The sequence below is a fragment of the Thamnophis elegans genome, chromosome 1 (assembly GCF_009769535.1).
Source record: "Thamnophis elegans isolate rThaEle1 chromosome 1, rThaEle1.pri, whole genome shotgun sequence".
NCBI lineage: Eukaryota > Metazoa > Chordata > Lepidosauria > Squamata > Colubridae > Thamnophis > Thamnophis elegans.
In genome coordinates, this window is record NC_045541.1 from 92754783 (window position 1) to 93043140 (window position 288358).

The 288358-nt window shown below is 37.2% G+C and overlaps 1 protein-coding gene across 1 annotated transcript; it reads left to right on the top strand.

Moving 5' to 3' along the window:
- The first annotated feature begins 59685 nt into the window (after window positions 1-59685).
- MPPED2 (metallophosphoesterase domain containing 2) lies at window positions 59686-218603 on the top strand. The gene is made up of 7 exons (XM_032209592.1): window positions 59686-59877; window positions 66398-66641; window positions 119080-119261; window positions 143959-144184; window positions 202262-202377; window positions 213055-213168; window positions 217255-218603. The coding sequence occupies exons 2-7, from the start codon at window positions 66514-66516 to the stop codon at window positions 217371-217373; spliced, it is 885 nt and encodes a 294-aa protein (XP_032065483.1). The 5' UTR covers window positions 59686-59877; window positions 66398-66513; the 3' UTR covers window positions 217374-218603.
- The last annotated feature ends 69755 nt before the right edge of the window (window positions 218604-288358 follow it).

Below are 288358 nucleotides of genomic sequence, written 5' to 3' on the forward strand. Positions count from 1 at the left end.
TTGGTTATAAAAGATCATAAATATTACTTTCTCCATTATTAATTGATAGTACCAATGATAAGCATGAAACCAACAGCAAGAAGGCAACATCGGTAGAAAGCCAGAAAGATGGCCTTGAAACTGTTGTAGAATTCAGAAATTGGTGCAGAAATAAAAGGGACAGAAGTGTTGCTTAAGTCCTGAAAGGGTGGTAGTATTAAGAAGAGGCTCAGGCTGACTTCTCCTTGACTCATTCAGATATAAGATAGGTAGGAAAAGCACAACCAGACCACAATAAAATATAGTTCTGTCTTCATATGGAGACATTTTCCTGATCTGGTATACCAGATTGTAGGGCTGACAAAATTGAATTATTCTGTTCTCCTGAAAGACAAATAATGGTTTTGGAATATACAGTATATTTGATGAATAGGAATTAACCTAACTAATCTCCATGTGATTGACTGAAGAATCCTATTTGAAATAATAGGAATTAAAATAGGAAGAATGTCTTGCTAACTGAAAACATACACTACAAATTTCCACAGTTTGTTTTTGTAATATTCATGATTTCAGAGTCGATTGGAGGAGAAAAGAGATGCTTTACTAGTTATTCACAAGCTTTTCTGAAACAAACAAACAGTTTATCTAGGTCAGCACTTTGTCTTCCTCATTTAACATTGAATTTCTTCTTGGAATCTCAGAAACAAATGACTCTTATACTGCTTCTCCACTATTGCCCCTTAGCAGCAGAGATGACCTATCTTGCTCCTTCTAAATCTGGAAATGTCATGTATAATAGCTGTCAATGTACTTTTGCTTTCCATAAAATTTAACCAATCTCTTTTAAAAGTCATTTAGGCTATTGCTGTCTCCTAGCCAGCCATAATGAATGGCATGGATTAATCGTGGTTTCAGTATAGTCATATGGCTTTAATCAAGCAAGGCCTTTTTGCATAATGAGCTGATATGGACCTTATGATGAACTAGAGCCTGAATTGGAGAAGCAAGATTTGACAGGTACTGACCTGGCAGTCCAGGAACCAGCAGGCTGTCAGATATCTGCAGACAAGGCTTAGAATGAGCAGAAACCCTGGAGAATGAGCCTACAGATCTGGAGTCATCAGTTACCTATTACAGGAGTACAGAAACAGGCTGTTTCTGTACTCCTGTACAGAGACTGAGCAGAGACTGAGCAGGAGAAGATACTTAATCCTAATAGACAGACACAAAAAAAAAATCAAATGAGTTGACCTGGGATGTTCGGTGGAGCTTGTCAAAAAAAAAAAAAAAAACCCAGAGGCAAGACTTAGGAAAATGGGCATGTCTCAATCAAAACAATAAAAGAGGGCTTGGGTGTCAAGACTGCTGTTGGTAAAATTTCCAATGTAGGTCTTGACTTCTTGATAATGTGGAGGTTCTGGATGATTTCTGGACTGCTACAGGGCTATACCCAGAGGTGGTATTCTGCCGGTTCGGACCGGTTCGCCTGAACCGGTAGTGGAAACCACGCACCCACTCACTCACCCACTCATCTGCCTCAGCTCTATGCCATCCCATTTAAGCACATTTTGAAGCCAAAGCGCATGCGCAGATGTGCTCATTCACATTTGCGAACCTGTAGGAAAGGTCAGTGAAAGGCTATACCTATCTCTGATGCTTGTAGCTTGGAACTGTCTTTATAGAACTCTGGCTTCTTGCAGTAAGCCTGTTTGTTTTTTCCTCAGCTTTCATTCCTGCACTGTAGTGAGATTTATAGCTACCATAAACATGTCTTATCTAAATCTGACCTTCTGGACCTGCAGTTGCTGGTACAGGATATGTGTGTAGGGACCATCCTGGCTAGTTGTTTCTGCAATTAGTTATGCCCCTTGAAATTGCTTCTGGAAGAACAAAATGGAGCATGACACTATAACCTGAGAGAGAAGGGGAAGCTGGCTTCATTGTTCCACTCTGGATCATCCTAAGCAGACCTCCCCTCAAAAACACTGTGCTTCAACCCTGCAAATAATTGCAAATTATAAATTATAAGAATCACGTAGTTGTGCATGATTCTTAGTTGTCCATACCACTGCATGAGATGGAAATAAAAAGGCTTGCTTCTGGAGATTAGTAACTAACATACATTCTGCACAAGCACAGTTCCACAACACAATCTTTTCAGCAGTTCCAAGAAAGGTCCACACTCATGTGCACGACTCAGGTGATCCTGAGGACACAGGCAAACCTCCAAGTGGCCTCAATGACTCTCTTAAAGAATGCAAATGACCAGCTGCCCTGCAAGGAATATAAGTCCTTCCATTCCCTGCCATCCAGTCAGAACTGAAGAAGCTTCTGGGATGAGAAGTGAAACGCCTTCAAAGAAAAACAAGGAAGTCCAGTTGCCTCTTGAAAAAAGTACCTTTGAGACATCTATGACCTGGATGACTGAAAATCTCCATAGATAATAAACATTCTTCTGTTAAAACAGTGCATTTATTTATGCATATGCTTAAAACCAGTTTTTATTTAAAGCCATGTTTTGAATACATAGAAGGAAGTTTTAGGCCAAGTGAATGAATTACTGAAAAATATTTTCTTTCTGTTTGAGCACCTTTCCTCATCACTGAATTAAAATGCCTAATACTTGGGTCAGCAACAAACTGTAGTGGTATGAAATGTGCTTTCCCCATTGCCAATCCTTTTAGTATTTCATTTGTCCATTTGACTGATTCATGTGTAGATGTATCACATGTGATTCTTCTGGCTTTATTATCTTTGCCTCACCTTTCAACATGATAACGTTCGCCATTTTAACAGCCACCAATCACAATGTTTTATGGTTGGTCTGATTGCAAAACTATATCATTTCTAGGGGTTTTTTTTGCACCTCTTTTTTTGCAACTCTTTTTACAGCATTTTCTTGTAATCTTAGCTGAAGAGGTTTTTTGTTTTCTCCATATGACCAGAATCAAAAGGAACCAATTAATCAATTGCACCCTTCTTTAGAATTTCTCTTCTCTTTGTTTTCTTTTTCTTATTTGGGCAACAACAATTGTATTACAGATTCCATTGTGTTCTGTTCAGGAGGCAGTAGTGGAAGATGGTAGTGATCCAATAATTTCACTCTTGCACTAGTAAATCATTTGCACTTCTTCATCCTTAACAAATAAGCCAAATACTTTAAGTACTGCTCTGACCCCACTCACTACTGTTCACTGATCCAGCTCTTAAGATAATGAGTGACAAAGTGTAGCAGGATTTACAGATTTTAAGGATGTGTTTGAATAGAGTTGTATAGAGGGGAAATATACTACTTTAACAGGGATGCAGGCAAAGGTGATCAAAACTGACATGTGCTGGACATGAGAACATCAATGACATGGAAACGAGAGGAAAAAAATATGATATTGAGATCAGGTGCAATGGGTAAGGCTTTGGAATTAAGTTTAATTTCTTTAAAATTAGTAAATGATTTCAGTGAGTTCACTGGCACTTATGTCTGTGTCTATATGCATAGGATTGCAATATTAATATATCAAAAATCTAGCTGAGATATTCTTTTATTTACAAAGGTCTGTTTAATGTGCCATAAACAGGGAAAAAAAGAAAGAAATACAAGACATCTCTCCTTATTCAGTTCTTCTGACTTGAAAAGAGAGAAGACAATATAGAAGATTTCATTATGGAAGATGAAAATGAATTAAGGCTACACTAGAGAGTAAGTCGAGGATGTGTAATTTAATATAAGCTTCAAAAATTCCTTATGCTTCTTGGACCAAAGTCCTGCATTTAGATAGGAGAACTGAATGGTGCTGAGGCAAGAGTTTCTATTTGTAGCCAAGAAACAATAGTTAAATGTGTGTTTTGGATTAACTAAATTGTGGGGCATCTGTGGTTTTATTGGTTTTTTAAAATGAAAATGTTGATAAAAATATGAACCATTATAGTGCTATGGTGAAGAAGTTGGATTATGTTGTCAATCCCTGGCTCAAATTTGTCTTTAGAGGTAGAAACTTCCTAGGAAATTTATTCTGAGCCTCTTTCTTTTCTTTTTTCTTTTCTTTTCTTCCTTCCTTCCTTTCTCTCTCATGCTCTTCTTTCTTTCTTTCTTTCCTTACTTCTTTCCTTCCCTCCCTCCCTCTCTCTTTCCAAAACTGCTTTTCAAGACTGTTACTTGCAGGAGAAAAGATAGAAAAGGAAGTGCTATGATCCTCTGCCTTGAAATCCTAGGGAGAAGTGGAAAATAATTCTACTAAATAAATAATGTGATTATGATCTTTTCCACAAACATTTGAGGTCTGAAGCTTTATGGCATATCACAACTGAAAGATAATTTAGGAAGCTGTTCAGCAGAAGATATGCAAAATGTTTTCTTACGTATTTTCAGAAGAATTACATTGGATTTTAGGAGGAAATAAAACCAAATTTTCCAGGTTCTAAAACAGAGTAGAGAACTGGATATGGGCCCTCACTTTAATATGTGTTAGTTTAGCACTGTAGCAAAGAGCAGCATTTTAAAAAGTTCAAATAAAAGTACAAAACGGGATTTTGTAAGTAAGAAACAGAAAAATTGGTTGGAAAGAAGATGTGCTGAAGTTGCTTTGAAGCCGGAGGAGTTTGCTAATGTGAAATTGAGCTCATTCTCAAAAATGCAAATCTTACCATCTATAAAGAGAATATTTCAGAGAGAAGGAAGTTGAAAGAAACAGTTTCTGTCTGTGACCCTCTCTCACAAGCTCTGTGGGCATTGTTACCTTACTCTCAATCGGGCTCTGCTTAGAGAAAGCACTATCTGCAGAAAGGTAACATTACTAAGGAATAGCAGGATGTCAGCAAGCGAACGTCAGAAAACCTGACACTGTGCTGAAAAATGCCTGCGGTAGCCCTGACAGATCATAAGCAGCATTTTTTGAGGGAAGAGATAAAAAGAACATATAGTGTGGCTTCTGCATATCAATGTAAGCAAGCTGAGTTAGTGTCCGGAGCAATGCAGTGAATGCTAGGAATGTATGATGATGCTATAACCCGACTGGATCTGGTGGCAAAGAGCGTGCATTCCCCAAGACAAAGTATTGGAGGTTTTATAATAGAATTAACATGAGAAGGCAAAGCTGTAACTACTTGAAGGATAATATATTCTATCTCTCTTCCAGATTTTAAAAGTCCTTTAAAACAGTGCCCCCCCAACCTTTCCAGCTCTGTGGACCAGCAGAAGCAGGGGTGGTAGCAATGAAGGGTGAGAGGAGATGTCATCACGCATATGCCTGTCACTTGTACAAATGGAGCTTTGCATGCTCATGGGCTGCTTGTGTGACCTGTTCCCAACAGGACATGAACCAGTAATAGGGGTTGCGGACCCCTGCTTTAAAAGAAATATAAAAGGTGCAGCAAGTTGGCCTCCAGGATTGGGTGGCCTATAAATTCAATAAATAGAAATAGAATTCAATAAATAGAAGTTAAGGACCGGGAGAAGCTGCTGCTCATTAGTCCCCATCTCCTCCCGATCAGTGGTAGGATTAAAAAAATTTTACTACCGGTTCTGTGGACATGGCTTGGTAGGTGTGGCATGGCTTGATGGGCATGGCAGGGGAAGGATACTACAAAATCCCCATTTCCTCCTGATCAGCTGGGACTTGGGAGGCAGAGAATAGATGGAGGTGGGGCCAGTCAGAGGTGGTATTTACTGGTTCTCCGAACTACTCAAAATTCCCACTACCATTTCTCCAGAACTGGTCAGAACCTGCTGAATACCACCTCTGCTCCCGATACGAAAACATGTAGAGCAGAGAGGAGACAGGCACAACACCAGTCAGTTAGACAACCTCATCTCTCCCAAAGAGCTGCACTGGCATCACCTATCTAATTCTGCCCTGAGGACTTGAGCATTGGTGAAGCAATGTGCCTAATTCAGTGCCTTATGTGCTCATAACATTTATCCTGGCCTGTTCAACTCATGGACTGCTTTCCTGGACTTGGCGTGTACTCATTGGACTTGGTTATCCAGTAACTGCTGCAAAACTCCAGATAATCAGTAGAGGGCAGCAAAGTGATACTGAACATCTTTATCTACTATCATCTGGTAGTTCTACTGACTTTTTCCCAGCCCTGATTAGATGTCTTGGCTTTTGCCTTCCTTGAACTGAGACTTTAGAAATGATTTCCCCCAGGGACATAGGTATTATAATTGAAAGAAATACGAGGACAGAGATTAGTAGTAGGATGGCTCTTTGTTTTTGTTCTCTTACATAAGCCATAACCCTTTCAAATCTATTACATTCTCCAGGGCAGAAGGATATCCTGGCAGAAAATATTACATTAATTCCTGTCAGTCCATTAAGTGGCAAGTAAAAAATGTGCTAAATAATACACTTCTATTTCGATGTTGTCTAAGCCTACATCTATCCTTGCAGACATTCAGGAACGTGGTGTTTTCCTTCCACCTCAATATTTTAAAAGTTCATCTGCATTGCAGATGTACTTTTCTCCCTTTTCTTTTTGCATGCCAAAAACAAAGAAAGAATCATTTTCTGCGTGGCTGAATGAGGAGATTAAGAAAACAGAGAGAGAGGAATGGAAGGAGGAAGTTGACATGAACCTCAATCAAGAGTATCCACTGAGTACATATATGTTGTACATCCACACACTCAAGCAACAAACCATCTAAACCATTATGTACTTTTGTATTTGCTTCACATATTTATGAACAAACACAGTACTGTGTATGCATACACAAATATCACTAATATGAGCTCCGGCATTTCACCTGAGTTTTTGGGGAGGTCCTTCCATATTAATTCAGCCACACGAAATCTTCAAATAAATAAATCCTTGCAAAAGTAGTAGTAATTTCTTTCTGGCCAGTAGGCAATAGCATTATGAATGGAGGTTAGTCTTCTCTCTCAATGGTCTGGTTCCCTACTGGCCAGAACATCACTTCCATGTTGCATATGAACATGGTGTAAGTGCATGTGGCCTCAAACTCCAGCCCAACTCAACAGTGTGATCACTGACTATTTGAGAATGTAGGTGCTCATGACAGTTGCAGGACAGTAGACCCTCATGGAAGGGATGGTGGGGGGCTCAACCTATGCGGAATCGCTACCTATGTCAGCCTCTCCCAATGGTGCTGTTTGGGGATAAGAGAAAGTCAGACATGGATAACATGGAGATGTTATCCAATGGGTGTGCTTCAGATGATGTGAGCTAGAGATTCATTCTTGTATGACTTGCTTTAATGAACAAGTATAACTTAGCATTCCTAAGAGCTATAGTGGCGCAGTGGTTAGAATGCAGTACTGCAGGCTACTTTGGTTGACTGCCAATTACCTGCAGTTTGGCAGTTTGATTCTCACCAGGCTCAAGGTTGCCTTCCATCCTTCCAATGTCGGTAAAATGAGGAGTCAAATTCTTGGGGGCAATATGCCGACTCTGTAACCACTTATAGAGGGCTGTAAAGCACTGTGAAGTGGTATATACAGTAAGTCTAAGTGCTATTGTTATTCATTCTTCAATATTGAGTTGCCATGTGCAAATAGGCAGCAATTTAAATTTCCTAAAATAAATAAATATTACTGTACCTAGACAGTGGGAAAAATTCTGCGAGTGACCTGGAGAATGAAATAAAATACTAGTCTTCAGCAGTCCTTCTGAGACATATCAGGGAAGTCCAGCAACAGTATGTTCAGCTTAAGGAAAAGTTCATCCACAAGTCAGCAACTAGGTATTAGCAATTTACGACACTGAGTCAGCAGTCTTGGAACATACCTTCATGCTTAGACATGCTTGAGATCAAGAGTTGTATTGCTAGCTACCACTGCAAGGTCTATACTACACATCTTGGCATAGATTGCTCAAAACTAGCGCAAACCCACCCCTGTTGATGTAGCACAGAATGGAGTGTTCTGAGCTGCTGAATGGGCCATAGACAACATTGCTCTTCTTCCTATCATATGCCAAGCACATAGCCCCACAATTTAACATTGACACATCTGGAGAATCTGTGCCAGAAATGGAATTTTGGCAGTAGCTGCTTATCCTATGTGAAGAATGTCTGCTAGACTACCCAATTCAATCTTGCTTTCTGTAGCCTAGTTTTCCTACATGTGTGTATCCTGGGGCCACTTCTATGATTGACATTTACTTCTACAGGGCAGATTGTAAGTGTAGGCAATCATCCTCTTTATGCTTGAGTATTAGAGGTTAGCAACCATAAATGAATTTCAGCCAGTATACACTCCTCTCCTGGCATTCACTCAGGAACATTTCTAATAAAAGGATCACTTTAGAATGTCTCCCTCTGCACTATGTTAATCACAAAGAATGAAACTGCCTCTGGTATGACTCATAGTTCCAGGGTTGAGGAAATATATGGATGAATGCCTTGCCATGTCATGTTTGGCCCTCTGATGTTTAAGCACCTGCTTGAACAAGAAGTAGTTAAATTTTACCCAGAAAGGACATCCTAAGGAATGAGATTTCAGGGTAGGTAGAACTTGATCTGGTGTTGGTTAGCACATGTCTTATCCTTCACACTCCAATGAAAATGCCAGCAATCTTAAGGTATTTGTCAATAAATGCACCGATTTGCATCTCAGTTTCAGTTGGGATTATTTTGGTGCTGTCCCCCTCTGGATAGATGCAATTTGTGAGCAATGTAGTTAATGCCAACCAACTGCATTTGACAAGTTGCCTTTTGTATGTTGAATCCCCACTTCATGACTGTGAAGCCAATAGCTGATATTTAGATATCCATGCTAAATCTATGAACGATTGTGGCACAGTGGTTAGAGTTCAGTACTACAGGCTACTTCTGCTGCCTGCCAGCTGACTGCAATTTGGCAGTTCAAATCTCACCAGGCTCAGTGTTGACTCAGCCTTCCATCCATCTGAGGTGGGTAAAATGAGGACCCAGATTGTTGGGGGCAATAGGCTGACTCTGTGAAGAAGGCTTTACAGAGAGGACTGTAAAGCAGCGTGAAGCGGTATATAAGACTAAGTGCTATTGCTGTTGCTATTGCGATTCAGCCAGCATATGGCTCATGGCCAGAATCCCTTCATATGTTATGAGAGCTACATCTAGCATTTCAGGATGAGCAGCTGCTGTTAGTGCCTGGGTCTTGCATTGTGGATCACTCTGGAGGTTACAATAACAGATACCAACTCACCCCCCCTCATTTGCATTTATGCAATGGGAGAAAGAGCCAGAAACTGCACACTCCATCATGACTTGACTTGACTTGATCTCTGAAATGAAATGGGCAAAATGGGATGAAGCCTTTTCCTTGAAATAGACCCTGATGCATCCTATCTTCCTTGTTGACACAAGAGAATACCATTTCCTTGCTGAAGATGGTAATCTAAGGCCTGGCTTTTCAAACTATCCACAAAACCTCAGGGGTTGCTATGAGAGACTAAGGGCAAAAAAGGACAATTTTGTATCACTAGAGCTTTGCCTCATGATCAGCAGTTCCAAGATTTTAACTAACTGGTTACATGCCTTAAATATTTTGAAAACTTTTGGTCAAAGGAAAAATGGATAAGAAAATAGAATCTGGCATAGTATACTATGTTGAATGGTGCTGATCAAAGCATGCATCATATTGAATGTCTAACCCAGTAGTGAAATTCAATTTATTTTACTACCAGTTCTGTGGGTGTGGCTTGGTGGGCATAGTATGGCTTGGTGGGCGTGGCAGGGGAAGGATACTGCAAAATCTCCATTCCCACCCAACTCTGGGGCCAGCCAGAGGTGGCATTTGCCGGTCCTCTGAACTATTCAAAATTTCCGCTACCGGATTCTCCAGAACCTGTCAGAACCTGCTGGATTTTATCCCTGGTCTAACCCCTCTCTGCTTCTTGCTACCCATGAACTAAAATTCAATCCATTTGCAAGCTTCTTATTCTGTTTGACAGCAGGTATCTTGCTGTTATCATGAGTTACCTGGTGTTGCTGGGATTGAGAAGAACTCCTGGCTGATGCCTACATAGTTAATTTAGGATTTGCTATATTAGATTACCTAATGTCTTGACCGACTTATGCCTTGGGTGGTCACAGAGTACAACAGTCTTATTTTGGTAATAGTGGGGAATTTTATGGTATATATGAGTCAAAATGTTAAGACGTGCCATGGATTCAGATTCAGGAGGAAACCACTTATAATCTGAAAATAACAACATGAGCCGACCTTATGTCAGTCCTCTCATTAAATACAGCCGTTGCCCAGTAAAGCACGTTGCCCTCTCTTTTTAAAAGCCATTTTATTTCCAATATGTTTTCCCCTCCTTATCCTTGAGTGAATTTATCCCATTCCACTTTACTTGCTTCATCTATTTGTAAAAGCTAAAACAGGCTATGTTATTATCTCTCATACATCTCTCTCCCACTTCTTGCTTCAACTGGCTTCATCAAATTTATCTTGATGGCTACGGGGAAAATGCTTAAAATTTTCAGGAGAAAAAGCTATTGTAGACATATAGAATTGGAGGTGGAAGGGTGCTTAGGAGAAAACCTGGTGTGAAAAGAATGATAGTACATGAAACTTAACATTCTACAGACAGGTACCTCTAGATGTATAAACACATGTGTAAGATTGAAGTTTGCTGCTAATATAGCACTTAGCACTTAAGACTTATATACCGCTTCACAGTGCTTTACAGACCCTCTATAAGCGGTTTACAGAGTCAGCCTATTGGCCCCAACAATCTGGGTCCTCATTTTATCCACTTCGGAAGGATGGAAGGCTGAGTCAACCTTGAACCTGGTGAGATTTGAACTGCCAAATTGCAAGCAGCCGGCAGGCAGCAAAAGTAGCCTGCAGTACTGCACTCTAACCACTGTGCCACCATGGCTCATAAAAGAATACTTTGGCTAAATCTATTACAGATGACTAGAAGGAGCTATTTCCCCAAAATGACATCTTCTTTTGAACTTTCTGGATGCCTACCTCACCTGACTTCTATTTAAAAATTTGGCATTATGCAAAGTAAAACACCAATCTGTAAGATCATTCTAATGTCCAGAAATATATCTTGACAGAAGACCAATAGATACTCTTAGAAAATAAAAATGGTGGGTGGCTTCATCTTAGTATTTTATTTGAAATATAGGTAGTTTTCACTTAGCAACTGCCTTGCTTAGCAACTTACTTTCAAAGTGATGAAAACGTAATTTTGTGTTGTGGTCCGCTGGCGGCCTGCAGAGCTGGCAGCAGAGTCAGACAGTGAGGAGGTTGGGGAGGAACATGGGCCAGTCCTGGAGTCTGGGGAAGGCTTGGATGAGGGCTCTGCATCAGTCTGCCTCTGTTATGTGCTGCCTCCATAGCCTCCAGAGTCTGACATCAGCGAGGCAGAGGAACATGAGGAGCCTGTTCCCAGTGCATGCATGCGCAGGGCTGCCAGAAGGCAAGAACAGTAAAGACAAAAGGGGTGACTCGGGAGTAAGGCTTGGAGATGATCGGCTCGTCCCATAAGACATAAAGAAGGAGCAAAGGCACGTGAGCCTTTGCAGGAAGCAACTTTGTTCATTCTGGTCAGTTTAAACTTTGAAGCTCTGTTTTGAATCTGTACTCCATTTGGCTTTGCAAAGCTAATTGGCAATTAGGTCTTTGGCAGCGTTTCATGGGAGATAAAGGTGGGTGCTTATCAGCCTTTTCCCGAAAGACTGTAGCAGGCTTCTGTTGGACTCTTTACAACTATTTGTGACACATTACAGGCTGTGAATGAAGTTAATTCACAGCCATTGAAATAAAAAGAAGGTTTTTGGGACTAAGCAAAGTTTTTGAGACTACTGTCTCAGAAAGCTTAGCTCAGAACATTTTGCAACTAATCCAAATCAGATCTTCGCAGGTCTATAAAGAAAAGGAAATTTGAAGTAAGATAATAAAACACAGTTATGGTTTCATGTAGTAACCACTTTGTTTAATGACCAAATTCAGGCCCTAATTGTGGTCATTAAACAAGGATTAGCTTTAGTGCTATCCACCCAGGGGGGAAAAATACAAAGGTAAGCATCCTGGGAATGAAAAAGTTGCCAGGTGGAATGTGATTAGTTTACCTTTTGATAAAGAGGTATGATTTTTGTCATGCTCACCTTAGATGCTATTTGATGAAACCATTCTATACTATTTTGTGAGGAAATCTGTCATCTCCCCTCAAAATATCAAAGAAGGTACTCAGTCTAAAAAGGTTGTCCATTCCTGGTCTATCAGGTTGCACCTCTTAAGAATTGAAAAATAACTATGCTCTGACTAATAACAGATGTGCACAATTTGTATCAGTTCAAGGACACCCAGGGCGTTGCATGGGATATTAAGAGTTACAGTCTAATGGTGCCTAGTGCCAGAGTCCATTTAGGGAGAGGGTTGCAGGAGTTTCTAAGAATTAAATTGGTGCCATTTTCCCCAATATTCCACAAACCTTCTAAACAAAGACTCTTAAATGTTTGCATCAGTAATATGCTGCATAAGGCTTCTTGATCCATAATTTTGGATTATGGCCCTTGGATTAACACTAACATGTCCAAAGAAATCCAGTGAAAGAATAAACAATTCTCTTTCTTGAAGGAAATCAGAGGTAAGAGAAGTAAACTTGCAACACAGTATATACATGGTCCTGGTTACACTTGAGACAATCTATTCCAAGTATATTTGCACTTCCACTGCAAGTGGGCTAATCCTAAAATATTGTAGAGGTCTCTGCATGCTCCATTTTTGGCCAGCAGAGTGCTTCTGGAGGTGGGGGAGGCCAAGAACGGGTTGCACGGAGGCACCCTGGGGCCTCCATGCAGCCAGCAGAGTGCAGCCAGCAGGCTTGGAGGAGGAGGGCCGTCTGCTCGCCCACCCACCCACTGGCCACACTAGTCTTCAAGGTTCAAGCAACAAGAGATGTGTTACTCATGGGAAGACTGTGGGATTGCACTGCCTCTCCACCGGCCAGCTGGTCTTTGGCATGCCGCTCCAGACATCAGATTCCCACCACTCAGCACCAGTTCAGTGGTTCCTCCCCCTCCCATGGGACAAAGAGAGAGAGAGAGAGAGAGAGAGAGAGACAGACACACAGTGACACAGAGACACATAGAGATAGATAGATAGAGATAGAGAGGGAGGGAGGGAGAGACTTGTTGATTGTAAACTCCTTAGGTCTGAGAAGAATTGCTGCAAAACTGAGTTTCCTGAAGTGGACCATTAGACTCCTAAACAACTTAAAATATGATTTAGTAAAAAGAAAAGTCAACCAAAAGAGCAACATACCAACGAAAACAAATAAAACATACCCAAGAGCAAAACAAATTCAAGTTTAATTCATGCGTATTGTTTAATGGATTGCTAAATTGCCATGTCCATGACCACTTAGCCACGCCCACCCAGCTGGTCCAGCCCCCCAAGAGTCTGAGGGACTGTGAATTGGCCCCCTATTTAAAAAACCCTGGTCTAGTCCTATGCCACAGAGGGTTTCATTCAGGATTGAAGGAAATTCACCTTGTGCTGTAAAACATGTTCATCCAAATGTTCCTAACAGCTGATGATTAGAAACAAGCAATATCCAAAAGTGATTAGAAAGGAGGTATGCAAACCCAGGATGCTGACCAGGGTTTGAGCAAAAGATTGTTCCCTTGTCTTCCAGTGCTCTAAACTCATCATATATAATATATTGGGGTCTCCTGCCTAGCAGACTCCTGGTTAGGAACAACTGTCTAGAGCAGAGATCCCCAACTCCCAGGCCACAGCCCTCTACTGGGTCATGGCCAGGGATGAAATCCTCCCAGTTCAGCTGAACTGATAGGGAACTGATTGTCCCTGGTTCTGCAAACCGGTAGTTAAAAAAAAGCTTTCGAGGATCAGCTGTGAGCTGTGTGATTGTCAGAAGCTTTCTCCCCTGCTTTTTAAGACATTTTTCCTGCCAGTTTGGATGAATAGGCAGGAATAAAACCTTTAAAAAGTGAAATAAAAGCTTCCAACAATCGTGCAGTTCACATCTGATCCATGCGATCCTTGGTAGCTTCCCACACACACACTTTTTAAAGCATTTTTTCCTGCCTATTTGTCCGAACTGGCAGGAAAAAATGCTTTAAAAAGTGGGGGGGAAAATTGGCCAAGCCCACTCAATCACATGATCCCCCACCAAGCCACGCCCATAGACCATTGGGCAAAATATTTAGATTTCACCACTGGCCATGACCCATTGGGAACCAGACCGCATGAGTGGCTGGCCAGCACACACATGTGCCATCGATTCCCTCCCCACTCTGGGCCACCAAGCCCAACCAAGGTTGGGGTCTGCTGGTCTAGAGCTGTTGTGGGTGATTTTAAGTCTTCTCCAGTCTGGTCTACTTGCTGCATTTTCATTCAGCTGGTTGTTGGCTCTACTTTTAGTAAAGCAATCTTCAATTCACCATTTTTTCCATGGAAGTCCTGTTTTGTTATTATTGCCAAGTGGGAGAATAGTGGACTTGAAGCAGAAGTTGCCATGGGATTTGTGGCAAAAGAATCAGAACAAAACAATCAGAACTAGATATTTACCTTGAAACACAGCCGGAATGTTTACCAACATATCTGCAAGAGATCTCTTAAAAATGATACCTGTCTGTCAGAAAATCATTCTTTATTTTCCTTTCTTTGAAAATGTCATGAAGCTTTGACTCCAGGTAAGAGAACTGTAATGAAATGAAGCATTGTTTAGCTGTCAAAGAAATTTGATAGGTGAAAGCTATAAAGGGGGGAGGGGATTGGGTTACTGAAATATATGAGATGCGAAAAATCTGTTTTGTTTGAAAATCATAATTAAACTTATTTAATTAAATTTATTTAATTAAATTTATTAAAATCAATGTTTTGCTTATTTCCTTCATTCATGTTTAAAAATAAAAGAGATTTCTGGCTTTTAGTTATAACTAGTTTCAACATTATCATTTTAAATTTTATTCTTTTTTATGGACTAAACTATTAATAGAATGTTATGCGGCAAATAAAGAAAGAAACACTTTGACCCCCCCCCCAATATAACTAACGTTAGAATTCTTCTACCCAGTGATTTTTAGTTATATCAAAAGAAGATTTATTCATGTATGTATGTATGTATGTATGTATGTATGTATGTATATGTTTTTGTAGATTTTCATGGGTGTAGGTATGCTGGTCTTGTTGTATTCGGGTCTTTTCCCGTGTAAGATTGAGATTGTCTTGGCAATGTTTCGGCGAGGTCTCACTCCAAGACAATCTCAATCTTACATGGGAAAAGACCCGAATACAACAAGACCAGCGTGTGTGTGTGTGTGTGTGTGTGTGTGTGTGTGTGTGTGTGTATAAAAAGGATCAGAATTCTGGTAGTACCTTTTCAAACTAAGAAATTTTATTAAATGGTATAAGCTTTCATGAGTTGCAGCTGATTCCATCAGATGTATGGAGTAGCTGGAGTAATAGGGTTATTTTGGGATGAGGTTGGGTAGAAAGCGGTTACTGCCCCAATTCTGTTATTAACACAGTTTAGCAAAGTCTAGCTATTACACAACTAAATTTAACAATTTATTCCTTCCTTTTCATAACCACAAACTCAAAGATTCCAGGAATATTTATTCACATTGAATGGCCATACCTAGATGCTACAATAGTAAAAAGTTTTTTTCAATAGTGGTTTGCTATTGCCTACTTCAGGGGTGTCAAACTCACGTTGTCATGGTGGCGTATCGTTTCTCCCCCTTCACTACAATAGGTATCAGCGTGGCCAGCAGGCAACACATCCGGCCCAAGGGCTGGGAGTTTGACAGCCCTGGCCTACTTCCTAGGTCTGAGAAAGTGTGATTGATCAAAAGTCACTCAGATGGCTTTGTGATTAAGGTAGGACTAAAACTCACTGTCTAGTTTCCTAGTTTCTTGCCTGATACCTTAACTATTACACAGAATTGGCTTTCTAATGAATAGTTTAGATAGCTTTAAAACAAGTAAATGTATTAATATAATATAAGGCTGTCACTTTTAGTCATAATGCTTGTGCAACATGTAAAAAGTTTTCTTAAATTCTATGTATCGTGACAGCTAAATCTATGAAAGCAAAAGTTGTTGAAGGAGGATACAAAGAAACTTTTCAACTGTAGTGTTGGAGAAGACTCCTGAGAATACTGTGAAAAGACAAGAAAATGAATGGATCATCAAAAAAATCAACCTGGGGTTTTCATTTTAAGCTCATATGGCCAGATTCAAATGATCCAACTTAGGACACATTCTGCAAAAACTTCTCTCTTCCCTCTGGAGAAGACTTTAATGCTCGGAAAGATGGAAAGAAAGAGAAGAGGATGAACAGTAGAAAGGTGACTTCTATTGTTGAGTGTATCATTGGAAGGCCAGGTCAGCCATAGATTGTTAGGGAGAATATATATGTAGTTTCTAAGTGTCAACAATGACTTGATGGCACATAATCAAAATCATGACAGTTAACCAAATTGATTTTAATGAACGTACAGCATGTTTTAACTTTCTGATGGACAAAACCAGTAACTTATAAACATTTGGGACATAGTAAACATATTTGTGCTTTTATTGACATAAATGAACACGGCTATCCCTTTGGAAATATTTATTATAATCAGTGCCAATATCAAATGTAAAACAATGAACAATAAAACAATGGAACATTTTGGCAAAAATGAATAGAGACACTGCTTTATAAAAAAGGATAAAACAAGTATATCTCATTCTTGTTTTTAATCCCACCTGTGACGGAACAATCTGAAGCATGTTTATTCCATAAACCTTACTATGTTGGGTACATTACTGCAAATTCAGGTTTGCAGTTGATCCTGATCTTCTACTTCACTACTTATTTCAAAAAAAGAGAAAGAAGTGAGGACACAATAAAAATGCAATTCCGTTCTTTGGGTTGTATTAACAATCTGCATACATTTGATTTCAGTGGGGCTTTTTTCTCAGGAAAGCTGCAGCCTACAAACTATTGGTTGGTCTTCCTTTGAGACTTCACGAGATCCAAAACAGAAACAGCAAGGAAAGCTCAGGGCCATTCTGACTTCAGGAAGGGCACTTGCTGGGGCTAATATTTTGAGAAAGGTGCTGTCTTCTGTAATTTAGACAAATGTATATTCTGGTAAGAAAACCCTGTCAGGAACATAATTAGAATGTGAAGAAAAAAAGGGGAAAATGCATTCAGGGATAACCAGAATAAGAAGGAAGGAGAATGAGGGGGGTAAAAGGCTGCGTAGAAAGGTTATAATAAAACCTGCATTGTTTGCAAAAAGCCTGCTGTTTCCTTTATGTCTAACTGATCTGTGCCAGAAGCCCTCTTGAATTTCTACAAGAATAGAGCTTCAGATCATCTGCATTCAATGCCAGAGTCACGGCCCTGGAACCGATAATAGACTCTGACAGGATTTAATTACCTTCTCCAGGACCTTTTCTCTGTTTGATTGGAGACCACCCCTGCCTCCGATCAATTCAGACAGTAATAACACACTGAAGCACAGCAGCCAATCATGAGTCAAGTCTGAACAGTGACCTTGCTGAGTAGAAGCTGATTGGCGGTGTCAGCCTTGTCAACTATGTCAGTGAACCATCAGAAAAGAAAAGTGGGGAGGGGGAGGAGGAAAAGAAAGACGGAGAACCCAAGATAAGGGAACAGCATTCATGCTAATAGACTCTGTCAGCATGCATAGCTTGAGGTTGCATTTCAAGTGTGGCAACGCAGGAGAAAAACACAATATGGCAAAACTAATGAAAACTTGGAATGATTCGGATGCACACATATCTGCTCTGGGAACATAATTAGAGAATTAATGTATCTGGGAATCTGGGTTCAATATGAGGAAACCTATGTTCTTTTCTTATAAAATATTTTTTGCAAAACCTCCAATTTTCAGGAATATGGGAATAAAAAAATTATCAGGTGTAATAATTAATGTCCACTATGCTTCTCATTTAAAATTTGAGTGTGCCAGGATTACCTTGCACATAGGTATTTTTGATACAGAATCTGTTGTTTCTGAGAGCTTTAAAAAAGTGCTGTGTTGCTTTCTTTCAATAACAATATGTTGAGGAAATAAAGAGGAATGCTCATTGTTTTGTTTTGTTGTAATGTTGAAAGCCGGGAACTCTTACTAAAGCATCCAAGGACCAGCAAAAATATCATTGAAGATGTAATTATGTGACAGCTTTGGGAAAGATTTCTACCTCTTGTTTTATTTTATTATACATTAAACATTTTGCATGGGCCATATTTCAATGGGGTGCTCTCACTAAGTATTGTGGCTGCATACCTCCATGTGCTAATGTGTTAATCATGGCATGGCATGGCTTTGACTACATGATCTAACTATACCAACTAAAGTATCTGTTCTACTTGATCACTTAACTTCTTTCCCCTATCAAGGGGGGGAAATTGGGGTGGGGTCTTGCTATGGAAAAACAATTTCTTTGAGATGGATTTTGTATTTCCAGACGTATTCCAGTTAGTCTGTTTTTCCCCCACAAGCTTTGAACAAATTTTTGGTGCAACCTTATTGTGATTTTTGTATCTGACAGGTCCCAATTTACATGTCTCAGACTTCTCTCGCACTCTGAAATTGGTGCAGACATAAAAACCTCTCCCTTTTTCTCTCTTACCCTTTCAACTAAATTTTTATCCATAGTCTCACAAAATGTTCTTGAGAATTCTGAAGCTTGTATATTATTATATAAAATGTTAGTTGGCCAAACCAAAATAGGTTAGGGCAACTAATAGATTTTGGATCATTTAGGTACTCTTCTCCCTATCAGCCAAGATTTTTTTTTCCTGTTCTTAACTCTGGTAGTATTATGAAAAAAAATATGCAAATGCGTTTTCATGTTTAATATGTGTTTGGTGCTGGAAGTAGACCCTGTCAACCTTGTCCTAATAGATTGAATATCTTATTAAGAAAGTAGGGATACTACTGACTTTAAGAGAAATGTCCAGATAAACATTCAACATGGTCTTCATAGCTCCACTTAATAGCTAGATTTGCACATGAATCCTGAATTAGGGTTTATATGGACTGGATCTATTCAGCACATCAAGCCAAAGCCAAACCAATTTAGTGTAATGTGTGAATCCAACCATTATGACAAATGATGATATGTGTGTGAAAAGTATAACTGTGTCATTTAAACAATCAATGTGGTTTTAGACAAAAGAAACAACAGCCATAGCAAACCTTATTTCCTGCAATATGCATAGCAAAATGAAGGAAAACAGATTTACATTACATTGCCAAGACTGAGTAAAAATGAACTTCATAAATGTAAGGACTGATTTACAGTCTTTTATAATGTATTCCATATTGCCAAAGAAACAATGTAATTTTGAAGTGCATCACTACTGTCCTGTTAAACAGAAAGGCTAGATTATTAATATTTTTTTCTTTTTGTTCTTTGGTACACAACTTTATACTAAATCTTAATATGGCTTGCTTGGTTTGGCTTGGTTGACTAAATATACATGAAGCCAGCTATTGTGAATTGTTAACTACAGTTTATGGTTTAGTTTGAGCCATTTCCTAAAAAAAGTGGGGGAAAGGAAATAAAAGTTGCTTCCAAAGAATGCATTTGCATAATCTGTTCCTTTTTTTTATGAGGCAGGGTTTTTATCAACAAGAACACATGTCGGCATGCATTTCACATCTTACAAATGGCTCAATTATTTATTCTGTTGGAAGGCCAAGCTGTGTACAGAAGCACTGAATTCTGAATATTGCATTATCATCAGCTTGTGATCTCAACATGAGATGAACTATGTGCAAAACTGGATAATAAATTCACAGTGATGCACTTATAGAATGCATGCCTCTCCCCCCTTCCCCTTTCTGAATCATCTTTTTTTGTGTGGCCAGTACTGTGTATTAAGTGAAAAGTGCAAGTATAATGCTATTTTGAAACTGTAGTTGTGCTCCTTAGTTATATGTATTACACTTTCACTGTGGAATGAGAAGCTGGATAGAGAAGACGTGTATGAACCCTCAATTGAAATATAGTCATATTCTTTCTCTTCCCCTCTACTTGTTCTTTTCACACATTTGGAAGATTGGAGAGTGATACAATACTAGACAGCAGCTGCATCTTTTTATTTTTGTAGATGTGTTTTACTAACAGTACAACCAGGAATAGGGAGTCTGGGATGACAACATGAAGACAGTAAAATTTACTGTGGCACATTGATAAATTACTTGTATTGTTGAGTAATATACTAAGGTTGCTAGAATTAACTTTCAGTTGTCTAAGATATTGCTTGGCTATTTAATTCATTTACTTAAAACATCTTGAGTTTTAGAGATATGCCTCACAAAACGATGTGCCATCAAGAGGGAAGGCTAAGAATAATTACCATGAGAAGCTGTTCATCGATGCTAATTACAGAAGACAGAAGGCACAAGGCAATTGGAAGAGAATTTCATAGTTTAGAAAATACCACTGAGAAAAATCTATAATTTTTTGTTTTACTGGCTTGGCATATTAATTGTTTTCTATTTGTGAAAAATGGTCTATATCAGTGGTCCCCAACCTTTCTAGTCCTGCAGACCGGTGGTGGTGGTGGCGGCGGCGGGGGAGGGGGGGAAAGGGGATGGTTTTGCATGCACATGTGTCAGTTGCACAAATGCAGCTTCCTGTACTCACCTGATGCTGGTGCAGCTGGGTTCCCAATGGGCTGCGCCCTTGAACTGGGTCACAGACCAGGAAACATCAATACCAAAGCCTGAAAACATCAAGGAGTATTTAAATACAGATAATAATTGATGAAAGATGAAATGAATTCCAAAATGCTGGAGTCAGAAGAAACTTCAGTTGGAAAGCTTAAGGAGTAACAGATCAGGAATATAAACTGCAGCGCTGTAATATGGATCTCTAAATAGTCTCCTTTAGATGATGACAGCAGGTTTGGTGAGTAGAGAAATATTGCTGTAATTTCTTGAATACTGAATCAGCAAACTAAACCCTTATTTGATATGTATGTATTGAAGCCAGGATCTATAGCTGGTTCTCAGATGCCAGCAACTTGTCTAAAATGTACCTTACAAAGCAATACAATTATTAAAATATGACTTTGCTGGTCAAAGAGTTCATCACGGCATGCAAAAGAGCTGAAGGAGAAGGAGAAGGAGTACTTAGGAGCAGTGTTCAATATCATGCACACAACAAAGGCATTTATTTGAGAAATTCCAAAATAATTAAAAAACATTTCTAAAGGGGAAGAGGGGAAACTGATAAAACACAATGCTAAATCATTATGTATCATTGATTTGGTACCCAAGGATGGATATGGCATATTCTGATTGACATTGCTTCATATGTAGAAATATCATGACACAGGTTTGGCAACCAGACTTGGGACTGATAACTTGGTTGTTAAATGAAGCAATCAGAAAGTGAAACCACAACTGTGTTTATAATATTACTGCAGCTTTCCTTTGTTTTACAGATCTGTAAACATCATAAATGTGAGGATTGGGCACAAAGTTCCTTTTTCAGCTCAGCAGTAATTCGGAAAAAATTCTGTAAGAGGTAGTATTGCTAGTAACCAATTTCGTTGTATTTAAGTACAATGACAATAAAGATGATACTTATAGTATTTCGATCATTTTCAAAGAAGAAAAAAGAGAATCATTTTTCCCCAGATGGACCAAATACATTGTTATTCCAACTTCCAACGCATTTCTATCTACAGTTATCAACAAGAGAGATTACAGGGGTTTGAATGGCTTGACAGCACAATAGAGCATAGTGTTATTAGACATAGCTTGTTGTCCAAACAATTACTGTAATTCTCACAATTATTACTGGTGTTCATTTTTTTCTGCTCAGAGTTTTAGAAAAATAAACAACAAGCATATGTACAGATGCTATTGCAGGAATGAAAGGATATGAAAGAAATACACTATATTTGTGTCTCTTCCATTCATCCATCCATCCATCCATCCATCCCTCCTTCCATCCATCCTAATGTGGTTCACATAATCCTTATGTACACATAGATATATTCTTTGCTGTTCACTAGACACCCCACTCACTGTAACTTTGTGGCTGCTTACTAAATTATTTTCAAAGGGGAGAGAACTGGCACATTACAAAGCTTTGTTTTTATTTCTAATAATGTCACTTGGCACCACAGAGGCTGCATGAACATTGAAATAAAAAAAACAGTAAGAGGTTGCAGCCCAGGAATGAAAAAGTCAAAGCAGCTGGGATTATCTTGGAGGACTAAAGGTGGTGTTGGTGGAGGCAGTGATGGAGGCAGATGGTAAATTGATGGTTTGTGACTGATCACACCCTCCATATAATCACATTGATGTGATTCACAGTGTCTGCCTATGCTTTTCCATCACTATCAGGATGTTAGGAAAATGCCCTTCACCTCCATGCCTCACTCACCTAACTGAAATTGCGTTGTAATAAAAATAATGTTACTGAACAGCAGCTGTAGAACTCAAGGACTCTTAGGGCAGAATAGAATTACTTATTGTTATGGTATGGAAGACCCTTTTTGTCCCTTATATTGCAAGCCAAAATTATATTAAGTGGAGTAAATTTTATGTCGCTTTCCAAACCGTGGCTCAAATTCAGTAAGCTTTAAACTTCAGTAGACCTAACAAGTAAACAAGATTTATGGTTTTAATGGTCATTTCAGCTGAGTTCTGGCAATAAGAGCTAATGTCTGGGCAATAAGAAAAACTGAAAACTAGCATGAAGTGGATCTGGGTGAAATAGTATATTTCAAAATGGGAATGTGCTTATCTGTTTATTTTGCACTATTGGTAAACTAAAGCTAGTGAGTATCATAAAACTGTTAGTCATACAGACCAAAAACATTAGATCTTTGGAGTCTGTGACACACCAGGAATTTTGGCACTATGTCATAAGTGCTATCACAAAATGATTGCCATGAAAAGCTATCCCCGTTTCAATGTGGTATGAGGGTGTGGTTAATCACAAACCATCCACTCACCATCTAGACCCTCTCCCTCTTTAGTTCTTTCAAAATAATCCCATTCACCCTCACTGCAAGCACCTATTTTTATTTTCAAAGAAAGGATCCAGCATATTCATGAAAATAAAAATGCTAGCATGCCAGAACTAACCCTTCCACCTACCTTTTTAAAAAAAAGAGAAATCCAGCAAGCAGACAACACAGTTAACTTGAATAAAGTGCCTGGTAAAAAAAAATAAAGAAGAAAGTATCTCAGTACGTTGATAAGTATGGGATATAATTATTCTATTTTGGCATAGGATTTTAGAGAAAACTAAATTCTGAAAGGCGCTATTTTTTAAAATACATTAGTAGATTTAAATATCTCTTTACTGAGTTAACCTTCTCTCCCTAACAAGTTATTTGGGAAAATTATTAGGGCTGCAAAGCAATTAATGGACAAATTTGTTTAATGTGAAAGCCTCAGATTTTACAGGATCCTGGACATAATAAATAAGAGTTCTAGCTGGGTCTTTTGTGTCTATATAATTGGTTCCATGCTTTACTAGGGCATCCATAGAGATTGTTATGGGCTTCAAAATGGCAGGCATAAGAGGATGACCAAAGCCTTACCAATTTTTAATCTATATATACAAAAGCCAAATACACTCACTTATCACAAAATCTCCAGAACTGCAAAGCCTACAAACTTGAAATTTGGCATGTATGTTACTCTTGGCTTCTAGATTCTCAATACGAAAAGATTCTTCGAAATGACCATTAGTATTTCTTATACTGCAATTAATACGCCCTGATGCTAGTTCTACTCCCCCTCCCCACCTGAAAAGAACTCTGTTCCAACTGAGAGTTGCCTCACATTCCATTACCTCAGTTCAAACTGGCAGACATTCCATTCCTCCACTCAGGAGTGACCTGGGGTTCCTTACAGTTCTAAATGTCAGTACCTCACCAAAATGTCTATGCCCTCCACCTATGGAACTGCTTCCGGACTCCAGGTGGTGGGAGCGATAATCCCTTATGTGTTTCAATTACTGACCACCACTGAGCCAACAGATTGAACCGGAGTGAACTGGATTTCTGCTGCATTGCCCGATCACATAGTTTTGTTGGAAAGCAAGGGGATCCAGCTAGTATATTGTATAAATGTACAACATATAGTATATGTGTAAAAAGAAGCAGGATTTTTCTTGCTTGGTCAGGTTTGCAACAGAAGCCTGTTGTGCTTGTGTAATTTCCCTGAGAAATCTGTCATACAACTCAATCAGCATTCTGACACAGTGATAGACAAGAATAAGCTCAACAACCTGCTTCAATGGGTTCTTGATGTGAGGAAAAATAGGAGGAGGAAATGTACTGAATGACACCTTGAACTTGAATAAAACATAAAGTTTAAATTGATGAAGCAAACAGAACAATTTTCCCTTGGCAAAGTTTCAGCTTTCTATTGTATGACTGACAATAGGTCCTAGTTAAAGACTTTGGGTCTTAGGCTCATAAGGATTCTGGAGATATATGTAGAAAGAAATTACAAAACCTCTGCCCTTAGGTTTAAGGAGATAAAACAGTACTAGTGAGAAATAATTCTCATAGCCTTTGTAATAATTCTTGAAATTCTTGTAAGTCTATCCCCTACAATTCACTATATCTTGTTAAGAACAGCTTGTATGATTTGTGCCTGAGAAAAAGATTACTTTCAGTTTGAATTGACTGTCCAAAAGCTAGCTAGAGACATGAAAGAGGACAAAGCAGTATCCAGTTCACCTTCATGTGACTACAACCAGAGGTGGGCTGCACTTACAACCGATTCGGTGGTTGTGAGCATGCACACACACCTCCTCAGGGTAGAATGGAGCTTCAAACATTCAGCTAAACAACTTAGGCAGCTCTGTTGATGACAGTAGGCACGGTGTGGAACTCAGCTGGACAGTGTGGGCGGGGGGAACGAGCCAAAAAGTTAGTTATAAATTGATAGAATAGCGCACAGACAGGTAGGCAGGCCCAACCATTGATCACAACTGCCGATTTGCCCAAACCGGTCTGACCAGACAGCAGCCCACCATTGACTACAACTCATAGTTAAGATTCCTAATGTAAGCATTTTTGTCCCATCCTTTGATCCTTGTTACTGGGGAAGATGGAATATCTAAAATTCATGGCTACTCTCCATAGTGTACTGATAATAAAGTAAATTTGGGTCTGATTAATTATGAGGGATTAAACTGGCTTTCATCCTGCACAGCAGAAATGATTTATTTTCTTGTAGCAACAATCCTTCATGCATATTCAAATGTTAATGTAATCACAGAGGACTAATATAAAATGGGCTGCTTATAAAATGTTAGGAGATGCATTTGTTTGTATACATTCTAGGGAATGCATTGTTTTGAACTACTGAGTGCCCTGAATTTTTATTTGAATCCCCTTTTAAGAAAAAAAAAGCTTTAAAATATTACTAAATTGAGAAAACTGCAGTGATTATTCAACTGGCAAAATAAAAATTCCAAGTTGCATAGACAGCTAATTGTGGCCTTCCCATAGAATGACAGGTCTATAATTTTTGGTTTTGTCTGCATTCAAAGGCAGTCACCTTGACTCTGAGCAGTCCATTATCTGTTGGCCACCAACCATATGATGACATTCAAAGAGTGACAGATATTTCCATTATGGATTGATAAAATGTCCCACACTTAGCTAAGGCTTTCTTTTGAAATAGAACAACCTGTAGCTAGATAATATCAGATCCATATATGGTAAAATGTTGTAGATATACTTTTGCTACTAGAAGAATAAGGTATTTAGGTTGAAGTGGTTTTCATTGTTGCTGTTGTTGTTGGAGATGTGCCTGTGTGTGAAGAGGAGGATTTCCATGCAGTTGTTGCTAAAATGGTAGATTAATTGTTGCAGTGAGCTGTTGGTTTTAATACATAGTAAATTTTACAAGAGACATTAAACAAGAACCCAAGCTCTACAATCTTCAATATTTAATGTTTGGAGAATGATTGCATCAATCCAGCATAAGGAATTTTGACTTAAAATATTAATAATAAAAACATATTTTGGCCTATTTATATTCAAATCTTTCTCAAAACACATCAGATGTTACTTATTAGGAATTAAGAGTCAAGGTGGCGCAGTGGTTAGGGTGCAGTACTGCAGGCCACTTCAGCTGACTGTGATCTGCAGTTCAGCAGTTCAAATCTCACCGGCTCAAGGTCGACTCAGCCTTCCATCCTTCCGAGGTGGGTGAAATGAGGACCCAGACTGTGGGGGCAATTTGCTGACTCAATTTGCTAAAAAATCTGTAAACCGCTTAGAGAGGGCTGAAGCCCTATGAAGTCTAATAAATAAATAAACAAACAAACAAATAAATAAATAAATTAGCTGTAAACAAAGAATTTGGTAATTCTGTCACACATATATAATATTTTCACCATTTTGTCCAGCTGGACAATATCCAATTATCCTAAATTTATCTACTTCCAATTATTACCAATTTGGTGCAAGAAGTCTATTGCCTTGGATTATCCACATTGCTCAGCATTCCAGAATGTAGTGGTTAGTATGAAGATGACAATGAATTTCTGTCTTGCAGGTATGAAAATTGTTCTTTCTATACCCCACCCTTTGTCTCCTGCAAGTAAATAAGATGTTCAATATTCTATTGTTGGGAACTATGTCAGTAATTTCCTTATTTTAATAAAAAATAGCAATAGAGAACAACTTTCACGAAGATTTCAGACTACAAGTAGTCCTCAACCACAATTGAGCCCAAAACCTAGGTTGTTAAGTGAGAAATTTCTTAAGTGAGTTTTGCCCCATTTTACAATTTTTCTTGGCATGTTTGTTAAGTGAATCACTGAAGTTGCTAAATTTGTAACACAGTTCCCCATTGAGTTTGTCTGTCAGAAGGTTGCAAAAGGCAATCACATAAATGTGAGTCAGTTGTCAAGCACCCAAATGTAAATCAAGTGACCATGGGGTCATAAGTATGAAAAACAATCATAAGTCACTTTTTTCAGTGATTTGTAACTTTGAACAATCATTAAATGAACTATTGTAAGTCAAGGACGACCAGTACAGGGGAGGTTTAATATATATATACACACACCCTGTTCCCAACCTCCGGTCCTTCCGGCGCACCCTAAAAAGTTGGCTTTTCCAGCAGGCCTGGCCTGAATAAAATTAATTATTAATTTTAATTGTTAATTTTAATCTAATTTCTAAATCTCATTGTAAATGTCTATTGGTTTTTTTTGGATATTCTATTTAATCTTTCTTTTAACTTTTGTAATATGTGTTTTTATGTTGTACGCCGCCCTGAGTCCTTTGGGAGAAAGACGGCATATAAGTCCAATAAACCTAAGACCAATAAACCGAAACCTGTGCTTTCTGGAAATTTCCTGTTTCTATGCCACATCCAATCTCCAAGCTGCTATAAGATTTAGGTTAAAATAAGCCTATCAGAAACACCATTTAATAATGTTGTAGTTTATAAACTGGATATGATTTCTTCTGCACATTTCTTGTTCTTTTTTAAAGTGAAATCTCCTTAATCACCCTGAAACTAATGAGGCAGGGGCAGATATATAAACAACTTAAAAATAAAATAGATAGTCCCACATAGTAAAATTCTGTCAATGCAAAGAAAGTTCTAAAATTATTTTCCTTTGGCACATGGTGGATCACTTCTTTAAAATACATCTTTTTTGGTCATTAGAACACAATATTAACCCTGTAAGAAAACACATTCTTTTTCTGAATTATAAATATTATCAGTTAAAGAAGAGTTATGGATTTATAAACTGATTCCAAATGATCTTTTTAGTAGGCTGATTGTTGCTTATCTGTTTATTTTTCATTCTTCTAATAATGAGCAAAGTAAGGAAGAAAAGGTTGATTTCCATATCACTGCCAAGATCTCATCTATTTTACCAATGTCTATATCTGTCTGTTTGATCTATCTCTAGGTATAAAAAAGAAAGATATCCTTTTTAGCTTCATGTCAAATATTTTAAACAAATCTTTAACACGAACCAAGATGGAGGGGGACAAATGCTACAAACTGAAACTTCTGGGAATCTCATCTCCTCCCTACAGGATTCAATAGTGCTAACATACCTCTTACTCTGCAGGGTAGCTTGTACTGAGGGAATTGTGTTCTCCATTCAATTTTCTTCAAATAATGAACAAGTGCTATCAGGTTTATTGGTACTATCTAGTGCACACTTTTGGGGTGTAAATTATTTATTCCACTAATTAAACGGCAAGCAGTCATGGACAGTGAGCCCACGGATGCAATTCCACACATATTGGATGCAGGTTAATTATTTAAGAATTGCAATATCACCAGTAATACCAAATAAATACTAATCTCATCAGCAAAAGCAGTTGGATGCTTGAGAGTTTTTGAAAGTTCAACCATTATAATGAAGTGGTTTGATAAGATAGCTTAAAAGATCTCAACACTGTCCTTGCAAGTAGGGAGGGTTTGATTTTTTTTTCTTTAAAAGAAACAACTATTTTCTAGAAACAATCTGGGTTCCTGTTTTTGAGCTTCCACTACTTTCTTGTTGTACTTCATTCACTCCATACCCTCATGCTTTTGGGTATTATTTTTTACCTTCTGAGCTTGAATTGTGTTTTGTTTATGTTTTGTTCCGTGCTTAAGGCTGGAGAGAGACATGCATTTTAAGTGAACTTCCAGTGGCCAGAAAATATCTCACAACCCTAAAAATAAACAAAATTCCTTGAAAGACAGCAAATCCGTGTTCAAAATTAATTCTGCCATGCATTACAATGTATGCTTGACTTCACTATAATTCTCTGCAGATACTAAATGGCTTTTGTTCTTTGTAAACAAAGAGTCCTTGGAGACAGGCATGACTGAAATGTAACAAGTAAATGTTAAAATGATAGCATAGATAAATCATAGGCTTTATATGACATGACCTAGTAAACTTTATAGGAGGTCCACTGGTATGAACATATAAGCTGCATTGCATTGATTAAGAAATGTATTTATTATATTCACAGCATACTGTAAACCAAAATTTGTATCACTCCAGTTTTCATAATGATTTTTATTAATTTGATTTTCTATTTTTTTCCCCCAATTTTTGGTAAACACCCCATTCTTCCATTTTGGAGAGTAAGAAACAGGATCTAATATTAACAGAAAAAGGTCTTTAAAACATTGCATAAAATTAAATGATTAATACTTTATACACTACTCTAAACTCTAAGGGATATTATGTATGGATTGGAAATACATGCATGTTAAATACCATCAGGTAATCCTTACTTACCACCACTGTTGAGCTCAAAATTTCCATTGCTAAGCAAGACAGATGCTACATGAGTTTTGCTCCATTTTGCAACCTTTCTTGCCATAGCTGTTAACTGAATCATTTCAGTTGTTAATTCAGTAGCATAGTTTTTTTTAGTGAATCTGGCTTCCCCACTGACTTTGCTTGTCAAAACATCCAAAAGGTGATCACATGTTTCAGGTACACTGCAATGGCATAAATACATGCCAGTTGCCAAGCATCCAAATTTTGATCACATGACCATGAGAATGCTTCAGCAACCTTTTTCTGTGCCATTGTAACTTTGAATGGTCACTAAAAAGCAGTTGTAAGTCAATGACTACCTTAAGTTACAACTGTTAAGTAACCAACATGGCTGTTTGAACTAAAGTGAAATAGCCTTTATCTTTAGGACAATAGCAAGAATAATTTGAACAATATTCATTATGCAGGACTTAAATATCTTCAATAACTGACAGATGAATACATCTTTTAGCTGATGTATAATCACTAAATAAAATGGTTGTAAGTTGAGGAATACCTCTAATTTAAATCACTGCATTCATGGTAAATGGATTGAAGCAATTTATAATATTACATTCCATCTATTTTAATATTTTTTTCTTTAGAATCAGATATTTCAAACTTTTCCAGGTGAGAAATGGCTACGCTGTTTAAAGTTCTTTTGCACACAAGAAGACAACTGAGGTTGCACGTGATTGAGATGTATAAAGTCATGCATGGCATGGAGAAAGTGCTTAGGGAGTAGTTTCTCTCTCTCTCTCTCTCTCTCTCTCTCTCTCTCTCTCTCTCTCTCCCTCCCTCCCTCCCTCCCTCCCTCCCTCCCTCCCTCCCTCTCTCTCTCTCTCTCTCAAGTCTTAGGACTATAGGTCAGTGATGGTGAACCTTTTTTTGCCTCGGGTGCTAAAAGCAGGCAAACGCTCGCGTGCCCAGCCCCATAATTTAATGCCCCCCACGCTATGACCCATGTGCATGCATGTATGACCATCTGCTGCCACGCGCATGGCTTTTCTGGAGCCTGGGGAGAGCAAAAACGACATCCCCTGCCACACAGAGGCTGAAAATGGCCCATTTTCCAAATTCCGGTGGGCCCGGTAAGTTCTTTTTTCACCCTCCCCATGCTCCAGAAGCTTTCTAGGAGCCTGGGGAGGGCAAAAAACAGCCCAACACAAAAATGAACTTCTGGTTTGTGCATTGGGTGGTTTTTTGCCCTCCAGAGGCTTCAGGTGGTTTCCCTGAAGCCACCAGAGGGTGAAAAACAGCTGAAAATCAAAGTCAAAAATCAACTGGCTAGTGCATGCTAGAACTGACAGGACAACGCCTCATGTGCCCTCATAAATGGCTCCGCATGCCACCTGTGGCATGTGTGCTATTGTTTCACCATCACGACTACAGATGATCCAGTGAAGTTATTTGGAAGGAGAACTGATAACAGAAAGTACTTTTTTGTTATGGTTACCAGATGCCAAGAAAGTACCTTGTCTTCTTTTTTGTCTTCATGTCTTCCATCCAACATAGCCTTAAAGTCAAATTTTTGTGACTTTTTGAGTGTCTTTCCCTCAACAGCTTTTTACCATGATGTAGGCTTCCCTAACATGTGCTAACCAGAAGTGAACAAACTTCTGTCTGTCAGTTTAATTAGTTGATTAGCACCCTCCCTTCCACTTCCACCTATCTGAAATTGACAAGGTCTTAATCAGTTACACACTGAAGGTTTTAAGCTTCTAACAGGCTCTAAGAACATTCTTGTAATTGAAAAAAAAACTCATGTCTCTAATGCTGGAAGAAGTAATTTCATATGCATGTAAGCCTAAGTACCTTTTATTTGCAGTTTTTGTACTGCAATTTTTGTCAATGATGCCAAGAAAATTTAACAGTATGTTCTTCTTCTCTCCCTCTCCCCCATTCATCCTTCTTTCCAACTTTCCTTTGCCTGTTCAGATAGGAGATAACTCTATTTTTTACACTATACATAACAAACCTGTGGCATTCACCACCAGGAAATGTAGTGATGATTGCTAATTTGGATGCTTTTAAAGGGACTGAATAAATTCATGGAAGGTAGGTCTATTAAGGGCTATTTTATTTGAAGACTAAATGTTACCTTCAGATTGGGAACAGCATGCTTCCAAATACTAACTGCCGGTTACCAGCAGGAGAGAGTTACGTCTTTAATTCCTGCTCACAAGCACCTCAGAGAAATCTGGTTAGACACTGTGAGAAACAAAATGCTGGTTAAGTGAGATCTTGCTATGATTCGAAAGCGCTATTCTTCCACTCTTGTGACTTTAACTTGTTAGCCTTTGATCACTGAAATCTTTGTCATTGCAATTTTCTTAGGGAATGTATCTTTTTATTGTGTTAATATCCTGCTACAATCAATTTGACTTCACCAAATAATTTTTAGACTTCTTTAAAGAAAACCATACAAAAATAGCAACTTTTGCATCTCATTTGGAAACCAAGGACCCAGAGTATGGAGGAAGAATGGAGAGGCCAATCAAGGACAGTAACCCCACAATCATTGAACCAATTTTTGGTGCTTTTGGCAAAAGTTGCTCTCATCAGAAGAGAGGACTTTGGACCAAGGAGCAACAGGACTTTGGACCACTGTGCTTCATTAAGACCAGGGTCAATGCAGCTGTCTATCAGGAGATTTTGGAGCACTTCATGCTTCCTTCTGCAGACAAGCTTTATTGGGATGTTGACTTCATTTTCCAGATGTCCACACTGCCAAAAGCACCAAAACCTGGTTCAGTGACCGTGGGATTACTGTCCTTGATTGGCCAGCAAACTCGCCTGACCTGAACCCCATAGAGAATCTATGGGGCATTGCCAAGAGAAAGATGAGAGACATGAGACCGAACAATGCAGAAGAGCTGAAGGCCACTATTGAAGCATCCTGGTCTTCCATAACACCTCAGCAGTGCCACAGGCTGATAGCTTCCATGCCACGTCACATTGAGGCAGTAATTGCTGCAAAAGGAGCCCAAACCAAATACGGAGTGCATATGCATGCTTATACTTTTCAGAGGTCCAATATTGTTCTATGTAGAATCCTTGTTTTATTGATTGCATGTAATATTCTAATTTTCTGAGATGGTGGATTTGGGGTTTTCATGAGATGTATGCCATAATCAGAATATTTAGATGTCTTTTCTTTTATGCTTCTTCATTTTCACTGGAAGAGACACAGTGAGCCAGTCCTTCACTGTTCTCAGGGCAGCCCCGCGGGCCAGATTTAAGCACCCTGTGGGCCAGATATGGCCCATGGGCCTTGTGTTTGACACCCCTGTTCTACAGAGATAAACACTGCATTCCCCCCCGCATTATTGTGTTCCATTAATATGAAAATGCATGCATATGTACAAGCACATGAACCAGATATGCCTGAGAAGTAGACCTAAGTGCACCTCAGCAGTAATGGGTTGCAGGCAGTATGCCCCAGTATGGGCATACCGGTGCCTGCTGGGAACACCGGATACTGCTCCGGTACGGTGCTCTGGAGGGCACATTCGCCCGCCCAACATCCTTACCTGTATTTGAGCTCTTTGGCGCTTCCGCACATGGAGCGTACAGCACCTGCGCGATGCTCTAACGAGCAGGTAGAGCATCGCAGAGGCATCACTGTGGTAAAGATGCATGTGCATGCATGCTGCGCACATGCCCCGTTGCACATACCAGTTGCACCGGGATCCGGAACCCACCATTGTACCTCAGATGCTGCAACGCTGTTCTTACACATGATAAGAGAAAGGATTAAAAAAGAAAGAAAAGAAACCCTTTTAGCCAGTCTTGACTTCTGTTGACCACATGGACAAGTTCCTGTAATTTTCTTGACAGCATTTTCAGAAGCAGTCTGACTTTGCATTTTCTTAAGGCAGAGAGACAGAGACTGGTCCAGAGGAATTTAGCTGACTTTGTGCCTAAAGATGGCTTGGAATTCAGGTTTCAACACTCCTAGTCCAGCACCTTAATCACTAAGCCAAAATGAACCTCAATAGAAAGTTGTAAATTCTATTGGTGGGGGTTGTCTTAGAGATTCTTTGGTTGGGCTGTTTGCTGTTGGGTTCTTTGGCAGTTTCTTGACTGGGATATTGTTTACTTGATTGTTGGGCTGATGTTAATATTGGAGGTGATTTATGCCGGTCTGGCTGCTGATTGCTGGTGGAGGGGTGCTTAGGTCTTTTTGTTCCTTTTTGGACTGGGTGATAGTCTATAATCTATATATGTCTATGTGTCGATTGATGGCTGATTTGTCAGGAGTGCCAGGCTTCTAGAAATTCCCTGGAATTTTTGGACGTGGCTTGGTCTAGGATGGTCACATTTTGCCAGTTGAAACTATGGTTAAATCCGTCTATATTTTGTGAAATTAAATACTCCAATCAAGAAACTACCAAAGAAGCTAACAGCAAACAGACCAACCAAACAATATCTAAGATCATCCCCACCAACACTGAGAGGCAAGCCACTAGAATATAAACTGACAGCCAACTGCACTCTTTACTAGCACTGATGTTGTTACCTAGTTTGGATAATGAAGCATCTGCAAGAAAACAAGCAAGCTCAGAGAGCACCAAGGACCTCCATGTCAACCCTAAGCTACAGATATTCTCCTTTAATATTGAAGCTGTTAAAAGATGACAATTGATAAGAGCTGCGCTGTGAAAAAACACAATGCTTTTAGCATCTCTTTTGGAAATGCTAATGTAATATAAGTGAGGCTTCCTCAAAAAAGGTTTAACCTTCCTTAGCAAGAATAATATTCAAAAGAATAACACTTCATGGGTGCAGCTTCTTGTATTATATGCGCCTTTTCTTTGGAAAAAAAAATCAGATGTACTTCACAAATTTTGCTCGTGGTTATGCCATACAACTGATACTAATTGGAGAACCTCAGCCAATTTATATTGGTTGTCTAAAATTCTGCTTTTTGTGCCTTTTTTCCTGTAAAACAAAATCCTACTGATCACAAGTGAAAATCTGATGCAAATGCTGTGAGGATTTGAATTCTTTAGCAATAGTTTGAGATTTCATTCTCCCCTTTGACATGTAGCTCATTTTCAATGTTCTCCATCATTTCTAGTATGACATTACTGAAAGCCTCCTGATTAAAGCCAGTTCTCTTATGCATACTTTACCTCTGTGACCCATGAGTAGCTTGAAATCATTTGAACGCTGTCTAAATTGGATCCCCCTGGTTGTAAGTGTGACTGCATGTCACTTCAGTGTCAGTTGGATAGAAATCTTGCTGCAGAGGATAAAAGATCATAGCTCTGTATTAATCTACTGGGCAAACTGTGTCTATCGCTTTCAATATTTTCCCCCCTTAAATTCTTTCTAATGGCCTCTGACAGATATAACATAATGTATTTTTTTTTAATATTCAATAAAATTCAGGCACCTAACTTGAATATAGTTGGAGTGTAGCACTTGTCCCATTATTGTGTTGAATAAATGCTGCATGATAGTACAATAATGAATATGGAGATTTTTTTAAAAATGAAGGATTTCCTAACTAATAAAATATGTTTGTGTGTAGATGACATGATGGTCTGTTCTATGTACAAACATACAAACACACTCACACACAATGGAGATGGGAGAATGGAGACGGGAGAATAAAGCTGTCAAAAGATTACAATCTTTTTTATTGACCGTTGAGCTCTTTGGTTTGCTAGCAGTTATAATTTGTTGTGAGTTAATCCAATTGTACAATTTCTCACTGTTTGGCTCTGTTGTTTGTTTGGGCTCATTGCATCTACAGTATTTGAAATGTTTTGGTAGTTTCAGTTTGAGCTGAACCCAGCAAGTTCAGGTACATAATCAGTTCAATTTATGGTTGTATAACCAACCAGACAAGGTCATGAGGCAATATGTGAACATTGCTTGTGTTAATTTCCTTTGATATGAAACTGAATATCTGCCCTTCATCATTTCAATTTCCCATAATATTCCCAGTATTCAGATATTTAGGAGAAATTTGACAGCATTTAGACTACGGGTATCAAACTTGCGACGTCATGTTGCCATCATGTGATGTATTGCAATGTTTTTCTTCCTTTCATGGAGCTGGGGTGTGCATGGCCTGCATGTGATGCATCTGGCCTGCAGGCCACAAGTTTGACACCCCTGATTTAGACCAATTCTGCAATATTTTATAGTGTTTATAGTATTGTTGCTGTTCATTACCACCACCAGATAATCCATTAAGGTCTCCCAATTGATGAAGTTTTTAAAGATTTTTTTTTTGCCTAAACCAGTCAATCATGAAGCTTGCTACAACAGGATGTAAGCTGGAGCCCTTACCATGTGTGAGGCATTACCATGGAAATTGTTTTCTAAAACTCAACTGTCTCTTTGCCATAGACATATGGCAAAGAATCAGGAATAATATGCACTGTGTTTAGATGGGACAAGCAGCACATGTTTCATGTAGGAAAAAATAGATGATAAAAAGGCTCACTGTCTTTTGGCAACCACTGCTAATGTGTATGTTCTTTTTAGTCCATTTTTTCATCTGCATATTATGCACAGATTTGAACCACAATTCCTTTGCTGGTATACATTTGTTATATTTTTTAAAGAAATAAATCTTTTTTTACAGCCTAATTCTTTGCTGGAAATGGAGATCAGAATATCTTTCCATCATCTTCAGTTGGCAAGTGGCTCCTTTTTTAGTTAATTTCACAAAGCAATTTTATCTGAAAAAGTATCCTGAATTGTTTCTATTGAGATTCACAGTGCTTTTTAGAAAACCTCCCACTGTGAGTTTCCCTGTTTATATAGAGAGTAGGCACCTCTTTTTTTACCAAGTGGATACTGCCATAATTTTAAAATACTTTATGCCCTGCTGAATGTGGGAGGTGCAATTTTCCCCAAAAACATTAAAAATAAGTCAATTCCTCAGGAAAACTATAGACAGAAGGATGTAAACTCAATGGCAGTCTCACATTGCTTATTTGCCAAAGATAATTAAGGACCTTTGGCAAAGAACTATGTCAGTCTCAATATTGAGTATTACAGTCTTTTTTCATCAATAAATTTAATATATAATTTATTTAACTATGGCTGGCAATAGAAAGCAGGCCTCTGTGATAATAGAATTGTGCTGTTTCTTCATGTAATCTAATATGAAGGAACAAAACTTTAATATTCCTTAAAAATGAATTGCATATATTCCAGGGTTATTGCCATTTAAAACTGCATTACTATACTTTTTATTGTGGGAAAGAACACAAGGGACTAAGGCTTGTTTCTCAAAAGATATAAATACGATGTGCTGTAATCGTATGTATACAATGTGCATATATTAATTTCAAGAAAAAAGGCTATGCCTTTTAAGCATCACATCTTCTTCAAAAATGTGTTGGTATTGAAAGATAATAATCTTGATGCCTAGAAACATTTGCATATGGGATAAGCAAAGTTTAAGAAACAACACTCTTTCTGTTTCATTGCCGTATAGTTGGGCATCTTTTTTTAAAATGCCCACCAATTAAACTTTAAATAAAAATCCTGATGACAAAAATTGCAATGGTACTTCTTTAATTTACTTAAATTATTGCAGAACAAAAGAAAAACAACAGAAATCCCATAAAGATACCTATTTAGTCATATCAGTGTTTCTCTTAACAAAGCTTCTTTAACAGTAATATTTATTGTGATAATTTCCTAAGATGCAGATAGTGAAGTCACATCCTCCCTGCCTAATGGTGTGCACTTTCTAAAGTAATCCAGGATATTTAGAGAATAGTTCCTAAGGAGAAAAATGTTATTTGTTTATAAAATCTTTCATCGATGTCTTCCCAAATTTATTACAAAAATAAAATAATTGCACTTTAAGTTTGCAGTGATATATGCATCTGTTTGGGCATACTCATCTTCTCACACTTTATTCAGTACATTAATATTTCATCTAAATCATGGGTGAACTGTTGTCCTATGATTTGTAATATTGGTTAGAAATATGTGTTCCCAAGTCATGAGTCATTTCACTTGGAAAACGTTCCTAAATCTTAAATCAAGGAATCCAAACCTTTGTCTAGATCTCAATTTATAATGACAAGTGAATGCATATATTAGTTTGTGCAGGACTTTGGAAGGGATTAGCAGAGAAGTGATGGGACTATAGTTTAACATTTTGTTATGATTGATTTACAGAAATTAGGTTTTCCATCCAAGAATAACAGACTGCAAAAATCTGGACAATCATTTGATAATGCACAATGATGATGACAGGCTCTCTCTGCTACCATATAGGGTCTAAGGATCATTCACATTTGATACCGTAGTTCCAATTTAATATGAAGTTTTCCAAGGCTCATTAGTTAATACTTCATAAAGGACTCTGGGTATGGAGTTGTTTTCTTCTCTTTTTCCTGCACATATTAATTTATTTGATTTATATTTTGCTTTTGTGCAGGAGCTCAAGGACACTATTCACTCTTCCTATTATAGCAGTAGACTTATATACCGCTTCATAGGCCTTTCAGGCCTCTCTAAGCGGTTTACAGAGAGTCAGCATATTGCCCCCAACAATCTGGGTCCTCATTTTACCCACCTCGGAAGGATGGAAGGCTGAGTCAACCCTGAGCCGGTGAGATTTGAACCGCTGACCTGCTGATCTAGCAGTAGCCTGCAGTGCTGCATTTAACCACTGCGCCACCTTGGCTCCACAGCAGCAGTTCTATGACATCTCAGGTTTAAAACTAACTGTAAGATTAGCAAAGTTATGGAATTGGAATAAGGGATTAAAAGAATGTGTAGGAAAACCAATTAAATCATCTTGGAGAGGTGGCAACTTAAAAACACAGACATGGAGGACCCCAATCTCTGTAGGGAGGTTGTTTTACTGTTCTGAAGATCACTGTCAGAAAATTCCCCATTATATTAAAATAAAATAGAGGGAGCTGAAATGTATATTGTTTACATCTGGTACTAGTTTCTATGGCAGTGGGAAATAGTTCCTGACTATGTTCCCTACATCACACTTTAATATATCTGAATACTAATATCATATCTTCCTCATCTTTTCTCCAGACTGAACGCCCCAAGATATTTCGGTCTATTTTGGTGACAGGACCTTGCAGTCTCTGTACTGCCTTTGTTTCCTTCCTCTGAACCTGTTCTAACTTGCCACTTTCAGGAATCTGGTTCCCAGAATCACCATCACTACTCCAGGTGTAATTTCACCAAAGCACATTTGAAAAGAATAAGGACTATATGCAACCTTGATACAATGCTTTTGTCCTGCTACACAGAATTGTGTTAACTCTTCTAGCAGCTGCATTACACTGCTGATTTATGTTCAGTATGTTGTAAATGACTATACTGTTCCATTTCCGATGCACTGCTTTCAAACTATGAATGTGACATGTTGTATACACACAACCTATATTTTTATTCTCTAAGTGAAATACCTTATTTATTTGCTTTGAAGCAAGTTTTGTTCTCAGTCTTGTCATCCAATCTATCCATATTAGACTGCAATCTCATTCTCAGTGTTGGCCAGCCTTCCCATTTTTTTTAAATAAAAACCCATCAATCCCATTATCTATGTAATTACTAAAAAAAATAGAATAATATTGGCACCAGCAAAGATCTTAGCTGGACCCAAATAATATCTACTATGCACCTTGATGCAGAGACAGTAACTCTCTGAGTGGGGTCAGACAGCTACCTGTGGAGCCATCCTACTCTAGTTCTATATAAACCACATTTTAATAGCATCTCAATGAAAATGTCATGTGGAGATGTGTCAAAAGCTTTACTAAAACTGAAGTAGATTACATCCACTGCATTTCCCTTGTCTACTTACCTTGTCAAAAAGAGAAGAAAAGATTTGTTTTATCTGACCTATTTTTGGCAAAGCCTTATTGACACTTGGCCATCACAGTATTGTCTTTGAGATGTTTACTAACTGCCTGCTTCATTATCTGGTCTACCATCTTTCCAGATATTGACATTAGGCTCACTGGCTAATAATTATTGGGTTCTTCTTTTTTTCCCCCATGGAAAGGGGACCATCTTGGCTGTTCTCAAGTCCCTTGCCAACTATCTGTGCTTCTGTTCAGGACGAGAATTCCCACAGAAGGAATTGTTCCAATAAAATATATACAGAAAGAAGTAGCTTGAGGGGGTTAACAAATTTGTATGTCCCTTTAACAACTCCTGGATGCTACAGTAACTGCTTTTTTATTAAGCAAAATCGCCTGCTTAAAGGGTTTACTATGATAATGTAGAAAACTTGAATGCCACAGAATGAGATCAAGTCCTGTTACTTGCCCCAGCTCCTGCCCACTAAGCAGTTTAAAAACATGCAAATGCAAGTAGATAAATAGATAGCACATTGTTGGGAAGGTAACAGAGTTCCCTGGGCCTCAGCATATAATCATGTTAACCATGTGACCATGGAAATGTCTTCAGAAAACTGCTGTTTCCTTGGCTAAGAAACAGAGATGAGCATCCTAGAGACTGCACAGAGGAAAATCTTTACCTTTACTTATAGGAAGATACACCAGCTGTCCCTAAAGATTTGATATAGAAAATACATGTTGGATTTCTTTTTATCTTTTAGTCCAGACAAAATATACCAAAATGACTACATCAAAAAATATTTGTATAATAGTAGTGAAAAAAAATACAAACTCTGGTATTTCTGATTTAAAACACAAAACCTGCTTATTAAGTATGTTTAAGGATTTATATAAGCAAAGTTCACATTCTATGTTACTTTTTTTAAACAGTTTATCTTTTTCTGATTGTTAGGAGGAAAAAGACAACTGCTACTAAAAACACTATTCTCTCTCTCTCTCTCTCTCTCTCTCTCTCTCTCTGATTTTCCCTTTTCAGCTTTTTCCTTCTGCTTTTTAAATGACATTTTCCTTTAAAAAAATTCTGCTTTTTAAAGTTCTGACTTTTATTCTCAGTGGTATGTTCACAAGCTAGCTGTTCATGCAAATGGTTCTTTAAAAGAGAGAAAAGCTTTGTTCTTCTTAGTTAAAGCTACCAGATCTAGGGCTGCAAAAATGATCACAAGATACCTACAAAAAATTAAAGTTTTCTGTATTTCTTTCCTGCTGTCAGGATTTTGGCAGCCCAGGACTCATAGCAATTCTCTTGGTCACCTTCTGAAAAAATGTGAGGAGTTAGGTGAGAATTTCTGTGCTCAAGATGTATAATGGGGAAAAAGATCAAATGTGAAAGAAAATCTAATAAAAAGAATATTTTAGGTAAATTAATAAAACGGTATGATTGGAGAGTAGGAAAATATATGGTCAGTATTGGCATCTGAAACATAATCCAAATAGGGTATGAATGTTGGTTGGGTATTTTCTAGTTTGCGTTTATCCTTAACTTTTTTTTCAAGTAACAAAAGAGTGCAACTTAAAAGCTAGGAAAACTAGTTTTAAATTCTGCAGTAACAAAAGATCAACAAAAGTATGGAGTGGAACAAACTACAGTAACTAAGGAAAAAGCTATACAAAGTGGGTTTTTTTAAAAGTTACATTCATGCTTCTATGAATAAATCTTGAACTTTTTAATATGTAATGTGCAAAGAATTTAAAATCATAGCTAGAACAAATAGAATTAATTTATGTATTGGGAGTTTAGCTGTCATTATTCCCAGATTCACATAATACCTTATTTTTAAAGTGAATTTAGTGGTCTTGTGTCATTTGAAATTCTAGCTATTTTTCTGCAAGTTATTTCTCTAATCACTTGCTTATTTCATGCTGTACTTTCTGATCTGGGCCTTTTAATCTGAACATCAGAAAATTAGTAGGTTGGTTGGTTCCTCTGAGAAGCAGTTTCAAACTCTATCTTCTTTGAATCTTCATGATTTTTAAATATTAAATTGCTTTCTCCTTGAGTATCACTGTACAGTTTCCTAAGGTCAGATTCACTGTATCATTTTCTATGCATTAAACATGAATTATCAGGGCATGTGACATGGTGCTCCTATTGTCTGTCTACACCACCAACTTACTTTTTTCTTAACTCTGGATGTCTGCAAAATGAGGTATGTTTAGAGAAACAATTGAAAATCAAGGATTTGATTGTATAATAACTAAGGTGAATATTACCTGGAAATTTGTAGATAGGTAGCTACCAATTAGTAGCACTATCAGGCTACTTCTTTTGAAATAAATTGTTTTTACAGTAACTATTGTACTTCACTTGGACAGAATGCTAGGGTCATGATATGGCTTGAGCTACTTGTAAACAAGAGTCTTGTATTATCCAACTAACACAATTTTTATAATGTAAATTTGTAGACCATCGTCCATTTACCAGATCTATAACAATTTTTGAAAGCGTTAACAATATATTTCTGTTTAGTGTAATAGACTAATGTGAATATTTCTGTGGAAAGTAAGCTGTAAGTACAAATATAGCTGTATATAGAGCTATTGAACAACTTGTGCCTCATTAGAAGTCCTCTGTGGATTTATATGCTTAACAATAATCCCATGTAAATGTGTCATTTTTTTTAAGATGCAAAGAGGGTAATCCCTATCCAATGTCTGATTAAGGAGCCCTGGTAGCACAGTGGTTAGAATGCAGTATTGCAGGCTAACTATGCCCACAGCCTGACAGCAAGGTTGACGCAGCCTTCCATTCTTCTGAGGTAGGTAAAATGAGGACCCAGATTGTTGGGGGCAATAAGCTGACTCTGTAAACCAGCCTGAGGCTGCTGTAAAGCACTATGGGGTGGTATATAAGCTTAAGTGCTATTGCTATTCTACAGCTGTGGTAATTTTTTGCAAACAAGTTGATGCATACATGGATAGATGGGCAAATAAAACAGATAAATAGGGGAGGATATGTTGCATTAAATACTAAACATTACTTGCTGCCTAGGCCTACAATTGCTTATATGAATTACTTTTAATTTTTCCTTGGTAAGTACCATATATAAAACAAGGGAGTTAATTTAAAATCTCAGTGAACATTCATTTTGTCCAAGGGTTTCCCAATAAAATATATTTGAGACTTTACCTAGTTACATTAAACTTCCCGACAAATCCTAGCCTATCTGCCTAAGGAACTTTCAGCTCTTCCAGTAATTTCTCCCTTTGGGTTGCTCTACAAAAGAAAAGAAAAAAAGTTAGGTGCTTTGTCTCTTTCTGTATAAACCCAGCAATTCAGAAAATTATCTGACCCCTTCTTAATGACCTGCAATTGAGTAATAAAAAAAAACACTGACTAGTTTTTACCAATTAAGTCATTGTATAAAAAAGGATTACATGCTTTGGGGAAAACAAAAGGTGAATTTTGTCTACTTAGCCTTTCAGTAATGGGTCAACCTGTCAGATGCTTTTTATTTTTATTTATTTTTAAAATGTATTCACAGCAATGGTGCTTATGAAATAATGAAGTGGCTTGGATACTGCTTGGGAAATGTAAAATAAAAATTCAAACTGATTAAACACAACTTCATGTTACAATTTTATTTATAGAAAAAGCTAAAAATTTTCAATGGCTTATCAACTATATTTTCTTTGATCCAACAAGTGTTTCCTTGATGTTGAACCACAATCCTCAAGATTCCTAACAAATAGAGTATGTCTAACAGACATGGTGCTTAGTGCTTTTTTAGAAAATGGCAACAAATTATTAACACAACAGCATAAAATTAAACATTATTTGATCTAGCTCTTCAGATATCACTGAATACTCTAATTGCTTTTCAATATCAAAGCAATTGCTTAGGGAGAAAGAATCTTAAATCATTATTGATGGGAATTCTAGAAATTCTAATCCCAGCACAACTGGGGAAGTTGCCTCTCGCATTAGGCATGATGCTAGCATTAAAACAGGAGACCCCATTTCTATTTCTCTGTAAACAAGTTGCAGACACTTTTTAGGGAATCTTAAAATACTGAGTTAAAATACTAACATAATCATGGAAGGGCAAAGAATGAATGTTTGAAAAAAGTATATTTAGAAAAGAATGTAGAATTGAAACTGACTCCCCTTGATAACAAAATAAAGCAGTGTCCAATAAGATAGCTCATTGCAGTATTCATATAGCTTTATAAAGAGAAGGGGTTTATCTATCTTTTTTTTTTTTACTATTTTCTTATTTGCTAACCTTCAGAAAAAAACATATCTCCTAATTACAGAGATTCATTGTTTGTGCAATGTTTTCTCTCTATTTTTTATTTTTTTTGAGAATTTTTTTATTGTTTTAGTTAAACAAAAAAAAAGGAAAAAATCATCTTTCGTTACATCTTGTTGAAAGCGTATTGATTGGTTACAAATATATTCCATGCGTTTCTTCCACAGTCCTTACATATACTTCATTCAAATCATGTTGTACATTTTAAGTCAAGAAAGAAAAGTTATGTATTTTACTATCCCTGTACCATAATTCTCATTTAGTTACCATTGTTTAAACATGTTTTTATCTAGAATCATTTATATTAGAAGACACAACCACCTACTGGCATATTTTTTGTTTATTTTGATGTCTTCCTTTTGCCTAAGACTAAGCTGTATTTGTCATGATTTCACTAACTATCTATAAAGTGTTACACATTAGGCAAGAAGCTGTGTCTTTTGCCTGCAATGCTAGGGACAAATATGAATTTTCTCTTAAATTATTGGTGTTAAATCAGTAATTTAGTGAACATGTTATGTTACCCAGAAGTTTTTGTTTCCTGTTGTACTTTCCTTGCAGAAGACTAAGGATGTAAGCTATAGAGATTCTCAGACATCCAGAACACAATTGTCCCAAAAGTGCTTTTTCAAGAGGCAACTGGACTTTCTGGGTTTTTTTTTTTTTAAAAAAAGTTTCACTTCTCATCTAAGATGAAAAATGAGGATGTAAATAAAGCCACTGCATCCAAATTGACATCTTTAAGATGTGGATGTTATAGATTCTCTTAATTTTTACATTAGAAATCTTTGTCACCATTCCGGGTAACGTGCCCATTGAAAGCAGAACTCCAAGGCAGGTAGATTCCTCAAAGAACATGTTTATTGGCTACATCATATCAGCCTAGCTGGTGAAAACCAATTTTAAAAGTTTCCATGATTTTCACCTAATTAAAAGAGTAAACCTTCCCCTCCCAGGTGTCACCAGTTACATTGTTCAATGAATATAGCTGGCAGGCTCCTCTCTTCCTTTAACAGCCACCTCTTACAATGACCTTAGTTTCCCAAAGGAAAACTTTTTCTTTTGACTCTTAGCCCTGCTATTTACTTCTCTCCTCCCATCCCTCTCTCAGGTTTCATGGCAACTACAAGGCAGCACAAGATGGCTTCGGCCAGGTTCGCTTCAGATTTGACAATCTTATTTCACAGTCTTTGCCCAACAATCAAAGTATGGTATTTTTGTTTTGTTATTTTTTTTTTTTAAAAAGTATGATATTGATTCACTCCTTTTCCATAGATCATTGCTTCAGGTTTCATCAAATTTTCCTAAAAGATAAATTAGTCACTTTCATCAATAATTTCCATTTGCATCAAAGACATAAAGCAACTAGATAATAAATGCAAGAAAGCAGTTTTTAAGTAAGATGGAGCTGATAGAGGCAACACATTTAAAGTCCCACAACTCTTGTTTGTAGCTCAACACTTTCCAGACAGGGCAGCTGCTACAAAAATTAATTTTCATGTCAGATCTGGATAAAGGGGGACACTATCCAGAACATAAAGACAAACTATTAGCTGGGCTTGTCCAAAGGCAAGCTTAGACCGATAAAACCTTGCAGCTTAGTTTTAAGTGCAAATTTGGGGACTAATAAATAAAATTGTCTTTTCAGTGTAGAATATTAACATGAATAGGTTGGTTGTGTTATATTCATACGTATATTTCTTCACAGGCTATGTGTGCTTTGCTTTATCTCTTCAGCACAGAAGCATTAATCAAGTGATGGTTCTTTAAAACTGGCAAAAAGCAAAAGTAACTTGCTATAGGCAGGATCTGACATTTCTGAATCATTTGTTTAGGTTTCTTAAAAATTTGTTTGGCATTTGTATGTACCGTTTCCTGCAGTAGACTGCACATCTAAACAATTTTTTAAAATGACAAACAGATATTCTATATCTCTCCTTCCCACATGCCCTTTTTATCATCAACCAAGTGCATTCAGATACATTTGCCTAGAAAAAGAATGTATGACAAAATTAGAGGTGGTGTTCAATGAGAGGGAGGGAGGGAGGGAGGGAGGGAGGGAGGGAGGAAGGAATGTTGGTTGGTAGGTAGGTAGGAGTCAGACCTGGAAGCCATCTTTTACATTTTAGACTTAGGCCTGCCACATTTTCTACTGTGGGAAAATGGGAGGGGGGATTATACAGAGTGTGAGTGATATATAGCCATAACAACATTCTTTCTCAGAAAGTCAAGGTCATCTGACCCTGCAGCTGTGATGAGGTGACCAGGAGGCATCTCCTGTTTTGGATGGTACCTGATTGGATCATGTGATGGACATGTGGGTGCTGGGCAGGGACTTGATCTTTCTTTTGGGTGGGGAAAACCTGGAAACTTTCAGATTCAGGTTTTCCCAGATGTGCCAATATGAGGTCTCTAATAAAATGGAACTTTGAGGAAACTCTAGCTTCAGAGTCTTCTTTTGTTAGAGGTGTTATTGGAACCCTGACAGAAGGACTGTATCAATTGGAATGAAAAGAGAATTAATATTAAATGTACTTCATTTATTTCAAGGGACCTAACAGCAAACACTGAACTTCTGAAAATGTTCTTTTTAACCAGAAGCATAAATTGGGATAAAATTCTTACATTTTTATCATGAAAGTTGAGATTTCTACATGTCAGTTTATTTCCTGTTCCCCAAATCATGACTCACTGACCATTTTCTATCTTTAATTTAGATTTATTTTTATTACTAAGATAGAGAATAAGTACAAATAATAACAGACAGAAAGTTATGTAGAAGAATATCAACATGATAATGGAATTTCTAATATTTCTCAAAAAAATGTTCGTCTTTTACAGAGGAAAAATAAAACATTCAGTTGAACATTTAAGTCTGTCTACTATCATCAGACACCAATTTAGCAAACAGATGCAATTCTATTTTTATAATTTTCTATTAATATTCTATTTCTATTTAAAAGTTTTATTTATCTTGAACTTTATTTGAAAATTAAATTATTTATTTATTTAAAATTTAAAGATTATGATAGATTATTCACAATATTCCAAATTTAGAAAACATTTTAAATGGCTGCTGAAAGACTTATTTTCACAATGAAGTACTAAATAAATGTCCACAATGTTGTTATTTCATGTTGGCTAATATTACCTCAATTTGGCAGGGTGCTCTTCCATTATGTGAGTGAATTGTTACAAGAGAAGCACAGCAGCAGTTGTTCACAGTGATTAGGATCATCAATGTTTATTTTAATAAATAAAGGGAAATTCATTTTCTAGTTTGCAAAAGCATACAAGTACTTTTTTATATAATTAATGTATATTATGAAGTCAATTAAATATGGGGATATCAACTTCATATGTGAATTAGATCAGAATCAAGTTTTTATAGAACAGTTAATAAAGAACAGTATGGGCCAATAAAAGGAATTATTAGTCTGTCTAAAATTCATGCCGTGTCTCCTTTTGTTTTTTGTTTTTAAATGATATGCTTGAAGGTGTATCTGTAGCAAGGAAAGGAGAAATACTTGTTTCAGTTAGGAGCGCAAAGAGCCAAATTTTGAGAATTTTGACAAGGAGTCACAATAATCTGTGGTCAGCATCAATTTATTACTGGAAGTGCATGCAGTATCAGAAGCAAAATACAATAAGGCATCATATGAAAAGAGGACATTGATAGACCTACAGTACACAGCTGAAAGACTGGGCAGTACAAATGTAACACTATATATTTTAGGGCTGCAACCTCTTGTCACACAAATGCTATGAAGCAATCTTAACAATATTTGTCATGAATTTTATCTTGATGAACTAATGAAAGTGTATTTTGAATAGTTATCAGGTATAAAAGAAGAGAAAGATAACCATCTCTTTATTATTAATTGTTATCAAGTACAAGTTAACAGAATGATGACCATCTCTTCAGGCATGGGTGTCAAACTCACAGCGTCACATTGACATCACGTGATGTATCACAATGTTTTCCCCTTTGTGGACTTGGGTTGGGCATGGCCTCCGCGTGACACATCCGGCCCAAGAACCGCCAATGTGACACCCCTTTCCTAAAGTAAAGACTTTTAATCAAGCTATATTCCTAATGACTATATGGGTATAATATAAATTTCTGGAGAACAGTTTTCTGGGCCACAGGAATTGGATTGCATTGTCCTTTTTGGAAAGGATTTTTTATTAAAAAAAACAACAACTTCCAATATAGCTTACATTCCTGGAACTTCCTGATGGGTCTCCCACTCAAGAATTAAGCAGGGTTCCACCCGGAGGAAATCTTGCTAAACTCTTCTCAAGATCAATGAAATTCAACAATGCACCCTCATTTGCTACAATATGCTTCCTGCTTGTGATTAAAAGAAGAAAAGGCAGAGCAGTTTTGTCTAAGTATCACTTTATAGCATGGTGCACATTCAAATGCCTGCATAAAAAGTTTGCCATTTTGTTGTAGCTTCTGTTTATGAATACCGGTAGCAGCTTCATAAGACATGGCGACACATGTTTCTCTTATAAAGGTTTCCTTTCTAAATAGAAAAAGGGGTTATAAAAACATTTCTTTACAAAGGAAGAACTTAGTTTATTTTATATTTACATTATTCACAGTTGCAATGCTTCTGCATTGGAAATCAAAGAAACAGAGCAATATAATAAAACAGAAAAGGAGGATGGTCATCATAGTGGAACAGAAATAGGAATCCCTCACAAAGATAGGCAAAAATCATTCAAGGTATTAAAAGAAAAACTCTGACAGGACCACAAGAGTCTATTATATCCAACAATTGAGTTATAGTACTTGCTGTGCTTATTTCCTCACCTGGTCTACCTTAAATGGTTGATATAATGAGAGAAATGTTCTCTCAGATAATTATGACCTATGATCCATAGGTCACTTATTGCTTTCTCTCCCCACTCCCACTTCTTCTTTTTCTTACCCTCAAATTCTTTTAGCTTGTCCAGGTTTAGCTTGTCCAAAAATGGCAAGCTGTGATTCATTTAAAGGGAAATGGGGGAGGGTATGGGCATTGCAGTTGCCACACATCTATATGCTTTCCTAACTGAATGAGGATATTGCCAGAATTGATCTGACTTATGGAATATGTATTGTACTAAGCTGTTGAGCTGAACCAGCTGACATTTAAAATCTGGCTAGAGATTTAAACAAAGTAATATAACAGTATGTCTTAGATTCTGTTAAAAAACCCTCTACTTACTTCCACTAAAATCAAAATGATCTATACATTGTTATAAAAAGCTGACTTTAGCAATTTGCTTGGATTGTATAAAACATATTTCCCCAAATATCTAAAAGTACATGGAATTAAATATATCCATATGCATATGCATTATTATATTGGATATAACTAATTGATTAGAATTACCTTTGAGTCTCTGGCGGTAAGATTTATGTAATTAAAATGACTATAACTTCCATACAGATGTACATTTTAAGATGGATTTCTATGTCCATTCCTATTACATATTTTACAAAGGTATTTAAAATATTGAGGAAGTTTTAATGGCAGCACAAGATCCCTCGATTCTCTCTAGTTAAACTGAGATTGACTTATGCTGATGCCTATTTAATCTCCCAGATTTTAACTTTATCATTGAACTTCTACTTTAATATCCAAAGTCATGTGGAATGAATCTTTTCATGATTGTTATCCCTTCTGAGCTCATTAAGACAGACAGTATCTGATTCCTTTGAAATCTTGATCAGTTCTTGGGTCAATTTACAGGAAGCAAAATATTACTTTCCCAGCTTTGAAAGCTGTTACACATTTCTGCATTAATAATAAAGTGGTAAACTGTAATTCAGATTTATATTAGAAGTTGACATTATAGAAGATGGAATTAACATCTTGAATGAATTGATCAACAAGAAGTATTTAAAGGATTTTAATAGGCTATGTTTTGAGTATAACATACACATTTGCCTAGCAATATGGACCATTAAAGAATATATTGTTAGAATAACTTGGCCTGGCCGCTTTATTAGCTTTAGAGGTACTTAAAACAGTTAGATGTTTAAGAGATGCTGAATTTGAATTAATACAATTCTTTTTTTTTTTTTAGTTTAACACTGACAACAAGTCTGAGTTATGAACTGTGTAATAAGGAATTTGAATTTTGTGAAGTATGTTGGGCTGAAAGAGAATGACTCTCTCAAAATCACTAAGCTGGCTGCTGCCTTAACCACTAGTTCCAGATTAACATAGTTAACATTGTTTAACGTTTATTTATCAAATTTCTATGATTCTGCAGTGGCAGTGCTGAGAGCATTGTTATTTCAAAGAATTTAGCAAACGTATTTTGATTTCTCTTTCATATTAATAAAAGTCTAGAACCTTAAATCTCATTCTGAACTGTTTTGTTTTGCTCCTGTTTACTGTGTAAATGAAAAGGGATAATCTTCACATAGCTGTAAACCTATGAAAGTCTCAGACTTTCAGTTCGCATTCCAGAGTTATGTGCCACTCAGTCAAGATAGGTTCTTGCAGCTCATGACTATAGCAAAGCCATGGTGTCATGGTGCCAAGTTTTGATAAAAACCTTAGAATTCTTTCCTTCCTTCCTTCCTTCCTTCCTTCCTTCCTTCCTTCCTTCCTTCCTTCCTTCCTTCCTTCTTTCTTTCTTTCTTTCTTTCTTTCTTTCATTCATTCATTCATTCATTTAATTTCTATTGCCACCCATCCCAATGATCAGTTTTGGGCAGCTTACAATTTTTGTTTGTTTGGAGCTTCTGCACAGAACCTGCTATTGGGTGCTATGGAAACTGGATATCCTTGGGGTATCTCTGCTCTCATTATTAAGGAACTTCTGACAGCTTATAAAAATGTGGGTATCGTCTTGCTTGATATGCAAGCTTTTGATGTTATGCCTTTAAAGCTGTTTGCTTGAATTAATAATAAAGCTTAAATTTTCTTTATTCACTGTTGGGCTAATTGTCTCTGGATCGAAAACAGCCAATTGCATGGGCACCTAATCAACGCTCTGACACTAGGCAAAACAATTGCCCTAAGTAGGCAGTTTACAATAAAAAATATAACAGTATAAAAACAGAGTTAAAAAGCAGAGATAAAAACAGATTTGAACAAGATTCAAATGAAGATGTTAAAAAGTTAAAAGAGATGGAGGGACTACCGTCAAGACACCAAACACCTCCAAGGTATTATATCAAGTTTAGACACCCCCCCCCATTCCAATTAGCAGACCAGAGTCTTGACACTCTTCCTGAAAGACAGAAGAATGAGGGTAAGAGGTACCAAAGGACAGAATCATCATCAGATGATACTCCCAGTTGATATTCTTTAACTAACAGGATCTTCACAATACCCTCCCTGGCTGACTGAGTGAGATGGGTTGATGTAATTGGGAGAACCTGATCCAATGCCATAGTTGTTAAAGATATAAAACAGGATGGTGTTATTTCCAAAAAGTAGGATTTGATATTGTCAGACTCCAAAGAAAGAGATGATGAAGTTCTTTCAAGCAGTTGCCTTTATTATTGCTCTCCTATAGACAGAAGTCTTGCCAAAGTAAAGCAGACTCTTCACACCATCAAGCATATATTATGAGAATTCCCAGGGAGGAGCCATCTTGACTCTTTCCCCCACACAAACTTTGCTATATTTTGCTCCTCTGGGATGTAGTCCTCTCTCCTGAGCATCCAGAGAACATTATACCACGGACATTTTATGAAGAACTTTGGCTCTATTGAGTCTAGGAATTATGTAACACAATCATTTTGTGCAAGTGGAAAAGGATGGTCCTCCACATATTGAAGAGTGGGTTTAAGATATATGATTTGGTTGATTTTTGAGATCTCCCTATTTTATAGATATAACAAGATGTTTCTAGATTTCATTATATGGTAAAGGGTTAGGCAAGTTGTATATTAATATTAATAATATTTTCTTCTTTTTAGATCTTAGTTCATTTATAACACTTTTATATGCTTGATGATCGTCATCACTGTTACAGTTTTCTTTATTTTTGTTTGTTAAATTCAGTAATAAAAAACAGGAACATTTGACTATGAGAAGCATAGTACTGTTCTTTTCTAGATCCCTGTTAGTTTGATTTTCCTTGTTACATCTTAAGTTGTACCTATTGTCATTAAAATAAACTAGATTATGTTGCTTATAATCATGGAAGTCACCCTAGATGACCACCTGTAAAGAAGCTTTATTTTATCTCTGATTTTAGATTAGTAACTTAGTAAATGCTAAAGGGATGTGGTCGTTTAGTGGTTAAAATGCTGAGCTTGTTGATCAGAAAGGTCGGCAGTTTGGCGATTTGAATCCCGAACGCTGTGTAATGGAGTGAGCTCCTGTTACTTATCCCAGCTTCTGCCAACCTAGCAGTTCGAAAGCATGTAAAAATACAAGTAGAAAAATAGGAATCACCTTTGGTGGGAAGGCAACAGCATTCTGTGTACCTTCGGCAGCGTTTAGTCATGCCAGTCACATGACCACGGAGACATCTTTGGACAGTGCTGGCTTTTTGGCTTTGAAACGGAAATGAGCACTGCCCCATAGAGTTGGGAATGACTAGCATATATGTGCGAGGGGAACCTTTACCTTAAATGCTAAAGATAACTAATGGGTATTTTTCTATGATATTAAAATATTTGTTTTAGCAAAGGTGTCAATTCAGAAAGTTGCTTTTTAATGCCTGAAGCCCTCTATATGCCAAGAACCATATCTATGAAAGATGAATGAGTTCTGAATATTCTTCTTTGAATACAGTTTTTTATTTATCTCTATGTTTTATTTATCTCCATGTTTAACAATTGCTAAACAACACCCACACCCAATGTTTAAAAATATCACAGATGATATGGTATCAGCATATATGTATGCAGATAGCCATGGTATGGGAAAGATCTATGCAAAAATCAGATATTATACTTGAAGATTTTTCAGCCTTACTGGAAAATTGTCCAGATTAAATGAAAAATTTTAATTAGTTTGATAGCAGTGTTTTTACGTTTTGCCAAAATAAATCCATTTCAAAGTGCAGCTAGAACAAGTAGAAATGGTTTCTTAATTAAATGTGTTTAAGTTAATCATCTGAAAAACCCAGATGCTATGCTTTTTGTCTGGCTCTTTGATCACATAGGCCAAAATGGAATGTTTCAGTCAGCTATTTAAATAATTTAACTTAATAGGAAGGAAGCTGAAGATGATCAATTTTTTTGTGAAATAGGCTTGATCTGATAAGCAAAAAAGCCTTAAGACAGCATCTGGTGAGAGTTCTATTTTCATACTTTTAACAGAGTTTTCTTACTGCCCCATCAATGTTATGATTCAATTATTCTTTTTCTCTTTCCTTAAGAATTCAGTCTGTTAACTGTGGACATTCCTGGCTCTCTGTCATTAATCCACATTGTTATGAAAATGGGAATGTGAACATGAAAAGAAAAAGTATTCGGTATCTTGTGTATCTTTAAAATTAACAGATGTTATGGCATAATTTTTTGCACATTAAAGCCAAGTTTTATCAGATGCATTTGATAAAACAGTTACTATTTCAGAACAGACACAGTAGATAATATTTTAGAATGTAAAACTGAAATAAATTTCAATTCCAGTTTTCAAGTCATCCTTCTTTTCACAATTTCTGACCTTGATTATTTTCTAAATTGAAAACACTTCGAAAGATAAGAGCTGCTCTCTAGGTCTTAAGAATATTTTTCCCTTTAGTTTTTGCACATCCAGTTTATTTATACAGCTGAATAAGGTTTTGAATGTTGCCTATTCTGACTTATATTTTATCGGTGTTAAATATAGGAGGAAAAAGAATGAAATCAGGATATATTGTCTATAAGGCTGGTTTCCTGGGTATAGATGTTTATAAGAAAAATGTTAGTTAGATTGCCTGTTTTCAGATATATTTCTGAGTCTCACATATACTTTGAGGCATAATTGTTAAGGGATTATCAATATTCACATTAAGAATCCTGGCACATCACCAATGGCTCACATCTACTCCAATTTCATTAGAAATAAATTCATCCATTAAACCCACCCATGAGCAGCAAACTGTTCAGATGATTTCTTGGGGGGGGGGAAGGTATTTGCATAAACATGTTTTAATGGATCCTGATCAAAGATCATATTGCAGAAATATTTATTCAGTTACAAAAAAAGTGGCTAAAATCCTCACCACTGTACTGGAATAAAACTTAGATTAAAAAAAAACTTGGCTAAACTATATACAAATTCATGTTGTTTTCATGGAAATAATGCAAGACGGCTTACCCTAGCCTTCTTTCATGACTGTTAACTGTATGACTTAGTTTATACCATTGGAGTTTTTTCATCCCACTACTAACCAGCTCTAATCCTGTTTAACTTTTTTGAGATCAGCCATGGTCTGCTATGTGCTGCCATCTGCTGTGGCTTGGACTGGTATACCACTTCTAAATACCTTAATATGAAAAAAAGAGAAAGAATGAAAGAAAATGTGTATTGGCATGAAGGGAAACTGATATTTAGAGAAAAAGTAGATTTGAGCAGTAGAACTCTCAAAATGTGGGATAAATAAAGAGGGAACTGATAATTTTTTTTAAAGGAAAAGAACCTCCAGAAAAAAACAATGCAGAAAGTAAAAAGAATAATTTTCCAAGAATCCTTAGGGACCATTCAAAAAATGCAGCTGGGACATCATAAAATAGCAAGGTGAAGAAAAAAAATGATAGAGATGAAGGCTTCTCCTTCAAGCAAACCAACGTTGCCAAAAATAATTTAAACATAATGATGGATCGGAATATGCCAGAGAAAATCTTTCCCTGCATTTTCATTAGAAAGTCCAACTCTTGTTAGATTTACATCCTCAGTGCATAATTGTTCATGTCAGAGGACTCTCTTTCAAAGATTCCATTGAGTAGTTAAGGGAGGTGAGTTTGCATTGATACTAGGGAGAGAATTCAGGGGTTTTCCTTAGAGAATGTTTGCATTCAACATGCTGAAAAATAGCAGTAAAGCAGCTGATACACATGCATACTTAATAGTATTTGACACCTAGCAACAGTAAACCATATATACATATAGTGTGTATATATATCTACACACACACACACACACACACACACACACGTACACACATAAGAAAGAAAGATAGAAAGCTAAATAACTAGACAGACAGTTACACTCGTATACACATAAGAGACAATTCTAAATATCAAAATAGGAATAAGCAATGTCCAAAATCAGAGAATAGAGCACACCTGATACCATATTTCCTATGATCAGTGAAGCCAGGCATATCTTCTTCCACTAATCATAGCTTCAAGACATGAATTGATGCTACTGCTTATGGGAGTACAATCACTGACTCCATATGACTTCCCAGAATGGAAGTTAGGCAAGAACCGGGTTAATCTTAGTACTTAGCTGGCACAGGACAACACATGAAAGGTTCTTAAGGACAGAAAGATTGAAAAGTATTGTTTGGATTTGTGAATTATACCCTTCCCATCAGGAGTGACCTAAGCAGTGGTGGAAACCCAGTACTTTTTCATTACATTTTAAGACACTTTATATCCTTAGATTTGCTAGCAGAGCATGACTTTTAATAGGATTTTCATTTATATCTTGTATATAAGAAAATTGTGCATAAGAAAATTTTCTAGAAGTTTAACCAATCAAATTTTGCATCAAAATGTCAATATCAGTGAAATCAAAATTCTTGGATCTTAATTCAGGTCTTCACTTCTGAGCTATCCTGCCATTATAGACATGGGAGTCTCTCTGAACAAGAGAAAAATGATAAAAATACAGGTGCATATATTGATTATGTGTCATCACCTCAGCCATAACAACTCCTAGTAATTATATAGATTTTCTCCAGGAAGATCTATCCCCAAATTTCTGGTCTTCTAACACGCATGCATCACCAATCTAATTCAGTCCATCTACCTTACCTCTGGTCTTCCTCATCTTCTCTTTCCATTGTATTTTTACTTTGAGTGAGAACCCTGGCTTGATATAATTAAATGATAAACAATAACAGTAATTTTGTAACATTTTATGTACCCCATTACCCTTTTATTAATCTAATTCAGTCCATCTACCTTACCTCTGGTTTTCCTCATCTTCTCTTTCCAAGTATTTTTACTTTGAGTGAGAACCCTGGCTTGATATAATTAAATGTTAAACAATAACAGTAATTTTGTAACATTTTATGTACCCCATTACCCTTTTATTAATCTAATTCAGTCCATCTACCTTACCTCTGGTTTCCCTCAGCTTCTCTTTCCAAGTATTTTTACTTTGAGTGAGAACCCTGGCTTGATATAATTAAATGTTAAACAATAACAGTAATTTTGTAACATTTTATGTACCCTGTTACCCTCTTATTAAATTAAATGCAATTTATACTGGTCAGCGGTAAAAGAAAACAAAATTGCCAAAAAACATGGTGGCTAGACACCATCAAAGTTGACACCAGTCAGTGCATAAAACAACTGAAAGAAAGCAAACAAGATCAGAAAATATGAAAAGAGTTACTTCATAGAATCACCAAGGATCAGACATGATTGAAAAGCTAGCATTAGCATATTGTTACATGTTTTGTGTAGTCTTTTTTTTTTACTTTAAAAAGCAGGTATATGTAAACAAGCAAATGAATAAAATACTAGATATTTATAATAAACACTCCAAGTCAATTAAGTATTCATTTGTATACATAATTCACCATAGTAATAAAGTAATGAATACAAGAATCACAGTATCTCAGAGCAATTAATTTCCTAGTTGTCTAATTCTTTTCAATACAGTATTTTGGCTTCTTAACTATTGTAGACACAGCCGCAACCAACCTGATTTCTTTGGCCTTTTGCATTCTAACTTTATCTGAGTATCTATTATATCAGATAGATTTGTGCATCTTATCTGGACATCCTCAAGGCAATTTGGGGTTATTTCTAAACTGACCAGCATGTGCCTGAGTCCCAACTCACCCTTTTATAAACAACACTCCAAAGAAACTCGGTACCTGCCTAGGCAGGGGGTTGGACTGGAAGACCTCCAAGGTCCCTTCTAACTCTGCTATTGTATTGTATTACCTGATCTGTTTTTCCAACATCCATTTTTGGTTTATTCACGATGGCCTTGCAGCAGCAAAGCTACCCCATCCAAAACATCATTTATTATAGTGGAGAATGATAGGAGTTCTAAGTGCAAGCCTGATGATCAGACCACAATTGATCATTCCAGCCTACAATTGTTTACAATCAGTGAATTACCAGACCTGAGAAGGGATTGGAATTTAAATCTTTACAATCTTAGTGTAACAAGATTGACTGAATTCAGTTGAGATTCCTGAGTGGACTCACATGGCATTTGGCTACTACAGGAAGTATTTGTTTAGCGACTGCCTCATTTAGCAACCATTGCAAAAGGAATTTTGTGACCAATCCTTGCATTTGTGGCCTTTGTAGGACTTCAAAACAAAGGAAAGCTGAAATAAAAACATGAGCACAGTGATTGTTTCACTTACCAACTACTTCATCGGTACTTCATAATGCAACACTTCACAGACTACACTTGAGTATTTTATAGTTTTGGTTGCCAAGGTACAAAAAAAAAGTTGAGACTTTAGAAAGTGTGCAGAGAAGAACAAAGTTAATTAGGGGACTGAAGGGTAAAATATATGAAGATTGCACAAATTGGGTATTTCTAGTTTAATGAAAAGAAAGACTAGATCTAACAGATCTAGTCCTTCTTTTCATTGTGATTCTAACAGATTTCTGAGTATAGTTGGCTTCATAAGTTTTCAACCTTATTTTGTCATATTAAGTTTTTTGAAGGAAATTGTAAATATAAAGTAACAATACACAAGAAAGAAATAACATACATTAAGTGACTTTAGATACTTATGTCACAATTTTCATGATTTTAATTTCAAACCCAAAAGGCTAAAATGATAACTAGCATTACAGTATATTGAATGTATCATTATTATTACTTTTCACTTTTTTCTATCAAACTTGCTTTTTGTTATGCTTTAGGATTATTTTGTTATATTTTATTCTATCCTGATTTTAACTGCAGATTAATTCTATTATGGTTGCATTTTTAAAGGATGGCAGTATTTTGGCCTAACCATTGTCTTTCTAACATAGCCTATTATAGTGAAGAGTCACTCTGTTTCTAAATTTGATATATAAATAGAATATACATAAATAAATTGAAATAATTATATATAAAATTTTTAACGTTGCAGTGCTTGACAATTCTCATTCATATTTATCATCAGTTCCATGTATGGTTTACAGTACAGATAAGAATAATCCATTTAACTTCAGGTATTGGTTATGAGGAAGAAATTTACTATAAACTACAATAATTAATTTAAGAATTAATCATTAAAGTTGCTACACCTCCCCCTCCAATTTTCTAGACAATCCTACTAAAAACGCAGTAAAGGTTTACTTCTAAGAACTACATAGAATTGCACTCTAAATGAATTTTCTGAAGAATTCACATTTTATTTAACACCACACTGTATGTTCCAAAAATGCAGTCATTTTTAAAAAATGTTTGAACATGGTTTTTAAGGCTCACTGCTACCTGTGGTGTTCATATTTATTCTGTTGGTTCTAATGTTGCCTCTGGGAAAAAAGGCTTTGCAAGATTTTTTTTCATTGCAACATTCTGAAAAATCTGGTTCCAAAGCAGTACTGTGGCTGCATAAAGCATACAAAATTAGACTGTTTGGAGGTAATTGTATCCATTGGAAAGATGACAGATGAATATTTCAAACTGTACTTCTTAATAAATTTAGAAAGAAACTGATGAAAACTACGTTTAACCTTGGTATAACTTTCCATACATGAATCTCCCTTTTTTTTAATAAAAAAGAACTGTTCTATTTTACCCTCAGATATTGTATTGAAGATAGTTTTTTTAAAGTCTAGACAAGCACAAAAATACCCCCCACAAAGCTTTATTGACATTATTAATAATTATATCTGCACATCCACAATTAATTTATATGTTATTTCTTTGTATATAGTTTTGTCTGGCGTTTTCAACCATTAAGGACGTTTGTTTCTCATTCTTCCTAATTCTTTTTAAAGGAAGTTTTAACTTCAGGTATTTCTTATGAGGAGAAAAATTATTATCATCTCAATAATTAATTTAAGAATTAATAATTAAAATTGCTATGCGACATTTTCTAAAAACCCTATTAAACCCAATAAGGCTTGCTTCCTAAGTTACAAAGCTTATGCAAAGTAACAAGCTTAAAAGCATATTAAAAAAAAGGTTGGATAAATTTAGACTGAGACCTTCTGCTTTGTTACCTGGGAGCAAGTACCTCAAGGGTAAATCTGAGTAAATATGGACAATACAACTATATGGAAACTGAATACAGTAGTTTAAAGGTCTGTTGGGAGTTACTTTTTTAGTAATGGAGATGATCAGGAAAAGGTCTTATTTTAAGAAGTTGCTTCCCAACATATTTCACAAAAGGTTGGGGATATGGGTGACACACAGTCATCCATTTTCATTCCCTTCTGTTCCATTTTCTTTTCTTTTCCAATCTGTTTTCTGGAAATGCTGTAACTATCACACAGCAATTTGAGGCAATCCTGCAATACATTAACACAAGACACAAATGCATTTGTTTCTATACAAATATGATTTCAGGTCTCTTTATATAAATATGTTTTCGGCTTAGAACGCGGTAGTATTGATTTTCCTTGTTGTAACCCTTCCTGCTGATATTACTTTCTTTAAAAAAAACCGCACTTGTTCTATTTCTTAGAGGGCGGGGAAGGTGGAGAGAACCCCAACCACTGATTAATTAAGATGACATAATGAATGAGAAACATCGAGGCATTCTGATGATTTGTATGCCTTGGGTCTCCTCTCCTATTTAATCTTTAATCTTTCAGGGAGGGCAAAAGATTCGCCGCCGTTCGGCGAGGGATGCTGCTCTGCTTTTTTTTTTTTTTTTTGGCTGTGAGTGTGGCTGGGGCGGGGGGTGGCAGTGAAGTAAGATTCAACAGCAGCAGGGAGGAGCTGGTTCTGTGTTTGTGTGTGTGTGTAGTGTGCGCGCGTTGGCCGCCCTGTTTCCTGGTGCTCTGCTCCCTGACCCCAGTGGCAGTCTTTACTCATTGCACTGTTCTCTTCCTTCTTCGCTTTCTCTCCCTCTCCCCCTCTATCTCTCTCTCTCTCTCTCTCTCCCTCTTTCCTTCTCGTTCCCCAGTTCAGAGCTCGGACTGCTCTTATTTTCTCTCTTTTTCTTTTCTTTCCCTCCCTCCCTCCTTCTCTGCTTCTCTTTCGTTCTCCCCCCCCCCCCGATCCTTGCGGGTCGAAGGTTCTGCCCTGCCTTACACCAGCCGCCCACCTATGCCAAGGTCTCCCTGGCTCTTTCGCTCTCTGTAACCAGCGGCTTCTCGGCAGCGTCGCCCCCTCCCCTCCATGGATCGGCTCCTTCCCCAGCACTGAAGGCATCCTTAGGAATACACCTCTACCTCCAGGAAAATAAAAAGAGGCAGAGAAGGTAAACCATCCGCCCCGTTCGGAAAGGAAGGGGAGAGGAGGACTCCAATGGAAGAAGGGAGAGGAGAATTACCAATAACAAACACAAAGCGCTGGGTTAGAGGTGCCTTGTCATGTACAAGGAGATCAGAGAGGGCAACCACCGCGAAACAATAATCAGACTCAAAACGGGCTGCTTATTTGCCATTCGCTCTGGGTAGAACGGGGGGTTTAAAAAAAGGGGGTTTGGAGAAGGGAAGCTAATTTGCTGATCTGCGTGAGGGTCGGTTTCTTTTGCCTCCCTTCTTCCTCCTCCTTCCCACCCTGGCTTGCAATGCCCCCATCTCTCCTCCTCCTCCTGCCCCCCTCCCGGTTTCGGCGTTCATTTCTTGTCTTTGCGGAGCGGAGGTGTGAGGGGGGGGGGCAAGCTCGGGAGGCGGCGGTTTGGGAATAGATTTGGCAGAGGAGATTAATTTTGCTCGCTGTTTACTAGCAAGTCTCGGGTGATCGGGGTTACAATGTTAGAGCACGACCGGGGGAGGGTAGGCCAAAGGGAGCATTGTGCTGTGCAAGGCTACCGGAGAAAGCGAAGAGAAAACGATAGATCGAGGGAGTGAAATGCAAAGTATAGTTAGCCTGAAAAAACTGAAACGTGTGACTGGCGGGAGAGAAGGACGGCGCCGGGAAGTGGGGGGAGAGAAATCGTTTGTTCTTGCCGTATTTCCCCGCTTTCCAAGAGGCTTTTCTTTTTCACCTCTTTCTCCCCACCTCTCCAAAAAGGAGGGGGGAAAACCCCTGGGGGAAAACTTGGCAAAACATAAAAAAAGTACTGAGTGGAAATGTTTTTTTTTTTTTTTTACTATAGCTGGAGTTTTCCACGTTTCTTTCACATTCAAGGCAGATACAGGCTCCCCCCCCCCCCGCTGCTTTTCCAAAACATGCTTTGAAATCAATGGTCCCCCGAGGCCTAAGCGCCCTCGGAAACCTTTGCATTTTATTGGGATGTATTCGCCTCCCTGTTTGCATGCTTTTCATCGCGATTATTATATTTTTGTTTTCCTCCCTTGCTCCAGGATTATGTCATTCCCCCCTCTGCATCCCTCAACCCTGACCTCCTGAAAGTGTCGTAGCGTCGTGAGAAATAGGGAGTTAGAGCGATCGGCTTGTATTGGCGATGAGCGGGGTGTAGATTTTTTTTTGAGGGGGGGAGGTCACTGCAGAGATCTCAGTAGGGGGGAAAATTATGAAAACTTTCAACGCGCGCGCCCAAAGCCATACTTAGGTAGTAGCCCGCAAAAGGGGTTTCGAGAAAGGGGAAGACATCCCCCCCTAAAAAAAAGTCACTAGAGGGGCTGAAAAATGTGTATCTCTCTGTGGAGTCTGCTTGTTATGGATTAGCAGAGACTTGATCAGGGTCGCTGTGCCAGTTTGAAAGGAAGGGGAGAATCAGGTTGGGATGAATGACGTTGGGAAGAAGGGGGGGGAGCGATAGAAAAGGCAGGATGGTGCGCAGTCAAAGCTATTGGCCGCTGATTGTGATCAATCATTCCCAGCCCTGGCAAGAGGGAATGGGAGAGGGAGAGAGGAGCCAGCCCCGAACACCCTGCGAGGATTTGGAGGAGTGCAGCTACCTATCCGGGAAAGAAAGGGGGAGAAAGTCCACCCAGCGCTGCTTAGATGGGCATGGAGTGACAGCCACCAAGAGGTAGTGCTTGCAACCTGGGACATCTTCCTTGCTCATAGTCCCTTTCAGCTAAAGGGGCTGGAGGAAAATGCATCTTTGCAACAGAGGGAGAGGCTTGATGCTGTAAGGGTTTCTTTCTAAAGGGTCCCCAAGTGCTGCGGGGTGAAAGAGGGACTACCGGGTGCATGAGGGAGTACCTGCGGGTTGGTTTTTGATTTTGATGAAGGGAAACCTGACTTGGTCTCTTTTGCAGGCCGGATGTGTGGGATAATATTTTTCTGCTTAACTGTTGCTTTGATGGAACTCATGATCCCATCCTCCCCCAGTGACAGTTTACCTAGCATTAGGAGTACAGGAGCATGTTGATTCTGATCTCTTGGTATTGTACAAGATTGCAGTGAGAGTGTAAACTTGCATGGCCAGGAGAGATGGGAAGTCGAAAAGATACCGGGCAAGGAGATAGTGGCTGGCCACTTCCATATCTTATTAAGAAAACTTCTCTGTGAGTCCACCATAGTCAAAGTTGGACTGGAATCTTCCTTGCTTTTTCACATACACGCAAACACACAGATTTAATCCACATTCCTTATACTGACAAAGAAAAAACTTCCACTGAGAATGAGACTTGATATGCATATTGCCTGTTTGCCGCTTTATTTTGTATCAGTATTGGAACTAATGCAAGCCTGTAAAAAGTGGTCTAATATGGGTATTCTTTCCCCTTATCTCAAATATTTCAGGAGTTCTTTGGTTAGTAAATAACAGTCCTTGGTGAATTAAATGATGGATTTTTCTTTTCATTTCCCATATTATGGATGTTTTTTTAAATCCTCTCAGCAAATAATAGGTTTGGGTATTATTTTTAATTTTCTATCTTGCCACTAATTAAAAATGCAATCCGTCACAGTGCTTTGTGTTGTGAGACAAAATTGCAGTGTAAATGTTATCAGTGTCCTGCTTTTATAGACTTCAAATAGAACCAGTGAATTCATTTGAACTGGTGGTGTTTTTCCATCATGTTTATTCTTGTAGGATGTCTAATCAGCATTTTGGGGTTCTTTTCCTGAATTCTAGAATCATGTATGAGATAATATGGTAATTCAAAGTTGTTGGCAGTTTTTGGTTATATTAGCTCCTGCATTAAAATGAATGCCAAGGTCAAATCTATTCCAAAGTATGTATATCTCCTTAAAGAAATGATTGTTCTAAGGAGAAGAAAAGAGTTACATTGTTAAAACAAATCCTTATGGGAGGCTAATACCAGCATGTATGTAAAAGTTTTGAAGTACTTTGAAGACTTTGCCTTATATTTTCTTCAAAGAGTTATTCATTAAAGATCACAGTCATTCTCTTTAATAGGAGAGCTGTTTTGCACTAGAAAGACATTAAAAGAAAATTAATATTGGTCTCTTTGGTAAAAAAAAAACATTATTTCTGAGTTTGATATTTACTGATGGACATTTAAAAAGCTATATTTTTTTCTGTTGCAAATGAGAATATAAATGAAATATTTCACTACTTAAGAATTCAAAAGTGAAGTTCAAGATTTTCTGCATGTGTATCAGTATACTTAAGCTTTAAACATTTCCCCCCTCATAGTTGAAAGTTACATAGAAAATAAATAGAATTGAATTAAGATCTTAAATTATCGTCAGTGAGCTTTTTGTAATATGTAACATTAATTCCATCAGTTAATGAAAATACAGTGGCATCTATTTTTTAAAGGGCAGAAAAAGTATGGGTTTGCATTTCATTAATGTTTGTCTTTTATCCAACAGAATCTGCTTTGTGTGAGGGGAAAAAATTGCTATGCCATTTCAACATTAGTGCCTAATGTACGCCAGGATTAAAATTCTCACAATACAAAGTGTGTGTTTTTCCCTCCGAGCTCTCAGGGCTAACATTCTTTTTTAATGACAGTCATTTCTTTAACGGGAAGATGTTTTCATTTGTATTTACTTTTCAGTGCAGTGCAATTATGCAGCTCCACACTGCACACTGCCTTCATAGTTAGTATCTCAAAAGAGAATTACAGTCTTCACTACAGAACGGCAATTGGAAGCAGGTGTTGTATTTTACTGTTATGCAAAATAACAGTAAAATATAATTGTGGTGGAAATTAAGGAAACAGCTGCAAAGTTGGTATGGAGGTTCCTTCATTATAATTTGTAGAGTTATCTTGCACGAATAACTGGGCAAATATTTTATGTACTGAATCTTATATACACATGCACGCACACACATGCACGTGCGCACACACGCACACACACACATATGCAGTCAAAGCTGGAAACAAAGATCCAATTTAATGAAATTTAATTTCATTTGGGTCCATACCTGGTTGATGGAATTAGGGTTCTATATCATCATAATGGCTTTTCATAATTTGAAACAAACAATCCTGATTATAGAAAGGGAGTTGTGAGATTCCTTAGCTTGGCTACCATATGAAATTTTATGTAGGCCTGAGGTGGTATAACAATAAAAGAGAGATGCCCATCTGTCATTTGGAAATTTGTTTCCTGAATTTTGTGCTGAAGTAGATTTTAAACTTCATTTTATACTCTACACATTTAATTTTCAAAATCCAAAAGCCTTTGGATTCAAAGATAGCATCATTGTAGGGAAAGAGCCTCATAGTATGCAACGTGAGACTTTCTGCCTATTTGTAACTCTGCTCAATTATAGATAGAAAAGGTATATTTCAAGTTTGGAATAATAGGGTTCCAAATGTTATGTATTTTGGAGTTACTGAAAATGGTCAGATTCTTTTTTGAAATATTTTTGTCCCATCTTAGAAGTTTTAGGGTGGATTACATTCCTTCCTACAACATTTTTAAAGGTAGTTTTTGGTAATAAGTAATGAGTCCCCCCCCCCCAATTGCTCGATTTGGAATCAGAAATATTACATCTATGCTTGATGTTAGGCTTTTAGACTAACCAAGATTGGAAGCAGTGTATATTCTCTGATAGCAGTGGGAAGAAAAAAAAATCTGAAGAAAATGGGTTGACAGATAAATATGTATGCATTTAAGAGTAGAAGTAGTTATGCAAAAATGCATTATTACAAAATATTTGAATGCCCAAATTTATATACCTTTGAGTGGGAAGGATGTTTTTAATGAGAATGGTTTGGCAAAAATTGGAATAGTAGATACTGTTTGCATCATGTTATTCAAATTGACCTGATCAAATATATAAAGGATAAAGAAATTACATAGATAAAGTAAGTAGATACAAAGTATGACATCATTTAATCAATTAAAGATAAACTGGCTCATAGTAATAAATTAGTTTTAAACTAGAGTGTACAGTTGTATGTTTTAGCGTGCAATGGAAATATGTTAGAGGAACAGGACTTTAGGTGATAACAAATTTATCCCATGGCTTTTAAGTACTTTTCATTTTGCATGTAATAATTCAAAAGTAGGCAGCTCTAGTAGGATGATAAAACAGTAGAGAGAGGTTCTTCTACCTTATACTCCCTGGATAATTTCAATTGTCATAATTCACCAACCATAGCCAAGTTAAGCTCAAAGCACCTGGAAGGCAACAGATGGATGAAAGCTACCCTTAGAACATATGCATTGCCTTGACAGATGTATGGATCATGCCAAGGTCCATCTGCTCGTACAATCTGTTTCTAAAACTGATCTAGATACTTCTGTAAACTTGCAAGTGGAATATAATGGGAATGCCCATCCTTGCTTGTTTACTCAGTACTCAGTCTGGTATTGAAGAGCATAATACTTCTGAATATAGATATTGTGTTTAATTTAAATCACTTATATATTGAATGTTCTTGTTTAACCTTTGCAACCATTTAGTCACCATACCTTAGTGCTTACTTACTAAATAATTGGACTCCTTTCCAGTGCTTTTTCTAGATGATCTGGAAAATATGCGCTTTTAATCTTTTTTTCAAATTGTAATTTTGTAAATCTTTGCTACATTTATCATTACATTGATTTTGCAAATCAGAAAGTTATATTATCATTATCTTTTCCTTGTAACAAGTGCTATATTTTGGTCTTTTTATTTGCTCATTTTTTTAATGGCCCCATTTCCAGCTCTATGGCAACTTATGAAATGGAGTCACTGAATCTGATAAATAGCTATAATTGTATTTGTGAAATATGGCACATGATTCTGACAATACATTATTAAAACATCAATGAAAAATCTAAGAGAAATTCAAAATGAAGAGTATAATTATGTTTGTTTTGTTTTACAGTACTATAATGTAAGATAACTTGTCCATAATGATGTGTTTTGACAGTTGCCAAAATAAAACTATATTTGAAAAGTAGAGAAAGGAGGAGGAAAAAGAGGAATAGATGACAACTGTTGAATGACAAGATACTTGTATGCTGGAAGTTATAAAGCAATGTGGCTTTTATTAGAATAGATAGATTTAAATATACAAAGAACATGGTTTTTAAATTCAATATAAAAACACATTGACAACATTTTATTAGTACTAATAGGATATGCAAGCAAATATCAGCTTGGCATATGAGCCAGCAAACCAGCTTTTTCCTAAGGTACTCTATTCTGTTTCCCTCCCTTTCTAGTTTTCCATTATGTTCTGGTCAGTCTGCAGAACATGATCACAACAAGCAAGTTTAATATTACTTTCCAAAGATTTTATTTTTTTTAATGCCTACTGAAATCTTTTATCTTGGTTGTGGACAGTTTTGATTTTGCTTACATAAGTAGCCATGTTTGGAGATTGAGTTTGCTAATAGTATATATGCTAATGTGATATAAGAAAGATGCATCAAGGAAAATGTTAGGATGAGCTTAATGTTTTTAGATGGAATTTCAAAATGATCAATGTCTCCATATTGTTGTCCAGAATTCTGCAGAGTTCATGAGGACATCTTTGGCTTCCGACATTGGCTGGAACACAATGCTCATTCCTGCCTTTTGCTCTGGAAAGTTGTAACTCGCTCATGTCTATAAAGAGGAAGCATGGCACATGGAATTCCTTCACAAGGCAAAGTTTCCATTTCTGTGGATGAATACAGTTCAAATCCAACCCAGGCATTCACACACTACAATATTAACCAAAGCCGATTCCAGCCTCCACACGTACACATGTAAGTACAGTTGAGCCATTTATGTTGTCAATCATTATGTAACCATCCTCACTTATATCAAAAGATCATAAAAAAAACCCCATGTCTATTCTGCATTAATTATTTATCTCCGGTATGCTTATAATAGAGATGTGGATTTTTCTAACACATATTTTTCATTTATTTTTCAGGATTTAATTTAGAATAGTTAACTAAGCTAATCTAAAACAGTCCTATCACAATGACTTAATAATCATATAAGCATTACAAAATAGAAATGTGGACTTTAAAAATCACTTGGCAATTTTGTAGCTTTTACCAAGATCATGCCTCCAGGCATCTTTGCAGGGATAAAGACTAAAACGTTTTTTTTTTAAATTTTTTTTTAAAAGGATTGAAATATTAGCTATTCTATTGTGTGAACTGCAACAAAGTTGTTTCCAACCCCAAGAACTGGATGTGCAATAATTGCAATTATTGCTGCCTTCTGCTGAAAACAAGTCGATCAAAAATGGGTTGTGTAGTATATTACATTCAAAGAGCTCCAGATGCCAGAGACTTGGTAAAACTCGAGCACAAATTTTGTATGTGAGCTGCAGGCCTTGTAACCGACTTGTAGCTTTATTGATTTCACTGGAACTTGCCAGAGGGACATATTTTGTGAAAATGTGAACACCCTTCCCCCTCTCTTTGCACTCAGCTGCGAAATAGGCCTAATTGGGACTAATTGTCTCCTGATCACTGAATCCTTTGTCCTCCTTGTTGTAAGGGGAACGTGTGCAGCATGCTGCATTCTTCTGTCAAGAAAGACAAAGGATTCCTAGAGGGCTGAACTATTAATCCCAAGAAATACAAATACTGTATTAAAATAATGTTTATGTTCCAGACCTAAACCAACAAAGGTAGAGCAAAAGGTCTTTTCCTTAGCCTGCTTCAGTTTTGGTATTGTGGCTTCTGAGATCTTGCAGCAGAAGGACTTAACACAGACCAAATGCTGTCTCGTCTATATCTTTTAAGTGTGAATGTGTATGTATTGCGTGCCCATGCTCCATAAACACACACCATTTTAAAAACTAAGTAAAGACTTGAATTCCAGATTTCCTTCCCATTGTTTTGTGAATTGTGATCTTTATCAGGCATTTTTTTTTGCTAAGCTTCTTCCCCCCCCCCCCCTCTGGTCTAATGGATAGGTTAAATTATAAAACAAAGGGGCACCTCTTGACCTGACAGTGACCCAAAGCGAATGGGGTATTTCATTCATTGTGTGGATAATAGCTTTTGCATAGTGAGAATGCTGAAGCATGTTGCTACTTTGAACTCTACTTGGGAGGAGGTATACAATACCTGATAAGATGTTCTCTATTGAACAATCTTCTGTTGCACTGAGGGTGGTATGCAAGCCTTTGAGATATGCAGAGTTCCTCAGTAAATGGAAAGCTAGGATATTTTCACCCATACCAAAAGAAAGAAAGGGTGCAAATAGTTTAATCCCTTTAAAACAGTTGCCTTTTCGTGGACTAGTTTAAAAAAGATTTTGGGCGTGATGTAAAAAGCATGTGGTCAGTTTGTACCTTAGAAGTATTTCTTCTACCAGTGGGATAAACTCTGAATTTTAGAAGCATTTTTGAAATAGGTGTAGTGGGTGTTTGAGGGGATGCAATTCAAGAGAAAAAAATATCCAGCCTTTGCCTTCACGTTTGTCTTTCTACATGATTTAATAGGTGGCAATGAGAAAAAATTCCAGGTGTTATTTTAACAAATTACTTCTATTTGATTGTTGAATTGAACTGTAGCTACATTTGTTGCACAGGAACCTGATAATTCAATATGTCGTGCAGTTCATTTGTAGTGTAGCGATTTTACATGAGCTTTGAGTTTTCTGTGAAGCTATGGGAAACAGAATGTTGAAATCCAGTTTTACTTTTAAAAATAGGATGTTGTTATTCTGTGGAAGTGGAATCAGATTGACTTTTCTTTACAATTAGTTGCAAACTAAAAATAAAAATCACATTTGTTTCTGGAAATTAATGGCTACATTGATGTACCTGTAAGTGCAAAGGATAGATTTTTGTTTATTTATTAATCAGGTTAATTAAAGAGATCTGCTGAAACTTAGAAAAGGTGTGCAGCTTGTTCCAGATTTGTTCAGTGAATTCCATAAAGTTGTTTAAGAATAAAAATTGAGGAAGACAAAATGTAAGATGATTTCTAGCAGAATTAAAAGATATAATTTTTATGATTGTTAGAGAAGGCTCTGTATATTTTCTGTTTCTTTGTACATGCTTATTTTGCTTAAAGGACTTTTTTTTTTTTTGCTTAAGGGATCATTATTCGGACATGTGCATACAGAATTGTGTGGCTGTGCTGTTTTACATCTAAGGATAGAGCTGCAGGGATATGGAACTTTGATGCCATTTTTGTTGAATAATTTCTTTCAATGGCATTCTATTGTCGTGTTTACAGCGGTATACAACTAAAACTCCCAAAAGATGGAAAGCAAGCATAGGTTAATAAATTAATACACAAATTGTTGATGGTAAAGAAAGAAAGCTGGCCAGTCTATTTTTTCTACTTAAAATAATATCTTTCCAGAGCTGTACAGGTAGTCCTCGATTTACTACCACAGTTGAGCCCAAAGTTTCTGTTGTTAAGTGAGACATTTGGTAAGTGAGTTTTGCCCCATTTTACGAATTTACTTGCCACAGTTGCTAAGTGAATAAGTGCAGTTGTTAAGTTAGTAACATGATTGTCAAATGACTCTGGCTCCCCCATTGACTTTTCTGACAAGCAATCTTCTGAGATTGCCAAAGGTGATCACATGACCCTGGGACACTGCAGCCGTTATAAATGTGAGTCAGTTGTCAAGCTGACTCACATTTAGCAATGGAAAGCAACTGGATGCAAATCACGGGACCATGGGGATGCTGCAATAAGTGTGGAAAATGGTCATAAGTCACCTTTTTCAGTGCCATTGTAATTTTGAATGGTCACTAATTGAACTGTTGTAAGTCGAGGACTTTCTGTATTAGGTTATAAAATAAAAATCCTGAATTTGATTAAAAATATAATGTAAATTTTGCCCTTGTAGTGTTGCAAAGTATTCAAAGATGCTTCCTTAATCATAATTAATCATGGATTCAGAAGTTGAAAAAAAAATGTTGGTTTCTGTATATCTCAGCTATTTCCCTGCTCTTCCGCTGTCGGTTTCTGACTTAATTCCATTCGACCTAGGACTACAATAGAATCCAAAATTTCCATTGCTAAGCAAGACAATTGAGTTTTGTCCCACTTTACAATCTTTCTTGCCACAGTTGTTAAGTGAATCACTGCTGTTGTTAAGTTACTAACATGGTTGTTGTGAATCTGACTTCCCCTTTGACTTTGATCGTCAAAAGGGTTGTAAAAGGAGATCACATGACCATAGGACACTGCAACCAACATAATAAATACATTCTAGTTGCCAGATGTACAAATTTTGATCGTGTAACTGTGGAGATGCTGCAACCAGTCATAAATGTGAAAAACTGTCATTAAGTCACTTTTTCAGTGCCGTTATAACTTGAAATAGTAAACAAATAGTTGTAAGTCGAGGACTACTTGCATGAATTTTATATATACATTAGAGATTTTTTCTGGCTGTTAGTTCCATATTTATTAACTTATTTACAAAATGTATACCCTACATCTCCAGTGTTAAAGTATATAAAATCAAAACATCAAAGAATTGTTTCTGCAGAAAAATACTTGCTCGGTATGGGCTAGGTTTCTGTAGTTTTGATTAAGTATTTATTTATTTATTAAATTTATTATATAGACACATATTGTGTAGTTTTGAGGAGGCTGATTAAAAATAGGGACCCATGAAAGATACTGTACCCTATCAACCTTATTACAGACTCCTTTGTTTGCTGAGATTGTAAACGTTAATGGTTTGCCAATTAATCAAAACTAGGTACTGCTGCTGGATGACAGTATACATGTTTAAATTGTATTTGCCTTTCTAGATCAATCATTTTAGTTGAGTCTAACCTGTCTCATAGGCTTGCGGTGAAGTTGTTGGAGAAGAAGATTAAAGTAAAGGGCAATAAACATCCATTTAGTTTATTCAAATAAAGCATTTTCATGTGCAGGTGAATTCAGGTAAATTTTAGGAAAATATATACTAAAAAGAGCAACAATAACACATACAATGTAGCTTCTGTAATTTTTTTTCCAGTTCCTTACCTGTAGTTAGCAATGGAAGAACTGGTGTATATTTTTTGCAACAAATGAATCTTGGCTATATGTATGTGTCTTTCTGCTCCTTTTTATGTGTGTTTGTGTATAAGTGGGAAAGGCAGTGCGAGCTGCTCATACCTTATTCTGAATTATATGCCCCAGTTGGAGAGACGATAGAAAGGAATAGTCAGCAACATTTTAGTTATTATCAATATATTTTTCCCACGAATACAAAGGGGTTATGTTTCCTAGAATATTTTTCTAGTCTGATCTGGCTCATTTTCAAAGTTGGCCTTTTCTTTTGTTAACTTCTCCCACCTCAACAAATTTGGTCTCTTTAATTTTCAGTTTTGAGTCAGTTAACTATGTTGAATGACAGTCAAGAGTTTCCAGCACCTTTCCCTTCATTTTTTTTCAGTATTTCATTAGCTTGGGAAAATAAGAATGATAGATAGTGCACTTTGATGAGGAATTCTTTTATCTCATGTAAAAAATATCCTTTCCCTAGGATAAAGAATGCAGATAATGCAGTTGAACTTTAATTAAGAGTATTTCTGTAAATATGCTTGTTCTGTACTGGCAATTCTAGAATAATTTGACTGTCTGATGAGACATGCAGTTTAAAAGGACACTTACTATTTTTTCTGTAAAGATGTTTCCCGTTGCCTTTCTTTTATGATGATGAATTTTATAAAGATAATAATACAAAATACTGAGGAATCAACTACTATGGATGTCTTCTTGTTATACATATATACTATGCTGGACTTGGCATTGATAAATAGAGCAGTGAAAATAACTGTGTAAAGTTACCAAAAGTACATGTGAGATTGATTCTTATATGATTAAACAGTAAAAATAATCATAGCAACATATTGCTCATTGGTGATATTGTAGTTATAACTACCAAGCCTGACAAACTCCTGTAATAATTTTATTAATCTCTAGTGACTTTGAGATTATGATTGGCAAAGATGATGAAGCAAAAGTCGTTCTGAAATTAGAAGTTCAATTTGACTTATTAGAAGTAAATTGCTACTAACCTTTTTGTCCTCGCGTGCTGAAAGTGCGTGCGTGCATGACAGCACTTGTGCATGTGTCCACACCCATAACACAATGTGCACATGCCATCCCCCCCGCATCCTTCCTGCGCATGCGTGGACGACTCCCCCTGTGTCCCATTTTGGGCCTAGCAGGCCTCCCTGAAGTCTCCTGGGATCAAAAATGGGGCGTGGGGTGGGTGCCCCCCCCCGTGCATGCCTACACTGTTACAGGAGTTATGTTGGCCTTGTATGCAGCTTTATTCCTCTTTAGCATTCATCTCCATTGTTCAGTGATGCATTTCCTGCCTCTCTAGGATTTACCTCTATCTGCTTCTGTGAGGCACTTCCTGTTTCTGTTGGATGTATATCGATGGCTTTTATAGTGTTTTTCAGAGACTCGAAAATCAGCAGGCTGTTGGCGCATGCTTGATGGAGCTCAGTTGGGACTCATGTGCCAGAAGAGAGACTTCCGCATGCCACCTGTGGCACCATAGGTTTGCCATCACGGGTATAAGGAATAAATAAATAAATAGTCATTCATATAAGAAAAATGAACTTCTGCAATTCCTTAAAAATGTTTCATGAAAAATATTGTTATACTTAGTGAACTAGAAAAATAGTTTCATTTAATGAGTTTTAATTTGTCTACTATTTAGTTATCAATGGGTATTTTGGTATTTACTCTTTTACTATATACCGTATATACTCGAGTATAGGCCGACCCGAATATAAGCCGAGGCACCTAATTTTACCACAAAAAAACTGGAAAAGTTATTGACTCGAGTATAAGCCTAGGGTGGGAAATGCAGCAGCTACCGGTAAATTTCAAAAATAAAAATAGATACCAATAATGTTTTTGAATATTTATTTCAAAGAAAAACAGTAAACTAGCGGTGTATTCAATGAAATACTTCACTCACCTCATGATGCTGATGTCCCGCTGTGATGATGATGTCCCGTGCAGCCGCGGGAGCGATGTCCCGCCTCCTATGACACACGGCACAGTGATTCCTATCATTGGATCACTGTCCCAGAGGAGGTGGGACATCGCTATGTGGCTGCTTGCCATAACAAGGAGGAGGTGGGACATCGTTGCAGAGCGGCAGGAGGGGGAGGAAGGGGAATCGTAAGACAGCCCTGCATTACATTAGAACGTGAGGAGGGGGGATGGTGCGGTGCGCGCTGCGCGGCAAACTGACACAGAGGGAGGGGAAACTCACAGGGGCACTGGGCCATTCACGAGTGTCACCCAGCGGCATGGCCCCGCCCCTTTTTCTCCTCCATTTCGGGCAAATTTTTCACTGACTCAAGTATAAGCCGAGGCAGCTTTTTTCAGCCCAAAAAGTGGGCTGAAAAACTAGGCTTATACTCGAGTATATACAGTAATCTAGTCTTAAGAAAGATCTCTGTTTTATGTTCAGTGAGAACCCAGTATACATAACATTATTGTCTTTATGAAGAATATTACACTTTGTGTCAATTGACTTAAAAGTAATTTGTTTCTTCTTGCACTTTTTGAGATTGCAGTAATTAGTGAGATGGAATTGATGGATTTATTGTGCACCATAATACACTTCTATTTATTTTTGCTGCTTATCATATTGTATACAGTATTTAAATAAGATTTGCGCACAAGGGAAAAATACAATATTGCTGCCTAAAATCTGTGTGAGAATACTTTGTATAGGTTTTGAGTAAGGTTTTTAATTTTTGTTAGCTATTTTTTCTACTATGTTTTAATCTTCATATATGGTGTCTACATCAAAGAAGACAAGTAATGCAGTGAAGTAGGTCAGGATTGTCATCTTTTCTTGAGCCTGCTTTTCATTTACCTAAGCATTTCTAGAAGATTGGTGGTTGATCCGTTGAATCTTATATTTTGGGGTAATCATAAGTCTAAGTATTATTGCCCCCAAAGTGATTCTTTTGGCCTCATTTATGGTCCAAATAGCAGGAAAAAAACAAGATTATACATTTTAATTCTGTTAAATTGTTGTTAAGTGAATCACTGCAATTGTTAAGTTAGTAATGTGGTTGTTAAGTGAATCTTGCTTTCTCATTGACTGAGCTTGTCAGAATGTCACAGAAGGTGGTCACATGACCCTAGGACACTGCAACCATCATAGATATGAACCAGTTGCTAAGCATCCAAATTTTGATGTTATGACAAAATAACATTATTTGTTAGCCGCCCTGAGTCTTCTGAGAGTAGGGCGTCATACAAGGTAAATAAATTCAATTCAATTCAACTCAATGACCATGGAGATGCTGCAATGGTTATAAGTGTGAAAAGTAGCACATCATTTTTTAAATTGCCATTGTAACTTTGAGCGGTCACCAAACAAGTTCTAAGTTGAGGACTATCTGTATAAAAATGCTGATATATTACCATTTGTGGATGAAGACAAAGTTGTATATGTCAACAGTGATGTGTGCTGCAGTAACGGATAACATTGCAATACAGTTCATCTTGGTGACGTTTTTTGATGCATAATACAATACAGGTCATAATGGTGTTTTCAGGAGGCTTGCTGGTGGATAGTATTCCCCCCCCTCAAAAAAAAGTTGAATTATCATGAGCCTCAGTGGTGCAGTGGTTAGAGTGCAGTACTGCAGGCTGCGACTGCTGCCTGCCTGCAGTTTTGCAGTTTGAATCTCACCAGGCTCAGGTTCAAGGTTGACTCAGCCTTCCCTCCTTCCGTGGATGGAAATTGTTGGTGGCAATATGCTGACTCTTTAAACTGCTTAGAGAGGGCTATAAAGCACTGTGAAGCGGTATATAAGCCTAAGTGCTATTGCTATCAAAAACAGCTATGACATTACAAATACAAAATAGAAAGTGTGGATAGACCATATTTTCTTAATCTGTGGCTTTAAGTAGGAGATCAACTTGATTGGGGTTTTCTGAGTAAAAGATTGATTTATTGTGATATTTGATCAGTGTTGATTTTTAGAAATCAAATAGATAGACTTTTTCCAGTGTTATTTATTTCCTGGGCTTCCAGGGCTTCCAATGGTGTGCTATCATTAACTGTAGTCAAGTTCATAGCAATAGCAATACACTTAGATTTATATACCGCTTTATAGCCCCCTTTAAGTGGTTTACAGAGTCAGCATATTGTCCCCAACAATCTGGGTTCTCATTTTACCCACCTTGGAAGGATGGAAGGCTGAGTCAACCTTGAGCCTGGTGGGATTTGAACTGCTGAATTGCAATCAAATCCCACCAGGGCAGAAGTAGCCTGCAGTATTGCATTCTAACCACTGTGCCACATTCATCCTTGCAGTTGGTCACCACTTCTCATTTCTTTGACATCTTTCAACATTGTAGATATCTCAGGAGACTAGGAACTTTGTGTAATGTACAGTACCCAAAATATGATAACCAATGTTCCCTCTAATTTTTTTTCAGTGTGAGCGGAAAAGTATAGTGTTTGAGCGGCATATTTTCATGCCTGAGCACCTGAATTTTTTTCACATATGTCACCTAAGACAACAATAAAATCAGTATTATTTGAAACTCAAAGTTATGTTTATTCAAGGTACCCGCTTAATTAAAAGTGTTATATAATATCAGTATCACTTAACAACGCTCCTGCTTAGCAACCAAAATGTTGGCTCAGAAAGTCTGGCATTTGAAGCACGCAAGTCTTAAAGCTGTTGTTACAAGACCCTTGCACCCCTAACCCTTTAGGGAAAAAAAACCCCAGGGGTCTTCAAACGTGACAGCTTTAAGACTTGTGGACTTCAACTCCCAGAATTCCTCCCTGAGGGGGGATTATATATTTGGACTGTTTCATAGTTACATTAGAGAACTACATTGTTAGAACTTAGCACAAAAGATACCTTTTATCTGAAAATCCAAATAGAGTAAACCTGCTATTATCCCAGAGCACTAATGTCATTTGTCCCAATCTGTTTTACGAGTCTGTATTAAAATAGATATTTTCACTAAATTTTATAGATCTATATTTCAGGAACCTATCAGAAGTTAGGGCAAGATAAGAGTAGAAGAATGAATTTTGTTGCTGGTCATGGGGATTTTTTCAGCATCTTAAAAGTGGAGTGCATGTGCATTGAACTAGCAATACCCATTTAATAACAAAAGGAAATGGTTGAATTAAATTTGGTAAAGTTGCAAGCGAGCTGTAAAAAGCTTGTGGTTTTTAAAATCATAGAATCAGAAGGGATACTGGAGGTCTTCTAGTCCAGCCCCTTGTCCAAGGCAGGAGTCTTTATATCATCTGAGACAAATGGCCCTCCAGTCTTTTGAAAACCTGTAGCAAGTGAATTAAGATTCCATTGATTTTAATTGTTCTTACTGGCAGATTTCTCCTTATTTCCAGCTTGAGTCTCCTGACAAGTTTCAATTGGTTCTTGTCCTGTCCTCAGGTGCTATTGCTGCCGCCTCCTCCTCCTCCTCCTCCTCCTCCTCCTCCTCCTCCTCCTCCTCCTCCTCCAACAGCACCAACACATTTGCTGCCCAGCGCTGCAGCTAAGGTGAAGCCGCCAAAGCTCCCGCTGGCGCCCCCGCAGCATTAGGCGGAAATCCGGCAGTGCTGTTGGAGGAGGAGGAGGAGGCGAACCAGCCTGCCACCGCCGGCCACCGCCAGCCCCGCCGCTCTTCCCGCCCCCTTCCCAGCCCCACAGTCCAGCGGTCGCAGCAGAAGCAGCCACGGGGCTCCGCTGCCGCTCCCCGCATTTTCTGGATGGGGATCCCTTGGAGAGGGGATTCCTTCCTGCGAGACCCCGTCCAGAAAATGCGGGGAGCGGCAGCGGAGACCCAGGGCTGCTTTTGCTGCGACTGCTGGACTGTGGGACTGAGAAGGGGGCGGGAAGAGCAGCGGGGCTGGCGGTGGGCGGTGGTGGCAGGCTAGTTCGCCTCCTCCTTCTCCAACAGGCAACAGCACTGCCGGATTCAGTTGTAGCCGCCAGGACTTCCACACGTTTCCTTAAGAAATCTCTGCGCGGCAGATAAAAACTTCTGCGCTGGGTTTTCTTGCAACGTGCGCGGCCGCGCAGGCGCGCACCTTAGAGGGAACAGTGATGATAACTGAGCTTGATCATTTATGATGCAAATGAGACTCTGGGTTGATTTGTTCTATGATTTATTTGTTGATTTTTTTTCTTCTATGTCCAGGAGTCTTACATCAAAAACATCAATATTCTTTCTACCTTGCTCTTTCTAAATATAGTTTCCATTTGTATAGAGCATCACAGGCAAAACTATTGTCTGCATGATTATGGTCCTTTTTATAAATAGTTACAATATATGAGTATTTTTTTTTTTTTATGAACAGAACTTTTTTATTTTTTCTTTGAAAAAAAAAACACAAATATGTCATTTGTCAATCATTAAAACATTGAAGTACAATTTTTTTTTTGTTGTGTGTACCCCTCCCTCCCTCCACCCCCCCACCCCCCCTCCTCCTTCCCCCCCCCCCGACTTCCCAGAACCCGTACCCGGTATGGATTTTTAACTAACACAGTCTAAAATCTATTGAGAAAAAAGAAATAAAGAAATTAATGACATTCTAGATTGACCTTAGCTTCTTCTTACTGAACTAACTTTTAACAGTTTAAATCATTTCTGATCTTAAGCATAGGCTAACTGGAATTTCTTAGTCCCGTATTTATTTTGTATATAGTCAATCCATTTTTTCCAGTCTCGTTTATATCTCTCATTTGAATGATCTTTGAGATATGCCGATATTTTAGCCATTTCCGCTAAGTTTGTTACTTTCAATGTCCATTCTTGGATTGTAGGCAAGTCTTCCTTCTTCCAATATTGCGCCACCAACAGTCTTGCTGCAGTTATCAGGTGCAAAGTCAAATTGGTCTCTACCACTGTAAAGTCAGTACATATACCTAGTAAAAATAACTGAGGACTAAACTTTATCCTTCTTTTAAAAACATTTTGCATGACCCACCATATTTTTATCCAAAATGCCTTAACCTTTTGGCAAGTCCACCATATATGATAATATGTAGCATCGAGAGAACCACACCTCCAACATTTAGGCTGTACATTCGGATACATAGAAGCCAACTTTTTAGGATCTAAATGCCATCTATAGAACATCTTGTAAAAATTTTCTCTCAGATTTTGAGCTTGTGTAAATTTCACATTTCTTACCCAGATTCTTTCCCATGTATCCAACATTATTGGTTCCTCAATATTTTGAGCCCATTTTATCATACAATCTTTAACTAATTCTGTTTCTGAATCCATCTGTATTAATACATTATATATCCTCTTTATATGCATTAAGCTTTGATCTCTTATTTGTTTAAACAGATTATCCTCAACTTGAATAAAACCAATTTTTTGATCTATTTTCCACCTAGCCTGTAATTGCCCATACTGGAACCATGTTTGAACTACCTTGTCCTCTTTTAATACCTCTAAAGATTTTAATTGTAATACCCCCCTTTCCGAGGTAAGAAGCTGTCTGTAAGTAATTCTGTCCTGTTTTTGTGCTGTATTCATATTTTCAATTGCGTGTCTAGGAATTGCCCACATGGGTATCTTGTCATTTAATTTATATTGGTATTTCTTCCAGACCCGCAATAAAGCATTTCTTAAAATATGACTTTTAAAGTTCTTATCCAATTTTTTGTTGAATAACAGGTAAGCATGCCAACCAAATAGCAGATCGTGTCCCTCTATGTTCAATATTCTATCATTGGTTAAGTGAATCCAATCACTAATTACAGATAATGCCACTGCATCATAATATAGTTTTAAATTAGGTAGTTTCAATCCTCCTCTCTCACGTGCATCTTGCATTATTTTCATCTTTACCCTCGGCTTCTTTCCTGCCCACACAAATTTGTTAATACCCTTCTGCCATTCTAAAAGGTTCGCATCTTTTTTTAGTATAGGTAACATTTGGAAGAGAAATAAAAATTTTAGTAGAATGTTCATTTTCACTGCCGCTATCCTACCCAGCAAAGATAGGTGCAATTTCTCCCATTTTTTCATCTCTGTCTGTATGCTATGCCAAAGTGGTTCATAATTATGCTTATATAATTTCCCATTTGAAGTTAAAATGTTAACTCCAAGATATTTGACTTTTTTAACTACCTCACATCCTAGCATCACTCCTAATTCTTCCTTTTGTTTAATATTCATATTTATAGCTAATATTTTGGTTTTTCCTAAGTTTATTTTAAAGCCCGACACTTGACCATATTGATTAATCATATTCATTAAAACCATACTGGATTCCTGCGGTTGTTCCAATATTATAACCAAATCATCTGCAAAAGCGCGGACTCTATATTCTTGCTGCCTAATCTTGATCCCTTTTAAACCATCCAAGCCCCGTATTTTATTCAACAATACTTCCAAAGTTATAATAAACAATAATGGGGACAAAGGACAGCCCTGTCTTGTACCTTTTCCAATTTGAAAAGAGTCTGTTAGACTTCCATTGACTATGATTTGTGCTGTTTGCTGTTGGTATATTGCTTTAATTGACTGTAAAAAATTATCTCCTATCTGCATTTTTTGGAGTATCATCAACAGAAATTGCCAGTTAACTCGATCAAAGGCCTTCTCAGCATCCAAAAATATAAACGCAGCAGGGATCTGGTTGTTCTTTCCCAAATATTCTAATGCATTAATAATTAATCTAACATTACTTTTCATCTGTCTCCCTTGTATAAAACCTGTTTGGTCCGTATGTATCAATTGTTGAATGACCAACATTAACCTGTTTGCTAATATTTTAGTAAAAATTTTATAATCTACATTCAGTAATGAAATAGGTCTATAATTTTTGGGTTGAGTAGTATCTTGATCTTCTTTGGGTATCAAAGATATAAACGCTGTCTTCCAAGATGGAGGGACTTTACCTTCCGTTTGAATCATATTAAATAATTCTCTAAGAGGTTCTACCATTTCTAACTGTAAGTTTTTATAGTAAACCGCTGTCAAGCCATCTGTACCTGGTGCTTTCCCTGACTTTAATTTAATAGTATACAGGAACTATAGTCCCATTGTACTAATTTAGCATGAAGATTTCTATAGAATCTATCTTGCTGTTGATTGGGAGCATAAATTCCCAAAAGTAATGTCTTTTTCCCTTCTAAGATTAAGTCTAAAGCAATATATCTTCCAAAGGGATCTGCTTCTATTAATTCAGCTTTCATGTCTTTTCTTAAGTATACAACTATACCATTCTTCTTTTCCATAGCAGAAGCTACAAAATGTTGACCAAGTTTTGAGTTGATCAAATATTTTTGATCAGTTGATTTGATATGAGTTTCTTGCAAACAAATTACATCGTTCTTAAACTGTTTGAGATAATGAAATATTTTCTTCCTCTTCTGTGGAGAGTTCAGTCCGTTGACATTCCATGTTAAAATCTTAGTTGTCATCTTTGGTTGGTTGAAGCATTTTTAGAGCTTCCTGCACGGCCTGTTTAACCTTAGGTCTAGCTCCTCCCATTGCTTCCAGATTTGTTGTTATAGATCCTTGATCGATGGCCGATGATTGTTGATGCTGTTGCTTTTTAGCTTGTTTCTCCATACGTCTAGTAGTCATGCGGCTAGGTCTTGGTTCCATAGCACCTTGCACTTCTAGAGAAGAGAAATGCTCCATCTTGTCTGGTGGTTGTGTAGTTTGCTGTCTATCCTGTCCTTCTTGTGGTCTTTCTCTAGGTCCAGATGGTGCAGGGTGTCCGGCCTTCAATATATTATAATAAAAATCTCGGGCTTTCCATACAGAGTTGAGGTGGTATCTTTGCTTATCAAATGTAAATATGATGCCAAATGGTGCATCCCATCTATACTGTATCTGACGATTTCTGAGTTCTTCGACCAAAAAAGTGTAATCCCTCCTGGCTCTTAACATTTGAGGTGGTATCTCTTTCAAAACAGCCAGGTTTTGACCGCCAATTTGAAGCTTAGTATTATAAGATGCTTGCAGTACCATATTTCTAAACTCTCTTGTAGTAAAATATATAACGATGTCTCGAGGAAGCTGCTTCTGCTTTGCCAGCCAGGAGTTAACGCGGTAAGCTTTGTCAATTCGCCAGTCTTGATTGGTCCCTGGTCTTCCCATCAGGCGGTCAAAGGCTTCCGATAGGATCTGTTTCAGGTTCTCCTGTTTCTCCTCACGCAGCCCCCTTACTCTTAATGCGAACTCCATTTGTCGGTACTGTATCATAATAATTTCTCTTTCAGCTTTTTCCACTTTTTGTTCCACCACCTCTGTTTTCAATGTCAAGTTAGCATTGGCATCATTAAGAACCTCTAGAGTATCTTCCACTCCAGAAATATGTTCTGTTAATAAAGTTACAAGACTCAGCATGTCGTCTCTAATTTTATCAATCTTAGCATCAAATTTCTCATACAGCTCCTGTTTAAGTCCATTTATTTCACTTTTAATTTCTTCTTTCATTTCTTTCATTTCCTCTTTTCTCTCCTGCTTTACCACCTCTCTATTATCTCTAAACTTATCTTCCATTTTAATTGTCTGTGCATTGAGAGCCTCGCTTAGATTACTCAGGAAAAATTCTTTCGTTAACACATCCCCAGCAGGGGGTGTAGGAAGCGGAGGCTGCAGCTTTGTGCCAGGCACTGAGGATGTGCCCCTGGAAGTAGAGGGTGACGACTTCAAGTTAATATTTGGTTTTGAAGCCATTTCAAAATTTATCTGCCTGTAGTTAATAAAACTCTATTGCCTGAATTGGCAGCTTTAAGTAAAGAGGCTTTTATTTTGAAGTTTAAGGCTTGGCAAAACTTTCAGTGAGTAAACATTGTAACAAGACCATTCAGCAGATTCATCACCATTTAACTTCCAAATAAGCAAGGTTAATGAAGGAGTAAAATTCTTCTATTGTGAAACCAAAACAAATGATAAGCAATCTCTTTTGTTTTGAATTTTTGTGAGAGTTAGCAAAAAGTGTTCGTTATTACCGGAGAAGCCAGCCTGCTCGGCGCCATTTTAGAAGCCTCTGAGTAAATAATTTTTCGGAGGAGAAAAAGAAAAGAAGCTAAAATGTTGATAAGCAATTATTGTCCACAGTAAACGGATCCAGCTCGTGATAAGAATAAATCAAACAAAGCTTAGAGCAGAGTGGGAGAGACCTACTTTGTCCTGCACAAGGCAGTTTGAAGTTCCCAGCACGGATAGCCGTTCTGCCTTGGGCTAGCCCCCCTTTCCTGCAAGCACAAAAGCTGCAAAAATCGAAGAGCATTTGCCAGCAAAACAGTTTCTTCTTTCCTTCTTGCCTGAAGGATAAGAAAACCTGATAAGACGTCAGATGGAAGATCCTCTAAACAGGTACGTAGCCAGGAATTCGGAGGCAGCTGATTTTTTGCTGCCTCCACCAGTAGGCTCCTCCCAGGAAGTCAATATATGAGTATTTTTATAAGGCCTTCAAAGCCTTCATTGCTACACTACTGAGTGCTACACTACTCAGTTGCTACACTACTGAGTCTATAATGTATTTATTGACTACTGATTCCTTTATTGTTAATAGGCAATCTTAAAAGGGAGAAGCTATCCAGTGCTTCAGTATATCTTTTATCAATTTTAAGGCTAATAAACCTTATGTTACTGCTTTGGTCTTCTTCATATTTAATCTCAATCCCATTTTTCATTATGCTTCTTGATTTTCATTAGTAGATTGTTACATGTTGTTTGCATTTCAATATCATCATTAGTACAGGGTTGATTATTCATGTTTGTTACTCCAGTGTGAAAGCCACATTCATCTTCCTGTCTGAGCTCTTTCAATATATATACTCTATTTTTCAGAGTATAAGAAGCACCAGAGTATAAGACGCACCAAGATATTGAAGGCAAATTTTTTAAAAAAGTTTTTGCACTCTGCAGACCTTCCAAACCCTCTGCATGCCTCGTTTTTTGTGAAAAACGGGGCATGCAGAGAGTTTGAGAGACCTGCAAAGTGCTCCTGGGGGCTGCGGGGGAAAACGCAAAAATGAGCAAAAAATGGCCCATTTTTTGCAAAAACATGCCTGGTTTTTGCCAAAAAAGAAAAGAAAAAGGGCATGCATAGCCTTTAGGAGGCTTGTAGAGTGCTCCTGGGGACTGGGGGGGGGGGGCAAAAATGAGCAGAAAACAGCCTGTTTTTCGATCATTTTTGTCCTTCCCAGGAGCAGGAACTGCTCCAGGAGCAATTTGCAGGCTTCCCAAAACCTCTACATGTCCATTTTTGTGAAGGGGGTTGGGTTTCAGGAGGCCAAAAATGATGTATTCAGTGTATAAGATGCACCCAGATTTTCATCCTCTTTTTTGGGGGGAAAAGGTTCGTTTATATATCATATAAAAGGAATATATAAAGAAAACATAGTTCCTTGTCTCAATCCTATACAGCAGGTTCCTAAACTGTGGGCTGCAGCCTATTTGCAACCAGGCTGTGTGAGCAGAGTAACAAGTGAAGATGTGCACCTGCCCCTCACACAAAATCATCCCCTCTTTGCCCCTCCCCCGGCTGTGCCCAGAAAGGTTGGGGAATGCTGCTATATCAATCTAGGCTAGCTTGTTTTACTGGGTTCAATCTAGTCGGTGGCTCCTTGTCCTGTGTAGAAATTTTTCATGAGAACAATGAGATATTTTGAAAGTCTCATATTTCTAAGGATACTGTGTACAGTAGTTTGACACTTTTAAAGGTAAAGGTTCCCCTCGCACATATATGCTACTTGTTCCTGACTCTAGGGGGTGGTGTTCATCTTCATTACAAAGCTGAAAAGCCAGTGCTGTCTGAAGACGTCTCCATGGTTATGTGGCTGACATGACTAAACGCCGAAGGCACACGGAACAATGTTAGGTTTAGGGTTGACATATTTAAGTCAATCGAAAACCTTTCTATAATCAGTAAAACCCATGGCAGGTAGTCCTCGACTTAATGACTATTCTTTTAATCATCTGTCATCAAAGTTATGACTGTTGCACCACCCCAAAATATTGTGATCACAATTTAGGCACTTGGCAATCAGCTTGTACTTACAGTGATTGCAGTGTTTAGTGACCACATGACCACAATTTGTAACCTTCACAGCTTACTTCCAACAAGCAAAATCAATTGGGGAAGCCAGATTCACTTAATGACCATATGATTCACGTAACAACTGTGATTATTCACTTAATGACCACAGGACAAATAGCAATAAAATTGGGCCCATTCAAGTGATGGTTCACTTAATGACTGGTTTCCTTAGCTACCAAAATTCCAATCCCAATGTGGTCATAAATTAATGACTACTTGTATAACCCACATAAATTTAACCTCTTTAGGCTCCTCACTTAATTTTTAAGAATGTAAAGGGATCGTGAGACCAAAATATTTGAAAACCACTTTTATAAGGTAGTTTGGATGTTGGCATCCCAGTTGTACAGAATTTCAGTACAGGTAATCCTTGACTTGCAAGCACAATTGTGTCTGAAATTTCGGTTCCTAAGCAAGACGGTTGTTAAGTAAACCATTTTACAATCTTTCTTGAAACAGCTGTTAAGTGAATTACTGCAATTGTTCAGTTAGAAACACAGATGTTTAAGTGAATTGATTTTGCTTGTCAGAAGATCACAAAAGTGGTCACATGATCCTGGTACACTGCAACCATCATAAATATATGCCAGTTGCCAAATGTCCAAATTTTGATCACATGGCCATGCTGCAACAATCGTAAGTGAAAAAAGGGTAACTTTTTTCAGTGTTGTAAGTTTGAATGGTGACTAAACAAATAGTTGCAACTTGAGGGCTACCTTGGGGTTACCTTGTATGCACCTTCCATCTTTCTTTGATCTTATTTGAATCAGTTACTATCTGTCCACTGGTGTACTCGGGTATACCAATTTGAAGTTGGAATTCCTCTTCTGAGTTAAGAGTCTTAGGAAGATTTGGTTTCCGTGTCTCTTCTGATTGCCTTTATGACTGTTTTTATAATACTGCTTTTAAACAAAGTCCCTTCTTCAGATCATTGTCTTTCATGATGTTAGCCTCTCTTGACAATTTCCACTGCTTGTCCATCCAACTTATTTTCTATCTTCTGTTTCTTGGTCTTTGGGCAGTTATTCTTTTCACATTTATTCTTAACAAGGTCTTTGATTTCATTCCACAGTTCCTTTGGTTCCCTATTAAAAAGGTTCAGTACTAAACAAAAGCAGTTCCTGTTCTTTTCCCTTTTTCCCTTTTCCCATTTTCCTTAAAAATTGCAGCTCAAGATCATATTGTAGAAATGGGTTGGCTTTCTTCTTCAGTTTCAGCTTAATTGGGAATCCGCACATGAGTTATTCATTATCTGTCTCACCATCAGTTCCTGGCCACATCTTTGCTTTATAACTAAATTCTCTTCTACCTCCTTGTATAAATAATATAGTTTGATTTCTGTATACTCCATATATCTACAGTATAGAGGTGTTGCTGGGTTTTTGGAACAAAACAATATACACAATATTTATTCAGATGACCATTAGTTTAGCAGCCAAGTTATGATGGTGCTTATGATCAGTCCTCAGAGCTGCAGCTATTGTAGTCTTTCTATTGTGATTTGCGTGATGTGATCATGATTTGGCAACTGGCTTGCAATTAAAATGTTACAGTGTCCATGTGGTCTTCATTTGTAATCTTTTATGCCAACTACTGATGAGCAAAGTCATTAGGGAAGCAGTCAGGAGGTTGCAAGTCATTTCTTTTTCACCTATCCACAGTGACCTCCTGGAGCACTCACCCACCCATACTCCATAGCACCTGCCAGTGGCATCCACACACACCTGTACTTGTTAGCACTAGCCCATAGAACTTTCTGCCTGTTACACCTTTGGTACCCATGCCCCATAGCACCTACAGTTATTAATACTAAAGTGATAATCTACTCCACCATCATTCTATATCACTGGTGTGATACAGTGCCTGTTTTCTTTAGTTGGACAGCTGAGATTATTTGACGCCTATACAGTCCCAGTTGGTTTGCTGATCCTTCCCAGAAACATTGTTTTCCCCATCACAATGGGGCAGGTTCACGGGATTTGAGAGAATTCTGTGTAATAGCCATGTAGTTTTGTTCCTTTTCTTCTGATGTTTTCTCAGTGGCTGTTCCTTGTTTTGCAGAATCTAAATTTTTTAAAATGTCGCTCAACTTTAATTTTTTTTACTAAGCTTGTATTGATTTCCTTTGTCAGTTGCTTTTATCGTAATGTTAGAATTCTTTCAAGAATGTATGACCACAGCTGAAATTTATTTTCAGCGGAATACGGAATTAATGAATCTTTGTACCATCTGAAAGATATTATTATTTAATTAAGGGAAATAATATTAGTGTTTAATCAAATGAAGACTGAACTTCTAAGATGCCTAATACATTTAGTAGCCTGCAATATACAAGTTTTTATTTTAACAGACAGCTAATAATATAAAACAAGAGTTCACAGTTTCTAATGGTTGTTTGGATTTGTCTTTAGATTATTTTATTCTGCTTTTAGATTATTTTATATATAACTTAAGGGGGTGAATAAATCTAATATTCCTTCTCCTATTTTACCTACAACAACCTTGTAAGGGGGTTGGACTAAGGGACAACGATTAAACCAAAATTACCCAGCTAACTTTCACATCTGCAGTGGGATTAGAATTCACAGTCTTCTAGTTTCTAGTTGGATGTCTTAACAAGGTAAATATATATTGCTTAAAATCATATGTGGTGGCACATGGATTAGAATGCAGTAACCTACCCACAGCCAGAGGTTCAATCCTGAATGGCTCAAGGTTGACTCTATCTTTCCAAGGTCGGTAAAAGGAGGACCCAAAGCACTGTGAAACAGAATATAAGTCTAAGTGCTATTGCTATTGTTATTGATATGTATGATGAAGTCTATCAGATCATTGATTTGTCAGGCTATGGTAACTTCTTTTGGCTTCAAAGAGAAACACCAGGTGTGATTTACCTATATCGTCGCATTACTTAATTCTAATATGACTATATTAATTAGAGATTTAACATAATGCAAAATTCAGAATAAATGCCTTATGTAATATCATGTATATTATTAACTATGATTATTAGTGTTATGTTGCGTGCCAATGTGGTACATATTTCTGAACAGATGGTGCAAGCATGAAAGCTGATTTTGAAGGTTACCGTTTGTTTGGCAACATGATATTCACAGTTTCTTGAGAACTCCCAGAAATCTCAGGCTGGCTGGTAAAGCATCCTGCCCATGCAAGTATCATCATCATCATCATCATCATCATCATCATCATCATCATCATCATCATCATCATCAATCTTTTGTGTATTGGAAAGCCAAGTAATGCATCGCAGGTGCTCCAGCATTCTTTATTTTCTTATAAGGTTCCAGAATATTAGCAATAGCAATAGCAATAGCAGTAGACTTATATACCGCTTCATAGGCCTTCAGGCCTCTCTAAGCGGTTTACAGAGAGTCAGCATATTGCCCCCAACAATCTGGGTCCTCATTTTACCCACCTCGGAAGGATGGAAGGCTGAGTCAACCCTGAGCCGGTGAGATTTGAACCGCTGACCTGCTGATCTAGCAGTAGCCTGCAGTGCTGCATTTAACCACTGCGCCACAGAAGCAGCCTTAGGAAGAAAATAAAAGAGGATGGAAGGGTAGCATTGCAGGGGCTTAGTTTGTAACCAGTGAAAATAAACTTGTTAATTTATACCAGTGATAGCAAACCTTTCAGGATTGATGTGTCAAAAATTTGGAAATTTGAGGTCAATTGGAAAATGAAATATAAATAAGTGTGCTACAGGAAGCAGGAGAAGAAGCCGAATTGGGTCCGGCTCGGCGCAATTGCTGTGCATTCCTTCAGTTGGCTGGTGGCTGCAGGAGGATGAGAAGAGAAAGTGCTTTTTTCTGTGTTTGGGCAGCGCTCTTCCCTTGCCTGGAGCAGCCTGAGGAATTGAGTTGATGGAGTTTGAGGACCTTGGTTTGGCCCTCCACAGTTTTTCCTGTGGCCCCTTGGGAAAGTTAATTGCCCATTGCTTACTTATAGTGTTCCTTTTCTCTTGTAGGTTGCTCTGGATTGTACAAGACCTTTGTTCATTAAGTGGCTTCACACAATGCTTTTCCATAGCCTCTGCAGCATCTGAAAACCATGCAAAAGCACATAGAGATTCTCAGTCATCCAGGTCATGGTTAAAGACGTTTCACTTCTCATCCAAGAAGCTTCTTCAGCTCTGACATTCCCTACTATACTGTCAGAGCTGAAGAAGCTTCTTGGATGAAAAGCAAAATGTTTTCAAAAGAAAAAACAAGAAAGTCCAGTTGCCTCCTGGGAAAAAAAAGCACCTTTGGGACATGAAAAGCATGCGTGTTCTCACACAACTTTGGGAAACTCTGGAGCTTGCACGTGCATACCCTATTCTCTTGTAGGCTCCACAAATTGCACAAGAACAGGGCATGCTTTCAGGAATAGTTGGATTTTGTTGAACACTGGTATGTCACTATGTGTCATCTTTGACCCGTGTCAAAGGTGATGGTTTGCCATTTTTGACACATGTGGCTTGCCATCACTGACCTATGCTGTTCCTCGCTTGGAGGAGCATATCTAGCAAGAAAGAAACCTGAAACAAAAACATGAGCCTGTTTCATGTTCAGCCTGTATCCATAAAGGAACAAATACACTTTGAAATGTGGATCATCAGACTTATAAATTTAAGTTTGACTTAAGTTATACCATTGACATATTTCTGATTTTCCACAGAGTGGATGAAATTGGTCCTTATATCTGTAAGAGGTTGTTTACAGTAGGTAAAACAGGATTCAGTTCTATTCCTAGAGATCAAGTAGAAATGCATCTCTGTAGTGCTGCAGTTTTCTGGTTTTGATTTTACCTGTTTTTAATTCATTTAGAGTTTGAAGTGTGAAGATTTATATTTCCAGAATCAAGAACATAGAAATGGGTTACAGATCTATATCTTTCATTTTATAATTCATTATTATAGATAACATCAATATCACAGGCTTCTTTCATGTTGAGTACAATAATATTCTCTTGAGGATGGGGACTGGGGGATGTGGATTCCAAATATGAATTATATAAGTTTTAGCAGTTTTAAAGAGAGTATTTTCGTAGACAATATGAAAAATGGATACAAAAGTCATTTTATTTTGCTGTTCTGTTTCAAGCATTACAGCATTCACATTTGCCAATGCCAAGCATTAGCCCAGTTTCAAAATTATATTTCCCTGTGAGACATTGAGAGAATGTAGTGCTGGAATAAGCTCCATCTTTTAGGCCTGGGTAGATTGTCTTGAAATGGTTGAAATAGAAAGATGTTTTGCTTGATTCTGTAGCTTTCAAGACTGCTGATCATTAGGGATGTGCGCAACTCAACATTTTGGAGATGGAACATTACAAATACAGCAGAGCTATCCATTTGGTTTCCATAATATGTCTGGATCTGATTGTTCTGGAATTTTTGGTAGATTTTGTCAGTAAATTTTTCAATTTAGATTGCAATACTTCATATCAGCTCAGGTTGTAAACAATAAAATAACATTGAATACAACCTGTAACAGTGGTTTATGTTGTTACGTTATTTCAATTTTTCTCTTCCATGGATTAACTTTAGTTGTTCTGTTCTAGTGATTATTTGAGTTGTCATCTTCTTTACTTTAGTCAATTCTAGAATAGGCCTGCACAACATATGATTCATCTAGCAACTTTGGACAGTCTGTCGACATTTTTTTTAAAGTGATGAATTTGATAAATCTCTTCCCCCTCTGTCTCCTATTCAATAATTGGGGATACTATCACTGATCACTTATTGATTTAAATGGCATACATGTTAGATTTTTTGCCCCAGAGCATCCCTAGAGGGATTTTTTTTCAATGCTTTGTTCTTGATGTAGCTATACTAACTACTATACTAACTACTAACTACTATACTAACTACTACTACTCTCCTACTATAATCAACTACTAAATTCCAAATGGTTTGATAACAAGACAAAAAACAGATTAAATGTGAGAAATTAGAACTATTTTCTCTTCTGATGAATGGAGAATGTTCATTTGTTAGAGAATTTCAACAGAGTTACAGTCTTGACATAATAATAGCAATGTAGAATTTTATACAATGGGATACTGTACAGAAAGAAGAAAGGCAAGCTAATAAATAAGCGATATAGAAATATCGCTTATTTATGACAGGCTCTAGAACACCTACAAAAATACTGTTTTTGAACCTCTCCTCTTCCTGTTGAGCAAAGTACAGCTAGCATTGTTAATATTATTCAAAGGAACATAAAAATTACGCTAAATGGAAGAATAATAATAATATGAATGCTGAAGTCACTCATTAATTTGTTTAAATAATCTTCTTAATTTAGCAGATCCAGTCTATCATGGGAGAAGTATATGAAGAAGGTTGCAATTTCAAATTATGTTCAAGAAGTAGACAGTGACCTTTTAACTGATAGAAGGAGTTATAACTTGGAAGATGTTATTTTTCTAGGGGAAAATATTAATATCTCATTTCAATTGGACTTGAGGGCAATACATTTTGACCTCTTTTTGATATATTTTTCTTTCCCCGTGATGTTTCTTTATTCTCAAAAATAGATGTTTTGAACTACTGTATATGTTTTAAAAAGCATACATAATTGTCTCAGAGCAAAACATAGCGGTTCTATCATTAAACACATTTTTTATGGGTCATGGTTTGACGAAGACAAAAGGAATGTGGGTTAGAACGTATTGGTAGGGCACATTATATTGAGTTCCTTTAAGAGAAGATCTTGCAGCTTTCTGTTTGTATGCTACAAAAAAAAAAAAAGAATCAAATGACCAAGATCACCAGGGTCAGCACATTATTCTGAAGCATTAACCGCTGAATCAAGTTTGTAGGGAAGTAATAGCATTATTACTATACATCAGTTTCAGTCTATGGTATGGAGACTACAAGGCTAAGCTAGCTAGTGTTGTACTGCTTTGTGGCTGAATGCAGTCATTGTGGTCTACCATGTACTTGAGAACTCTCTATCTTATTTTTGTAGACCTAGACAGACATTAAAACCAGGAGGCTTTAATAACCTCTTTGTGTTCTGCTAGTGGACCACAAGTTCAGACTTGGCATAAATATAATTCATCATAATGCAATATTTGTATGACTGGCTCAGGTTTGCCACACGCTTTTGGAACTAAATAAATCTATTGAAGGCCATATATTTGTAAATAGAATTGTGTGCTTATTTATTTTTGCCCTGAGGCATAGCTGCATGTAGTTTTACAAACACTACCAGTAATCAGTAATTCAGATATATTGTTAGGATTCGCTAAAAAAATTATTGAAATAAGCACCTCCAGACATTTAACGAGAGTTCACACTGCCATCACAAGCTTTTTGGATTGTCTGAAGATTGCTGTATATATTTATATGAAGTATCTAAACTACTTTGTCTCCTAGCAATGCTGTCGTTATAATGAAGCAGCATGAGTCAGATACAGCATTAGAAGTTTTTAGACACACTGTGAAAATTAAAAGATAATAATCCTCAGGAGCATTATTTTTTGCACTGTGACCTTTGATTGTGTTTTGCCAGGCTGCTTTGCATTGCTGCATCTTAACACAGCCACAGTGTTAATGGGGGGAAAAACACGGTCTTTGTTTATCTCTGAATTTGATATTTCATCTTGGCAACAAAACAAAGACCTTTAACTCACAGTGTTGTCACTATTTGTTTTTAATTATCTGCCATTATAAATTCTGTGTCTTGGAAAGAAAAAGTCTATTTGGGCACATGTTTATAAATAAATACATTTTTTTTATCGATGCAAAAAAGGCATTTATCTTAGGGAAGTTAAAATTCAAGTATATTTAGTCTGGAATTGATTATATCTCATTAATGGGAAGAGAATCCTTAATATAGGAATGGTCCAAAGTTGAAAAAATGGATCCTGGTTTTTATATAAAATTTTATTTAAAATGAAATATTTGTGCACTGGTTTTTCCCCTTACTCCCCAGACACCCTCCTTACATTCCCCTTACTCCTTCCTTACTCCTCCCTCTTCTTTCCCTCTACCTCCCTCCTTGGTGTATGCCTTTATTCGAGTGTTGTTTGATCTGATAAAAGTAAAATGAACCAAGAAAAAAAAAAAAAAGAAAGAAAAAACCACCGTATATAAATACATTCTTATTCTTATTAAGACTATTTTAACACCCCCCACCCACCCCCCCCACAAATCCCCATCCCCAATCCTCCCGACTTCCCAGGGCCCACTACCTTCTGTCTAAAATATCTTGTATACATATGGATTAAAAAATAAAAGTAATATGTCAAAAGAAAGAAAAACAGAAAAAGAAGAGAGAAAAAAAAAGAGAAAAGAAAAAAGAAGAAAAAAAAGAAAAAGAAACCACTCTTTGTGTTGATCTCAGCCCCCCATCTTTATCTATGCTTAAATAGTATAAATCATTCTATCTATATTTTATTCTCGTCTCTTACTTCTTTGCTATTTACCCCAACCTTCTGTAGACTCTCCCGTTCCTCTTCCTAAACCTCATGATCCCTTCCGATAAGATTTAAGCAACGTGGTTCATGCCACATATTCAAATATGACTTTACAGAAGAGTAATCAAACTTTCCCTTCTAGTAAAATTTAAACAGCGTAAGTGATCTTTCTTAACCTCCTTTTCAAACAGTAATTCAAAATAATCTAGCCAAGCTTCCCCTTCTTAGTAAAATTAAGCAGCGTAGATCAAATATTACTTTACACAGAAATCAATTTCTATCTTAAGATAATTCCAACCGACTTTCTCTTCTGATAGGATTTAAATAACGTAGTTCATTCCAGATGCATTTTACCCTCATCCCTTACTTGTCTAATATTTACCACTATCAAATTTATACTAGCATTTGTTTAAAATCTAACTCAAAGCAATTTCAACCAACTTTCCCTTCTAATAAAAGTTAAATAGCATGGATCATTCCACATATTCAAACAATACTTTCAGCAAGAGTCAGTTAACCTTCTGTTTTAAAATAGTCCCTTCTAACAAAGTTTAAACAACATAAATCATTCCGCATTCTTTTTACACTTATCTTAAGATAATCCCAACCGGCTTTCTGTTCTAATAAGCCTTAAACAACGTAAATCATTCCACATATATTTTACCCTCATCCCTTGCTTGTCTGATGTTTACCACTATCAAATTTATGCTAACTTTAATTTAAAATCTAGCTCAAAGTAGTTTCACCCAGCTTTCCCTTCTAATAAGAATTAGTCCGCTTTTTCTACCGGAGAGGGGTCTCAAACCCCCATTCAGTCCTCAACTTTGGCGAGTATTTTAAAATGTCTAAATTCTCGATCTCCGTTTTTCTGCTTCTCCGAGGGAGGAAGGGCTACCCCCTCCATCTTGCAACCACATGGCCTGCCGTTTGCCTTCTCCTTCCGCTTGTCTCTCCTCTCTTCCAAGCGAGTCAGGAAGTCCCGCCTTCAGAATCCTGCAATAGAAATCTTGAGCCTCCGAAACAGAGTTAAGACGAAATCTTTGATTCTCAAATGTAACCGTGATGCCGGCAGGGGCCTCCCATCTGTATCGAATCTGTTGACTCCTAAGCTCCTTAGTTAAAAAGGTGTAGTCCCTTCTTGCCTTTAACATCTGGAAAGGTATTTCTTTGAAGACAATCAAGTTCTGGCCATCAACTCGGAGACTGTTATTATAAAACTTTTGCACAATCGCATTTCTAGATTCTTTTGTAGAGAAATGTATAATTATGTCCCTCGGGAGCTGTCGCTGTTCCGCTATCAATGAGTTCTGGCGATAGATTTTCCGAATCTGCCAATCAAAGTTAAGTCCCGGGCTTCCCACCGCATCGCTGAAGGCTTCAGCAAAGGTCTGTTTCAAATTCTCTTGCTCCTTTTCATGGAATCCTCTGACTCTTATTGCAAATGCCTTCCTATTAAAATTTATCATCATGAGCTGTTCTTCATTGACTCTAATTTTTTGTTGTAAAATTTGAATATTGGTAGTCAAATTAAAATTAGCCTTCTCCAAACTTTCCAATTTGTTCTCTATTTCAGCAGAGTAATCTGACAGGGCAGACACGGCTGCAAACGTATTCGCCTTCATTTGATTAACTTTAGACTTTAAATCATCATATAGTTCCAATACAAATTCCTTAATTTCTTGTTTAAAGGCATTAAACATTTTAAAGAAATATTCCTGTGTTAGAAATTCTCCAGTAGAGGGCATAGGAGACAAAGGCTGTGGTTCCAGTAAAAATTCTTTAAATTCTTTAGACACATTTGTAGCAAGACGCTTCTTTGACCTGGGTGCCATAATAAATAAACAAGTAAGCAGCGCTTTGCTCCCCTCTATTTCCAAAGAAGAAGAGTTTATTTTGTTAAGGAGCGGTCTGCAGGAAGGTAAAACCGGCTAAGTACATCCACTATCAATCATCCACGGAGAGAAATCGCCATTTTGAAGTCATTTAGACAAAGAAGTCTCTAAGACAAATGGTGCTGGTATTTAAGATAGTAATAAAAGCATAAATCTCACAGGGGTGGGACCCGCCCGTATCAATTCTAGCTTGAAAAAACTTTGTTTTGTCCTGGGGGGGGCTAGCCTGTCTGGGGCTGCCAAAAAAAAAAAGGCAGCTGAGAAGAACTGGCTGGAGATAAAAGCTCTGCTCCGGCTGGATCTAATCTCTGTCCACAGCCAAAAAAAAGAAAAAGGCTGTGGCTTACGGATAGACCCTCGCCTACAGAGCTACTCCCTGCCCCTTTTTTTGCCAAAAAGGGGTGCTATCTATGATCTTATTTAGATATACAGACCAGATCTCTGAGGAGCTCGGTGGAGCCCTCCTCGGCAACAGGCCACGCCCCCAGGAAGTCCTTTGTGCACTGGTTTTTAATGATTATATATGCACCTAAAGTTTTGCTTTGAAATAATTTCTAAAAAAAAAACAACTGAAGATGATTTCCAATTTTAAATGTAATTGCCTTAGCTCTCTGTATTTTATAAGATATTTATCTTGCTGAGGATAAAATTAAAGTGTGTCTGATCTGGAAGCCTTTGAAGTCAGTAAAATGTTCCTGTTCGGTATAGATTGTAGACAGAATATCTTTTGTAAAAATGTAAATAATTACATTTCCTTCATTTCTTGAAGGATCATTTCCACCCGGTGTCACATTAGACAGAAATTCTGTGTGTGTCTTATACACTGAATACAGCATTTTTGGCCTCCTGAAACCCCGCCCTCATTTTCCACAAAAAACTAGGCATGAAGAGGGTTTGGGAGGCCTGCAGAGTGCAAAAACTTTTTTTAAAATTTACTTCTTCAAAATCTTGGTGCGTCTTATATTCCCCAAAAATATGGTATTTAAAACATTTGATTAGAACCATAACAAAGGCCTAACACTTTAGATGTTTATGGAATAATGTTAACATGCCGTTAATCAATAAATAACTGAAGTTTCCAAGGTATATACATTTAGAAAAAATATAATATTTTTTCAACATCCTATTCTGAGAGGGTTTTTTTTGTTTTTGTTTTAAATGTAATGTATGGCAATAATGACATTTGTAAAACAATGTCAAGAATAAAACCAAAAGATGGCTATACAATTGCTATCTCAGTCCCTGGCTATCAAAATAGCAGCTGGGAATTCCGGTTTTGCTTCTAACACTATAGAAGTGTTACACTTCAAATATGGATCATATGTTGTTCAATTTTTACTAGAAAACATTCCTCAGTTAAACGAAGCCTTTGGGAAAGAAAGACGAGAGAAAATATTTGAAATGGCAATGAGGGGAAAACGGAGGAACTAAGAATAATATTATTAATTATCTGTAAATAAAAAATTGATGGATACGTGCATTTGTTAATCAGAAATAAGAAAAATAATGTATTAAAAAGTGCATGTGTTGACTACTGTTTTTAAAGTTATTTTGAGATAAATGCCACAAAGTGGTCACTTCCAATATAAATTTGCTTTCCAAAAGAGCTGCATAACAACTGGTGCTTTAAGAGAAAAGGGAAATAAGGCAAAAATAATGACATGGTTAAAACAACTAAACTACATTTTGTTTTTAAGCGCTTTATATTGTTGCCTTTAGGTTTCAAAAATACAATGAAAATGTCTTTGAGGTGAGAAATTCTAAATAAAATGGTAAGCCTGAAACAAAAGAGCTCTATTTGTGTGTGTGTGTGTGTGTGTGTGTGTGTGTGTGTGTCCATAAACTTAAAACACAATTTAAAAGTTTCACATTAAAAATCACTCTATTCTATTATGTTAATTTCAAACATTCTGCTTTCAAGCATTTCCATGGTTACTGAAGGACAGTAGTCTGTACACTAGTTAAAATGTGCGTTAGTAAGTTTCTAGCCACTATTTTATTAATTTCATAAATATACAGAAAGAAATTCAATGTGGTGTCAAGGGAAGCATTACTAGATCCAGCCTGAACACAGCCATTGCAAAGTAGCAATCTTTAAAATGGAATACGAAAGTAGGTCAAACTGTCAATAAAGCAGAGTGCCCTGTTTGAGTTATTACTTTTTAATAATGTAACCCAACTAAGGAATCTTACTGGTCATATATGTGCATGATTTCAATATTAAGAGCAAGTGCAAAAAGTAAATAAATAATATCTGGAAATGTCTTATACCAAAATAACACCAATAAAATGCTAAGCTGCAAGGCTTAGCATAAAAATGAAAAACACTAATGGAACATAGTGCAGTATGCTTATACTATGTGTAGTCTGGAATCATGCATAATGTAACAGTGCAACTGCTAACAGCAGGCTCACATAAGATAATTTACACTTGTTTTTATGGACATGCGGAACTGAACTTTGAAGTCAGCCCTAATGAGATTCAGCTTGGCCTTAACAGCATCCTGAGAGAGAGTGCAGGGTGTTTTTTTCCCCCTCCTGCTTCCAGTGCATATTTATAAAGTGGAACACAGTCTCATTTAAATTGCACACGCGGGGTCATGAAATCTCCCCATTACAAAGGGAAAAGTTTCACACTAGGGGAAATGCTTACCCCTCTACCAAGTATTTTAATTACATCTGCCTTTTTTTTTTTGCAAACTAGTAAAATACCTGGGAATGCAGAAACAAAGAACTTGACAGCTTTACATTTAACCTCCCCGAACTCTTACTTTGAGTGGAAACACCTTGATAGTCCTACAGTTTAGTAATTTCACAACCTCAAATTAGGAGGAGTTGAAAGCTCAAGTGTTTCACTAAATCTAAAGGTTACTCAACAGTTAGAATATTTCATTGTCCAATACTGCAGTGATGTGTAAATCTTTGTGGAAGAGGCAGGAACTTCTCTTTGTGAACACTCCTGAATTCTCCATGGTCCACAGACAGTGGTGGGTTTCAAAAATTCTTCGAACCTACTCTGTGGGTGTGGCCTCCTTTGTGGGAGTGGCTTGCCGCTCATGTGACCGGATGGGAGTGGCTTGCTGCACATGTGACCAAATATGAAAATGCCGATGACACTTGTCAGAACCACCTTAAATTACCTCACACATAGCACTGGCATGCATAAGAATATGATGCAAAATTGTTTTTTAAAAGGCATCTTTGGTTTGCGTTAAAACAACTTCAACACACGTAATGTTCTGATTGCACCACAAACGCAGTAGTCATCCTTACCTTTCACAGAGGCACTGAGTTTTATAAATATGAGCATGATAGTGTAGAATAATCATATCCAAGGACCAGTGGTGGGTTTCAAAATTTTTTGGAACCTCTTCTGTAGGTGTGGCCTGCTTTCCGTGTCCACTGGTGGAACCTCTTCTAACTGGTTCAGTAGATTTGACGAACCAGTTTTACTGAATAGGTGCGAACTGGTAGGAACCCACCTCTGTCCACAGAGCTGTGTCACATGGGTCCTAAAAAATGTCAGAGGTATATTTTTCCTCCTGCAGAGGTGTCTGATATACAAACATATATTGAGGCGGCTTTGCCTAATAATTAGTTTTCCTAATTTTAATATTATGATGTCATTGAGACATGCAAATATGTCTATCTTAGCGTAAAAGCCTTACGGAAGATCTATATAACTTACTGATGAAGAAAATGTGCAGCACCAATATGGTCTTTGCCACCCTTTTCAATTTTGTATTTTATTCTGTTCTGACATCTTTGGGGAGGAAATTAGTTCCCTATCTGAGCACTAAAATAAACTATTCCTAAACTCATGGTATCTTCCCACGTTCATGAAATTGTCAAGTTGCTTTAGATTGATGAAATGACCAAAATTGAGCTGCTTAGTTTCAGGAAGCTGTTACCTCATACAACTTCAGCTCATGTCCTGTCACTATATCTTCAATCAGTAATATATGAGACTGCTCAACATCCTGAGATTCTTTTTCCTTTATGAAATAGCACCAGACTTTTGGACAAGCTATCAAGCAAAAAAATCACTTTTGTTTAAATTAGAATTACCATCAGCCCAGGTTTAAATATCAAAACTATAATATTAAGCCACATTACTTACTCCAATCTATAACATGTTTATTTTCAAATCCATTTACAAGCAATAAAAGAATTTTAAATTACGACTGCCAGAATTTGGCTAGATCATATCTTTTTTAACAGTCAATTGTTCATTTTTTATTTTATGTTCATATTGTTTCCTGCTTAGTCCACCTGCTATTTCACTGCATTCTTTTAGTGTTTTATTAGATAGGAGGGGGAGTGCTTCTATTCCGTTACATACACCACCAAATGAAACAGCTGCATTTCTCCCTCTTTTTTTGGGGGGGGGAGATGCGTCTTATACTCTGAAAAATACAGTACACAAGATTTCTGTGGAGGAGAAAAACAATATGCATCTGATTAGTCTCTGCTTGATAGAAACTTGCAGTTGCGAGTGGTGTGGATCATGTCTCCAAACCAGTTTGGTCTAGTGGTTAAAGTATCAAGCTAGAAGTCAGGAGGCTGTGAGTTCTAGTCCTGCCTTAGACTTGAAAGCCATCTGGATGACCTTGGGCAATCACACACTCTCAGCCCAATTTACTACACATGGTTGTTGGGTTGTTGTTAAGGGAAAAATAGGAGGAAGTATTTTGTATATCTTTGCCACCTTCAGTTATTTATAAAAATAACTGACTCATATTTATGACCGTTGCAAGTCAAATCAATGGGTAAGTCAGATTCACTTCAAAACCATATTATTAATTTAATAACTGCAGTGATTCAATTAACAATTATAGCAAGAAAGGGTATAAAATGGGGCAAAATTCATTTAACAACTATTTCCCTTAACAACGTAAATTTTTGGGCTCAACTGTGGTTGTAACTTGAAAACCACCTGTATCCGAATCTGCAAACAACAGGATATTAAATTGAAATATTGAGCAGTCAGTATAACAACATGTAATAAATCTAAATGTGACATTGTGATGATATCATACGCTTAATGAATGGAAATAAGGGGTCCCAGTCTACTTCCGTGATATATAGTGCTCCTGAGATATAACAAAGTGCACAAAGATTACAGGAGCATGCTATAGAAAATTGACAATCTATGAGAGATAGAAAAATGGAGTGGATATCTTACACAAAGAGAAATTGTTATTAATCCCATTTATATTTTTGTCTTAACACTAAAAACAAATTCCTAAAATAGCTCGAAAGACAATATAAGTAAAGTTTCTCAAATGAAATTTCTTAAATTGTGATAATGAATAACAGAATAAATTGATTTAATTAAGCTTTCTATTTTTGGAAAATACAACTTTAAAAAAATATTTTCTGCTTAACACATATTTTGAAATGTGCGTGCTACTTAACATAGAGCAACTCCATTGATGGCAAATGCCTCCCTGATTAGTTTTAGACTAGTTTTCTTTGACCCTTGAGAGAAGCTGTAGCGCAGGAAGGAGATGGACCATCCTTCTTCTGCAGTTGATCTAGCATCTCACTAGGTTTTGGCTTCATACAATCAAAAATTTGCTTCTTGTGATAGATGTTCAGTTTAACAAGACTTCCATATATTTATGTCAAATAAAAATGCAGATTCAGATATACTTAATTATGTCTTAGGTATTTAGATGCCCACTAAAATTATAAAATCTTCCCTCACTGGCACATAATCCCTTATAAAGATATGGGGTTAACACTTTCAGACTCCCATGATTATACTGATTAGATTTATTTGCTTATTTATTTAACCTATATTTAAGATGGACATTTATTTACTTACTTATTGTATTAATATACAGGTAGTTCTCAACTTACAACCACAATTGAGCCTAGAACGTATGTTGCTAAGTGAGAAATTTGTTAAGTGAGTTTTGCCCCATTTTAGAACTTGTCACGTTTGTTAAGTGAATCACTGAGTTCTTAAATCAGTAGCACAGTTGGTAAGTGAATCTGGCGTCCCCATTTTGCTTGTTAAAAATTTGAAAAAAGGGATCATGTCACCCCAGGACACTGCAACCGTCATAAATATGAACTAGTTGTTAAGCATGTGAATGTAAATCATGTGAGCATGGGAATACTGCAACAGCCATAGGTGTGAAAAATGGTCATAAGTCATTTTTTTCAATGCCATAACTTTCAACGGTCACTAAATGAACTGTTATAAATTGAGGGCTACCTGTATCAGAAATGTTATTCCAGTAGTACAAGGCATTGATGTTTTACAATAGATGTAAAATACTGTATGTTTTTGGGGCAAACACACCTTGCTGGGTTTAAGTGCAGTTCAAAGAAATTCAAACTTTTCTTCAGAAATTATGTCAACTGGAAAAGTTAAATATCAAAAACTGACAACCACTGGCACATTTCCAATTATTTGACAAGGGAAAAACAAGTAAACATGTTAACATCCCAAGACCAATATGCATTTTATAGATTAGACTAATAGTATATCTTAGTTGCCAGTTTAAATTGTATTAGATTTATTCATAATTTTACTGTTTTATGAAACAACACATTACTAAAAGTTTCATTTTTCGTTCTATAATTTAAACATGTTATTTGATTGTACACAGATTTTCTCCTTTTTAGTTATTACTTGTAATAGGTTAATGTAGTATTGTTTATATTACTTCATTAGGTCTGGACTAGAAAGATAGATACAACATATGTAGCAGTGAACCTGTATTGATGCTGTAGGACTACAGCAGATGAAATAAAATCTGGCCAATGGATAGTAAAAGTCAGATTCTCCATTGCAGCAATTGATAGAAACATTTCTATTCTAAGTTTGACAGTCATGTGACACTCATATCTCATTGTTTCTGGGGGAAAACCCAGGCAGTTATAATGTGATTCAGCTGAATGGAGACTATACAGCTAACACTAAGCAAATGTTAACTTCATTCATGGTGTATGTAGCTTTATAAGATATTCTACAACATCACTTTTAACATACTTCCAGCATACTTAATTGAGAATTTTTGCCTTCCAGTGTCACAACAAACATTGACAAGCAATTTCCACCCCCACCACCCATGATGAGGCTTTTATCACTGATGGAGTTCAGGCAACATCAAATTTTGACAAGCAATTTTTGTAGAGTATCAGCAAATTCTGCATACCTATAATTCTTTGTATACAAATTAAATTTTTATGGTTAAAAAAAAATCAGTAGTGTAATATTTATTGATTTGTTGGCTATCTATATATTTGTTTTCATTTTATACTACCCAAAAATAGAGTTAATGTTAAATTCGAATTATGCTGATTTTGGGATATGCGGCTGAGAGATGAAGAATGTACAGTGGTCCCATATTCTAGGAACATTAATTTTTTGCCTAAACATTTGGCTTATATAAGCATAGTAAACTTTTATGCTCTTCATTGTTTTCAGCTCAATATGTTACATGGCCATACTCATAAGATAGGGTATAACAAGATAAAAAGTCTGAAACCCTTGCTATTCTAACGTCATAGTTTATTTATCAAAGGTCAAGGGGAAAGTAATGTACTGGATCATGTTTATATATATTCTGTCATCAGGCTTTGCATGAGTAATTGTCAGGCATACTGCTGGTGGTGGGGTTCTCTAGTTGTTGTAAAGAAGGCTTTATGTGTATTTTGGGCAGTAGTTAAGTGTTAGCACATATTTTAGCAACCAAATAAAAGTCTACCTAAAATTCACATCTACAGGTTTTGAACTTGAACATTATGTTGTATATACAGAAGAACTAAATAAATGACATGTCTTAGAAAATCTGCCACAGACAGGATGCAAGATCAAAAGAGTTTGGCACAAATATTCTGTGGCCAAACTACCATGTGAATAGAGTGCCTTTTGTTTTCTATTCCCTTACCTCCCAGAAAGGCTCTGCAGGATCTCTCATGATTACAAAGCAAATTTGTGTAACCAATGTGCAGAAGGTACAAGGCTTGAACACTTCCTTTCTGTTGGTGGATGGTGGTCTTTAAGTGAATGGACTACTACTGCATACAAATCAAGTGTCTACCTAAGTGTTTCTTAACCTTGGCCATTTTAAGATGCACAGACTTTAGTCCCAGAATTTCCCAGCCAGCAAGCGGACTGGAGAATTCTGGAAATTGAAGTCCACACATCTTAAAATATCCAAGGTTAAAAAAAACCACTGTTCTGGATATTTAGCTTTATCTTAAAGTGGTAACCTTCAGAAATATAAAATTTAAGTTTTTATATTTATCCACACATACAGTATAGTCAAACTTCAAGGCTTAGTGTACTCATAGCTTTGCTTATACAGTATTTGTTGAATATTTTTATCTAATAGAAATTCAAAGAAACTTCTGAATTTGGCTGATTATTCATTGCCTATATATCTCTTTGTCTTATAAATGCAGCTATTGAAACAATTTAGATCTCTCAAACTATATTTTAATTCTTATTTGCTGACCAAGCAATGTCCAATAGTCTAGTCCCATGATGGTGAACCTATGGCACATGTACCACAGGTGGCATGTGGAGCCATTTGTCCAGGCACGTGAGGCATTGCCCTGTCAGGTGGCCAGCGCGCATGCACGAGTTGGCGAGCTGACTTCGGCCTTCTTTTGAGGCCATTTTTTGCCCTGAAGCCTCCGGAGTGCGAAAAACCAGCCCTACGGCCAAACTGGAATTTCGGGAACGTATTTCTGGTTTGCTCGTAGGGCCGGTTTTAGCTTCAGGCTTCCCTGAAGGCTCCGGAGGGCAAAAAATGACCCTACGAGCAAACCGTAAGTCACTTCCGGGTTGGCTGTAGAGTTGTTTTTTGCTATCCGAGTTCTGGAGCTGGTAGCAGAATTTTTGAGTAGTTCGGAGAATTGGTAAATACCACCTCTAACTGACCCCGCCCCCATCTGTTCTCTGCCTCCCGAGTACCAGCTGATCATGAGGAAATGGGGATTTTGCAGTAACCTTCCCCTGGAGTGGGGAGGGAATGGGGATTACACTACCCTTCCCCTGCTACACCCACCAAGCCATACCATGCCCACAGAATCGGTAATACATTTTTTTGGAATCACACCACTGATTAACATATATAGCAAAATGTATGTAATGTAGAGCCGTGGTAAAGACAAGACATTTGAATGTATGTACTTTCCAGTCCAGCATACAAAGTCTTTCTTCCATATTATTTCCAGAGTGTGGAATATATTCTCTTCTAAGCTACCACTGAACTTTTAGCAATAGCAATAGCATTTAGACTTATATACCACTCCATAGTGTTTTACAACCCCCTCTAAGTGGTTTACAGAGTCAACATATTGCTGTCAACAATCTGGGTCCTCATTTTACCAACCTTGGAAGGATGGAAGGCTGTGTCAACCTTGTGCCAGTCAGGGTTGAATAGAGTTGCGCTATGGCTCTTTTAGATAAGATGTTAAGATACTTAAAGAAGTTCTGGATTTTTAAACAATTGTTACAACTTTATTTAATTGTTCCAAGATAAAACCAATTATTTTATGTTGGGAGGTCTGAGATATTCTTAGGAAGTGAGAAAATAACCCTTTTTGTTTTATTGGTAGAGTGAAATCTGGTTAGCAAGAATTCTTATTGATGGGTTGCTGCAGGCATTAGTGCCAGTTCGGTGCATGTGCAATTTTGCACACATGCGCTTGCTTTGCTTACGTGCGCGTACTGCTCACATGCACAATTGCCCACAAATAGGTCTGTGCATGCGCAGAACATTAAAAAATAGAAAAAAAACATGTGCGTCAAACAGGAACCTGGTTCGGAGGCATGGCAGGCCTGGGTCGCTGCTGGTTCCAGCAATCCAGGCTGGCAAACCACTACTGGTTTAGCTGAACCGGTAGGAACCCACATCTGGTGCTCATGTGTACATATGGGGAAGACTGTGGCTCTTTAGATATTTCTAAAATGTATCTCGAGTCCGCTAAACCTAACTTGGCCAAAAGAAACTGTTGGACATTTTAGTTTAGTTTAGCAACATCTAGAAGACTAGGTTTCCAACTTCTGATATTTGGCCTGCACTCATGAATGGATACATCCTAGAATGCTTTGACAATTATCTACTTGAAGGACCTGGACATTAAAGCCTTGTTAATAGATTTCCTCTGTAAGTTCCTGTCCTGCTTGGTAGAATCTATTTTTCTTAAGAACCGGAGGACTGTTAAATGTTAAATTTTGCTGCTCATTGATCAAATAAAGATTACTATAAGTAAATGTTAGATGGCTACCTAGCAGAAACCTAATTAAAAGTTTTATTAAAATTTTAATAAAAGACTAAGGAAAATAGAGGGTTTAAAAAGACTATTTAGGAGTTGAAGGTAAGTATGTATAAGCCATAAATTAAAAGACAGTGGCAATATATTTACTGTATATACCCGAGTATAAGCCTAGTTTTTCAGCCCACTTTTTGGGCTGAAAAAAGCCGCCTCGGCTTATACTCGAGTCAGTGAAAAATTTGCCCGAAATGGAGGAGAAAAAGGGGCGGGGCCATGCCGCTGGGTGACACTCGTGAATGGCCCAGTGCCCCTGTGAGTTTCCCCTCCCTCTGTGTCAGTTTGCCGCGCAGCGCGCACCGCACCATCCCCCCTCCTCACGTTCTAATGTAATGCAGGGCTGTGTTACGATTCCCCTTCCTCCCCCTCCTGCCGCTCTGCAACGATGTCCCACCTCCTCCTTGTTATGGCAAGCAGCCACATAGCGATGTCCCACCTCCTCTGGTACAGTGATCCAATGATAGGAATCACTGTGCCGTGTGTCATAGGAGGCGGGACATCGCTCCCGCGGCTGCAAGGGACATCATCATCACAGCGGGACATCAGCATCATGAGGTGAGTGAAGTATTTCATTGAATACACCGCTAGTTTACTGTTTTTCTTTGAAATAAATATTCAAAAACATTATTGGTATCTATTTTTATTTTTGAAATTTACCGGTAGCTGCTGCATTTCCCACCCTAGGCTTATACTCGAGTCAATAACTTTTCCAGTTTTTTGTGGTAAAATTAGGTGCCTCGGCTTATATTCGGGTCGGCCTATACTCGAGTATATACGGTACTGAAATTGCTGGAAACAGCTCACTGCATTCAGTGAAATTACTCCCATATATACATAGAATTTCACTATATAAGTTCTTGACCAATTTTGAGTTTGAATATAAGATAAAATGTCATTGGCTTCTTTATATTTCAGCAGAGCGGGCATGTCATGATGTTTCCATAGTTAGAAATTGCATTTAAACATTTCCAGCCTTGCCTGAAAATGTAATTAGTGAAATTGTATTTAGATGGTTTTACAAATAAAACACATAAATAAAATTATGTTGTCTGCATCATAATATAAAAGCTATCATATAGCTTTTCTCTCTTTCAGACTTAGAATTTCTTATGTTGACAGTTTTCTTCTACTCTCCAGAGGAAGAGAATGCATGCTTGGTTTATTAGGGGAAAAAGTGATGTTTCTACTTCATGGCAGCATCTTACTTGCAAACTAACAAAATGAGATTTGCAGAAGATAAATTCAGAAAACACGGAAGTTTTCATATATTCAAAATCTCATTGGGGTTATTTCATATGATATTCTCATTAGGAGTAGCTTCTGCTCCATAGATAGTGAAGCTTTAACTTTGATTTGTGAATGCATACAATAAAACATTTCACTACTGTTGATTCCCAATCTGGGTTGAAGTATAATTGCAAACTTTATTGAAGTGAAAGTGTGTAAGTGTATGTTTGTTTGTTTGTTTGTGTGTGTGTGTGTGTGTGTGTGTGTGTGTGAGAGAGAGAGAGAGAGAGAGAGAGAGTTAGAATATGGCAGGTTAAATTTTTTTAATTGACTTTTTGAAAATATCCTGAAGGCATATTTTTATCTTGACTATAATTCATTTTTGTAATTCACTGAAAAATAAATGACTTAGCAGAGGAAAAAAAAATAATTGTCAAAACATAACTGGTCATAAATGGATGAATGCCCAGGTATTTCCACTGAGATTTCTTATAATACATTAATTTTTGAACATGGAAATATAGAAACAAATACAGATTTATAGACAATCCAGAATGGCTGCCCATAAAACTGCAATTTAATTATTAATATACAAATCTTTTTTCTTCATGCAGTGTATTTTTGTCAGAATTAGATTTATACTTAGGTTTATACTTTATAATGTTTTATTCAAATTCTATGAAGAAATTGTAGAAGTATAATAATATTTGTGAGAAGGTTCTACACTTTTATATTATGCCAAAGAGATACAGTTCTTGAGGTCATGGTACTGAAAGAGATTGTTAATAAACTAGTTGCTGGTTAAAGTCACATTATAGAACAATCTCAACTAAGGAATATGATTTTAATCTGATAAAATTAAAGAGGTAAATTTAGTATCATAAGGTACTTATTTCTGAAGTTTAAATGAAGGTTTTATTATCTAATTCCTTGAAATGTTTATCAGTTTTTCTCTCTTGGGTAGATAATCCATTGCTTAGACAATACAAACTACAAAATTTTACATACTAATAACAGGTTATTAAGGATATGGTGCAACAGGTGTTACATGTTACATACAAGTATAATGAAAATACTGTTCTAATCAAATAGAAGCTCTTTAGAAATAACTAGTTAAAATATTCAGTTCTTAACGACCAATACCAGATGCCACTTTTGAAGCATAAGAATACATGTAAACTAATTTCTTGAATAATCTGTGGCTCTTTCTTTCTAAAAGATTCTTTCAAAATTATATTGTTTTAACTAGCATCTTAATTTGATTTCACAAAGTATTTGAGTCCAGACTTTTTTGTGTGTGTAGCTTTTAACAAATGCCAATATGTCACCAAGTATTCTTGGCAATTACTGTATTAGTCTTAGCTAAAATGATGGTGTATTGGTCAAAAGTTGTATTTTGTAACTATATGAAATTTATTCAAATGTTGTATCATTATTATAATTATACAATTATTATCTTAACAAAAATATCTGTTTTAAAGTCTTTTTGCTACAAGTCCTGTCTTGCTTTAAGGCTCAAGGTAAAGAACTTTTAGTGAACTTTTTGGTCATTAAAATGCTAGCTTTTATTCCCAACTTTCAGTTTTTCTAACATTCAAAAATTAAGGTATGTATAAAGAATAATTCTGTATTCCCTACAAAGTAGGAATAAGATGATGGGGGAAGGGGTGTTTCTTTTTTATTCAGATGGTAGGTTGTGGATTGTAAAAAGGGTCTGCTGTCTGTGGTATGGTGCTAGAAAGGTGATAAATATAGGATCATAATCTGCCATTTTCTCTTCTGTTCTTGGCCTGAAAATGGATTAAAAGCTATACAGTCTTTTAAATGTACAATACAGTACAGTTCTAGTCATTGTAGCGAGCAGTAGTGAGAAAAACAATAAAGCTGCCTCTAGCCCTGGTTATGTTAAACCACTAAGGCTTATTTGCAGAGCAACTTAACACTTATTTTTTGGAATATATTTCTGGTGTTTATTGAATTGTTACTTTTTAAGTTTACAAATATACAAATAGCATAATGCAGCATCATATATCTGGCTACCCTAGGGCCACATGCAGTGATGGGATTCAAAATGTTTTACTACTGGTTCATTCCCTCCCCACCCCACTAATATGCTCTCCAGCTCTGTTCTCCTGTTCAGGGCAACAAAAGAAGATCAGTTTGGAGGCTGGGAGGCAGCGGGGGTGGGGCTAGCCTATTTGCCGGTTCTCCAAACTATTCAAACTTTCTGTTAACGGTTCTCTCTTGAGCCAAGGTGGCGCAGTGGTTAAATGCAGCACTGCAGGCTACTGCTAGATCAGCAGGTCAGCGGTTCAAATCTCACCGGCTCAGGGTTGACTCAGCCTTCCATCCTTCCGAGGTGGGTAAAATGAGGACCCAGATTGTTGGGGGCAATATGCTGACTCTCTGTAAACCGCTTAGAGAGGCCTGAAAGGCCTATGAAGCGGTATATAAGTCTACTGCTATTGCTATTGCTATTGCTCTAGAACCTGTCAGAACTGGCTGAATACCACCTCTGGCCACATGTAACACTTCCTCCAAAGTTTTGGATTGTGTCCTTGGACTGCTGACTCACAACTTAATCCTGCTTAATTTGGTGCCCTTTTGATATACTGTATGAGATTAATGGCCTTACAAATTCTTTGTCAAGGGGGACATTGGCTACACTAACTGGCACAGTAAGGATTAAAGGGATGTTTTCCTTCCTCTGCAAATATGTGTGCAGTGTGAAGCAGTGTTAAAAGCATCGTTAAGGCTTTGTTTCCAGGAATAATGAACAGATTTAAAAAGTGCTTGCTTTAATAATTTGGATTGTTACAATTTTTATGTAGTTTAGATGAGGTAGTTATTCTGTAACTTGATTTACTGATTTCTATTACTTGAGGACTTTTCCATTCGTCACTTCTTAAGAACTATGCATATCAGCTTTAAATTTGATGGCCGCCTTATCATTTTGAGCTTTGCATTGTCTGATTTTATTGAATGTTCCAAGAAAATTAATAGCCTGGTTTGGAATTACTTCCAACAAAAAACATCTCAATATCATGAGGAGTGATAGAGAGGCTGGCATTTAGTTGTGTGTAGTTGTTTCTTTTATAATTCTTTTCTCTCTAACACACAATATATAGTAGCTTGTCTCCGAGGCTTCCTTTTACAGTTGAAATAACTTGTATTACATAAGCCATTTTGATATATCAAAAGTATAGATTAAGGTTCTAATTCATTAATCTGTTTACTTAATAAATATTTCATTTTTTTAAATTATCTACAATAATTCCTCTGCTGTAGATATATCTATATATATTCACTAGCATCTGCAGTCAGGATTTAAAGATAACGTAACCTCACAATTAAGAATCCTAGAAATGAAAAGGAAAAGAAGGAAAAAAGCTTGGGGAATTTTCGTATAAATCAAACAACTCCCAAAAACTGACATTGCTTGAAAAGTTGAACCTCTTTGTGGAAAACAAATAATCTGAGTGCAAATCAAGTGCAGGTTTCTTTCTCCTGTGATTTTTTTTTTAGTTAATGCCTGAATATCCACATGTTTTATATATCTGTTTATAAATGTGAAATAACAGGACTGTAACCTCATACAGTTGGCGAAAACATAGCAATAGAAGCAAATAATTGACCCTGACAATAACAGGGAAGCTCCAGATATGTTCCTACTCTTGAATTTATATCTAACAGCAAGGTGCTTCTCACAAACAGATTAAATCTTTTCTCAGGTATCTAGTATACACAAAGCAATATTTTTTTTAATTTGTATTTTTAATTTTAACATTTTATTTGGCCCCTTCATGTCAATTTTTGATTAGTCCTTGCAGGGTTTTTTTTTTGCAAGGTGTTAAAGTACTCCTCTCCCACACCAATTGCTTTGCCAGGGAAGGAGAGAAAGCTTGTAATTCTAAAAGTCACAAAAATGACTAACAAGGTTATTCTGTTTTGAAGGAAACAAACACTATTTTTGAGCAACATTGCACCCGCTGACACCCCAGTAAATCAAATGTCTGTTTAAAGAGTTATAGTCAGGTACAGTGTGTTCGCTCCAATTCTCCTTTTTCCTTTCATATCCCCTGCACATCTCAAGTAGTTAGTGCCAATTTTTATCAAGTATCTTTAACTTACAATAAAAAAAGATTATTGGCTTAGAGGCCACAGTTTATTCCTCCAAAACCTCTTAATTACAGTCCATGGAACTAAGAAGCAGCAGTAGAATTTGAATGGAACAAAGTAACTGTTACTTTAAGTTAAAACATACTAAGGTAGATCTCATTTCTCTTATAAGGTAAATTAAAATTATATTTCTATCTTCAAGGATATTAGTTCTGTTGTTATCTAAAGTTTTCATAAATATTTATCCAACTTCATCCAAGTTATTAATTTAATACCGTATTTCCCCCAAAATAAGACATGTCCTGATACTAAGTCCAATTGTGCTTTTCAGTGCATGCGTTAAAATAAGCTCCTCCCAAAAAATTATCCCCCCAAAACTGCTTAAACGCATGGGCAACTGGTCTCCACCATTTCCTCTAGTTGCTTCTGGAGGAGAGGGGACATGCCCCACGCACCTCACATGCCATTACTGTATCTAACAGTAATGCTGATGGCTGTGCAAAAAGAGCTCTAGTGTCAAAAAGCGCTGTGGAAGAAAGAGCGCCCATGGCAAAAAGAGCGCCTGCCACAAAAAGAGCACCCACCATGGTTCACACCCCACCTGCCACCCCCAAATTGTGCCCCAGTGTGAGATGTGCATCTTACCGGAAACTGGCAGCTCTGTCATCTCTCTCGGCCTGTCTGTGCAGGGAAACACCTTGCACGGTAAAGAAAAACTTATCGCGAGTGTGAGCAATTAACAACTTCTTGAAATTGCAAGAAGTTTTTTCTTTACCGTGCAAGGTGTTTCCCTGTACACATCGGCCGAGAGACGTGACAGAGCTGCCAGTGTCCGGTAAGACTCACGGCTCTTGGCCTGGCCCACCCCATCCCCCACCCCACCTGCCACCCTCCAAATTGTGCTTCAACATGAGATGCGCATCACACTTCAAGAAGTTTGATTGAACTTGCGAGAAGTTTTTTTTTAATGTGTTTCCCTGGACCCAAGAAATGCAATGGAGTTGGAAAGGTAAGACACGCTTCTTGCCTGCCTCACCTGCCACCTGGCAGAAATACCAGAAAATTATGATCTCTCCCCACAAATAATAAGGCCAAGCCATTATTATGGGGGTCAAAAGAATATAAGACCCTATCTTATTTTTGGGGAAACAGTATTAAAGAATAGTAATGTTGCAGGTCAGAAATCTTGGTACTTCATTTCTCAAATGTAATTGATAATCATTGATAAAGTCTCTTTGAGTTTGAGTTTTTTGAGTTTTTGAGTTTTATTGGGATTTATATGCCGCCCTTTTCCCTGAGGGGACTCAGGGCGGCTTACAACCACAAGGGAGGGGGGTGCAGTGTCAAAAACAGAACAGTATGTGAACAAAGAAAAAATAGTAAAAACACAACTTTCATTCAGCAATCAAACACTCGGGCGGGTAAATTGGGAACCTATCCCCAGGCCTGCTGGGAGAGCCAGATCTTGAGGGCTGCGCGGAAGGTCTGGATAGTGGTGAGGGTACGGATCTCAACGGGGAGGTCGTTCCACAGGGTCGGAGCTGCAACAGAAAAGGCTCTCCTCCGTGTGGTTGCCAGTCGGCATTGACTGGCAGATGGAATTCGGAGGAGGCCCAGTCTGTGCGATCTAATTGGTCGATTTAGGGAGGTAATCGGCAGAAGGCGGTCTCTCAAGTACCCAGATCCACTACCATGGAGTGCTTTAAAGATGGTCATCAGTACCCTGAAGCGCACCCGGAGACCAACAGGTAGCCAGTGCAGCTCGCGGAGGACGGGTGTAACGTGAGCGAACCGCGGTGCGCCCACTATCACTCGCGCGGCTGCATTCTGGACTAGCTGTAGCCGCCGGATGCACTTCAAGGGCAACCCCATGTAGAGCCCATTGCAGTATTCCAGCCTAGAGATCACAAGGGCTCGAGTGACTGTTGTGAGAGCCTCCCGGTCTAGGTAGGGCTGCAACTGGCGGACCAGGCGAACCTGGGCAAATGCCCCCCTGGTCACAGCTGACAGCTGGTGGTCAAAAGTCAGCTGTGGGTCCAGGAGGACTCCTAAGTTGTGGACCCTATCTGAGGGGTATAAAATTTGACCCCCCAGCCTAAGCGTTGGTGTATTAGCCAAATTATTGGGAGGGAAGCACAACAGCCACTCGGTCTTGTCCGGGTTGAGTACCAGTTTGTTAGCACTCATCCAGTTCCTAACGGCCTCCAGACCCTGGTTCATCACGTCCACCGCTTCATTGAGTTGGCACGGGGCGGACAGATACAGTTGCGTATCGTCCGCATATTGGTGGTATTTTATCCCGTGCCTCCGAATGATCTCGCCCAGCGGTTTCATGTATATGTTAAATAGTAGGGGGGATAAGACCGAACCCTGCGGCACCCCACATGTTAGGGGCCTCAGGGACGATCTCTGCCCCCCGACCAACACCGACTGCGACCTGTCCGAGAGGTAGGAGGAGAACCACCGTAAAACAGTGCCTCCCACTCCCACCTCCCGCAGACGTCGCAGAAGGATGGTTTTAGAATATTACGTTCATTTTCATTATGCCATCAAACCCACATTTAATAAACTTGCTAATGAGAACAATCTAAATCATTTCTTGTATATTTCATTTTGTATTCAGATCTTTGCTGGAGTTTGGGGGTAATATTGACTTTACATCTTCCTTTAGGATCTTCCTATACTCCTACGCTTCTTTCTCAACACTTTCTTTCTCAACACTGTCTACTATGGAATTCTTGTTAGTATTCCTTTGACTTTATTAAAAATCTGGTTGTTTTTTTTGGAATATTTGATTATATTTCATTTTAGTTTTCCACAAGATCAAGAAAGCCAACATTAAATATCTTTGTCACTCAGTATTTTTTTCTGTATAAGTAACATCCCCCATTGATTAGTATAAAGTCAAGGATAGCTGAATTTCTGATTCCCCCACCCATCTTCCATTACTTTCTAAAACAGAAAGAAAAATCAGGAATTTTCTAGAAAAAAACCATCACATCTTACAGAATTTGTTTAACAGCATGATCTTTAAACTGTCCAATCTTAGGCTTCATACTGTTTTTTTTTAAATGATTTGCAGTTTGCTTTTAGAATATTATTTGGCAGGTATCAGAGAACACCATCCTTATTATTAGTATTATTTATTTCTCCACTTATTTTTAACCAAAATGCTTTCTGCCAGCATTGCGAAGTTTATTCATTTAGTTTTTTTTTAAAAGGCATGGATATTTTAAACATTCAGCGCAGTAAGAACTCTTTTGCTATTTCTTCTTTGCCTTTTGAAAACAAACTATTTCCTTTAACTACTATAGTGCAGACAGCAATCATACCACCTGGTTTCTATTATATCTACTGAATTTTATTCTCCTGTGCTGAGAGATCAAGCTGTATTGAGGGGTCCTTGGTGTTCTCTGAGATTGGTTGTTTTTTTGCTAGACTTTTCATTACCCAAACTAGCTAACATGACTAGGTGGCTCAATGGCTAAGACACTGAGCTTGTCAATAAGAAAGGTCGGCGGTTCGAATCCCTAGTACAGGTCTCCTGCGGGAGCAAGGGGTTGGACTAGATGACCTCCAAGTTCCCTTCCAACTCTGTTACTGTACTGTAACATTCTGGTAAGGAGTGGGGTTTTCTCTCAGTCTCTCAATATTCTAGTGTTAATGTTGTTGGGGATGGTCTTGGAGGTTTTTTGGTTGGGCTGTTAGCTTGTTTTGCAGATCCTTGATTGGAGTATTGTTGATTGTTGGTTTGACTGAATGGATAACATCACCAGCATCATTGTTTAGTTTCTGTCAGAGTTTCCTGTATTCTAAACATTTATTTACAAGCATTGAAGAATATGCACGTTAACAACCAACATTCTTTTTTATTTTCACTGACTTTGTTTCAGCTCTGATTTCCATAGGGCATAAGTGTGAGGTACGGTGCATAAGTGTGAGGTTCATTCACACATATACCTCAGATTCAACTAAAGCTTTCGCTACAGAATTGAGGTACTTTGGCCAAATAAAATTTTACTAGTTCTTGGGCAAGCAACTCATCTTATGCAGGTGGTTCATCTAGTTAATTCAGACCCAGAAATCATATCATTCTCATTGTTCCTTTTTTGTGGCCAGTGACTGACTTGCATTGCTTTTCTTTCCTTTTGTTCCATGTTCTGAGTGGTCAGGTTTCCCTGAGCCCTCGGGCAAGGGTGTCTCAAGGTTTCGGCTGAGATTTTCAAAATCCACAGTGAAACAAGTCTGGTGTATGTTATTTCCTAATTTCTATTAATAGTTCCCAGTCCAGCAAAATCTGTCAAAAATAATTATCTTTAGTGAGGTAGCACCACACCGAATGAAAATGGCAATTGAAGAGAGGAATCAATTTCTCAAGGAAATGGTGAGCTCTCCTTCATTAGAAATGGAGACTGGACAACTGTAGGTTAGGTATGCTTTAATATGTATTCCTGTACAAGCTGGCAACTCGGGAGCAGGTCAGGAAAACTTTGGAACCCTGACAAAGGCATTTTATAATGCCTTAATTATTGTAAGAGTAAGGATCACATGTATGTGTTTTAGTTTCGTAAAATCACAAAGGGGACCATTTGGGCTAGCCAAATAAAGACAAGAATCCATCTTGATAAGGTAGGGGTGCAATGAAGTTGATTTCTGATTTTCTCTATTTTTGTTTTGCATAGGAACTGCTTGCCACTTTATGTGTGTCTCTATGTGTGTGCATTCATCTCCATGTGCACAGAGTCCCTACACAGTCTCATTTTTTCTCTTTAGCATTTATGACCAAGAACACTACTCATTATTCTCTGAGTTTATTGAATCCACATTTTACAACTTACTTACAAATTCAGTTGCACTTAGCCATTGTTAAAAATGTTGAATTACACCATCACTTTCCACCGATTTTAGTATGATTTTCAGTAAGCCTTGATTAGTATCGAGTCAGGGACAGATGATTCTTCTCTGTCCTTTTTCTGGAAGAGAAAGTTGTCAGTAAGAAATTTCAGGAATCATCTGGAAAGGGGCCTGGCATCTGCTAGTTTTCCAACAGGTGCTAGAGTAATTAAGACCCCCTATTAGGTTGTACTACTGGCATATGTGATAATTTAATTGTATTAAATATTTTAATATTTAATGAATATCAGGATAATTAGTATAATTGGTTTGTAAAATTTGGTGTGTTGATGTGTAAAATTTTAACATAAGCATTTTATTAAGAAAATTTCATGAAGAACTTTCCATAAAGATATGTTTATTGTCTTTCATTGCAAAAATAATCTGGAATGAATATTTTCTTTTGAAGATTAAAAAATTCTTACATACTTAAACTGAATCACCAATAAAAAATACATGCTATTTCTAAAAATAGGAAACTTTCCTATAGGAGTTTTCTGTTTGTGGTAGATAATGTTTATAAATAGCCTTTAGAAGATATAAAAATGTATGTGTGTATGTGTAACTTATATTTTCTATAAATATTTATAGTTGCAATAAAATTTAAAAAAATCATCTTATCTGCCAATACAATATTCATTTTTGTTTCCATGTTAGCATCTCTTACCAACCCAGCTTTCAGTCCCTTTGTGTTGTAGAGAAACAAAATTTCTCCGCCACACTGGAGTTACAACAATTCCATGGCGTCTTCAACAGTGTATTTTCCATTTTTCTTTCAAATTAACAAATAAATCTACAGTAAACTTGAACACAATCATGAAGAATATGTTTGTTACTGTTCCCAGGGCTCAAGAAAAAAACCCATCAACTTCAAGCTTTGAAGATAAAAAATGCAGCTGTGGAGAAGGGATGCAGTTCATGATATCACTAGACATGGCAAAAGAGTATTAGATAATACACTTTCCTTGTGTGTATTTGCCTTGCCACAATAGAAATTAATTGCATGGTTCCTGCGTTAATAGTCATATCCTGCAGGCAAGGATCTAAAGCTTTTATTTGTACATACATGTTTGTGTGTATGTGTGAATGCATGAGTAAACACACACACACACACACACTTTCCTTTTCTCATAAATATTTGAGAAATACTGCATTTTGGCAGCCCTCCCTCATTTATATAATTGTTGATTCTTCCAGTTGTAAATGGCAATTCAACCTTTTGTGAAGCATAAACATATAATTTCAAACAAGCATTTTACCTTTTCATCAGAAAAAAAATGGAATTCTGTTTTGGTTGGTTTATAATCCACAATAGCAATCTGATTTATCAATAGTAGCATAGCTACTGGTTTTAGTATCTCCGTGTGAAAATTGAAAATAGCAAATATGGGAATAAATTTGAGGAAGTACTGGATATATGATAAAAGTATAGGTCTGATGAATATTCATGCTTAATGCAGATAGGCCTTAATAATATTCACAGAAGCTCATTCTTCGAACAACGCTCTCCTTGAAGCAATGTGAAATGATACTAAGATTTTAACCACAGGCTAACCACACACTGATATTGTTTTATAAAATCAAACAAAGCATTATTCTGGAAGTTTCCATTATTCTGGAAACTACATTGTAAGAAAGAAAGTCACTAGATAAACTTATTAAATCTATATATGTCAGTACAATTATATCTAAGTTGCCAATTTAGCCTCTGACACTGTTACTAATTTAAGAACATTGTAACAGGGAAAAAAGCATATTAATTGCATGTTCTCACTAAGATTTTCAAAATGTTGATAGAAGTTATATTATTCTGCATATTCATCATTTTGTGAGATTCTGTGCAATAAGCAAAGTTTATAATAAATATAAGCTGGTATCTGAGAGCTTAAAATAAGAGATGGAATTTTTAATTTAAAAAAAAAACCATTTTGCAATAATTGGTCCACATACTGAAAGTAGGGAATCTATTTATTTATTTTTCTTTTTAAAATATCATTTCCAAGTTGCCATATATTTATAAATGTCTGCAAAAATATAGCCAGGGTTTCGGGAGGCAAAAAATGCTGTATTCAGTGTGTAAGATGATTCTCCCTCTTTTTTGAGGGAGAAAGGTGCGTCTTATATTCTGAAAAATATGGTACCTGAATTATTTTCCATGCTTGCATAGCTGGTTTTAAATTGAACTTGGCTGTCTGTATACATATGTATGCACAGCCATTCACCTTTGCTGAGGGAAAAGTGGAATGAAATGAGATTTCAGAGCGTCTTATAGTCCTATCGTTGTAAAAAAAAAAGCATGTTTATTGTTTCAGAGAAGTGCACACATATACCTTGTAAAACAATTTTTTTCTTAATGTTTGTAGAACACTAATTGCCAACCAGACAAGAAGCCCCTCAGAACGTATTTAGCCAGAGAGGGAAAAGCAATCTTTTGATGAAAAGGTTCTTTACACTTTGTTATAAGAGTGATCGAATGAATTGGAACAATATATGTGCATGTGTTAATTTTGTGTGTCCTTCTTTCCATTTCTGTGATGTAGCTGCTACAAAGCTTAGTAGTGGCTCTCAAAGTGTGGTCTGGGGCCCCTTTCAAGAGGTCCACAAAGTCAAATATTTTTACGTATCTCAGTTAGTATTGATAGATATAATCCACAAAAATTAAAGCTCTTTGAAATTCTCAATCATTTGTAAGAATGTAAAGCTGTCTGAGACCAAAATATTTGGAAACCACTACACTAGAGTTTTCATTGCCATTTCATGAAACCCAGGCTGTTCATTTTTTGCAATAGAGGAAACATGCTTTCTGCTGACACAAGAGTTCTATTCCCGATCAATAAATTCCAAAACCAATCACTAGTACCGATGCTAGTATTCCATGTCCACGTAATAATTACCGATCTGCCACATTTTGCACTAGTTGCAGTCTTTGTTCATCAATAACAGTAGCCCCGTGTTCTGTTTTCTAATATTTTGTGTGGTGTTTGTGTTTTGTATGTCTACATGTATATATATAAATACACACATACTTTATATACAAGGAGAAAGCTAAGAAAAAAATACAAGTTAAAATTATTTCAAGTGTAAGTGTGATTTCACAAATCTTCATAATTGTTTTTGCTGTAGTTTTTGAATATTGCTGTGCCAACCATATTCAATCTTTCCCAATTTTCTCTCAAATATTACTAAATATTATATCAATCTATTCGTTCCAAAATATATCTTGCTTATTTTTGGACTGACTGAATATTCTACACCTATGTAAGAACTGGGAACTAGGGGATGATACATATGCAGTTTAGAAAAATTGTTTTGGTAGATAAGCTAGTAGGATGAGTAAACCTGTATAATGGTGATGATAGTCTTCCTAGATGGAAAAGCTTGTGCGAATATGTCTGTGCTCTTGTCATCCTTATGAATGAATTATTACTCTTTTAATAATGTCTCTAAGACCTAGAAATGACGCTTCCAAAATTGATATTACCAATTACATTTTTAATATGAGTAATTCTTCAATATCTTCATACCTTTTTTTGCTTTAAAGGTTCTTTATAAACATTAAATTCACAGGTACATTTTGCAAAGTGATTGATAATATATTTAGTAATCAGAACTCACAAAAATCAGCCTGGGTGTGTTTGAGAAAGAGCCAAATAACATTGATCATAACACTAGTTGGCAACTTCTTTAAGTTACTGCCTCTTTTGATCAAGATTGTGCAGCTGCCCTGCACAACTCCTGCCCTATCTCAAGAAAAGACATTAAGAACTAAGTGACAGATGCTACATTTATGTCCTCTGCACTCCAAAACTCTTCAAAGCCAAAGTAATGCATGGTTTTTGTGTATGTGTGTGTGTATGAGAGGGAGGGGGGGGTGACCAATATGAATACCACTAGATGATTCCAGTAGGATTTTTTTTCCTTGCTCATCTGTGAAGGTATGTCACATGTCAGGTACATAGCCAGGAATGAAAACAACATACATGTTTATTTTATTTATTTGATTTTGATGCTGCCTGACTTCAAATAGCTCCTTTATTGCCATCTGTAATTCCTCATACTTTGATTCAAATTTACCTTGTGATAGTAACTTCTATTTGCCAAAATAATTGATTAAAATCATATATGGTATTTTCAGATCTTTATTTTTGTAATACTAAAAATAAAACAAAAATACCAATTTATGTGTTACAAGGATCTTTTTAAGACTGAAAAATTCCCATCATGTAGGAAGTATCTAGATAGTGAATATACCTAATTTGTTTAATGTGTATAGCTAGTGTAATTTTAATGGGATCTGTTATGTTTGTTTTAGGGTCGACCCTATTCCATACGACACCCCGAAACCAGCAGGCCACACACGGTTTGTGTGCATCTCAGATACACACTCCAGAACAGATGGAGTCCAGATGCCTTATGGGGACATCTTGCTTCATACAGGCGATTTTACCGAGTTGGGACTACCTTCTGAGGTCAAGAAGTTTAATGATTGGTTAGGTAAGAAATCACTGCATTTTGATGACCCAAATTAACCTTTGCTTTCCAAGTGTCACTTACAACCTCCTAATTGTGTTAGAGCTTTGAAAAGCATTCACCTTACAACCTTGTCATCTTGTTATATACCCGGTGCAACCAAAATATGATTCTGTTAATTAACGTGAATTTATATGCCTGATCTTGTATTTTCACTAACATAACCTTTGCCTTTGGGCATCCCATGATGACAAAGGCTGAATAATTTCCTGACCTAAAGCATAGCTGAGTTTTAGACCTCTGCAAAGAAGGAATAATAAAAATATAACAGCTTTTTCTACTGTACTCAGTACTAAATATGGTTTGAAAAAGACTCTGAACATCAGAATAACACTAGGAGATGGATATATGTTTCAGATAAAGCGATACAGGCATAATAATATCTTGATAACCGAAGGCTCTTCTTTATATATATAGTCTTAAAGGAGCAAGATATATGTTTGAAGGGCTGAATTTTATTAAGCATTTCCTAATAGCCTATTAGATAGTGGGCCATTAATAAGTTGATATAAGGGTTCAATAAGTAACAGAAGAGACAGAAAAACAAGCATATGTATCACTGGCCTGCCTAGAATGTGAAGGCTGTGATATAGAGTTAGAAAACTTGGGGAAGTTATCTAGAAAGGAAAGAATTGAATAGCATGAAGTTTAAAATAGAAATATGACTCTAGGAAAAATAATTGCTCTTCTAAATATTCTTGTGTAAATAAAATTGTATAATTATATAAAACTTCTTTTAGAGCATATCTGTGATATTTTTTACATAGACTTCCTGTACCTATGATATATGATGACAAAAACAATAATAAATGTATGTTGTGTTGTTACAATGCAATCCTGCCCCAGCATCAGCTGAAAGTATTCAGATATGAGATTTGTGGTCATGATGTCACAATGCACATTTCATCACTCCTCCTCCCTGAGAGGTGTCAGTGCTCCTCTACAATTTTTTATAGGGACCATGCTTCTAAAGACCTGTAATGACATTTTTCAGATTATCTTGGAAAGTACTTAGTGAAATAAATTATTATTCATCAAAGAATTGTTACAGCTTTTTTGTAGGGGGAAAAACTATTTGGATGAATGGTTTGAACTTTTCAGAATCCATTCCAATTTACATGTTTAAAGCAATTTGATCCTGAATTGTCTCTGCGGTTCATTGCAATAAGACATTGTTACTCTTCACAGCTGCAGTCTGAAAAAAGTAATTAATCTTCCCATCGTCTCCAAGACTCTTCAAAGCAGGAGTAAGCTTCTGTGCTTCTTCTTCTCAGATTCATGGGCTATATTTAGTCTGATTCATATCAAACCATTTCTCTGGCAAATAGCCATGTTTACTAAAGTATTTATAACTCATGTTTTGATCAAGAAGCAATGGATGGAAACTAATCAAGGAGAAAACCATCCTAGAACTAAGGAGGAATTTCCTCACAATTAGAAGAATTAATCAGTGGAATGGCTTGCCTTCAGAAGTTGTGGGGACTCCATCACTGGCGGTTTTAATAAAGAGATTGGACAACAATTTGTCTGAAATGATATAGGGTCTCGTGTTTGAGCAGGGGGTTGATTAAAAGACCTCCAAGGTCTTTCTAACTCTTATTCTCTTAACTACAGCTGATGAATGAACTGTAGAAGATTGAGCAAGGACAGCTTCAAGAAGCTGGTTCCTTCAAACAATATGCATACTTGGAGATCCAAAAATCCTTCTAAACAAGAATTATTTTAGATCATACCTAAAAACAGCTGGAAAGGCAAATCTCTCCCCAAATCATTGAAATCCAACAAAGCTGAAGTATGAAGATCAGAGTCAGCATTCATATAAGTTTTGGAAACTAATTGGAAGCCAGTTTTTCCTAGGTTAACATCATAGAGTCTCTAGTTACTATGGTCAGAATTATGACCTTTGGATTCTGCTTTGGTAATCTAATCCAGTTCTCCAACCCATCTTTTCCAACCTGGTGCTATCTGGGTGAGTTAAACTCCACTTCTTATAGTCTCCTTTTGCAGATGAGCTCATCTTTACAAAGTTGGTTGGCAGAGCTGCTTCTTAAGATAAAACTTGCAATGAAAGAGGCAATTTATGGCTAGCTTTCCTCCTTGATAAAGAATTTCTACTCACCTTCCAAGGCAATCACAAATCCATTCAAGATAGTTCATCCCATTTGAAGTTGCTCTACATTTTTAGCTGAAATTTGCTTTTGCTGGGATTTTCAGTATTGATTCTAATTTTGTCCTCTGGAACAAGCAGAAACCAATTTACTCAGTAGTCCCAAAGGTGTTTTTTTCAAGAGGCAATTAGACTTTCGGGTTTTTTAAAATACTTTTTGCTTTTGATCCAAGAAGCTTCTTCAGCTCTGACTGGATAGTGGGGAATGGAAGGGTGATTAGTCAGAGCCGAAGAAGCTTCTTGGATGAGAAGTGAAATGTGAAATGTCTTCAAAGAAAAACCAGAAAGTCCAGTTGCCTCTTGAAAAATCACCTTTGGGACACCCTTGACCTGGATGACTGAGAATCTCCATAGAAATTCATTCAGTAGTTTTCATGATAGTTTCCCCCACCCACCCACCAATCATTTTAAGACTTTGGGCATTTTCTCCTTTATTTTCTCTTTTCTCCGTAGTCTTATGTCCTGACAGCAAGAGGTAGAATTTTGAATTAATAGGTGTGCATCTGAAATGCCTGTTTAAGAGGACTGAGTTGATCGAATTGTTTAAGACTTCATCTTCACCGTAGCACATCTTGTCAACTTTTATTTTTCCCACTTCTTTATCTAACCTTATCTTTATGCATTTTGCCTTATGGTTTCTTTTGTGCAGTAACTATCAGCTAACTGTCTTTTGTGTGTGTGTGTGTGTGTGTGTGTGTGTGTGTGTGTGTGTGTGTGTGTGTGTGTTGTGTGCATTTGCTCCTTGACTGATAAATTTTTATTATTGGTTTTTCATGAAAGTCATCTGGGCTTGTACACTGCCTGACCTTTGTGGTCACTTAGTGATTACAAACGCCTGCTGGGGTAATTTATTCACTTTGTTTTGGTGTGAACATATCCCAGGGGTCTTGTAACTGCTGTAATCACTTGACCCCAGTGACTGTTAAATGCTTTAAACACAGTTATTTTAAATTTATAATTGTTTTCATTAAAAATCCCTTATAGTAACTTAACTGACCTTGCAATAAACCCAGCACTATAGACTGAGTCAAGAACAAAAATTTTGCAATGGCTAGTGTACAATGCACATGTTTACTCATTGCACTCAGTTGTGTATAGAAGCAGCAAGACTCTTAACTGCAGAATTGCATTTGGGTATAATTGTTGCAGATATTAGCTATTTAGATCTGGCTATTACTACTTGCAGTTTGAAAGAATCTGAAATGTAAAGATTGTTAACATAAATTACAAGGGACTTTGAAAGGTTAAAATGTTATTTAATTTCAAAGACCAGATGCTGGGATCCTTTATTAACTCCAAAATACCATAAAAGTATTTTCTGTACAATTGGCTTCCCGTAGTTACCTGTACCAGGGTTATCTCTAACCTATAGTTATCATGTAATCAAATAATAAAATAAAATCATTGTTATTGTGCAGATATCTTAATGTAAAATGGATCATTTCTGCAACAAATATTTATATCACAACTTGATTCAGGCTTTTTTTTCCTGAATTGCATGTTTGCTACTTATTTATTAAATTTACATTCGGCTCATCTCACTATCCAAAGCAACTCTGGTTACTGTTCTCTTTTTCTTTGCTACCACATTATTTGAGGATTGGTCAAAGAAGTACTTGATCTACAAGTAATATCTTCCAAAACCTCATACCTCCTCTCTAAGATTGTGTCCAACTTGGTTGATTTTCTACAAATCAACTGTTGCATTTTTTAATATGTTTTTATTTTTTAAAACAAACATTAACAAAACACATAACATAAAAACATCTTCAATTCCGTACAGTGTGTCGATTGGTTACAAGGTTTTTGTGCATCCTTTCCGTAGTCATCCCTTAAATTTTATATAAAGTCACATATTGCCAATCAAGTATATTTGTATACATTATTATTATAGTACTTCATTTGTTTGACTGTCACTATTATTTCTTCATTTTAAACAAGGTATTCTAAATATGGGTTCATTTATATTATAATAATTCATTACATCATCTTCAACATGTCCAATAATAAGTATTTTTAATATCCTATTTTAAATCATTCTCTTATTTGAGTGTTGGTAACATTCTCTAATAAATTTTCAATTCCATATTATTATTATTTTTTAATCTAACCACTAATTAAATAGATCCCATGTCCTATAAAATTGCTTATCTTCTTGTTCTCTAATTTCATATGTCAACTTACTCATTATCACATATTCCATTGCTCATATCATCAATCTAATATATATGCATACAATTATTATGATTATTAAACATTCATTGAATATAGCTATTATTGCATCCTTTTTATATGAAGCATACAAAATTTAAAGTAAATTTATATTGTGAAATTTCATTACATCATCCTGGACTCATCCAATAGTGTTATGTCTTTGTCTTCTATTCTATATAGAATTGTTTATCTTTTATAATAAAATAAAAACTTTTCCACATCATCTCCATGGTCCTCATTTACAGCTTATATAAAATTCCATATATCAATCTAGTATATATAAATGCATTATTATCATTAATAATCATTTATTTGACTATAACTATTATTACTTTGTCTTATACAGAATACTCAAAGTTTAACTTAATTTAACTTAATTTTATTGTGACATTTCATTTCATCATCCTGTATCCTTCCAGTAGTAGTGCAGTCCAATATCTCTTGCCATTTGTAAAATCTGTATTCTAGGTGTTTCTTGATAAGTCTTATGTGAACTTCTCTTGGTAACTTGTTCATTGCATATTTTGTAAAGACTCGAAATCCTCCATCTGTTCCTTTCATCAGCTTGCCTTTGGTTATCACTGGTGCTGCTGCCAAAGATATTCTCATTGTTTCTGCCAAATTTTCTCCCCTTTCTTCATCTATGTTTTGAAACATGAGATAGAAATCCAGCTCGTCCACCTCTTCTTTCAGTATTCCATATGTATCATTTCCCTCCGCTCTCAGTTTGCTGTCAATATCAACAATTTTCTTGTCACTTTGTTCATATTTCTCTGCAATTTTTTGAACTCTGTCTTCAAGTTTCATCATTGTTTCATCAATATCCTCAACTCTTCCCTCCATTCTTTCTGTTCTTTGTTCTATAATCCCCAGATTCTTTTCAATACTTTCTGTGCTTATTAGGACTTTTTGAATTTCTAGCATAATTTTTTGCAAAGTTATTTCCTCTTCTTCATATTGCACCATTTTTCCAGGTTGTAAACACTGCCATTAGAACATCCAAGGCCTTTTACTAGGTTTCAAATAAATTCACTATAATCTTTCAAGTCAAGGCTTTCTCTTTACTGCAGTCCAGCTACTGATAATATTCCAGAAGAGCACCTGTGAAAATGCTTCCCACTATTCTTTCAATAAACAAATTCTGAAGCCCTGAAGCATGATATATATGTCAAATATTTTAAAAAAATAATATTTCCAAGCCTCCAGCCTATAGATGGCAGTGTTGCTTCTTTTTCTTCTGCTTTTAGCTCTCTCTTTAAGCTTTCTTTGGGTTAAGAAAAAAATGGTTAAAAAGGACAATCCTGCCGTGCGTTGAGAAAAGATAAGAAAGGAATCCTTAATCCACAAATACAAAAAATGAGAAAAAATAGAAGAAGAAGGGAAAAAGAGACCAGTCCAATTTAAAAAGTAAGAGGCATTTGTAAAAATTTCAGGAAACAAAATTAAAGAAAAAAAGAACACAATAGTTTTAATTCAGGCTAATCCGCCACTTACTCTATTCTGTCTTCAATTTTAACTTTACTCTAAATCTTTTTAGGTGTTCTCTAAAAGTAAAATTTATCTCACCAATTCCAACACACTCTCTCTCCTGCTGAGCTTCTGTTTAGGGGTCTGTCTGACCCCTAAAATGGCTGCTTCTCTTAAAAATGGCTGCTTCTCTTTTAGCCAGCAAAAAGGGCTTTCTCCTGGATCGATCAGGGACTTTGCGATGTCCCTGAGATCAGCAGGACATGCTCTTCTCTATCACCGTATCTTCAGGGCGGTTTAGATCTAAAAGGGCCGTCCAGCAACAGAGATATCAATAGCAATTCTGAAGCGCCAATATAGCATGTTATGCTGTAGGGACGTCAGCCCCGCCTCCTCTCAAACATTGCTGTTGCTTGAGCCAGTGCTGAATTTTTTAGATTGTTACTTTTACTGTATTACTTGAAGTCATTTAGTTTCAAACCCAAGTACTTTTGCAGAACAGCTGTTTTGTATAACCTAACAAAGAGAATGAATATGCAAAATGAAAGTAGCGTACAGATGTTCCTCTTAGGTGTATAGAGGTAAACACTTCCTCAAGCCAAATGTGATTACAGATGTTTGTATAAAAACATCCCTGTAGTTTTCTCAGCAATACAGAAGTAAGTTCTGCATGCCTACTCAGAGTTGCTCAAATAACAGAAAGTTTATGCAGTTACATTTTCAATTGGGGCAATACCGAATCAAGAATCAAGTTGGTTTTCATTTTTAATTTTAGCCTTAAATTTGAAATTCAAATATATTAAAGATTATATTTTATTATCTTTCTCATAATCTGGGCATACTGTAATTGTATTATAAAGATTTATATGAATTCTAGTAGATTTAGGGTAAACCTTTTATAAAGACTTGTAAAATTTGAGTAAATTAAGTATAATGGTGTTGAGCTTTTTGGGTGTCTGTGTGTGACAGATTTTATTTATTTATTTATTAGATTAACTATTACTACCTTTTTGATTAAAATGTTCACCTTCCATTTTAGGAGAAATTTTGTTGATGTAAAGAAAAGATAAACCAATTTTCAAATTATATTTTAGTTGGACACACTAAAATTCAGGCTTGGTTGAATCTTTTTACTAATCTAAAGACTGTTTTTCCCCTCTTCAACATAGCATGTTTATTTGCATTTGAAAATTAGATTCTGTAACTACAGTATACTTAATGGGATTTATTACTTAACTAAAGGAAGGAAATGACATATATACACGTTTCATATTAAAAAAAACCTAGAATATATATTATAAATTAGTACTGTTGTCTTCAATACATAATAAATTTGGTTTGTTTATTTTAATATTTTGAGCATTTAGCATTTATTTTTTATATATAAAATACAGTATTTTGTTCTACTTGAGACATATATACTTTCTTTAGGATCAAAGGTCTAACCAATATTTGATCAATTAACAAATATGGAAGGCATTGCAGAACTGCATATTTCATTTATGGAAAATGATGAAAAATCAGATGTCTGAAATTGTGTGGCGTTGCCCAGAAATGAATTAAGAGAATGTTTAAAAAGAAACTGCACTTCAGAATAGCATATCTATTCTACTTTGTGTTGGATTTTTTTTTTAAAGTCCCTATTCACAAAAAATGGGAAAATATATTGTTACAATATTCTTACTTGAATTAAAGCAAATATCTTACAATGAAATAAAAAACCCTTTTAAAGCAGAAGTAGTTTGATTTATTTTTCCATTTTGGAGCTTACCATCTGGCATTTAATTTTGCATCATATTGTTTCATTTATTATTTCTAGAATAAAGATTTATTATAAAGATTCATTTTCTACTACTTGTTACACATTTTGCGTTTTTTCAAAAGCTGTGATTGGATGAGAATGCTGATTAAGTTTAAATATCCTTGAGGTCTTCATTAGTCTGGCAGCATCTTTAGGTCTTTTTAGCTTTAGGACTAGATCTGGGGTGTCAAACTGAAGCTCCTTGGGACGGAACCGGCCCATGGTGTGCTTAGATCTGGCCCATGTGAAGAACTGGCCTGCAGTGCCTTTGCAAGTGAAAACGGAGCTCGGGAGGGCTCCACGTGGCTGGCAGAGGTTTACAGGAGGCCGTCGCAGCTGAAAACAGAGCTCAGGAGCCCATTTTCTCTGGCAAAACACTTGGGCCACCACAGGCACCTCCGACACAAGTGACATTGAATTGGCCACGCCCACCCTAGTCCCTCGAGGTCAAACACAACCCTGATGTGGCTCTCAATGAAATCGAATTTGACACCCCTGAACTGTATGGCGGCTTTGAAGACCTTGCTGTCAAAATTGAAACATTTAATAGACTTTCACAACAGTAAGAATGAAACAAAAAGGGATTAAATTTATTATTTCTTAACTTTTGAAGAATCTATATTTGTTGTTCAGCTCAGGAAATTTCTCCCAAATTTAAACTCCCTTAGGTTTAAATTTTCAGTTCCATTAAGAGACTGCATGCATGTAATTCTGCACATTCAAACATTTGTATATGTTCAATTTTGGTAATATTTGTTGAATATCGGCTCATTCAAAACTATAAATGCAGTGCTGTAACTTGGAATCCATAACTTCCTAATAGCATCTTAACTGTTTTGATCCACAAGATGAGAACAATAAACCTACAGATTTGGAAATCTCAGGTCGTTTTTCTGCCTTTAGTTGTGCCCCCTTCCCAGACCCATCAAGCAAGCAGAAGAGTTGAATTATAAAGACGTTCTTCCTTTTTCTTCCAACCTTTCTGTAGCTGATGTAGCTGTCTTTGTGGCTTCTTGATTTGTAGGGAAAAATAAATAAACTGCACAGAAAATTGAGGTGAGAAGATAGAGTTTTTTGTGGTGTATTTATTGCAATGTAAGTCAAAAGTATTTGTGGATGCTGTGTTGCCAACCCCGGTATCATGATTTAAAAAAGAAAATTTTAAGAAGGCTTATTGTGTGAATAGTTATGAGAAAAAAGCAAAGATAACTCTGTCTTCTCAGAAATTATTTAGGTTTTTTCCTCATTAATGATAAAAAAAATGCTACTGTATGAAGAACTAATAACTAAAACCTCATATTCCTTCATTGCACTAGGAAAACACTCTGGGAATCTTTGCTGGATATATGCCTACCCATGATATTCTTTAGTTAGAATAAAATATGGAATAGCTTCTCATTTGTTCGATACAATATCATTTTCCAGGCATAATACAGGAATCAGGGAGTTGGACTGAAAGAGAAAGCAGTGCAATAGACCAATCAGATCCCACAGATTAGGCCTCCTCCGAATTCCATCCGTCGGCCAATGCCGACTGGCGACTACCCGGAGGAGGGCCTTCTCTGTGGCTGCTCCGACCCTCTGGAACGAGCTCCCCGTGGAGATTCGAACCTTCACCACCCTCCAGGCCTTCCGCAAAGCCCTTAAAACCTGGCTGTTCCGACAGGCCTGGGGCTAAAGAGTTTTTGCCCCCCTTCTCGAATGGTATGGTTGTTGTGTGTTTTTAAATTTTGTATTGTTATGTCTCATCTTTTTTATCCCCCTGTCTGTACCCCCTTCCTTGATTGAATTGTGAGCCGCCCTGAGTCCCCTTCGGAGAAAAGGGCGGCATATAAATGTAATAAATCAAATCAATCAAAAATCAATCAAGTGCAGATTTTTGACATAATGTGTAATGTTCAAACTTAATCTAAAAAAAAAAAAGATTAATAGGCTATGGACTTCAATTTAGAATTGGCCAGCAATGCCTCAGCTGCAACAGCTTTTTTTATTTTATAATGTGTACATCTGTAATATACATGATGTGATGGATCTGTAAGATCCATCTAGATGACAGACAGCATTTAGTGCTTCCTTTTTGTTTCTGTTCTTTCCTTTGGCTTAGCGGTAATTGTTAGTGAATGGAAACGTTATATTAAGGAAATGCTTTACTCAGTTGAATATTTCCTGGGCTTCTCTTGTGTTCTGGAAAATGAACTTTTAATGATCAAACAATCACTGAGCAAATGTCTGGTTGAAACCATTTGCTGCAAATGTGGCTTGAACTTCAAAACTCTCATGTTATCGTTTATTCACAGAACCAGACAATATACAGTGTCACCAAAAACCAACATGCAGCAACTTATATTAATGTAAAGGTGGCAGACCTTCACCATAATGTAATTATCCAGACTACATGGGTTAATAAAGGTTCTTAGAATTACTTCTTTATTTTCCTTATTGCAAGAAAAATGAGCAGCTTTCTAAAGCCATGCTTCCTATGGACTATTAGCATCTTGTTTGACTTGCTAATTAATCCTTTGGTGCTGTTGGGCTGGCAGCCAGCTTTAAAGTTCTGAGATTCTTTTGCTTTTAATGCTGAATATGCCTGACTTCTCCCTTAAGGTCAGGGAAAGGGAAGCGATACCAATATATCTTTTGTTTTCTACTGGATTTCTTGAAAATCATTATAATTTGTGGAAATAATTTATTTTGAGCACATCTTAAAAATCAGCACTGCACAGTGGTGAGTTCTGTGGGAAACTTGCAAAAATATTCCTTTTTCATTTCAGCACACGTTCAGTGGTATATTATAATAAATAATGGGAAATAAAAGTATTTGCATAGTAGGATAAAGTGCTATTGTGTGGAAAAAATGTTGCCTTCCATAAGGAATATTAAAATATGCAAACCCAAACAATATACAGCCTATAGGATTCGCACATTTACAGCCTCTCATTAGTTTTTATTGTGCTTACTATAACCTTCAAAAAATTGTTTAAAAAACCCGAACAAAACAAAACTAAAAATTGAAGGTCCCCCAAAGCAGAAGGTCCATTTGGTCTTGCTTAGGTTGAGCTGAAGCTTGTTCCACAGCTTCCAGATACTAGGACCCTTCACATATCACTGAGGTGGCCAGGGATGGAGATGTTAAAGCTGAAGATCAGACTCTAGAGCCAAGTTATTTTCGTCCCATAATTCCCAAAGCAGTTTGAAAATGACTTGTTCTTGTCTTCAGTGTTGCCCACCATAAAGTACAATAAACAGTTTGAGATTACCAGTCAGTGAGCCAAAGAGTACCCATTCCATCTGACCAGTGAAATAAAACAGAAGACAACATTCAGAGTCCTATACCTCAAGGGCTAAAAGAAGCAAAAATCTTGTTTATCCCATCAAAGAAAAAAAAGGAAATAACAGAAATTGCACCAGACACCACCCAAATCCATGTTAGACCAATCTGGGGCATCCTAACCCCCCCCCCCCAATATTGCATATTAAGAGTTTTATTAAATAATACACACACACACATGCATACAGGCACAGCATATTTAGTAAGTAATATACATCTACAATTCTGCAACCAAATGATTTCCCCAGTATTTCCAGTTCTGTTCTGCCAATGGGAAGTACAAAGGAGGTCCAGCAAGTCCAGTCTGTATCTGTGCTTCCTTCTCTAGGGACATGTATAGAAGTTGGAAGAAGGCGTGTTGCACTTTGCTCAGTGCAGAGGTCTAAATTATTTCCATCAGATAGCTATCTAGTTTCCCCTGGAACATGAGATATTGTTCTATGTAGAATCCTTGTTTTATTGATTGCATGTAATATTCAAATTTTCTGAGATGGTGGATTGGGGATTTTCATGAGCTGTACGTCATAAACATCAAAATTATGACAAATCACGGTTTGAACTATCTTGCTTTGCATGAAATGAGTCTATCTCTTATATTAGTTTCACCTTTTAAGTTGCATTACTGAAATAAATGAACTTTTGCACGATATTCTAATTTTTCAAGTTTCACCTGTATACACAAAGGCTGATTAATCCTAAATCAAGATTCCTGGATCTAACATTAAACCAAAGAAACCTTGAAGTTAGTTAGTTAATGCTGTTTCAAAAATATATATCTAATTTTAACCCGACAGGTTCTGTATATGAAAGATCTATTATTTTTTCTCTTGGGAATCATGCTAAATATTTTTCTTTTAGACTTTCCCACTGGACTGTCTGATTCTACTGCAACGAAAATAAGATTTTACCTCATCTATAAATTATGTTCTAAATAATTCTCAATATGTACTTTTGGTAAAATAATACGTTTGACATAAAATATTCTTTCCTTCCTTTTCTAGCTTGCTTTGGAAGGAAAGTAGCAGTACATTAAAGAATGTCCAGTAACAGGAATATAAGTTAGAAAGATAAATAAATAGTCATTGTATCTAGGTGTGCTTCAATAATTTTCAGAATTTGTCTGAGTGACTAGAGAAGATGTTGGTGTTCTATAGAGCTATTAATAAACAAGTATTTCCGGACAACCAGCTGTTAAAACAGTAATGGCAGCACTTGATGTGAACATGGCAAATTTTCCTGGTGGAGAATCTAAATAAGATACAAATAGGTAGAATATCTTAAACTTTCACAATTAAATTTCAGTTCTTATGGTAGTTGAGATTTGCAAATACATCTGTATAATTTGTTATTTAATGAAACACTGGAACCTAAGGTTTCAATCGGGTTATACAGTTGATTGCTTATTCGTAAGACTGCTTATTCATGATTTAATTTCAAAAATATATTGACCATATTGCTTGGATATTCATTCTTAATAACTTGTGACATGTAAAATACTGCATTGTAAATTGTTTAAAAGCAGTTAAATATGCAAAACGTTATTAGATACAGTCATGGAAATAAATACTGCAAAAAGTTTAAATGACTTTCTCTTTTGTATGTCAGCCTATTTAATATCATAGGAACAAATCCAATTAAAAATATATTTGAACATTCATTTCATTTCTTTTATAACAAAAGAAGTTTGTACCAAAATATTTACATAGGAAAAATGTGTTGAAGTCAGTATTAGAAAATGGATTCACACCATTTTGTCTATTTAAACATCTGAGCACATACATGCTGATCAAATCTTTTTTAAAGTAAAGATTAGTATTGTTTGTGTTCTCTCTGAAACAGCTAAGAGCCCATTTTTGGTTATTTTTCATTTTTATTTCTGGACCGAACTGGATCTTGGACCTTGACATGATGTACAAATTAACAGCATGCTATATTTACTTTCTTTTGTATAACATATGTTCAAGCTAATGTAAGAAGCTACATTACGAGGAAAGAAAGAGCAAAAATACTTTTAAAAGTACCTTGTGGGATCAGATCAATGCCCTATTTCAGTAATGGCTAACCTTTTTTGGATCGTGTGCCAAAAACGGGGGGACCGCAGGGGGGGTCATGCGTGGGCGTGTCTACACCCATAATGCTATGCGCATGACCACAGCTTGCGCATGCATGCGCGACCTGTCCTCTCCCTCACTTTTGGAGCGCTTTTTTCGCCCTCTCCAGTGTCCAGAGGCTTTCTAGGAGTGTGGGGAGGGCGAAAACAGCCCCCCCACCCTTCCAGAGGGCAAAAACCCAGCCCTACGGGCAAACGTGATGGCAAAACTATGGCACGTGGAACCATTTGTTAGGGCATGTGAGGCGTTACTCTGTCAACTCCAGTGCACGTGCGTGCTGGCCAACTGACTTTGGCCTTTTTTTAAGGATGTTTTTTGCCCTCCAGAATTATCGGAGCACGAAAAACCAGCTCTCTGGGCAAACTGAAAGTTCAGTAACAGACTTCCAGTTTGCCCATAGAGCCGTTTTTTGCCTCCCGGAGCCTTCAGGAAACTTCCCTGAAGCTCTGGAGGGCAAAAAACAGCCATACGAGCAAACTGGAAGTGACTTCTGGTTTGGCCGTAGGGCTGTTTTTCGCCCTCCAAAGCCTTCAGGAGGGTGAAAAATGGCCCTATGAGCAAACGAGAAGTCCATTCCTGAAGTTTGGGTTTGCCCGGAGGGCTGGTTTTTCATGCTCCGGTGGCTTCCAGAGAGCAGAAAACGGCCTTAGAAGAAGGCCAAAGTCAGCTGGCCAGCTTGCGCATGGGCGCTGGAGCTGAGAGGGCAACGCCTTGCATGCCCTAACAAATGGCTCCACGTGCCACCTATGGCAGACGTGCCACAGTTTTGCCATCACGCCCCTATTTTCTTTATCTTGTGTCATGCTATAGCATAGGAGATGTCACTGGGAAGACTACAAACACTATATGGCCCCAAAACTTTTGCTCTTCTTGTTTTTCTACTAAAGTGTTATGGTCCATGGGATGGAAGGGTGAGGGTCTCTTCTCCAGGAATCCCTTGGTTTTCATAACCTTACTCTGTTAATGTGGGGATTTGCATGTTGCACATTCACTAGACTGAAGAGCTTATACTATGATGAATTATATAGCCATTGAGACTACTAATCCAGTTGTCCATAGCCAACTTAAATTAATTTGTCTGATCCCCCTTTTAAAGTCTCTGAATTTGAGGCTATTGTCATTTCTTGAGGAAGCAAAACTTAATACTGCACAGCCAAAAACTTCTTGAAGAATCCTCATCCATTCATAAGTTTTGAATGTGCAGGGGACACCTCTTCTATTCACATATTCTGTTCACAGTATGTTTGATGCATTAATCAGAACCAGAAAATATTCCATGTATTTTAAGTTGCACATATTAGACTTCTGTAAAATAGTGTGTCATGTTGTGCAATAGTATGCACTTATAGAGCATAGTTAGTTAGTTAGTTTGCTTGCTGCTTGTTTATTTATTAATATATCCTGCATGTTGTTTAAATTCCCATTTAAAATATATCAACATTTTAATATAAACGTAAGAAATCTTTCCATGGGAAAATGTTGCAGATTAAAGAAAAATAAGAGATTTTGAAGGCCAGACATTAGGGACAACCAAACAGAACTAAAAATTATAATTAAAGGAGAAGAAACCTCCTGATATAGAATGGAGAAGAGTATTTTAACTTTGGAAGAATTCAAAGACATTGGGGACAATACAGTCAGAAATTTCTTTTAAGAGTCTGCTACCATAAATGTGGGTTTAAAGGAGGAGATAAAAGAGGATACAACTGAAAACCAGGGTGTTTTGAATGTGCAAGTTTGAAGTTCACAAGTGATATAAAAAAAGATATTACATTGGATTTGAAAGTTAAACTTGCTGAACTCTTAATAAACAAAATCGATACACAAGTAATAAATCAGAAGGGTGACTTGGACATGATTTTAGTCTTATGAATGAGTTCCTGAGAAAAGACAAAAGATGAAATGAAATCATCTTCTGAGACATTGCACTATTTAAAGGAAATAAGCATTAAGATTTTTAAAAGCACCTAATGTGCTTTTAAAGTCAGGTTATTTGATCAAGGTTAAAATATACATATGATGTTCTTTGTAATAACTCTTATTGAGTTTTTATTAGCCTGTATTGAATGATGAGGCTTTAAAGATGTTTATAGATATGGGAAGAAGAAATTTTGTCTTGTATTTTCAGAGAAATCAATAAGCTATGATGTTAAAAAATAACCAAGTTGGCTTATTTGATTCAGATTAAAATATAGGTGTTATTTCTGGTCGGTGTTAAACTTATGAAGGAGTTTCTAAGAGAAAACAAAGAGAAATGATAAATTAATTTGTAAGACACTATTTGTCAGGGTTCCAATAGCATCCAAAATAAAATCAGAGTCCAAGGCAGAGGATTCCTCAAAGTTCCAATTTATTAAGAGAGCCATCTTGGCACACCTGGGAAAACCAGAATCTGAAAGCTTCCAGGTTTTTCCCACCAAGTTGAAAGTTCAAGTTCCTGCCCCTAGACCCACAGGTCCATCACATGGTCCAATTGTCCCCTGCCACGCTTGCAGCTTCTAACCATTTATTTCCAGCCAGGTGTAGAGACAAAGGATGACCTTGGGTTTCTAGAAAGAATTTTGTTATGGCTACGTATCACCCAACTCCGTATATCCCCCCTCCCATTTCCCCACAATAGAAAATGCATTATAGAATAATAGAAAGTGTGGCAGGCCTAAAGTCCAAAAGGAAAAGATCAGTATTCTTAATATGTTGTTTCTGGCAGTTTTTAATGGATTTTTCTTGAGTTGGTTCCAATGATGCAGCTTGAACAATTTGTTTATAGATAAGAGGTAAGATATGGGAAAAGGAGATTTTTTGTTGAGTTAAGTTACTATGTTAAAAGTAAAAGAAAGGAGTATAGAACTGATTTTTTTGTTATTTGCAGCTCTTAATGGACATCTGTAATGATTAGGACTGAATGACAAAGCTTTAGAATACCAGGATTTATAATTCACTTACAGATAAGAAACTTTTATCAGAAAATGAGACCTTTGGTTGAAATTAGTTAGAAAAAGATGATACATTAAGTTACTGAAACTGTATTTGTTTTAATTAAGGGGGAGGTCATTTGTTTGTACTTTTTTCTTTTTCTTTTTTCTTAGTTTAGTTAGTTTCTTATTTTCATATTTTTAGACTTTATTATTATTTTTTAAAAGGAAGGCACCTAATGTGCTATATAAAAAAATTATAGTGGTTCTCCACTATTTATGTGCTATGATATTCACATGGAACTCTTCTTTATGTAGGCTTCTATGGAAGACAATTTGGGACATGTATGTGCTTCCCCTTATGAAAAAAAAACACCAGAAAACATTTGGGAACAAAGAAGATTTTACACGTGCAGAATCTCCTCTCTCCCATCTCCCCTGGTTTCAATTAGTGGAAGGAATAGTTTATTGATGATGTATTCCTATTTTGAGAAGAATCATTCTTCCAAAGTAGCTTCCAACAGGACAAAATTTTTCCATTGACACAAACTCTAGCATATTTAATAACACTTTAATTTCAGGACACCCGTACTACTAACGATACTAATAATACCAGTACCACCAGAGTAACATTGCAATACAGTATATCAATTGTCATCTGCAAGTAGTGCATTTCCATAGCATAGAACAGTTGCTGTGCAAAAGATGGTGCATTTTAGGCAACTTTCCTTGGTTCCAGTTTTTATCCTTTGTAGTCTGCCCAGAGTCACCTATTGGGGAGGTGGACAACAGATAAATTATATATATATATATATATATATATATATATATATATATATATATATATATATATATATATATATATATATATATATATATATATATATAAATAAATAAAATACAATAAAATGCAATACAGTACAATATATAATAATGTTATGTTCACTGTTATTTCATGGCATTATTATATTTTGGGAGTCTTGGTAGCAGAGGGAATTGTATTGGCATGGTTATCTGTGATGGAAGCATTGTTATTGGACAATTGGAGGAGAAAAGTGAAAATGTCAAAAACTGAGGGCAAAATTGTATTTGATAATATGGAAAAGCTGGACAAGTTGGACAGAGGTTATTAGACAGCAGTGGCTTTGATAGCTCCAAATAAGGAAGAAGTCAGATGTGGCTTATATTGGCCAAACAGTTTATTTCTATCTCATGGACCCAAATGAGAGAAGGGCAGATTAGTGTTAGATTGTGTTTAGACAATATTATACAGTAGGAAGTATATGAGATTGGTTCGACCTGAAGTCTTGCAACAGAAGCTTGCATGTGACATGGAGTATGATTGGGGAGGGGCTGCAACATTAATTTCTGAATCCATCTGAAAGGACTAGTTTCTAAAGCCTTTTATGGCTTGTCGTCAAGTCCCTTAGGAACCATCTGCTCTGTTGTTCAATGTTTGTATCTAGAGGTGGTCTTCAGGAGGTCTTCTCCTGAGATCAAGAGAAGTGGACTAAGAGCAGGAATCTTTCTATGTGTGATGACCTAAAGATTGTGAATAAACTTGCCCCCAGATGTTCACCCTATTCTTTCCTATTCTTTGAAATGGTTTTAAGATGATATCATTTGACTAATATTTTGGATGATGATTCGATTTGGACTGGGTTTTTTATTCTTTGCAATGCTTATTCTTTTTTGCTATTAGATAGGGTTTGTTGCTTCTGTCTCACATTGTAACCAATGAGGTTTGTAAATCAGGACATCATGTTGTCCCTCTGTTTGCTATACAGTGCTATGTCATGTTCATTGATGGGGGGATTTCTTTTGGGATTATTTATGATGATTGTAAGTTAAAATTCCAGAGGTTTTGGAACTAATTAGTATAGGCATGCGTGTATGTGTGTGTGTGTATACATACATACACACACACATACATACACACATATATATACATATATATGTATATACATACATATACATACATACATACATACACACACATACATATGCACATATACATACATATATACATACAAATATGTTTCTCTATTAATTTATTTTTATTGCTATATATTCGTCAGTCAAATTTGTCTACCTTCGGTAATGGCACTGCTTGGATTATTGACTTGTACACTGTGGTCTCAACTGTGGTACTTTTTTCTGGACTTACAACAATTACTTTTGGACTCCATGGTTAATTATGCTTTGTCTGTGCCAATGTTCATCAAACATCTATTAAACTGAATCCATAACTGCTTAGGAAGTGATTCAAAACACTTATTTAACCGTGTTTTTTTAAGGGTACTCCTTGAGTTTTCCATATTTCATATTTTATGGTATCTTTATAAGCTGTTCATAATTGTTAATGGCTGGCATATGAAATCAGTGGGAGACTATTCCATTGTCCCATCTCAAAATCTAAAAGTCACCATTCTTCAGCAAAAATACTTCAATAGAGAATCAGCAGAAATGTGCTGAACCAGAATTTATCATCTGTATTTGTAAGCTCAATTCTTTAATTTAGTCAAATAAGCTTAAATAAACATTTAAGAAACACTTAAATGAAGTGTTTCTTCATCCTATCTATGAAGCATTTACACTTGCTTAAATTATGCTACAATCAAGCTGCTGTGCTTCCTTATGCTGTAAATGGGACATAAATTGTGTATTACAATTCTGAAATTGTCGATTCTAAGGAAACTAACTGTGCTTCTAATAGCTAAGCATTCTTCGCTGCAACCATATTGCATAGGAAAGAGCAGCCAAAAATTCATCCATGACCCAAACAGTGTGTTATCTTTTATAGTAAGCTAGGTCAGGAAACAGCCAATAAATTTATTATCTCATTGTAAGGGCATAATAAGAATCTTGAAAGCCTGACAGAGTTACTCTGCCCCTAATGATTCCCTGATAAGAGAAAATCAAGGATGATAAACGAGTTTCACACCCCTTCCTCATTTGCAGGCCTGGGTTGCTGTTTACATAACCACTTTTGTAATCTTTCAAGACTATTTTCTCTATTCTCTACCTGACATATTCTCATATATTTTCCTTCAAAATATTGATCTATTTAAAATTGTTCCATTTCCTTTTAATTACGTGCCTTTATTTGCATAACACAATTTTTATTATTTGAATAACATGATCAGAAATTAATTGATGTTTGCAACATTTGCAAAAAGTGGGAAATTGGTCTGTCTAGTCCCACCCAACAGTGGTACAACTGGATACTTGTAGTCAGTCGAAGTTAATTTCTTTTCCTTTCCTGTGGAAACATCCACTTTACCTGTTAGGGTCCCAGTCCTTCCTGGGAATTCTCTTTACACTGCAGGAAAGGCTGAGACATTGCATTGGGAGACTAATATAGTCAATCATTACACTAGTGAAAAAAATAATTGTGAATGAAATTCAAAATTTGACGTCATTGGTCAACCTCAAGCACTGTTTAAAAGTTGGACTTATCAATTTATCTGCCAGGATTTATCTTAAAATATTAAATAACTTTTAAAATAGGCATACCACACCTTGTAAATGTCTGGATCATTGGTTTCAGTCTAAAGTACTGTGAATCTTCTAGCATTGGACTGAGTGTAAGATTATCTTCCTGTAATAAAATGAATGCTAAATTACTTCTATTGGGAAGGAAAGTTTACCTTTTTGAAGTAAGTTAATAAATTGAATAGAGTTTATTCATTTGATTTTTTTAAAAAATGACAACCAACACAATAGAAAATGCTTGTTAAATTATCAAGGGGTCATTGAGGATTGCAGTCATATATGTTAACATATATTTAAACTTCATTAGATATACTCAAGTATGGAATTAAATGTAAATTGATGCATAGGTTAAAGACAAATATTCAACAATTGAAAATATATTGATGGAATCTTTTTATCGACTATAATTGTTTAGAAAACCATAATGAAAAAGGCCGTCCAGGCCTTCCGCACAGCCCTTAAGAACTGGCTAGCCCGTCAGGCCTGGGGACAAGGATAGTTGCCCCTCCCGAATGATGAATGTATGTTGTTTACTATTTTATTATATGTCTCTATGTTAACGTCTGTATTCCCCCTCCCCGATTTTATGTGAGCCGCCCTGAGTCCCCTCAGGGAAAAGGGCGGCCTACAAATATTAATAAAATATACAAAAAAATCTACAAAAATAAAATATTATAATTTGTGGAATAAAATAATCTAATTTATGCAATATGCTTCTTATTGTTTAACAAAAGCAAGGGTATTAATCACAAACAGTTACATTAGAATAATGTTATGGTTGAGACTAAATTATGGAGAACTAATTCCATTGCTAATTGCTATTGGAGCTTTAAATTAGCCCCGAAGGGGCAGTGGATTTCACGTCTCCTGTTCCAGGTGGTGCTACCAACTTACGCTTATCTCAAATGAATCTGCCATTGGGCAGGTATGTATGCTATTGTAAGCCAATAGTTTAAGAATGACATAGTCTGCCATTGAGGACTCTGATGGAGATCAGCATATGCCTACATCCAAGCAGGCCTTTTAGAAGGAGTAGGCAGGGGTTCCCTGCTTTCGTGGGTTTATGGCTCAACCTTGGCATTATTGTAACGTAGTTTTTTGTGTTTAATGTTTCTTAGACTTGGTTTTCCATTGCCAGCATGGAAGGAACCCTAATGCATGAGTTTCAGAGGAGAAAGTAGCAGTTCTGAACCTGCTGTGTGGCTCGATCAGCAAGCGTGAGTATTAACGCTAGAGCTGTCAGGCCTTGTGAAAATTAATGAAGCCTGATGGTTACCCAGTGAAAGGTCAGAGGCAGAGCTTGCTCTTATGTAACATTTGTATTTTTGTTGTGTCTAACAACAATTTGAACAAAGGAGAGCTTTTATTTGTGAGTGTTAGATTTATCACAGGACTTCATAGGTCTTGGCCTTCTTTTTTCCTTGTGTTGTAGCTTGATGTTTTCCTTGCATAAAACCAAAGTATTTAGTTGTTTGCTTTCACCTTGATTGATTTTTCCCATGCTTCTCAACTGTCCTTCCGGGCTCTGTCCAACTCAGTTACCACTTTTGAAACAGACAGTAGTTAAAGTAGTAATGATGAGGAAAGTTATGTTAATGAATATTGAGAATGCTTGATGTTAGTCTGTGTGTGTGTGTGTATGAGAGAGAGAGAGAGAGAGAGAGAGAGAGAGAGACAGAGACAGAGAGAGAGAGAGACAGAGAGACAGAGAGAGAGATCTATCAGGGCCACCATACTGTTGTATTACATTTTTCAGTTTGAGATTATATGTATATTTGAATTACATTTGGCTAATTTGGAGAATACATTGATCATTTCATTGAGCCAGTAGTGCTTCAAAAGTAGGTCTTGCTTTGCCTTAGTCTCCTTGGTTATGTTTACCAAGAAGTCTATTAAAGTCAAGCATGTTGAAAAAAAAGAAGCTTGCACAAACCATAGGAGCTGGATTAAAGAGAATAAATGTTCCATTCCACACAATCATTCTGACTTCTACATATTGAATATGTTGGGGATAGCACTGGAGGGAGCAGTTAAATTACAGAAAAGTAAGATCACTGAATTGAGGGGAAATGTGTTTAGTTCTTAATCCTTAGGAATGACAAAAGATCTGTTTGCAAAAAAATATCTTCCCATTGCTTTTTTGCTTGATATCTTAACCAAGTTACTTCACCTTTTTCCTCTTTTCTCATCTAAATAATCAATCTTGCAAGCTTTTGGGAAACCTTCAGCCCAATATTCTCTATTATGCAGTTATCTATATTTGCATAGAAGTTCATTTTTCTATACAAATAGAAGCAATCTAGAATTTATTTGTGCAAAATCAGACAACATTGTGATTGAAATGCTTTGGTGAATAATAGTCCATGATTAAACATACCATCCAACCAGAGTTTATATTTAGTTAAGACTGAACAGTGGGAATATCCTGTCCTCACTATTTTTAAATAAATTCTTAATAGAATTTTAATATAATATAAGATATGTGAAGTTAAACACATAGGCCAGTCCTTGGCAAAGTATAGTCTAGAAAGTAATTTTTTCTTCATCATGAAAAACAACAGTGTTATTTGCAGTTACAGGCTCAATATTTTAGGATACTTGGGTTACAATTTAATTTGGGACACTAATTTTATACACTGTGCTCTAATTATAATTTCATTTTTAGCTCATTTCTGACTGGTACAGTTGCAGCTGACTGGGATCGTTCTTGATTTGTGTACATAAAATTAAAGCCTTATGCGGCTAATACATTCTAATATACAAGCAACAACTAAGTACTTTAAGGCATTTCATACCCAATTTTTAATCAAATAATATTTCTGTTAAATTAAGTATATTTGGGTAACACAATTAAAATCAAAAAGAGGGGGAAAACTATAATAATAAAAACCAGTGTATTGAATAGTGACAGTGATAGGTAAACTATATATCAGATGAAAATAAAAACTGTAGAATCCAAATTTGGATTGTGGCCCAATTCCATGTATAGAGTTGTAGTCTTCAAGTGGTTTCCAAACAAGATTGAATTGCACATTAGATTTTCTTTTCGAATATAAAGTTATTCTAAGCATTGAAACATCTTCACATTTTAGTAAGCCATTTTCCATAGAGGGGACCAAAGATCTCTTCTAATTAAAAAAAAACATATCCTTGCAGCTGTTAAGATATGCTATGCAACTTATCATATATTGAATAAATATATTACATAGTTGAATGACGTTTAATCAACATATCTCAGGATAAAATGGAATTACCACTTTCAGGTTTTCTCCAATTTTGTAGGTAAATCATAGTGTTGTTGAGCTTTACAGCATTGGCATCATATATGGAAGAAGAATCCAAGTCAATGAATTTAGCAATCATGAATGGAATAGTGTATCAGCAGTAAAACATTACAAGATTTTCAAACTGCAAAATTCTGAAATATCAAGTTGACTTCACTAAAACTGCTGTGTTTGTGGAAGTGATCCAAGTTAGTGTGAGTTCAGAAACCTGACCTGCATAGTTTTTAGTTTATGATGAATAGAATTTTAAGAAAATGAATACAATGTTCTTTATAATGTTAAAAATGGCCATATTATATGGCAGATATAAGTATAGGCTACCTTCCCAAGATAAACAAATAAAACAATTCCATCATTTTCATGCTTTTAGAGCAGTGGGTCTCAACCTTCCTAATGCCGTGACCCTTTAATACAGTTCTTCGTGTTGTGGTGACCCCCAACCATAAAATTATTTATGTTTTCTGTATTTTTTCAAAATATGTGTTTCCGATGGTCTCAGGCGACCCCTGTGAAAGGGTCGTTCGACTCCCAAAGGGGTCGCGACTCACAGGTTGAGAACCGCTGCTTTAGAGTGATAGCCTGAACCTAAGCGGCTATTTTGACATATGTATATACATTGTTACACATTGAAGTTTTTTCTCTAAGTGATATTGATTTTTAAAAAAAACTTCCCTAAATTATTATTAGAGAAGTATTCTAAAGACTGACAAAAATATATACCTATGCAGTCCTACTGTATTTTTAGCTCAGTAATGTTGAACAGGATTATGGGTTATTTGAAATGTGATTAAGAATGAGTCAGTGGATCCTTCTCTTGGTTCATTTGGATAATTAACCAAATTTAATGCATTATAAGGTAGTCCATTTTATTTTAATTTTTTATTTCATTTTTTAATATTAAAATTGTAGTCTAGAGAAAGCAGTAGCAGTGATTGTGGGCGGACCTTGCAAGCAAGGCAAACAAGAGGAAGGGGTTCATGAAATTTGTAACACTTTCCCCTTTCCTCTGAAAATTTTTGATAATATAAAAATTGTGATAGCAAATATGAAGAAGATTAGAGTGAATAATTGAGAAAGAAAAATAGTTCAGATAGTATAACTATTAACAGTTAACATAAGAGTTAACATTACCATATTAATTAATCTGGCATAATGTATTGTTTTTGATTGCCATAATGGTTGTGTGACATCAGGTTGTTATGTAATAGTAATAGAAAATGCTTATTTTCCTAATAAATTTCAGTTGAACCTTTTTCAATCTCATGTCCTTGAGATGTAGATTGCAAACTTTGGTCAGTTAGGGAATTGAAAAACCCAATACATCTGGAGACACCAGATTAGAAAGGTGAGTCTGAACTATTGATGAATACAGCAAGGACTGAGTTCCAGTCTGTTGCTTTTCAATGGACTACAGGTGGCATTGTTTCAAAGATGGTAGAACATAGAACATAAAATTTGGTGGAGTAGAGCAAAGAATATTGACTACAGCCATAACAAAAACTACATTTGATTTTTTAAAATTTAAATTTAAAGTTTAATGTAATCAATTGTATATAATTAATGTGATTACACCCTACATATGTATTAATTACGTTCCTGTTCTGCTAGACAAGTGAGTTTCAGAAGGACTCTTAGAAAAGTGATTGTGTTTCTGGAGTTGAGGTTGCATACGTTTGAATAAAAAGATAACCAGCTGTATGAACTATTCCGTAAAGTCTTCTTCAATTCATCAACCCTCTAAGTAATGTTAACAATATGCCTTTCTTTCTTGTGATTTTCCTTGAACAAACTCTGTGCAATGTGAATTAAAAGTGAGAGCTGTATTTGGTTTGGGACAGTAGTTTCATAAATAAATAATTGCTCTATTTCTATATTGTTTCAGGAAACTTGCCATATGATTACAAAATAGTGATTGCTGGGAATCATGAACTAACATTTGATAAGGAATTCATGGCAGACCTTGTAAAACAGGATTACTACCGCTTTCCTTCTGTATCCAAATTGAAACCAGAGGACTTTGACAATGTTCAGTCACTTTTGACAAACAGTATTTACTTGCAAGATTCTGAGGTAACCGTCAAAGGATTCCGAATATATGGCGCCCCTTGGTAAGTCTAAAATTTACCTTTATGTGCATTCATATTTAATTAGTTCCACAATCTGTGAAATTGTTATCTTAACATAGAATGTAATTTCTTCTGAATAAGGGAAGTAATAGATACTCCATAACTCAAACTCTTGTATATTTGTTATAATACGTTATTTTACATAATAAATTTGAAATTCAAAACTTTTGATTTTATTTAATTGCTGTAGTCCAGAATGATAGATTTTTTGTGTGTGTTTTGAAATGATGCAAAATAGTTTAATCATAGCACGCTAAAAAGGGATCTATCTCTATATCTATCTATCTATCTATCTATCTATCTATCTATCTATCTATCTATCTATCTATCTATCTCATTGAGCATTATAATAAAAATATAATGAGTAAATGGATAAAACTGAACAAATAACCTCCAATTAAGTTTGATGCTGTTCCCTTTACATCAGAGTGTCAGCTTTCATATGAAAACTAAACTGAGCTCATCTGATTAGTATGATCTGTTCACTGCAAGGAAGAAAAAAAGTATTATTTGAAAGACACTTAATGATGGTTATTGTAAGTCTGCTTGTTCTCACAGCTCTTTTGTTAGTAATCTGCTAATAGATACTGCACGTAGTTAAGATCTCATATGTCCCCACCTATGTCTCTACTAATCATGGCAGGGTTCCTCTTCATTTAACCCCTTATGACTTAATAGAAAATGTTTAAGTCGAATGTTTACTACAAGAAATTATGACAGTCTGCTATTTATTTCAAGTTATTTAAAAACTGTAATTATGTTTTCATTTTATGTTTGTGTTATATTGGGTAATTGAAGAAAAAAGTTATATTTTTTTATACTTCCAGTCTATTTGAAAAACAGAAGGAATGCTCTATGTATGCATATATATGATATTCACATACCTGCATGTATGCATAGCCAAAGACCAGGATGAGAGAAAGAGAGTAGAATATTATCTTCAAATAATACTTCATTTAACTGTCTTGCGCCAAAATCTTTCTGCATGATTTAGAATTTAGATTATCTTCCTGATGTGTTGCAAATAACCTAAATAAATGTAATGGGACCTTCAAAACATGTTTTTCCATTCATGTCCATATTATTTAAAAAGGCATCAATTTTAACCACAAAAAAGAATGCAAGAATTTACCTTACCTCGGGGATCAGCAATCTGATCTCTTCCAGTTGGTTTGGACTTCAACACCCATCAACTGCATAGCCAATTTTAAAGGATGGTGGGAGTTGATGTTCCCAAAGTTTGAGAAGTTATTTCACTCTCATTTCATCTTTAAGACCTGTTCCCAGTACAGGCTGAGGGTTCAACAAAGGGAAAATTCACTCCTGTCTTATGTATTACTTTTACTGTTAAAAATCAAATCCAAATGTAACCTTGTGGGAAAAAAAAAGAAATCAGAACTTTACGAAATGTTCCCTCCCTCTTTTATCTATTTTTCCTTTTAGTTAACAGAAGCAATTCAAACTTCATTTAAATGAATGAGTTGTATGTTGGAGAATTACATCATATAAAAATAATAAATCTAAAAATGTTGAAAATTATGCTGATAATGTTCTTTGTATGCAATGTGTGAATATCCAAAATGAAGTTACAGTTATCTAGATTATATATTTGTTATCATTCAGAGTCCAGGGAAGATCTAGATTGGCAGCATTCACTTGTCATAGATTTTTTCTTTGTTTTTATGGATATTAGTAATAGATCTATCTATAGCCAAATCCCCTATCAGAACTCAGAGGTTTTGTCATCTTTCATGGTACTTACCCATCAACAGGGTAGAATCATGTAGAAAGCAGTGGGAAGTGAAATTGGAATAATTGGAATTTGCCTCCAGAAGTTGTTGGTATTCCAGCAGTGGAGATTTTTAAGAAGAAATTGAACAACGTTTTATCTGTAATCTTACAGGGTTTCCTGCTTGAGGAGAAGGTTGGACTAGAAGACCTCCAACTCTGTTATTCTGTTAAATGCATAGCTTCTAATTACAGGTAGTCCTCGACTTAACCATAGTTCATTTAATGACCGTGCAAATTTCTGTCACTGATCTTTTTTACACTTACAACCATTGCAGCATCTCCATGGTAACATGATCAAAATTCAGATACTTGCCAACTAGTTCATATTTATGATGGTTGCAGTGCCCTGGGGTCATGTGGATCAGCTTTTGCGACCTTCTGACAAGCAAAGTCAATGGGGAAGCCAGTTTCACTTAACAACCATGTTGCTAACTTAACAAATGTAGCAATTCACCTAACAACTGTGGGAAGAAAGTCATAAAACGGGGGAAACACACTTAACAAATGTTTCACTTAGCAACATAATTTTTGGGCTTAGTTATGGTCATCACTCGAGGAGTACGTATACTTACAACTCACCCTTATAATATATTGTACAGTAATTTATGTACATTTAGCTGCAGCTAGCTGTTGGTATCTGTTGGTTAGAGCTGTTGGTAGTGAAAGCATTAAATGAGGGTGTCAATAATTGGTAGACTAAAAGTAAATTGGAAGTAAATTCCAATTAAATTTGTAACTTTGTTTAAAATATGAATCAAGAAATTTTATTATTTCTATTCTAATATGGATATTATTATTCTTTGTGCATGCTATAATCTGTAATGGCAGATTAAAAAAATGTGAAAATATTCCTCTTCCAGCCTTGCAGAGAAATATTATTTGTAAGTACCGTGTTTCCGTGAAAATAACACCCAACCAGAAAATAAGCCTAGCCTAATTTTTCATGTTGCTTGCATTATAAGCCCTGCCCCCAAAATAAGCCCCAGTGAAGATGGTCATCAGCCCAGGGGCGGAATGCACAGGAGGTGGTGAGCACTCGGGGAGAGACAATGTATGGCAGCAGCTACAGCCCATGCAGTTCAGGCATGTTGCAACACTGCGACCATTTGCCCCCCCCCCCCAAGCAAGTGGAGCCATACCTCCAATGTGAAGTTTCAAAGTTTGAGTAGATGGAATAGGAATGGAATCTGCCATATTACAGTATTATATACTTTCTCTCTTTGGTTTCTCTGATTTTTTCCCCATTCTGGCTCTTTTTCTGAGAGCTATATGGAATTTTGACCATAGGTTCCCTCCCTGAATTTCCTGATGGATGGCATTAGTTTAATCAGGAATGATATTGGTGTAGCTGAAACCTCTTTTTCTTCTCCCATAAAAATAAAGAAAAATAGAGACTGAAACAACTTCTGTGATTCTACGTATGGTGTTTTACAATATATACGTGACCTCAAGACTGGACTACTGCAATGCGCTCTACATGGGGCAGCCTTTGAAGATTATTCGGAGACTACAACTCATCCAGAATGCAGCCGCGCGAGCGATTGTGGGTGCACCTCGGTACACCCACGTTACACCTATCCTCCGCGAGCTGCACTGGCTACCGATCGGTCTCCGGATACGCTTCAAAGTGCTAGTCGTAACTTATAAAGCCCTTCATGGTATTGGACCTGGGTACTTGAGAGACTGCCTGCTGCCAATTACCTCCCATAGACCCGTTAGATCGCACAGGGTCGGCCTCCTCCAGGTTCCGTTTACCAGCCAATGCCATCTGGCTACCACCTGGGGGACGGCCTTCTCTGTAGCAGCTCCGGCCCTTTGGAATGAACTCCCCACGGAGATTCGGACCCTCCCCTCTCTCCAGGCCTTCCGGAAAGCCGTCAAAACCTGGCTGTGCCGGCAGGCCTGGGGTTGATGAGTTCCCCTCCCCTCTTGACTTGTATGGCTGTATGACTCTTGTGTATTTTAATTACGTGTATTGTGTTTGTATCCCCTTTTCCTCTTTGAGTTGTTCGCCGCCCTGAGTCCCTTCCGGAGAAGGGCGGCATACAAATAAACTAAATCTTAATCTTAATCTTAATCTATACTATTTGGTATTATTTGTACTATTTGGTTCAAATACATTTGAGATTTTTTTAAAAAAACTAAATGCTTAACATCCATCCTAATTGGAATGATGATTTTAATTCACTTCAAGAGTTTTCCAAAACATTTAAAGATAATGAGATATCTACATATAATTTTAGTTAATAAAAAACACTGTAAGTTAAGTGGCTAAAATGAAATGGTTCTATTTCAGAGATAGGTCTGCTTTGCAGCTGACGATTTAAAAAAATGTAATTCATTTATGTTTACTGTCACATAATCATTTTTTTTTTTTAAAAAAATGACTCACAAGCAATTTCTTTATCAGTACATAAAAAGACTTTGGGATTGTAAACATTGAAATAATGAATTAGTTCGCAGTGGATTTGAATTTGATATCCCTGGGGAGAACAAAATAATTAATAGATTGTTTCAGGAAATGGATAGAAAGCTTCAATAAAATTCCTGGACACAACTGAGTTAAAACTAAACTTTCTTCAGGATGGAGTAGAGTTTTCTTTTCCATTAAGATCCTGGATTAGCTAGTTTATGGGAATTCTTGTTTGCTTGGTAATCAAACTGCTATCATCAGTCCCTAAGTATAACTAATGTGTGTAATAAGAAGTGGGTCACTCTCTTAAATTAATGGAAGAAATAAATAAAATAAGTCTTGTTCACACTTTGATGTGAGCCTGGGAAGAAGTTGACGGCTCACATGGAAGTAGAAGAGAAGATCAGCTGTTTTAATGAATATAGGAAAGCCTGTGCTCTTGTAAAATTAGAAAAAAAAGTGAATAGCCCTACTAAAACACTGAATTTGGTCATGTAGAAAATCCATTAGTAGTTTTACATCAAAGAGAGGACTCAACCTATCGTTAATATTCCTAATTCTTAAGAGCTTCAGATTCAATAATAATTGTCATTGAATTGCAAAACTAACCACAGCACATACAGAGTTTCCCAACATATCGGGGGGGGGGGGGGGGAATGGTTCCACATGAGTGGCAAGCAAGTGTGCACAAACTATATGCGCTCAGCTCCATTTCCACAAGAGGCGAGTACACATGCCTGCAGCTCATTCAAATGAGCAAGTGGGGATGTACGTGCATGTTTTTGCCTGTCACTTCCTGGCCCAGTAATGGGCTGGGGGTTGGGCACCCCTGATTTAGACAATGTAAATTATTTTATTTATTAATCAAAGGTATACATTGCCCATATCACTACCAAAGTGACTATGGCAGTTTACAACTAGAAAAATCCCATAAAATCCTTACAAAAATAAAGTTAAAAAGATGAAGGGAATGCCCTCAAGCTACCAACCACCCCTGTGGTTGCATACCACTCTGGGATCTCCATGTTAGTTGACAAACCAAGTGTTAATGTTCTCCTAGAAGGGGGCCAACCTCATCTCGGGGAAATATATTCCAAAGGGGAAGGGTAATGGTAGAGAAGTTTCTTCTACACTCCACCAATCATAATCCTTTAGCCAACAGACTTCTTAATGTGTCCTTTCTGCCTTATTGGAGATGTTTTTTTAATCAGTACTTAGTACCAACATCATCATTATCAATTTGAAATTCAGTTTGATATAATGGTTATGGCACCAGGTTAGAATAACAGAATTGGAAGGGATCTTGGAAGACTTCTAATCTAACCGCCTGCTCAAGACAGAAACCCTACATCATTTCAGACAAATGCTTGTCAAATCTCTTCTTAAAAACCTCCAGTATTGGAGCATCCACAACTTCTGGAGGCAAACTGTTCCACTGATTAATTGTTCCGTGAGTTCCATGTTAGACACAAAGCCAGCTAACTGACCTTGGCAAGAAGGCAGTGGCAAACTTATTCTGAAAAAATATTGGCAAAAAAGCTGAATGGAGGTATCCAGGCAGTTCCCAGGAGTCAACGCTGACTCAAAGGTGCATACAAACAATTATCAACTTATTATAGCTATAATAAAGAAATGTCCATCTATATTCATGATTGATCATTTTTCTTCATACATCTAATGACCAAGATGATAAGTGCACTGTAATAGAATTTGTTCTTAAACAAAAACTTTGAATATAAAAAAAAGCTTTTGTGCCTGTTTGCAGTTGGAACAATGGTGCATAGCTAACATATTTAAGGTCTGTATGAAATTTGCAATTTATTTGATATGGTGATATGCCATGAATTTTTACCACACAACTGTAGGGCCGTTGCAAAGGTTGTAAATATAAGTTTCAGTTGTAATTTCAGGTTTTTTTAATGCGGCTGTTTTTAAACCGTGGCTATATGAATGGCTGTAAGCTGAGGACTACTTGTATAGAATACCTCTTTTGGCTTTTTCAGTGCCTAACGTATGCTACGGTTTACTTCTCAACAGGAATAAAAGCATTATTTAGCAACCATCAAATCACTTTTGTCAAGTTTACTTAACTGAGGTTTTGAGAATTCTTGCATCTACTGGTAGAAATTGATACTGTTGGCCATTAGGATAAAATTTCCCTTAAATTGAACTCCTGTTAGATTTATGAAGACTTTCATGTTGTTATTTTGTTGGAAACATCATAACCCCTCTGTCCACATAGCAACCTGGTGTAGCTCTTTGGGTTTTTTTTTTAAACCACTCAAGCTTAGCAAAGTCCTACCACTTACTGTAGACATTGGTAATTAAAGGTCATCAAAAACAGTCAGTGGTACCTCTAACATCTACAGATTTTGTTGTTGTTGTTGTTGTTATGCTGAACTTTAAAAAGAGAACAACAGATTATAGAGATCTGGTACAAATCACAATAGGGAAACAGTGGTAGGAATGTCCCAATGTACTGGTCTCCAAATTGGATGCTTTGCACTCTTGTGCAACAGCTACCAGTTTCCCAGCCTGCAGACAACGATTCAGCTGATACAATTTACAGATAGTCATTGACTTATGACCACAATTGGACCCAATATTTCCATTGCTAAGCAAGACAGTTGTTAAATGAGTGTTGTTCCATTGTACAATCTTTCTTGCCACCATTATTAAATGAATCACTGCAGTTAACACAGTTGTTAATTGAATCTGGTTCCCCATTGACTTTGCTTGTTAGAAGTCCACAAAAGTGATGACATGACCTTGTGACACTGCAACCATCATAAATATATGCAAATTGCCAAGCAACTGAACATTGACCATGGGATCCTGCAATGGTGTGTGAAATGGTCATAAGTCACTTTTTTCAGTGCCGGTATAACTTTCAACTATCCCTAAATGAATGGTTTGTAAGCCAAGGACTATCTGAATGTTGAAATCCTTTGATGGTTTTCAAGATGCAAGGTCTTTCTTCCTTACTTTATAGCTTAGTTTAAAATATCCAGTTTTGCTTTATTTGTCACAATTTTTCACATTATTTCTCATGGTGGGAGCTAAACTAAAAGGCTGCAATTTTTCTTCTTACTTCGTTTGCAGTTATGTTTTAGTACAAATAGCCATAAAGTTGTTACTGCTTTATGCTGCTATCTGCCTTTCTCTTTACACTGTCAGAAAAACATCAATTTTTTTTCCAATTATAAATTGTGTAATGCATCATGGATTTTGCTGACAGTCTTCATGTTCTCGAAATAGAGAGCAAATTAACAGCAGATATTGAGTTGTTGGATTAGAAAAACCAATTGGCAACTCGCACTGTAAGGCTTCAGTTATGCTTGATAGGGAGAATGGCTCCCCTGTCTTTATTTTCATAGTCTTACTTGGCAATTAACTGAGGCCTTTTAAAATGAAGTAGAAATTACCAAGTTCAGCAATAATGTTTTTCATATCTGCTAATCTGAAGGGGCACATAATGATGTTTCTCTACTACTTTGTCAGAAATTGGCATTCTTTAATAGAAAGCAACAGTTAAAATAAAGCATTGGGAAAGGATGAGGTCTTGTGTCTCTGTGTTAAACAAATATACACATGTTCATAACATAGTTATGTTTAAAGGCCCCGGGTCTTATTTCATTTTTCTTGGCTTTTGTCCTTCAACCCTCTCATTATAAAATTGAAGATTGTTATTCCCTCAGGTCTAAAATTACCAACGTTTGTTGACATTTTTTTGCCTCTATGGGAATGTCACTGACTCCTTTTAAATCTTGCTGAGATCAGTTGACTTCTAGCTTAACAGTTCTTCTATTTGAAAATGAAATGAAAACAGAAATTGTAAACAGAAAGATGTCTATTTTAAATACCATTCATCTTGGTCCAGATTTTTGTATATCCTCTAGCACATACATCAACTTCTTTCACATATGCTTTGTTTTGAGTAGAGGGGTTCAAAGAAATATAGATGGGGCTTACATCCCTCATGGGTTTAACAGACATGCATATTAAATATTTGAAACAAAGTGCTAATAGCGCAGTTTCCACCATAGGCTTAATTAGGAAATAGTGAGCAGTGAGGTACTGCCCCAGAATTCCTGTATTTACCCCAAAAGAAGATAATGTTGCTTTAAGTTGGCTCCACCACTCTCAAAGGTAGAGATTAGAGATGGAAAAACATTTCCTTTACTATATTATGTTAAAGAGAATCTAGTATCATCAATAATCCAATACATCATATAGTGGCTGTTTTGAGCTAGCTATAGTATTTTTACAGCTTTACTATGTGTTGGTTTTGGATTCATTTATTTTTTTTCTGTTCCTTCCCTCTCTCCTCCTAATCCTACACACACACACACACACACACACACAGACAGACACAAGGACACACAGTTTTGTCTTTGCCTTTTTTTCTTCCTGCAGACTTTGCTTTCTTTTCTTCATTTATCAAAACAATATTTCTTCTGCATTGATTCCTTCAAACTATGTCTGGAGGCAAAGGCAATCAAATTAACTAATATTTTACTTTTGCATGAGATTAATGCTAATGCTTACAAAGAAGGAAATAAACTCTCATGATTTAATTTGTATTCTCCAGTTGATTCTCAGTGATTTAATTTTGCAGAGGTTTGTCTTTCTCCTTACTGTTTTTGGAGATTATATTGGAGATTGAAAACTCCTATTATGCTGTCTTCTAAGTGCTGAATGGGTCTCAGTACTATCATCTTAAGTGCTTGTCCATTCTAATTTTAAATAACTCAAGCAATGTGGCTATGTAATTTCCTCTTGGAGACTGTTGCTCTGTGTAATCAATGTTACTGACAGGAATTTTCCATGATATACAGCCTACGATTCCTAGCTTTAAATTGGAGCCAGCTCTGGCCAAGATATGGGCTTGAAATGTTGTTCTGATGCTGTCTCTTCAAGAAGACAAAGTCCATCCCACAAATATATCACATGCCAGGGCTCCCCAATTTTTTTTGCAAATACTTTGTTTAATATTTAATGAAAATATTTCTAATTTGCCTGCAGAGCCTTCCAAGTGATGTATAACATTTTTTAAAAATACTACTATGGTACAATCAAATCTCAGTTAAAAATAAGAAAAGGAGGGACATATTTTTAACACAATTTCCTGATGCTCAGCATATCTTCAGTGTCATTTATTACTCTTTTCCATAATTCATTTCATTGGTGTTCTCTCAAATATCTTGGTTTTGAAATTTAAGTTCTTTAAAGTATTTGACGCAGTCATTAAAAACAAGGAAGGAATATGATCTGAAAATAAAATAATAATTTGGCGTAAAACATAATCTTCACATATTCACAGGTATTACATTTTATGCCAAATGTATTCAACAGTGAGTGTATCCAGAATTGCAGGAAAAATCCTGCGAAACAAATAATAATTGCAACGTAGATCAACGCTACATAACTGTAGGGCAGTAATGACTAAGGGTGTGTGCATGTGTGCGCGTACATTCCTGAACTCCCAAAACGCAATGTGCGCCCTTATCGCATATGCCCCCTGCCCTCCATACATCCACATGCGTCCCACCCATTTGCATTCACATTATCCCCACACACACACTCAGCGCATGCACGTGTGATCTTCTACAAAAGCTCTCTTTCCCACACATGCACGGCAGAGACCTGAAGACCAGCTGGCCTGTGGGAGGCACATCCGTGGCAGAGCTGAACTGGGGCAACGGTTCGCATGCTATCAGAGAGAGTGCTGCGTGCCACTTCTGGCATGGGTGCTATTGCTTCACCATCGCAACTATAGGGCAACCAATTGCATATTTTTCATACTCTTTTCTGAAAGCAGGGAGTGGTAGTGTCAGAGTTGTCAACAGTTTGGGAATGTCACGGGAAAAACCCATTGCCCAACAACCTCCAGGAGCAGAGAATCTCTACATACTATATAGCTATAGGTTTGTGGAATAGGATTTCCCTACATCTCTCCTTCACAGCTTCTTTTCACGCCTGTAATTTTCTCAGAAAGGACCTAAGGATTGCAATTAATAAATACAGAAATAGCTTTCCTGAATGGACTCTCACATTGTTTTAGACTGAATCCATTCTATTCATGTTTTAAGGAAACAAAAGTTACTACCATTTGGAAGAAGGAACATGAACCCTATTGCATTCCAATATAATTCAACAACTTCCCATGCTCACAAGAACAGAAGTTTATAGCCAGGAATCCTAAGCTATGATAAGTATTATACCTTGTAAATGTTACTTAAAAAAAATCGTTGATATGAATTTTTTTAGATGTCTGATGTTGAATGGCTGAGGGAAGTATTTACACACAGTACCTTATAGATGTGCTGTAGTGTTATTTCGGTTGATCTGTTAAGCACATTTGTCAGCTGCTCCCATTAAATTATAGCAAGAGTTTTATCAGAGCCACGCATTTGTACAAGGCCTCAGTTCATCTTTGTCAACTACCTTGTATTTTATTTCACTGGGCATGCATGTCTTATTGATAATCTTTACGTAATCTATTAGCTTTTAGGCTGATATACATGAAAACCAAAATGTTAAAAATTTGTCAGTGTAAAAATGTTATGTTTCTATGTTATTTTTGCTATAGTTACACACAGACGTTTTGTGATCACAGATGAAGCTTCTGTGTCCTACTCTTTCTTGTTTGAAAAAGGAAAAAGTTACAATTTTTGTTGTAATATAAATGACTAGGCATGCTCAAATTCTGTTTTCTGAATTAAAGCATGAATATTTGCATCCTACTATAACTTAAGATCTCCCATATTTGGACATACCAGGGGTTGTGACACAATGCATACCTATTTCCCTGGCTTAACTGATAAAGGAGGACAGCCTATGGCTTAGTGGCTAATACAACTGCTTAATATGTAATACAGCCCAGGTTCGATTCCCAGAATAAGGGTACGGCTAGCTGATGAGAGCTGAATAGCTTGAAATAGATCTATACTAGTCTCCCTTTATTTATTTATCAGCACAAGTGCAACACAAATGTAACAAAGGCAACATAAAAAAATGGCTTTTGGCCTGGATGGCTCCTAGGGTGACCTCAAAGACAGAAAAGGGAAGCAGTATGCTCCCTCCCATTTGGGCATACCAGGGGTTGTGACACAACACACACACAAACACACACATTTGTAGGTTTTCACGGGTGTAGGTATGCTGGTCTTGTTGTATTCGGGTCTTTTCCCATGTAAGATTGAGATTGTCTTGGCAACGTTTTGGTGAGTTCTCAGTCGCCATCTTCAGGCTGGTGTTTTTGGCTTACAGCGTGGCCAGAGCTGCTGTCTTTCTATAAATCTTAGTGGGGGTGTATGGAGTACTGGCTTTGTTTCAGTAAGTGGAATGATTGGATGTGTGACTGTATCATGATTGGTAGATTGGTGCTGATTGATACTGGCTGTGGGTCCATTGCTTTTTTGTGTTGTAATGGCCTGGATGGTGGGTGGGGCTCGTTTGTTTACCAGGGCTGGTTTCCAGATGTCTGGTAGGCGGGAGGTATCGTCACGTTTATTCATGTTGTGGGGGTGTTTCTCTATTTCGATAGCTTCCATAATTATTCTAATAAACAATCTAAAATCTAAATAAATAAACAATAAACAATCTAAATCTATTCTCTTGTTGAAGTGTTCAGTTTTGGAGATTAACCTGGTTCCTTCAAAATTAATTTCATGTCCTGTAGCTTTAAGGTGCTGGAAAAGAGAGGAAGTTTTTTTCTTTTCTTCTGACTGCGTTCTTGTGTTCTGTGATGTGTGCATTTATTCTCCTGTTCGTTTGTCCTATGTTTACAAAATACCATGCAAAATCTGCCCTGCAACATACATAGAACAAACAAACAGGAGAGTTACAACCCTTCATTTTGTGACGATTCTGTGAGTCACTAAGAAAAATTGACGTATGGCCATTTTTCACAGTTAACGACTGTTGCCGTTTCTCTATGGTCATGTGATCAAAATTTGGATGCTTGGCAACTCATTTAACAACTGTCTTGCTTTGCAATGGAAATTGTGGCAGTAAGTCAAAAACTACCTGTGGTTCCATCATGGGGGGAGCTGGGGAACTCATTCATTCATGTACGTTTATAGTTCCTTATGCAGACGTATAAATGGCAAGCTTGTCGAATTTGTTTCTCTGGCTTAATGAAAGAAGCAAACCAGCATCCCTTTACAGGGCTTTGTACTGAAATGTTTCATTGAGAACAGAACGTGACAGTCTAGCCAGTGAAAACCTACCCTCGTCTCCTGTTTCTAGCAAAGCCTTGCTGAGATGTATGGCCTGCTATTGTATGTTTATTCAGGCATCAATCACAATCAGGTCTCTTGCCAGTTCATCTGTAAGGGCATTGTAATCCTATTTTTATCAGTTCCTTCCTGTTCACCAGACAGTTAAAGTAGCATGAGCAGGAGTCAGAAATATCTTAATGGATTTGGTTCCCAGAGATATCAGTGGCCTGAGGAAGAGTTTTGTTGAAATTTCTTCCTGACCTGATAGTAGAGAGAAGTAAAGAGCAAGGTGTAGAAAGAGGGCATGCAGGGCAAGACTGAACATTGGACAGCAGATCCATCCTAGCGATGGAATAATAGGACTACTTAAGAGTAACATCTAATTTTAACAGCTAATTGCTTTGACATATAATTTGTTCTCAAATAGAGGCCACTTGGAATATGTCATGGAAGTCTCCATCTGATATCTGGAAGCTGTAAGGTTTGGATGGGGAGAAAAGATTTAGGCTTAGCAAGACACAGAGTAGCTGTTGGTTCAGAATGTACTTAAATTTGGGACAATACCAGATTTAGTTCTCAGTGGGATTGCTCTCTCCCAAAGAGAATCAATCTTGAGAAATGCCTGAACAATTGGAAAATGTAGCTAGGAAGGCTTTCATCCAGCTGCACTTTATGTGCCAGTTGAGAGTCTTCAATGCAAGAAATGCTTGCAATTGTGACCTTGTAACCTTGTGGCTGTACTCGGGACCACAGTTGAAGAAATTACAGCTGATATGATATAAGATGCAACCACACATTTGCTAATTGGGACCAGCTGCTTTAGACATATAACACAATTATTAGATTTAGACTTAAAATACTAGCATTGCAAAAGCTGAATTGGCTGCCAGCTTCTTTCTAGGTGCAATTCAAGCTTAAATTATCATCTTTAAAATCATTCATAGATTTCTACTTTCAGGAAGCTTTTAAAAACCCGGTTCTTCCTGTCTAACATGAGGTAAATATTGGTATCTAACGGATGATTGAATGAGATGGAGTTTAGATTATTGCTACTATTTTTATTGCTACTTTATATGTCTATTTTTATATTGTAAATTAAGTTTTTCTATTGATTGAGCAATTTTCTATTGATAAATTAAATAATTTAGATACAAATTGCTAGAATCTGCAAAAAAGATCCTGAAATAAGATATCTCTCACTACCACACAGACATTATGGATTAGTATAGGGTGCATAAATGAGTATTTGTACCATAATTGTTAAAGAATACATATATCATTACGAGAAACTTTATTTTGGTTGTAGCATTTCTTGTTACTAAAAATATGAGCTGTTGAGAGCAAACTTAGTAATTTATGGCAACAGTTGATTTCCTGATTTTCATTCTCAGGACTGCATTCCTCAATAAACATGTCAGTTCTTCAAAACAGTAACCTTGAAGGTAGCTGGAGAATCTTGGTTTCAAGTAGTACATCTAATTTGACTATTCTGTGTTTCCCTCTGGAAAACTGCTATAGTAAGATATTCTGAACATGCCAGTCAGACTTGCTTAGCTCTGTGGAATTATATTTCAAGGCTTGTTGTCCCCTGGTTTAGGATCCCAGTAAGCAGTGAAATTGCAGCAGCTTTGTTGAACTCTGTTAGACAGATTTAAAGTTAACGTTGCCTGCGGCATAATAATCAAGACTCACCTGAAGAAAGACAAGTGGGAGGGAACTTATTGAAATTAAAGGCTTTTCATTCTTTCTAGTTATTTTCATATTATTGCTATAACAGAGCACAAGAGAATTTCCTGTTCTCTTGGAAAAACTGCATTCTTTGAAATATTTTACCAAACTGCAGCAAAAAGACTACATTCAAATAAGACTTGGATTAACATTCCAAACAATACTGGTTTGTACTAAAATATTCTATTACAACAAAAGTTTAAAAATTGTTCATTCCATAGTTAAATTGCACTTTTATAGGGTTCATTTATTTGTTTATATCTGGGACTGGAACTCAGTCTCTGGCTTTCAAGGGTAAAGCCTTAACCACTAGGCTAAACTGGCTTTCTAATACTGTTATAATATTCCCAGTTTCTTAGCCATAGATTTTGGAATGGCAGAGAACTGTGACATTATGCACTGACTCCAACAGAAGCCTCTTATAATATAAATGGTATTCCTTTTATATTGGTTAGAATGCAGTACTGCATGCTATTTCTGTTGATCACCAGCTGCCAGCAGTTTGGCAGATCGAATCTCACCAGGCTCAAGGTTGACTCAGCCTTCCATCCTTCCGTGTTGGGTAAAATGAGGACCCAGATTGTTGGGGGCAATATGCTAACTTTGTAAAACTATTTAGAGAGAGCTATAAAGTGGTATATAAGAGGGCTGTGAAGCAGTATATAAGTGCTATTGCTATTGCTATTCACAGTTGTTAATAACTATTCATATATTATCCCTATCCATGGTTAAGTCAGGCATTGGCAGGATGGCAATGATTAGTAGGGGAAATAGGATAGGAAACATTGAGGAGGCGAATATATTCCTATTCCTGATCCATTGATTCTGTGGGGGATGTATAATATTTTTTAATATCAAGCATATCCAACAAAATTGTATCAACTAACAGTAAAGGAAGAATTGTATGCAAAATTTGATGCAATACTGTATTGAGCGTATTGCAGAATCTGATTTATTTTGTTGGGAAACTATTCTATGTATTAAATACATTTGAATGCACATTCCTTTGAAAGTAATGAGCGTGTATAGCCAAATTGTCAGCTTTATCAGGTAGACCAGACAGGAAACATGACCAGATAAGCTAACTCTACTTAATTATAAAGCTACAGTACATTAACAGAATCTTGCAAGTCTGAAAGTACAGATCTCTCGCCACCTACTTTACAGCGCAAGAACTTAGAGGCTGCGGGGCTACATCATCCTTTATCTGACCATTCCATAGACAGCATCTCTTCACCTTGTTGCCAAGATGTCTATATTCTCTACTCTCTCAGTCCTACAAACCATCATACCAATGTCTATATTTTATGTATTATCTATATCCGTGATGGCGAACCTATGGCATGTGTGCCAGAGGTGGCATGCAGAGCCCTCTCTGCGGGCACATGCACCATCGCCAGCTGCTCTTTGCGAATGCCGGAGTGCTGGAAATCCGAAGACAAGCTGGACGGTGCATATGTGCGTGCTGGCTATTTGGTCTTCGGGTTTCCGGTGTCAGCATGTGCGCTGGCCAGCTGGTCTTGTGCGATGGAGTTCCCGGCACACATATTCCGGTTTGGGCACTCGGTGCTGAAAAGGTTTCCATCATTGATCTATAGTCTCTTGTTTCATCTGGCCACTAACCCCTATGCAGTTAGAAGCTTCCTTTTGCATATAGTTTTATCTGATTCATGCATATTCTTTTAGAAAAGAGAAAAAACTCTGTATGATGGGAGAAGGTAGTCTTATCTAATTATCCTTTGTTTCAAGTAGAATATCAGGGTCAGGTTTTAAGTAAAACCTGATATAGAATAGAATATCAAATTTGACTTAAATAGATCTGGGTAGTTAATCAGTTCCTAGAAAAAAATGTCTTAAATATTGTCAGTTCTAATTTCTATCTATTTGGCACCAGATAAATAGCAGTTTTATTACTGAGTAGAAGGAATCTATTTCTATGAGAGAGGGATCATAAACTCAAAAAACCTATTAAAGCAACTACTTTGACCTAAAGCAAACCTCAGAGTTATTATAAAAACCTGACAATAATTTTAATGATTTACAATCTAGATTTATGCAGAAACTTTTTCTCCTTGAAAACAATATTCATATATTTCAGATATTGGACTAATTCCATGAGCCTTTTTGAAAGAGTTTCTCTTGATGATAATTACCTCCTTAGTTTTTATAAATTTGGCTTCTTGGTAAAATATCTTGTAATAGTAAATAGTATAACTGCATCCCTGTGTTACATATACCTATGTACATATACCTACTTGTTTTTTGTTTTTTTTTACCATATTTCCAATACTTGAAAATAACAGTTGTTTTCAGTTTTGGTATCTTCAATGGGAGTTTCCATTGTGGTTCTAGATTTTTTTAAAGCAATTTTAATAGGTAAGACAAAAAAATAAAGAAAATATAAATTGTAAGAGATTAAGTTAGCCTTACATAATTCTAAGAGCTGTTACTAACAGCAATGTATTGTGTTAAAAAGTAATAAAAGTCCAACTGATAAACTTTGAATGAAAGTTTATGCAAAGAAACAAGAATTCCGTTGAACTAAAAAGCATATGTTTTCTTTCATCAGTACCTATGTGTCCTATATGTTTTAGAATGCTTATAGCTTATTACTGAAGTAACTCTTCCATCTGTTCGGATTAGTTGAAGAAAAGTTAACATACCTTATTTAAACATGCCCTAAATTGCACTGTAGCCTCCTAAAAACACAAATCCTTTGGATTCAGGTTTACATGAGAGCATTTCACCATCACACATTATAGATGGCAGAATGAAATGAAATGGAAATATTACACAAGGTGTCCCTTTAGGCTTTATTTTAACCCAGGGTGTGCTATGGGCTGCACTGATGACCAAGATCTTAACTTAAATTTGCGAAGTTGGGAAAAAAGGCAACATAAAATATTGTATGAGAAACCTGTTGGAACAACTTTAAAAATAGGGACTAGAAGCAATATAATGCCTCCTTATTTTCTTTTAGCTATAGCACTTTTGATGAGAAGCGGAAGGATTGTAATTGATTTTCTTGTTTTACAAAGTTTCATATTAGACAATGAAAATTTTGCATTCTTTTTTTTTTATTAACCAACTTTTGCTACTACTGAAACATAAGATGTAAACGGGGCTTCTAGTATACAACATTAGTTGAAGGGTTGTCTCTTCTAGATTAAAATAAGATGTGCCTCTCACAGAGAGAATATTCTATTAAGGGCAGCATATTCTCAGTTGGGAAATGATACGCTTCCATCTCCTGCTTACAAACACTCCAGAGGGATATGGCTAGTTCTTTTGAGAAATAAAATTCTGAACTGAAGTGGGCCTTGGTCTCAGCCAATAGGATTATTACGATTTCTGTCTCAGTAGCTAAGGAAAATTGGTAAGGCTACAATAGTCACACCAATTATTGTTCCAAAATTGGGTTTTCTTATTTATATTACACAATTATCTCGGCTTAATGTTGGAAGGTTATTAGGTTGCTGTTGTGAGAAAGAGATGAATAGATGTGTGTGTTGTATGTGCTTCTATGCATTTAGAAAAAGTCTCTTTTGAGAAGACATGTTAGTCTATAACTTTACTATTGTTTGTGGAAAAGTAAATTCAGTGTGTGCATTTATTTGGAACCAATGTTGCTATATTTCAGTACAATTTTATAACAAATCAGTGTTCAGGTTTCCTGTTTTGATTTACTTTTGCTTATAATGTTGAAGAGATATGTTCGGAATGATTGTGCATATGAATGTTTTCTTTGGAATGATAGTGCATATGAATTGGGCAGCTATAACAAAATTGATGAAATAAAAATATAAATATTAGTCACTGAAATAGACTTAGATGAAATAATGTATGATTCTAGTTATATGAAGCTACTGCATTCAGTAATAAGAATTAGAAGGAAGATTACATGATTATGATTTCCAAAATGAATGAAAGAAATGCTGTTGAAACGGCCTCTATATATTTTTTTAAAATATGTGTAGGAAATAACTAAAAAATGTTAGCACATTTCTGTAATATTTCAGGTAAGAGGGAACATGGAATCTTCTCCATCGTTCCCATCATTTACACCTTTTTAGTATAGTATATGCTTTTGTTAGTTTTTTTCCTGCTTTTTTATAACAATTTTGACATTGTAAATTGCAAACTTGTAAATTAAAAACACTTGTGAAGATTTGTATTTGGATGTATTGTGACATCTATGATTTCTTATGTGATAAAGTTTAAAAAGAGAAATGCTTTTGTTTTTTTATCTCCATATATTAGATTTATAGTACAGTTCATGAAAGTTTGGACACCAGAATCAGGCTTATTACCAATTTTAAAATAACTCAGGCAATAATCAGTGGTGGGATTCACGTACCTTTACTACCGGTTCACAAATGTGAGCATGCTTGCATGCGCAGAAGGTTGGGCTGGGTGGGCGGAGTCTCCAGTAGCAGCCACTACTGGTTCATCTGAACTGGTAGGAACCTGTTGAATTGCACCTCTGGCAATAATGCTACAATTCTCTACAAACAATGTTCATAAAATCAGAAAATAACATGAGAGACATTAAAAATAGACTCATAAGCTGTAGTGTCTAACCAACCCATAGTAAATTTTAGCAATTATATAAAGTGAAGGATCATAAAAAGTAAAGGTTCCTCTCGCATATATGTGGTAGTTGTTCCCGACTCTAGGGGGCAATGCTCATTTCCATTTAAAAGCTGAAGAGCCAGGGCTATCCGAAGACATCTCCGTGGTAATGTGGCCGGCATGACTGAATGCCAAAGGCACACAGAATACTAAAAGTGGTTCCTATTTTTCTACTTGCATTTTTTATGGGCTTTCGAAGTGCTAGGTGGCAGAAGTAACAGGAGCTCACTCCATTACACGGAGCTGGGGATTCGACCCACCAAACTGCTGACCTTTCTGATCGACAAGCTCAGCATCTTAGCCACTGAGCCACTTCGTCCCATTGTGAGGGATAATAAATACACTGTAATTATACATATTTTTGATGACATTACTTTGGACTTATTTTAAATGGGTGGGAAGACTTGCAATGGTCTTGCAAGATGAAAATCTATATGCAATGTTGATCCTGATAGACTTCACAATTATTTTCCTACTACCTAGACCCCTTCCAGTCAGGCTTCAGGCCCGGTTACAGCACAGAAACCGCTTTGGTCGCATTGATGGATGATCTCTGGAGAGCCAGAGATGAAGGACGTTCCTCCATCCTGGTCCTCCTTGACCTCTCAGCGGCTTTCGATACCATCGACCATGGTATCCTTCTGCGACGACTGCGGGAGGTGGGAGTGGGAGGCACCGTGCTACGGTGGTTCTCCTCCTACCTCTCGGACAGGTCACAGTCGGTGTTAGTGGGGGGGCAGAGATCGTCCCCTAGGCCCCTAAATTATGGGGTGCCTCAGGGCTCGGTCTTATCCCCCCTACTATTCAACATCTACATGAAACCGCTGGGAGAGATCATCCGCAGGCACGGGATTAGATACCATCAATATGCGGACGATACTCAATTGTATCTGTCCGCCCCGTGCCAACTCAATGAAGCGGTAGACGTGATGAGCCGGGGCCTTGAGGCCGTTATGGACTGGATGAGGGTTAACAAGCTTGTGCTCAACCCAGAAAAGACCGAGTGGCTGTTGTGTTTCCCTCCCAAAGATTTGGCTACTATTCCACCACTCAGGCTGGGGGGTCAAATTTTATACCCCTCAGAGAGGGTTCGCAACTTGGGAGTCCTCCTGGATCCACAGCTGTCATTTGACCACCACTTGACGGCTGTGACCAGGGGGGCATTCGCCCAGGTTCGCCTGGTGCGCCAGTTGCGACCCTACCTGAATCGGGAGGCTCTCACAACAGTCACTCGGGCCCTTGTGACCTCTAGGCTGGAATACTGCAGTGTGCTCTACATGGGGCTGCCCTTGAGGAGCATCCGGCGACTTCAGCTAGTGCAGAATGCAGCCGCGCGAGTGATCGCGGGTGCACCCCGATTCACCCGCATTACACCTATCCTCCGCGAGCTGCGCTGGCTACCTGTTGATCTCCGGATGCGCTTCAAGGTGCTATTAATCACCCATAAAGCCCTACATGGCAGTGGATCTGGATACTTGAGAGACCGCCTTCTGCCAATTACATCCCTGCGACCGATAAGATCCCATAGATTAGGCCTCCTCCGTATTCCATCGGCCAGCCAATGTCGGCTGGCAACTACAAGGAGGAGGGCCTTCTCAGCAGTAGCCCCGACCCTTTGGAACGAGCTCCCCGTGGAGATTCGTACCCTCTCCACCGTCCAAGCCTTCCGCATAGCCTTGAAGAACTGGCTCGCCCGTCAGGCCTGGGGATAGGATAGTTACCCCTCCCGAATGATGAATGTATGTTGCTTGCTATTTTATTACTTGTTTGTCCTAATGTCTGTATTTCCCCTTCCCAGTTTTTGTGTGAGCCGCCCTGAGTCCCCTCAGGGAAAAGGGCGGCCTACAAATTCTAATAAATTCTAAATTCTAAATTCTAATTTTCTTTTAGCACAATTTTTATTTTTCATTCAAACCATGTTTAGTCGATAAACTAGAGAGTTAACAATAAGAATTCCCGATCCTTTGCAAATGACAAATGTTAAATGCTTTCCCATTTTTTCTACATTTCAGTTCTGAGAAAGGTTGTTTTCTTTGCTTTTGCTCATCTATCAAAGTGGCAATATGCAGTGACATTTCTAACTGCTAGCATGGAAACAAGATAAAAAGCATTCAGGACAACTGGGAAATTTCGTTTAGACAGAATGTCAGACCTTCGTCTCCAGTGTAAATACTGTAGTTTTACCATGTCCAGTTTTATAATACCATTTTATGTAAAATTATATCAGAGTCTGGCTATAAGCAGGAAACACTATGAAGCTTGTAGAATAAACTTACAGTTATCCTATAATTTAGGCATTCTTTCCATAACACTGCCATTTTATAATGTGTAATAAATTTATAAAGTTTCCTGGAAAAGTAAAAAGCTCAAGAGCGCAAAAGAATGTTTAAAATGTGTGCCATCACAATAACTTTTTGAGAGTTGCATAGGTCTTTAGACAAATTTGTTTTGGCTTATTACATTCTTATGGATCAAGTTTATGTTAGATAATTGCTACTTAGATTTGCATAGTAACCTAATACCAATATTTCAGGACAAAGGGGGAACCAGGATGGCTTCTGAATGAGCTAGCTCCACATATTCCTAAGCCATTCCATTCATTTCTCCGACATATTAAAAAAAATAAGGTGGGGGGGGGGAAATAGGACAACTTTTATCCCATTGCCAACTCTTTTATCTTTAAAGCATTCGGTTTCAGGAAATCTTTCTGCCTGGGCTACAGCTTTTAAAGAGTTCTCAGCATTATTCAGAAACTTCAATAATTTTGAGTGGATGTTTCTTTTTCTCACAAAAAAATGTTTGTATTCTGAATTATTCTACTTCCTGTTATTGAGAGCTTTGCATTGTTCAAAAAGAAGCTGTGTTTATATACATTATGGTTAGGGATATGGCCAGGCCTATTGTTAAAATATATTATGCAGCCATTTATCACAGTGCATCAGGCAGTCCATTGTAAAAGCATCTTAGTAGTTAAATGAGACCTAGATTTAATGGAACTATAAGAAAGAAAGAAAGAAAGAAAAAGAAAGAAAGAAAGAAAGAAAGAAAGAAAGAAAGAAAGAAAGAATTTCTTTTACCACACTGTAAATAAGGGTTCCTACACTAATGTTTTGAGGTTAAAGTTCTTAAAGGAATAATATTCCTATACAAGTAAGGAAATAAGGGTAAGACATATTTTTGGCAACAGTTGTGAAGAAAGCACTACTTGTTTACATTAAGATTTCATAAACACCAGATAGAGAGATTGTAAAATTTTGTGAATACTGAACATAGTCTGAGGTACATTTCGTCAAGCCAGACAGCCAATATAGCAGCTTACTCCATATATTCTGCAGTTTTGGAATTGTAGATAAGCTTGATACAGAGGGATTTAAATAACTGAAGGCCACGCCTGCAGTAGAGGTTATTACCTTACTTCTATTGAATTGTAATAGTGGGAGGAAATTTATTTATTCTATCTATATGCCCATTCGTCCATCTGAATTGCTTAATTGCATCTGAATATTTGTAGAATCTCTATAAATGTACTTCACGGGTCAGGGGACACTGGGAAGTAGGCATGAAAGACTTACAGTTATGTTATTAAGTGTGTTCCTACACCCCACCCCAAAGAGAATTGGTTTCCTCTCAAGAATAAAAATACAGTGGGGAAAAAATGATTGAGACATGTATTTTAACAAGTTATAAAATAATCAAATAACTATTCCTGTCCATTTTAATCAACAGGGAACAACAATCAATAGCACTGAACTTGTGGGGCAAGGACAAGGACCACAACACAGTTCGTAGGGGGAAAGTACGGGGAACAGACCATGAAATATATTTTTCAAAATATTCATTCATTCTCAATCATAATCTGAAGTCTTGATGCAATATTTAGTCAACCACTCCTTATTTTCAGAAAATTGGAAAGGGCAAGGAAACAAGCTACAGTGTGGACAGAATAATTGCAACAAAATAACACAGAAAAAAAGACCATATTTATTCAAATTAAAAAGGATTCAAGCATTATAATAATTTTTGCTTCTGTAACCAATGCTTCTGGTTACAGAAGAATCCTTTGGGACTCAAGTCCCTTCAGATGCACAATTTTATTTCAAAATATAAATAAAACAATTTTACAAGAGCAGTAAATATTAAGGATGGACAACAATACTGGATTCTGTCTGTAAGAATCTGGGTCCTTTTCTAGACAATATATGCAAATACAGGTACAGATAGAAGAGGAATAATATTTGACAAAGAGTCACAAGGAACCTGTATTACAAAATAAATATTTTATAAAATGTGACTCATTCTTCCAGTAAATTAATAAAAACATAGTCAGTTTATACTTATATATTGAAACAATATATAAAAACTCCAAAGATATTCTAAAAATTTAATTTTCCTTAATAATTCATTTTAGCCAGCACCTTTAAGATCTTCAATATATATTGATCAGAATCTTTACCAACCAAATATTTCACGTTCCTCTTCCATTGTTCTATCACCAATATAAAATGTAACATATTTGACATATTAGTTCAAATTGTATCAATAAAAAAAAAATTCTGCAAAAACCCTATACAGTATACAGCAGTTCTCTTCTGAAGTCTTTTAAGAAGATCTTCCAGATATAATTAGCTTTCAAGTTTACATTAACTATATGGATACTTGATTGTGATCATCAATGCCTTTCACATCAGGACCCTGCATTTGCATTTTTTAAAATTATTTTGAGATGGATACAGCTGGATTGTATTGAGGACATATGCATATGTTCATTTTTTATCTCCTCTCCTAAAGGGTGTTTGACAATTTTGCATTTCTGGGGATGGAAAAAAAGCGATTTCCTAGCCACAACCCTAAACCGTTTCTCAGCTAACGAGATGAATGAGTGATTCTCCAAGATATCACAGTGAATCTAGACTATAGAAGGATAATGTTGCTCCCTAACATTGTACTGCTCTTTCATGACACTTGAAAGAGGACATTCTTAAGATGCTTCACAAGCTCAAGGAAAGCCTGTTCTTCTCCTGAATCAACAGCAATGGCTGATGTTGCATTATACTTCAGAGAAAGTTCCTCTAAAATTAAATCCAATTTAAGGAAGATGCTAATGGATCTTATTCAAGTTATTTATAAATGCAGTATGTTTGCAATTTCTCTTCAACACTACCTTATTGTAACTAATTTCAATTACCATGTTTCCACGAAAATAAGACAGGGTCTTATTTTCTTTGGAGCCCCGAAATAAGTGCTTGGCCTCATTTTCAGGGAGATCTTATTATTTTTGAGGTGCAGGAGGTGGCGAGCATGGTCACCTCATGGCTGCTGCTGTGTTGAAATATTTTCAGGGAGGACTTATTTTGGAGGGGGGCTTATTTTAGCACATGTGCTCAAGAGCCTGATTGGGCTTATTATCCGGGGAGATCTTATTTATAGGGAAACGGTATTTACCTTGCAAAGAATGTTACTACATAAATAATTATTTATGCCTTAGACAAAAGAACTCCAGATTTGAGATTTACTAGAAGTTTTCTATCCTTTTATTCAACTGCAGATAAAAATATGAAAAATGATTCTACAAATTTGACAAAAATGTTAGATGTAGTAGGGTTGAATAATTAAAATGTAAACACGCAGTTTATCATTATTTTTAATGTTGTGAATAAGGACTCTGCATTATAAGATTAAAGCCGATCTTCCAATAAGTAACTATATAATTTGTTTTGCAATGAAATGATTAAGGAGAAGAAGCAGTGATGTATATAAAAAGCAGAAGTATTTATAAAATAATGAATATATATAAGTATATGAGCTCCTTTACATTACAATGCATCCATATTATTTCCTATTTATGATGCCTAAAGTTGAACAGTAAAACCAGATATACAAGCAATATTTTTCTATTTTGAATATGTATACAGTATATTGATTATAGATTTCTCCTATTTAAACAATAGTTTAGGTTTCATTGACAGTTGTATTTAAGAGAAAAATAAATATGGGTGTGTGGTTAAATTATTTGAAAAATATCTTTTTGCTTTTTCAAAATATTTGATGTCTTGATCTCTAAATAAGGACTTATTTAGCTTTAGAAATAACTAAGATTTTATATATGGGTTGTGGGCCAGTCTCATCAATAGAGTCCATTTCACTTTTTAAAATTAACACATACACTACTTTTAGCGTAAAACCTTCTGCCAATAAGAGCCTATAGTTTCAACTTAAAAATCTTAAAGTATCATTTTTGAAAGTTTAGTTGCCATTTTATTTACATTTACACTGCTTACTTAGTGTCCTTTAAGCCACTTTTCAGATGTCAGAACTGATTGTCCTCTCAAGATACTTCATATTCATAGATAAAATCACATAAAAGATCACACAAAAGGGATCACAAAAATGATCACATCGAAGCAGAAAATCATGTGACAAGTCAGCTAACTAAAAGAAGATACTTTAATTGGAATTTGGAGGTTTTTTGTATCCGTTTACCATATAATCATCTGGATTTTTATAGCCCAGACACAGTAGTCATAGCTGAAAACAGTACAATAAAAACATTAAGATAGCAGCAATGATAAAATAAACAGCACAACAAATCATCCAGAGCCTGACAGTAATAAAAAGTTTGCCTAAAGGTTAACAAGATAAGGGCCAAACATACTGTATGTCTCCAAGAGGAGTATTCTACAAGTTTTTCATTTTATAGAAGTGGGTTCACAAAAACGTTTTCTATCTATAAAAAACACTTTCTGATATTATCTATCTGTATTCAGGTATGGAATGGGTGCCTCTAGCCATGAAAGTTTACATTAATGGTCACCAGCAAGAGATTTGCTTTCCTTCTGAAGGCAGACAAATATAAAAACATCAGTTAACACATTATGCTTCTCATCTGAAACCCTTTTTCCAATTCTTCTTGCTTTTTCTTTTGTTTCTGGTGTAGCACCTTAAAAAGCTTTTTTTGTTGTTGTTTTTGTAACAAAGTTCAGCTCATTCTTTGCTTTTGCTTTTCCCTACAATTTCTTATGTTTACTTTGTTTCCGTCTCCTTTCTATTTCCTATCGATATCTCTATTTCTTTTGACATTTTTAGTAAATCATGTGCATCTGCAGTGGTGGTTTATTTTTATTTTTTAATTTTTTTTGAGGTCCATCACTTTTTCTTCCAATAGGAAGTGTTTGTGGTTGTGTTTTTATTTCCCATCCTTTCCAGAAACTTTTCTCCTTTTGAATTTCAAACACTGGAATTGCTTAGCTGCGGCTTGAATTCATTGAAATCTGCACGTCTGAAATCCAGAATATAAATATGACTGTGTTCCTGACAGTTGCATTGATATAATAAATTTAAAAATAACTTTCCTTTATCCAACTTATCCTAATTGTTTAATTATCTCTAGTTTTTCAGCCAGTTCCTCTCTTTTTGGCAAGGTTTAAATCCAGGGTATACTCCCTTATTCCTTCATTGCTTATAAAATTATTATTGGGAGAGGACAAGACTTTCTTGGACCTCTGATTCTTGATGGTTTTAGATTTTTTGCAGATATTGCCAAAGTTTCTCATCATTATTATGTGTCTCTTTAAAAGTTTAGTCACCTGACTCAGAAAGGCTTTATTGCTATCATCTGTCTGCCCACATGGACAGTGATAAACTGCCATGACAATAGTTTTTATTACTTTCACTTTCCATTCTTATCCAAACCCCTTGATGAGGATGTTCATTCTCCAGAATAGCAGTACCCAACCTTTCCAGATTTATGAACTAGTGGTGGTGGTGGGAATGTGGGAAAGGCAGCTCCATTTGCACAAGCAGTGGACGCACATGCACAAATGGAGCTTCGCAAGTGCATATGCCCCCCGCTCACGCCTCAAACCGGGCCATGGCACCATGGTTGGGGAACCTTGCTGTAGAGTTTGTATTCCTATGCAGAAATTTCTATGTAGATACATGCCTTCTTTATGTATAGCATAACACTTCTTTCTTTTCTCCTTATACTCATTTTTATAAGCTTTAAACATACATAGTTATGTTCCAATCAGTCATCTCACCCATTTTAGTGTTGCTTAGGACATTGTTAGGGATGTAATCTTAATCTTGAGTTGACAATATGTGTGTGTGTGTGTGTGTGTGTGTGTGTGTGTGTGTGTTTGTATTGAAATAATGTATCTGTCACTTTAAATGCTCAAGTGAGATGCGATTGGATGCTGTTGCTTTAATCAGCCATAAGAGGGAGTAGGAATTACTACTGTTTTGTTCCTGATTGTTCCTGTATGTTCTCTGTGCTTGTTATTGGATTTGAATACTGTATATTGGATGGTGGCTACTCTGTTTCTTAGTTACCTGTCTACCTGGTGAATCGTGAGTTGAGCATCTGTAAACCAACGTGTTGTATCATAGACTGTGTATATAATTCAAGACTACTTAGTGCTTGTTTTGGAGAATGTTTATCCTACTTTATTTTTGTTAACGCAAGTAAAGTTATCCTTGGTTTAAACTTTGGCGGCTGTGATTGATATTGTGACTATTCAGCGGCACATTCCTTGCTACTTTCTGCTACTCAACTCTAGTCTCCAAAAGGAGATATACTTAATATACATCATGTTTGATATGCTGTGTTTGTCTGTTTTCTCTACCCTGTGCATTGGTATAGAAACATATGAGATTATAAGTGCCTTCTGTTGGCTTTGCTGTTACAGTTTTCTTGCTAATCTTGATGCCCCCCTCCACTTTCCTGCATCCTATGTTGAAGTTTAGAATTTTTTCCCCATTGTTCCCTTTTACCTTCTCTACAGAATGGGTTCTTTTCCAATAGGGTGACAAATATCATATGTATTTTGCAGATCACACCAGATCCTTCACGTTCTATGCTGCTTAGAACTACAGGTAGTCTATGCATATCAATGATAACTGGGGATTGCTGAAACTGCTGTCACTAAGCAGCATGATTATGAGGTTTCAGCATTGTAACTGCATTGCTTAGCGATAGAAATTCAGGTCCCAATTACCATTGCTGTGCATAGACTACTTGCAGTACTTGTAGACTACTTGCATTTGTCATTAAACAAATCACAAGTTGTTAAGCAGGGATTTCTAGTGATTTCAATTTTCAACTTCCTACTAAGTTTCCCATTAATTTCCTTGTGAGAAGTCAGTGGCAAAGTCACAAATTGTGACTGCATGACTGTGGGGAACTGCAATGGTTGGAAATCTATGCTGGTTGCTGAGCACATTCACATGTGAAGGCATTGTGGCAGCTAGAACTTCAAAGACCAGTGATAACTACCACTCATTCAGCAGCATTCCGAGATTGAATGGTCATTGAATGCATTGGAATCTCTTCCAAACATCCTTTCCAGACACCCAAAAAACCCATTCCATTTGCTGTTCCTGTTTACTTTGCTCAGTAAACTCTAAATAAATTCTAATAAGAAACATTTATATATATTTTAATGAATCCTTGTAACTTTTCACTAATAACTTTTTGAGTGAAAATAAGTTTTCATTGTAAAGTAAATCATGCTGGGAGTGATCCATGGAAAAAGGAACACCCTAGTATGCATTGCCTAGACATTATAAAGGATGACATCAGGATGGCTATGGTGGATCTGAAGGAGGCAATGCAAGAGAGAGGGGCATGGAGAGCACTGATCCATAGAATGGTCAAGGGCCAGACAAGACTGAATAGCTGACGATGATGAGTAATATTTTGAAGTAGATTTGGATCTTACAGGTTGCAATTTGATAACATGCCCCTCCATTCTGACAAGCAGCTACTGACTTAAATTTTCCTTGTGTTCTTCCAATAACAAAGAGGAAAGATTTTGCTTCTTGGCCTTGCTCTTATAACCATGATTGAGAAGAAAAGAAGCTCGTGGTACCATCTCCTGCACTGCATGAATGATAGTGATACCACCATGACTGGTTTCGAACAAGGGGAATCCAGTAAGTTTTGGAAATGCATACAGATATAAGGAAAACTCTAACCCTATTTTGCATCCACCACAGAAGCAGTGAACTGCTAGAGGAGGAAAGTCTACTCCTGTGTGTCTTCTGAAGAAAATTATTGTTCTTTTCTGTTTTGCTGCCAGGGGAAGAGTAAAAATGTTTACAAGCAAGGATTTTTGAAGGATTTATTTAGAAGACAAGGCTTAATGATAGCAAATGAATTCAGCTGTCATGCTAAGCCAAAAGCAAACAAATCATACTATGGCTTAGTCCACAAATTTGTTTAGAATGAGCTATTACTTAGTGTGATGTAGTCTGGCTCAAGATTTTAAAGTTCACATTTTTAAAAAATTCTTACAGAGAATTTGAAAAACTTCACCATTGATTTCCCCACCATTTTGCCTTAAAATCACAAAATAGCACTTACTTTTGAATTAATAAGAAATATCTTGTACTACCCTGTTCCCCCCCCCCCAAAATAAGACTTCCTTGGAATAAGCCCAATCAAGCTTTTGAGCGCATGCACTAAAATAAGCCCTCCCCTGAAAATATTGAAACACAGCAGAAGCCATGAGGTGACCATGATCACTGCCTTCTGCACCTCAAAAATAAGGCCAAGTGCTTATTTCAGGGGTCAAAAGAAAATAAGACCCTGTCTTACTTTCGGGAAAACTCATTATTTACTGCTGACCAGATTCTGCTGTTTTTTTTTTCTTTTCTTTTTTTAAGCCTAGCTTTCTTTTTTCAATTCAATTCCCCCCTGCCCCTGTTCATCTCTGGTAGTTTTCATTATAAAGAATGCAAAAGCTTTCATATTTAAGCTAAAGCTTTTAGCAGGTTGCTCTTTCCGTTTGTTTGTTTGTAGAGAACTATTAATCGATGGTGCTATCTAAATAAAAGAAGAGAGGATACTGTATAAACAATAATAACTAAAATATAAGGAACGTCACTTAGTTTAGCCTGTAAAAAAGACAGGGGTCACTTGTTTTTCCAACAGTTATTACAGCACTGCTGCCTGCAATAAATGAGGGGCTAAATTGAACTCACTAGTATATAGCTAAATAAAATGAATTCTAAAGCTTTACAAAACAATAATATGCCCTTAAAAGCCATACTCTTTGAAGTATGCCAAATACTATGACCTAAGGAATCGCAGGGATAATGCACAGATTCTAATTCAAATATCTTACCCTTGAACTGTCCTGGTGATTAGTCCCAGGTCAGTGCTGTTTCTTCTGGAAATCAAAGATATGGAACCTGTTGCCACAACTGAGACAGCCTTCATTTTTCTCGCTCCCTTGTCTACACTGACTAGGCTTGCATTGTTGGGAAAATGCCATGCAACCATACTTCTTCAGCCCATGGGTGACTCATGTATTTCCAACAAGCTGCTATTTGGATAGCACAGTTCTATCTAAGAAAAAAATCTAGCATACATAAAACAAAGTACTACTACAATGTATTGATATAACTAGAAGGAAAAGCATTTGAGGTTATGTATGTTATTGGAGGGAAGAGGGGGGGGAATGTAACAAGCTACCTGACTGCATATATGGACCTTGAGTGCTGTTTATCAGCTATTAACATTATACAACTCTTTCTTCTTGTCAGTCTAATTTCTTGTGCTGCTGGCTCTTGACACCCAGCACTTTATCAAACATACAGAGTACACTGCTTGCCGTCTATTACTACTGATCTCAGCATGGCTAATAAACAGCAACACCAGGGCTGTATTTTCTGCTTCCTGTCAAGACTGCTGCTTTCCAGGGTAAAATAAAAGTCCTATTAACATGCTCCTCCTCATTGGCTCTGACAGCTTGATTAATTAGCCCTTCTCTTTAGATGCCCTCTGTACTAACATGACAAGGAGGTGAATATAAAATGAATAGTATATCCATATAATAGGCTACTGTAAGTTTCAGAATGTTATCAGATCAGAATGTCTAGAGTTGAAGACCTGAAATATGAAGTCCTTAATTGTAGAGCAAAAGTTCACAACATTTGATTTAAGAACTGAAAAGCAACTGTTGGCTGTCACTTTGGTAAAAAAAAAATGTTTTCTTTGCACTCTCATGTCTTCAAAAAAACAAATGCAATTCCTTTTCATATTATCAAGTAACATTTGCATTAAAATGTAGAGGCAGCATATAATTTACAAGCCTGCAATAAAACAATACTAGAAATGCTATATTGCAATACCTCTATAGTTAAATGTGATTCTACGTTCTGTTATGTAGTCTAGCCATAGAAATGGAAAATAATTTCAATCTTGTTACACAAAGTTCAACACCTTTGCCTTCAGTCCATGTGAACATTTTGAGAGAAAAGTATAAAACCTTTTCCCTGGTATTTTTGAGATTTTAAGAGTATTTCAGAGACGATAATGTGCCATTTCCTTTTTTAAACATTTTTACCTTAAAAAACACACACACACAAAAGAAAAAACAGGACAAGCATAGCAATATAAAATAGTTATACAGCCTTCTGTATCGGCATTCCTGTTTAGCCTTTGTAGTTCTCCATTCTACATTGCCTTCTTATCGATTTTAACTTCTGTAATAAGTTGTACTAACACTTTTAATAATATTAATTGTTCATATTACCATTATATTTACATTGTGGTCAATACTTTTTAAGTTTGATAGTAATTAGTAACTAGTTAATTTTTATTCAATTAAGATTGATAGTAATTAGTACCTTTAGTTAATTTTTATTCAATACTAGTTTAGAAAAAAACACAAACAAAGACTTTTATTTCCTGATTTGGCTTCTGTTTTCTAGCCACTTATAAATTCTATTCCATATTAACTTTTAACATTTTTTGGAAGCTGGTCAGTGGTAACTGTCAGAAAATAAACAAGCCACACCAAGCCAATAAATAAAGACTTCCATAAGGCAATCAGTTCTCTATGAAATGAAAGTTGCATCTTATAGAGTTGGGTTGCAAAGCTGCAATCCTATGAATACTTCTATAGAAGAATGTCCAATTGCATTTAGCTGCCCTTCTTAAAATGCAAAGAGCTCAAGATGTAAGTATGCATTACTTGTCTAAAGCACAATTATGTAATATTTGGTATATTTAAATGTATTCACTGCTGAAGACAAACTATACTTCAGAGTAAGAATTAGCAACTCCATGAAAGTCCATCCCATTTTTCAGCTTAGGTAAAGAGTTTTGAAGTGATATCTTCCCAGACTTTTTAAAAAGTAAAATAATAAATTGAATCCTGGAGTAAACAGAGGTTACATTTTTCAAACTTCACCAATGTATTTGATGACATCATTTTTATAGTTTTTTCAGCCTTTAGAAAGAGTAAAGAGAGCCAATTTGCACAGTAATTAAGGCTTGAATCAGGCTTGAATCTAGGCGACTGTGATTCCAACCTTAGGCATGAAGGCAGTTAAGGAATCCTCATCTCTCAAGCCTAGGAAGCAGGAAGCAATAGCAAAATTGCCAGGATTTATCCAGGCAATCACCAGGAATCAACACTAACTTGTAGAGAGAGACACTAAAAGAGACTAAAAGCTCTTTTTGGAATAGCTGAATACAACTATTGTTCTGTAGCTACAGTTCAAGAACCATTGAATTAACTGCACTATGGTTTTAGAAACATTTAATCAGGAGAATGATGCCTTTAGTTGCCTCAGAAAAATTAAACAGTAGGAAAAAAGACTTATGGAAGGAAGGTAGAGGTTTCGGAAGAATGGAATGTTTGCTGGAAGTGTTCTGGATAGTATTGGTCTTCTGGTTTGTTAAAGGCAAACTATTTAAAATTACTCCTACTAAAATTCAGAGTAGAATTTGCTTTAAATCCTACTTTGGGTAGGATTTACCTAATCTATGCACAGGACCTTGCTATATGCCTGAACAAATTTACATTTGAGTGAAGAAGTTTACAATTACATCCTAGGCCTGTTTCCTCAGTATTCTCACAGTGTGATCCATGACATTCCCTGTTTATCTTCTTCCTGGGTAGGCAGACAGGTTCCAAAGAACTGGCATCTCCATTATCTAGCTAACCTTCTGTTTATATCTAAACAAGAGCACCAGGTTACTCACTTCTGATCTTGCTAATCGAATAAGAATGAATGGTGAGCAGAAGCAGGATATCTAGACAGCTTGGAGGAAATAAAATATTAAAAGGGTACAGGCAGGGATTTTGCTGCTTTCATACTTCCAAGACTGCCATTGCATCCATAAGCATCAGCAGTAGTTGTATCGCTTTCCTATTGTTATCAGGAAATAAAAAAAAGTTACTGGCAAATTTAGTAGCAGTGACCTTTGTTCTGTCTCCCTCTCTCCCTCACTGCTTTCATGTCCATGGCCAAGAGTTCATATTTCTCATTGCCATGTGTCTGTTTCCAATAATCATCAAGAAACAAGCAGACTGAAAAAAAAGGACTAGACTCAAAGGAAAGGAGGGGAAAATCTATTGCATGGAAAACTGAATTGTGGTATTATAATTGTTTAAAAGAATAAACTGTGGAAATAAATAAATAAGACGGCATTCCAGACAATGCCATAGTCTTAAAATGTAAATGGTATGTTGGAACTAAGTTATTCTCTCCAGATGTCTCTGACATACCCATTAAAAGCAGCTTTATCTCTGTACTTGGTTTCTCCTTACGATTAAATAGCTAATGGTAATGAAATCTAGCAGGCTCCCATTTTTAACATTTTATATATATTTGGGGGGTCTTTAATGTGCCACGCTTCAGTACAATTAGTTTAAAATGTAAACATGTTCTATATCTTAAAAATCAGCTTACAAAATTTTACAAAACATTCAAACTTTATAAAGATCTTTGTGTTTTATTGGAAGACTTTGCCCTTTGGAATTTTGTTAAATGTATTCTTGCTTTTTTTAAAAAAACTTGATTTTATTGTGCCTATGTTACGAACATCAAAGCATATGATAGTGTTTAGCACCTACAAAGATTTCTTTTTTTTAATATTTTTTTTAATTTTTAATTTAAAACAAATACAACATCCTTCTTTACATGCTATAGAAAGTATATCAGTTGGTTACAAAAAGACTTTCGTGCATCTCTTTCACAGTCAACAAACATAATTCATATTAACTTAAGTATTTTAACTCAAATATTTATACATGTCACCATCATCATATCTCAATTTTCATTTGACTATAATAGTTTAAGCGTCCTTCATCATAAAATACACCAAAATTTAATACATAACAACATACTGGCCTTTCAATTACTATTTCTAATATCCTCCACTAACACTAAATCCTTATGTCCTATTTTAGCTAAACATCCATAATATTTAATAACCAAGTTTTCTAATCCTCCTTTCCAAATCACTGTTTAAAGTTTACATCCAGTTTCCTTATGTTATACCCATATCTCTATATATAAGTTGTTAATCTTATCCCTCCTTTATTTGACTATATGCTGTATTATAACATTTCCCCCCTAATAATCAAAACTTTAATTGTATCTAACTTAGTTCTATTATTATTATTATTATTATTATTATTATTATTATTATTATTCTGTATGTATAATCCAAAAGGATTGCTAATCTTCCTTACATGGGTACCATTCAATATTCATATCCAATTATACTCATCATAACACTACACATTGTATACCTTAGTAACATTATCAGTTATTTATTTAAGCTATATCTATTGTCAATAAATTTCACTAAGTTTAACTAGTTTTAAATTATATTCTTCCATCTATCAACCTGTATCTTTCCAATAGCAAAACAGTCTCATATCTTCTGCCATTTGTGGTGCCAGTCCTCTAATCATCTTCTTGGTCAGCTTTGTATAGACTTCTCTTAGCAACTCCTTGCTTATAAGATCCCTCATATAATCTTGATGCCCTCTTTCTGTTTCCTTATTCAGCTTACCTTTGATTGTCAGCAGTGTTATCAATGTTTTTGCTAATAAAATTTATCTTTTTAAATCCATATATTCTTTAGTTTTTTCTTCTTCTGTATCTTGTCCTCTGGAATAGATTTCCTCTCCATTTAATTCCTCTTTCAGTATTCCATTCTTTCGATTTTCAGAGACAAACCAATCACCATAAATATCAGCAGGTTTAATCTCTTTATATTCATTTTCCACTTCAATTTTTTGAGTTTCAATCACCCCGTTTTGCATTTGATAGCCATCCTCAATTTCTTCATCATATTTTATTGTTATATGCTCTAAATATTCCAGTTTTTTCTCTATTCTTTCATATGTATTTGATAATTTCTGTATTTCTGAAACTATCTTTTGCAAACTTGAGACTTATATTTTCTTTTGAAATTGTGCCATTCTAACAAACACAGCTGCTCTAGCTTGGAATGTTAATAAAATTAAAGCATAGATTCACAAAGAACGTTGTTTTCACTTTTCTCTGATTAGAAATATACTTCAAAGGGACATCTGTGTGCTTCCCTTCTTATCACTCTCTGTAGCCAAGCAGTGAAACCTTGTAGTGCCAAGTCAAAACAATCAGTGGAGAAAAAGAAAGTGTTCCATTTTCAATACACAAATTCCATTCAACAAATCCTCCCAGCCTCCGAGCAGCGGTAATACTGTTGAAAATTTAATTTCATTTTGTATCTTTTTTGTATTTCAAGTTAGAAAAAAGAGTCCAATCTTTAAATGAATTAGAAAAATACCCACAGCAATGAAAGAGGAAAACTTTAGTCCATAGGTTACAGAGAACAATAAAAGAAAAAATAGAAGAAGAAAACTTAATCCATTCGTTTCAAAAGGCTTGCATAAATTCCATCCATGAAGATAGCATTTAAAAAGTAAGATAACCACTGTCCAAAACCATTCCAAATTTAATTCCACCGCTTGATTCTTCTATTCTCCACTTTAGATTAACTTTAAGGTTTTATAGGCAGTCTCTTTTTAAAACAGTAAAAGTTCCTCACCAGCTGGAAACACTTTCTTTTTCCATATCCTTCCATTTTGGAGCCGCCCCAACTTGGCTGGATTTTTTGCCACTGGCTTGAAAAACTTCCCTTGCTTCTTTCAGGGATTTTGTGATATCCCTGAGGTCAGCAAGGCGTATTCTTCCTGTTCACCATCTCTTTGGGACGGTTTAGGTCCTATTGGACCACCCAGTGGGAAAAGTATTGGCTGCGGTCTTAGAGCACCGTTTCTTCTGAGGTTGATCTTGCACAGAAATCTGGAATCTATACATGACATATTGTATGTCATTACATTGTAAAAGCTTGTTTAAAATTGCCCAACCAAAACACAGTTTAACCATAACATTCAGATCTGTTAGGGTGGCATACTGATTGATTGGTTTGATGTAGTGTTACATTAACAATTCTTTTAAATCATTAGGGATACTTGAGGATGTGGAAGGAGTTGATATGCTATAACTGACATGAATAGTTACTAGAACATCTTTTATTAGAAATTAGGGATCTTAAGACTCCTCTCCCTCTCAATGAACTATAGTATTATACAGGTAGTTGCTGACTTACGACCACAATTGTGACCAAAATTCCATTGCTTAAGCAAGACGGTTGTTGAGTTGTGCCCCATTTTATGACTTTTCTGCTACAGTTGTTAAGATTACAAATGGTGATGGTGACGCGGTCATATGAATGGTCACTAAACAAATGTTTGTAAATTGAGGACTACCTGTAAGTACAATTAATCTTTTCATTTAACTTTAGTCTTAACAGCTGTCTTATATTCTTTTTTTTTTTAGATATGTAATTCTCAAAACTATTTAGGGTGAAGTGGTGAACAAGAGAACAAAGAGGTGATATACAAACGAGGTTTTATATAAACCAGCCCTTGCGCAAACTGGCACTTTTGTTTAACAATATTCACCTTTTAGATAGTTCTTTTTTAAGTTAGAAACCTTCCTCTTAATTCAATGACCTTGCATGCGATAGCATCAGAACTCTCTCTTCTAAAGTCCATCCCTGTTTTTTTTTAAGTTAATATATTATGGTTCAACATCTACAGCTAATTAGAGTTTGCCTGGCTGCTGATGGAGTGACTTCATTCTTTGGTTTGAACTCCACAGTTCATTCATAATTAGCTTAGAAGTACCATCTAAGTTGAAATTTCTGGTGTGTGTGTGTGTGTGCGCGCGCATGCATGTTTGTGTGTATACATTACCAATATAGTGAGGTACATGCAGGGCTGCTTCGGGGGTGGGATTCTACCGGTTTGGACTAGTTCGGGTGAACCGGTAGCTCTGAAGATCAGCTGGGAGCTAACCGGTTCGCTCCCACGAGTGAGCAAGTTCTCTCCCATCCACCCCTGTGCTTTACTGAGCTTTATCTCCTTTCCTTGAGTCACGCAGTAGAGTGGATTGCCACGCATCAGCTGTTTTCCTTCCCAAGCATTAATCTGGAAGGCAAGTCTTCTCTAAATTGTGCACGGTTGTGCAGCATGCGCTCAGTGAACCGGTTGTTAAACCAGTAGGATCTCACCCCTGGGCTGCTTGTGATTTTGGGTGTAAGCTAAATATATTCAAGATGGTCAAGAAATATAGTTTAAAAGAAAAAAAAACAGTTTTATTCTGATTAACTCAAGTACGTATAATTTTAAACCAAACCATTATCTCCTACTTTAGCTTGTGAAAATGGAAGTGAATAGAAGAGGAGATAATTAAACTGAAGCATATTATAGCATATTATTATGTAGACAATACTGTATATATTTGTTGTTATTTGTCAACAACATTTATACTGAAGTGCATTTTTAGAGTACAATGAGTTTTACAAACACAAAAATGTAATAATTTTAGATCTAACAGCATGAGAGAAATGCTGTTTGTTTAATCAACAGACATGATTAAAGCAAAATATTTTCATCGCTACATTTCAATAAATGTACAAGTTTAAATGTAAAACATTAATGGTCCATAAGCCAACTATGTAATAATTATAGTGATTTTAGGACATTTTTGTAAAAGGAAAAAATAAACACTTTCCCCCCTTTTTACAATAACTTAAAAATGTTGCTGGTGATTTTATTACAAGATTGCTAGAATGGGGTTGCAGAGAGTCCAAAATAATTACAATTGAATGGTTTTTATTGTAAATAAACCAAGAAGGAAGTGGTATTTCCAATTTTATTGTGCTTATTATTAGAATAGAAGCAACTATGATGTGTTATTATCTAACTCATCTACTCCAGCTATTGACTACCTGTGGGTTAGTGTCACCTCTGCCCCACTCTCAGGCTTTCTTGTGCTGTTAAATGTGGCATTCGGATCTTTCTTTTGCAAGAAAGAGAAAATGAAAAAGGGAATTGTAGAATAAAGAAAAGCTGATATGAATACCTTTTCCTCATTATCCAAATATATATGTTTATGAGTATACTTCTTACTATGATAGTGGAGACATAATTCATTGTTTAATAGCCTTTAGCTTTGTTTAGTATTTCTCACTGTTAAGTATTCCTAATGAAACAGTCTTAACCCTCAGTGTGGAAGAGAAAGGTATTATTCTTTTTTCAAAAAGTAAAAGAATTGAAGTGGGTTGGTTGGTTGGTTCAAGGGGTATTGTGGACTGTGATGTGGTTAAACTTTTAAATTATACTTTTACCTATGTCTGTAGCACTTCTTGGGTTCAGGTCAGTGGTGGGTTGCAGGCAGTACAGGCGTACTGGTGCCTGCCCGGAGCACTGGGTACCATTCCGGTACGGTGCTCCGGAGGGCCTGCCCGCACTTCTTACCTGTATTTGGGCTCTTCAGGGCTTCCGCGCACATGCACAGAGCGCACCGTGCCTGCACAATGCTCTGCTGAGCAGCTGGAGCATTGCAGAGGCACACAGAGGCGTCGCAAGAGTTAAGGACGCATGCACGTGCTGCATGCATTCATGTAGTGTATGCCGGGCCCGTTGCAACCCTACCAGTTGCAACGGAACCCACCACTGGATCCGGAACCCACCACTGGTTCAGGTGCATCCTAAAATGTCGATGTGGAATATAATGTGACAATATTTATCTCATAAACATTCCAAGTAGTGTTGGTAGACTGAAGAAGTCCACAGAATATAAGGGCGTTTTTTAAAAGTCAAATAGTCCTATCTTTCTCCCCCAAAACAGTCCTGAAGTTTTTAAATCTAGTTCTTCAATCCCCAATCTTCCATTGTCAAATTATACAAAAAAACAGGAGGAGGAAAAGGATGGAAGATATTAAGACCAGACTCTCCATTCATTATGTACAAGAGAACTCTAGAAGTAGAAATAGAAGATGAAATAATTTGCACATTATTCCAACTGGAAAACGCATGCAGAACATGGGGTGCATGCAAGAAAAGTATATTGTGTCCTCAGCATGAAAAAGCTGCACTCAGAGTATTTTCTTGGAATAGAATATTCTAGCATGCGTCCCAAAACACAGAAACTCAAAGTATCTTGAATGTTCTGTCTTCTGACACCATAGGAATGCCACTGTAAGAAAAAAGATAAATTCAAAATAAACCTTTTCTCTCTCTCATGTTTCTTCTTGAATTACATGAATAATGTAGTAGTACATGTTGAGTGTTACTTGCTACAGAATTTATAGAAAAAGATTGTCAAATGTGTTTGATTTTTAAAAATATATTTTAACTTCTCGTCGCAAACAGTGAAAGAAAAAGTTAAGTGTTTGGGCTAGTTTGTTCTTTGGCAACCTGCCTGCATAAATACCCACAGAGCAGAGCCCATCAGAGAAACAAGTAAAAACAGCAGTGAAGTCATTTCGGCAAAGCCCATGAACAGCATAATGACAAATTTCCTTCTTTGCCTGCAGAGTTTAACAAATTAAAAAAGCCAAATGTTTGCATTTGTAATGACAAGCACGACAGCATAGCGGTATCTCTAGTGTATATGCACCATGCTTTTTCATTCAGCAAATAGTCTGAAAAAATAAAACACAATATATAAAGAGTCAGCAAAGTTGTATTACCACCCATGAACTCTAATCTCATAGCAAAGAATTCAAATGGCAGTGAATTTATTTTCAAGGGAGGCAGCATTATTCTTTTAATGACCAGAATGCTTCTCATTCTTATATATCCATTTAAGTGCCCTCTCTTACATTCTAACCCTGCTTCAACATGCTACAGTGGAACTTCAGGTGCTGACAGTAATCCGTTCCATGACTTCAGTTGGCACCTGGTTTTGGTCGTGACCAGAAGCAAGACAAACTGTGCATGCACACACACACACACACACAAAATGGTGCGGCAGGGGAAATTGCCGCAGCAGGGAAAATCACCGTGGCTGTGTTTATTTGGCACCTGAGGATGTGTTTGTGACGTGAGTGAAACATTTAGCAGTTTTTTTTCGGTCGGCACCCAAATTATTTGTCATCTGAGCCTTTCGGGATCCACTGTACAGTCAATGGTTGCAGGGATAGAAAAATTCCCCATTTTCAGATTGATTAATGAGTGTCCAAATGTCCATGGTTTATAGGAATTTCAAAGAACCTCAGAATTGTAGAACACCCCAAATCAAAACTTTTTTTTTTACTTCAGAACGTTGCAAACCCCCAGGGTGTTGTTCTATTCTATGTATCTGCTGTCAGTCCAATTGCTTGGAGTTACCAAGTTTTTTTTCCCCCTGGCTTTGTTTTTTATGTTTGTTTTGGGTTTTCGTTTGATGGAAAGGTTTCTGTGAGGCTGCCAAATTCAGGAAACACTTAGATTTATGGGAAGATCTTTATTGCAAGTAAAATAATGCAACAGACTCTTGAAAACCCACCATGTAATTTTCTCCCACACTTTGTACCTACTATAATTAAGGCAAAATTGCTGTGAGTTTTTTCATGCTTTGAAACTCAAAAGTTTCTTCTCTAATGCCCTTTCTCCGCTCTGTGTCTCCAGTAAGGCATTCCATCACACAGTTCTCAAAAACCAAAAAAAAATAGGTATATATTATTCCAACTGTAGGTTTTTTTTAAAAAAGAGACTATGCCAAATTATATTGTGTAATGTATTCGTGCACACGAACGTACAATGTAAGATAAAGGTAAAGGTTCCCCTCGCACATATGTGCTAGTCGTTCCTGACTCTAGGGAGCAGTGCTCATCTCCATTTCAAAGCCGAAGAGCCAGCAATGTTCGAAGATGTCTCTGTGGTCATGTGGACGGCATGACTAAATGCCAAAGACACACTGAACGCTGTTACCTTCCCATCAGAGGTGGTTCCTACTTTTCTACTTGCATTTTTACATGCTTTCAAACTGCTAGGTTGGCAGAGGCTGGCCACCTCTAGTGCTGCATAACGGAGTGAGCTCCCCATTATGCAGCACTAGAGATTCGAACCGCCGAACTGCCAACCTTTCTGATCAACAAGCTCAGTGTCTTAGCCACTGGGACCATCGTGTCCTTCTATACAATGTAAGAGATACATAAAAAAACAAAGTGAAACCTAACATGGCTTCGCAAATCCTTCAAAAGATTTTAATGCCCAGCTGTCACTGTGCATACAACCTTTTTCCAACAGCAGTTCCTGAAGCAGCCACACATACCCGGGAACAAGATTGGGCTGCATTTAGTAATTAGAAGTAGTTTATTTTTGTATACTCTTCTGGATATTGCAGAGTTTGTCTTGGAAAGGTTTTGTACACTCCTAATGCTTAATATCTGGCAGCACCAAAAATGAAATAATGCAGCAACTTTGTGTTCCCTCTTAATTTTAAGTGAGCTAAAATGTGCCCTAGAGTCAGGCTTGAAATTATTTCTATAATTTTGTAGTCTTCAAACACATCCCACAGCTCATTAACTAGATTGCAGTATAATTAGGGGCTTGGAAACCTCCGAAGAGCTGAAGAGTTTGTTCTTACCAAATAAGCAGTGCAAAATTGGTCATTATGCAAAATTTATTTTAAATTCAGGTTTAACATGAAAAAAAGATTTCATTTTCCATCCCATCTCTTAATGAATATTTGTTGGGAAGAGTGGACATGTTAGACAATTTCAGCCAAAAGCCTAGTTTTTATAAATATAAAAAGTTTATTTAAAAAAATAAATAAAATAAACCATATGGAGTCATCTTGTAGGAGAAAATAGGTGGCATAAAATTTAATACGTAATAAAATAGATGAAATAAACAAATAGAATTTGAAAGCTTGCCACAGCACTTGTGCATTGAAGAATGATGAATTCTAGATGTTTTCCCTTTCCTTTTCACTTCTATGAATAATTGAAATAGCAATAAAGTACCAGTGTATTGAGGATTATACCGAAATAAGTTTGCTCTTGAAAAGGTTTCAGAGATATATATTCTATAACATGTTGAAATAGACTGCCAATTACCTCCCTACGACCAATCAGATTCCACAGATTAGGCCTCCTCCGGATACCATCAGCTAGCCAATGTCGACTGTCGACCCCCCCGGGGAGGGCCTTCTCTGTGGCTGCTCCGGTCCTCTGGAACGATCTCCCCGTGGAGATTCGGACCCTCACCACCCTTCAGGCTTTCCGCAAAGCCGTCAAGACCTGGCTGTTCCGGCAGGCCTGGGGCTGATGAGTTCCCAGCCCCATTTGAATTGCGATAGTTGTGTAGCTTTTAATCTGTTTCTTATATTTTGTTTTTGTCTTGTTCGTTTTTTGTATCTCCCCCTTCCCCACTTGTTTGTTAGCCGCCCTGAGTCCCTCGGGAATAGGTGGCATACAAGTATAATAAACATAACAAACAACATAACAGACTCAAATGGTGAAGATAGGTTTGGTGAAATCTACATCCAAGGCTGTGTTTCTTGGCTTCGCTAACAATTTTATAAAACTGTGTTCTCTCTCTCTGTCTCTCTCTCCCCATCTCTCCCACTCCCTCCCTCTCCCTCTCTCTCACACACACATGCACACACACACACATACAAGCAGAATTTTTTTTAATAAGGTTGAGAAGATAGGAAATAAAAACAAGAAGTATGAGAATAGTTTTTATCCCAGAATAACCAATTATCTTCAAGTGATGAAACAATATTTCATAGATTTTTTAAAAAAATAAGTTCTTAAAATTTAGAATGACTTTTTGTATTTTAGTAATCATACCTTATTTTAATTATACCTTTCATCTTTAAATTGATACATTTATGGCAAAATACTTCCCAGCAGTAAAAGAATAAGCTTGTATGATGGTCTGTAAATAAGACTATAAAACATTGAAAATAATTATTTCACAAAGTACGTTAACTTGAGCAAAATGCCGCTAAAATTCCACTGCATTTGATCTGTTTTGGCATGGAGAAGTTAAACCATTATCTAGCTGTATTTGTTTATGTGTACATACAAGTAATCTTCAACCTACAATTGTAATGGAGCATGTCCATTATGATTCTGAATCATGACAATCATTAAGTGGATCATCACCACCTTTTCTGTGGTTGTAAAATCACTTAAGCATATTGTTCCCTATGGGATATTTTTTATCAAAAGTAAAAAATGCTGATTTTCAGCAAAAACGGAAATCACTGTCAAGACTGTGGGGCATTGTAGACAGCGGTAAATGCATGCTGGGTTGCCAGGTAGCTGAAATGCAGCAGGGTGACTGCAGGGTGGGAGCTGTGTCAGAACTTCAGAAGCGGGCCATACAATTTGAGAGGTGTCAGAACTTCAGAAGCAGGCCATACCATTTGAGGGGTGGGGGTGTCTGTTGTAAGTATGACAAGTTGTAAGTCGAAGACTACCTATACATAGATGCTTTACTGGAAATCTCAGCAAAAGTGTTGCCTTTTATATAGACCTAGAAACAAATACAGTGGTACCTCAGTACTTGTTGTTAATTGGTTCCAGGAGGGATGAGTACTAAAACTTAATGCCAAACAAACTGTGATGTGATTTCCCCCCCTTTTTTTTGTCTGGGAAGAACTTCCTGTCTGCTTTCTGCTATCACTCCCCTTTTCTTATGTCAGTGACCTTCCCAGCATGGTGGACTTCCTGTCCATCCTCCATGACCACCATGCTCTGCTTCCTTTTGCAGCCACCATGCCAGTATGGCAGACTTCCTGTCCATTCTCTGCATTCACCCCCCTCTTCCTATCCCAGGATTTTGAGTACCAAACAAACAGCAAGTACCGGGACAGCATTTTTGTGTCAAAATGCATCAAGTACCAGATTTGATGAGTTTTGAAGTAGTCGAGTACCAACATATCACAGTAATTGGAAAGAACTTTGAAATAACTGTGTTCACCTTTCCAAAGGTTGTGGCTCTTTTTGCATTCTAAGGAGGCATATTTTACTTATTCCAACATGCTTCATTCACCAAGTCCTTCCTTGCATACTACAGAATACTACAGAAAGTACTATTAACAACCCAGTAGAAGACATCATTCTTTACATGGTTTGCAGGAATTCTGCAGACAGAAATTCGTTTTATACACTAAAAACCAATTTGTGTTTCCACATTGTATGGACATTGCTTTGTATGTTGCCTTTAATTCAATTTTTGTATTCTGGGTCTTTGTTTACCTGAGTTTTCATTCATCTAAGACATCTGTAATAGTAGGTTATAGTCCTTGAAACTCAACATTGCAGTTACAGTTACTTTAAATATATATGTATTTGATTTGCATGTTCATAGATTTGGACACAAAGTCTTGATTAAGCCTATGCCTTTGTAGCCATGTAACAATCGAGCATTCACAAGAGCGGGAGGCTTTGTTGCTAAATCTTAAACATTATTCAAGGCGCTCTGAAAAATGCACTGAAAGGATTAAAAAAAATTGAAGGCTGCTATTTAATGCCTGGGTTCAGCTTCTACAATAGTTTTCTGTCTTACCCGTATGCTCTTTCCATTCTCTTCGTTAAATAGAGAAAGGGCACAGATGCATGCAAATATTTGTGTACTCCGTGCTTTATGGAAAGGCTCTTCTTTATTTTACAAAAAGGTCATGTGTTCCCTTTTCAGCAGTTCATTCAGTTCAGGGCATTCTCTGTTATTACCTCCCAAATGTAAAACTGAAATAGATACTCTCAGGCCATAGTTACAGGGCAATGCTGTAATTGAACAATCCTGAAAATGCATATTTAATGCTCTGTCCTGTAATTTTTGTTCTGCAAATGGAGTGATCTCCCTCCCTAGTAATCATTGTGTATTGTGCATTTAACTTTGAGTGTGGCCATTTTTATCTTTTTTTTAAAAAAAAACTGGTTTATTACTGTTATTACATGAATGTTTCTTTTCGAGATGGATTTGAGGTACATGTGGGCTATGGGAAGAATATAATTTGAAAATGTTTTCCCCAAATTATTTGTTCAAGCTATTCAGAGAAAAAAAAAACCCTGATTTTCCTCACAGGTCTGCATATGTAATATTTGTATATGTCATAAGTGTATATGTATTTTAGTGGGAGATAAATTACAAAAAACAAGGCATTTATACACAAACATACTGATAAATGTAAATGTAAGTTTCAAACAGAAAATAACAATTGAGTGCATGAAAATTCTTATGTCTTAAGAATTATGTCATATGTCATTAGATGGCTAATGATGATTTTACTATATTTAAGTAATCTTTGTATTATTAATTTGATTTTCAACTCCCCAATATGCTGGCTTTTAAACAATAACACTGTACAGATATGTACTGAATTTGAATTGTTCAATTCTTGATTGATGATAAGCTTAAAGACCTTCAGAAAAGTTTCCAATTTTTTTTTTTATATTATGCTCTGTAGGGTCTAATTTGGAAAATATGAAGGAACTCCTGAAACGAAATATTTTTGTTGTTATATTGCTTTGCACAATTGAACCAGGAGAGATACCTGAATAAATCCAGTAATTACATATGTAGAATTTTCCTATGAAATAGAATCATTTATTTATTTTTGATACTCATTGCACTTCCTAGAACCAATTAAAGATGAACACTAAGGTACCATTGTAATCAAAACATTTCTAATCATTGGCCATGACAATACCTATTGTTTTTGTTGCATTTGGTTTAGCGAAATGGTTATGTGCCTTGATTGTATGCATGTACACGTGCATTTGAGTTCACACAAACTATTGTTTCTTTGCTTGGTCAGTATTAACTATCTCATTGTCTCTTCCCAATGAACTATTTCAGCACTTTGATTTCTGATACTCATTTATTGAAGATTCATTTTGTTTCTTCTGATCCTCTAGTATAATTCTTTTAAAACTTTTAATTAATCCCCTTTGTCTTTGGCAGCTTTTTATATCTTGGAAGGAAGTACCTACCAGTTGCTGATTTTAAAATCAGTAGTATTAATAGTGAACATGAAATATATACCGTAATTTGTTAGATACAGGTAATCCTTGGTTAGCAATGGTAATTGGGACCAGAATTTCCATCACTAAGCAATGTGCATGTCACATGACTCTGCTGATTAACAACAGCAGTTCCTAGAGTCCCCAGTTATTGTCATGAGGCGAGGACAGTGTAGGTTGTTAAGTGAAGGCCTCATGTGACTACTACTTCCTGTTGCCTTGTCCATTGGTTTTAATTATGAAAATCCAGTAAGAAACATCACAAATCACACATTTATGATCACAGGGACACATTGCTGAATGAGTGGTCGTTAAATGAGGTCTACCTGTAAACATACCTGATAATAAGAATCATTATTTGCTATTAACAATCACAGCAAATTATTTAGTATTCCAGGCTCCAAAACAACGAATTTATCCATCCAGTTTTCCAATCATCAGGTATTTCTAGAGAACTTCAAGGAAAAATGTATGTATGAATATTGGTTTTTAAACTAGCAATTCTGGAGAGTAGATGGTATGCAGTGACATTCAAATCCTTCAAGAGCAACCTAGAAGTTTTATTCTTTCTGCTTCCTGAAAATAGTAATTATAGCATCTTTTTTTATCTACTTACTCTGTTATTGGAAGTGTCTATGGCAACCCTGGTCTGTTTTTGCCAGCAACTCCATTTCAATTGTCTAATGCAGTCCTGCAGTCTATATTACCTTCCAAATCCAATTTGCTAAGATCTACATCCTTCCATTCTTCTTTTGTCCTTAGGTTACTTAAAATTATCTGAATGCTTGTTTCTCCTATGTCTTCTTGCTTCCTTGTGTGGGTAGAGTAACTTGTTAAACTGAACAAATGCTAATTTTTATCTGAGCTAATTCTTCCTTGTTGCTTATGGATGTGATTCTGCTTGTTAAGCTAATTTTATTCCCTATTATTTGTGAATTTTGACTGCAAGTTTGAACTAATTTACCCTGAATTAGTGAATCAGAAATAATTACTTTCTTAAGTGACAAAACCAATGGTGCATGAATCTGCTGTGTATGAGCTTCATTCCAGTTAAAAAGCCCTTTAAACAAACGGCTGGCTCTACATGTGTAAACATGTGAGTTTGCATACACATGGAATGAAGGATGTTGGGCATCATCCCAAGGCCCATAGATTCAGTCTTTTGGTGGCTCTTGCTCTTCTAATTAGCCATTTAATCAAATGAAACCTTCAGAAAAAACAGACATTTTCAACAGAAGATAGGATGATCACACATATATAATTCACCCAGTTCTGTTTTCAGTGTCCTGGATCGTTCATCCCTTGAAACTTAAGATGAATTTAACTTTTATCCATGAGTGGCTGGGGAACATTTGAGAAATCAGTGGGTTGCGAGAATGAAGCGTTTCACCCAGTGAATAAACCCAGAAAATATTGCAAAATAGACAGAAGATGAAAGAGTTTATGATGAACCACGAGTCATCCAAATCAGGGGTGAAATCAACTTACCTTCGCTACCGGTTCGCAAATGTGAGCTCACATGCCCACCTCCGCACATGCACAGGACCTTCCGCATATGAGCAGAGCATCAAAAACAGGACGTGACGCCGTCTGGGTGGGTGGGCGGAGCCTCCCAACACCACCGCTACAGGTTCACCAAACCGGATAGAATCGGCTGAATTGCACCACTGATCCAAATGGTGGTCCCTTATAACTAGAGTTAGTATTGAGTACTGCTTGTTGCTACCAGGATAGCTTTTTTAAAAATAAACAGGTTAGATTAATCATTAGGTTAAGAATGCTGTAGAGCAGGTTATTACCAAAAGTAATGAATAAACCCAGTTTTTTTTGTTTTAGTTCTCCACAATTTTAGTTATACTAGCTGTTTCTTATCACTTAATGTGAGATTGTATGGGGTGGAGAACAGTGCGGGAGACGATGAAAGGTAGGTAGATGGAGGCTAACTGGTGATGCTGTGACATCATTGGAAGGAGAATAATTTTTTATCCTACATTTCAATACCCTTAAAACCAAATTAAATGGCACAAAACCACACACAAATGTAGGTGTTTTATGACTGTAAAATGGGTCTCTGGGATATTTTGCAGGTCATCTGGAGATTTATTTTTCTTGCATAGGCAACAGAATGTATGACTTTGTAACTGGGAATGGAGCCATAACTTAAATGGCAACAGAAGTTTTTTTTTCCCCTTAAAATTCTGTGGTTTTTTAAAAATGAAATATAATACATGCCACAGATTCAGCAGACATTCTGCAGTTTGACCTCAGCAAATATATGTTTCTGGGCAAAACATACATTTATTTCCGGTTCAGTTCATTTAAATTCTCACCCAAGCCAATTGCAACTTTGAAAGTATAGGCTTATAATCTTGAAATTGCCTATGAATGTAAGTTTACCATCAAAGATTATAGCTGGGAAAAATGTGAATACTTCACTGACAAACATTATGGTACTTTTCAGGATCTCTCTCTTTCCCAGGCTGTTATTCTGCTATCTCTCTGTAGCTGTTTCCTATCCTTCAGCCTTTTCTTTCCTTCCCACTCCTTCTGCGTCCTTGATCAGTTGCTTGTCCAGCTTCTTGCAGGCAACCACATTTCTTACGAGGTACAGTAGCAGAAAATGTAATAGTACAGAAAATGTTTGAGATATTGTCAGTAGCATTAGCATTCATCATGCAGAAATGTTCAGGTATGTTAGAAATAAGTATGGCTGGGTCATGGATTTGTGGAAGCCTTGTATAGACATATTAGTCATAAATTCAGTGAAGTCTTTGTTAGAAAATTATTGAGGAAACTTAAATGTCAACCTGAACACTTTTTTCTACTGCCCCCTGTCGACTTAAAAGATCAATGTAAAGTATGAGTACAGGGCCCTTGACTTCAAAATCCTTCATGGAATACAGTGGTGAATAAAACATTTATAGCTTATGAAATACGGAATACTGAATCTCTTTCTAATTTGCCAATTTCATGGCTTTCTGAAGCACAACTGGAATTGGAATAATATCGTATTCTGACCTTAAGACCAAAGATTTTGGAATGTATATCTTACTTTTAGTTCATTTCTCACAAATTGTAGCATCAAAGGTTATTTAGTTGTTTAAAAATACCTCCCCTAGAAGTAATGAATCAACAATTGCAATTGTGGTATGTATAATAGAGAAGGAAATAGACCTATACAAAACTAGCCAGTAGAAAAAAATAATAGCAACTAAGTCAGAGGCCTTTGAGCACAAAAGAATTACACATATCCTGCAGGGCAGAGGGGAAATTGCTTCTGTATATTCATAGGCAGGCAGATTTATCATGGGAATGCCAAATCCCTCCATCTAGTTACACTTCTGGGATACAAGTCAAGGAATGTCATCACTTTTTGCCATTGTGTTTGCATGAAACTAAATTAAAGCCTATTTTCTATGAGCAATTACAATGGTACATCTCATTAAGAGAAAAATAAAAATGTTTATGTTTGAACATGTAAACCTTGGTTAGCTATGCTGAGCCAGGAGGAGTTTGCCTGCCCCTGCCTAGAGATAAAGCTGGAAGCTTGACTCAAATCCATACACTTGAAAAAGAGAAAAAGGAAACCCCAGAGCTTGTACTGTACCCATATTTCCTTTTTCAGCCTCATCTGAACATTATTACACGGCTAAAGTAACATCAGGAGTATTAAGTTGGCTGATCTTTCCTGGTTTCAGTGTGGTAGCCTGCCAACCAAACCTGGACTTATAGCAATTAATGATTAAGCAACAATTAGGCCACAATTGCAGGGGCATCTGAGGCTTTGTGGTATCAAAATAGCAGACGGATGGATTATCAAAGCTCCACCCCTTTTTAATATCTGCTGCATGAGTGTGTGAAAAGGGGTGGGACTACTGTCACCTATTTGCCATTTTGATATTGTTGACCCCCTGCAAAATCAATTCGGAAATTGGAATAGGATGCAATAGCTGCAAAGTAAAGTTTTTTCCCCCTTCCTTTGGATTGTGAGCCGCCCTGAGTCCCCCCAGGGAAAAGGGCGGCATAAAAATAAACCTCTAATCTAATCTAATCTAATTCTTATTCCCATGATGTTTCTTTAAATAAAGAATGAGGAGTCTGACCCAGAAGTCCTGGCAATCAAGTCATTGCAGATTTTGAGAGGGTCAGTGACACTGTTCCCTCTAAGGTGCACGCCTGCGCGGCCGCGCACCTTGCAAGAAAGCCCCGCGCAGAGTTTCTATCTGCCGCGCAGAGAAACTCTGTAAAGGAAACATTTTGCAGGCGGCTACAACTGGATCCGGCAGTGCTGTTGCCTGTTGGAGGAGGAGGAGGCAAACCAGCCTGCCACCACTGGCCACAGCCAGCCCCGCCGCTCTTCCCGCCCCCTTCCCAGCCCCACAGTCCAGCGGACGCAGAAGAAGCAGCCCCGGGGCTCCGCTGCCATCCCAGGGGAGGAAAATCGTGTTGGACCAGCAATGGCTGCAACAGTGAGGAGTTAGGAAGTGGGGGATGCAAATGCCCAGCTGTCCGCAAGGCATAGAAATCCTCCCATTCCCCACAATCCTGTCAGAGCTGAAGAAGCTCTGTGCAAACCCCCCCCCCTTTGTTCCCATCTTGCCTGAGCTCAAAACCGCAGCCTTTAAACGAGGCTCAGCATAACGCGGAGGAAGGAAGGCGTTTCCTTCTGGGGAAAGAGCTGGAGGCCGGGAGAAAGATCCAAACACGGACCCTGGCTATCTCCCCCCACCACCTCCTCGCTTCCAGGAACTCTCCGCAACCCCCCCACCCCACAAGAGAGACATCAGCGCCGCCCCGAGGGACAGGAGGGGTCCCGGGCGCAGCGGCATCATCTCCCCCCCCCGCCCGAATAGGGACTCCCAAGTTTTCTAACATTATCTGTTTCTTCTGTTTTTCAATGCAATCAGAGACAAAAATGTTATGTCTGAAATTAAAACACAAGAAGATTGGTATAACTTCAGAATATAGGAGAAATATAAGCTTATTTACTAGATATTCAGGAATAAAACCAACCTTATGAATAGCTTTCACACAGGAAAAAATATTTCAGAATGCAGAAATGAAGAAGCTGGAGACTTGCTTTGCAACATATTTTACGCACCAATTAGGAAATTTTAATTTTAAAAAACTTAAGAGAAAAAAATACCCCTCACAATAACCCATATTCTTAGAGACTTTCATTTTGGATCTACAATACATGAGGGTGCCTTAGCACCTTGGAGCCATACAGTGGTAGGAAGGGACTGTGATAATAGTTGAATTCTATTTTAATCCACTCACACTTTATAATTCTATGCCTAATGTTAATCTTTATTTATTCTCAATAACACATTAAAACCTTTAAAATGCTTTTGTATGAAATCATGCTAGAAAGAATCATGTGTCTCTAACAATTTTATTGAAATTATAAAACAGGCAGTGACATTTTAATAATTTGAGACACAGTTTACAGAAAGCAAAATTGATTGGGGTTATTATAATTCCCCATTTGTTACCAGAGTTTACTTCTGACAAAAAACAGGACGAAGCCCTAGGAAGGGCTATTTTACACATTCCTTGAGGGGCTTAATAGTTAAGGCGCTGGACTAGGATTTAAGAGACCTGGTTCAAAACTACCCTCAAGACACAGCCACTTTTTTTCGCAGGAAGGGGGAGTTGAGCTGGTGCTCTGCAGATTTTGATTTTAGAAAAAGAAAATAAAGGCTTCTTGGTCCACCTGGACCGGAAAGTCAAAATCCAGAAAATTAACCTTGTTTAGGAAAGTTTTGCACTGATGGAAAAATAGTGTTTTCCAGTGAAAGTTTTTTCCCTACTTTTCCTTGTTTGCTTTTTTGGCCTCTATTCCTTCTCTTCTCTTCTCTCCTCTTTTCTTTCTTCCTTTTTTCTTTCCTTCCTTCCTTCTTTCTTCCTTTCCTCTTTCTCTCTCTTTCTTTTTTCTGCCTCTTTTTCTTATCCTCCCACCCTCCTCTCCCCTTTCTTTTTCTCTTTCTCCTCTTTCCTTTTTTGTCTCTCCCTCTGTCTCTGTCTCTCTCTCCCTCTCCCTTCTTTCCTTCCTCCCTCCCTTCCTCTCCCCTCTTTGTTTGCTTCTTTAAGTGCTCCAATTGCTAATCTATATCAGTTGGTAATTTATTCATAACTTGCTAATATCACTGCAGACTATTGGATAGTAAGGGGGAAAGTATAGTCCTCAACTTACAACAGTTCACTTAATGACTAAAGCTACATCAGCACTGAAAAAAGTGAATTACAGCTGTTCTTCACACATGATCATTGCAGCATCCCCATGGTCATATGATCAAAATTTGGATCTTTGGCAACTGCCTCATATTTATGATGGTTGCAGTGTCCTGGGGTCACCTTTTGCAACCATCTGCCAAGGAAAGTCAGTAGGAAAGTCAGACTGACTTAACAACCAGGTTACTGATTTAACCGCAGTGATTCACTTAACTGTAGCAAGAAAGGTTGTAAAATGGGGCAAAACTCACTTAACAAATGTCTCCCTTAGCAATAGAAACTTTGGGCTCAATGATGGTCGTAGATTGAGGACTACCTGTATAGGGAGATTTCGTTACTTAATGGATATTTACATGGTAGAATTGAGTTTCAAATAACACTAAGTTCGTTGTCTTGGGTGACATCTATGGAAAAAATCCAGGTGCTCAGGTATGAAAATGTGCTGCTCAAACACTATACTTTTCCGCTCACACGGAAAAAAAATTAGAGGGAACATTGGTCAGTGACACTTCAGCAGCACTTATCCATGTTGTTTGTGGTGTGTTAAAGCTTTCTTACTCATTGTTAGCACCATGTTACATTAGGTATTTAAACACAGTGGCAAATCATTCGGACTTGCAATGTCAAAAATACATAACATGACTGTGCTAGCATGTCATCCAGCCCCCCCCCCCCAAGGAATAACAAATTTTAACATATATTTTTTAATATAGAATTATTTTTTAAAAAAAATACATACGCCCAGGAATGTGTTAATAAAAACACATTAGATAATATTAATAACAAATTTGAGTAAAATAAACTCATTTTTGGAGAATCTGGAAGCTGCATGAGAACATGACCTTTGCACAACTTCTGGTGGGTTCAGAAGCCACACAAGATCACACCCCATTTTGGTGTGGCCTCTGCAGCCATCATATTAGAATGGGGTGTGCTTTTAAGAAGAGTAGTTATCAGTGTTGGTGAACACTGATGTGTTACCCAAAATGTTATGTATGGCATATCATTTTTGACACATGTCATTGGTTCACTATTACTCTGTTAGTGCATCATGTCTTCAATTCTTGCTTTGTTTGTAAATAAGAATTTTTATTATTGGTTGTCATTCACTGGGACAATCAGTTCTTATTACAAATAGTACCAAGAATCTTGTCTGGACTAAGTTACATTCTTATTGTAAATTATATGAATTTTCCCCACAAATAAGAAATTCAGTTTTCCAAATTCCTTTTATTTAGAGTTTCTTACTGGCATTTTAAGAAACTGAGAGAGTGCCTCCCTGCTCTTTTTAACACAAAACATTTTGTCCCATTTTGCATAGATCATAACACATGCTCAGCAATATTAAACCAAAAATCCATTTCAAATGTAAAAAACTGTGATGCAAGTAATTCCAGTGAAACTTCATGAGCAATTAACAATAATTCTTTATGAATTTAAAATTGTTTGGGAGCAAACAGCTGTTAATGTATTTGTACAATACTATGTAATAATTGTGTACCAGCGTGAAGAATAGGATGACCTGTTCTTTTGTTCTCGCTGAAATCTAAATCTGTTCCAGAATCTCAGTTTTACTGCCTTTGTTCTGGGAGAAAAAATACCATGCTGACTTTCTAACAAGCTTCTTTTTCTTTGCAATACATGAGAACAGTATAAAGCGAATGTCTTTAATTAGTAACAATACATAATCATTAACAGCAACCCCAAATGGCCTTATTTTAATCTCTGGGTACTTTGGCTTGTTTTCATATACAGTATTTTGTAATTGTTCATGAGACTTTTGCAGAAGATGCTTTATTATGTATACTCAGCAGGGTTGCACGAACAGAAAATAGGCTTTTTTAAAAAAAAAAAATCTAAAACAAATTATTATTCATTTGGATGAATTTCCAATCCATTTCAGATCAGGCTGCAGAAACAGCAGAAACAAAACTTTAAAAAGATGTTTAGTTGAATCCTGAAGTAATTTTGCAGAATAATATCAATACTAATGCATGTTACCCATTCTGCATCCTCTTCTTATGGGCTGTTTGCACCTTTGTCTGCAGAGGTGTACTTCCCGATTCATTCATTCTTCCCCTCCAGTCAGTCGACTACTATTTCCAGTATTCCGGCATTGTATATACCACTGGCCCACTTGGTCTATGATCAATCAATTAGAATAGAGCTGTAAGGTTACATGGAGGTCTTCTAGACCCAACCTCCTGCTCAGACAGAAGACCCTAGACTAGTGATGGCTAACCTTTTTGTTGTTGGATGCCAAAAATGTGAGAACACGCGTACATGCCAGCACCCATAATGTAAAGTGCCCCCCACGTGCGCATGCACGCACAATCCACACACACACACACACACACACACACACACACACACACACACACACACACACACACTCTCCCTCCCACACCTCGCCTCCAAGATGAACTTGGTATTTTCCTGGGGGGGGAGGCCGTTTTTGCCCTCCCCAGGCTCCAGGAAAGCCTCCAGAGCCTGAGGCGAGCAAAAAACGGGCCCTTTCTGAACTTCCTGTAGGCCGTTTTCCCCCCTCCCCAGGCTCCAGAGGCTTTCCTGAAGCCTGGGGTGGGCAAAAATTACCTACACTGGCCCCTTGGAGGCCTTCCGGAAGCCAGAAATGGATCATTTCCAAACTTCTGGTAGGCCCATTGGGCCCATTTTTTTTACCTCCCCAGCTCCGGAGGCTTTCCTGAATCCTGGGGAGGGCAAAAATGGCCTCTCCCAGCCCTACGGAAGGCTGGAAATCATCTGGTGCATGCATACTGGAGCTGACTGCTCATGTGCCAGCAGATATGGCTCCATGTACCACCTGTGCCACAGGTTCGCCACCATGGACCTATACAATTTCATTCAGACAAGTAACTGTCACGTCCAGGGGTTCCCGACGTGGGGCCCACACCCCACCGGGGGTCAATTTGATTTTTAATGGGGACAATTTGAACCTTGTTTAAACCAAGTTAATGGCCTTTTAAGTTTCCTCCGCCTGAGTAGAGTTCACTTTTTGAGTAAAGTAAGAATTATATATAACAGAGGGGGCATCAGGATTGTAAAGATGCTTAGGTGGGGCATAGCCAAAAAAAAAAAAAAAAAAAGGTTGGAAACCACTGGTCTAGTCTCTTCTTTAAAACCTTCAATGAAGAAGTATCCACAACATCTGAAGGCAAGCTGTTCTACTGGTTAATTGCTCTCATTGTTAGGAAGTTTATCCAGTTCCCGGTTGCTTCTCTCCTTAGTTTCCCTCCATTGTTTCTTGCTTTGCCTTCTTGTGCTTTGTAAAATAAGTTGGCCCCCTCTTCTTTGTGGCAGCCCCTCAAATACTGGAATACTGCCATCATGTCACCCTTAGTCCTTCTTTCCTCTGATTAGACATACCCGATTCCTACAACCATTCTTCACATGTTTTAGTCTTCAGGCCTTTAATAATCTTAGTTGCTCTTTTCTGCATTTTTTCCAAACTCTCAACATCTTGTTTGTAATGTGGTGACCAAAACTGGATACAGTATTTCAGGTGTGATCTTACTAAGGATTTATAAAGCGGTACTAATACTTTCCGTGATTTTGATTCTATATCTCTGTTATACAACCAAAAATTTTATTAGCTCTTTTGGCTGCTGCCACACATTGCTGGCTCATATTAAATTGACCGTCCACTAGGACTCCAAAGTCCCTCTCACAGTTACTGTTTTTGAGCCAGGTTTTGCCTAATCTGTACTTGTACCTATGGTTTTTCCTGTAAAAGTGTAAAACAGTGCTTTTCTGCACATTAAATTTCATTTTGGTACATACGGCACATTTTTGAAGTCTGTCAGGATCTTTTTGGATCCAGAGCTTGTCTTTTGAAATATTGGCTATTCCTACTAGTTTAGTGTCACCTATACATTTGATGAGTTCACTTTCTATTCTCTAATCTATGGTATGTCATTTATGAAGATAGCCATGGTGGTGCAGTGGTTAGAGTGCAGTACTGCAGACTACTTCTGCTGCCTGCCGGCTGCCTGTAATTTGGCAGTTCAAATCAAAGGTTGATACAGCCTTCCATCCTTTCGAGGTGGGTAAAATGAGGACCCAAATTGTTGGGGGCAATATGCTAACTCTGTAAACCACTTAGAGAAGGCTGTAAAGCATTGTAAAGCAGTATATAAGTCTAAGTGCTATTGCTATATTGAAGAGTACTGGGCCTAAGATGGAAACTAGTGTTACTCCAGTGCTTACTTCCCTGCATGTAGATGTAATGTCATTAAGGACTGGTCATTGACTATGGTTTGTCAGCCAGTTACAAATCCATCTGATGGTGATCTTCTTAGAGATCCTCTCTCTACAGATGACTATTTTCTGTGTTTAACATTGTCTTTGGCTGTAGTTTGACATCAGATCATGCACAAAATGTTTTGTCCATAATATTCAGCACATCTTACCATATTAAGAGGTTTTGCAATGTTGTTATCAGATCAGAGCTGGAGATAAGAAACTATTCATGAACTGGGCAATAAAGCAAATACTGTATTTAATAGCTGCTAGAAAAAGTAGTCTTCTTCCAGTTGAGCTCAACTGATGATTTGATACAGTAGATATGTCCATGTAGGGTTTTTGGCAGTTATAAGATTCACAGTTGTCTTTTTCCAAAACATTCAGGATGCCTATACACAATGCTGAAACAGGGTAAATTAACTTTAGTATTGCAGGATATTACTAAAACACTAGCAAGGTTTGCGGTAAAAATAAAATATGACTAGAGGCAACAAATGCTACTGTACTTGTTTTATATTTATGTTGATACAAAGGGATTTAATAAAAATTGAATGATGAGCTACTAATCTGCAGTTTGAACTTTTAAACTTATTAAAGTGAATTGAGCAGTCCAACTACTTAATTTGTGCCAATGCAGTTGAAGAAATTTTCAACTATAGTGTCAAATCTGTATGTAAATTACAGGTCCTGTGTCAGGGTAATTATAAAGAAATGCAAGGAAGTGGAAAATGGAGCTTCTAATACACTCTTGCAAATATACTTACAAAATATATTAATCTGCAAACAAGTTCAGTTACCTGAATTTTGGCACTGTATTTCCATTTTGACTGCTTGGCAAGCTGTTTCAAAGAATTATTTCTATTAAGTGTATTCATGGAAAAGATCATCTCTCTCTTCTTTACTATCCAGATTGAATTGTCTCCCATCATCATAGAGATGACCATCTTTCTTTTGCAATTAGCATGAACTAAAGTAGGGTGGTAAAAGGACATTGTGATTCACCTGATTTTTTTCAGCCCATTCAGTTATCTGCTTACCTAAAGCGACTCACAGAATTATTAAATGTAATAGTATCTTGGCAGATCAATTTGTTATATTGGAAAGTTAGATGTAAAGCAGGTTGATGATATAAAGAGTTTAAATTATTTGATCCATTGCCCTAGGATAGGAAATTGCAGTTAAAGAGACTTTCTTCACCCAGAAACATTTATAGGAAAAGATTAACCCAGGACAATGGAGATTCTGCATTTATTTGTCAAAGATCTATTGCCTATCACTGCAATACCAAATCAAAATTCAAATGCCAAATATAAATTTAAGATAGACTTTCAATTACTCTAAGAATAACTTATGTATCAGTGCCTTATGGAAATTTTTTAATTACAATTTTTATTGTTAGAATTAATATATTATGCTATAGCTTTTTAAAGAAAAACTTATGAAATAAAAAGAATATTTAACATCCACTTTTCTTTCCTTAGAGACTGACAGTCATACTGAATTAACATGATTATGGTTTAGATATCATTTGGTTATCAGAGATTTTCTTCTACTCTTTATTTTTCATTCTGAATGAAAAGAGAGAAAATGTGCCTTGTTGTATAATTGTAAAACAGAAATAAATCCTTCTTCCATAGTGACACAAATTTATTTTCTTTCCTTCATAGGACACCATGGTTTAATGGATGGGGTTTTAATCTACCCAGAGGTCAATCTTTGTTGGACAAGTGGAACCTTATTCCTGAAGGCATAGATATACTAATGACCCATGGGCCTCCTCTTGGTGAGTATCACAATTAAACTAAGATCACTCTCAGTGGGTATGCTTTAGCCCAGACGTTAACGGCATCCAGATAGATTGATATAAATTGATTGATGCAAGGGCAAATGTGAGAGAATAGATGACTTTTCAATTCTACTGTATGCAGTGGTATCATCAACTGGATTCTCTAAATAAAACCTGATTCATGCATCAATTCCTTTTGCTGATTTGCAGTAGGAAGGAAATTAAATCTTCATTTTAAATAGCAATAGTACTTAGACTTATGCAACACTCCATAGTGCTTTGCATCCCTCTTTAAGTGGTTTACAGAGTCAGCAGATTGCCTCCAACAATCTGGGTCCTCATTTTACAATCTCAGAAGGATGGAAGGCTGAGCCAACCTTGAGTCAGTCAGGATCGAACTCCTGGCAGTGGATGGAGTTATCCTGCAATACTGCATTCTAACCACTGTGCCACCATGGCTCTTGCAATGATATAGAAAATAACTTTTCTGAAAAACCTCGCTTTTTAATAAAGTTTTGAATTCTTGCCCCAAATAGAATCTGTGAAAAGATGATAGTGATAATAGGGAACACATTAAAATCCATGTAGTCCAGGCACGCCATAGATTGCACTGCTGAGCCCTTCCTTTGGCACTGTTTATACATTATAACAGTATGGAAATTGCTTTACTCTGGCACCCTCAAAGCCAGCATCAAAAGGTTGAGGTCAGTTATAGAAAAAGTTCCAGGGCAATTGTCCAATTGGAATTGAGAAGAACTATTCTGTCAGGTTGAAAGAAGCCAGCTTTACTTCTGTGACCATTTAGGACATCAAAATGAAAGAAAAGTAGCTTCTAAGCAGAAACCAATGTATGAATGGCAGGTGTATCATCAGCTGACATTTCTACCCTTCTCTCCCACTTTCTACCCAAAATATTATTCCATTAATTGTGCTTCTTTCCCCCCTCTTCCAAGCCATCACCAAACCCACTGACAGGTAGTCACCGCCCACCCTCCCAATTTGGCTTGTTTGCTTTCTTCTGCCTGCAAATATTCATTCCACTGTCGAAAAGGGTGACTCTAAAGATGCTCCAATTATTGCACAATTGCTCTCATCCCTCACATCAGCAAGATTCTGCTTAAAGGGAATTACCAGATATCCAAGCCAGCTTCTGAAAGGGTCATGGTACCCAAGACCATATTGTCAGTCTGCACTGGGGGGGGGGGCAATTGTACAAATCAAAATATAATTTACATATGCTTCACTGATTACAAGAAAGCCTTCAATTCTCCATAGTGATAGGGAGGAGCAGCCAGGATTGGGTGTTGCTGTTGTCTTCTGCCTGGAGACTGAGCCAGTCATCTTTTTTGATGACGCCCGTCTACTGGAACCTTCCCCAGGTTTTTGGCTCAAGAGAAGCTATGGATAACCCTACAAGACTTTGGGGTACAAGCACATCTTGTCAAGTTGGTGCAATCACTGTACACAAATCAGGAGGCTGCTCTGCGCACATTGTATGGTGACACTAATTGGTTTAATACAGAGAAAGGAGTATGACAAGGTTGTATTTTCTCCCCCTATTTATTCAACCTGTATGCTGAAATGATTATAAGGAAGCTATATCTTAGGAATCAAAAATCAGGGTAAATACACTGATAATACAACTCTCCTCTCAAAAACTAAAAAAAAGAACTGGAACATCTAATCAAGGAAAAAGGTTGGAACTTTGGTCTCTTTTTGAAAAAGACCAAGCTCATGACTACTGAAGGAATGAAAACATCAAAAGAGAAATTGACAATGAAGAGATTGAATGAATGGAAAAATTTCGTAAGATCGCAGAGAGCTTAAAGCAGTGAATGCAGCCCAGAAATAAACATTGGGTTGCACTGGGTCACACAGCAATGATGAACATGAAGTAAGTATGAAAAAAAGCAAGGACATCAGCCTGGCAACCAGATGTAAGTTAGTCTGCTCTTTGTGTCACATAACTACCTATGACTCTGAAAGTTGGACCTTAAAAAAACAAGGTAGGAAGAAAATCAACTTGTTTGAGTTGTGGTGCTAGAGAAGGCTCCCATATATTCCTTGGGCAGCATTAGAGACTAACAAGCAAATACTGGATCACATAACAGCAGAGTTGTCACTAGAAGGCAAAATCATGAAACTGTGCCTCAATTATTTTGACCATGCCATGCAGGGGAATTCATTGGAGAAAGCAATTATATTTGGAAGAGTTAGTGGTAAAAGAATGACAAAGAACATGATGGCTGGATGCCATCAAAGCTGACACCAGACAGAGCGTAGAAAAACTCAAAGAACAGTGCAAGATCGGAAGATGTGGAGAGACATGGCCTATAGAATCACTGAGAGTCAAACATGATTGAATGGATAACATTATCATTGCTTGCAAGTCATCAGGGTACTTCTATCCCATTGTGGCTATAATTACTACAGAGTTTTAAAAAAGGGAAATTTCAGCTAGTCCCTCTTTTTCAAACCAACCTATCTCACAGAGTAGTTGTATGGAAAAATGGGAGGAGGGAATGCTATATACAGGACCTTGAGCTCCAGAAGAAAACCCAGCATATACATTTAACAAACAAGCAAATTAGATTAGTTATGCCAAGGCTGTCAAACTCCCAGCCCCATGGGCTGGATGCATCATGCACTGGCCATGCCTGGTTTAGCGAAGGAGGAAAAAGTCCCGATACTTCATGTCACGGCGCCATGACGACGTGAGTTTGACACCCCCTGAGTTTATCCAGTTCTTAGCAAACGGATTGTAATTTGTGTTTGTAAGCATTATGCCAAAATTTGTAAAAATGTACACATGGGTTAGATTGTTAACCATAGAAACCAACTGAAAGTTTCACTGTGTTGTAATGTAAAATTAACCAAATTTGACCCAGATACAAACACTCTGAAGTTGATTAAATAATATTGAGGAATGTGTAGCCACCATATTTGATTTAGCTCTTCCTTCTCTTAGCTCTTTCTTATTCCTTTAATCTTTATAAATGCAGAATATTAGACCTCAAACCTTTGCCATAATTGATGTCAGATTTATTGATTTTTTTCATTACCTATATAGACCTTAATGGCTTTCTTTTTAATAGAAGTCAATTACTACTTTCCTTAGAGGCCAGTTAATATTCTCCTGTATTATAGTTTTACTTACACAGTTTCAAAACTAGGGAAATTATTGATAGAGCTTGTCCTTCTGGAAATGATAGTTATTGTCTTTAATAAATATTTTCAGTACAATAAAAGTGTACAAAATTAAAAGAATAAGAAAAATAATAGAAAAAAATGAAATACCAAATAGAATTATGGCTTCTGCTTTTCCTTCTATCAAGTAATTGACATCTTAGAAGTGGAATTGGGGACTCCTTGGTGCTCTGAGCTTGGTTGTTTCCTTGAAGATGTTTTTTTTAAATCCAACTAGGTATTATCATCAGTGGGAGTAAGCATGGGATATGTTCTCTATTTATATACTGTAGCCTTACCTATGATAGGGGTGTTTTCTTCTTGGTAATTCCTTAATTGGTTTTCTGCTTGATTGTTTGCGTAGTATTAATCCCTGCTTATATAAATGGTGGTTGAATATATGTTCCTCTCTTTTTCTTTCCTTCTTAACTTTTTTATTGTCTCTGTTGAATGGTACATAAATATACTTTATTTCTCTCTGTCTTTTGAAAGCTAATTTCTCTCAATGCCAAGCTTCTAGGCATTCCCTGGGGTTTTTGGGTTTAGGTTGATATAAGACAGTGTTGGCGAACCTTTTCGGCACTGAGTGCCAAAATGGGAGTGCATGCATGCACATGCAGAGGAGCACCAGAAACCAGAAGAACAGCTCTCCAGTGTGCATTTGTGGTGTGCCAGAAACTGGAAGAGCAGTTCCCCACCACGGATACATGCCCCAGGAAACTGAGTTCCAGTTTCTGGAGCGCATATGTACGCGAAGACCAGCTGGTCGGCGCACATGTGCGCACTGGAAACTCAGCTTCCTGGCATACGCACCAAGTAGCTGCTCTTCTGGTTTCCGGTGCTCTCCCATGTGAGAAGACCAACTGGCATGTACACACCGGAAGAGCAAGAGGCGACGGCTGGCGTGCCAGAGATATGGATCTGTGTTCCATCATGGGTCTAAGATGTTTTTGATTGAGTTTGTCCATATGTTGTAAGATTAAGGAGTTTTTGTTATGTGTTCTTACTGCTAGTAAGTATTAATGGATGCATTCTGTTAGTCTTCTGCCTACCTTTCTTACATAGTGACTATTCCAGTTTACAATAGAGAGACCTCTCTTGCTGTTTTTCTTGGGCTACTGGGTCTTTGGATTACTTAAAATGTTTTCGAGGACTTTAGTTGGTTTGCATAACATGGTAATTGTAGTAGACTGTTGATTGTTACTGAGATGTTTTGATAGTTATCCTTTACATAGCTTGTTTTGGTTGTGCTGTAGTAAGGTCAAGCACTTTCTGATAAAGTTGTGTTGATACCTATTTTGTTGAAAGTTGTTGTATAGACAGTCTGTTTCCTTTTTCTGATGTTCTGGTTGCTTCAGCTTAACAATTTTGTCTACTCATCTGAATAATGTTCTTACGCAATATAGCATTTGTTGGAGAATGGGCTGTTTTTCAATAGACTTGTGATTTCTGTTGCTATTATTTCTTCTGCTGATAAGGATAGCTAGGCAAGGTAGTGTGGTGTTTCCCCCCCCCTTCACTTGTGAATTTTATTTCTTTGAAGATGCTGATAGTTTCATGTGTCTTCTTTATTGTTTCTTTATTATGATGCTGAAGGTATTATCTACTGTACATACTGGACCTGGTTCAGTGTTTTTGGTTATGTGAGTGGAAGTGCTGTAGTTTCTAGATGCTGCAATACATTCTCTGTTATGAGTCCTGAGAGTGGACCCCATGAATGTTGATACATTTGTCACCAAGCTGAAAGTAGCTGGTGAGGCAAAGATTAATGAGGTCCAAGATTCTGTATGTTTTGATCTTAGAGTATTTGGCTAGGTCAGATGTGTTGCATAATACTGCTACCATGGATCCTTTCATTAGTTCTGAATCTACAGCTGTAAGAATGCTGTGACATCGAATGAACCATAATTTCATTTTCGTTTTTTAAATATTTGATTTTTCTGGAAGCATTGTAGTGGGGAGTTAATAAAATATTCACTCCCTTCTATGAAATGTCCAAGCTGTTTTGTAAGTTCTGTAACTATGTTCTATATTGAAGTTCATGTCAATGATACAATTGGAGTAAGATATATGTTGGCCTTGTATATTTCGGGATAACCATAGAAGCACGGCAGGATAGGTTCACTGATTTTCATCTACCCCCATTCTTCTTTAGTTATTTGATCTTTCATGGTTAGGTTATTTAGGGTTATCTTGATCATATCATGCAGTTTCTGTATTCCATTAGTATTTTTTCATATGTAGATTTTTTTGTCTTCCAGTAATACTTTGGCTTTTTGTATGTATTGTGTTCTGCCCGTGATAACCTGTATATTGTATTCTATCCATGATAACTTTGGTTTGTCCTTTTTTGCTGGGAGCCTGGTTTGGGGTCCTTCTTTCAGTTTTTGGGAGCTGCTCTATCTTTGGCTTTGAGTTGATTCTACTTTGGTGTTCTTCTGGTGTGTGGCATGATTGTCTTGCCTTATGTTTTGGGTCTCTGAGGCAAGTCCTGTCTTTTTAAATAATGCTTCTAAAGCGGCAAAGAATTCATAGTGCCCAGAACAGCCTGTTTCACATTCAGAGCAGAACATATGAAATTCTGTACTTTGACCATTTCAGTGTGAAATGTTTGTACAGCCATTATGCACATAATTAATAGAAATACGTATCAGATGAGAAACAGTAAAGAAGAAAGTTAAACCAAGAATTTTCAGTTTTAATTGCTGTATTTAAATAAGTGATCAATTGCAAGTCATCCAAAGTTCTACCAATGGATCCTTTTATATTAAATAATACAGTATCTTTCTTTGATTTCCCCATTAAAGACAGAAATTCCTAACCAGTGATTTAATATGAGAAGTCCTTTCCTGTAGCATAACAGTAATTCTACAGCAACTGACCAGTGCACTCTCTTCCCTGTGTGGGGAGAGAGTAGAGTATATAAATCAGATCTATTGCCAGGGTTCATATATTTCTACAGGGATGCTGGGATTTTGGTGGGAGGAAGGTGGGGGGAGGAATGGAGTGGTCTGTATATGAAGTTTCTGTTTCCAGTTTCTGTTTCTTGCATTACTGTGTTAATCTCTATATAAAGTCTGTGTTTCTGTTTCCCTGCAGTGATGTAGTGTGGGAGGGGTTTGGTTAGCATTGCTTTAAATAGCTGGTTTTAAGTGAGAAGTTTCAGTTCTTGCCTAGATCTCTTGTTATCACAAACCTTCTAATAAAAGCTCCTTCTGGAACCACTGCAGTTTCAAGAGTCTTGCTTTCTTGGGAAGATTGGAGAGGCAAGACCTTACATCTATGCTTTGTGTAGGCCCAGATGTAACTGCAGCCTATTTTTTTTTAATAAATCCAGGTGGCTGTGTCTCTTTCATTCCCATCTTTCTCAATCGCCCTTTCCATATGACAATGAATATTGGTGGTGCAATAAGATTTTGCACTGCAAAATTTGTATAACATCTGCAGATTGAAAAGAATATATATAAAAGTGTGCCCATACTTACACCAAGGGTAACATGGAGAAAATAATGAAGAATAATTAATGCAAAGTAAGATAGCAGGCTTTTTCAGCATTCTTCTCTTTGGAGACGTCTAAAAGGCAGTTAAGTGCATCCACTCTACAGTATACAATAACCTCTTCACAGAAGAAGGTATGTACTGAATGGTATTAGCATTATCATCTACAACACTGTAAAAAAATGAGATACACAAATTGATGACAAAGCTCTCGGTAAACATACCACAAAATTATAATGGCTATTGTGTTATGCAATCCTACTATGCTTGAAAATATATAAACAAAGAAACAAACATGCATACATACATACATACATATATAAATATAAATATAAATATAAATATAAATATAAATATAAATATAAATATAAATATAAATATAAATATAAATATAAATATAAATATATATATATATATATATATATATATATATATATATATATATATATATATATATATATATATATATAATTTTCACGGGTACAGGTATGCAGGTTTTTGTGTATTCGGGTTTTTTCCCGTGTAAGATTGAGAGTATCTTGGCAACGTATTGACGAGCTCCCACTCGTCATTTTCAGGTTGGTGTCTTCGGCCTCGTGCCTGTGCGAGACACCAGCCTGAAGATGACAAGTGGGACCTCGTCGAAACGTCGCCAAGATACTCTCAATCTTACACGAGAAAAGACCTGAATACACCAAAACCTGCATATACATACATACATACATACATACATACATACATACATACAATAGATGTATATAGATGTAATATATACTACATCTATTTGTTTACCACATTTTGTACCATATCCTTATCAAAGTCCCCTGAGTAGAGTATAGAAAGATAATTAAATTGTACAATATTAAAATACAGGAGGAATATTAAAAACAAATTTAAAATTGCAAAGCAACAATAATGGCAACAGCATTAAAGCATTAAAGCTTTACAGCATGTATGACTATTGAACACAAGGGTCTCCTTAGCAGATATCCATTACATCTCATTTGGTAGGAGCACTCAGAAAATTGTCCATCTGCATTGGTATATGTAGTAAAAGACAATCTTTTACATACTTTAACCACAGTATAATATAGGGAATTAAATATTAATGCCCACTGATTAATGAAATCAGTGGTATAATGGTAGAGGAAATGACCTTAGGAAACAACAGGGAGAGATGCAGATGGAACAACCAGCATGTAAAAGATGTCTCATCCTACAGAAGGTGGGATGACATGGGAAAGGAACTCTTAGAAGGGACTCTCCCTAGTTTTATGGAAAATGAAAGGTATGGGAGAAATAATTTCTTTGAAATCCTACGAGATTTTGATAATGTAACCCATACCATAAAGATAGAGATAGCACTCTTGATTTTCTTGACTGGACTATTTCACAGGCTAATATTAATCTTGCAATCATGGAAACTGTGAGCATTCTAGAATAAGCTAACTCCAAAAATGTTTCTCGAAAGAATGTTAGGGAATTCTTGAAAGCTTGCCTTTCAGAGAAATCGGCCATCAATAGGCACATAGATATAAAACATATTTACAAACCATTTAAGAAACAATACAAAAGTTAAGAAGGAAAGACCAGAACATGTCCTTTCCAGCAGCCAATCTCAGGATTAGCATCAGTCAAACAATCAAACAGAAAATATTAGCCTAAACCAGGAACTACCAAGGAAAAATCTACTAAAACTGGTAGGGCAAACTAAAAATATATAAACGGAGTAAACGCCACACCCACTTGCATTGATGATGTTACCTAGTTGGGTAATGAAACATCTTTCAACCTAACAATCAACCTCAGAAAACACAGAGGTCTCCGCAATCAAGACATCATCTTCTTTCCCTTTGCTCTTTTATCTCACTTAATCCCCGTCCATAAATCATCATTTCAGACTTTTCTTCTTTCAACAAAAAGGCCATATAAGGCTTTCAGTCTTTTTTTTTTAAAAAAAATTTTTTTACTATTTTTTCCCTGATAAAATGGTCAACTTTTGTCACAAGCTCAGTCAATTTTATAATCCAATCTTGCACTGTGGGTATTTCATTATAGTCTTGCTGCATTGCTATATACTACATTAATTGCCCATATTCTTTTCTGTTCATTATCCACAAACACAATAGAAACAATTATTATAATCAACATTTGTAGTCCATTTCATCACTTAAAATTCAGGCTTGACAATGGTCTTTTAGCTCTTCATCCTCAAATCTTAATAACAATTTATACTTCTTTAACTATTATATGATCATCATTTATACATTGTTTTTCTTAAAAATCAGTTTCCCTCTTCTTGATTACAATTGTCCTTTCATCCATGTTAAAACTCTTAGATGATTATAAGAAAACCATTGAAAATAATTTCCTTCTCCTAGTTGTTCTCTCATCTTCAACAAGACAATTTTCCCTTGTCATGTATCAATACAGCCTCGTATGTCAGCCATCTTTCTTTATCTGCTGTGTTTCTTCTAAAAAAAGCTTCTCATATGGATGTCAGTGTTGATAGTTTTGGCTGCAGTCTGGATTTATATTTGTTTGATTATCCTAATTACATATTTTTCAGGTAACGATTTTGAAAATCTAGATTTCTTTCCACTTTGCCATGTGGAAATAATAGTTATTATTCTGGTTCTGTAGTTTCTTTCAGCGTGCGAGTGACCATATGCAAAAGTACTTTATTCACTTCACCTGGGAAACCTACTGCATTTCCGTTATAAAGAATCACATAATGGTGCCTCCTCCTAGATTTGTAAAAGGGTCACAGTAAGAAAGTAGCCATCTCACAATCTGATAATGTTTATCAGGGCAATATAAGTGAGACTTCTCAAAATGCAATGGCTCAAGCCAAGCAACTGTTCTTGAAAAACTGATTTGTCTGCATCCTCAGACTCGCAACTATTGTTTGACGAGCTTTTCCAGGTTGTCTATATATACAAGCATGGACAACACTTCCATTGGCATGGCTGGAGAAATTCAATCACTGTGCTTGCATGCACAGAAGGAGGCCAAGGCAATCTGGACAAGCATCAGTGCAAAGTCTTCCAGGGAACTAAGTTATGAGCCATGGTGGCACAGTGGTTAGAGTGCAGTATTGCAGGCTGCTGCCTGCCGGTTGCCTTCAGTTTGGCAGTTTAGATCTCACCAGGCTCAAGGTTGGCTCAGACTTCCATCCTTCTGAGGTGGGTAAAATGAGGACCCAAATTGTTGGGGGCAAGAGGCTGATTCTGTAAACTGTTTAGAGAGGGCTGTGAAGCGCTATATAAGTGTAAGTGCTATTGCTATCTCAGTGTTTTAAGAAGGGGCACTTTGCTTGGGCTAACAGGTCCCACTTTACACAGCACAACACTTCAGACATGTTGTATCCACTATTCACAATCAATTTTGGGGGAGGTCAGTTGCCCATGAAGCATGGAGGATACCAAAATAAGAAAGGCTAGTATAAGCTTTACAAAAGGTATTATATATAGTTTTGTCTATATATATCAGGGAATGTTCAGTGTATGCATATTGTTCTAAAGACCTATCAGATTTCAAGAGATAGGGCCAGTTCAAATGATCTCACACAGAGTTTCTTTGTATGTTAGATATTTGTTATCAAGTGCTTAGGGAATGTAACTCTGTAATCCATCGTTATCTGATCAATTGGCAATCACCATTAAAGAAAAAGCAAAGGTGAACTACTATCAAGAATACATATTTAACAGCCTTGTGTTATGTAGATGAATCTGTGCAATTAAGTTAAATTGTGTAGCAAAATATATAATTTGGGAAGGCAGAGGTAGCATTCAAAAAGAACAATGGCCATAACTTAAAAAAAATAATTATGCCACCTAAAAGTTTCTTAAAAGCCACCGTATATTATAATGGTGATAGAATTATAGATAATGTAGGAAAACCCTCTTTGAGTTATTGCATCCTGAAAGTCTGTATTATACTTAATCTACACATAGAGATGTAAAAAAAATAATTTTATTATACTTTTAGGATTCCGAGACTGGGTTCCAAAGGAGCTGCAGAGGGTTGGCTGCGTGGAATTGCTAAACACTGTACAAAGACGAGTAAGACCCAAACTCCACGTCTTTGGCGGTATCCATGAAGGTAAGCAATCCATCAAATAAGATGCCTTGTGATGGGAAAATAGTAGAGTCGTTCTTTTTGGTATTTTATGTCAGAAAAGTGTTTCAAATAGAATGAAGTTATTTTTTAAAAAAAATTGATCATGTATGAGATAGAAAATTTAACATTTAAACCAATATTATAGCTGAAGATGAAGCAATGAGAGGTAAGGAGAACTGTGTGTTATAGGAAGTGGCCTGGTGCCATTTGACTCAATAATAGGAAAGCACAGATTTGATTGTACCAAGTTATTTACCATCCTGATAAATGCTACATGTAGTAGACAAATACAGGTAGTCCTCGACTTACAACAGTTCATTTAGTGACTATTCAAAGTTACAACAGCACTCAAAATAGTGACTTATGATCATTTTTCATTCTTAAAACCGTTGCAGTATCCCTTTGGTCACATGATAAAAATTTAGATGTTTGGCAAATGGTTCATATTTATGACCGTTGCTGTGTCCCAAAGTCATGTGATTTTGTGACTTTCTGACAAGCAAAGACAGTGGGCAAGCCAGATTCACTTAGCATCTGATTTACTAACATCAATTGCAATGATTCAACATGGAAGAGAGCTACAAAAGCTAGGTATAGTAGACAACTGAGGCAAGAAAGATCGCAAAATGGGACAAAATTTACTTAACAACAGAAATTTTAGGCTCAATTGTGGTCATAAGTCAAGGACTATCTGTACAATGCCCACTTTATGTCCATGTTATTCTGGGCACTGAAGCTTCCCTAAGAATCTTGTACAATTTGCAAATATGAGTAACATATTTAAATCATTTAGAGCCTTTCAGATAAAAGAGACTATTTACGTTTGCAGCAAGTGGTTTCATTCTGCATATGTTTTTTATAGAAAGTTCAAGATGTGAACAAGATAACCCAAATAGCAGAGCAGATGAAGAAATAACAAGTGAAATGGGTGTGTGGATGTATGTGGAGTTATAATCTGGTTTAAATTTCAGATGTTTTTAAATAGTGTGTGTATTTTTTAGATAAGCTTTTCAAAATATACTGCTTTAATGTTAAATTAAAAGCAGGGACATTTCTAGCACATAAATCTGGTTATGGGGTAATGAGAAATTCCTTCAAATAAACTAAGCAAGAGTTTTAAATATTTAATGAACTTTTAGTCGCGTTTGTATCCCAGCGAGACAAATACTGCAAATGCTGCCTTAGAGAGCAGAGAGAGAACAATGTTGTGACCCCAGAGCTAAAAATTATATATTTAAATGCTTTATATTGCATACCTCCCTTTTTGTGGAAATTTCTTACGGTCTTTAATTAAGCTCTCTGCAAGCATACAGCTCTGGAGAACTTTATAAAACACGAGATGTCAAGTTGATTGGTACAGTTGCCCCCCCTCCTCTCCCCCGGTTTGCATTATTTTAAAGTAGCTAGATTTTTATACCAGTGTTATATAAAGCCTTTCAGATAGGTTTCCGTAATGAGAAATGCTGACTAGCCCTTAATCACAGCAGCATCCTTGTAAAAAATAAGGTAAACTGTATAATTTTGCATAAATACTGATGCTCAGGTATTAATGTTAAGTAAATGACAGAGGAAACAAATATTTTATTAGAGCATGGAAACTGCCTGCAGCTTTTGTAGTTCTCTTCCACGTTGAAAGTAATCAAACATCCACTAATAATAGAATTAACTGATGGAGAGATCATTATGGAAAGCTATTGTGGGGCTCAGCATTATACAATTTAAGTTTATGACTAGGCTGGTAACGCACACTTTAACTATAAAAGGGATTTAATGAGTATTCAAGAGCATTGAGATAATAACCGTTTCTACTTATATGAGTAGATCTCTTCGAACATAGTGAAACTTCTCGTTAAAATACTATTATTACACTGTTGTTGTTGTTGTTGTTGTTGTTGTTATAACTTAAACATAAAATGTCCTATTATACCTTAGGTGTATGGCTATATATGGAAAGTAGAATCATGTCCATAGCTGACAACATGGATGGACAAGTGTGATTCTTTCACCTAATTGCACAGCACAATGTGTAGAAAAGAGTAAAGGAAAGAATGGGACTGAGTTGGTTGCCTGGTTTATTTTTAAGACCACACATGTGTATCCCCATATAGCTAATATAGCTCTTTGGATCAGAATCAAAATTATGTTTCCTTTAATTCAGTTCATAGTTAACCTATAAATATTCATACAACCCTTACATTATTTAGGACCAGCAGTTGCATACTATTGAGGATTTCAGCTTTTCACTATTTATTAAAAAGCAAAATCATAGATCACATAGAGGATCTATTTTAAAAACAACCCAAAAGGATTTTTTTTTTAGAGAAAGAGAGGTTGCTTGTACAACAATTGTGAAATAATTGCTCTCAGAAGTACATATTTAACCCTCAGTACCTTAATTATTAATTGCAGAGATTTGCACTGCATGTATAGAATGAGTAATGTAAAAAAGTATTTCCAATAGTTTTACTGATTCTTCCAACATTTAAATTTTAACTTAAGGGTAAATTGTATAAGATTATTTTTACATGAAAGGACATAACAAGAATTTGGTGTCACTAAACTCAGTTTTGATGAGTAAAATTGCAAATATTTTTTTCTCTTACCCATTTATTTATTTAAGCTTATATGACCTTCCACTCACCATGCATTTCTGGACAATTAACAGAAGGTTATACATTTAAAAACAGAAAAGAAAACATGAAAGTATGCTTCACAGAGTCTTGGGACAGCATATTGACAAGAGGTTTCCCTCTTTATAGATCCAATATCCTGACACTATCACCAGCACCAGGAGGGGAAGAATGGACATGCTCGTGTGCTTTTTTGACACACAAACACACACACACACACATAAAATATCTAAGTTACTATAGTCTTCTAAAGCCGAAGATGGCATTGTGGGAGCTTTTAAGTTTTTTCTATCTTCTGAAGATGAAGAGAATGGTTTCATCATGGAAAATTGAATCAGAGCTTTTAAGCTTCTTTTGTAAACCCAAAGAAAGATCCAACCCTGAAGAGAGTGAAAAGGATCATGCAGGGAAGAGTTTCAACACCATCCAGCATTGTCCTGTCCTGTTAACAAATTTCAGAATAAGTAGAAAATTATACCAACACACACTGGTGCCCTTTACTCTTTGTAATCAGCAACAAAGCAAAAGACGACATCACAGCACCATGTTCTACATTACCAGACTTAGAAAAGCAGCCCTCTGCTTTGATTCTCCCTGTTTTGCCATTTCCCCACCACTTTATTGATAGCATCTTATGTCGCATATATTTGACACCTGCAATGGAACAGGTTGTTGAACAAAGGGGAACGTATTTATGATCTGTGTTCATTGTGTTTAAATCAGTGTTCACCAATCTTTCCTACTTCATTTGTGAAGTATGGCTGTGAACATTTGCGTGAGTGGGGCTGCAAGTGCCGGCACTCGCCTCTCACATGAATGGGGATTCACACGTGCACTCCCACCACTCATGCAGCCCAGTTGTGAATAGGCCATGGACCAGCAGTGGACCACGGCCCATATGTTTGGGACCCCTGCTTTAAATAGTACTACTGCCCTCCCCCAATGCCGATAACATACACAGGCAAGAGTCTAATAGACTTATGGACAATATGAATGAAGTTTGAATGTAAAAAAATGTTTGGGAAGTTTTTGCCAAGTTCTCTGAAGTGACTTCATGATATATCAGGTAGCTAAATTTCCAATGCAATGAAAGAGGTAAAACCAATTAAATTAAGCATTGTTTTACATCATGGCTCTACTTTACGTGTGATGAACTTAAAATCAAGTTTACAAATAATTCCTATAATGTAAAAATAAAGGCAGTTTTGTCTTCTTAACTTTTTCAAGTTCATACTAAAGCAAAATTTTACTGCTTAAAAACCTAGGGAAAGAGTAATGTGGGTGATTTTTGATTACTGGAAATACATTTAAAGCTTCCGCTGAATGCAATTTCCAAAGTGTGCTTAGAACATTTTCCCCTCCTTTTGTCACTGAGAGGGTAATATACAAGGCCAATGTTTGTTCGCATCACAGTAAATGTGGCACATTTTCTCTACAGGTTACGGCATCATGACAGATGGTTATACAACGTACATTAATGCCTCAACGTGTACAGTCAGCTTTCAGCCAACCAACCCACCAATTATATTTGACTTGCCAACACCACAAGGATCATGAAAGACCGCTACTCCACTGGGGAAGGTCTATAAACTGCCATTTTTCTAATTACAAAACATTCATTCTCTTAACATGTTTCTTTACAAATAATGTAGGGCTTTTTTGTAAATTGTTGTTACAGAGGGGGGAAAAAGATAGGGGTTATGCTTTTTCTTTTCTCTCTCTCTCTTTCTTTTGGAAATGCAGCATCCATTTGAAAATTGATAAAACATTGTGAATTTGTAAAATGAAGTTTTATGTTCTCTTAATTATCTTGCCATTGTAAATTGTTAGTGTTCTCAAAAGGACAGCCAAGCTTTCTTTTAATGAGTGAGACACCTTATTTTATTATTATTAAATAAGATTATAAAAGGCATTGTTTTTTTTTAAAAGAACACCCAGATCCAAATTTGCACACTTTTTATTGTTTTCTTTGGGATGGGGGTGGGGAATCTCCAATGATAAAATGCCATTCTTTCCTCATTTTTATTAGCATGTATATGTTCCATGAATCAGAGGTTGGAATATGTCCCTGTGCAAATGCACATCACAATTCAAGATTCAGTGAAGTGTGTTGAAAACTTCTAGAATTGACTGTTCTAGATAGGCTTACATCTGGGCTAGGCTGTGGTCACGGAGTTATTAAACCAGATGTGGATTCTCCATTCATTTCAGTGAATCATCTCCTTTTCTTGAAAGAATTCTTGATCTGGAAGAATCTTTACCCATTAGAGCTTCTGTGTCCACAGCTGATTGCTGGATCAGGGATCAGGGTTTTTTGATTGATACATATGCGTTCTATGAAATTCTGCTTATTAATGGTATTGCAGTAGTGAGGGGAAAATAGCTTTCTAGGTTTAGTTTGTCTGCCTGCTTTAATGATCAGTTAGATAGCAACATCCTGTATATGATTATCTAAATTGTCCCAATTTGGGTGAGTTTCTTAAATTATTTTAGTTTTAAAAAATATGGAAATGAAAACTGCAATGAGCAGGTGTTCCATGCAGTAAAAACATGTAAATGTGGACTCCTTTTAAATATGGATTTTTATATATATTTTTTGTGCATTATAACAAAGCAAGGCATGTAATATTGCCAGCGTAGCATCTCCAAAATTATGCTGTATAGCACATCTAAATTATGAAGGATGTGATACATTTTTTCCAATCACTCAAGGCCTTCAAGAGCTTGAGTTTAAAATCTTTGTGCAGTTTCGGGCATGTATAGAATCAAATAAATACAATCAAGCCTAACTAAAATAAGGCTTCGTTGTCCTTTATATTTAAAATATTATTGAATTGTCTTTCCATTTCTTTTTTTCTTATTTTGCACTGTGTGTAAATGCAATCTTGCTAGCACAAAATATTGTTGCAGATAGTTACTTCTGTTCTATCACTGTAAATGCTATTGAGCTTTCTTCTGTTTTATGTTATCTTCATGGAATTTAGGAAAGCAGGTGTTTCTTTAAATTTATTGCAATATTATATATCTAGCGGCCTTTATATGCAAATAAAATTGCAAGATTTTTAAATATTTAATTGTTTGAGCATGTTTTTATGGTTTGAAAAAATTAAATACTTATTCTAATGGATGCACTCAGCACAATTCTACAAAATAATGCTATACCCAGCTCAGTACTCCTCAAGGCACTTGGATGTAATATTCAGTGAATCCTATGCACTGTTGAAAAGGAAAACTACTACTACTACTACTACTACTACTACTACTACTACTACTACTACTACTACTACTACTGGGTCATTAGATCGGACATATATCAGAGAACTATTGTTAGCTTTCCAATTCCTTGCCCTATGAACTTTTGTCTCAAGTTTACAACAATCAAATCCATAAACTAGTGAAACACAAAAATCAGTTGAGTGTCAGATTGTAGCAAAGAAAATGAAAAAAAAAATCCCTTTCCCATCATATACATACTCAGGTTTTTGGTGTATCAGCTTGAGTAAGTTTTATGAGTAAATAATCTATCTCAAACCATGATAATTGATAAGTGATAATTTATTAGATGACTCTCTGCTGAAAATGACTTGAATAGAATTGGTTTAAATTGGTAATCAGTTACTCACTTTCTGCCTTTGATTTTAACAAGTTATCCTTCTCATCCAACATGACTACAGTGACCACATGAAAAATATTTTGTATAGTCACAAGTACACTATATTGCCAAAAGTATTCGCTCACCTGCCTGTACTTGCATATGACCTTACAGTATTTAACCTGTGATTATGTTTTCCCGACTGAATTGCTGTTAGTATTTTATTCCCCTTTGAATTCATTGTTGAGTCACTGACACTGCATTAGTGCCCATAATGTGGCTAGATATTTCCTTAGTCTACTCCATGCTTCATTCATTTTTATTATCCTACAGATGCATATCAGTTATAACGTGACTTATCCAAATTAATGACTTTTTCATTATTCTTTGTGCTAAATATAGTTAGTCTGGATTTTATCAGACTGATTTTCATTTATCTGTTCTGTATTAATATGAGTATTGGGTAGAGAATTTGTAACAACATCCATTAGACATCAGTCAGCAGAGATCTGGAGCATGCAGCATGTCCATATGGGATTGCATGGGGCAGGCAGAGGTTGAGGGGAGCAGGTAGTCCTGCAAGTAGCTCAGTTTTATGGTATCTAAAGTTTTAAAGGCAATAAGCAGGAAACTTGAATTGCACCTGAACATCTATTGGGAGCCAATATAAGTTCATATGCGAGTAAAGGCAGGTGAATGAATACTTTTGTCAATATAGTGTAGTTCTAAATTCTATCACTTAGCTGCATATCTTATTGAGATCCTTTTAAAAGCTTGATATTGGTTGGAACATATTTTCAATTTGGTTTCTGCTCTTGTTACTTACTGGAAGTTTTATGAATTGTATTAAAAGGAGTGCTATCAGACAAGCCACTTCCGGCCTAGACAATTGCGTAGTTTGTTAACTAAGTAGAAATATTGTAAAATCAACATTATATACATTTTCAGCAGAAAAGATTCACATACACAATCTCTTCATGGAAATCAAGAGTCATAAAAATAATATTGCAATATGCTGCAATAGATCCAGGATTATGACCTCATGCTACAATGTAAGTAGCCTCTAGGGAAAAGTGAGCTTATCATGTGAATAGTTATACTGCTTTTCATAAAGTAAGTGTGATTATGATAGGAAACATAAGGTTATGCCTCCCATTTCTACTTGAAATAAGCTAGAATTTAGAATAAACAAATAGACTTCTGTTTGGGATCTCCTGAAATACACCATGTTTTGTAAATGTGCTCACATCTTTTATCCCAGGTTATATACTCCTATTTATGGCATTTTTACCTTGGCCTTGAAGGCACTGACAATTATTCTGTATGAGTACATCAGACAGATTCCCACCAACATCCTCGCATGGAAGATGGCCTTCTTAATAGCTTCCATTGCTGCCAGAATATTTAGGAGCTAGGATTCTTCTCCATAAGAGGAGGACTATGTGAGTTCAACCAAAACAGGCTGATTCTACATTGAATTCCTGTTTGACATCCAAGATTGATTCTAGTTTTCACAGAGAAGTGATCATATTGCCAAATTTCTGCTAAAAGTTAGAATATTAAAAAATCAAAGCATAAGCTAGAGATGCGTAGAACTTAAGTCTACATCTCAAGCACAGACAGGGCAACAGACTTGTTGATCTCCTGTAGGGCAGGAAATTCAGGGAGATTGGTTTCAGCTGAAACCAATACATGTGAGGATAGAAGATGAATTTCCTCCAGTCAGCAAATAGTCCAAGTTCTGCATTCTGACTAGAGAAGATTGATTAATTCTTTCCTCCAACAAGTGCATTGATTGGTGCCCATAAATCCAATAATGGATCCACTTTCTATATGTCCCATAATAATAATTTGGTTATTCCAGGTTTGACAACCTGATTTCTTCTAAATTATTAGATCGATTCCTTTTGGTATTTGGTATTTATTTGATTTGTAAGCCGCCCTATTCCCCGAAGGGACTTAGGGCGGCTGAACAAAAACCAAGGGAAGGGGAACAAATACAGAAGAGTAAGACAAAAAAACAGGACAGTGATACAAACAATTTAAAAAACACAGAAAGCACAGCAATTCGAGTAGGGGAAGGGAACTCAACCCCAGGCTTGCTGGGACAGCCAGGTCTTAACGGCTGTCCGGAAGGCCTGAAGGGTGGCGAGGGTCCGAATCTCCATGGGGAGCTCGTTCCAAAGGGCCAGAGCAGCCACAGAGAAGGCCCTCCTCCGAGTGGTCGACAGCCGGCATTGGCCGGCAGATGGAATTCGGAGGAGGCCTAATCTGTGGGATCTAATGGGTCTATGGGAGGTAATTGGCAGGAGGCGGTCTCTCAAGTACCCAGGTCCAATACCATGTAGGGCTTTATAAGTGACGACACTTATAAATAAGCCTGAGTAAAGTGTTGTGGAGACTATAATCCAAAACATCTGGAAGATACAAGGGTGCCCATTGTTAGCCTACTTTATCTGCCGTTTAAAAATAGGTGAAGCTATACCTTTGGGGTTATTCTCTTGCTGTTTAACATTCAGTTCTCATGGCTGGATCTAATACAGCATTCTTATTGTTTTTATCTTTGGAATGTTATATACACAGACCATTTTAAATAACCATTACTGCCAAAGGGGATTTGGCTGAGGCATCCAGAAACAGAATGGATTATCTGTTTTGTTTGTTCTTTAACCTGTAGATGTTCCCATATGACTATACAAGAACCTCTGGTAGAAGAAGCTACTAGTGTTCAGTCTTTTCAAGTGATTGATTAACCACACAGTAGTCGATTAACCTTTTCACTTTGAGGGAGCAGCTTTCATCTAATCATCTTGAAAAGGTTGAAAGCAGTCAAGGCCTTTATCAAATGAGCGCTGCAAAATAGGATGTTCCACCAAGGTGATTGGTTCCTGAGTTCTCCTGTCTAGTGAATTCAAGAGACCCAGAGGTCAAGCATTTATTAGAGTAAGAGACTTTCAAATCAATCTGCTCTACTTCAGGGGTGTTCTACCAGGATCATACCAAAACAGTGTTTTTAAGGCAGAGTGATAAAATAATGGATAGTTGGTTGTAAGTAATTGTATTACATTTAAGACTGCCAAGAAAAAAATGTTATATTGCATTTCATATTTTGCAAGTATTCATTGAAAAAAATAATAGCTACATCAGGTGCCCTGCATGGAAGTGTTTTGTTTTGTTTGTTTTGGGGTGCCTTCCAGTCAATTTCTGACACCAAGTGACTACCTGGTCTAGCCCCTGAGGTTTCCTTGGCAATATTTTGGAAGTGCCATTGCCTGCTTTCTAGAGTTGAGAGTGTGTGGCTGGCCCAAGGTCACCCTGATTTATGGCTCTGTGGGACTAGAACTCATGGTCTCCCAATTTCTAGCCTGATGCCTTAACCACTACAAATTTCAAAAAATTTCGAACCTACTCTGTGGGTGTGGCCTCCTTTATGGGAGTGGCTTGCTGGCCATGTGACCTGGTGGGAATAGCTTGCCAGCCATGTGTTCTCTCTCTCTCTCTCTCTCTCTCTCTCTCTCTCTCTCTCTCTCTCTCTCTCTCTCTCTCTCTCTCTCCTTCCTTTTCTCTCTGTCCCTTTTTCCTTTTTTCTTTCATCTCTGTCTCACTTTTTCTTTTTTTCTTTCTTTCTCTTTCTCTCTCTGTGTGAGTCTGTCAGTGTGTGTGTGTGTGTGTGTCTGTCTGTCAGTGGTGGGTTTCAAAAAATTTTGGAACCTCTTCTGTAGGTGTGGCCTGCTTTCTGGGTCCACTGGGGGAACCACTTCTAACTGGTTTTATATATATATAGCTTAGCCAACTCTCTTTTTTTGCTGTATTAATAGTTCTTGGAAACTCAGAAAGTCGCCTGCTGTTTTGGGAACCTTCAGTTCACCTAATAGAGATACTTCTTTAACATGGATTTTGCATTCTTTTAGTCGAACTTGCTTTCCAAACCTTTATTACATTTTCAGCATTTCTTTACAGTAGGGAATAAAATAAAACAAACATTACTGTAACTAGCACAGTCTTCACAATTTTATTTCCAAATCTGTTTTAATAATTATTTATTTATTATGGTTAAAGATATTCTTGTAGTAATATTTTTGGAATTTAAGAAGTTGCCTTTCGTAAACCTCAATATATTGCAACAAATAACACTAACCTACGTAATTTAGCCTATCATTATTTCATTTTAACTATGACAAAGTTCTAAAACTTCTAGGAAATTAAGGCTGGAATAGCCAAGATAAATTTCAGTTTGCTTTGTGGTTCTAGTCCTTATTTGTATTCGGGCTCTTCATTCTCAACAAGTCTTCTATATACAACCCCTACTCTTTTTTTCCACTCACCTATGATTCAATTTAAAATCTATTAAATTTAATTTCAATTACTTTGCAGCCATAACCCATTATCAAAGACTAATCCTTGGATTGGCCACTTTTTCATCAGCAGTTGAAAACATTTAAAGCCATATCAAGTTTTCTTCATGAAGTGCCAACTGAATTCTTTAAAGTTTTGATATGCTATTAAGTGCATAAGTTACTATAGGTGATGATCACATGCATTTCATCATTTCCCTGTCTTTCCTCCCACACTGTCTTGTGACATTCATGTCCAGAAAAAATTAAATGATCTGGTTCTTGTTAAAATGCTAAAAACACTTATCCAATATCACTTGACAGCAACAATTTCTTGGCAGGCCTCGGGTTACAATCCCATAGATTAGGGTAAGCCTGTGAAGTTTATTGTTTATCTACATATGAAATTTGATCTATGACAGTCTACAGTTCATACTAAGAGGATTTTCTTGTGCAAGAAATTCTATATGGAAATAAAGCAGATATTAAGATTACTTCTTTCCAAAACTTTCTCATATATATTGCACTAGATTCCCAGCTTGTCTCCTTTTATCACAAATATCCACATAAAAAAGAAAATTTCATAAAGCTAAAATTGTGTAGCTCAATAGTTTAGTGGAAGCGTTTGGGCCGTTCTTACAAGCGCCTCTCATGAAATACAATAGATTTTACAAAAATTAGGCGGTGTTATGATTCCAATGTTGATCTTAATAGCTGAAACATTTATGACAGCTCAATTTTTAAATAGAATTTTCCCCTCCCTTAGGTAAAGATTGATTAAAGAGCAGCATGTAATCATCCCTACATGCATACACTGCCTTTCAAGGGAAGCAGCACTATGCAAAGTGCAGAAAAGGAGTAAGATATAGCAAACAAAAGAAATTGAAGCATGAGAAAAATAGCTAAATCGATTTTATACCAACGCCATTCACTTTGTCATTCTTGTAAACCATCCTTATTTTTAATCATATTCTTTCACTATAGTTGGTTATATAATGAATACTATGCCAATTTTATTTAACTTTTGAATTCCATAGCCTGGAAGTTAGGAAATACTGATTTAAGAATTTTAAATGTGCTGCATAATCATAAGTAGTCCTTGACTTATGACCACAATTGTGACTAAAATTTTCGTCATACGTTGTTGTAATCATAAATTGAGTTGAACCCGATATTATGGCAATTTTTACAGCAGTTGTTAAGCAAATTACCATGGTTTTGAAGCAAATTCAATTTCCCCAATGATTGTTTGGTTGCAAACTGCAATTGTGTAACTACAGGATGCTGCAACATGTTGTAAATGCAAGCTGGTTGGCAAGTACCCAAATTGTGATCACATGACCACGATGGTGTCTTAAGCGTGAGTACTTAAGAAATTGTAAGTCACCTTTTCTTTGAGGTTGTTGAAACTTTTAAAGGTCATTAAATGAATCATCATAAATCAAGACCTATACTGTGCATAGTTATGAAATAGGAGTCTATTACAGAGAATTGCTCATATCTTGCAGCATTTCAGTAACTATTGATTTTGTCAGAAAGAACTCATTATTCAGATAGACAAATGTTGCTGCCATTGCTCAGCATTCGCCTTCAAGGGTGTGTTTGGCTGCACTTTAGTAAGTTCTTCTGCACCAATGGGGTAACTCAGTTTTCTATGACTGTTTTAAACTCTTCCACTGGCATCAGTTCTCTAATTGGCAAATGGAATAGACTTTCTGACCTTTAGGCAATTTTCAACTGATAAAACGCTTGTAACACTTTTTCCACAGAAAAAAAAGGATCAAATTAAAGCACTTCTCAATAAGTACAGACTAGTTCATGTTTTCACTGTATTTAATATTCAATATATAATATTCCTCTGAGTCACAATAACACATAGTGCACTTGATTCTCTATCTTAGTGCAGGGTTGTCAAACTTGTGGCTCATGGGCTGGATGCGTCCCATGCTGCCACATCCACGCCCGGTTTAGGAGAGGGGGAAAAAATTGCAATACATCAGGTGACGCTGCTGTGACAACACGAGTTTGGTAGCCCTGCCTTAATGGTTACAGTTTTATGATATCTAGATCAGTATGTATTCAATATGAATTTTGGGGAAGATATTTATGACCAAACCATCAATAAACCCCACTGTGTTGTGAAAGTGGGTTGGTATGTTCCATGAATGTTATGTTGTTTGACCAGGAGACCTTCAATACAATCTTTAGAACATCTCAGTTATTGAAGAGGAGCATTAATGCATAATGGGGAATAAAATCTTTCTACTAGTATAAAATTTATATTCACATAAATAGAGATAAACTAGATTTAGGACAAAAAAACTTATCAGTGTCTTACAGTCTACACATGAATCATGGACACAGTAGCCATAGAAAAGAAATATAGATGCTATTCTAGATCCATGGTGGCTATTGATTTTTATAACCACACTTTCATTTGCACTTGGTTGTTCCAGAAAGAAAATATGAGTTATGTCTCCACTTGGCACTAAGGATTTCAGAAGTCATAAGCTGCATGGTAGAAACTTACATGAGCTCTACCTATTTGTTGTAACTTTTCATTCCATGTCCAAAACCTGGTTTTGAGATTCTCCAATACATTTTTTTTCTATTATTAAGTGACTGATTTATAGGAGTGATGTAAATGAACCCACACATGTCTATTACAACATTTTTTTCATGCTTGAATACATTATTACAGTGGCACAGTGTTATTTTTGAATGAAACAATCACCTGAGACATTTAACAGAAGACATTAGAGAATGAAGCTTATTGTTATGATGGCTATGTGCAAGCAACATAGCCTACCCAGATTGTTTTAGTAAGGTGAGTTTTAATTTACTATGATAAATATCCACAACATAACGAGATGGAGTTTTAATTTTATTTCAAGACTACAGCGTAGAGGCGTGCATAAGCGCACCAGTGTGCCTAACATCCCTACCCTACTGTCCCCATTTATTTGTACCCATTTCCTGTGTTCTTATTCATATTTATTCTTATCCCTGTTATCTTGTACATATGTGACTGACTAACTAACTAAATAAATAAATAAATAACTAACTAAATAACTAACTAACTAAATAAATAAATAAATAAATAAATAAATAAATAAATAACTAAATAAATAAATAAATAAATAAATTAAAATAGTATAGTATAGAGAGCAAAAAAAGCAGCTGGGGAGAAAGATTTTTAAAAACCAGCATTTTATCAGTCTCTTCTTTTTCATTACTCAAATGCATTTTAGTTTTGCTATATTAACATTCAAACAGTGCAGCCTGGGTTATGGACTCTTGAAACATAAAAAGTATGAATATCATTCACATTTTTAAGATGTGTTATTTATTCATCAATATTTCCTTGAGATGCACATGCTTTACGCTGAAAGCTTCATCCTATTTTTAATTTTTTTTAGACTCACTGTGAAGGGCTTTTAGGTACTATGTAATAAATTTCTTGTTTAAACTATGTCATGATGGATTTAGTCCCCGAACTAAAGACATGCTTGAATGATGAGGGCAAGTAAGCACAGTGCCTTTACCGATGATTTAAGATTGGTAGCTTTTATACAGAATGAGAAGGAATGCTAGCCCAGTGTCAGCAGCCATTACAAACTCTCTAGGATATGTTTTCCAAACTCCAGTGGTGCCTGAGAGATTGCTATGAAAACAGACTTTTTCTTAGGAATTGAGTTATGTATCCCAACAGCCATAAGAGTATGTGGGTAACCAAAGCTGGGGCTTTGATGCAGCAATATGCTTTTACTGGTAGAATATTTACAGTACATAAATGCAGGTTATATTAAAACAAGCTGCTTGAGAAAGTCCCAGCATTATCTGGCAAATTTGTCTGAACAATTCTTCCACTCTTAATTCTTCACAAAAGCTTATCATGTTTATTATTGCTGGATGTATATTTACCAAAAATGGAAATGCATGCCAATGGCTAAATGCAATTCATATATTTTATATTACTTAGGGGAAATGGTATGTTTAATCTCTCGGAAACAAGCTCTGGAAACAACTTTTCTTCATTAATTTGTCCTTCTGGAGTTTGCTCTTCCATAAACTAGGAGATTGTAATGTTAGGATTGACTGATCTTTCTGTTTTTTACATTCAATATATTTCTGTTCTAGCATATTTTACAACTATTTATTATTTGTCAAATAGTTCAGTTCAACAAATATGAATTATTTTAAGCCAAAAATACCATTTTTGCAGAACTTACAATCTATCAGCAAAATTCTGCCACCATCTTAATATTTTTCTTTATGAAATATTGCCTTTTTATTTCTTTCTCCTTGGTAGCATGTACTGTTTCATGCACAGAGAAGAGAAAATTTGCTATTACTAATTATATGCCACAGGACTTTTAGAAGCACAGTGTAGTTTACAGTATGTATATACTGTATACTATTACAAACACAAACCAAATTAAATCAATTATAAACCATCACTCATTGTTCAAAAATGGCATGATCTTACTTATCCTCAATACTTTTTAAAAGAGTTTTGCAAGGAAAGGTGCTCCAGATTTCTAAGGACAAGATATTCCAAAGGATATCAAACCAGATATTTCTGAATATAGTATTCCCTTGGATCACTGGGTGGGCAGATTATCCCCAGAAAAGTTAATTGGCAATAATGCAGCTTCCCATAGTTACAATGGGCAAATTTTAATGAGCCCATAATTATCTTCCAGATGGTCTTCAAGAACAAGTCTATGTAAAATTCATTGCAAAATATCCAACTGCAAAGTGACATGGCCATGAGTGATTATTAGTAAAGGCTCCTGATCCAAACACACAAACTAATATGGAAGAGATTTCTGCAAAGACCCTCCTGAATGCAATCACTTACATTGTCCAGAAGGATCCTCCCAAAACTAGGCAAGTTTCATCTAGGTGAGTGCTATCTTCTTCAGAGTAAAAGATGGATTTTTTTTTACTTCCAAAGTCACCAAATTCTAGTAAGATTTAGATTAAGCCTGTAATTCCTATCCAGACTCTTAACATGACACCAGGCATCAAGCTAGGACAACAGACTTTCTATGCCAGTAGATAATTTCTCTCAGTAGTTTCATGTGGTTGTTAAACAATACTGGGGAGAGGTTCACACCTTGCATGGACACATAACAGAATGACCAAGGACCTGATCCTTTTTACATCCCATGAACTGGAACAGGTCAATTGGAAAGGAGGAAGTAACTGAAGAACAGTGCATCCCACTTGCAATTCTTGCAGCTAGTACCCAGAGGATACCTTAATAAATCCCACTCAAACTTATCAAGAATAAACTATGCACTTTTATTCCCATATCCATATCTGAATCCTAACTGAAAAGGGGCTAGATTACCCATTTCATCTGAGACTCCCTCTAACTTCCACTCAGCCAGTCTTTCAACAAGTGTCTGTTAAAAAAAAAAAGATTGTTAGAAAACTGTTGAAATAGCCTGGACAAGAGATGGTCAGGATGATCCATAGTTCACATAGATTACATGCTGGGGATCATAGGGTACAAAAATCCTGCTACTTATTGCTTGTGATCTAATGAAACTTGCAAAAATCTGCTACCCTCTAGAGCTTATTCTTGTGAAGTGGAGGATAGATGAAATGGATATGTAATTATGTATGAGAATCTGTTGGTAGATCATTGGTAGCTTACATTTCTAACTTTCATTCATTTAACCATACTAATTTATAGAAATAAAATAAACGAATGACTTTTTATACTAATTCCTTTTTTTCCTAGCCTGCAACATATTTTTGAAGAGATTTGACTTCTACTGAAGCTCAAATGTCTAGGTTAATGTTTCCATGGAAGGAAACTATAATTTATTTAGCAAATGTGGTTCTACAGAATAAAAAAGGAAGGGAGGGCAAGGGGCAGCATATCACTTTAGGAAGTCTACCCTGATATTGTAAAATGGCAAGAGATTCATGCAGAGAAAAGTCTGCTTCTCTGCCTCTCCAGATTTATCTATCAACCATCCATTCATTACCCATCAATATCTATTGAGCCAACTTGCCAGTCAGTAATCCACCTAATTATTTATATACTGCTTTTTTAATTGATTCTACATCCAAAACCAATACAAGCATCCAACATCATCAATCCCAAATATTTCATTTTTCATTTTTTTTGTTTTAATCCTGGCTTTATTATTTTTATAAATAATTGAAGGTGGCAAACACACTTAATACTCGTTCCCCTGCCTCTTTCCCCCCCACAACTACTCTATAAGATGAGTTGGGCTGAGAGAAAATGACTGGCCCAATATCATTCAGTTGGATTTTTTATGCCTAAAGTGGGAATAAACTCGCAGTGTGGCTGGTCTCTAGCTTGGTACCTTAACCACTAGAACAAACTGGCTTTCTGCTTTATTACCACAAATATTGTTGTCATTCTCATATGACAGTCTCCACTTGGAAGGTCATATGGAAGGGTATCTTTTCACTGTTTTCTAGATGATGTTGCTAAATGGTCATGGGATATCAGTTTCATAAATCAACCACAGCTGATCTAGAGTGCAGCAGCACAGTCAGTAATGGGACTGCCTCAATATACCCATATAGCATTAGCCACATTGATTTTCAATTGATTTCTGAGCGTGATTCAAGGTGCCGGTAATTACCTCCAAAGCCTTTCATGGCATAGGACCTGATTAACTGAGAGACCATCTGTCATCCTAGAAGATCAAGCAGTATGGATGTACGCTGTGTCTCTTCAATCAAGCAATTCCATTGATTGGGACTCAACATTTGCCTCAGGATAACAAAAGTTGGGAGGGACTTTGAAGGTCTTCTTCTCCAACCTAGAGGTGGGCTGCACTTACATTCACAAGCGGTTCACTGGTTGTGAGCATGTGCATGCACTAGCTTCGCTCGCATGCACCCCTTTGGGAGTGAAATAGATTCAAAGAAGTAGGTAATCAGCTCGGTGAGTAAAGCAAGAGCAGTGCAAAACTCAGCTGGGCTGCAAGGGTGGAGGGAACAAGCCAGAAAGTTAGTTATAAATGGATAGCTTAGCACAAGGGCGGTAGGTAGGGCCAGTCAGCAATCAAAGCTAAGTGTTCGCCCAAACCCCCGCGATCATGCAGCAACCCACCACTGCTCCAAGCCCCTGCTCTACACCATTTCAGACAAATCATTATCCAATCTCTTCTTAAAAACTTCCAGTGTTGGAGTTTAATTGGGACTCCTGTTCTCCAAGATAGCAATAGCAATAACAATAGTGTTTAGACTTATATACCACTTCACAGAGCTTTACAGTCCTCTCTAGGCAGTTTACAGAGTCAGCATATTTCTCCCAACAATCTGGGTCCCCATTTTTATGACCTTGGAAGGATGGAAGGCTGAGTCAACCTTGAGTCACATGGTTCCAATCCTGATGATGTTCAGAAAGATATTAAAATTGGACTATGGGCCAATTCCATGGGCCTGAAGATAAGAGTGGCGATGAGCCCCTGTGGAATTTTATCCATTAAATGCCTTCTTTCATCTGGATGCACATGATCTTTGTTTTCTTAGGGATGCGGTGGCTCATGGCTAAGATGCTGAGCTTGTCGATCAGAACAATTGGCAGTTCAGCAGTTCGAATCCCTAGCAGCGCATAATGGAGTGAGCTCCCATTACTTGTCCCAGCTCCTGCAAACCTAGCAGTTCGAAAGCATGGAAAAATGCAAAAATAGGGACCACCTTTGGTGGGAAGATAACAGTGTTATGTGCACCTTCAGCATTTAGTCATGCCTGCCACATGACCACGGAGGTGTCTTCAGACAGCCCTGGCTTTTCAGCTTTGAAACGGAGATGAGCATCACCCCCTAGAGTCGGGAACAATTAACACATATGTGCAAGGGAAACCTTTACCTTTAAACTAAAGATACCAGTGTCCCTCTGCACAATGGTACCTCATTGTGTTGGGATTCAATCTGAATATATTTCATACCATCCAGGTTTAAGGAGATCGCTTCATCAAACTTTCCAGAAAATTAGGGAGGTCTTTTCTGAGATACTTTTTCAAGAGGTAACTGGACTTTCTCATTTTTTTTTCTTTGAAGACTTTTCCCTTCTCATCCAAGAAGCTCCTTCAACTTTGACAGGATGAGGAAAGTCTCACTTTTTTAAGATGTTTCCCATGCCCTTTTTCCTTCTGTGGGCATTTTCCAGGATGGATGTTTAGTCTGAGATTCTTCCTTCTGTCTCCTAAAGCTATTTCTACATACCATTACAACTTTCTCCTCAATTGATATAAATTGGAGTCTGTTTCTCTCTCACAGCAAATTCCAAAATTAGGAAAGTAGAGTTAGTGAAGTGAAATTGTATCTTAGCCCAGCCAGCCCTTTTCTGGGTCCTCAATATAAGAAAATCTTAAAAAGAAGACATAAAGCTGATTATGATTCCATCTCTCATAGTGCTCAATGGGACAAAATTTAAGAAATATCTCAGGGTTTTTTCCTAAAGCAATATGTGAAGTTTAATAAATAATGAAGCAACTCACATTTCCAGTTGTTATTCTAGGTGTGTATAGTATATTCTTGGTAGTATGGTAGTTGTTTTTGATAGTGTTTAGTTCTAATGTAAAAGATTAAGAAAATTTGAGAAGAAAGCCAAATTTTCTGGTCATACACCAATGAATATTCTTTTCACTGGGGCAAGGTTTACTGTTCTTTCTTAGGTCAACATATGGCTCACATCTGGCCTTGTGGAAAGAGTGTGTTGCATTTTCCAGCTCATAGAGGTGACTGTTTCAGGAAAAATTTCTCAAGGCAGCTAGAAGCAGCCCTAACAGTGCCAATAATTTTGTAATCCACATTCATCACAAGGACCTCATTCAATTAATTTGGCAACACTAGACATGTGGATATAGGCAGCAAACAAAGAGACCTGCCCTCAATTCAATCCCCTCTTGGCACAGAAAAGTTTGAACTCGGAATTACTCCTATATGGTTAAACAATGCCACAACTCTTTGTAAAGAAAGAAGAATAATTAATACTGATTATATCCTAGAGATATTTCCAATAAAGATGCTGAAGAATTTGATAGACTTCACTGTCTATATTTAGAATTCCTTGCCTTTAGCAGTTTCCTATTAGAGCCAAAGGAAATGCTCTTCTATAAAAGCACATTATGTCTGACAGTCTTGCCAGGGAAGCATTATACCATTCACTCCCAGTTTCTAAATAGCATTTACTGACAGGGGAAAAAAAGAGTAAGTTTCCCCTCTACTGCTTGAGAAATGAGCACTTTGTAATGTGTTTAGTTTTTAGTAATATGATATAGATATGAGAGCTTAACATTGAATTGATTTTTAACAAATTAAATGTATGATTATTTAATTCATGAATTGAACAGATCTGGTTTAAAATACATATGCATGTGTATTTTACAATACTTTGTGAGTATGGCAGGTTTAGACCACTGCAGTGGATTCTAAGTACCTTATTTTTCGGAGCATAAGACACACGTTTTTTCCTCAAAAAAGAGGCTGAAAATCTGGGTGCATCTTATACATTGAATACAGCATTTTTTGCCTCCCGAAGCCCGCCCCCTTCACAAAAATGACTGTGCATAGCCTTATGGGGGCTTTCAGGGAGCTCTTTGGGGGCTGGAGAGGGCAGAAATGAGCAAAAAATGGGCCATTTTTTGCCCCCCCCCAGTCCCCCAGCAGTATTCTATAAGCCTCTATAAGGCTATGCATGCGATTTCTTTTGGCAAAAAACAGGCAGTTTTTTGCTTGTTCTTGCCCCACTCCCAACCCCCCAGGAGCACTCTGCAAGCCCCCCCCCCCAAGGCTCTTCATGCCTTTTATTTGAAAAAAATGGGCCGTTTTTGAGAGGTTTGCAGAGTGCAAAAACTTTTTTTTGTCCTTTCGGAAAGCTCTTTAGTTAGAGTGATTGATGAGAATTACATTGATCAAGTGCTATGCCAGCAGAAACAAGTTTTAGGTGCTGCAGGTTGTCAGCGATTTCCTTCTCCAGCACATGGATAAATATACCTGGAAACATCTACCTACCTACTTACCTACTCTCTCTTTCTCCCTCCCTACCTACTGTATTTCTCTCTCTCTCTCTATCCCTCTATCTACCTATCTACCTACTCTCTCTGCTCCCTATCTACTGTATTTCTCTCTCTCTCTCTCCCTCTACCTATCTACTCTCTCCCTTCCTACCTACTGTATTTTCTCTCTCTCTCCCTTTTACCTATCTACACTCTCTCTCTCTTTCTGCCTACCTACTGTATTTCTCTATCTCTCTCTATCTCACTACCTACCTATTTTTTTTGTAATTTGCCTCTTCAAAACCTTGGTGCATCTTATACTCCGAAAAATACAATAGTAGCTATCCAGAAGCTTCCATTCAGGCAAAATGAAGATTCTAACAGCTATATAGCATCAAAACTGAAGTAAGCCCTCGACTTATAATTTAATGACCATTCAAATTTACAGAGACACTGAAAAAAGTGACTTATGACACATATGACCATTGCAGCAACCCTGTGGTCATGTGATTAAAATTTAGATGTTTGTCAACTGGTTCATGTTTACAAAAGATGAGGTGTCCCTGGCATCATGTAATTCACCTTTTGCAAACCTTCTGACAAGCAAAGTCATGGGGAAGCCAGATTGACTTAACAACCTTGTTAGTAACTTAACACTTGCAGTATTCGTTTAATAATGGTGACTTAAAAGGTCATAAAATGGGGCAAAACTCTTTTAACAACTGTCTTGCTTAGCAAGAGAAATTTGGGGTTCAATTGCATTTGGAAGTCACAGACTAACTAATTTCCATACTCATACTCTTCTTTCCAATACTACCTGGCTCAGGTAAAGTAATTGGCTTTGTTCATAACCCTAAGGCTATAAAGTTATGGCTGCTGACAGGACAGTAACTGGAAATCTTTGCTTGTGGAAAACATGCAGTTAGAAAGTCAATGGAGAAATAGTGCAACCTCCACAAATGCAGGATGAGATTGCTGATGACTGATTGGATCTAGGGAGTTGTCTATAAATATCCTAATATTCCTCAAATGCTAGGACACCTACATAATTTATTGCTAAGTCTGTCAGTGGGCTGCTAAAAGTAAATTTTAACAAGCTTCATCAGTCTAATGCAGGGCTGTCAAACTCACGGGTTGTGGGCTAGATGCATCCTGCGATGTCCACGCCCACCCCCAGTTTAATGAAGGGGGTAAAAGTTATGATGTGTCATATGACGACACCATGACAACATGAGTTTGTCACCCCTGGTCTAATGCCATTTAGTAGGCTTTGGATGTTGAGTGTTGTAGTCCTAAGGAATCTTGAAGCAAATTGTCCCCAGAGTTTTAGGTGATCTAGATAGGGGAATAAAAGAGATCTAAACCAACAGAATAAAAATATATATAATTTCATGTGATTCCATTGCTTCTTAGTCAATCTTGTTTGAAAGGAGAGCTACAAAAGGAGAAAAGGAATGGGCTCCAATTTATGTTAATGCACAGGAGACCTTCCTGCTAAAATATGTCCTTAGTGGGTAGCCACATAATTGAGAACAGCATTTCTGGAGGCAGGGACAGTCAACTCACAGTGTAGTTTGGCTCTTTGCCAGATCACAAACTCCTACAAGAGACATTTAAAATGCTTTCAGGGTTGGGGGAAATGGCCATTCCCACTTTATATTATTATACTCAGAACAACAAAGAGGAAACGTGTTTGGGTCTGGGGGTGGGGGGTTAAACTGCATTTTGAGCTTTGCTATTGTGGTGGGGGGAATTTGTTGCTGTTATTGTCTGTCCTATGCTAAAGCAATTATTGTCTGTGAAGGTCACAGAGAGTTCAATAATACTGAAAACTTACAGGACTGGCTGTTAATGGCATGAACTGCTGAGCAGCCAGAAAAAGTTGGCCTTAAAGGGACACACACCAGCATGAATTTTCCACCAGAAAAGATTCCAGCTCTGGGTTTGAGTTTAATTCCAAAGAATCATTAACAGTATCTTGTCTTGCTGCTAAGAAACATTTTGGATGGTTCTTTGACTGCTACATATTCTCAGCTGACCTCTTGTTCTCTTTCCAACACCCAACCCACTCTCATTAGCTTAAATTACACTCATCACATTGTCCCACTGAAGTAGTCTAGCTTTATTGGTATATTCATCTTACATACTGTATGGTAATATTAAATGCTGCTGCTCGGGTAGTTGCATGAACAGGGATACAATGTGTTTAGTTCAGTGTGAAACAAGACCCGCTACAGGTAATCTTTGATTTATGATCACAAATTGACCCTAACATTCCTATTGTTAAGTGAGACATTTGTTAAATGAGTGTTTTCCCCATTTTATGACCTTTCTTGCCACAGTTGTTAAGTGAACCACTGCAGTTGCTAAATTAGTAATACAGTTCTTAAGTGAATCTGGCATTCCCATTGACTTTGCTTGTCAAAAGGTCTCAAAAGGTGATCACATGACCCTGCAACCGTCATAAATATGAGTCAATTGCCAAGCGTCTGCATTTTGACCACATGACCATGGGGATGCTGCAATTGTCGTATGTGTGGAAAATGGTCACAAGTCACTTTTTTAGTACCATTGTAACTTCAAACGGTCACTAAATTAACTCTTGTAAGTCAAGGACTGTCTGTATATTTATCTTAAATATGGTAATGTTAAATGCTGCTTAGGTGGTTGTGTGTCCAGGAATACACTGCATTTGGTTCAAGGTTTTGTTTTGGGTTCTTTTGGCAAAGGTTTTTAAAAGTGGTTTGCCATTGTGTTCTTCCAAAGAGAATGACTGACCCAATTCATCAGCTGGCTATGAATCTAATACAGATATCATTGTTTTAAGTAATGAACTCTGGGAAGTCAGGAGGTTCAAGAAACCCTTTATTGAGAACATCATATCGGCACTTAGAAAGGTGAAGCTAGCTCTAAATTATTTCCATGCATAGGATAGTTAAAAGAATAGGATTTCCCCTCCTCCCTAGGTCTCTTTGGTCAAATGGGTCAATCAGTCCAGTCGCAGGTGTCTCCCCTCCCCCAGTTCTGACAGGTGTCTGTTGACATGACCTTGGTTCAAACGCTGGCTGGTAGATGTTATGGCTAGCCAGCTGAGCCACCACATTCCTAAGCTCCCCTCCCCTTAAATGGCAACCAAGAAACAAAATAGAAGCAAGCATGGTTTCAGACAAAGTCATTTTGCAGATTGAAAGCAGAACTCACAGTCTCCCAGCTTCTAGCTTAGTGTGTTAATCACTACACCAAGTTGGTTCTCATCAAATAACAATATTAAAATATTAAACACACACACACACACACACACACACACACACACACACACGAAATGTGGGGCATAAGAAAAAATAATGTTCTTCTAAAATTCTCATGTAGAAAGAGGAGCGAAATGGTCAACAAGTACTTAAAGGATAGTAGAATAGGCACCTCCTGAACTTAAAATTGGAATGTATTCTATTTTGCCAAAGCTACCAAGGACAGGCATTCAGCAGCCTCTGGGGCCTCTAACAAGGCCTCCCCCAAATGATCTCAGTGACCATCCATGTCTAGAATGGCAAAATTGGATAACTATCCTAATCCCAATTTGTTTAGGGCCTTCTATGTCTATGGATCAGTAGCTTTTTGACAGCCTGTGGAGACGCTTCAATAGAAATGTGATTGGAATGCAACCTGCCTGTCCCTTTATGCACTAGCTGTAACTTTGCATCACATGGCAGTTTTGCACATATAAACAACTGCAGCTGTGCTGGCTCCATCTACAAAACATTGTCGTTTGTATGCCAGCCAAAGCTATTTGCAGGTACTTCTATCTAGCTGAGTCTGTGATAAAGATAATTCTAGAAGCACTCCTTAAAAGGTTTCTTTTCTTTCTGAAAGAATTTCCCTGTTCTAAATCTCATTTAGGTAAATTCCCACTGTAATGACCCTCAACTCAGAGACCATCCAGACTACTATGATCAATAGTATTTAAAACACTAAGATATCCAAAAGGATTAACATAGAGCCATATTCCTTCTCTTTCTTGCAAGAGATCATCTATCAGGACAACCAGGCCTGATTTTCCTTAAAATCTTATCTGATCAGAGACTGAAAGGGATCAAGAAAATGGGATCTTCCAAGAACATCTTGAACTATCAGCTACTACACTCTTAAGTACTTCCCCCCTCCATCCAAAAGCAAATGTTTTTAGGAGTGTGTGAAGCCCTGATTCTTTCTAAGCAGACAATAATATTCCCTTGCACAAAGATGCATCCATTACTCTCAGGTTCAGTCCCTTTAGCACTACACCTTGAATGAGCCAATATGGGCGGGAATCAAAGGAGCACACGGTAGTCCAAATGGCTATAAGGCATCTTGCCTGTGTCTTAAGGCCTCACAGACTGAAAGTAATCCCACACAATTGGAGACCATACCTTATATACAGGGTCAGTTTATTTGTTCATCAAGCCCAGTTATATCTACCCAGACTAGCATCTCCATGATCTCAGCAGGGAGATGCTATTTTTTTCCTCATCTGCTACCAAAACCTCATTTTAATTGAGACCTTTTGCATGCTAAGCATGTGCTCTGTAATTGAGCTATGAACTGTTCCTATTTGGAGCAAATTTATTTCATTTGTAAATGGATTTTTTTTAAAAAAAATACGTTCAACGAACTTGGCTAAAATTGTCTCCGTTGTCCATAAAAGAACATTATGTAGTGAATTAACATTATTTCCTTATCCATAAAGCTCTAAATGGTACGTGGCCTGGAAATGTGATGGTTTTATTTTTCTCTTATAGGGCTTCAAAGATATTGCATTCAAATGTTCTTTTCAAATTTCTCCAGTTTAGGTAGAAGACACTGGGGAGATGACCTTTTCCATTGTGAAAAGTCTATGAAAGGTTGGCATGTTGACAACTATGATATCATTCTCACGTCAAAACTTCACTTTACCTGCAGCCTAGCAGTTACAGTATGTTGTGCTGGCATAGACCCTTAGAGGCAGCTATATGAGCTTTCCAAAGACACTGCTGCTTTAACATTTTAAGGAGGGGAGCTTTGCTCATACTTCACAAAACACCCTTTATTGATAGCTGTCCCAGAATATTTCTCAACCAGCCATTAGCTATAGCTAGCTAAGTTTTAAAGGATGCTTAGTTTCACTATAGCTTTTTTATCAGGTCATAATCCATGTGTCCAAGACAAGAGCAAAATGAAAGGTAAATTCTAACATCTCATTAATAAGACCTCATTTATTATTCTTAAAAATATTCAGTGAAGGTTTCCTTGGAACTCAATAAGGAAACCATAGTTGATTAAATCAGCAAGAAAGAAGATATATTTGTCAGTAGCAATAAAAATTTATGCCCAATTCTGTCTGGTAGCAATCAAATGTCACTAAAGATATCTGGATATGCACATGGAAGCTAGATTGTGCACTGTATTACAAATGATATCATCTTACCCTATTTTTTTAAAGACAATATGACAACTTTTACTCCAGTTTTATATATGATGCCAATTTTTCTATATTTTGCATATTATGACTGGCTAAAACAAAGTATTTTTGAACTTAATGCACTTTTTTTCTTATATCTTTAATGTCACCCAAATAATTGCATGTGGTACCTATTGCTACAATAAATTCAATATGCATATTTTTCCATTATTGCGGCTATACCGATGGCATAAATCTCTCAGGCTAATTCTCCAAGAAATCACCAAATGTTTTCCATTTCTGTTTATCTGCTCTTAAAATATATTTTTAAATGAACAGGTTATTTCTATTTATATAAAGACTGTCCAACTCCAGACAATTCTGGGTACTTAACATCTTAACCTTTGCAGTGGCTTTATGCTATTGGTTTATTGGTTTATTTAATCTCCTGTATTTTTATATTACTGTATTTCCTAAGTGTCCCTACTCCTCTTTCCCAAGATTGTGGAGCACAAGAAAAGGCAAAGACAGTTCTGCCATGTAGCTAAATAATGATGGAGTGGAAATTCTTTTCTAACCATCTAATCCCCTTGTTGTTTTCTTGTTCATGTTCTGTCCTCATGGAAAGGGGAGAAAGCTACTAATGAAGAGCAGGTGGGATGGCCAGGCATTCTGGCTTTTTGGCTTCCAGAAAGAAAGGAAAATCTCTGGAGCAGAAATGTTTGCTACTGGGCCACAACCTGCTCTTCAGATTCTGATTTTGTATTAAAACAGAAGTTGAGTCAGTAGTTTCCCCAAATCCACAAATAGATAGGGTGATGGACTGTCCCCAGAATCCCGGTGGGAAAAAGGAACCAGACTGCCTTCCAGGTATTCTTCAGTTGCCATTCACCAGGTAGAGTCGAGTATCTTCCTCATCCAGGTAACAGGCAGATGCAAACATGGGTTCTGACTTCAGGTGAGTGCAATGCCATTAGTACAATCCCTTTCTGCTGTTTGCATGCCTCAAGACAACAGCTGTTTATGTGCCCCCCCTCCTCTGTTTCTCTCTTTTCTCTGCTAAAAAAAATTGACAAAAGTGGCAAGAGAGTGTGCTGATGTTATTTCAGACATGGTTCTCTGTTGGGCCTGGTTATGAAATGGAAGAAAGCAGTAGTTACATGGAGAGAGAGTCCAGATAAAAAGGGAAGGAAAAAAATATATTTCCTGAGCTGGTGCTTGAATATCAAGTAGTTTATTAACTAGTGAAATACCTACTGAAGATGGCAAAAATGTGTGGTCAATTGTCTTCACATATGTGTTTATGTCTTTCCTGAGTGGTCTGTCTGCAGTTTCTCTTTCTCTCACTAGCACAGAAACCAATGGTCAATTTTGAGTGAAAGTCTTCCTGGGAAAACCTGTAGGAAACTCAAAGCATTACTGCTTTGTTATTCCTGAGTGCGCTATACTTGCAAACAAAAAAAGTTTCTGTGAAGAATGCTGGCTTGAATATTAGGTGCTAGGAAGAAGGCTCTTTGACTTTCAGTTCTATTAAAATAAGTTGCAAGCTTTGGGTGCTTTGATATTTGAATGTGAAACCACAGTTTTGACATTTCAATTCCATTGCAACGTCACATTAAGAATTCTCATTAATGAAGCAAATGAAAATAAAGGTAATATAACCATCAAGAAGGACCCATTGCCACATGTTCTTTCAGCTCATATGAATTGCAAAAATTAGGCAACATGGAAGTGATTATGAAAGAATTCTAGTTTGTGTCTGTTTTTCAGAGGCTATCAACCACTTGCACACTTTTTCTTCAGTGTTTGAGAGTGACAGCTGGAGTGGTGTAGTAACATCACTGTGGAGGGCTAATCTGAAATATCTGGCTCTTTTTTTAATGGAAGATTTCAATGGCAACAGTAAAAGCAAATACAAATTAAACTCAGAGAAAGTAAAAAGTATTAAAAGGAAAAGAAAGATAAAAACTAAATCTTGTTCCACATGTGTTGCTTTTCAACATCTTTTGAACATGGAAGCAGGCATGATTACTGATATAGTTAATATTGGAGTTACTATTTTCGGATTTCATTCTTCAAATGTCTCTTTCAGTATTTTCATTGTTAGAATGTTTTGCAACATTTTATAGAGTTTTAAATTTTTTCTTTACCTAAAAGCTTTTAAGACACTCTTTTAGTGTCCAGTTTTTAAAATCAGGAATTCTTTGTTTTGTCTTGTAAAAAGCAAAACAGAATCTATTTCTCATGAGAAGCTGGTGGTTGTTTTTAATTAATTCCAAAATATTGTAAAAGTTTCAATATTCCAATTTATGCCTTGACCTTTAGTCCATTTATCATTTTTAGGGGGGAGATTATTTAGTTTTTTGCTGTTTGTTTCAGATTCTTTAAATTCTTCAAGTTATGATTACAATTTCCTTTCATCTAGGATTGAAAGCAGATTCATCTGGCATTTTCAGACTTATCAGTCCAAAGATATGCAATAGGTTAGAAATAGTCAATGAGCAATTTTGTAAAATAATTAGGAAGTGAGGTTTTCAAACTTAGTGTCTATTAAAAGTTTTCACTGTGGTTGCAAGCAAGATGGTTGATGCAATCATCTCCTAGTGCAATTTTCTTGTGAGGAGCAGTCATCGAAAGGACACCTGAGTGATCTCCCATTCTCTTCTTATCCAGCAAGGTTTCAAGGAACTGCTTTACTCACTGGTTCCTTGGTCTTTGCTGAGGTCATCAACTTCACTTTCGAAGTGCCATCTTCAATTTGCCATTCTTTCCCCAGAAATCCAGAAGCAAGCACCATTGTTGACACTGATAATAACTACTAATTTCTGCCCCATACTTAAAAAAATCTTCTGGAATATTTCAAATGTTAAAGCTTTTGGATCCTCTTGTGAATCTCCCTACTAACTGAAAACTAGAGGCAAGGTTACACTTTTTTTTCCTTTTTCCTTTTCTGTACCGAAACTTAAGATCCCTCTAGTGTCCAATTTGTGAAATTAGAATGTCTCATCTCTCTATTGTGATTTAAGATAGACAAAACAATTTGGTTCTCACAAAAAAATTATATAATTATTTCCAAATTTTATAACAAAAATCTGAACATTCCAAATTTGTCTGAACCCTTATTTTATTTATATCTTTATTGAATTAAAATCTTATTTACTTTTTTGGAGTTTATTTCCAATTCTTTTAAGTTCTTAAAATAATAATTATTAATTATTAAGAAAAAATTATGGTTACTTTTTCTTTTGTTCAGGAATGAAGGTAAACTCACCAGATGGTTTCTCCAATGCCATTCTGGAGATTTCATACATACATACTGGTACATACATACGTAAGCAAGCAAGCAAATTTCCAAAAGTGATTCGAAAGTAAATTAGCAAACTCAGTATCCTTTAAAAGGTTCTGCTGTAATTGTGAGTATGATGGGTGATCCCCTCATCTGCTGGCACTCAAGCCTGCCGAAGACCTCTGTCCTGTTGTCTTCTTGCGAGGAGCAGTCATCCAGAGGAAGTGTGACTAATTTCCCACTTTTCCTTATCTGGAGATTCCTACTAACTGGTGTACTTGCCCGATTTTTCAGTCTTTGCTGCAATCATCATCTCCCTTCTTTTGGTGATATGCATGGCTTACCATGGCTCCCTGGGAAGTCCAAATTTTTTGCGCTTTTTGAATTGTTGTATTCAAGGATACACTTTGGAAGGAGGATTAAACATATGCATTAACTCTAGCAAATATATCATGTGCTGTCCCAGTCCTCAAGGTTCTGATGGCACTTAAGGGTTTTCTCAGTTCTGTTGAGTGACTGGCATCCAGGGGTAACTCAGGCACTTGGCATGATTGCTCCCAATGGCATCCCTCTGTTTGCCGAACTTGGATTCCTTGCTACATGGGGAATCTGTGGGAAGTAATCAAAGAGGCACTTGTGGCACAGAGGTGATATTCAACTGGTTTGCCCAAACTGGAAGCAGAAATTGCGGCCACCCACCCACCCCAGCTCTATGCTGTCCTATTTAGGCATGTTTTTGAGGCCAGCCACATGTGCGGAAAACGCACACTAGCAAACCACATGCATGGAAGGTTGGGTGCCTGTGTGGAAGGAGTGCATGCACCTGTGAAGGGTGTGTGTGTGTCCGCAAAGTGGGCATGTGTGCACAAAGTGAGTCCACGCAGGGGGAGAACTGGTGATAACAAAATGTAAAACCCTCCGGCACCAATAGAGAAAAACAAAAAGTGGATCTGATCATATCCTAGTATGAGCTGAAATTCAAGTCTACATCATCACAATGGTATGAGGGATGGAACACCATTGCTTCTTTATTGCATCAATCAGCTGGTTTAGGATAGCCAACTGCCTTTTGAGAAAAGAGAACTGCTAGATTTTCTGCCTGGCCACTGTGACCTCTTAATGATTGACATTGCCTCTGAAGGAACAGGTTCATGACTCAAAGGTCCTGCTCAATTCCCAGCCATTATTAAACAGCTATTAACCAGTTTCAGCCTTATCAGGAATGTGAAGACCTTAGGCCTTCATCATTACTTGCCTGAATTACTTTTGTGCCTGCGACACAAAAATGAGCTATTTTAAAGAGCATTTGAGTTGTGATTACTGCTATTTATTTCTTTATTGAGTTTTAATTTTTAAATTTTATTTTTGAAGGGTTTGTTAATGTCTTTTGTTATTTGTGTGTCATTCAAGTTTTTATTTTTTTGAATATTATATACTATGAATATTTTAAAATGTTGAATGAATTGTAAGCTGCTGAAAATTATTTGTGACAGGCAATAAATCTAAGAAATAAATAAAATGCATGTTGCACCAAGCTGTGTCACTCAAAGCAGATACTTTTTAACAGATTCTTCTTTGTTTGGGATTAAAATGTATGTATTGCAATACCTTTTATCAACTCCTTAAGATGAAAACAAGTATGTAATAAATTCTTCATAGTTACAGAACAGTTTAAAAAAGCAAATAAACCATATCATCATTTTAAGTTTGCTAAAAAAAAAATAGAAGCGTAAAAAACCTTAAACATAAATCAGTAAGGACTAAAGCCTATTTATTAATAGCTGATAACTCGGTGTTGTCCGGGTATTTATTTATAGGGGGAAATGTCCAGACCAAACGAAACTTCTAATGCTGGATTTTCCGTTACCAAAGGGAGCCCCCTTGTGGAGTACTGTGAAGCCGTTACTAACTCTACTCCACTGTACAGTAGAAGTCATTTTAAGGCACAACAGGCTGTATCTTAACAGAACACAGACCCTGAAGGGTGTTAGGGGTGTTTTATCCTCACAGTATTTTTTTTCCAGAGCGTAAGTAATCTGTGTTTGATTGAAATTGCTGGAGGCATTCCAGAGTTATGCTGGAACACACACACGTGCAGCCATTATATATATACTGTATAGATTCATAAAGAATAACCAAAGTTCAACAAAAAGGGTCAACAAACCCCTGAAAGTATCCTCCACAATCATACATCCATTAACTAGCATCCCAATAGGCAGAGCTGGCACCTAATCACCATAAGCCGCAGATGCCCATCAAAAAAGAAACAACCCAAATTAATATCTATATCTTATTCAAACTTACATAAAGTAAGTAAGACAAATCATAATATATAAATAGCCAACAGATCTCACTTTCCCAGAGCATTGATAATTTCACCTCTCTGGTCATTAAAACATCTCCATGCTCAGAGAACATCAAGAAAGCAACAATAGTGGCTATCAATCACAGAATAATTCTCTTATTTGCTAAGTTCAAAGCATGTTGTACTAGAATTCTTTTTTCTCTTTCCACACGTTCTATTATGCTCACAAAAGAAAAGGAAACATTTTAGGAAGATGAAGCTTGATACATATGAAGCTGTTGGGATGCCAAATTTAATGATGCTTGGATGAAATCTGTGTTTCAACATTACAGGTTTATATCTGATATATCTGTATGGGGACAATTTCTGAATGACGATCAGATTTGAGAGAGGAACTTAATAAATATTAGGCTGTTTCTATTAAACATTCTAGGGAAGCAGCACTGTACTTAAACATAAGGCTTCCATTGATTTAAAAGTCTTTTCAATTGAGTGGGCAATTTGACTCCTCAGTGGCTTTCAAGTCATAAAATATTCTGCAAAATTTTGGAATCCTTTCTGCTTTTTAATGCCTCTACAGTGGAGACAAGACACAATATTGCCATTCTGGCACAGCTGCCAGAACACAAAGCATGAAAAAATTGTTTTAGAAGTTGTGACATTGGAGTTCTGTGAGTTTTGGAGAGCCGGGGCATGTTCCTTTTCCCTTCTACCTCACTTCATTTTCCATTGCCTAAATCCCAGACTCTCAAATTAAACAGACATTTTTATCAACAAAACCCATCTTAACCTTTCAAATCAATTTTTAGTCAGGTTCATAACTCCTGTAAAAAAAACCTGCCTGGCTTGGTTTTTCCTGTTTATATAAGCAGCACATATTCACCTCAGAATGTTGAAAGTTCGGCCTACCCATTTCTTTCTTTTTCTGCCCTGTCCTGCACAACACATATTACTGTAACCTATGACCAGGCTGTAGCTGTTTAGAAAAGTGGTTCTGTTCTATCATCATTGCAGCTTCCCAAGAGATTAGATTCAAGAGAATGACATCTTGACTGCCAAGCAGTTCTTATATTTAACCCTCAGGCATGAGTTCATCAGAGATATTTCTATGCTGTACCTGGAGTAGCTATATTTCTTCTGTCTTTGTTTAGGCACATCCATCTTCAGACCAAACTAAAATAGTAATGCAAGAATGACCAGAAGGTGTGTCACTTCTATATGTATAATAATATATGAGGTGCAGCACAGTGATTCATTCAAAATTAAGAGAAGCAATAAATATCAATGAATTCTGCAAACAAATTGCCCTGGAGGAAGAGAGATCCTAAATAAACCACAAGACCCCAAAATGCTAAAGTTTCAGAGAAGATATGATCCCTGGGGTTGTTTGGACATAGTGGACTTTCCTCTCTGCCATCAATACAGGTAGCCCTCAACTTACAATAGTTCATTTAGTGACATTCAAAGTTACAATGGCACTGAACCAGGGGTGGGTTCCTGCCAGTTCTATAGAAGAGGTTCCACAAATCTACAGTGCCATTTAGAACCAGTTCCAGCTCTTTCCGGCCCACCCGTCCGCACATCACCAAGATGAAGAGCGAGAGGAGGAATTCTGGGAGTTGAAGTCCACAAGTCTTAAAGCTGTCAAGTTAAAGCTGGAGTTTTTTCTAAAGGGTTAGGGGTTCAAGGGTCTTGTAACTTGACAGCTTTAATACTTGCGTGCTTCAAATGAGTTTCTGAGCCAACATTTTGGTTGCTAAGCAAGAGCGTTGTTAAGTGAGTTTCACCACATTTTACAAGTTGGCCATGCCCACCCAGTCACATGACTGCCAAGCCACCCCCACTCAGTCACATGGCCGGCAAGCCACACCCACCCAGTCACATGGCCGGCAAGCCACTCCCACAAAGCAGGCCACACCTACAGAAGAGGTTCTAAAATGTTTTGAAACCCACCACTGCACTGAACATAGGTTATTTATGACCGTTTTTCACACTTAGATCAGTTGCAGTATCCCCATGGTCATTTGATTAAAATTTGGTCACTTAGCAACTGACTCATATTTATGATGGTTGCAGTTTCCATGGTCTTATGATCATCTTTTGCAACCTTCTGTCAAGCAAAGTCAATGGGGAAGCCAGATTCAATTAACAACCATGCTAGTAATTTAACAACTGCAGTGATTCATTTAACAATGATGGCAAGAAAGGTTGTAAAATGAGGAAAAACTCACTTAACAACTATCTTGCTTATCAACAAAAATTTTGGGCTCATTTGTGGTCATAAATTGAGGACCCCTTTTATATGGAAATAAAAACATTTTCCTGCATTTTTTTTGAAGAGGAACCGATGATGATTGTAATGGAGGAGGATCCACATCACACATATCTGTGTGAGGCTGAATATGAAGGGAGTTTCCAGATTTTGAAGATTTTTTGTTTGTTTTAACAATATGCCTATTATAGAACTTTTACTACTGTAAAAAAAAGTTTTCTTCTGTTTTTGAACTTAAAATGGTCTGCCATTTTGTTTTATTTTTGGAAAATATAAACAAATGAACACTGTGAGTTATGAGAAGAAGAATTCAGCACCTTCCCTTCCTTTAAGGAAAATTGCAAATGCAAAGGAATTTTAAAAATAATGTTTAATAATACTTAATTTGTGCATGAAATAATCTGGATAATATTCTATTAATGCAGACAACATCATGGAATGGATTCTGTTGATGCAAATTGTGTGCCTTCTGGTCTTTCTAGCATACATCATTTATTGCGAATGAGTTTGAAGACAAACTCATTCAAGTCATAAAATATTCTGCAAATTCTGATCACTAATGGGTGGCTCACTAGAATGGAGACAAGAAGAATTAGGTGTAGTTTGTACATTTTAAAGAAAAACAATAAAACAATTAGAAACATTTTCCCCAACACTGATAGTACTATTGAAGGCACATATCAACAATCTTCATATGGCAGTACGTTGGAGGGAGATGGCTGTGGTTTTTAGCTAGGTAGACCTGGGAGCAAATAATTTGCAACTAATATTATTGGTGGTACATAGTATTGATTTTGAAGGCTACACATATGATATCAACTTTATGAAGAATTAAGTACTTTGCTTCCTTCTCAATTCCCTTCCCCATTCCATTTAATCTCTGAATTTTGATGTCAAGTATTCTATACCTTTAACAAGAAAAGCCCTATGTGATTATTAAGAGCTGAACTGACTTCAGGGCCCATACTCAGTACTTCAAAAAAGTATTATATATTTTCCAGTTGTTAACCAGAGAAAATATCACATCCATCCAACTCAAAATGATATGTTTAAGGAAATACCACATTGGCTGCAAAAATCCAATTGGCCATCAGGTGGAAATAATGAAGTGGAATTTCTGACTCTCTCTGCTGTCATTAAGTAAGCATCTGAATTGTTACAGTCCAGATATGATATCCCTAAAATTGAAGACAGATGAGGTATGGATTGAGAGTAAACAAGTGTCATAATGTCTCCTTTACTTGTTTTTATACCTGCAAAAGCATACTAAAAGTACAATAAACAGCAAATGCGAAGTGATTGATAACTCCTTGCATTTAGGGCATCAAAAAACAAACAAACTTCAGAATGGAAGTCCTATGCAGGTACAGAGCTTTCAAGATGGGGTGCTAAAACCATTGCATAAATCTGCAAGGGCTGAATTCATAGATGTATTTCATCACTTTCTAACAGCAAGTTCAAGAGTTGACAGAGATACAGAAAGCCACTGCAAGAACAATCAGTACATTCCTCCTAAGCTAGACATGTTGCTTTTCAGAAGAGTCTGTTCACACCTTCAACAAGAATCATGATTACATTATGTAATTAGATGCTACAACTCAGAACTATGGCGTCCCAAAGGTTCCTAAACTCTATTTGCCAGGTAGCATGGACAATTTTTAAAGGGATTTAATAAAGTTGGAGTCAGCTACATCTGAACAGCCAGGAGTTCCCCATGCTTACCAGTTTTAATCAGATCAGACTGAGATATGTATCTCATTCAATGTTATTTTATTTTTTTAAGTTAGATGGTATTAATAATTGCAGATGAAACTATTTGGAAAGAGCCCAAAATAAACTAGGCACATGACAGCATGTCTGCATTTTTCACATCAAGGACTTTATAAGAAGGGATCAGATTCAAATCTGTCATCCAACTGAAATGTGTGCCTGTAAAGAATTACTTTCCTTTATTGCTTGCAAGGACACTGTCAAGATAAATAAAGATCAGGAACTTCAACTCTGAAAAATCAAAGGTCATTCTACCGAAGGAGCTCTATCAAAACTTAAGATGGTTCTTAATCTGATAAATCAGTTCCCTAGAAAAAGACACACACACACACACACACACACACACACACTATCAGTCTATCAAATAACAATGGTAGTTTTTTTCAATTCAGTCAAACCCGGAGATTGAAATCATCTTGTGGAAAAACCTCTCCCTTACCAGTATTAAGGAAAAAGGCTGCTGCTAAGACTAGTTTAAATTGAAACCAGTTAATCAGGAGCTCTGAAATGAGTAGGAACAGATGATGAATCTCTAGAGGCAAACCAGACCCAAATTAGGAAAACTTTAAAGAGTCTTTCTTTTTATGTTCCAGTATGATAGCAACTAGCTCCTGTTTCAGGCTTCCCCATGTTCCTTATTCTTATCTGGACAGTTTAGGGTGATGTCAGCTGCCCAGTCTGCAATCTCTGATATAATTTATTTAGTTCTTTGTGAGCTAGAATCTCTTGGCATTTGTCTCCTTTCTGGTTTCATTTTTATCATACAAGTCAACCATGCATGCCAAAATACTTCAAGTTTTTTTCCTGTCTGGTTTCTTTAAAAAAAAAAAATCAAACATGTTAAAATCCTGTAAACTATCAATTTACATTTATTAAAAAATCACCTCATTTCCTGTTTTGTTTCCATACTGTTACTAGTATTACTGTTGTTGTACTTATATATTGATTTGTAGTTTTGGGGGATTACATGTGGGTGGATTTGTACCAGATTGAACTTTTCAAATTTGATTCAGCAAGGGACTTGAATCAAAAAAGGTCTCTATATGAACTGAAGTAATTCCACTCAAATGGAAAGGTACCAATAGTGTCTAAGCCTTCTTAACATTTTGGAGCCATTACACAGAATATCTTTTTTTTCCTGGAGACCCTAGTCTGTTACATTTTGAGTTGGACTGCATATGCTCAATCCAGGGACTTGTATGAGAAGCAGAAAGTTGAAAATAAGTTGCAAACCTGCATTTGTTTCTATATGTCTTGAATCTCCAGAAAAATAAGAACAAGTAGCACTCCACGAATTATAAAACAAAATACACTAATTGTGGTATCCTGCTCATTCACACACATAACCGCAATTCCCATCACCAAAAACCCAGAACTGTCACAATGAAGACAAGTTACAAGCAGACAATGCTACTCCATAGAGCAATAGCCTAAGAGTCCACAAGACACTTGAAAGTTTCCCAATCAAAATAAATCCACCAGGCAAACTAAAATCCACAATACAAGAGCATTCATGAGGGAACAAAAGTCCATAGTTCCCAAGCCACAATCCAAGGCAAGGTGTCAGTCAAAAGCTCGGCAGGTATCACAGGAAGCTGTGCTAAATAACCAGCTTCCAGTACAGCCTATCAAGAAGCACAAGTCTTTCTCCATGTAAGTAATTTGGCTGACTTTCTCTGCTCCTGCCTTTTCTCTGCCCTACATGTTCTTGGATCAGGTGCATAAAGCAGCTCCTCTTCCTCATCACTAACAAGCTGCATCTGCATGTTTTCCCTACTTGGAACCTCAGAACTGTTTCCCTGTAATTGCATTTTAGCCATCTCCCTCACAGACTGCTGCCTGGAGCCATCAATCAATTCAGCTCTTTACATGCCAGAAACTGGTTCACCCTCTCCCGAGCTGGCATATAGAGAGGTATCTGGGGAAACGTCTGGCAGAGTCATCCCACCAGTGTATGATGACATTGGATGCAAAACCTTGGATGGCTCATTTGCTTGAGTTTAGGATAGTAAATTTTGTACTGGATCATCTTTAAAGTTCCCAAACCAACTTTACTGGATGAATTCAGGTCACTTTTAAAATCCCAGGATTAGTGATTTGAGAATGCTTGAAACACCATTTCCCTCTTTTTGTTCAATTGTTTCCAATTTTTGGAGGTTGGCTGGACAAGTCCCTGCATTTTTCTTGTAAGGTTTTTCAAAATTGCCATTTCGCATTGTCTACTTCATAGAGTTGAGAGAAAGTGACTTCCCCAAGGTCACCCAGCTGGCTTTGTGCCCAAGGCAGGACTAGAACTCACGGTCTCCCAGTTTCCAGTCTGATGCCTTAACTATTAAACCAAGTTGGCTCTCAAATCACGTTTACAATGTTTTTATCTTTAAAAAATATATATAAGCATTGGCCTTTAAGATAAGGAAAACTGAATTCTGGTCCTTTGTCAGAGAGTAAACTGAAAAACAGATCTTGTATGTGTTGGAATAAACTTTATATTAGCATTTAGGTAAGAAGAAACAAGTTTAAAACACCTCCTTGTGGAAGTATGAGATCTCTTTTGGCATACTGAAGAGAGGGAAAGAAATAAAGTCCTGTCAAGTATTGTGGTGATGTGAAACCAGAAAATCATTTTATTTACCTAACTCGTCTTAGTAGTCAGGTGGTCAATTTAAATAGATGTAAATAGGCACCCACATCTGTTGATTTTCATATATGGTAAATTTACAATGAGTATGTTTTGCTTATTCAAAATGAAAGCAGATGACCAATTGTTGACTACAGTATTATCAGAAAGGATTCCCCCCCCCCTTCAAGAATCATTAACTTTAACCTGGCAGATGGTTAGCTTATCAGATTAGGAAAAAAAGGAAAACTCAAAATATATCTAAACTGATTTACAGAAGGAAGGAGGTGTTTCAACAGGAAGAGATTCAAAAGGCTTTCTGGGAATTTTTTACAGAACTGTATAAAGGGGATAAAATTAATGGTTTAGACATAGACAAATATTTAGACAAAGAGAAAATACCTTCAGTTAGAGAAGAACACAGGCAAAAATTGAATCAACCAATAACCTCGGGGGAAATCCTGCAGGTAATTAAGCAATTAAAGTCAGGGAAAGCACCAGGTACAGATGGCTTGACAGCGGTTTACTATAAAAACTTACAGTTAGAAATGGTAGAACCTCTTAGAGAATTATTTAATATGATTCAAACGGAAGGTAAAGTCCCTCCATCTTGGAAGACAGCGTTTATATCTTTGATACCCAAAGAAGATCAAGATACTACTCAACCCAAAAATTATAGACCTATTTCATTACTGAATGTAGATTATAAAATTTTTACTAAAATATTAGCAAATAGGTTAATGTTGGTTATTCAACAATTGATACATACGGACCAAACAGGTTTTATACATGGGAGACAGATGAAAAGTAATGTCAGATTAATTATTAATGCATTAGAATATTTGGGAAAGAACAACCAGATCCCTGCTGCGTTTATATTTTTGGATGCTGAGAAGGCCTTTGATCGAGTTAACTGGCAATTTCTGCTGAAGATATTGCAAAAAATGCAGATAGGAGATAATTTTTTACAGTCAATTAAAGCAATATACCAACAGCAAACAGCACAAATCATAGTCAATGGAAGTTTAACAGACTCTTTTCAAATTGGAAAAGGTACAAGACAGGGCTGTCCTTTGTCCCCATTATTGTTTATTATAACTTTGGAAGTATTGTTGAATAAAATACGGGGCTTGGATGGTTTAAAAGGGATCAAGATTAGGCAGCAAGAATATAGAGTCCGCACTTTTGCGGATGATTTGGTCATAATATTGGAACAACCGCAGGAATCCAGTATGGTTTTAATGAATACGATTAATCAATATGGTCAAGTGTCTGGCTTTAAAATAAATTTAGGAAAAACCAAAATATTAGCTATAAATATGAATATTAAACAAAAGGAAGAATTAGGAGTGATGCTAGGATGTGAGGTAGTTAAAAAAGTCAAATATCTTGGAGTTAACATTTTAACTTCAAATGGGAAATTATATAAGCATAATTATGAACCACTTTGGCATAGCATACAGACAGAGATGAAAAAATGGGAGAAATTGCACTTATCTTTGCTGGGTAGGATAGCGGCAGTGAAAATGAACATTTTACCAAAATTTTTATTTCTTTTCCAAATGTTACCTATACTTAAAAAAGATGCGAACCTTTTAGAATGGCAGAAGGGTATCAACAAATTTGTGTGGGCAGGAAAGAAGCCGAGGGTAAAGATGAAAATAATGCAAGATGTACGTGAGAGAGGAGGATTGAAACTACCTAATTTAAAACTATATTATGATGCAGTGGCATTATCTGTAATTAGTGATTGGACTCATTTAACCAATGATAGAATATTGAATATTGAGTGTTAAATATTCATGAGCCATGTAAAACAGGCTCAGATAGTTAATGTTGCTTCAGCACTTTCTTGGAGGCCAGCAACAGCCTCCTGCATCCTGATTGGCCAGGACGCAGCAGGAGGCTGTTGCCAGCCGAAAGTTACCTTTAATTGGACCAGGGACTTGACAGCAGTTGCTGGCCAAGTCCCGGGTTCCTATTGGTTGTCTAGTTAATATATATACCGTGGCGCGCACCGCGGCCATTTGAATCGCTGTCATAAGTTGCCTGTTAATAAAGGAAGTTGTTGCTCACCCAGTTGTCGCGTCCCTCCTTCCAGACCTCAAAACTGGCGACGAGGATGGGATTGGCGATTCCGCGACGCTAGGGTGAAAAGAGAGAGAGAGGCAGTTAGCTGCCGCCGAGTAAGACCGGCAACGAACACTGCTTGGAAGAAGAAAAGATTTTTTTTTTCTCCCCTCTTCTCTCCCTTCATCCATCTCTGTCAAGATGACTTCTGCGCTTCCTCCATTCGCCCCCTTTGGTTCGGCCGGAGAATCCTGGGAGGGGTTCATGGAGAGGTTTGAATGCTACTTGATAGCTTCAAAAAATCAGGCACAAACCGAGGAAGAAAAGTGCAGCTTCTTCCTCTCCTGCTGCGAACCCACAATGTTCGCTTCTGCTAGAGCCCTGGCCGCTCCGAGGCCAGCGTACAAGCTGGGGTGGGACGAACTTATGGCAAGACTGAAAAATCACTATGCTCCCACCCCATCTGTCATCGCACGCCATTTTGCTTTTCGCCACCGGGTCCAGAAGAAAAACGAATCAATAAGTCAATTCCTAGAGGCATTGCGCATGGTGGCCGCTCAGTGTGACTTTTCTAATTTAGAAGAGAATCTGGTGGAACAGTTTGTGTGCGGGGTCCGCGACGTCAACCTGCGGAGCCGCATGTTCCGGAACCACCAGATCACCTTGCTCCAGGCCGTGGAGACTGCCAGAGCAGCCGAGCTCTCGGAGCAGTCCACGGCCGATATTGAGCGGCTACAGCTTGCTGCGCCGGAACGGCCACCTCCAGAGCCACCAACGCAAACCCATATGATTGAGGACGAGCTGACTTTTGAAGACCAGGAGGAAGACGTTGTGGGACAAATGAGGGCACAGCCTAAACGGAAGCCCAAGCCACAGTCCACAGCGCAAACCGCAGCGCAAAATGTGCCCTGCCGCGGGTGTGGAGGCCGTCACACCCGCACGGCCTGCCCTTTCCGAAATGCTATTTTCCTCAGATGCAAGGGGGAAGGCCACCTGGCTAAAGTCTGCAGGGCCCTCCTGCCGGCACCGTCGTTCCTGCAACCTTCGAGCCGATCCCAGACGCAACCGCGCCGCCAGCAGCCGCGGCCCGCGCGGCGGGCTGAAGACTGTTATTCCACCTGTCAGCAGACTGTTCCTGACTGTGTAGCTAACCAAGCCGCTGCGGGAGCCCGGAAGGTCGCAGCCTCCGTCCAGCTGGAAGGTCAGCCTTGCCGGATGGAGGTGGACTCCGGCTCTTCCCAGTCTCTCCTGCCCTGGTCCCTTTTCTCCCGTCTCTGTCCAAAAGTTCCCCAGAGCCAGTTGTTGCCCTCTGAGGTTTCCCTGCGGGATTATCAAGGGAAATTAATTCCCACTCTAGGCTCCTTCCCTATATCAGTTTGCTATGGGCCGTTCCAAGGTAAACTGCCCATCCTAATTGTTAGGGACGACCTACCGGCCCTCTTGGGCCTGGATTGGTTCCCAGCCCTAGGGTTGTCCATTGGGGGGGTGCATCGGGTTGTCCCCTCTTCCATCGAAGACATATTAAAAGAATTTGCTGATGTCTTCGATGGCCAGCTCGGCTGCTATAAAGGCACCCCCATCTCTTTAAGCCTCGATCCCCAGGTTGCTCCCATTAGGCTGAAAGCCCGCAGGGTGCCCTTTGCCTTGAGGGCCAAGGTTGACGCCGAACTGGATAAATTGTTGGCGCAGGGAGTCATCGAGCCCGTGGACCATTCTCGTTGGGAGACACCCATTGTCCTCCCAATCAAGCCAGACGGGTCGGTGAGGATCTGCGCCGACTACAAGTCGACGATCAACTTGGCCCTTCAGGCAAACCCCTATCCAGTCCCTGTAGTGCAACACCTACTCCACTCCCTGGGGCAGGGTTGCACATTCGCCAAACTGGATATGGCGCAGGCCTATCAACAGCTCCCAGTGGATGACGATGCGGCGGCTGCCCAGACCATCGTCACCCATCGTGGGGCTTTCCGTTGTCACCGCCTTCAATTCGGCGTTTCCGTAGCCCCGGGGATCTTCCAGAGCCTCATGGAGCAGCTGCTCCATGGGCTACCGGGCGTTGTACCGTATTTCGATGACGTTCTGATCGCTGCTTCCAGCCGCTCAGAACTCATCGAAATACTCAGGAAGGTCCTCAGTCGTTTCAGGGGCGCGGGCCTAAAACTTAAACGCAGCAAATGCTCGTTTGCTGTCCCTAAGGTGGAATTCTTGGGCTTCATGATTGATGCCCAAGGCATCCACCCCACGCCGTCAAAGGTTGCAGCCATTAGGAACGCCCCGGCACCCACCTCCAAGGCAGAGCTGCAGGCGTTCCTAGGGCTCCTGAATTTCTACGCCCCCTTCATACCTCACAAGGCGTCACTAGCCGAGCCGCTTCATCGGTTGCTTGACCGATCCGCGGCCTGGTGCTGGGGGAGCCGCGAAGCGCATGCGTTCACGGCTGTCAAAGAAACTCTGACGTCAGCGGCAGTCCTGATTCAATACAATGACAGGATGCCCCTGACGTTAGCGTGTGACGCCTCCCCCTACGGGGTCGGGGTGGTCCTGAGCCATGTCCTCCCGAATGGCTCGGAGGCCCCCGTGGCCTTTTATTCCCGGACACTCTCCTCGGCGGAGCGAAATTACAGCCAGATCGACAAGGAGGCTCTGGCTGCAGTGTCCGGAATTAAGAGGTTCCACGATTACCTCTATGGTCGGCCTTTCACTCTTGTCACCGACCATAAGCCACTCCTTGGGCTTCTGGCGGGTGACAAGCCGACCCCCCCATCCTCTCCCCCCGCATGACTCGATGGACAGAGTTCCTCGCAGCGTACTCGTATACGCTGCAGTACCGTCCGGGCAAGCAGCTAGGGCACGCTGATGCCCTGAGCCGCTGCCCCTTGCCGGAGACTGATACCGCCCCCGTGCCCTGCCTCTCAATCCTCACCATCGCGTCTTCCGGCCTCCCCATCTCTGCCGCGGATGTCGCGGCCTACACTAAGGCCGATCCAATCCTCTCCCAGGTCGCTTCCTGGGTCTTGAGGGGATGGCCCACAGACAAGGTGGCAGAGGGCTTCCGGCCCTTTAAATCTAGACAAGCGGAGCTCTCCCTCCACGGGGGGTGCCTTGTTTGGGGGGATCGAGTAGTGATCCCCGAAGCACTTCGGCCACAAGTTCTGTCTCTGCTCCATAAGGATCACCCCGGCATAGCACGGATGAAGGCATTGGCCCGTAGCTATGTCTGGTGGCCCTTGCTGGACTCAGAGATAGCGGCCTATGTAGGCCGCTGCACCCCATGTCAACAGTCCAGGCCCAACCCCCCCGCCGGGCCTGCTCGCGAGTGGGAGGCTCCGAGAGGCCCATGGTCACGCCTCCACATCGACTTCGCTGGTCCCTTCCACGGCCAGAATTTCTTGATTGTGGTAGACGCCTACTCCCGCTGGGTGGAGCTGGTCTTGATGCCCTCCACCACGGCTGAGAGGACGATCCGGGCCTTGAGAAGGCTCTTCGCAACCCACGGGTTGCCAGACCTAGTAGTTTTGGACAATGGGCCCCAATTTATGTCCACCACATTTCAAGAGTTCCTGGCCGAGCAAGGGATCTGGCATGCGCCCATAGCCCCGTACCACCCGGCCAGCAATGGCCAGGCGGAGCGGGCGGTCCGCTCAGCGAAGGAGGCCCTGGGCCGCATGGACCGGGGCGACTGGCAGGCGAGAGTGGCGGCTTACCTGCTAAGCCAGCATTCCACTCCCTGCCCAACGACCAACCGAAGCCCCGCGGAGCTCTTGATGGGCCGGCGTCTGCGGACTCCCCTGGATAGGCTTCACCCGCTCTATTCAGGGGATCAGCCGAGCAACCTGGGGGTTCTCCCTCCCCGTTCATTTAAACTGGGGGACGCAGTCTGGGCCCGTGCATTCTCAGGGGCTACTCAATGGGTTCCGGCCACCGTAACCGCCCTGACAGGCCCCTGTTCTTTTAGGGTCGGACTGGCTGACGGATCCCAATGGAGGCGCCACCTGGATCAATTAAGGAGGCGCCTCCCGCCACCGGCCAGCAACCCGGACTCTGCCGAAGACAACACCGCCCTTCCGGGGTTGCCAATTGAGGCCTTTGCCAGACCAGGCCTCGCCTCTCAATTGCCTGGAGCTCAAACCGAAGAAGTGCAATTTCGGGCCTTCACCACACCAGGCCCGGCCTACCCGAGCTTCCCCTGCAGGGAGCTCCAACAGAACACTCAAGCCGCCGCAGAAAAGGGCCCACCTAGTGCTCCAGCCTTCCCCAGTGACTCTCCTCCCATGCCTAACTCTGTTGTTATGGACGCGCCACCTCGTCCCTGCTCACCAGCATTGTTGAGCCCGCCTTCTGGGCCTTCTCAAGAGGGCGTGCCCTGGAGCTACACCCCCTTCCGGGAGGAGCTACTACAAGGAGGTCCACCTCCGCCGACGACTCCTGTGGAACTGCGAAGGTTGGGGCGGGTCCGGCGCCGCCCCGCCTATTTACAGGACTACGCATGCTCCACCTGGGGAGCATGCGCGGAACTGGGGGGAAGGGGTGTTAAATATTCATGAGCCATGTAAAACAGGCTCAGATAGTTAATGTTGCTTCAGCACTTTCTTGGAGGCCAGCAACAGCCTCCTGCGTCCTGATTGGCCAGGACGCAGCAGGAGGCTGTTGCCAGCCGAAAGTTACCTTTAATTGGACCAGGGACTTGACAGCAGTTGCTGGCCAAGTCCCGGGTTCCTATTGGTTGTCTAGTTAATATATATACCGTGGTGCGCACCGCGGCCATTTGAATCACTGTCATAAGTTGCCTGTTAATAAAGGAAGTTGTTGCTCACCCAGTTGTCGCGTCCCTCCTTCCAGACCTCAAAATTGAGGGACACGATCTGGTATTTGGTTGGCATGCTTGCCTGTTATTCAACAAAAAATTGGATAAGAATTTTAAAAGTCATATTTTAAGAAATGCTTTATTGCGGGTTTGGAAGAAATACCAATATAAATTAAATGACAAGATACCCATGTGGGCAATTCCTAGACACACAATTGAAAATATGAATACAGCACAAAAACAGGACAGAATTACTTACAGACAGCTTCTTACCTCGGAAAGGGGGGTATTACAATTAAAATCTTTAGAGGTATTAAAAGAGGAGAAGGTAGTTCAAACATGGTTCCAGTATGGGCAATTACAGGCTAGGTGGAAAATAGATAAAAAAATTGGTTTTATCCAAGTTGAGGATAATCTGTTTAAACAAATAAGAGATCAAAGCTTAATGCATATAAAGAGGATATATAATGTATTAATACAGATGGATTCGGAAACAGAATTAGTTAAAGATTGTATGATAAAATGGGCTCAAAATATTGAGGAACCAATAATGTTGGATACATGGGAAAGAATCTGGGTAAGAAATGTGAAATTTACACAAGCTCAAAATCTGAGAGAAAATTTTTACAAGATGTTCTATAGATGGCATTTAGATCCTAAAAAGTTGGCTTCTATGTATCCGAATGTACAGCCTAAATGTTGGAGGTGTGGTTCTCTCGATGCTACATATTATCATATATGGTGGACCTGCCAAAAGGTTAAGGCATTCTGGATAAAAATATGGTGGGTCATGCAAAATATTTTTAAAAGAAGGATAAAGTTTATTCCTCAGTTATTTTTACTAGGTATATGTACTGATTTTACAGTGGTAGAGACCAATTTGATTCTGCACCTGATAACTGCAGCAAGGCTGTTGGTGGCGCAATATTGGAAGAAAGAAGACTTGCCTACAATCCAAGAATGGACATTGAAAGTGACAAACTTAGCCGAGATGGCTAAAATATCGGCATATCTCAAAGAACATTCAAATGAGAGATATAAACAAGACTGGAAAAAATGGATTGACTATATACAAAATAAATACGGGACCAAGAAATTCCAGTTAGCCTATGCTTAAGATCAAAAATGATTTAAACTGTTAAAAGTTAGTTCAGTAAGAAGAAGCTAAGGTCAATGTAGAATGTCATTAATTTCTTTATTTCTTTTTTCTCAATAGATTTTAGACTGTGTTAGTTAGAAATCCATACCGTGTACGGGTTCTGGGAAGTCGGGGGAGGGAAGGAGGAGGGGGGTTGGGGGGTGGAGGGAGGGAGGGGCACACACAAAAAAATTGTACTTCAATGTTTTAATGATTGACAAATGATGAAATATTTGTGTTTTTTTTAAAAAGAAATAAAATAAATATTTGACAAGAATCATTAACTTTAAAATGGGGGTGTTGTCTTCATTTCACTAAGAAGCAGGAAAACTTCCTTTTTTTTTGTCTATTAATCTTCTTTTCTGGAGGGAGGAAGCCTTAAATTCAGAGTCATCTTCCTTTTGGAAAAGTATAGTTGCATTAGTATTAGTAGTGAACTGATAACAGAGTTTCTTTGGGCAAAGAGCAAAAATGTTTTGCTGTTTTTATAATTACTAAAAATAAGTCCACAAAAGCAGCAACACAAAATATATTCAAATATAAAAAAAAGTGGTACTTAAAGTGAACTCTTCAATATTTGAAATATGGTATATAGTACTCTACAGAAATACATTATTTTTCCTGATTTTAACCAAAGCCACATACAGATGCACATATATTAGCTACATTAATCAAACTTTATGCATTCAGAACCATTTGTAAACTTTTCCTAGTGTCACACAAAGATAGTTTTAACTTTTTTATACCAACTGGGTTTTTCTAATGTGGTGTAAGTCCAAAGAGCAGATGTTTCTCAAACTGAAATAATCTTGCACTTCAGCTCTTTGTTGTTACTGCCAAAGCTATCATCTGTGGGAAGATCGGGGACTCTGGCTGTTTTTATTATTTCCATCCAGCTTTGCTTCTAATTATTATTTCCACCCAGCTTTGCTTCTAATTCCAGCTGCTTAAGTCTAACATACCTAGTTCTCTCTCATTGTGTAGGAGAACACCATGCAAAAGCAGGAATGCACCAAAGCAGGCCATGCCTGCCAGCCTTGAGTATCAAATCTTACTTGAGGCTCCTTTAGGGACTATTAAATTACTGTCAGTTTCCAGCTGGGACCACAACAGCTTCCATAGTGCCTAATCAAGCAGTGTGCATTATTCTCACACTTTGAGAACACAACCCTTCTTCTGCAAAGTCTAAAAAAAAAGAGCAACTGTAATATGTGTGTTTTGAGGTAGGATAGATAATTATTTATGCTGAAGTTACTCCAGTGCAAGTCTGTCTGAAAGACTTTCATGGTAGGATTATTGGCCAAAAAACAGAAGAAACACCAAGTGGCCAACATACCTTACCCAATATTTTTTCCAAGAGAAATGATATGATCATTCTACATTATCATGCTCATATTTATAAAACTCAGTGCCTCTCTGAAAGGTAAGGATGACTACTGCATTTGTGGTGCAATCAGAACATTGCGTGTGTTGAAGTTGTTTTAACGCAAACCAAAGATGCCTTTTAAAAAACAAGTGTACATCATATTCTTATGCAGGCCAGTGCTGTGTGTGAGGTAATTTAAGGTGGTTCTGACAAGTGTCATCGGCATCTTCATATCCAGTCACATGGGTGGCAAGCCACTCCCATCCGGTCACATGGGTGGCAAGCCACTCCCACAAAGGAGGCCACACCCACAGAGTAGGTTCGAACAATTTTTGAAACCCACCACTGGTAGTAGATATAGGAATTCAGTTTGGGGTGGGAGGAGGGAGATCACATTGAGTTTTTGCTCTAACAACTCACAATTCTTATTGGGTATCAATGTTGTGACAGCAGAAAAGTAAAAATAAAAATAACTCTAGGGAGGAAAACTAGTAAGGAGTGTAGACACATTACAGTTTATTATCACAACAATGTCCACTGTTGATGTATACATTAATATGGGAAGACATAGTTCTCTGGAAAGCAAATTATGGAATCCAGTCCACAGTATTTTCTCCCCATTTACACAATGCAGGTGTACCTATACAGTATCTTCTTCCTGATCCTAGGACGCCATTATTTTATGATCAAGACTCTTGCACAAATAACCAGGGTGATATGTTTCCTTCAGATGAAACTGTAGTATGGACAATGATCAAAGAACTAATGGGGCTGCAAGCTCATGGAAATAATTATTTTATGATAGAAATACTGCAGGGTATATGACATACATAGGTAAGAAATCTGGACCGTGTGTAGATGTGGTCACCTTTCAGTGACAAATCTCATTTTAATTTCCCTCTTCATCATTTAATTCCCATGTCTTGGACGTTTTCTGGCGCAAATAAATTTGGATAGAAAGAGGAAACCTAGCAAGATTTAGATCAATGCATTTCTCTACAGAGAAAAAAAGAAATCTCAGAAGCCTAACCTCAATCTTATGGTTATCATTCATTATGAATACCCCTTTTCTTGCTATTTTTTCATACACAAAAAACAGGAATTCCTAGTTGTACAGTCAGTGCTAAAGGGAAGCAAAGTGCATTTATAGGTCAATAGGATAGCAGTTATTCAATATTCAAGGGTCTAAAATTCAATCTATCCTGGCTATTAGAAGAAGGAGAAAAAGTAACCACTGGTGTTAAATATGGGATTATTACTGATTTTATGACATAAACATAGGCCCCTTACATCCAGTACTTCTTTTATAACATCACATCACACCACACCACACTATTTGATGTGAATAGTTTATGGGGCACGCCCCACATGAATGCCTCCTCCCTCCTCCTTTTCCTCCCTCCCCAAAGGCTCTTCTCCTCCTTCCCAGAGCTCAGCAGGAGCCAGGCACAAGGGATGGGAGGCTGCTTTTGAAACCACACCTTGGAAAACTACACCCGGAAGGGAGGTGGGGAAACCTGTGGGGGGGGGATGCCCTGGAATGCCCCCATGCTTTGCTGATAGCCACGCGTCCTAGGCAAGTTCAGGGAGGTCCTAGGAGGCTGGCTGTGCCGCACAGCTACCGCCTGCGGGTGGTGACGGAACTGGTGGGGGAAGTGAGCGAGGGGAGCGTGGCAGGCACTCCATGAGGAACCTCTTCTAACTGGTTCAGTAGATTTGTGGAACCTCTTCTACAGAAGAGGTTAGAACCGGCAGAAACCCACTCCTTCCTTCCTTCCTTCCTTCCTTCCTTCCTTCCTTCCTTCCTTCCTTCCTGCCTGCCTGCCTGCCTGCCTGCCTGCCTGCATCCCCCCCCTCTCTCTCTCTCTCTCTCACACACACACACACTTACAAACGTAATAGTAGCAGATGTATAAAGGCCCAAACTTTACAATATTCATGATCCATGGCTATCTTAGCCATGGTTTACACAATCCAATTTTCAGGCTTTCTGAGCTGTACACTAATCATAAAGTTTAAATCTGTGCAAGTCAAGTCAATAAGTTAATTTAGGATTGATCAATTCATGGTACAGTTAGCTATGGCAAATACAACCAAAACTAACTGGTTAAGAATTTATGAAGTAGTTCAATATATTTGGAAAGAACCTAGTATGGGAAGACAGACTTAGACAATCGGCAGAAATAACTTGCCTGTATAAAGGATGATGACTATGCTGCAATTCACCATGTTTAACTCACCTCTATCTAGAAGGAAAACACTATTAATTAAACTGTTAATGAAGTGTGTCCCCAAATTTAAATCACTGCAAATATATAGTGCTACCATGGGATTTAGAAATTGGAAATAATTAATACAGCTTCTGTCTGAATGTTTTTGAGCAGTGAGAATACAATTTCTTCATAAATGCAGAAATATCGAGAAGCAGAAGGCAGAGGCATTTGTCACACAGACTTCTTCAATCTTAAGAGAGATTTCTTGCATTTTGGTGCCTCATTTTGCCTTTTTTTGCCCCAAAATTAATTGGAGATCAATAGAATTTTTTTGGTGGGTCAGGATTTCCTCCCCACCCCACCCCTATGTTAACAGGAATAAATGAGCTATTGTGGTAGCAAAATAGATTATCTACAAGTCAGCTTCCATATTGCAAAGTCCAATTTATTATTTGTTGATAATAATCTATTTTGTTTATAAGCAGTCCTTGACTTACAATCATTCATTTAACAACTGTTCGAAGTTAACAATGGCATTGAAAAAAGTGAGGTATAACAGACCTTCACACTTAGGACTGTTGCATGATTAAAATTCAGGTGCTTGATAGCTGGGATGTATTTATGATGATTGTGGCATTCCTCAGATCATGTGATCCCCATTTGCAATATTGGCTTCTGACAAGCAGAGTCAATGTGGGAAACCAGATTCACTTAACAACTGCACACATGTGACCACAGTGATTCATTTAACAACGATAGTGAAAAAAGCACAACTCACTTAATAACTGCCTTGCATAGCAATAGAAATTCTGCCCCAATTGTGGTCATAAGATAAAGATTATGACCGTGTCATAGTTGTATGACATCTCCTTTCCACCAAGTCATGATCTTAAACAATTATTAAGAATGGCCCATTTTAGTCTCTTTGTTTGTACCAATCTCATAGACATTTTTTAGTTTCACTCTCTGCTGCCCTTTATAACTTATCAAAAAAAATATGCATACATTCATCCATAATCCCAAAGGTGCTTTTTCAAAAGGCAATAGGTCTTTGTTTTTCCTTGAAAGTGTTTCGCTTCTCATTCAACAAGTTTCTTCAATTGAGAACTGAAGAACCTTCATTTTGGAAAGCAAAATGTCTTCAAGGAAAAATAAAGTCCAGTTGCCTTTTGAAAAAGCACTTTTGGGACAACCATGACCTGGATGACTGAGAATCTCCATAGTTATTCATCCATAGGTTTATCCTAATGTATCTGCTTTTCTGTCAATGAGCAATTTGAACAGACAGACAGACAGACAGACAGAGCAAAACAGAGCAAAGCAGAGAGAGAGAAGTAGGTAGGTAGGTAGGTAGGTAGGTAGTACGTAGTAGGTAGATAAGATAAGATAAGATAAGATAAGATAAGATAAGATAAGGCAAGGCAAGGCAAGGCAAGGCAAGGCAAGATAGATAGATAGATAGATAGATAGATAGATAGATAGATAGATAGATAGATAGATAGATAGATAGATAGATAGATAGATAGATATTTGGTATGCATATGTACACATATACATACATAGACACACACACACACACACACACACACACACACACACACACACACAGATAATATGCATGGCTTGGCTGTCTAAACACATTTAATCTATACTGTGTTTTAGATTCCGATATACTAGTAAGATTATTTGTGCAAATATTTTCATGCAATCGATCCATCTGTAGTTTGCAGTTAACAGTATTTCTCTAGCAACTTCCAGGTTCTCCTTTACGAAGCTTACTACTCCTTTTTTCTCCTTTAACTCTCCAAAAGGTTAGCTAAAACCCTCTTTTCAGGGATGAGACTGCAGTCAATTTAGTTGTTAATGCTGATTTTATAGCTGAGTTTTATGTGTTTGCAGTTGAGTTAACTGTCTTTGTTGTCTTGGGTATTTGATTGTTTTTGCATCTGGGTGTTTTATGAATTGCTTGTCTACTATCCAAGAGTAGAAGACAAAATATAAATGAAATAATATTAATCCGTGCAAAAATGTGATCCCTTCCTTGTTCAATCGCTGCTGAACAAGAATGTAAATTTTTTTTTGCCGTCAATATATTTTAAAAGATAGGTCTATTGTAATTATTCTTCACTTCAATTCAGCAGTTCTCTTTCTTCCATTCTGAAGCAGAATGTCCATTATTCTCATCATTTTTACTGTATCTAACTTTAATGATTTGGACTGACCATCTCTTCACCTTGAGAATGTTTTTCTTCAGAGTCACAAGGATCTGTCATCATTCTTGCTCTGAATAATTCCTTTCTGATAAATTATGAAGCAATTTCGGTGAAATTAGTTCTTCCCATCATTTTGTACTTTATATGGTAACAAAAACTATCCAAGTAATAAATAATGACAAACACACATGCACACAAGAGAGGGAGAAAGAGAGAGAAAGAGGGAACACCAACCTCTCTCTCCCCCCTCTCTGTGTATGGATAAACACAAGGTTCAATGATTCAGTAACACTACTATTTTACCTTAAAAAATAGAGTGAAATGTAATGAAAGTATATTTTCAAATAAACATTATCTCCAATTCTTCTACTTCAAACGTCTATATTCTAGCTACCCTTCTCTTTGTAATGAGAAGCAAGAGGATTTGTGAGTTTGGGGCATCCATATTTCACAATGCAGCAGTGACTCAGATTGATCTTGCATCATTCTTCTCTTTCTCTGTTAGCAGAAAAACAAGAGAAAATTAACAGACATCTAGTTGTTTTCCTAAAGCAAATAGAAAAAAAGCCTTTCCTGATAGAATAGACTATAATAAGAGAGTTTGAAGGCATCTTGGAGGTCTTCTAGTCCAACCCCTTGCTTAGGCAGGAAACCCTATTCCAATTCAGACAAATGGTTATCCAATTACTTCTTAAAAACTTCCAGTGTTGGAGCATTCACAACCTCTGGAGGCAAGTTGTTCCACTGATTAATTGTTCTGTCAGGAAATTTCTCCTTAGTTCTAAGTTGCTTCTCTCCTTGACTAGTTTCCACCCATTGCTTCTTGTCCTACCCTCAGGTGCCTTAGAGAATAGCTTGATTTCCTCTTCTTTGTGGTGGCCCCTGAGATATTGGAACACTGCTCTCATGTCATCCATAGTCCTTCTTTTCATCAGACTAGACATACCCAGTTCTAGTAACTGTTCTTTATATGTTTTAATCTCCAGTCCCCTAACCATCTTTGTTGCTCTTCTCTGCACTCTTTCTAGAGTCTCAACATCTTTTTTTTTACATTGTGGCAACCAAAACTGGATGCAGTATTCCAAGTGTGGCCTTACCAAGGGATTATAAAGTGATATTAATATGTCACATGACCTTGATTCTATCCCTCTGTTTATGCAGCCTAGAACCATGTTGGCTTTTTGTGGCTGCAGCACACTGCTGGCTCATATTTAAATGATTGTCCACTAGGACTCCAAGATCCCTCTCACAGTTACTACTATTGAGCAAGGTAATACATATACTGTACCTGTGCATTTTGTTTTTCTTGCCTAAATGTAGAACCTTACTTTTCTCACCATTGAATTTCATTTCGTTAGATAGCGCCCAATGTTCAAATCTGTCAAGATCCTTCTGTATTTTAAGCCTATCTTCTAGAGTGTTGGCTATACCTGCTATCTTGGTGTTATCTGCAAATTTTCTGAGTTCACCATTTATCCCCTCATTCAAATCATTGGTGAAGATGTTGAAGAGTACTGGGCTAAAACAGAGCTTTGGGATACTCCACTGCATACCTCCCTCCATGTAGGTGCAGTTCCATTGAGAACTACATGTTGAATGTGGTTGGTCAGCCAGTTACCAATCCATCTGGTGGTGATAATGTCTATTTTTCTATTTTATCAAGTAGTAAATACATAAGTCTTCTTTGTTACATTAAGAAGTTTATTATCCAGTTTAACAATCTGTAGAGATTAATTATTTATTCACCTAATAGTAGGTGTAAGGTGTTAATACATGTTACAATCCCATTGATAGCTCTGGTATTTTAATTGTTGGATTTGGACAAGGACAATTGTTATTCCGTAGTTCAACAGCTGTTTTTGATATTGGAAATTTATCAGTCTCTTTGAGAACTAGTGGTAGTGAATGGAGAGTGGTTGAAATGAGAACATTTCAAGTTTTTGCACATATAAGTCCTTGCCCTTCTCTCACCCTGACTCTCAGTTTCTGTTGATAAACTAAACTGTACATAAAACACATACATTTGTTCTATCAGTCAGCTGGAAGCTTTTCAGATTCCTATTATGTTTACTGTCCCCTTCTGAAAAACTGCTTGAAAACTCATTTATGATAATAAAAGTTAGTACCTTGCATTACTGCCTCCCTGGTGGCCTTCAAATACTAGTGTTTTAACATTACCAGAAGATTTAGGAGCTTAGTGAGAAAGCAAAACAATATTTTATAATAATAAAAAAATCTTCATTCTAAAGAAACAATTGTAATTGAAAAAGATTGTCAGCAATATCTCAGCAACCTACTCTGAATCAGATGTTGTTCAACTCAAATTCAATGCATCTTAACAAACATTTAAAAATCACATGCATTTGGGGGACAATAGGATAAATTTAGACAGCTTGCAATTTATTCATAAACAACGTTTTATGATAAATCCTTGATCTTCTGATCTTAGCAGTTAAAAGTCAATATTCCCACTCAAAATGTCAAAATTATACATTGCCCTTGACTATTTATTTAATTGGTTTAGAAACATTATCATTAAACATATGTTTAAGTGCTATAGGTGACAGAAAAGCATTAGTTGTGGCTTTTCCAGGTAGGTTCAAATGATCTGTGAAATATGGGAAACCGCAATTTAACCTGGAATGCAGTCTGCGGTGAGCAAATTAAGTGAAGTTTTCTTCATTGAGTTGGCATGCTACTCAATGCTACTCTCTGGAAAGATTTATAGTAACAGCAATAATGATCTAGCCCTGTGGTATGGATACTTACTGTGATAGCACCTTTTCACCATAAGCAAACTGCATTATTTCCCATGTTTGGGACACCAGTTAGCCACTTATTCTATTGTGTTTCACTATTAATTCAAAGAGATCTATTGCTGAACTTTCCATTATATTTATGAATGCATTTATTACTTTAAAACAACCACAGAAAGCTCTTATTTTAATTCTAGAATAAAAGTGGATAAAGGAGTGGTCTTAAATATTTTGCCGTCATTCTCTCTTCTGTGGAAATTTCACTGGGGGAACAATACAGTAATCACTAATTTCTCTATTGCCGGGATGGCGAACCTATGGCACCCGAGGTGTTGCCCTGTCAGCTGGCCAGCGTGCATGTGCGCACTGGCCAGCTGAGTTCAGCCTTTTAAAAAGCCATTTTATGCCCTCCCCAGACTCCAGAGGCTTTATAGGAGCCTGGGGAGGGTGAAAAGAGCCTCCCGCCCCCCGGAGGCTCCAGGAGCTTCCCTGAAGCCTCCGGAGTGCAAAAATACAGCCATATCAGCAAACCGGAAGTTCGGGAATGGATTTACAGTTTGCTCGTAGGGTCAGTTTAAGCCCTCTGGAGACTTCAGGGACCTTCAGGAGGCTTCCCTGACATCTGGCACCCCAACATCTGGAACAGAAAGGAGGATTGCCTTCTAGCCTTCTATAGTTGGTAAAATGAGGATCCAGATTGTTGATGGTAATATTCTGACTCTGTAAACCTTTCAGAAAGGGCTGTAAAGCACTATGAAGTGGTATACATATAAGTCTAAGGACTGTTGCTATTGCATCCTTTCTCCTAGGATTCTAGAAAACTTCAGAAAACCCAGCCTTTCTCCCAGAGCTGAGGTTAATGTATTGTTGTTTGTCTAAGGCCCATGTTTTGTTTTGTTAGATTTGTGTTGTGCTGTTAGTAAGACAGCAGAACATTTCAGACATAAGTTAATTTAGCTTGGAACCATTTTACATACCTTGATTATTTAACTTCTGCTTTGTTTATAAAGGCATCAACAGAGCTTCCTTCTCCTTCTTCCCCACTTTTCCTCTTCTCAACTCCACCTGAAATCCAAGTAAAGAACTGTCAAGAGTATATTTAGAGATCTATGAGAAGGCCACAGAGTATTTTATGGCAGACTTGAAATAGCTATCTGGATTTTAAGAGAGAGAGGCCAAGAGAGAGAACATAATTTCAAAATCCTTAGCTTGTTTTTAATTTATGGTTCTTGAGGAAAAAAAAGTGGACAGCCCAATCATTTATATGCCAGGGTAAAAGCAATACATCTATATAAAAGTACAGTGATATATTTCTGTTGCTAGTTTAATGTGCTGCTCTGTGCCCCATGTGTTCTGATTCATTGAAGAGCAGCAATCATGTAGACAGGAGCTGTTCTTCAGTTCCCATCAGCGACAACTAAAGGCCAATTCAAGGTTGTGGATGGGTCATGAATCTAACGTAGTCACTGATAGAACAATTTCCCTTCCACATCACACTGACAGTGGGATTCACCTGGTATATCCAGCGGCAGGGACCTCTGTTTTCTTGATCTTTGCTTCTCCTTTGTCTTCTCCATCCATTTCTCTACTGTTAATGCAAAATGGCCATGAGAAAGCAAGGCAGGTTTAATCTGATCTTCTCCTGTTAGGAATATGATATATTTTAAACCTTTTCTTCTACCTTTAACAAACTGTTATACTGGCTAACATTAAGGTTTATCTCTATGGCGAGCATCTTGTTCAATCATGAAAGCACAGAAGCAGGATGGACATTTTGGGTCAGCTGACCAGAAATATCTCCATTCAAGGACATATGAAATAGTTGGACTGAATATGAAATGGAAATATGGTTGGATGCTGTTATTTGAAACTTGTGGCCCTCCAGATGCTGAATTTAAGCTCCTACAATCATAACTAGCTTAGCTAGTGAAAAGATTGTGAAAGCTGCAATCAAAGAATGCCGTAGAGTGAACAGGTTCCTTATCCTTTATTTAAGTTTTGAGAGTCAATGATATCTCTAGGAGTCCTGATTTCTTTAGAATGTTACAGAAACTAAAAAAAATACCCAACCGAAAAATCCTTTGGCTTGTGTGTGTAATATTTCTGTTATAGTTTATTCTACAGCAACAACTTTTACTATATGTTTTCATCTAATGATGGACATGTATCTAAATGAAGAATTGGAAAAACTACATGGTAAAATCACCCACGAGTTTTCTATCAGTACATAGAGTTATCTATTTGTTATTATTATCTATTTTATAAAATATATCTTTTTGAGCTGATATTAAAGCATTCTAAACTTTAAATAGATTTTACAAGATAAGAACATACAAAAATAAGCAGACATCTCACTTAAAAATGATAAGTCAAGTTGTCAAAAATATTGCTTAATCTACCACCCGTCATGTTAAAAATAACTTGGAGAAAAACCTCCATGTATATGTGTGTGTGTATGTGTACACACACTTACACTCCATATGTATGATAGCCTATTTCCATGACTTGGGAAACAAGGATAGGATGAGAAGAATCCAATTATGTCAATAGAAAGTAATTTTTAAGATACTAACTGCTGCGTTAGTGATGCTTTCCCATCTTATTATTGTGTATATACAGTTTTAGCTTACACTTAACTAAGCATACAAAGTCTAATGCTGTAACACCTCCATGATTCAGAGGTTGAAAACAAACTTCTTTTATTCACATCTCATGGGCATTTGCTGGTAGTTCTTGATTTATAACCATTTGTTTAGTGACTATTTGAAGCTATTGTGATGTACTATGGTTTTCATTTCTAATAGTGGATGTCTGACAAGGCTAAGCTTCATATATAGCACCATCAATAGGACGCCCTTGAACAGGACTATATAGGCCACATGCTTTATTCCAGGAGTTTGAACAGGGCATCTATATTTGGAGGAAATATAGCAAAATCTTCAAGTAAAATCATATGATCATCCCTAATGTCTGAAATTGTGAAATTCAGCTCCTGAATTATATTGAGTTGTGCCTAATGAACCAACTTCAATATAAACTTAATACATTTTTGGATTAGACTCTATCATTATTTTAATTTCGTGCCAGTTCTGGTTTTATATGTTTTTAATGAAAGTAACAAAAATAAACATAACATGAAATGAATAGAATGAATACACACAGAAAGAATATTAATACAGTATACAAGATGAAACTTTTACAGATGAGCTGGAGAGTTCCCAATCTTAATGGACTGGTGAGCACATCTAAATTTTTGAGAATATGTTAGATGGATGCCCTAAGAGTGTACTGGGAATACAGGAAAGGGCAGAACAACACCTCTTTATTTATTGCATGTATGTCCTTTCTTCCAGGATCTCAAGGTGGCAAACATTGCAGTCTTTTTTCCTATTATTTTTACCACAAAAACTACCCTGTGGATTAGGTTGAGCAGGGAGAGAACAATACCCCAAAGTCATCCATTACATTTCCATGGCTGAAGTGACACTACAACCTGGGTTTTCGCAGAACTGATCCCAATGCCATAACAATATTCAACACTGCCTGTCTCTCTGCTAAGATGGAATCTGCAACTTGAAATCAATAGACAAGGGGCTGACTTTTTGTCTTTGAAAGTAGTTATAGACTATTGAATCACCAGAAGGTGAACAGATGAATGTATTCACTGCTTCAGCCTTTAGCTTCCCAAGTTCCTGTCTAACATTTCAGCTGCTCTTTGCCTTTCTATGGGCAGGCTGAAGCTCACTCAAACCCAGTTTGAAGCTGACCATTCCTAAAGTTTCTTTTCTAAGAACTTTCTGTGGTTTATGTGAATCCTTGATATGCTATTAGGGTCTGTACTTAAGGCTAGTGCTTTGTTTTTAAGCATGTTAGCTTTCATTTTTATTTAAATTAAAACAAGGGTGTTTTTTAAAAAAATAATCAGACAGAGCTAGCAGTGGGCACCAAGTGAAGTGCCTCTATGCATAATGGCATCCACAAATACATCCTGGGAAGCTTGAGATTAATTACTATATTTCTAATTTTTATCGATTGGGTGCCAATCCTTAAGGCTGTATCTTTTTATAGCAGAACTGCCCCTCCCCAAGTTGTCTAATGACTAATAACCTGCTCCATTACGTATATCACACATAAATCATAGTGTGCCTTTTCCAGAGAATAACTTCCATGCCTATTAAGAGACATTGAGAGAAAAATGTCCTATATAAAAATTAGCTTTCACAATTCACACTGGATTATCCGCAATTCCAGTTTATACAAATTGCCAGTATTTCCTAGAAGAATCATCTCAGACCTGGTATCCTTAGGATACACAGGCTGGGAATGTTGATAAATAATCCAGGAATATATGGAGGTGCCATTTAAGTTGGGAAAGACTGATTTACATAGGCTGCTATTCTGAATGGAAAACCTTACTCAATGGGAATGTCTGAAATCTTCTTTTAATCTAAATTGTGTTCTTCTGTTTTCATCTAGTTGTTTTGTTGCCACCTCTATCATTTTTTGTTTCTTGTTGATTTTATTGTCTTGTTTTCAAGACACTGGTGGTCCATGAGAAAATTTTGGTGGTCCGCAGAAAAAATATCTGTATTTTTAATATTGCACTATTTATTTATTTTTTTAAAAAATCATATTGGTGGTCCATGGGATTTACAATTATGAAATTATTAAAATTAGTGATCCCTAAGGTCCAAAAGGTTTGCGACCCCTGCTCTATAATTACCTGGTTGTGTGGCAGCATCTGCTTACTCTCAAGTCAATGGAAATAGATGTGCCCTACAGACATCCCTATCAATATGGAGCAGGCAAGTTACTTAAAAAATAATTAGGATGGGACTAGACTATGGGGTCCTGCACCTGTCAGATCTGTTGCAACATTCTGTTGCAATATGATAACTGAACAAGGCTGAGGGGTTATTCCAAGTTTCCTTGGTCAAGATCCCCTTTCTAAACACACATGTGTTCCTGATTGCTTCTATGACTATCATTATAATTCTTGACAAATGTATCTTGGCTTTTTATGTACACTGAGAGCATATGCACCAAAGACAAATTTCTTGTGTGTCCAATCACACTTGGCCAATAAAGAATTCTATTCTATTCTATTCTATTCTATTCTATTCTATTCTATTCTATTCTATTCCATTCTATTCCATTCTATTCTATGTAGAATGTCAAGAGACATTTTCCTCCTATCTCAGCTCTGAGAACTAAGATTAAGGAGAAACCTTCCTGAGGACAAGTGAGACTTTCTCAGTGCCATTTCTCCCGTCTCCCCTGTTGTTAGTATAGTTCCCGATGCCTTCGGTCAGCAGTGGCTGTGGGAAAGAGGATGAAGAAGCTTAAAATGCGGCCGCGCGAGTGATCGTGGGTGCACCTCGGTTCGCCCACATAACACCTATCCTCCGCGAGCTGCGCTGGCTACCTGTTGATCTCCGGGTGCACTTCAAGGTGCTACTTACCACCCATAAAGCCCTTCATGGTAGTGGATCTGCGTACTTGAGAGACCGCCTCCTGTGCGGTCGCACAGATTAGGCCTCCTCCGAGTTCCATCCACCAGTCAGTGTCGACTGGCAACTACACGGAGGAGAGCCTTTTCAGTAGTAGCTCCGACCCTTTGGAACGATCTCCCCATGGAGATTCGTACCCTCACCACCGTCCAGACCTTCCGCACAGCCCTCAAGACCTGGCTATCCCGTCAGGCCTGGGGATAAAGATCGTAATCCATCCCCACCCGAATGATGAATGTTGTGTACTATTTTTACTTATGTATTGTTTTATGTCTTACTGTCTTGTACTCCCCTCCCTATATATTGTAAGCCGCCCTGAGTCCCCTCAGGGAAAAGGGCGGCCTATAAATAATAAAACCTAAAACCTAAACCTAAAAGAACAGAAAACCAACCAGGTGCTATGGGGAATGGCTAGGAAAACAATGTTGACAACTCAAGGAATAGTGCAAGACTCTCCTAATATAATGTTTTGAAATGTTTGGGTAATTCACGTCTCTTGTTTCAGAAACCTTAGTCTTGTCACCTGTATTGCCCAGTGAGACACTAAAAGGGCAGTTAAGCTAAGAAATTAGCTTAAGGTCAGTGAGTTTATGATAACTGCAAACCTGGAGCTTTAAATGTTAAAAGCATGAACTACGATCACTGGCATGCTTGGCCTAGCACTACCTTAAAATTATGCTGCCATTTCGTTTTGTAATAGCTCCTCTAGAATATCAAGGCTTGTCTTTGTCTCTCTGAAGGGATAAGAAGCTCACTCACTCTGCTCCTTCTTTTGTAGAGATAAAAGCTTGGTCAAGGAAAAGTTGCTATTTGAAGATCACATAGTGCTTTTGCTGCTATGGCTGGACCTTTGTTACAGGTGTGTCCTCAGGTGTGGTTACAAAAATCAAGACAGCAGCTGTGACAAGGTGATCAAAGCTCTTGTGTGTTCTTTTATTTGTTCTACAAAAATCCCACAAACCTGCATTTGTGTGATACAGGTGCGGTAGTAAGATTGTGAACTGGCCCAGCGATCCCCGTGAATTATTTTCCTCTTCACAAATTCCCAGACATTTGCACTCTCCAGGCAATGTGCATTTTCTCCAAGTTATTCTACCCTTTGAAGATACAGCTAAATTTAAAATATAGTTCTGACTCTATATACTTGTGTGTAAAACATTCCATAGGATTCTTAAGATCAGAAAATATGAACATTTATATTGATTTTTATATTGTAACTGAAAGAAAAATAAATGGAAATCTAAGGGAAAATTTTAAGGGACAAAAAAGGACAGTCTTTGATATGAACTAAATCCATCTTTACACTCTCAAGTATATACAAAGTAAATTCAAATATCTAATGAATTGACCAATCTTCTGGTATTCTCTGTATACATTTAGAGAAAATGAGATAATTTGCCAATTAACACAAGCCAAGAAGAAAAACCCTAAAGACACTCATGCACAGAAGTTGCGAAATAGTGCCTCCTGCAAGATCAAGTGTATGTTATTTTCAGAGGAAAGATTCAAATTACCAGCCAGATTTTATTTATCTGGAGGAGGAATGGATGATTAAGGAGAGATTCTAGTGTGCTAGCTAAATTCATAACTCTTCCTAATTTAGCTTTTTGGGGATAGAGCAAACCAGGGCAGGAATTTCAGAGCACATTGCTGCACTTTCTATCTGGGTATCTATGACTTCAAATAAAAGAAATATTTGTACAGTGATAAATGACTTTCTAGCCTCCGTTATTACAGAAGCTTTCTGAAGCATGGAGAAAAAACTCTTTTTCTAGTGCTATATTATAGGGGCTGCCTAGTACAATCAACTTCAGTAATCATGATCAAACTCTGGATATGATTTGTGGCCATTAGTATGACACAATTCACAGAATCCTGTGTATCCAAGTGATGAGAGGGAAGAGGTTAGCATTCTGACAGGTGCATATCAGCCACCTGCAAATACCAAAGAGAGGTAAGTCTTTCTTTGCCACAGTAGACACTAAAATTCAAACACTTTTTTGGATAAATCTTTTTTTAAATAAACTTTTATTCTATCAAACTAAGATGTTTGCCATTTTCTTTCTCCAATTTTTAAAAAATGTCATTTCCCAGCTTATAGCCAGGGAGTACCTAATTATTTCTCATCCCATTGCTAAGAGAATAAAGAGTTGGAAGGGATCTTGGAGGTCTTCTAGTCTAACCCCCTGCTCTATACCATTTCAGACAAATAGTTGTCCAATCTCTTCTTTTAAAAACACCAATGTTGGAGTACCCACAACTTCTTGAGGCAAGTTGTTCCGTTCATTAATTGTTCTAACTATTTCTCCTTAGTTCTAAGATCAATCTTACTTAGCTTTCTTTGAATTAGCCAAAGCTGAATAGATGCTTACCACAAAGAAGGAGAAAAAAGTGACTGTGGAAAGTGATAGCCCTTAGAAAATTGTATTATTAGCAAAACTCTGCAAAACAGACCTGGTTGTTTATAAATCTTTTCCCCTGCTTCTTTTGTTTTAATGAATAAATTCAGATATTGAAAAAACAACACATATCAGCAAGTTACTGCCATTAGAAAACCATAGATTTATCCTAGCATTGGATAATAATTCTTGTGGTCATCTGTGCATAAAATGTTCACAAATCCTAATGTCTTGATTGATTGCAAATACTAGAAATTGAGGCAAGAAAAATCTCTCTCTCTCTCTCTCTCTCTCTCTCACACACACACACACACACACACACACACACACACACACATATATGTGATACACAGCTACTGATCTAAAGTTATTTTAACAAAAATGGACATTTCAGTCCTAATATGCAATACAGTAGGCCAAGTCCTAACCATGTTTCAGCTCCTAAACTAGATCTCAAATATGCATGATTGCAATCAACCCTTAAAGAATGATCTCTGAGAGTTCAATATACATAACTCTTTTTGTTTTATTTCCATTTTAAGTTCAACAACATTTGTAATTTTTAAAGCGATCTACTGATTTACAAGAACAGAGCATTCTATATCTTTATTTTAAAGGTTAAATGCGGCATATCCATTTCAACATTTTTGAAAGTGTTCTTATAAAAGAGGATTAATTGCTAAAAAAACCCAACTCATTATTCCAAAACACCTAAAAATATGAAATCAGCATGCTGAAGTAGCAATAGCATATAGACAAAATGTCCAGATAATAAATGCTTGTTTTAACTTTGTTTAAACTGCCAATATGCATTCTGCAATGATTTTGAAACCCACTTTTAATGTCTAAAAAAACTTTTAAACACTGTTAATCAGAACTGAATTGATCCAAGATAGTATCATAAGTTTCTGATTGCTCACCCCCCCAAAAAAAAACCAATCCTGAACTGATAATCTGAGATTATTTTAAGCTTTTCTTGTGAGTTATCAGCCTTAGAACTCACATATTAAACTTTGCAACCTTTTTTATTCTTCAGGTAAAATAATGCTGTAGTTATGTATAACTCCTGTAATGTTGAACTTGTCATGCTCCACAAGGTGAGGCATTAACCAGCTATGCTTCCAAGAATTCAAACAACATGACTATGTATTTATTAATCTTTATTGAGGTATGATAGCCATCTCAATTAATAGGTGTAAGAGGGCTGTCTCAGAACTGACATCTTACTTCAAATCCAACACAATATTTTCCCACATTTGACCTTCTAACAAAGATTTACATTTTCTTTTCTTAGGTTTACTCACTAGTAGCTATTGCATGTTTATATTCTCTGTCCTGAGAATTACTTTTCCTTAATGACATCCTAGCAATACTAATTCTGCTGGCTTCAGAAATTACAAGTAGGTAGCTTAAAAGTGTGCACAAAGGATACTTGTATTTGTTTTCTACTATTTTGTTGAAATATCAACCATTTCACAAGAATATTTAAAGATGGAATTACCAGTACATTCACATCCACTCTTGTCATTGTTTCATGTTGTTTTAGTTGAATATAAGGTGATAGAAAAAGTACAGGATGCTTCACATACAGTGGTGGATTGCATGTGGTATGCCCCAGTACGGGCGTATTGGAGCCTGCCCAGAGGACCGGGTACCATTCCGGTACGGTGCTCCAGAGGGCCCACCTGCCCACCCGCACTCCTTACCGTGTTTTAAAGCTGTCAGTGCTTCGGTGCATGTGCATGGCAAGTTCAGCACCTGCACAACGCTCCTCTGAGCAGCTGGAGTGTCGCGGAGGGTTGCAGAAGCATCATTTGATGCTACAACGCATGCGCACGCTGAATGTGTGTGCGCGCACACTGCGCACTTGCATGTGGGTGACACCAGGGTTCCAAACATACCGGTTGGAACGGAATCCAGAACCCACCACTGTTCACATATTTTCATATTCTCTTATTCTGCTGCTGCTTCTATGTCCATTCTTATTTATGAGACTTCAGACAGGAAATTTGTGGCATGCTTAGAATGATGCACAATGAGTAAACCATATAACTATAGTTTTTCTTTGTCTTCAAGGCATTTTGTGGGAAGTAAAAAATCAAGTTGTAATTGTGATCAGGAGACTGAATCTCCCCCTTTTAAAAATGTGTGGCATGCAAGCAATGCTTTTAAAAAGAAGTGAGTTTTTGTACACATGATATGCTGCCATTTTGATTGTTTGACCCTGTCCCCCATGATCATCCTTGGTTGTCTTATAGTAGTCTGGTCCAATCTTGACTTCAACAAATAATTTGGACACCAACTCCCATATTTCCATGCAGCATGATGCATTGCTAACAGAGAGGTTGGATGTAATAGCCCCCAAAATCTGCAGAAGACAGAGCTGGAGATGTCTACATGGAAATAACAACAGAGAAATGAAAATAGATTAGATAATCAAACAGTGAAGACTGACTGAAAGGCAATGAAGCAGTCAATAATAATTGAGGCTATTCAAGAAAAGACTAAGAAGCAAAGAAAAATATGTTTTTGATAAGAAAAGTGAGGGATTAATTTTGATAGTGAGAGAAAAGCTACATTAGGAAACATTCAGGCAAAACAAAGATGAAACATAAAAAATAGGGAGATTGCACACCAGCTTGAACAGGGTGAAAGAAAAAAGAACTAAAATAGAAGAATTATATATTCCCATGATGGTGAACCTATGGCATCCGTGCCACAGGTGGCACATAGAGCTCCCTCTGTGGGCACATGAGCCATTGCCCCAGCTTAGCTCCACCATGCATGTGAGTGCACCTCCCACCAGCCAGCTACTTTTTGGGTTTCTGCTGTGCATGCACGGGGATGGGGCGCATGCAGGAGATGTACAGATATGGGCAAGGAATCACACATGCATGCACAGGGGTTGTGCATGCATGTGGAGGGGTGGGGGAAACGTGAGTGGTCGCACATAAATGCTTGGGGTGTGGCACCCACAGGGGATCACAAGTGCATGCAAGGGGGCAGGGCATGCAGAGGTGTCACACGCACATTGCATTATAGGTATGTGCATGCGCGCTTTTGGCACACAATGACAAAAAGGTTAGCCATCACTGATATATTTATACAATGGTGAATCTAACTATCAGGAACTTGAAGGTGATACAGAAACTGAAAATACAGAAAGTTAAATTCGGAAAAGTGTGTAGCAGAAGCTTGGAGGTTAATTGCCTTTCTAGTGTGTTGGTGAAAAAAGGAAGTGGAAAATAAGTGGAGTTGGTTTTAAAGCTGCATTTCTTTGACTTTTTAGTCCAGAATAATTTCTGAAGGACACTTAGCTGTCTCTGAATTGTATCATTTAATTGCACTCTTCAAAGTATTTTCCCCGTACATGAAAATAATTACACAAGATTTTTATTTGAATTAAGTGAGTTTATTCAGGGGTAAACGATAGCCACCTTGCTTCTGTAGGTAATTTATACAAGCCTGACAAGTCTGATGAATGAACACAAATGTTTGTACTAACCTAATTATAAATGTTCAGGTTTTCAATGGGAATATTATATAAATGTGCGAATAAATAGCTGGGCAGTGAAGCACTCAAAGCATTACTCAGAAACATATTGGAGAACAGTCATTTGGCAGATATTTAGATTTTAAGAGGACAGCACTCCTTTCTGGTTTATAGAAAGCAGAAGAAATTTAAATTGCTGCTGCTTATTGATTTATGCTCTTTATATTGGACATGCCATTTTATTAAAGAAAGCAGATATTCAATAGTGTTAACTGGTAATGAGAATTGACTTTTCACTAATTGTAGAAAGGCTGGCATTAATACACTTTAATAGAACCTGAGGCTTGTCTACTTCTGATCAATTCTGAAGGGTGTTTTTCCCTCCCCCCTCCCCCTTTGTTCTTTTTCTGTCGGCAACATGCTGTGGTCAAAGGATTTCAGCAATAAGATTGTGGGAGATATTTTTCAATCCTTAAAACACGCACATGCATCCATTTAATAGGACAAGGGCCATTACTTGATGGAATAAGCTAGTTAATGCCGAAGCTTCATTTTATGGCTTGGCTGTTGAAAGATCATTATTCCCAGATGGTACGCTGTGCTGGCCTCCATCTTTTCGCATGAGAAAGCATTGGCCTCATGCCTTTACACATTCCTAGAGTGCATATTAATGGAATCTGTCTATGTTGGAAGGTGTCCTCTGGCCCTGGTTTGACCAGTCACCTTTATGTACTGAACTGAGGCTTACTTATTGACCATACAACTTCATGTCCTATTGTGAGTAGCGAACATTTCTTTTAGACATGAAATTCTCCAGTGAAGACTTACAGTAAATGCTGTTTCCTTGTATGTTTTCAATTGCTTTTTAATTATTGTAAATTTCACTTGCTTTGCTTTTTCTCCTTCAATCTATTTACTTAGTAGACTGTTTTCTCCTTTCTTTCAGATGGAGATCTGAAAATGGGGAAATTTCTTGTAGATTTCATTCAGAACTACCATATCTTGGCTCACTGGATTTGTGACTAATTTTTTGCTTAGTTATATCCTTTTTCTTTACCTTACCCCTTTAGGCCCAGAACGACTTTAGGACTGTTTTCATGATATCACTGTTACCAACATGAGTTAAATTTTGCAGAGAAATTTCATCATGGTAAGCTGATCTTACCGATAGTCAGAGCTTAAGGTTGAATATATCTGGAAAGGAAACTTGTTGCTGACTCTCACTTTAGCATGGGTTATGTATTTGGGTAGCAGGCTAGCCTCAAGGTGCTAATTTTAGGACATGCGAATCAAAGGTGGGATAGGGATTGTCTTAAGCAGTAATATTGCCTTACATCATATTATTTTTTGGCGGTGGCTTGTCTGTGCATTGCTGTGGTGAAAAGGTATTGTGTACTCAATGTCATACCTTTTAGGAGTCCCTGGCTTCAGCTGGTCCTTTCTATGCTGCTCTGGCATGAAGGCTGATCCTGTAGGATAATTTGCAGACTTACCTACATTGAGTGCAGGTGTGTGTAAGTGTGTGTCCGTCATCAGAGGTGCAGCCTTGCTTAGAGTTTTCTTATTTGTAGGCTTGAGGCTTGTTATTGGCTTGTGCTCACCTAGACAGAAAAGACAACCTTCAAGAAGCAAGCCAGAAATGCATCTTTGACTTGAAAACCTCCAAGGACCCTCTGATTCTGTTATTCTGTTAAACTGTATATTTAGTCATGTGATAAATATGGAATGAATGAAATCCAATTTTGTGAATCTCTGTAATGTGTAGTATACTATGGATGGAATTACAGAGAAAAGGCTGGATCTTAGTGATAACTTCAGAAGCATGTGCACATGTGTAAGTGTCTGCATGTGCGTATGCATGTATTTGTATCTTTTGATTGGGCCTCAGCTCCATGGTCTATTGATATTATTTTGCTGGTGTCTGATTCCATCAAATGAAAGATCAAGCCAAGCTTATTATTCAGAAGATAACCTGTCAGTGACTTACTGTGGGCTCCTATTTCAACACTTGTTATGTGACTGGCAATAAAATGCGGCTAATATACTGTTAATTAATTTCATGTCCTCCAGCTAATTTATCACATTATTAATCAGAGTGAAAAAGCCAAGAGAAGTGAGGTTACCTTCAGTTAACTCCAAATCCAGCCTAAGACAGCCCAAAAGGGCGCCTTAGCTAGTACTGGGTATTGGAAAGCTTCCAAGTACAGGTATTGAATTTGGCAGGCCTTTAACTTGTCCCCTTGGCATATCTGATACCGAGAGACAGGATTTAAAGTGAAAGGGCAACCAATTCTGATCATAACCTTGGCTTTGCACTCCAAGTAATTATCCTTTAATTGCATTACACTATGTGAAATAGAGTCATAATTGGAAAAAAACAATTTGACATTCCCTGATGCCTTCTCTGACATGCGCTATTTGCTTTTTATTCAAATGTAAATTTCCTCTATAATACTGTCAAAGAAAAGGAGGGGAGAAAGAAAGCAAAATTGAAATGTCAGTAACAATTGCTGACATGCGGAGCACATCTTTAGCGAGTGCAGGATAGTAGGCAGGATTTGCAGTCTAGTGTTTAAACAAATCAAAATGTGGAATGAGCAAAAAGGAAAAAAGAAAAATAGAGGAAAATACGGGTAGAAAAGCACCCAAGTTATATCTATTCCTTTGGCATAGATGTCAGTTTGGTATCATGCTATCAAAATATCAAATAACCTCCCAGCTGTAATTGTGTGATGAATGAGTTTCATCGTTTAGACTGAAAGAATAAAATAGGAAGAGTAGTTTTCATATATTGTAGGGTTTCATCAAAATCATTTTTAGTCAGAAAGGACAAGCTCAGTAAATTGGACTGTCAGAATATGGGTGTAGTTCATGGATTGAGAAGATGGCAAGTATTTAGGTGCTGCATTTATTGACTGATTATTATAATTTATGGTGTTGGATACTCATCTAATCTCATAGGATTTTGCTGTCTTTGGTGTTCTTGTTCTCGTTCCATAAAAACCTAGAGTAACAGGTAAGAATGTTGGAGACAACCACATATATTTGGGCATAGAAACTATGGAACTCTCCACCATGTAGGATTGTAATTTGATCTTTTCCTTTAAGATCCTAAGATGGCAGACAAATTTCCAGTATTTCAAGTAGACTTGATGATAAACTACTGATGACACATTGCCCATTGAGAGTTCCTTGGTGCTCTCAGAGCTTGGTTTTTTTTCTTCTTGAAAACATTTCATTACCCAAGTAGGTAACATCATCAGTGCAAAAAGGGAGCGGGGTTGGCTTTCTGTATATACATACTGTAGGTGGCTTGCCCTGACAATATGGGTGGAACTGTTCCTGGTAGTGTCTTGATTGGGGTGTTGTTTACTGCTTGATTTTTGATCCTGGTGCTAATTTCTGTTTATCTGGGTGTCATTTGCTGGTGAGGAAGTCGTGTAATCTTTTTGTTTCCTTTTTAGCTTTTTGATTGTCTTTTTTGAATGGTATGTATGGTATGTTGTTTATCTCTATGTGGCTGTTGATGGCTGATTTGTCTGGATGCCAGGCTTCCAGGAATTCTCTAGCATTTTTGCACTTAGCTTGGCCATTGCTGTTTTGATTTGATCTGATATTTACACATTTGGCTTGGTTCTTTTATCCACATTATAAAACTTTTTAAAAAAATCATACATTCTATTTTTAGTTTCTCCACACAACTTGTACGAAACTGAAAAGGAAATTGTAATGAAAACTTTGTCTTTAGTCAAATGACTTGTATTTAATAGGACTGCCATATCTATCTTGCAAAACTCTAGAAAAACCTAGGTGGCATCTAAGAAATACGTATTTTTACCATCTAGGGGCTGGATGAATGTTTGTTTATTGAACATTATTTACAATGCCTTTGCATTTCACCTAGATATTGAGATAATAGCTATTAATTTGTATATTTATAGTATTCTGGTCACAACACATATACTTTACATTAAAACTTCTAAAAATACTTCATGCTATTGCAGATCAGGAAAAAGAAAACTGAGACAACTGGGTTCACAAGCTAGAAGTGAACATTTGTTTTCTCATATCACATGTCAAGTTTTCATCTGCAGATCATTTAGTATCTAGTTTCTTTACAGCTATTCTATCTAAATCCCATGGAGATTAACAAGAAAATTTTCCCATCCTCTTTTATGCATTTTGCTCTTCTGCCTCTTCTGCTTCAAAGAGAGGTGACAAAAGGGTCAGCCAAAATTTTCTCTTGATAAAATCTCTACCAGATTATGGGGAAATATGTTCTACTGAAATCAATGGGTTCTACACCCCCCCCCCAATTTTGGCTGCAATCCAGCATGTCATTAAGAAACCTGTACAATATCCATAGCTACTATTGACTCCAATGATGACAACTGAGGATCAGTGTAGCATGCCTCCATGGGGTATTTTCCTTAATTCAGTTTCCATGGCCAGAGCTGTTACTTCTAAAGTATTGTGTTCAGGACACTATCATTATATTAAGCAGGAGAAGGACCAGTCCTTTTGCTCGAGAGAGCTGAAACCTTCCTTTAGTTAATAGGAAATTTCTGCTCACATTTCTTTTCCACATGCAAACATTCAGAGTGAACTGGAGTGATATTATAGGTCAGATATCAAAGTGGTCCTGGGCAAAGCAATGCACAGCTCTGAAGAATAGAATAGCTGCCTGGAAGGCAACAATTGTGTGAATTTTTCCTCACATAGAAGCCGAAAAAGGTAAAATGCTTGAAGTTTATGATTTAACATTTCACTCTATGAACTTAGTTAAGAGTCACACATGAGTGATTTAATTAAGTGGCCCGGGCAACATGGCATTCATGATTCATTAAAATAAGACCCTCCTGATTAATCTGGCTGATTAAACTGGTCTTGTAAGTTTAAGTGGTCTGGAATACAAGGATATAGGCTTAAAGACTTGAAAGCTAAATAGGCAGTTACATTGCTTTGTTATCCATGAACTGAGCCATTAGATTAATTTCAGCAAAGAATGAGATGAGTTCTGAAATCAATTTCATTCAAAGAAAGGTTAGAGAGTGAGTTAAATTATTTTGTGCTCATAATAAATGCTTTGCTGCAAACACCTGCATCTGAGTAGTACCTCCATACACAAGTAGCATAAAAACCTGACTGGCTGAACATTTAGTTCTCTTTCCTATTTTGTGACAAGGAATATTACAATATATTCCCTTTTCTCTCCTTCTTTTCCTTTTTCCTTTCTACTTCCATCATTCAAATTCTTCAACCAACTCAAAAGCAGTTTGAAGTTGATTGATGATGATCTTCATGCCACCAACATCCCGATGCATAGTACTCACTCCAGATAATCCCCCCAAAAAATAAGACCTCCCAGAATAATAAGCCTAATCAGTCTTTTAAGAGCATGTGCTAAAATAAGACCTCCCCAAAAATATTACAACACAGCAGCAGCCATGAGGTGACCATGCTCGCTGCCTTTGGCATCTCAAAAATAAGACCACCCCAAAAATAAGGCCTAGGGCTTAAGAAAATAAAACCCTATCTTATTTTTGGGGAAACACGTAAGAGAGTAGAAAGATTATTCAAGCTTGCCCTACTCCTTGCCACATTTCTAGTTCACACTATTGCAATTGTCCAATGATGGGCAAAAATGCCTGAGGGGTAGGAATTATTCCAAAAGAGTCCTGTGCATAATTGTCCAGACACTATCCCTTTGTTGCATTTAAAAGATCTGTGAAGTAATAGCATCCTGGGCATAATGTTGAATCGATCCCAGGACTTTGGAAATAGGATGAAGCCAGAATTCATCCCAATTGAAAAATGGTCCATCTGTAGCAGGAGTGCTAAACTTGCATAATCATGGCAGTATCACATGACATATCAAGACATTTTCCCCTTTTGCTAAGCGGGGCATGGACATAGCCAGCAGGTGATGCATCTGGCCCACAGACCCCAAGTTTGACGGCCCTGATCTATAGTATCTGCCGAGTTTCAGCATTTCAAATGGAAAGACATTTATTTATTGAATTATCCCACCTTTTTGTTTATATCAAGTGTAAATGGCTTAATAAAAAGAAGTGTATTTTTTATTTTTAATAATTGATTATACAATTTTTCAATTATAATTAACAATTAAAATCAAATCCCAGAGGAAAAAAGAAATCCTTCAAATAATTAAGGCATATAAAGCTTGATAACCCATTTGGCTATCTTCCTAATTCCTGCTAAAATACTCGGGCTTCTGACAGTGGGAGCCTTTTCAGATAGTCCTCTTTTGCTAATGTAAATAATGGTCAGGTTCACTGTGGTACAGGCAGTCCATCAAATAATTAAACCTTACGTTGTTTAAGGACATAAATAACAACACCAGCCCTTAAATTATGTCCAATGAACAGCTTCTAGCCAATGCAGATCTTTCTGTACCTTGCATCAGTCAGCATCTTAAGTATAACATTTTGCAGTTTCCAACTGTAGTTTCTGGACACTTTCCCAATGTAGTCCCTTGCAAATGCATTGAAATAGTCAAGTTGGATTGTAACCAAGATCTGGATAATCATCACTAAGACTGAGGAGCACAGGAAAAGTCAAGGTTGGAATACTAGCCATAAATACGCAGATATGCTCTTTATCAGGTTTCCCCGTTGCATATTCAGATGACAGCTGGAAATAAAAAAAAAACATTCCCAAGGTGCAAAATCTGCTCTTTCTGGCACAATAGACTCCTCATTCAAGCTTCAATCATCCCCAAGTTCAGATATTTATTTCCCCATGGTCTTATTTGGAATTAATCTCTACCTGTTCTCCATCATCAGTGGGATTTGGGATAGGGATTGTTTGCTTGGAATTAGAAGGTAGGGAAAAGTAGAAATAGGTTTATGAAGGCATACTGTGAGCTTTTCCTCATTGAAAAGGTCCAAATGATCTGCCCCTGACAGTTTCTGGTAGATGTTAAATAGCATGGGAGATGAATTAGAACCCTCTTTTTTTTTAGGATTTTTTTATTTTTTTCATTTTCATAACATATAATCACATGTATACTATTACATAGCCACCATTGTTTTGTATTAGTAAATGTTGACATCAATTTATCTTACCATCATCTCCCAAAACACAATTATTAGCTCTTCTGCTCTCCGTACACCATATTTGTCCTTATCCATCACTTTCTTCTCCCTCTCTCTCCTTCCACTCTCTACCTCCTTTCTTCCTTCTGTCATCTTTCCCTACTATTTCCCCTTTCTCTCTCCTTCTCCTTTCCCCCCTTTCTGCTCATTTCTCTCCTCCTCTTCCCCCCTTCTTACCTTCTCTCCTATACCTCTCTTCTTCCCTTACCTCTCTCCTTTTCTTCCCACTCTTCATCTCATTTACTTGCTGTATTTCAGCTCCTGAGCAAGCTCCATTTTATGTTGATGGTATTTATAGTTCCTTTTCAATATACATATTTGATTTTAACATATATTCTCTTTCTTTCTTAAACACAAAATAGAACAAAAAAGTATACATATATAGCCATTGTACTTTTAAGACCACCACCCCCCTGCCTAATTTTGGTCGAGATTTAGACCTGGTTACTGTTCCCAGCTATTGTCATCATTATCTTTATATAATTATACATCCTTATGCGCCCCAAATTTGTGGTTCTGTCTTTAAGTCTCAGTAGTTTCCCATTGTAGATATATTCCATGTTCCATCTCTATTTTTCCGTATCTTGGATTAGATTACCCTTAAATTGTCTATAAATGATAAACTTCACTGTTCAATGTTCATTACAATTTCCTTAATCTATTCTATAAAATGACAAGCAGTAAACATCTCACTTTGTTCATCATTTTAGAATGTATGTATGTATGTATGTATGTATGTATTTATTTAGTGTCACAACCCCTGGTATGCCCAAATATCTGTCTATTGGCTCGTCACAAGAGACCATCCAGACAGAAACCCAATATTTTTACTGTTGCCTTTGTCAGCACAAATACAACACACACACACACACACACAAACACACACACACACACACACACACACACACACACACACACACACACAGCCATGTTTCATACATTTTAACCCATGTTTGGTTATCCTTCTGTTGTCATTTTCAGTCAATTCACAACTCAATTTAATTATCTGTATAAAAGTGAAACACAAACCTCTGCTTTACGACCTCCCCATATCAGTTTCATATGTATCCATATTCATATATTTTGGTCTTTTTTGTTATCTTTCCATTATTATGTTGAACCAGTTGGCAACTCCATTTTATTATAATATTTAGGAATAAAACCTTTATCTTGCTTTATATTTTCCCATATCTAGGGGTCTGATTTTTTCCTAGTAACTCTTTTGTCCCACTTCTCTGTTCCTGTCTTTTCCCTTTTCTTTATTTTTATTTTAATACCTCCATTCCCATCATCTTTCTCCCAGCCACTCTCACAAGCGTATTTTAAATTTCTCTTTGTTGAGGCATTGTTTCCTAGTTCAATTTTATTTATACCACTAACAACCTCCAAAGCCACTTTTGTCTGCTTTTTATTCCCTTTTGTTGGGACACCTCCTCTTTTTACTGTTTTCCCTATGTCACTGCCACGACTGTTAGAGTTTTTTGTCTGCTTTTTATTTCCCTCCATTTCTCCCCTTCATTGCCTTGCCCCCCACTTCTTCTTCTTTGAATTCTTATTTAGATCTCTGCTTCCCTGGGTTCAGGATTCTATTTAGGCTTGATTTTAATAATTTATGCATATTTTTTATAATTTCACGTAGTTCTTCTAAGTCCTAATTTTCCATGATGTCCAGTTCCAAAGTTATAGTTAATTATACAATTCTTGTTCCAGAGTTCTAATCCACCTTAAGTTTATCTACTTCAACTGCTATGGAGAAACGCAATGGGAGCCATCTTAGTTTTTTGTTCTTCCTTAATATGCACTTCCATGATTGCATTTAATTATACAAATCTTATTTCAAAATTTCTGGTCCACCTTAAATTTAGTTAAT

Bases quoted from the DNA above. Each gene is read 5' to 3' on its own strand.
- MPPED2 (XM_032209592.1), top strand. From the start codon at position 66,514: ATGGCACATGGAATTCCTTCACAAGGCAAAGTTTCCATTTCTGTGGAT. The intron at 66,642-119,079 runs GTAAGTACAGTT...TGTTTGTTTTAG, and splicing joins CAGCCTCCACACGTACACAT to GGTCGACCCTATTCCATACG. The intron at 144,185-202,261 runs GTAAGTCTAAAA...TTTCCTTCATAG, and splicing joins CGAATATATGGCGCCCCTTG to GACACCATGGTTTAATGGAT.